This window comes from Trachinotus anak, unplaced genomic scaffold, assembly GCF_046630095.1.
Source record: "Trachinotus anak isolate AG129_WGS33_773 ecotype Australia unplaced genomic scaffold, CSIRO_AGI_Tana_v1 ptg000003l, whole genome shotgun sequence".
Taxonomy (NCBI): domain Eukaryota; kingdom Metazoa; phylum Chordata; class Actinopteri; order Carangiformes; family Carangidae; genus Trachinotus; species Trachinotus anak.
In genome coordinates this window covers 22,828,254-23,037,139 of record NW_027273854.1, presented here as the reverse complement: position 1 = coordinate 23,037,139, position 208,886 = coordinate 22,828,254, and the positions used below count along the sequence as shown (strand labels likewise).

General features: G+C 40.5%; 4 protein-coding genes and 2 long non-coding RNA genes across 13 annotated transcripts; 3 read left to right on the top strand and 3 right to left on the bottom strand.

Moving 5' to 3' along the window:
* Window positions 1–1,921: 1,921 nt before the first annotated feature.
* Window positions 1,922–16,459, bottom strand: LOC139618597 (phosphoribosyl pyrophosphate synthase-associated protein 2). Of its 2 annotated transcripts, none has more exons than XM_071474663.1 (11): window positions 16,321–16,459; window positions 13,160–13,320; window positions 11,266–11,318; window positions 8,287–8,353; window positions 7,992–8,164; window positions 7,665–7,780; window positions 7,316–7,371; window positions 6,801–6,949; window positions 6,559–6,629; window positions 4,223–4,369; window positions 1,922–3,500 (listed from the first exon to the last, which is right to left on the bottom strand). In XM_071474663.1, the coding sequence occupies exons 1-11, from the start codon at window positions 16,381–16,383 to the stop codon at window positions 3,342–3,344; spliced, it is 1,215 nt and encodes a 404-aa protein (XP_071330764.1). In that variant the 5' UTR covers window positions 16,384–16,459; the 3' UTR covers window positions 1,922–3,341. The 2 variants fall into 2 exon arrangements, with proteins under 2 accessions (XP_071330764.1, XP_071330765.1); XM_071474664.1 differs by lacking the exon at window positions 16,321–16,459 and adding an exon at window positions 15,304–15,442.
* A 2,710-nt stretch (window positions 16,460–19,169) lies between these two features.
* Window positions 19,170–141,080, top strand: caskin1 (CASK interacting protein 1). 7 transcript variants are annotated; one of them, XM_071474650.1, is made up of 25 exons: window positions 19,490–20,487; window positions 59,864–59,896; window positions 80,258–80,309; window positions 97,203–97,300; window positions 97,492–97,637; window positions 102,366–102,461; window positions 102,604–102,734; window positions 105,461–105,569; window positions 108,069–108,177; window positions 109,001–109,095; window positions 110,218–110,335; window positions 115,716–115,961; window positions 120,053–120,157; window positions 120,979–121,097; window positions 124,318–124,399; window positions 124,847–124,956; window positions 128,376–128,486; window positions 131,945–132,046; window positions 132,296–132,434; window positions 133,580–133,723; window positions 133,823–135,072; window positions 135,216–135,521; window positions 135,946–136,558; window positions 138,097–138,604; window positions 140,105–141,080. In XM_071474650.1, the coding sequence occupies exons 1-25, from the start codon at window positions 20,394–20,396 to the stop codon at window positions 140,199–140,201; spliced, it is 5,013 nt and encodes a 1,670-aa protein (XP_071330751.1). In that variant the 5' UTR covers window positions 19,490–20,393; the 3' UTR covers window positions 140,202–141,080. The 7 variants fall into 7 exon arrangements, with proteins under 7 accessions (XP_071330757.1, XP_071330758.1, XP_071330755.1 ...); XM_071474651.1 differs by having other exon boundaries at window positions 19,492–20,487; window positions 135,970–136,558; XM_071474656.1 differs by lacking the exon at window positions 115,716–115,961 and having other exon boundaries at window positions 19,170–20,487.
* Window positions 141,081–145,784: 4,704 nt separating this feature from the next.
* Window positions 145,785–164,905, bottom strand: traf7 (TNF receptor-associated factor 7). Its single transcript, XM_071474658.1, has 22 exons — window positions 164,791–164,905; window positions 162,652–162,825; window positions 162,439–162,496; window positions 162,225–162,316; window positions 161,854–161,970; window positions 161,621–161,713; window positions 160,134–160,167; window positions 159,770–159,992; window positions 159,498–159,632; window positions 159,245–159,340; window positions 158,954–159,075; window positions 157,711–157,784; window positions 157,479–157,527; window positions 156,985–157,112; window positions 156,397–156,479; window positions 156,240–156,279; window positions 156,009–156,125; window positions 154,144–154,266; window positions 150,311–150,430; window positions 149,751–149,882; window positions 148,729–148,848; window positions 145,785–148,317 (listed from the first exon to the last, which is right to left on the bottom strand). Exons 3-22 carry the CDS (start codon window positions 162,488–162,490, stop codon window positions 148,303–148,305), a joined length of 1,965 nt encoding a protein of 654 aa, XP_071330759.1. The 5' UTR covers window positions 162,491–162,496; window positions 162,652–162,825; window positions 164,791–164,905; the 3' UTR covers window positions 145,785–148,302.
* An 81-nt stretch (window positions 164,906–164,986) lies between these two features.
* On the top strand, window positions 164,987–171,296 carry LOC139618595 (uncharacterized). Its single transcript, XR_011689752.1, has 3 exons — window positions 164,987–165,124; window positions 168,355–168,472; window positions 170,721–171,296. It is a non-coding gene; the product is annotated as an uncharacterized lncRNA (long non-coding RNA).
* Window positions 171,297–181,121: 9,825 nt separating this feature from the next.
* gng13b (guanine nucleotide binding protein (G protein), gamma 13b) lies at window positions 181,122–198,118 on the top strand. The gene is made up of 3 exons (XM_071474649.1): window positions 181,122–181,596; window positions 191,915–192,041; window positions 194,182–198,118. Exons 2-3 carry the CDS (start codon window positions 191,944–191,946, stop codon window positions 194,285–194,287), a joined length of 204 nt encoding a protein of 67 aa, XP_071330750.1. The 5' UTR covers window positions 181,122–181,596; window positions 191,915–191,943; the 3' UTR covers window positions 194,288–198,118.
* A 107-nt stretch (window positions 198,119–198,225) lies between these two features.
* LOC139618592 (uncharacterized) lies at window positions 198,226–208,289 on the bottom strand. Its single transcript, XR_011689751.1, has 3 exons — window positions 202,725–208,289; window positions 199,822–200,486; window positions 198,226–199,124 (listed from the first exon to the last, which is right to left on the bottom strand). It is a non-coding gene; the product is annotated as an uncharacterized lncRNA (long non-coding RNA).
* Between the last annotated feature and the right edge of the window lie 597 nt (window positions 208,290–208,886).

The window sequence follows — 208,886 nt, the reverse complement described above, 5'->3', positions numbered from 1 at the left end:
AAATATATATATGTAATTTCAGAAAAATTATATTATTTTAATTTCAACAGATGAATGCAGCAGCAGCTCAAACCTGTGTGGTGTACACGTGTCCTGTTTGATAATTAGCCCTGCTCCAGTGGGGAGACCCACACAGTGACATGATATAACTGACGAAATGTCCAAGAAAACGTTAGAAAATGTTTACATTTTTAATTTTTACAAATTTCTATTACATTTTTTGGGGGGCGCACATATTTTAATCTGCCATTGGATGAATGTAAGAACAGTCTTCAAGTCCCAAGTAAATAATTTTGCACAGAAAAGTTCATATATTCTACTCAGTGCCGTCAGGGCGGGCGAGCAGAGTTGTCTCAGTTCAAGCTAAAAATGACTATTAGACTGACCCCATGTTCAGTAACTGCCCCTGAGAGCACTGGGGGAGGACGAGCAGCACTTCAATGATCCCAACCTGCTGTCTTCAAGCAAGATGTCTGTATCCAGCTCCTTTACAATACATTATAGTGAAAATACTCCAAACACAAGTAAAAGTCCTGCATTTGAAATGATACTATAATTATAAAGTATTAGCAGCAATATGTCCCTAGATTATTAAAAGTAAAAGCAGTCGTTCCTGATTTGTAATTGTACTGTACATAACGTTATGGATTATTATTATTAATACTGTGTCAGTGTCAGAGCAGGACTGTGACGTAGTAGCTGCTCAAAACTGAGCTAGTTAAAATACATGACTTAATATTCAGCTATATTCAGTCCAGTGGTTCTTAACATAGGGATCTGGCCCCCTCCAGTGGTCAGAAGATTAATCTGAGTGGTTATAAATTGATTAATAGGAAAGAAGAAAATACAAGTTCTGCTGTACAATTTTTGTTTAGTTTTTTGACTTCACTTCTTTTTGTAAACGGCCACAAGCCCAGAAAGGCTGGAAATCACTTTTGATCCTGAACAATGTCTCACATTTTATCCAGCATTCATGTATTTATTTGTTCAGGATTCTTTACATGCAGCTTCACAGATGGTCTGACCTGGTCCACCACTTTGATCAGGACTGAAAAATATCAACAACTATTGGATGGATTGCTATGAACAGACATTCACAGTCTGTATGACTTTGGTGTGTCCCTGACTGTCTCTCTAGTGCCATCATGAGGTGGACATTTGTGATTTTCACTCCAGTTTTTGGGAAATGGTATATGAAGTGTTCCAATGAATATCGGGTCATGAGATCTCTGTGAGTTGATGGTACTTTCACTGAGGAAAGTGTAACAGGAAGTGACAGATATCTGGTTTAAATACCGTTAGTAGCAAATAAAAAGCTTTTAGAGGACCAGGGGGAGGGGACAGCCAACAAAGAACCAATCGTTGTCAAATGTTGAAGAAATTTTCTAAATGGAAAAACTGATGCTTATTAAGAGTACAAAAAACAAAAACTGGACCAAAAAATGGAGGAAATGGACAGTATACAAGACTTAGCTTTGTGATGTCAACAGGCATCAATAGGACTGTATGAATGTAGAAGAATGTAGTTACATGTTGCTGACAGAGTTTGCTGTTGTTGACTTATAGAGAATAGACATTTAAGTTAAAAAAAAAAAAAAAAAAAAAAAAAAAAAAAATTCCACAGTTGAAATTTGGTCCCTTAAACGATGTGTCCTTCTGGATCAATTGTAATAACTTGAATGACCCACTGACGTTTGATTTCACACCATCATCAAGTCCAATATTTTTGATTTATGACCAATACCTGCAAAACTCAAGATATTCAATCAGCCTCAGCTGAAATTTGTTAAGTATCAACTGTAAACATGCTAACATGCTAAATTAAAATGCTGACCTGTCAAAACATCAGCATGTTAACAATGTTATCGTAAGAATACAAAACATACTAATACGAAGCGACAACACACCACAAAACAAGGCCTTCTTTACTTTCATAGATCATTTTTATTCAGATTAAGTGCTGAAAATAAATACAAAACATTTTGGAACACATCTGGTAAAGTGACAAAGACCTGCTTCAGTCAGGGTCTGCTTGTCAGAAAAAAGCTTCAATTTACTTTGACAGCTTCAGCTGCAGTTTGGAATTTCATTCTCTGAAACTCAGGTATCACCTGTTTAACAAACGTCTTCTGCCTCCGTCACCATGATCTCAAGATCAAGGATCAATTTACCCATTTCCAAATGATTACGAACGACCTTCCATTTTTAACTGGAGTGAAACTGCTGTGCCTTTTTTTTTCTTTTTTTTTTTTCAAAAAGTTCAAATCTGTGAGTTTCTTCGATGTGGAGCCCTCCAGCCGGAAGGGAAGTGCTCGTTTGTGGCGTGAACAATTAACAAATATGAGGAGGCGATGAAAAGATGCCACACAATGTTATTATGGATGACTCATGGAAACAAATTTCACAGGTGCACTGTCATATTAAAGGTTTGTCGCATCCAATTAACTAGACTGAGAAAATATGTCCTGCATTAATTCCAGTTCAACTTTAGCAATTAGTAGATTTGACACCTAATTAACATCTAAGTGCTATGGCAACCACACAGCCACTGTATGGCTAACTGGGCTAACTGGTAGGAGTCTAAACTAACTATATTAGTAGTACATTTAGACACAACATAAATAAACAAAAACTGACAGAGGTTTGGATTTAAACGTGAACTCTTGATTCTCTACACACGTTAATTAGCTATAAACCTGCATAATCCTGAATTAATTACAAGGGCCAATATGAATCAGTAACGTCAGCTGAGACCCAGCTGTGTATCAGAGTGATGAAGGCCTGTGTGTTGTGAGTATGTCCTATAGAAGGCACTGGCACACTTGCAGTACAATCTCCTTTACTAATAGTATCAGAAAAAGACATTCGATGCCACGAACATCATGTTGTACCACGCACAGATTTAACAGCAACGTTAATTTCAATGGTAACACATATGGAGAACAAATGAAGATGATGAAGATGGAGGAGTAACTGAAGATTTTTGTAACATTGGAGAAGAGGGCAGCTGTTAATGTGAGAGGCAGTAGTCCATTAATGTCCACTGAGGACACAGATCGGGGTGTGTTCAGCCATAGCTAAAGAGCTTTGTGTTAGTGTTCGCTCATCTATGTGTGTGTGTGTGTGTGTGTGTGTGTTCAGTCATCTTCTATGTTAAGCTGCACTCAGAGGTTTATTAGCATCATATATTGGTGCATCATGATACATCTAAGGAACTGGATATTTCTGTGTGTATCATTCATCTGTGTGTCTGGAGATGTCTAAGAAGGCAAATGGGAATCGTGTTGGTCTGTTTGTCTCTCTCTCTCTCTCTCTCTGTGTTTGTGTGTGTGTCAGCTTGTTTAGTCATCCACCCCGATGTTGCGGAACAGGTAGGACATGGACTCTCCATTGTGGATGCGGCGGATGGCCTCCGACAGGATCATGCTGATGTCGGCTGTTTTGATCTTTGGACACTGAAGCTTCTGGAGCTCGTGAGGAATCGTGTTGGTCACCACCACCTGGAAAAAACAAATACCAGTGAGTGCCAGTCGTCTCAGGGAGGCTTGGGCAAAAGAATCAGGCGTTATGGCGTCAGAGGAACTGAAGGAGGAAGGACTGGCCAAAACACAGGGCTGTTCTACAGATACAGATACAAATGAATTCAATTTAACACAGACCGCACTTCTCTAAATCTAAACGTGGTAAGATATTTAAATCAGCCAAATTCAGCACCGCTGAAGGATCACTATCACACTTATTCTGAAGCCATTGTTGACAATGCTCCATGAGACCTAACCACACAATGTATGAGCTCTGCTGCTGTTGTTGTTTCCCTATTCTGCGTCAGCTCTGTCTTATTCTGTACATTAGACTGATAACCTGGAAGTCCTCCACTCATCTTGTTTTTGTGTGTCTCCTTTTTTCCTTACTTTGTTTTTTTAAAGTTCTGTTCTGCACCCTAGTTTGGTTTTGTGTGATTCTCCTGGCAGACAGGACAGTCTCATATCTCGCCTGTTTATTTGTCTAATCGTTGCCTTTGGGAGCTCTGTTCCTCATCTCTTCTCAGCTTGTGCAGTTGTACTGGGTGCTCTGTCTATTGTGTTTTTTTGTGTGTGTTCTTTGTAATGTAAGAAAATCATAATAAAAATAATAAAAAACAAAGCGAGTGAGAGAAAGATGAGATGAGACAGACATGTAAAGTGAAGAGGAAATAAATAAATAAATCCAAGTAGAAACTCACCTCATCAATGGCCGACTCCTCTATGAACCTGGGGGCGTCGGAGGAGAGGATGCCGTGTGTTGCCATGACATAGATCTTGTAGGCTCCTCTTTCCTTCAGCGTCTCAGCTGCCGCAACAAAACTGTCGACATCGTCGATGATGTCATCCTGTGGGGCAAACAGATCTCTCTCAAACACACTAATCAACACTTGTGATTGAAGACACATGGCACCAAAACATTTGATTTATTACTTTGACAAATTATTTCAAAAGAGAGGTGCTGGCAATTGTCACTTGACGAGAGCGTCAGTCATCATTGTGTTTACAAGAGGTTATAATACGTTCCCCTGAGCAGAACTACTTCTTCAGGGCAGACTGGAGGCTACAGGGAGTCGCTATCAGAAAGTGATGACACAGGCCGGGGCTAGCTGTTAGCGTGCTAACTTCAGTTGGGATCGACCGATTATCGGATTAAAATAACTACTGAATTCATTTTAAGTTGGTAAAAGAAGGAGAGAACTGGAGCATAACTAGTGTAAGTTTAAATGTACAGCAGGTAGTTAATCAGCAAACATTAACAGCAACATTAACTGGGTTAAGACAGAGCAGCACTTTGCAGCCTGTGTGTACAACTAATTACTAACATACACTCAGTTGGCTCAATTTATTAGGAACATTTCACTAAAACTGATGCAGTCTAATACAACAGTCCTGCAATAAATCCTACTGCATCAAAGTTATAATGTTCAGTTTTTGTTGAAATTGTTTGAGACAGTTGTTGATTCAGCTGTCTGATCATTGTGGAGGATGTAGTGTTTGGAGCTGTACTACATTATACAGAGAGGTGCTGCTGTTATTTAGCCTGCCTTCATTGATATAAATGGGTGGACAGAACACTTGAAACACCTGGACACCCCTGCGAGAGTCCTTATGTAGCAGTAGTTTTGTGTTGGCACACTGGTTCAGACAAAGTTGATGTGTATTCCGCTGAGTTTTTAACATTAAAATTTCAGCACCTTGATTGTTTCTGCAGTTATCTAGAAGCCGCAGGCCCCTAGATAACTGCGGCTGTTGCAAAGTGGTTTAATATACAGGAGTATACAAACGAAATTACACTCTTCACTTTGACCTTAAACAGAATGGACTGAGTTGTCAGTGTCCCTGTTTATTACTCTGCATAAAGGTCACTATTTTTGTTTTAGCCAGACACTTTCACTCAGTCTGTATTTTCTAAGCTTCTGTGATGTTTCCCTCTTAACTAAATTGGGATCACACAGTGAGGCTCTGGTCCTCTGCCAGTCATCTAATGGGAGTATTTAACGGGTGTGTGTGCATCCGTTCATTCAGCCGCTTCACATTCTCTCTGCTCACATTGGAACAGTGACGTTGAAAACTCATTAAAGCCACAGCAAAGCACAAAAAGAATCAGCTGTTCTCTGTGGGAAACCAGGCTCTGCATCATGGAGGTGCTGTACAGTGTCTCATCCTTCCCTCAGGGCAGGTTTCTTTATCGCTCACAGAAAGACAGCTGAGTGCCAGGAAGCCAACCTGCAGCCGAACCAGCAGCTTCTTCTCTTCTTCTCTGCTGCAGCTGCTGATCTGACGCATTTCTCATTCTGTTTGTGATGTTTGTTTTTACACTGTAATGGATGTGACCTCAAAAGTAGCACAATAGTTGAAGGAGGAGAAAAAAAAACCTTCAGTCGTACCTCCGCCACTCAGACTAGTTTCAGGTTACTTCCCTGTTTATCCAGAGTCAAATGAAATATGAACCATTTGTGTTACATTTTGTCATAATTGCTTTGTGAAGTCTTGAGTAATGGCTAAAAAGTGTTTTGTGAGAGCACACTGACCTTTGACCACCACGATCTAATCAGTTCACCCTTGGGTCCAAGTGACTGTTTTTTATCAAATTTGAAGAAATTCCTTAAAGGCATTACGGAGATATTGTCTTCACAAGGCCAAAACCGTGTTTTGTGAGGTCACACTGACCTTGACCTTTGACCCCCAAAATCTAAACAGTTCATCCTCGAGTCCAAGTGAATGATTGTGCCAAATCTGAAGAAGGTCCATCAGGGTGTTACTGAGATATCGTGTCCACGAGAACAGGATGATCGGATGTACATCACTATATCAAAACATACAACCCCAAAATAATATGGCTCTGGCCCTCACTGTCGCCAGCATGGCGGCATTAAACACACACACACAGACACACATACACACACACACAATCTTATTACAGTAACAAGAGTATATGTCATTAATTCATCACTTACACCTGTAATTTTCAAGGTGTATCGACACAGCAAGGCCATAATGATGTGTTCAGACCAATCAAAGCGTTTGCTCTCACCACTATGATGGCGATGCGTCCTCCCACATCTCCTACCACCGTGATGGGAGGTTTCTCTTTAGGGATCAACACTGCAAAAAAAAATCAAAGACACACAAACAAAGTAAGACACATTGTGTTTTTGTTATTATTTGCAGAGGTGGAAAAAAAATCATTCTCTATCTACCAATACACAGTCTATTCTGTAGGATAGCTTGATGTTAAAATTGTAATCTTTGTGTGTGTGTGTGTGTGTGTATTACATGGTATCTCCATGCTGGGGTGAATGGCTCCAGTGGTCTTGACGGTGGGTGGGGAGTGTCGCCCGTCCACCTGGTCTGACTCTGCGTCCTGAGCTTCACCGTGGATCACTGCGATACCCAGACGCAGCCGCTCTGCAAATGACTGAGCCCTGCACACACACAGAGTCACACAAATACCACAGATGTTGATAACAATGCACTGCACTCCTTCAGTTGTTAAGAGGAAGTACAACAACAAACCAGAATTACCACCTCGCGGTTGTATACCTCCGCCACTCAGACGAGTTTCAGATTAGATCCTTGTTTATCAAGAGTCAAATAAGCTGTTAACCAGTTGTGTGTAATGCTGTAAGAATTGCTGTGTGAAGTCTTCAGTTATGGCTAAGAAGTGTTTTCTCTTTTTTTTTTGAGAGGAGAGAGCAGAGGAGCAGAGAGGAGAGGAGCAGGGAGCAGAGGAGCAGAGAGGAGAGGAGCAGGGAGCAGAGAGGAGAGGAGCAGATGAGCAGAGAGCCTACCTTTTGGCAGAAGCTGGAGATTTGGCCACAATCACAGCGTTTCTGTAGTCAGGGATCTGAAGGTTCACACAAAATAAAAATGCAAATCAAAGGTCAGATTTGTACACAGTTGCCAAACATGGTGGTTAGTCGATATCCTAAAAGCCTTTTCTCTTGTGACGCTGAAAGTGAAACAAAGTTTGGAAAAACAAATAAAGCTTTTACTCTGCTGTATGTGAACTAAGCAGTCACACAGTGTTAGTAAAAAACAGGCTGATCTTACGTCTGTCCTCATCACACTTGATGTGGGGCTTATGTGGTTAAAGGTAGGAAAAGAAATAAAGTTGTGCACGTGTGCGTGTGTCTTCACCTCCTCCTGTATGTACTGCAGCAGGAAGGGCGAGGCTCTCAGATTGTCCACTGGGATGTTGAAGAAGCCTTGAATCTCTTTCTGATGGAGGTCCATGGTGATCAGGTGTGTGAGACCTGCACAAACAGTTTGACAGCATTAATGCTCACAGTTATACCAACACACACCTTCACCTGCAGCCATGACGGACACACACTCTCAGATTAGCCCTGTATGTTGTACTTATGTTGTACTTCCTGTACATTTTAATAAATACTACAAGCATCCTGTGGTCATCAGTTTTCTTTAGTCCTGTGTTGTTTGTTGTTGTGATCTTCTCCCACTTACCAGCTTTACACATCATAGAGGCAATGAGCTTGGACACGATGGAGCCCCTCTTCCTCATCTTACACTGCTTGCTGTAGGGGAAGTAGGGGAGGACTCCCGTGATGCTTCTGGCACAGGAGGTCCTGCATGCATACACCATGATCAGCATCTCCATTATGGTGGTGTTGACATCCCTGGTGCGGCCAAGGGATAGAGAGAGGAGATGGAGAGGAGGACAGTATTAACAAAACATGTGATCGGAGACGTTTCAGAGGAAAAATGTTGAAACTTTCAAGTGTGTGTTTTTCTTTCTTACTTAGACACTGTCTGGATCACAAAGACATCTTTGCCTCGCACCGACTCTTGGATCTGTACCCGCGTTTCTATGGAAACAAACAGGGTGTGATGAGGAGAGAGTAGCAAGAAAACACGCACATGTACAAATGCATTCAGTCGCACACACTGACTCCTACCTAAGCCTGCAAGCTTCATTAGAGGACTGAGCCCTCTGTGCATCACTCACTCACACACTCTCTCTCTCACTCACTCACTCACTCACTCACTCACTCACTCACTCACTCACACACACACACACACACACACACACACACACACAGAGTGTAACTGTAGATACTAGCATTCCAACAATGTGGCTCCCATGGAAAAGAGATTAGAAAACAAAACACATACACACCACACAGAGGGAAAAGAGTCAAAACTGGCTTTTACCCAAATGTGTTTTGAGTGTCGTAAGAGTTCATGTATTTTGGGATCTGAGAAACTGAAACTCTGACCAACACTGGTGTTGAATATTTAGCTCACAACCTCTAACACTGCACCAGTAAACAGAATTTAAAAAGGGCCATGATTTAACACATTAACTACAAAATGTGCATATTCGTTTTTCACTGCATACCAATAGTTTTTAGACACATTTCGCACCTTTCACACAGTTTTCTGTTCCCCTTTAATTTATCTTGCCTGTACTTAAACCTTGCCTGAGAACTGTAGCCTGCTGAATACTTGTTCTGTTTTGTCTAACTTGAATCAGTATCTTGTAATAACTCAGCTGCAGGAAGGGACAGTGTGAAAACTCTTCCTGAGAATCAGGAACACAGCAGTGCTTATGAATGCACTGAACTGACCAGGTATTGTGTAAGAAAATCAAATCAACAAATAAAACCAAAAGCAAACATGCACAAGAAAATGTTCAGTTTGTAATTCCTTGGTTGTGAGTGCAGCAGTTGTTGATTGTGTCATGCACATGGACTTATATGCAGGTATGCGACTAATGATCATTTTCATTATAATTATTAATCATTGATTAATCTGCCATTTATTTTCATTGTTAAACATTTGGTTTGGTTTGTAAAATATAAGACAATAGTGGGAAATGCTCACTCTAACTTCCCAGAGCTCAAGGTGTTGTCTTTTGGCACTTTTGCTTCAAAAAATGAGTAAAACATTTATTTGATTATTAAGATGACAATTTGTTAAATTTTGTGTCAACAAATTGATTAATTATTGCAGCTCTATTTAATACCACTTATGTTTCTATCTATAAAGACAGCTAAAAAAAACACTGCTGACATTTTCTGATTTTAAAGACTGGTGATTTGTGAGAAAAGAGTAGAATTTTAAATTTTTATATGGAACTTTATATTTCAAAACAAAGAACTGTCGCCTCGTCTAGGCTCTAGAAATAAAATCTGACACAAAACACTGTTAAATAATCACCCAGTCAAAAGAGGTTATAAGGGATAAATGACATTTTACTTACAAATGTAACAACTTAAATAATGAGCAACAAATCATAGAATAGACTTTGTCTTCAGTCTGACATAACAAATAAAGGGAAATCTGCCTGTAAGTTACAGTTGTGTATCTGAACAATGATGTAGACAGATCTGACTTCTGGTTAAAATCCCCAATTCTACAATATGTTTGGAACCAACCAGAATGTTTGTACCAATTTTTTTTCCTGACAGAGTGACAGGTAGAAAATCGAAAACTTGTGGAATACTTGTAAGGCTGCACAATTAATCAATATTGCATTATAGCAAAGCGTAATATCCAAATCGAAACAGCAGCAAAAAGGGTTAAAAAAAAAAAAAAAAAAAAAAAAAAAATCACAGGAGCTGCATTTTTTTTGATAAAAGGTGAAAATGTAAGTGAGTATTATGGTGCTACAGAGACGCCCCGGCTGACAAATCATATTCTCTAGATGTAAGAGAACATGTTTGTTTGATACAAGAAAAAAAAATCACTCATCATTTTAAAATTTTTTCAGTGAAAATGAAATGCAAAAGTTATTATGAAATTGTGACTAATATCATCATCGCACTGTCTGTCCTAAACACTTGGTAAAACATTCACAAATAATGTCACATAAAAACTACTTAAGGTTAATGAGCTACAGCTGGTTTGCTTTCAGGGAGTCAAAGTACTAAATTCACCAGACATGGACTTCTGCACAGTTCTGAGAAAACTCCTATGATGCTCATAAATAAGTCAGAACTCAGCAGAGGAATGTTAAGCAGCCAATGCTGTTAAAGGCTACAGTGTTATAACAGCAAACATTATTATCATGTTACATAAGAGACTTCAGTTCACTGAAGTTGCTGTTTTAACTGTTTTACATCAACATCTACACACTTTCACAGTTTACCATTTACCAACAACTAACCTGGTGACATTCACAGTAAGACAGAGCTGTCAATCATTTATCTGTGTGCACTTCCCCATGTGTCTCCATACCACACCTGCAGCATCAGACTAGTAGTCTAGTGTACTGTGTATCTGCTGTGTTGCAGAGTTGACTGATGTTTCATTAAACTGTTCACTAATCATTTTTGACAGACACGCTGCATTTGTTTCTGATACTGTTAACTGCATCTTAATAAATTCTGTCCTTGCTTGGACAATCATGTTCAGAAGTGGTCTAATGTTTATGTGTCTGTTAGAACCCAGGTGATCTGTACCTATAGTCACACATCAACTTCCCTTTTAATCACCAGTGGTGCACCCCACGGTACTGTGCTTGGTCCTTTATTGTCTACATAAACACTACTGTTACTGCCACACAGACTTATATCCATTTTTATGCAGATGATGCAGTGTTGTAAGCATATGTCTCCTCTCCAACTCAATACATGTCTTTAGATTAGTCTGCTCTTCAGACATCCCTGCAAACGTGTACTGAATGGTGTTTGGATGCTGAATGCAGCGGAGTGCTCAAGAATATGCTAATAAGTAAATCTCTCAAGGAGTCATTCCATGTCAGATGTCATCTTACCTCGGTTAGCTTCCTGGTAGACCTGCACCTTGCCAAGCTCCACCCCTAACCGCCTGAGAGAGAGGGACAAAGAGGGTACGTAGAGAGAAAGAGAGAGAACCTCGGCTTAGGTTTTCAATGTAAAACATGCTTCAATGGCATAGAAAAAAAAACTGTTGTTGCTACAAGTTATACATCTGAGTTCTGTTTATATTCATTCAGAAAGAAGGAATACTAGAAGCAACATCCATAATGTGAGAGCCTATGTTTCAAAGTGAAAAAATGTTCATACTGTCAGTATATATACACACATTTATTTGTTGCTAAATTGGTCCTTTATTTATGGCAACTTGTGAGAGGCTGACATGCTCAGTCTGCATTCTGCACGTTATCTCTCTGTTAACTGTTAACATGCTATGTTATATTGTCACTCCTCTCACACAAACACACACCATGGAATTTCGTTTGTCATGAGCCAGGCTGAATATTTGTTGTATAAACATGCACAGACTCTAATGTCCTTGTAGAGTCCAGGGCTCCATCATGTGTGTTTCCGCTTGGTTTTGCAGTTTATGAATCTTGTGTTTACACATCGCATGATGAAATCTGGACAATGTTGCAGTTAATTATGGAACTGAAGTAGTTATTTTAAAGAGCCTTGAGATGGTGAGGTCAGTGATGAATTTCACTGAATCTATATTCTTAGAGATGAAGTGAAATTTTTGCACAAATTCTTCTTCAATTTTCTTTTTCTTCTCCATTTGAAGCATCCATATCTACCCTTTGGCTACTCTTGGCTAGAGCATTTCATGACTTTATACATTTTGAAAAATTAAAGTTTCACTGAAGTTTCTTTGTTTTTATTTTTCATATATTAACTTCCATCTTCAGATATTGTCACTTCCCTAGTGACAGGGACGGTGAGTAGGTTGAATGGCTTATGTTGAGTGGGTCGTTGAAAAGAAAAAAAATGAAGTGAAACATGTATTTGTACAACATATATTGTTGCTTGTCATTTGAATATATACACATTTCCAATAAACACACTTGTAAAGAGCTCCAAGGTGTCTTTCGCTTACTCATTGAGCTTCTCTGAGCTCATGCAGGATTTTAAATTGTTTAACGAAGCCTGAGGAGAGCAGAATTTAATGTCATCAAAATGTAAAAGACTATGAGAATCTCCTGGAGTTAAGTGGTTTTTGTATCTCTCTCAGGGATCTTTTAATTTAATTTCCCCTCAGACAAACTTTTGCTTTAATGACACTTTTGATGTAATATTTGAGCGAGCGAAAAGCAAAAAAAATCTTAATATGTCAAAATTAAATTTTTTGCAGCAAGTAGAGGTCACAAAAGAAAGTTGTCATAACATATTTTATTATTATTTTATTCTATTTTGTTTAGAGGCAAAATAATTAAATATTAAAATATGAATACTGGATATTCACCATTTTACACTTGCTTGAATGGAGTTGAACACACTAGCATGAGCTAATTTTGCAGCATTACAACTGTGGCAGAGGTGAAAAAACCCCTGCTGCATACTGTTACCATGCTGCAGGAAATACTTTGTCTTTGACATTAAGTTTGCACAGTAATTATCTTTTGCTGTATCATTCTTGTCTTTTGTCAAACTAAGAATACTGTAAACACTTTACATGTGCTGGCACATGCAGCACCAATTCATCAATTCAGATGGAAAAGCAGCACATCCAAACTTGTCTTTCAGGAACCGTAAGTGAAAAGAGTGTTTCTAAAAAAAAAAAAAAAAAGATCCCTGGTAGAATCTGCATATGCAGAAACTGTTTCTAAACTTTATCTGAGACAAAGGAGGCGAGAAAGTTCTTTTCAAGCAACTGATATGAGACATTTACTCTATGCATGTTTTTAATATGTCAGCTATTCCAGCTATACTCACTCTGCAATCCTCTTGCTCAGCTCGCGGCCGGAGGGGTGTGAGTTGGCGGTGAAGATGACCAGGCCACCCTTGGTGTGGTTCATGTCTCTGGGGTCTCGGCCGCTGTTCTCCCCACACTCAGGCAGTGGATCCCTGGGCACCCACGCTGCGCTGAGACCTTCCTGCAGTGGAGAGGGAGGGAGGGGCTGTTACTTCCTTTACAGTCTCTATGTCAACTTTCGAATCTCAAGTAAAGGAGGAACAGGAAACACATTTCAGTTGGTCTTTAAAGACGTACAGTAAGCAACTGAAAATAAAAGCAGGGATAATTCATATCTAAAGATCTCTTTTTCATCAGTGTACACAATCATGACAGGAAGACTGGAATATAAAAATACTATGACCACCCAACCTTGACTAGACAAGTAGGTACATGTGAGTGTGTAATCATCAGTTTAAACTATATTTGTATCCAGACAGATAGTTAGTCATAAGAAATTCTGTTGAAGCCATTCTCCACCCCACTGCACTGAAAGAACAAACAAGCATAAACTACAGCATAACAATATATCATTATATATATTTGTAACAAAAATATGTTTAAAGTTTTGACCTGGACAAATGTTCAGATGGGACAGTTATTTAAGGAGTTTACTGCAAACAGAAACGAGGAGTCCTCCTTTGAAACTGAGTCACAGCCTGTAACTGCAGTAACATGTTACATGTTACAAAAAAAACCCAACAATTATACAGTGTGAATCCAAGAGGTGAGGAGGATGGCTGTCCTCCTTTATGAAAGCTAATACAGTGCATTTACTCCTGAGCCTAAAGGTGGTGATCACAGAGGTTTGGAATAGTTGAGATCAATTTATTACTGTCAAACTCATTACAAATTTATAAAAAGCTGAAATGATTTATTGATTAACTGATTAGTCAATGGACACAAAATTAAGTAGCAAATACTTCAATTATCAGTTAATTGTTTTCGTCATCTTTAAGCAACCATACTGAACATTTGATGATTGCAGCTGCTCAAATGTCAGTGTATTTTTTGTTCAACAACTACCTTTTAATATCTTTTAGGACTGGTGACTGGAGAAAAAATAATACATTTCACACCCTGAGGAAACAGTAGGGAGCAGTTTACATTATTTTCTTGTATGTAACAGCCAAAACAACTTATCGTCTCATCAAGAAAATAGTTGTCAGATAATCAATAGTGGAAATAATTGTTGACTGCAGCCCTAAACAAATGCCAAGTCAAATCAGTCATCAGATAATGAGCTTTTACTGTGAAGGGCCAACAGACTTTGTAGAGTCCAACCCCCTTTAACAAAACTACTCAAATTTACGTTAACGGATTTTATCTTTCACAAACCCTCCTTTTCATACCTAATAATTCACTTTGTACTATTTACAAATTTGTTGACTGGTTTATTATCTTGTTTATTATTGTGTTCTGTCATTTTTAGTGTGCTTTCCTTGTATTGTGTGTTTAGGAGCACTTACTGTTTATGGTTTGGGGTGTTTAAAGGGGTTAAAGTTTGTTTGTTTTTTTTGTCTGACTACACACACACATAAGGAAGTTTGGCGAACAAAAACATCAAACAAAAAAAGGTTGGGCTAGAATCAGATGCCATATGTAACCATGTGCAATTATAATATATGCGTTTTACAATAACTGGATGGGTAATTTTCAATTAAATACATGTCTTAAAACTGTTCATTTTCTTTTATGGGGTCAATGACGTTTAATAGAGAGTTGAAATCGTTCATCCTAACCATCAACAGTCACGACATTAGCTTCCTCACGTTGCTAAGCTAACGGGACTACACAGGATTTTGCCCTTAGCAGCGTCGTCATTTTATTAGAGAATGAATGGAGGTTAGCCTGTGGGCTGAAATTGTGGTTGTAATAACTGTTGGATGAAAGTAGTTACATTAATGAAATCAGAGTTAACGTAAGTTTATCTTAAATTAGACTCTTACACCATGAGATAGCGTTAGCTAACGTTAACAGACAAGTACTACCGCGAGATATAATCTTGCCACGGCAAAGCTCTTTAATGCGCGAACTAATTTTTCATGCATCAGAGAGCAAATCTGTCTGTGTAACATGTAAAAAACTAATATCAAATAAAATACAGGACGGTAAAAATCCTCACCAGCTTGTGTGTTAGGTCCGGTTACAAACTGCAACCAACAGTATGTGAATGTACAAGCCTCCTTCTCCTTTTCAACCTGTTCTCCTCACTCTCTGACTGACTGCGAGGTTTGGTTTAACAGACGTGTAGCTCGACCAATCGCTGGCCAGAAAATATTAAATGGGAGGTCTTAAGATGCATTCAAGTGTTCTTTATAAACCCGTAAAAAACAAATTCACCAGAGTGAAGTAAAGTATTATCATTATCATGAGTACATAGTTTCAGTGATCCAAATTCGAAACTTAATTGTAAAATCCAAAAGTTCTTTGTAAGTGTAGTTTGTAGTTTTTCCGCAGCAGAGTTCAAATTTCAAATTACCAATAAAATTCACTTCTACGCGTAGATTTGCTAGTTGCTGAGTTTCAGAAAATTGTGAACTCAACCCTTTGGTGTTTCAAAAATTAAATATCATTTCCAAAATATTGGTAAGCAGTGTTTATTAGATAACTGGTTCTTTTGCCAATGTGGAGTCAGTGATAAACTACCCACCTACAACAACAAGCATTTGTGCGTGCATATTTCAGCCAGTGGTTTATGTTTAAAGAGGCGCAATATTTTACTCCTTCCATATTCTCTCACTGTCGTTTTAACAAACGGAGTGCGACCTGTTAACGAGCACACACAACACAGCCCCCGTGGGAGTTGTATGCTCTGTGATTATCCACTTGGGGGCAGTGTTTTTTTGTGGATGCGTCACACAGCATCCCGACCTCAGTTCTTGAGGAAGTGACTTTCAAGTTTCAAATAAACATGGTTTTGATATGTAACATTTCTCTGCCTGATAAGATTTATGATACTTTCCATTTAACTACTCTTTGCAAGAGAGATCCTGGAATGCAGTCGGGATGAGTCCCTGCAGAAAGAGATGTTTTTGGCTTGAGAAGGGAAAAGATGGTACAAACAAATCTCATGCAGCTATGAGAGTGTGGCATTCAGACACAATGATTTTCTTGAACAAAAATTACAACTACTACCTACATTAAATATGCATCTGAGGAGTTCTTCTCCTGGTGCTGCCTCTTTTCCTCCTCTTACTGTCATCTGCTTTCTAACGTTCAAGTTGCCCTTGTCCCTTTAAGCGTGGCAGGTTCAAGCGTTGTCAGTCCCTGTTTTGTTTGCTTGTTTGTTTGATTCAGTGTGTGAGGAAAGGGCGTGTCTGCAGGCGAATGCACGTGCACAAACATCTCACTCCTCCTGAGAAAGCGCCACACTGGTAAAGAATTTCACTCCTCCCATCACCAACACACACACACACACACACACACACACACACAGAACAGAACTGCCTTTGATTGTAAGAGGTATGGCCGAGTGTCTCATGAATCTACAGTTTCCTCCCTTGGACGTACAGTATATTGAACCATGTCTCAGAGCCGCTGTTCCTGTCTGACAACAGCAGAATAAAGACACAGAAAGAGAGGAAAAAGAGAGATGGGGGGGTGGGGAGGAGCAGGTAAACTCAATAAAATGAAGCATTTATATATCAAGCGTTAGTGTTAACACAGCTCCGGGGTAAGTGAGCTGCTTTTGCATTAGCAGAGACAGATTTATAAATACTCTCTCAGTACCATATGGGCTACTTTTTAGTGTTCTTACATAACTCACTAGATATGTGGAGGAGGCAGAGAGTAGCATCCAAGCACTGATCACTGCCCACACACACACACACACACACACACACACACACACACACACACACACACACACACAATGGAGAGGAGAGTGGAGTTAAAAATCTGGAGGAGGTTGGACAGAGAGAGAAGACATGTTAGATGTTGTCAGATTCACTGATGTGTGCTCTTCTCTAATTGAGCTTATGACCACAGCATAGCCACATGTACAACAGTGATAGGTTCCAGTGTAAATCCTATAATAGATTAATTGAAGACTTGAAAAGGCATTATTCAAATCTAAAAACTGTGTACTATGTGGATCTTAAAAGAATAGTTTGACATTTTAGAAAATATTTCTGTCTTGCTGAAAGTTAGATGAAAAGACACGTACCACTCTCATGTTTGTACAGAAAATGTGACGCTCCCACAAACAGGCAGCTCTCTTGACTTATAGCATAAACTAGCTTGGTTATGTCCAAAGGTAGCTACCACCTCTGAAGCTCACTGAATGAACTAAAACAGCACAGTCTTTGTGCTAAGCTGCTGGTGGTAGCTTCATATTTACTGTAATGAGTGGTATTGGTCTTCACATCTGAGTTGTGGCAAGAAAGAGAATAAACATTTTCCCAAAATATTGAAGTATTCCTTTGAACATAGAAATGACAGAAAATGAATTTAGAACAGAAAATGTGTAGCTAAACAGTGGTGGCACGGTGATGAAAGCCATAGTTGGCAGAGAAAATAAAATAAAATTGAACTCAAAAACTCCTCCTGTAGTCCTTGTAATTTACTTGCATGCTGTTATATCACCATTTGATCAATGCATTTACTGAAATAAATAGTTGATTCCTTTTTGGTAGAACGCCAGATGAAAGATGAAAGGCTGTACTTACATTATTTTAAGGGAACTGGGTTTCCAATTGTAGCCATTTAATAACAGCAACAGGTACGGGACCTTTTCAGAGTAGTCGTACTGGATGATCTATGTGTAAGATGCTCACTTGTTTGCCTTTTAAAAATTGCTTTTTTTTTTTACCCTCGATGACTGTCTTCAAAAACCAGGAGAACCACCCAGGACAACCTGATCCCACACTGCTGAAGGTAACCAGCTGATGAAAACCTGAAAATGACTGACCATCAGTGAGTCAATGAGTAAATGTCTGTATGAATGAATGACAAACTGAAATCATGCCATGTTGGCAGAATGGAAACAAGACCAGCTTAGAACCTGTTTATCATTAGTTTACTGTGCTAGCATGCTAACATTTGCTGATTATTACTAAACACAAAGTTCAGCTAAGGCTGATGAGGACATCATTTGTTTTGCAAGTCATGTAATGGACTTCCAATCCAATTTTGACCTGATGATGGTGCTAGATGAAAGTGATGGGATCACCAAACATGTTAAACCAACTGCAAATATACAGTGTAGGCTAAACAGTGCAGGCTAGAAGCACATTTTTAATCAGGCGAGTGGATTCATATTAATATTGGATATTTACAATGACCTGCTGTGGTTTTGCTGTCATTTTTGTTGGCACTTCTGAATTTTTTTGTGCAAGATATCAGCCGACAGAAATTTCACAAGTCTACTATAATTATTACATGCTAGAAACATATTTGTCAGTTTTTCCACTACTTTGAAACTAAAACATCTCAACAACTACTGGATCGATTTACATCTATACAGCCATTCGAAGATGTGTCCTAAGGACTTTGGTGATCCCCTGACTTTTGCCTCAGCACCATCATGATGTTGACATTTGTGGATTTGAGAGAAATTTGTCAACAACTGGATGGATTGCCAGGAAATTTGTTGCAGACATATGTGCCCCTCGGAATGAATTATATTTCATCATCAGAGCAAAATGTCAAATATTTTACTTTGTAAAACTAATGGTGTTCCCGTTAACCTCAGCTGTTCTTTATGTTCAGTGCTACACACTATAGTAGACATTATCAATTTTTGTTTTGGTTTGTTATAGTGAACATGTTCAACCTCACAGAGCTCCATGGCTGCAGAAATTTGATTTCCTTTTTCCTCTGAGATGCTCGAATGGTCTGCACAATATGATGTCGTATTCAGCAGTAGCCCATTGCTGCTATCTGCTGAAAAGCAGGTGAGTGGATTGCTAAATAAATCAAGCCCATACTAGGGCCACATGCTTGTTTCTTCAGGCCCAGTATATGCCCAGTTCCACGACCCAAATCTGACCCCTATACGGCTACAGCACGATGTTCAGATGCTACTTCCACATCTGGACCAATTCTGGCACACACACAGAAAATCTGCCCAGATGTGGAAGTATATGGGCCGGACTCAGGCCAGGACCGTGCAGGCATATGTTGGGTCAGACATTTCATTTTGCTATCTGATGAGCGGGACAGTTGTTTGAGCTGTAACTCGTAGCTACACCGTTGCTCAGGAGGCCTTTACACATGGAGGCAGGTGTGTCTTTATAGCGGGACCATGTGTCTGTGTACAAGCCTGAAATCACCTGTCCCAGTTAGATATCACGTGGACTGGATCCCTTCTCGCTTCAAGCTAATTTAGCCTAATAAAAAGGTAGCGAGCCAACGAGCAGACGGCAGCGGAACAACTGTTCATTCACTTGTCCCAGTGTCGTCCAGCGGCTGGAGACCCCTCTGCAGCTTCTGCACAGAGCGGAGAGGGAGCGCCATAGAGACAGAGCCGGAGAGAGAGGGGGGGGGGGGGGCGCCGCGCTCCCGGTCCGCCCCCGAGTTGCAGCGCGAGCCATTCAGCGGCACGAGCTGGGACCAGCTGTGGAGCGCGCGGGCGCGTGCACGTGCCCCCACGCGGTGAAAAAGAAAAATCATCAGCGAACGCGGAGCGGCGGCTCGCGACGCAGAGCACGAGAGCGGCACCGGACGCCGCGCGCGCCCGATTTCTAAACGCGCGATCGTTTACACGCAGTGTCCACGAGTGAGCCCGCGAGGCGCGAGGCTCCTGGCTGCATCAGTCTGCGTGACGTCCCCTGCCCTCCGCGAGGCACCGAGCCGTCCTCCGCGAGGACCACCGTGGGTCTGGTGCGCAGCCGCGAGGGAGCGCGAGCAGCCCGGGGACTCGGGACCGGCCGTCTGCCCCGTTACCGGACTGTGCACCGGCCCGGGAGCCTCCGGTGCGGCCCCAGCCTGAGGCGCCGCGCTTCAGCGGGGGGATACCCGAGAGCATCCCTCCATCCCACCCAACCCCTCCCTCCCTCCCTCTCTCTCTCTCTCCCAGCCTCTCTCGCCCCCATCATATGCTAGAGCTGTAGTGGGGGTGGGGGTGGGGGGGGGTCTCTACTAGTCAGGGACCAGGGGGGAGGAGGGAGGCTGTTCGTGGCCGCGGTAGACGCACCCTCGGCGTGGTGAGGCTGGGCTGAAGCGCCGCTGTGTCGGAGGATGCTGCGGGAGTAGAGCGGCTGCGAGAGGAAGATGGGGAAGGACCAGGAACTGCTGCAGGCGGTGAAGACCGAGGACCTGCTCACCGTGCAGAAGCTGCTGCAAAGGCCCCGGCCAGGGAAAGCAAGTAAGATATTCTCCTCTGTTCCGTTCAAGCTCAAAGATGATACCACAGCCACGGTATTTTATAGAAAACCTATTTCTCACATACCGTCGCTGTGAGGCCTGTGATGCTGTGTGTGTGTGAGAGAGAGAGAGAGCGAAATGAAGAGAGCAGGAAGGCAGAGAGCAAGGAGGGGTTGAATGCATCAGAGTGTATCAGGGAAGATTAGTGGTGTGATTGGAGACTGACAGCCCGTCTTGAGACCCCCGTCTGAGTGCACTGCAGCAGAGAGAGAGAGAGAGAGAGAGAGGGGTGGGAGAGAAACAGGGAGGGAAGGAGAGTTGTGTTTTCGGACGAGGGATCTGTGTGACCCTGTGTGAGAGATGATGCCGGTGGCCTTGTGATTGTTAAGGTCCAACATTGCCTTCAGTGCCAGACACATGCACACACAGGGATATGCATACAGGGGTGGTGAGGAGCAAAACCTCACTTCTATTCTGCTCTATTCTGCTCTATTCTGCTTCTCCTGGTCTATGACTCTGCTCTTCTAATTGTTTATCTTCTGCAGGCGATGTTGCACTACAGCATCCAGCAACGTTTCGCTTCCACAGCCCACTCTAATGTGTGGGCAACACGGAGTGAAGCCAAAGAGAGCTGCAGTTAGATCTTTCTGTAGTGGGCTGGGAGCCGCCACACTGATACACCCACGGACGTAGGACAGGCTGATACAGTTATCAACAGACAGGGGCCGAATTGCAGGAATAACAATTGCTGCAGATATGATTTAAAATGTTAACGCTCAGACAAAGTGAGTAATTCAGCTGATAAATGCGCGCATGCAGAAAAACGAATCGCCAGTTTTCACAGCTAGATGAAGTTCTCTCTCTTGGTCTTAATTGCCTCCCCTCACTATCTAATGCTGAAATAGTTGCACTCAGACAGGTTTGCAGCGTCTGACCTGGAAGGGCTCCAAACAGCAGGTGGGCCTCATTTGAATAAGAGGAGTCTGTGATGATGACAAATCACGGTCCACAACTGTGGCTTTATGAATCTATCTAAAGAGCAAACAGAGGACATTATTCCCACGCTCTTGTTCTGTGAAAAATATTGATATTTAATAACATGAAGGATACCCCCCCCCTTTCTTTAAGCTCCTCACTTTAAAGACCCTGCACCCCCACACAGGTGTTTCCCATCGTTCTGGCTAATTGGCCCTCTGTGACACCTGTGTGTGGCCCTTCACTGAATCTTTGATGTAGCCGTGAAGGGTTCAGGTCAGGGTCAGTGCTGATGACCTGGTCCTGCTGAAGCACCCAGTCCTTCTCCTGTGATCTGATTTTTCCAGAGCAGGGCTAAGGGCTGGAAACATAATGGTTGAAATCACAGAAGAAGAATGAATAAATCATTGCAGACCCGTAGAAGGAAACTCAAAGCTACTGCTAGTATCTGTATCTGAATTTTGGATTTTATGACTAAGCTATCAGGCTTTATTTAATACATTTTTGGGTGAAATTGCTTATTGAATCTGACATAATGGGATTTCCATGTGCTGTTGTTCAGGTGGACAGAAAACAGCATTGCGATTCGGACTTGGTGTGCACTAAGCTGAACTGCTCTGCCACAGATGGCAGAGCTCACTGCGCAGGACTCAGGGAAGTACAGTTCATGGCCTCAACACAGTTATGTAGGAATCAGTGGGGTGCTCTGTGTGCAGGGTGAAGTGGGGCAGAGCACATACAGGAAACCCCTCGGATTAAAGCCAGTCTGCAGACTGTCTGCTGCAAAGTATAGACATCCCTTTATCAAAAAAAAGAGTTGGGAGGGTCCAGCATGTATGGGTAGTGCCCAAAAATAGTGTCTGGGTAAGTCAGTTGAGTACATTATGTACAAGAGCACATCACAAAACAGCCTTTAGGCTACAGTGAAGTGCACTTCAGCTGGAAGCCCCTCTCAGACTTCTCTTTAGTACATCAAATACAGAGGGCAGGTAAGCCCTAAAACACAGTTTTATAGGCAGCAGCCACTGGCACACACAACTGTGCAGTAACAGTAGATGCAGCCATCAGTGGATTGCAGTTTACACAGATGGCCGCCGAAGCACTTTTAAGCAGATTCAGCAAGTGAACGAGGCACTAGCTTCACATTACATGCTGCTTATTAGCACAAAGAAGGTGCCCTGTGTTTATTATAATCTATGTGTTGTAATTGTTGAATACAGCGTTGTAGCTGAAATAAGCAAATCCCTGAAGGAATCATTAATGTGTCTAATTAGAAGCAGTCGAGTCAAAACAGAACCGCCGGGGTCTGTAGCTGAGTCGTACAAACACTACGACAAAGTACGAGGGAAGCCTTTAATATAATAAACCCCCGCAGCCAAGTTACCTCTGTGAAGAGTTGTTGATTCAACGTGATGGCAAATCTTCAAACTTTTTCGGTGTTGCTGCAGTTCACTGCCTATAAGATAAGAGCAGGGCTAGAGAGTAATTAAATACACCTAAGTGCTGTATGTAAGTACAATTCTGAGGTATTTCTACTTTACATGAGTATTTAAACTTAAGATGAAAATGTTGTACTTTTTTACTCCACAACATTTATTTCACAGATTAAAATTTGACATTAAACAAGATTATAAGTACAGTGCATTGTTGAATGCTAAACCAGTGATCCCCAACATCTTTGGCTCGTGGCCATTGGGACCAATTGTCACTGAAGTCATGTGTCATTCGCAGTTCTGCCAAACAAATGTTTCCCATTTAACCTTCTCAGATGGTTTGATTTGAATATCCATTTTAGGCACAAAGGCGTAAAACTCTACAAAATTAAAAAGATAATATGACAAGGCTGGAGACTGGACTAAACAATTAATAACTGTATATAAATTTGTTAAAATTTGACCAGAACAACCTAGAATGAGTACTTTTACTTTTGATACTTTATCTCCATTTAGAATGTGACCTGTAATGCATTGGTATTGATATTTTATTCAAGTAAATGATCTTAATACTTCTTCCACCACTGCATAAGGGGCAGATAATATCTCTCTCTGCTAGACAACTGGATACCAGCTGATGTTGTAACCACCACTGTGGTCTTATCATCGGTATTTTCTGTGGGAATTTGGGCTGTGGAGCAACCTTGTGGGAGTTGACATTCTGCAGTTAAAAACTTGCATATGGTGTTTTTTTTTTCTTTTGTAGGCCCTGTTTTCAGACTGAGGCCAACAAAATAAATAAATAATGGCTTCAGACTTTCTCCATTACATGTTCAGAAATAAAACAGTAGTGCATTGTTTTTTTGGTTCCATATTTTCCAAAGGATTTCCTAAGATGTTGGGTTAGTTGAGTTCAGATGCTGTCCTTTAAAGAGCTGTTTTGTTTAAATAAAACTTGAATGAAATACAATTAAACAGTTAACTGAACAAATAAAGCATAAATCAAGAAAATTAGAGGTGAGGTTTGACAGAGGCAACGTGTGAAAGTTGTGGATTTCAGCTAGAACACTACAGACTTTACAAAAGTCCTATTAAATCTCAGGCATCCCTGTTGCTGTGTACTGGTGTGAGCATTGTGCAGGCAGACGTCTGGATAATCAGTCATACATTTGGCATCTAATGACACAGGCCTCCATCACTCCTCGGTCGGCTCTTAATGTCTCCACATCATCGTCATAACATTGGCTGACAGGAACGTTTAATGGGGTTCGCCGTGATATAACTTACACTAATGCCTGACAGAAAGTCCTGAAGGTGTTGGAACACAGCATCAAGGTCGGCTCTGTTGTGGTGTCTCGCTCTCCCTGTCAGTCTGCTGCAGAGCCCTGCCTTTCCGACATCACGCTGAATTCGATCATTTGTGTAAGTGACAGCTGAAGCTGCTGCAGAAACTGCTCCGTGCAACACGAACTGCGTAAACGTGTCTTGTGAAATTTCATTTGTGGATGTGAAGAGCAAAATAAACAAGTTTTTCTCTCAGTTCCTGAAAAGCATAGTGTTTTGAGGGGGATTGCCTGAACAGGGTCTGCAGGACACAGATATTACATGAGACTGTGGGCCACCCTGTCAGAAAAAAACAAACAAAAAAAAACGACAAAAAACAAACAAACAGGGCAGAAGGAGGCAATAATGACAGAGTGGAGCTGAGAGTCCCAGACAAACAGCAGGGGAGTCTAACATTAGGCTGATGTTAACACAGACCTGTTTGTCATTTAGCATTAAAGACAAAGCTCACACGACAGCTGTGTGTGTGTGTGTGTGTGTGAGAGAGAGAGAGAGTGTGTGTGTGTGCAGTTAGATGAGAAATGTGTGTGTGTGTGGTTTGTGGTGGTAATCAGTAGATGTGTGGTTGAATTGTGTGTGCACAGAGGTGTGTGTGTGTGACGGAGAAGGTAGAATTTGGTTTTTGTGCGTGTGTGTGTAATGGGTCTGGCAAAGGCTCTGCCCTGCTGCAACTCATTTACTCCTACTCAGGCCAGACATACAGTCTGCACATTCACCTGCATCACACACACACACACACACACACACACTCATGTAGACACATCTGGCACCATCTGGAGAGCCATCATCAGTTTGCTGTCACTCAACTCGCCCTCTGCCCATGGCACAAGACGAGGTCATAACAGTGTGTGTGTGTTTGTTTGTGTGTGTGTGTGTCTGTGTGTGTGTGTGTGTGTGTGTGTGTACATGTAGCAGACCTTGAGTGTAACCTGAGGTCTGTGTTTGCTAATGGGCTGTTTCAGTGTTTGTGTGTGAAGGCGGGTGGTGTAATCTGTATTGATGGCTGTTTATTGTGTGTCATGTGGTGTGTGTGTGTGTGTGTGTGTGTGTGTGTGTGTGTGTGTGTGTGTGTGTGTGTGTGTTGCGTCAGTGAAATGATCCAACCTCTGGCTCTTCACCTCCTTCTCGTGCTGCCATGAGAGACTGACACAATGCTAACATTGCTACACAACACTATCTGTCTCCTTCCTTCTCTCTCTTTGAAGTCAGGAGAGATGCTAATGCTCACAAACCGCTCTACCGACCCCCCGTCTCACTCTCCCTCTCTCTGTCTCTCCCCCATCTTTCTGCGTTGATGGCAGAGCAGAGGAGTAGAGCAGATGATTGCATCCGCACCAGTGCACATTCACAAAGGAGCAGGCAGGCAGAGAGGGCGCTTCACATACCGTCAGTCTGAGTCTTCATGTATATGAAGCATCTTTACACCGGGACTGTCTTCAGTTACCTGTAAATTTATCACACACATACCTAATATGGAGGAAAATGCAGGATTTGTTTAAAAAACATTCAATATTCATTATTTGAAAACTTGCAATGGAATCCAAGGAGATATCGCCATGGCGAAGAGCATCTCCATCCTTGCTAGCAGGTGTCTCGTCAGAAAAAGTGAAGATATAATCATTAATTTAGAGCTATGGATGTTACTAACATCAATAAGAATTCTGACTGATAGTTATTAAAAGTGAAACAGTGATATACATCAGGTGATCAGATGTGCTTCCCGCAGCTCTTGTCAGATGCCTGTTGTGTGCAGCAAACTTCACAGTGTTTACTGCCTCGATAGTAGAAGTTGCAGAGCTCTGGCCTTGAATTGCAGCATCCTCACCAGCAGACATCTGTGTGCATGAGTGAGAAAATTGGTTAAAGTGTTAAGTTAAGTAAGTTAAAACTGTTGGGACGGAAAATAGAAAATCAGGCTATACAAACTACAGGTTTCATTTCATTACAGTTTATTCTTATTTTAATTTCCACTTGTGAAAGGAATACGCTGCGGATTTGCTTGTGGAATAATCAGCACTTACTTACTTTCTTTGCTGGTTGTTGTGCCTGTGATGATTTCCCCTTTGCTGGAGACACCATCAGCCTCCTTTTGTCATGCTTTGCTCTGTGGTACTCTACCTCGGGACTAACAGGTGGGATTTGCTCCTTTTTAAACTTATTTTTTCACTTTCCCAACCACGACTCCTGTAAAAGATTGCACAAGGACATTTCATGGAAATTCAAAGCAAATGGCTTTGGTCTTTCAAGCACCACATTAAACAATATGTCCGTAGATGTGTAGCCTAACCCTAACCCTTACAGGTCCAGTGTGTAGGATTTAATGGCATCTAGCAATGAACTTGCAGTTTGTAACCAAATAAATAACCCTAGCCTGAGAACTTATGGTGGCTGCTAACCACAAAACAACAATTCTTATTTTTAGATGATTGCACACAGTTTGTCTTGTTCTGTCAATAGATCCACCTAAATCATACACAACGGACCTTTGATAATTTACTTACATACCTGTGTCCTCTACGGTCCCAGAAGAAAGGATGTTTAGATACAAGAGCAGCACACACATCATGGTACTGCCTACTAGTTGGGTACCTTTGATAAGAATCACATAGCATATATTTCAAACGACTGAGTAATAATGTCACAGACTTTCTCTGTGCATGTTTTGTGAAGCTGTTCTTATTTGGACACTTGATCATGTATTAAAGCAGTAGCTATGTGGTACAACATTGATAGCGCTGCTGCTAACTGAGTGTACCACCTCCCACAGTGGACTCATGAGGGGGCCTCCACAGAGAAAACTAAAAACGTGTGGAACTTGATGTAAAATATCTTCTTCTTTTGGCTCTCTGTCTGCCGCTGTTCCAGTGTCCGGCCGTGCCACATTTCTCTTGTGCAGTTGTTAACAAGATCATGCACAGATTGACCTGATTGTGACCTCACCTGTGACCTGTGTCCTGTGACCACTCTTAAGTTTACAAAATGTAATAGTTTCTATACTCATGCATTTGATGGGACTCAGCATTTGTGGGCCTCACAAACTTCTTTCTTGAAAAAAAGCCTAAACAAGATTATTTCTACTTTAAAAAGGTTATTCTCAGATTTATGTGGTTTTTGTAAGAAATGGGCTCACGTAAAGTATTATTTGAATTTTTTTATGTACATGTAAGGAATCCCACTTGTCCCAGTTTGGGCCTAATTAAAAATAAAGGAGCACACAATCCACATGAAATAAGAAATAACTATTTAATTTTATTGATAAATTTAAAGTTCCACAAAGTTGGATATCCAAATGTAGTAGCCTGAATACCCTCTAAGAACCTTAAATCGAATGAAGGATCAGTTTTTAAACTAAGGAATCCCAAAAGTTCTTGCAGGCACCTCTAAGACCATTGAGGAACATTTGAGTTCTTGGAGGAGCCCCTGCGTTCTTGGTGTAACCTAGAGGTTCTTCAAGGAACTACTCTTTCTTTTTTTACAGTGTACTGCTTAACTGTGCTCTGTCTGCAACTATATGCTTCAGTGAGAGAAATATGGTGTGAAGAGGTTTGTTTTTTGCATTTGCATTTTTTAGCTCGGTGCACTTACAGTGCATTGGATTAAAGGTGCCATAGCAGTCAGGATGCTAGCTTTTTGTGCTGTGGTACTGCTATAAATTGAATCTGCCAGAATGTAACAAAAAAAAAAACGCCCACCCACCAACAGCCAGTGGTGGAAGAAGTATTCAGATCCTGCACATCTGTAGAGTAGGGGGACTTGCAAATGGTCAAAACATCAAATGTCAGGATATCTTGACCTTTAGTCCTTTGTATGAGTCAAGCTTTGTTATCTATTTATTGCTACGTAGCCACATTAGCATTTATAGCTATTTACTTACAAGTCTAGAAGAAACTGCATGTTCAGCATCAAACTTCATTCCTTTACTCACTAAGAGCTGTCCCGAGTGGTAGAAAGCAACCCTCTTTTTTGCCTCTATTTCTATCACTTTTTTTCTTCTACTGAAGTTAGCATGCTAACCAGCTAGCCCTGACCCGGTCAGACTGTCTTGTCACTTTCTGAAAACGAGTCACTGTAGCATCCAGTGTGCCCTAAAGGAGTAGTGCTGCTGAGAGGACGTATTGTTACCTCTTACCTTGTAAACGCAACAATGACTGAAGCTCCAACCAAGACTGTTAAGTAGACAGCTGTGGATTGTTGGATTGTTATTACTGATTTGTTAACATAGACAAAGCATTTTAATAATTTAGTTAATTAATGTGTAGCTCACGGGATTAACCTATAACAACATGTCATATATCCTAAGCTAATATTTCCTACAGTTCGAAATTCAAAATCTTAATTCAAGTAACTGGTAACTATGGATGTGAGACAAATGTAGCAGAGTAACAAGAACATTTTCCCTCTGAAATGTCGTGAAGTATAAGGTAGCGTCACAATAAAACACTCAAGTAAAGCAAATATCTTAAAGTTGTACCTAAATGAGTAGACCACTTTACATTTAATTATAAAGAATAACAAATAAATAACAGGGTATTTACTTAGAAACATTGTCAATAATCCAATATAAGTGATAATAGATAGATTATGATGATAAAATGCTGGTTTTATACAATTTGATTCATTTCTTATTCAATTCCAGTATAACTCATATTTGATACTGTTATTATTGTGCAGTCATTTTTGATTGCACATGAATTAAGAGGCATATCTTAAATCAAAGAGATGTAACTTTCTCCACAATCGTGCATTTCTCGGTAAATGTTGTTCATGTTACCTGCAGTGATTTTCCAGCACATGTATGAGATCTTCAAGCTGTTAGTAGATCCTTTCCACGAGATAAGGTGTAAGTGACATGATGAGAGTGTGTCCTCGGGGTGTTGCTGTCACATCATCAGAGTGCCTCTTGTATAATGTGGGGGGTTATTCCAGCATGTTCTCATTGTTGAGCGTTACAGCAGCACGGCTGCTTTTTATAGCAAAAAACGGGTTCGCTGCTCAGAACAGCAGTTTTCATTGGTTTATGTACAGACACATGTATAGAGTTTTATCTTGGAAACTGAATTAGTAATGATAATATTGAGAGAGTGAAACATTGACTGGCTGAGTTCGCTGCATTTTCCTCCAAAACATCATCAGTCACTTTTCCTGCTGCCGCTGGTGCTGCCCCCATGATTCAATTACAGGACAGATGGAGGGAGAGAGATGGAGAGAGAGAGAGAGGTGGATGGATAACAGGGAATAGTGAGAGGAGTTAGGAAAAGAGAGAAGAGGAGGGAAAGGTATCGTGTAGTCAGAGGAGGAGGGGAAGATGTTTTTTGACGAGGGAGTGGGACAGATGGAGGAGGGGCGATGAAAGGCCGAAAATGATGACAGAGAGAACAAGGAAAAAAGGTGATAAAACGGAGGGATAGCTGAACATTTTCACATCTGATTGTTGCTATACACACATCAAGCTTCTCTCTCTCACATACATAAACACTTTCTCATCTGCATGGTACAATGCACCAAAAATAACATCCACATAGTCACATGGGTCAGTGGAAAGTTCAGGGAGAAGAAGAGAGCACAGGAGAGGTGAGGAGATGGGTGAGGAAGGAAGCACTTGGATATGGAAGAAGGAAAGGTCAGGAAAAAAAGAAAGGAAAGAAAACTAAAGGAAAAGAAAGGGAAAGAAATGAGAAGAAAGGAAGGGAAGGGAAAGTGCAGGAAAGAAAGGAAGGAAATCAATGAAAGGAAGGACAAACAAGAAAAGGACATGACAGGACAGGAAAGAAAAGGATGTAAAAGAATGAGGAAAGGAGTAAAGAACGGAAAGGAAAGAACTGTAATGGAGAGCATAGTAAAGAAAGTAAAGGATGGATCAGTAAGGAAAACATTGGAGAGACGGAAAGGAAAGGAAAGGAAAGGAAAGGAAATACAGGACAGGAAAGAGAACAAAAGGTTAGGACAGAAGAGAAAAGGAAGACACAGGAAAGGAAATAAGGGAAAGGTTGGGAATGAAAAGCAAAGAAAGGAAATGGAAATGAAATTAAAGGAAAGCAGTAAGAGGGGAAGTGGTGAGTAAAAGAGAGAGAAAGCAAAGGAAGGAAAAGGTGTGCAGAAGGGAGTAGAGGTGATAATAAGGAGAGAAGAGCACACAGGTGGGATATAAATGAAAAAGGTGAAGTGCTAGATCGTGTGTGAAGTGTGATATGACAGTGACGATGACAGTGGTGGATGCCGGGACACCTACTGTATTCTATTCTATTCTATTCTATTCTACTCTATTCTGTTCTATTGTAGCCACTGTGCAGATTAACAGGATGCCATGGGAAGGAGAGTAAGTGGTTTAGTCGGGATATAAAGACCACCCACAAAACGAGAAGGGCAGCGGGGTGGGACCACCCTTGCTCAATCAGCACCGATTATAGAGGTGGCATTAACCACCTACTGCACTGGCTTACACACACACACACACACACACACACACACACACACACACACACACACACACACACACACACACCACGACTCTCCCCCATCGTCATAGGACTGGCACAAGGAGGTACAGACTATTGGAATTTACATTATCAGTGAGTGTGTGTGTTTTATTGTAAAAGCTGAAGTTAAGCATTGTAGAAAGGACAAAAGACATGCTCACACACACACACACACACACACACACACACACACACACACACTGATAGAGTGCTACATACGGTGCATATACCAGCCAAATTCTCTGCAAACATGAGCTGAATCTTAAAGGTATGAAGCAGAGATAAAGAAAAAAACAGCAGACAGCTGAGCCATGTCATTTGAGACTTCTTATGTAACTAATACAGTAGCTGTATGCATGTGTAGGTGTGTGTTAGTTTGCAAAGGTGTGTGTGTCTCCTCAAGAGCTGCTGCAGAGTGCCTCTACTTCGCCTCGCAGGATTTTTCCACTCACGCCCTCGATTCACAACATTGAGTTTATTCTTTCTGCTTCAGATTCATGTTTGAGCAGCTAATAAAGGCAGGAAATTGTGCATTTTTTCAGACTCAGCTCCTAAACTTAAACTAACATGGCCTGGACAAGGTTTCACTGTGTCCTACATGAGCATCTCTCAGAAATGTTCCGCTCTACACCCACTGTGAATACATTTAGCATCGCCCTGGGACTTTGTGAATGAATGCTGGTGCTCTCGCTCTGTGAGTGGCCACTAAAAACAGGGCTGTGACGGAGTTTGGGTGTGTACACTGACACACCCATAGGACTCCAACATGTGTGAGAATATTCAGCATGTTAAAGTTGCTGTAAATATACAGTCCTTTTTACAGAAAGAGTAAAACAAAATGTTTTCAGCTACACTCCAGATAGGAGTCTAAACTGAACCCTAACTTCTTCAAATTGTTGTCAAACACTAGTGGATGAATAATAAACTGTACTCTAAAACAGTGGGTCCTTCATTTCAGACAGAGGCACACAAAACTGTTGGTTTTTGCTCACTGACATCAGTTGTTACTAGCTAGATAATCAAGCTCACGTTAACTCCTTAATTCAGACTCTTTAATCTTTCCTGCTGACATGTTTTAAAGGTCCCATATTGTATAAAGGTAGAGTTCCATGTCTTTCTGATTATAAAGCAGGTCTAGAGCTAGTGAGGCCCAGTACTATGTATGATGAGAAAAAAAATAAGATCAGACTTTTATTTGATTCTAAAATAACTGTATGTCTTTTTAGCTACTTGATCATCTTATCAAACAATAACATTTCATTTTCAGACCCCCCCTCCCCCCTATGAATGTGTTTTGCATATTGTTGCTTCAGTTGGATGTTTGACCTTCACTGTGCAGAAAGATGTATGTGCAGTTTGACAGCGGGAGGCTGTTTTTCACAATAGTCTGCTGTAGCTGGAAGGTTTCTCTGCTCATCTTAAATCTCAGCTCAAGATGTGTATCAACATCAACATTTCGTGACTACAACTAGTCTGTATACAGCCTACACAAGTGTGGTGTATTGTCCATCTTGTCTCTCGTTTTAATCTTCTGAAACAAAAAACATTTGTATATTCATAGACTCAGGATTTTTCAGTGAGGAGACGGAGCTGATGTAATCTTGAACCTCTAGTGAATAACTTTTATCTCCCTATTCTGCCAGTGAAGGTTTTTACACAAACACCACCCTCCTACGAATAAAAGCCACACAAATGCTAATCTGTTGTCCTCGCCGTCGACTTAAATCCTTCTTCTCAACGCAGAGTTTCTTATTTATCTGGAGCTGTAACCTACTGTGTCTCCATCGCTACGGTCGCTTCCCTCTTCAGCTCTGGCAAACCAACCATTGTTGGTTGACATAAAATGCTGTGAAATACAGTTGGCTGACCAAACAAGTTCACACAATGCTTAATCAGCATTGTGTGAACTTGGTTAGCAAAGACTTGAATGTGGCAGACCTTAATTTATATGTAAGTCCTGGACTCCAGCTTTAAGGATTTTTGACTAGGTAGCTGAATGTTTTGTGGGGAAAAAATATCAAACACAAATCTCTTTTTATTATTATTTTCATATGTTTTAAAACATGTGTGGAGGGAATCTCTAACATTTTAAGAGAAACGACTTTCAGGATGAGAGCTAACGCTATCTTGGCTAACACTGGTTTCGCTAGAGTATAAACTTTCCAAGTCTAAGTAAGAGCCTGCCAGAGATGCTAATGTTACCCTAAACTCGGTTAGCCTCCTATATCATGTGAGTGGATGGACTAGCCATGAGAGGGGCGTTTTTTAAACACAGTAGGCTAATGATTTTAGCTTACGCTTGAGCAGGTAAACACACTGTTTAGTCCATTCCTTACACTTTTGTTCTTCTCTTTTTGGTTTTGGAAGGACTAAAAGAAGCCATTACCCTCCATATTCATTCAATTCCAAATATCAATTTCAGGCTGTTTCCCCAAACCAACAGTCGTGACAGATGGACTGGTGAAATAATCATCCTATACATGGGCTGTGTGCTCCCAACTCTCTGGCTCGACCTCTGTAAAAGGTAGCTGTCCATTAATAATGCTGTATGCAGTAACATCACCATCTGCTGTAACAAAATATCAGCAACTGCATCATATCATGTGTGCGTGCGTCCTCATACAGGAGGCAGCAATCAGAGAGCAGAAGGGACTGGCCGGCAGCACAGATGCTGAGTCTGGCCAAGCGTGCGTGAGTGTGTGTTTGTCCATACATAGGCTAGTACATGTGTGATCCAGTGGCCGAACAGATGTTTGATGCTGGATCGCTGCCCACACAGCTGCAGATTTACAAAAGATTTCATATAATGTACCTGACCTCTAATACATGCACTAACAGTTTGTGTATGTATGTGGTGTGTGTACAAAAGTTCACATTTGTGCAAATTTATCCAAATCCAGCTTTGACAGTATGTACTTACTGACGACCTTTAAACACTATTCTGACCCAGATATAATTCTGTCTTCCCTCTATTTTGTCATTTTCTCTAACTCCATGTCTCCCTCTGTCTGTTTTGGTTGGATGCTTTCCATCTCATAAAAGCCAGCACTGTGAAATCACTCCCTCCCTCTCTTCAGTCCCTTTTAAAAGAGGAAACTGAGCACCTGCGTCATGCACTAATAGTTACTTCAGAACTCATGCTGCTTTAGCACTTACTAACAAGTCCTCTCTGGGGTGGAGCATTGTTGCAGCAGCCCTGTTAGCTACAGCTGGTGCTACTGCAGAGAAGTACTATGGTGAACAGAAAAAGCACACATTTTATTTATTACAATGAAGTCTTTAATTATCCAGGAAGGAAGTTTTTTTTGTCACTAATCTGATTAATTTAAATTTACAGATATTGTAACAGAGTCAGTGATTTACTGTTGGTTGGAAAACAGCGCCACAGAGTTGAGAATAAGGGTACAAAAGTTTACCTCTCGAGTAAAATTACACTATTGGTTTGCAAAACAAGTAGCTGAAAAGTACATTTAAAAATCTGTCCAGTTATTATGAACAGCTGTGCAGAAGCATATGAGAATTTGGAATTAGATGATGGCAATTTCTCATGATCTAAAATGTACTTTAATTTCATCTAAGCTCTTAAAGCAGACTTATTATTCCCAGTAGATATACAGTAGATTACTGTAATAGTCTCAAATTACATTGCTGTATATTTTGTTGTGAAGTGTCCACTTTAAAATAATAATTTTGTCGCTCAGCCCTGACATATGATGATATAATTCATCTGATTTTATAATACTTAGTCAAAATTCAACAGCAAACCCACTTCTAAGCTGAGACAGGTCCATAGCTGCTAATGTTTTTCACTGTAATATAATGAAGGAATAATCACCAGCTTCTCAAGTATTTTTTTGGCATCTTTAGCCTTTATTAGATAGTGGAAGTGGAGACTGACAGCAACTGTAGGGAGAGAGTAGAGGAAAGACATGCAGCAGATAGTCCGGCCGGCCAGGAGTCTAACAAGGGATTCACTGCTCAGGGCATGTGAGCCCATGTGGTATGTGCATTAACCATTTGGCTATCAGGTTGCCCCAAGCTTCTCAAGTATTAATAATATTATTTAATTCTCAGTGATAGTCCTGCGATAAACTGGGGACCTGGACCCTGTGGCCCAGTGTCAACTAGGATCGCTCCAGCCCTCCCATACCCCTCAAGGATCAAGCAAGTCTAGCTAATGGATGGATAGATTGCAATCAGAAAACACTTTGACAATATCAACATTAAATCAAGCAAATAATTTGAATATTAGTTTGTGAAGAAGCTATCTCACTGATGATACACACTCTGCAAGAGGCCAGCAGTGGCAGTTAGCGACTGACAAGTCACATGACTGTTTAGGAATTTAAAAATGATCGAATCTAATAAGATGCTGGAACAGTCAATGAGGATGAGTGGATTCATCTCCGAGAAAAATACAACTCATTTTTTGCTGCTTTTGGAACTCACACATTCTGATTTTCACGTCTCTTTTGTAAATTATTAGCCCATCATACTGTAAAACTTTGGTTGTATCATTGTATTTAATGACATTTGCTCTATTGTTGTGCCACTTTTCTCCTTCCTCTGAGAAAGATGAAATGATGTGTTGTATGTGTATGTTAGTTGTGTGAATCACTGGTATTTTCAATCTACTATGAATTATTTGATCTGAAGAATCACATGATGCTTCCTGACACCACATTTTAGCAGTAACACATGGTGCGGTTACTATGTTAACATTCAATCATACATTCAAACCTTTATTTATACAGGGAAGGAACAAACTGTCTTTTTCAAGGATGCTCTGAAACAAAATATACAATATGAGAAACCATAAAAACTATTTTGAACTGAGAAGCAATAAACAGTGTAATGGATGAGAACAATGAAAGCCATTTAAACAATAAAGCAGCATATAAAGGTTATGAAGCACACATTCAAGATTAAATCTGTATAGCGCTTAAGATCATGTTATCACAAACTTAACACTAGCATGAATGCTCATGAGAAGATACATGAGCACCCATTGATAGTAAATAACTGTCATGTTGAAAGCAGGATGTGAAGCTGGTGATGAAGGCCTCCACTTCACCTGACTCATAAATATTTCAGCCTCTCCTTGTGTTGTCTCTCTGACTGTGAGGACGCCTCCCCTGCTGATCTGGAGGCAGATATCTGGGCCAGATTTATTTTCCAGGAAGCTTGAACTCTTCTAAAATATGTGATGGTTAGAGATGATCAGTGAACTTGTGACTGGAAGACTTTCAGACCATCTGAACCCAATCCTCAGAGCAGCTGGGAAAACTTGAGCATATTGAGTGAGTGCGAAGCCTCCAGCCTCCCTTATGAAAGAACAAAGGGAGGAAAGAAAGACAGGAAAAGAAACAAATCAAACTACAAGAACGATAAAACAGCGATGAGAGAATGGAACGTTATATTCAGAGCGAATTTTTTGCCCTTGGTGTTTTCACTCTGTCACACTTCTGTCTCTTTAAACTGAAACATCTCTGTTTGCTTGTTACTCACCACCGACCTCATGCTAAGACATGTGATCCACTGCACACACATCAACACAAAACAGACAGACACACACATACACACAGTATGAACATACATGTGCACACAAATCAGCAACACTAAACAAAACACAAGCATAAGGGAATGGACACACAACCACACATACACAACATAAAGCAAATGCACAAACACACAGACTCAGTTTATGTCCCCACTGTCACAGGAGTCCTCACAGGTGTGTATTCAGAATGAAGTCCCCACCAAGACATTAAAACAAGTACACACACACACATACACACACACACACACACACACACACACGCACACAGTGATTAATTGCTCTGTTCTTCCAATCTCATCAAGTTCTGGGATTGATTTCTTTTACTGCATCCATTTAATTTTTAACAGTCCCTGCAAACCCTTCCCTATCTGTCTATCTATCTATCTATCTATCTATCTATCTATCTATCTATCTGTCTGTCTATCTATCTATCTATCTATCTATCTATCTATCTATCTATCTGTCTGTCTATCTGTCTATCTGTCTATCTAAGTGTAGGGTTTATGACTCTGTCCGTGTTATGCTCTATCCATGTTGTTTACTTTTTTTTCCTGTGTGCAGTGAATCTTGGGATAGGTTGGACCATAGGTTGACCAAAAGAAGGCCACACTTATTGGCTGCCCCCCCCCCCCCCCCCCCCCCCCACGGGCATATGTATGACTTTTATACATGCACGCAAGGGAAATGAAATTACAAGGAATTACAGGGAAATGAAATTGGCAGCCTGTTACCTGTATCAGTCAATATCACTTCACTGATATTGACACATGTCCATGCACATCTGCATTTGTAGAACCACCAAAAGGAACGCTCTCTCTCTCTCTCTCTCTGAAAAGACCTGTGATTTGCCAAAGTTTCCTGTCACGGGCTAGATTCTCTAAAGCCTGAAAACAGAGCTGAAATGAGGTGCAGACGTCTCGTTTGCTCTCAGACAACTTGAATTGCAATATACTGAAGAATTACTGCCTACCCCAGCTTTAGTCCATTTGCATTTATTTGAGCTTCATGGTTATAAAACTAGATTTATATTTATATCTCAGATGACTGATTAATGCTGCAGACCAAGGGATGATGAGAACTGGAAAGTACAAGAGATACATTTTGATATTTTACATGAATCCACATCTGCTGAATCATTGATTGTACCATTTAAAGATCAAGGCAGGTGCTGTTTTCTTTCTTGAGTTCTGGGTCATTTTATGCAAAAAATAAGCAAAGACAGGCCAAAATGAGAAAATATAGTATCTAGTAATGTTTGCATTTGCTAGTGTGGTTGCACATATCATAAATTCCCAGAGGGTCTGTCGTCTGCACTGCTGGCCTCCATCTTTTTTCTCTGTACATCTCTTTCCCTATTTCCCCATTTCTTCTGCCCCCACCTCCCCATCCCGTGTTCGTCTCTGCCTGCCCAATGAATCAGTCTGGCTGGCAGCGTGCTGCTGTCGGAGAGCCCGTGAGGGTGATTAGTCATGTCGAACTGGGCCAGGATCTGGAGGTCCGGAGGTGACAACAGGAAAGAGAGGATTCTGGAAGATTCCACCAGAGCAACAGCTGCCTGCTTTCTTCTTCTTGAATTGTATTTCAGTGGAAAGACGGGATGGGAGAGAGGGAGGAATGGAGACTGAAAAAGGACACATGTGGAATAGGTCCCAGACCAGATTCTAACATCGTGCACCTTTTATCCGTATGAGCCAGTATGATGGTCCAACATCTGTCCTCCCTTTCTGCCCCAGAGAACAGCATGTGTTTGTGAGTTATGAGTGCATGTGACTGCAGGTTAGTGTGTCTCATGGTTGGTTCCTGTAGCAGAATAACAGAATGGCTGCACATGTGTTATTATGTGCATTTGTCTGCACAACTCCTTCTTAATACATGTATGAACATCTGTGTATGTGTGTGTTTAGCCATGCTAGCAGCATGGCTTTAAGCACAGTATCTGATGAAATATCTCCACAACTATCAGACAGTGAGACATTCATGGTCAACACTGGTGGTCCCCTGACTTTGTGGTTCAGAGTGGGACGTCTTGAGAACCACTGGGTGCACTGCCGTGAAATATGCTGCAGATATTCTTGGTCTCTTGAGGATATTTGGTGATGATGTTGGTGCAGGTCAGCACATCAGAAGTTTCTCTAATTCAGTGAAATATCTCAACAGCTACTAGACAGATTGGCACCAGATTTTGTAGGTACATTCATGGTGCCCAGAGGATGTACTCCAATGACTTTGGTGATCCCTTAACTTTCCCAGAGCACCAGGCAGATTACCATGAGGTAATAGTTTTTAATTTCATTACTAACTGGCAACTGGATTGATTGTCTTCTTGATACACGTCTTGCACAGTCATGCTCATGCCCCTGGTCCCCTGAGAATGAATTCTGATAACTTTGGGGATCTCCTGACCTTTATCTGTATGATCAAATACATGCAAAACTAATGACATTCACATTCACCTCAGCTAGAGCTGAACAATGAATTGAAATATTATTGAAATCACGATAGGAGCTGCAGTTTTTTGATAGAGGTGAAACATGTCCCATCATACCATAAATGAAGCATTGTGGTGTTACAGAGACGCCCCGGCCCACAAATCTTATCCTCCAGATGTAAGGGAACCTGCTTGTTTGGCACAAGCCCCAACAAAAATCACATCATCATTTTTTTTTTTCAGTGAGAATGAAACGCAAAAATGACCATTCCAACTTAAGTCATGATTCTTATCACAATATCTGCCAAAAAAATCACAATATGATTTTGTATATTTGTCCTCAGCCCTTTGTCTGAGTAAATGTTAGCATACTAACACGCTAAGCTAAGATGATAAACGTTATACCTTCCAAATATCAACATGTTAGCACTTCACTCAAAAGTACCACTGTGGTCCCACAACCTCACAGAGCTGCTAGCATGGCTGCAGACTCTTTTTCTTATCACTGTCAGATCACATTTGATGGGTTTCTGCTTTAATCCCTAAATCCAAGCATAGTCTGTTTAAATTCAAAACACAGACGACAGAAAGAGGAGATAAAAAACACAGAGCTCTAGTACAAAGGTTTCACTTTTCATATAAAATGAGAAATTAAGGTTCACAAAAGTAACACTTTAAAGCAAACTTTATAACGACAAATAGTTTGAGGACTTTGTGCATGAGTTTTAAAGATGTGAGCAGACATGAGCTCTGTGCAGCACGTGTGTGTTTATATAGTATCACACTGGCATCTGTGTTCGGTTAACTCATTTCCTTTGATCCCTCTGCTGCAGTAGGTGTGTGTTCCTCCGGGCCAATCAGACAGTTGTTTTGCAGCGTGTCAGCCAATGGCGCAGTAGTAGTGGCGTCCCTGAGCCAATGAGCACTATTGTTTGTATGTTCTGGCTAACGGGCTGGTTGTATGCAGCTGTTAAACACATGCAGAACATGTGGTTTGGCTCTGCATGATTGTGTATGGAAAATGTGTGCGCATGCATAGATAGTATATGTGTGTATGTGTGTGTGTGTGTGTGTGTGTGTGTGTCTGTGTGTTTGCATGACTGGTGCCAAACCCACTGTGGCCCCGCCTAGTTCTGGTCTCAGTTTTCTTTCACTTTTTTCATCCCTCCCCCTCTTTTCAAATCTTATCTTTCCACACTTTCCATGCTCTCTCTCTCTCCCTCTCTCCCTCTTCTGGAGCCATCTCCATGGCAACAAGCACGCAGTGCCAGCCAGGAAATTTCTGGATCACAGATCCAATTCAGCACCACAGGGTCCAGTCAGACACTTTAGCCCTGCGCAGTGTGTGTGTGTGTGTGTGTGCGGGTGAGTGTGTGTGTGTGTGTGTGTGTTTTATCATGGGATTACACTATAATCTGACAATACAGATTAGCACAGCAGACCTACTGGCCCACTGGCTATTATACATTCAGACTCCTCTCTCCTCTGTTTTCATCCTCTCTCTCTCTCTCTCTCTCTCTAATAACACTAATTTTCTTCGTATTCATCATCATCTTCATCCCTCCATCTCTGTTTTCTATCTTCTCATTTATGATTTCTCATCAGCTTCTCTCATCCCTTCTCTTCTTTCCACTCATCCCATTCTGTCGTTCCTGGCCTTCCCCACACCTCCCCCCTCCCTCCCTGCCGTCCATCCTTTTCATCTCTGTGTCCATCATCCATCCATTTCATCCCTCTCTCCCTCTCTTCCTTCCTGGTCTCTCTTTATGCCTCCCTCATCCTTTTGCTCGCCTTGTTTGCCTTTTCCAGTTTCACTTTCATCCTGCTGTGTCTCCTGTCTTCCTCCCTTCCTTCCTCCCTCCTTACCTAACTCCTCTCCTCTCAACCCCTAATTCATCCATTCATCTCCCTGAGCGCTCATGGGATTGGATAAAAGAAATTCCCTTTCTCACACTTTTTCCTAATCACTTTTGATCTCGAGACTTTTATCTTAGTCAGTATCATCTTTTCTTTGCCCCCCCCCCCCCCCCCCCCCCCTTCACCTTCACCCAAGGGGGGAACCCAGAGGGAATCCCTCTGTGTGCTTCTATGGTTGCAGGGCCAAGTGCCAGGATAAGGGGGGATGGTGCAGGGTTGGTAAATTGAGCTCAGTTCAGTGCGGTTGTACATCAGGGCCGTTCATTACGTAGTTCATTTAGCTGAGTTTGTTTGCACAGAGATGTGACAGAGCAGCTCCGTGAATCATTCAAATACCGTGAGAGAAATCTCCCCATGAGCAGAAAGGTTTCTATGCTGCAGTTGATACTGACCAGGATTAGTAGTATAAAATAGAAAACTTCACTTCCTGTCTACTTTTACTTTCTTTTTACAGTATCTTCAGCTTTGTTTCTTTAATTTGGTTTAGGAAGTGAAAGGCACTGTAATCAGCTGCAGTGATGGTATGTGATGATGTATGAAGGGAAAGGTGAGTTACAAAGCAAAGCTCTCGAACCTCATCTTCAGTCATGAGCTCAGGACAGAGACGGCAGAGGTGAGAACTGAGAGGAGCCACCTCTCCTCTACACTGAGAGGAATCAGCTGAGATGGGAAACAGATGCCACCTCCTTCTGCAGGAGCTCTAGGTTTAACTGGAGTGGTTGTTCTGAGGTCAGCGGAGGCACCTCTGTATGTTGGGTGAGGCCAAACCCTCAACAGGGTCACACCAGGTTTTACAATGATGTAGCTTCACAGCACATTCAGTTCATTCTAATGTAGCTGTTGTGATTAGATGTTTCTCTTTCATGGGCAAAGTAAACATGCAAGATTTCAGCTTTGACCAATAACAAGCTGTCGTGACAGTGCTGACTTTTGAGTCCAAAATGGACCAAAATCTTTTATTTAACTTCCTCTGTCAGGAGAGGAATTGTTTGCCAACAGTCAGGGGCAGGACTTGATAGTACAAATATGTCTTTTAGATAAACTGAGTTTATCGTCCTGTTAGCAGTGTTAGCAACCCTAACCAGGTGATGCCATCTTAAATTGGATTTGAGACTTGGTGACAGACTGGATGTGGAACTTGAAAAACCATCATTAGACCAGGAAGGTCTAATGAAAGATGCAGTTGAGTTCATTATAAGAACTGTAAAATCAAGTGTTTTTAGAGCTTTAACTATAGAAGGGAAAGGAGAAAGATGGGCGAGAGAGACGGCTGTATATACTCTTGTATATAAGCAGTGTCTAATTGGTGGTTATGTGTGACCACATTCTTTGGAAAGCAACTCTTCTCTCACAAAAAGTGATTTAAAATGATAAAAAGAAGACCATGCTGCTGCGTCGCTTCCCTCAGGATAATGCTTGTTCACAAATCCTCCAGCCATTTGCAAATAGAGATCCAATCACAATGCAGGCAGAACCAAGGTAAAGAGAACATTTTTACACATGCAAAGGCCTGTGGGTCAGATCTCATTATGCAGATAATGTATCCAGAAGCAGCTCAGCAGTTAATACCAGGTGTAAGTGGAGCCAATATGTTGACAGAACAATGAGTAAGTGTTACATGTGAAAATCCTCTGTGCAGATGAATGAATGAGTGGAATGCTTGATTTTTTAATTGCCTAGTAGTTGTTGGGCAGTAAATCCAAAATTTTCTATATCCAGCTTTAATTCACTGGGGGAAACCTGTGATGCTCATCGCAGAGCTCACATGGTTAACGTGTTTCAGAAATTCTTAATGTTATTCTCGTTGGTCACAAATGTTCAAAATGATCTGTTTTTATAGAGGAGGAAGAAGATCCACTCGGTGCAGAGCTTCACTATCAGCACAAGGGAGACAGTAGCTGTAGACACAGGTACAATAAGGCTATTGTTCTCCATACGCACACACACATACACACAAACACACACTCTAGTCCTCATAGTCTCTCTCTATCTCGATGTCTCGTTCACATACTCTCTCTCTCTCTCTCTTTCTCTCTCTCACACACATACACACACACACACACACACACACATGCATCCAGGCTCTAAACCAGTAAAATCACATTGGTGCACTGCACAGAAAAAAGTGGGACAGCTCCGTTATGACTATCACACACACACACACACATACACACACACAGTGAAACAGTCCAAAGCTTTCCATTGGTCAGTGCGTATGAATAGGCAAGATACAAAGAGACATTTAATAGGTTGACAATTCAGAGAGAGGGAGAATGAAAGAAAGAGAGCAGTTGGGTGCCGGGTTTCAAAGATTCAGTGTGCTCTTTAAACTCAGGATGTATCAGTTTAAAAGCCGAGTGCTTTCATTTCCACCGCTGCAAAATTCAAATGACAAAGTCAGTCTCTCATCTTTGGTTTGTGTCCAGGCCCACAGAGGCCCATAAAGTAGTTCAGTATACACATAAAAGATAATGCAAAAGGAAAATAATCATAAAACTGCATTTAGGCGTCAAAATCGCTCATTAAAGTCATAAGGACATTTTATTTTAGGTGCATTGGCAGCACCTTAAAACTTTCATCCCCTGTTACTCTTTTACTCTGTCAGAGCTCATTAAATCAACCCACTTATTCTTATTAATTCAGTGTAACTGGATAAAGACACTTACAGGATGGATGTGTCTCAAATACTCACACATTTTTCTCTCTGATCAAAATGAAAACAGTGTAAACCATGATGGAGATAGGTATCCACTTCAAACACTCTGCACTTCTTATCAGTCACTTAAACCGTGGGTAACATAATAGTCGGCACTGTCCTGGCTCTGAATGTGGCTACCAGCAGTGCAGCCAAAGCTGTCACAGTGAAATGGTGTTAGCCAAGAAGGACCAGCTATGTCTCTCATCGTGACAAACCCTAATTTGAGTAAAGTGACAATTCAAAGTTGTGACAATGTAAAATATAGGATTCAAGGTTAACGAATTCTGAGGTGGATCAAAATTAAAAAGACAAGGACAAAAGATTTGGGCCACTTGGGGGCAGCAGAAACAAGCTGCGAAGTCAAAACTGAGATGGTAAACTTGTAAACTAGTTACACATCCAACAGATACAGAGCAACATTAGAATTTGGAGTAATGTGTCTGTTCTTCTGTCAAATGTCATTCTAATATTCACTCTCTTTTTTTAGCTAGCTACTGGTCTCCACTAAGCCCTGAAGGATATATCTGGCTCTTTAGCTGCTAAATGCTCAACACGCTAACTGCTAACTTTGTCTGCTGGTTGGTGCTGAGCAGGTAGTGTACAGCAGGGTTTTCAAGAGCTTTTTCACTGAAAACAGCTGCTAGCAGAAGCAGAACCAAACAAAATATTAGCATAAATTTGCAGAAAATCAAAACAATTGGCTAAAAACACTGTGAAGCACCATCGAGTCAAAGTGAACGGCAGAATTGTTTGATATTTCTCTGTGGGTTCTTCGCTATGGGAGACACCTTTCACTTACAAGTGGTCATGTAACACATTTGCATAATGTCTGCTTACCAGCCAAATTCCTTTTGCATACAAATAATCAGTGGTGCATATTTATTACACAGCCATTTGCCGTAACATTTTACCAGCAGCATTAGCTCAGTTTGCTCTCAGAAGCTCCACGCCAGGAGGAGGATGAGGTGGTATTCACAAGCTGTGGGTGCGTGGCCCCTCACAGGCTTGTGGAAGTTCAGCCAATCAGAAGACAGTCTTTTAAGGAGGCGTCTTAAGGAGGCCTGAGCTAATATTGCCTGTGTCAGTCAGGAGCTCAACTGAGGGGTTGCACTTGTTGCAAGTTGTTAAAAACTGGAAGTTTTCCTAGTGTTTTCATTTCCCCCACATAATCCCACTTATATAAATGTACAATTCTACATCTACATAGTGTATCTGGACAATTCTTCTCACTCCATCCACTAGACTTTGCTTGCTTACTGTATGGGAAGAACAGGTGATAAACTCCTGCTTCTTTGTGATTTTAACAACATTTAGCGACATTTCTTATTTCATTTGTAATCATCTATAACTCAGAAGTGCCAGGTGGAGACCATTAGAGGAAGTGTGCGGTGTATTGTCGGTTCGGAGTTGTGTGTTCACTGGATGTACTGAACCTGCAGCACCTCAACATTTCACTCCTCTGTCCCTTTGAATGAGAAACACCAACCTCTGCTTGTCTGCTCGTTTTTTTTCCTTCGTTAACTGTCTCACTCAACGTGTAACTCTCTCTGAGAGTTAATCTATAGTAGTAAATTAAGGGGCTGCTGCTGACTCTGCATGATATCGGTTCATTACATGCCCCAGTGGACTCTACATACAGTTTTTCCAGAGCCTGTCACATCCTCCTCTCTTCTCCTCTTCCCTCCTCTCCTGCCCCACACATGGGGGCTTTAAAGATAAACTACCTAAACAAGATATTCTGCATCCTTAAATTTACTTCAAGTTGCACGTTAAAGAATAAAAGTCTAGCTGAGAAAAATTGTAGGTATCACCATCACTTTTGTGCCCACATGTGCATATTTATTTGATGAGATTTTTTCAAGTCTAAGCACTAAAAGTAATTATTCAGAGAAAGGCTTTATCCACGTTTTGATATATCAGCTCAAATAAAAGGAAACAACAACTGCACTGTGATTGTTTTGGCTGGATCTTTCCCCTCACATGACAGGAATTCAACTCTTAATTTCAAAATAATAGATATATAGCTCTGATATTTATCTACATGGGGAGACATGGGATTGCAACCCAAATGTTTTTGGTATGGTTGAAATTGAGGTAGGAAAAAAACAAGACATTTAAACTACCTCTCTGGTCTTCAGTCGGTTGGATCAGGTTCAGACCAGGGAGGGTTGGTGGTTCTGTGTCTGTGGGATTGGCTTCCTGTGATTGTAAATTTATCCCCTTGCTCTGTAATGGATGTGTGTGTTTGTGTGTCCGTGTGTGTGTGAGGAAGAGAGACCAGGGTGTGTCCTCAAAAAATTTCTCAGCAGCAGATAAAACTCTTGACCTGTTTGTTTTATCTCTCATGTCTACATTTTATCATATTTTATTAAGATGTCTGTTTTCTCATCTGCTCCCACTGTAATCTGCTGTTTGCTGTAACTGTCTATTCAACATGTTTACCTCCCTACCTACCTCTGATTTATCACTAATTCCACCAGTACAACTGCATAGTCATGTCCTACTCACATAATTATTCCAAGTAGCTTCTGCTTTGCTGTTTTTTTTTTTTTTTTATATTAAACTACTGTCAATAACACACAACACAGAAGTGTTACATTAAAACCTCCCAGAGACTTTGAGGTGGGGTTGTGTGAGACACTGATACATAGTCAGTGTATTATCTGCTGTAGATTCAGATTGGCATGAAACTTTGTTTATAATGCTGCCTTGATAGTGATTTAAAAAAGCAGAGCAGAAGCTACTGAAAATAATTGTGAAAGTGCAAATAAAAGTGGATGAAAGTTGAGTGGTGAGTGGTGTTATACTGAAAGAATACTAGTGGGAAAATACACAATAATGAATTTATGTGGGCTAGCCTAAGGTTTTTTTAACCTGGCCTTTAATATTGACTAATACCTCAACACCTCAATAACTTTACAGTGGAGTTTAGATATTCACAAGGTTGTATTTTCATGATTCCCATTAGGTTGAGTTTTATTTTGAAATTTCTCGACTAACTATCTAATTAACTATTGGATAGATTGACATGAAATTAAACAAAGTAAAACATGATAAACATTAAACCTGCTAAACATCAGTATGTTAGCGCTGTCAGTGTTAGCATGATAGCACGTAGACATTAGGTCACAGAGCTGTTAGTATGACTGCAGACTGCTCTTTCCAGGACTGTAACTCCGGAAAACCCCCTTTAAATCCCCTAAATACCCTCTCCTTCCTGCCTGTCCGTAACACTGTCCTCCTCTCTCTTTCTCACCCACCTCTCTGCATATGCCTCCATAAATGTCTGTGTCTGTCTCTCCCCCCCTTCTAACCTCATTTTTGTTGTGTGAGACACTGGCCGATTTGGCTTTACAGGGCTGCTTCTGATATTTTTAGGTAGAAACGTCACATCAGACTAATTTTTACTGTTGCTACAGTTTGTACATCTATTTAAAATGTCACTATCAGCTGGGATGTCAGCCCTCTGTGTTGGACATGTTAATTTACTGTAATTAAAACAAAGTCTTAATATGTTTGTAATGATTTATTGATGTTTTTAGTGCAACTTGCAGCAGCTTTAATGAAGGATCAATGTTGAGCCGATTTATCACTGATTGCTTTAGTATCCTCTTCTCTTCTCATCTGCTCCCATGTCATTCTGTCTCCACTCCTTTCATTCATCCATCCCTCTTTCTCTCCCTCAATCTTCATCTATCCATTTGTGTCCTTGTTTCCCAGCACTCAGACAGAAATAGCCCTGTGTGTACCAGTAGTCAACTGGAATAGATCCATACCAGGACCTCACAGTGTGTGTGTGTGTGTGTGTGTGTGTTACTGTTCCTCACATACACACACAGGGTTAGACTTTCTCCCTGGGCGTTCTCTGTTAGAAACCTGACATTTACACTCTGAGAAGGATGCACCATCTTGCACTTCAAAGCCTCCTAAACTTAGGCGTCCTCTTGCTCTCGCGCTCACTCTCAGTCACTCTTCTACATTTTCTGTTAATTTTAACACCAGACTTTTGCTATTTTGAGATTTGCCAACCAAGACAGTTATTTTTGTATTAAAATATTCAGGTCACTTATTGTTCTGATACGCTTCTCTATCACTCTCTCTATATATCACCTCTTGTCTCTAAGCTTTTCAGGAAGGAAAACAGCAACAATATTAATACTTTTGTGCATTTGTTCTTTGCAGTTGATCGAGTCTGTATCTTCTTATCTATGTCGTCCAATAACGTGCATTTTATATAACTTTGTACTCGTACTGTGGTACCAGCCTAACAAAATGGGAACTTTGTTGGTCCCAAAGGTTTATAGCTTCAGCCTGTGACAATTCCTGTAATGAAATCTGTGGTAAATTGATGGTCTTGAAGTACTTGAAGTACTCAAGGCCGATAAAGGCCTCAAGGCTGCTATTGTTCTATAATAAATTACATAAATTCACATTTAATAAAATCACCACAAACTAATTGACAGGTTCTGGGCAAAATATAATTAAGGTGTTGTGTGTAGTCTGCTGTGAACTCTGTACATGATGGGTACTCAAACTCAATGGGATACATGCACAATTCACAAAGAGTGGGTAGAACAATATATTGTTGTCCGTAAGTAATACTTAGTACTTACACCAAGGTCTCCTACTGCACTGAAGCTTGAGTGATGTCCCTCACTTGTAACTCACTTTGGATAAAAGAAAAACTGTCTATATTTAAAGCTCCATGATGCGACATTTTAAAAGAGAAATAACACAGTCTTGAAGTGGAAAAAGAAGCTGCATTCTTAGGCAATAAAACACACGCCTTGCTCAATTCAATAAACAAATGAGTTTTGCTGCTAGAGCTTCACCTGGTCTGGTATGACAAGTAGCTCATGGTGGCTAATGTTAGCAAAATTTAACAAACTTTAGATAAAAATGTTCTATCTATCTGTTATACTTTTAATGACAAAAGACTCCAGTTACCCATCTCAATAAAAAAAACGTAATTGTCAATATTGATGACTGAATGCCACTAAATGACTAAACGATTTCAGGTCATGTGAAGTGATGTAACAGGATTCAGGTCCACACCCTCATCAGACTTAATAGCTCACTTTGGAAAACATCTAATTTTCCAGTCACATGCTGTTGGCTTGATTAAAGTTTAACTACCTCCTCAACTACCAAGATGTAATGATGAAACATTTGATTAATTTGATGCCTCAAGAATCAATATGCAAAGATATACCCCTGCAAACACCTGCCTGCACAAACACTCTGCTGTCGTTTGTGGCTTTTATAATTATGTGAGTATAGTGGCAGGGTAATTTACTGCTGGGTAATTGATCTGCACAATAATCAGAGCCACATACCGGCTAGCAGACTCATTTTTACATCCACACACACACACACACACAGACTCAGTGATCCAGTGTTGAATCAGAGCAGCCAGCCTGGTTTATGAGCTATATTAGGAGTCAGATCTGAGAGTCCCTCTGCTGAATTGGATGCTCTGATAGTTCAGGGACCACTGATGTCAGTGTCACGTGTAAGTGAATGTGCATGGTGTGTACGTGTGTGTGTGTGCGTGTGTGTGTGTGATTACATTTCCCTAATTGACTGTTCCCTAACCCCTGCCCTGAACAGCAATTGTCTAATCATAGCTTAGCAACGAACAGGCTTGGCAGGCTTTGGATTTCTGCACATGTTGAAGTGGTGTACACAAGGTTGTAGTAGGAGTGGTACTCGGCATTTAAATAGACGGCGGTTTCTTTTTCGCACCTTTTTCAAAACAAAAACACCTGAACAGAAGTGTAATGAGTGGATTGATGTGTGTATATGCTTCAACGCTATTGTTGATATCAGTTGTTAGCATGTCCAGCTAACTAGCTTACTACTTAGCTAACCATATTTGTTTGTGGGATCACAATTAGGATGTAGGAGTTTAAGCTAACTTTAGCTCAGTCTTGCCCAGTTGAATAATTGGGGTAGCCATTAACACAAGCACTTAGCAATAGATTTGCCAAACACAACACTTTGTCCTCACATGGAAAAGCTTTTCCTTTGTAAAGTGAAAACATACTTTTATAAAATAGGAACAAGTGTGCACTAAACAGTCAAACAGGGTTATGAAATACAGTAACAGTAGAGTCTTAGCTATTGTTGCTATTTCCATTTTTCATACTAATAAAATCTTTCTTTAACTTATGTATAAAATCTATAAAATTAGAACTGAAATTCAAGAAAAATACCGTTTATTATTCCTGTCTCTTCAACATGGATCAACTTGTGAGGATGCTAACTTTTAGCTTGAAGCAGCTTCAGCCCATATTTTTAGCTTGATAACCTGTATGTAGTTTATGTTTGAGACTCATTTTAAAAGGTTTGAATTTTAAAACAAGTCAACTGGAAAAATTAAAGTAATCAGGAGACAGTGTTTTCAACCAACTCACGTAGCTGAAGTTAGCTTAATTCGTTAGCTAGCTACAGCTGCTAGCAACGGTTGTCGTTTCAGGTGGGAAAACTGAACATCACTGACATTTCTTTTTTTTTTTTAAATGACTTGTATTCTTGGAGTTCATATATCCAGTAAAGTACTTGTTATAAGAAATTCAAACTAGAGGCCGACCAATCAATCAGTTTGGAAATTAATTGGTGCTGACAGGATCAGAATCAGCAGAACTTTGGCTGATGGCTGCTCTGTCTCCTCTAGTCATGTGTACATCACCGTTCAGCATGGAGGCTCCATTGACAGAGTTAAGTTAATGTCATTAAGTACCTGAGACAATTTGTATTTAAATAATAATAACTTTATGTAACACAGCTTTTATTTGTTAATTATGAGCATGATAAGGTTGTTGGTTATAGTATGGCATTATTAATTCATTAGACTGACGATAACATCTTTCAACAACTACCAGCTCTTTGTCCTCAATACAATACAGGCAGACAGGGATGGAAAAAAAACTATTTAACTGTTACTTTACTCATCATTTACACATTCATGAAATCCTCTTTACTCAGGGAACATGCACAAACATTAATCGTTTGCAAGAGTGCCATTTAATAATGTAACAGGGCGCGCAACAGAAGTAATCCTGGCCAGTGCAGAACAGCACATCGCTCGTAGTAAATACAGTACAACACAGATCCATCAGTGTAATCCATGAAATCACACTAATGATTCAATTCAGAGTGACAAAAAACTGATTCATTTAAAACAGCATATGCACATGTATGTGGCTAGGCTGCTATAAAGTAAAGAAAATCATGCTAATACAAACTCCGACTGATGTTGCAGTGATAAAGATGCTACATGAGTTGTGTCTCTTGACATAAATAGTGTTTTTGCTGTTTTTTCCCAAATATAGATCAAATTACCTTCAGCCCATCTATCTGACTGTAACTACAGACCCGTCTGAGTTCACCTGAACTGGACTAATCTCTGCCAAGCCTGCCAACATCTAAGGCTTATGGGAGTCAACAAAAAAACAAAAAAACAAAACAATTAAATTAACAGCATTAGGTTGTTTTTTTCTCCTTTTTTTTAAAATTACAACAACAGCTAAAGGGGTACATACAAAATTAGAATAACAATACAAAAAAAGAAAACCATCAAAAATTTTGAGAGAAAAAAGCAAATAAGACAAACACATAAATACATTTTTAAAAAGGTGTTTTAAGTATGTTATTGCATCAAAGAGTACACATCCAGACACATATAAACATATTTAAACTCAAATACTTAGGCCTTGCACATGGAAATACACTCATGCATATTCTTAACCATATACGAGTACACTCCCATACTAGCTGACATATTAGATATTAGACAGCTATATTAGATTGTTTTTCCTTATCTTAACTTATGAAGTAAGCCACACAGCGTATATATTTTTGTTACTGGTGTAGTTACAAATGTCAGTAGGATGATTTCTGGAATAGAACCTGAAAGTGTTGGTTCCACTTCGGTTCTCTACTTGTGATGTATGAAAAAAGGAAAGCGTAGCAACCGTAGCTAAGTTTGTCTGGGCTTAGCGAACGGTCAATTGCACACGCATGTTTGCTTGTTTGTGAACATGCACTTGTGGTAGGTCATGTTTGCATCATTGGTTTATTGTGTTTGATTCATTGTGTGCATGTAAATGTAAAAAAAGTGTGTGTTTGTGTGTGTGTGTGTGTGTGTGTGTGTGATGTGGGGAGGGGGCTAACCAAGTGCTGGCTGTTTTCCAGAGCCAGTTTCCAGCCTGAAAGCGGGAGATAACACAGCGCTGCTCTGAGAGGGAGTAAGAGGATGACAGAGAGGGGGCACTGAAAAAAGCAACTAAGAGAGAAAAGGAAATGGGAGTTTACAGGCCAACTGGGATGGAATAAGAGGATGATAGAGAGCAGCAAGAGGAGAATGAGGGAGTGGGGAAAAGAAGGAGAAGAAAAGGGGATGCAGGAGCAGGAAGAGGAAAGAGAGGATTAGAAAGAGGAGAGGAGAGTGAGATGAGAGCAGCAGAGGATGGGAGGAAGAGAGAGCAGTGGAGAATGAGGGGTAAGTGGAGGACCCTTGATAGAAGAGGGAAGAGGAGGAGGAGGAGTAGTGGTGGTGGTGGTGGTGGTGTGGAGGGGGGTGTTCATTATTAGTCATGCCCAGGGAGGCTGCATGCCGCAGGGGAGACAGCTCACCGACAGTCCCAGGCATCAAAAGGCCTTCTGGAAGTTGGTATAATGTGTGTGGTGTCATCGGGGAGAAGAGGGACAGACAGACAGATAGAGGTCAAAGTAAAACTGGGACACAACAGTCGTCTCCTCTCCTCTCCTCTCCTCTCCTCTCCTCTACTTTCCTTTCCTCTCGTCTCCTCCTAGCTCTTGCCCTTTTATTGTATAGGGGGCAAATTTACTGCAGGATTGCAAGGCCAGAGAGATCACTGCACACACACACACACACACACACACCTTGTTCTGCTTTATCAATGCCTCAAGGCTAACTAGCTTTACAGGAAAGGTTGTACACATTTTTTTTTTTTTATCTCACTTCATCTCTACTTTGTCTTTCCAGCTCTCTCTGCTTCTCCATTTCACCTCCCCCTCTCCTCCTCTCACAGGCTAAATGTAGCGAGCAATCACAATATTCCATAATAGTCGGAGCCCACGCTGTTGGGTTATAATAGAGGGAGGGAGAGGAGGAGCGAGGAGGAGGAGGGAGGGAGAGTCAGATAGGAGAGATAGTGATAGCAGAACATAGAGAAATGGAGAATGTGGAAATGAGAGGTTGCAGGGGAGGGAGGACGAGGGAGTGCAAACCAGCAGGATGAGGTGGTGGTGTTGTTTGTTGTTGTTGTGTTAAACCTGCAGCTCCGAGTCTGTTTTCTAATCCAGCACTGGCTTATTCTTGGCCGTGATCACTGCCACACTTGTGATGAATTTGTCACCTCTATCTCGCTTTCCCCTTCTCGTTTTTACTCCACTCAGAACAGCCTTCAGTGTAGTTTTTTTCCACTTCCCCCTCTCTCCTGTTTTTGTCTCATTCCTTCTTATATTGGGATTTTCTCCTCTGTGCTGTTGACTGTTATGTTTTTAATTTCATTTTTTGTTTTTATTTCATCTCTGTCTCCTTCTCCACCCTCCACTTCCTTTTCCCTGAGCCTGTTCTCACCAGAAAAATGTCAACATTGATGAACTATGCTTATGTTTACCTGACATGGACCTCTTGTGGCCGTCCAAGTGAGAACTCATGTGTTTTTAAACTGCTGGTGTGGCATAAAGTTCCTGCAAAGTCCAAGTAAATTATTACTAAAATGCTTTGTGACCTTTTACCTGTACTTTGTGTTTAGTGCTAATTAGCAGTTAGCATGCCAGTAGTCAAAACTACAGTGGTGAACATGGTAAACGTTACCATTTTCAGTGTGAGAACGTTGCCATATTAGCATTAGCATTTAGCTCAAAGTACCACAGAGCACACAGAATGGCTGAAGACTCTTAAGGCCAAGTCATGGTTTCCATGGTTGCGGGACTATGTGTGACCTAACTTTTATGATCTGCCCAAGTCCACGAGAGTCCACGCAGACCCCACTGTGGACGTCTGCATGCAGCCCAAAATTTGAGACCATGTGGACTCTGACTACACATGCAACCAAAACGTTACTTTGTGCACTATCTGTATGTACTGTTGTGCATTTATTTATTTATTTATACTCATGTCCTTCAAATTCATACCGTATCCCCTATCCTATCAATTGACATTGTTTCCATGTTTTACTTTTTCATATGGTTTAGTCAAATATAATACACAAAGGAGCTCTTCACAAGGCTGCCATCATGTTTTCCAGTGTGCATTGTGTCCATGTGCACATACCCTACAGATGTAGTATGTCTAGAGGCGTGCGCTTGTTTACTGTCCACATGCAAGTCTGAAACTGTCTGGATTATAATCGTGATTAAGGGTCTTGTTCTTGCATCATTATAAAGTGTTGTACAATAAATTTCTGTGACTGAGAAAACATAAAATAATTAATAAACCCGTCTCTGCTCAACAGGCTTCAGTCTTACTGGTTTGATTTAAGAAAGTAAACACACAGTAACTCAGTGACATGATCCGTGTGAGTGAAGTGCTGTGTGATGCCGACCTTCAGAAGTTCATGGACATTTGTTTTGATGTTGGAGAACAACCAGACAAACACTCAGTGGGATCGACAGTCTCACTTTATGTTGAAGGAGTCACTCAGGAGCTGGTTACTCAGTCACGAGCGTGGCTGTTTTTCATCTTTTCATCAAGAGGGACGGCTGTTTACTATTTGTCTATGGCCTTACAGGCGAGCCGCACACACCACACACACCACACACACACACACACACAACTCCATCTTGCTGAACAGCCAGATGTCCCCCTTTGTGATTTAACAAGATAGTACACCAAACCACATTTCATTTCCTGACATTTTCTTTTCTACATAGATGCTTTTATTTCGATCAATTTAATTATTAACAATGATCGAATCATCGTTACAGCTGTTTGCACTCAGTCTCCTTAAGCCCTGATCCATCTGTAGCCTTTACCAAGTAGTTTCTGAGCCATTTGTCAACTTGTCAGTAGAGCAGCATCAGAAAAAGCTCACTTATGTTGTTGTTAAGCTCGTAGGTTGTTTTCCTCCTTCTTTCATCTTCTGTTTCCTCCTACAGTGTCTATATACTTTACCACTGTGTTGATCCTCTCCTCTTCCTGCCGTTTTCCTCAATGACAAACATGTGGCTCCTGTGATGAAGGACGAGTGAACACATAATGATGCCCTGTGACTGCAAACTGCGCGTGTGTGTCTGTGTGTGTGTGTTATCAGAGTGGATACGTGCCTGGAAATGATGGTTATTTGGTGGCTTTTGGGTGAGCAGAGTGGAAACTGTGTACTGATGGTGTGTTGTGTGTTTTTGTGTGTTCGTGTGCGTGTGTGTGTGTGTGTGTGTGTGTATGAGGTCATTGTCTGTTCAGAGTAGTAATCTGCCCTGAGGTCTGTACTCAGAGAGAGGCTGACACGTCAATTGTCACACTCAACAAAACAAACACACTACAAAGCAACACAATTCACGGTGAAGCCTGACAAAATCAAATTAAGACTACGTGACAATGCACTTCATAACACACACAGGGTCACTTACGAAACAATCAACCAAATTAACAGCATCAGCGCGGCCGGCGTGGACACTTTCATGTGGTTTCTAGCTGAGTGTTGACATCAGACCCAGAGAACATGACCTCATCTGTTAATCCGTCCTCCCTCAATCACTTCCTGTGTTGTCCGCTCTTCTTCTTCGGTGTCTCTGCCTGTGACGGCGGATGTTTTCATGGGATTTTAGGACTTTGCTTTCGCTGTGTTTAGCCCTGACAGAGGCACAGTCTACTCTGCACCAGAGCTGCTTAATCTGATGATAATGAGATCCTCTCAAGTCAATAGACAGCGGCTTAGCTGCACTATCAACACCACTAGATTTCACTGTACTGTGCTGTGTGTGTGTGTGTGTGTGTTTCTGGCCATATTTACACATACATGTACACATGAATATGAATGTAGGCTATATCAGAACCCAAATACTGAAGTCCAAGTGATACTTTCTTCATCATCAAGGTCTGTGTGACATATTTCATCTACATGCGCAGCAGTATGGGAGGGAGAGATATAAATTGATCAGATACATTATTCGGATATTAGCTCATAAATCACCCTGAACAGTCATGAGTAGCATTTACACTGGTACAGTAATCTTCATCCCTCCTCTCACCTCCCCACTGACTTGTCACCTGAGTGTCACTTTGCCACAAACGTCACCTCTTCGATCATAACTCAAAATATTAACACAGTCGTCATACAAGCACTGCTGACTCAGCCCTCACCGTGTTGTCACATTTGCCAAAATGTAAACAAATGGGAACACACAGAGGTGTAGATAGTATAAAGTTTGGTTTTCAGGTTGATCCTCAAAAACTTGAAAAATTGTTCAGAGCAGGATCAGGCTTGACTGATGTTCCACAGGTGTTATTTTCACAGATCTGATCCTGAGGCACGGCACCTCATGTGGTTACAGGTCATCTCGAAGGTGCAAAGGAGCAGGGAGGAGCTTTCATATTTTTGTCAATAGCTTTCTCCTTTTTTCCCCCATGGTTCAATGCAATTTCCCACTTTTAAAATCACCTGTTGGTATTTCTACTGTTCATTTCCACCCAGACTGTTCTCAGTTGTACAGCTTTTATGATTCGTCTGTCCCTTGAGGGAATTTCTTCAAATTTGGCACAAACATTCACTTGGACTCAAGGATGCACTGATTAGAATTTGTCCTCACTAAACATATTTTTGGACATAACTTGCCAATTTATTCACACAATTTAGCACAAATGTCGAATTGGTTAAATGATGAAGTGATGACATTTTACATCCAAAAGGTCAAAGGTCAACTTCACTGTGAAGTAATAATGTTCTGCAGAAACACTTCTGGCCATATTGTGAACATATTTCCTGTAACCTGACTAGGCAGTAATTCTAGTTTAGAGTCAGTTTATTCTCACTTTGTGTTTGATGATGAGGTTTATTACTAATGTTTTTTTTAAATTATGTTAGATATGGGGTTCTTTCATATTTTACCATTCTTACTAGTTCTGAGTTTTATTTTCATTTACGTATTTCATCATCTACTGTCTTTGTATTGTCTAATGTGATTGTCCTTCTGTTCACCCTTATTTTATTGTACTGTTCAATTTTTTATTGTAAAGCACTTTGAGCTACATCTCTTGTATGAAAAGTGCTCTATTAATAAAGTTTTTATTATTATCATTAAAATATAATGTAACAAATGTTATTGTACATTTTGTGGGCAGCTAAGCTTATATGTGTGTGGAATTCAAACTGTAATATAAAAGAGAAAATGAAGCAGTATAAGCAAATTCTTCTGATATAAGCCCCACCCACTCCTGGTAGAAGTTAAAATACAGATATTTTTGTGACAAACAGATACAGATAATCAGTTCTACACTTATAATGAGGAGTAGTAATGGTATGAATGTGAATAACACTGTGTCTGACTGTATCTGGCCCACTCACTGCACACATCAGTTAGGTCACTAACATTTCACACACGTTTTATGCAGCCTAACAGCTTACTGGCTCGAATCTCTTGTGTGTGTGTGTGTGTGTGTGTGTGTGTGTGTGTGCGTGCACGTCTTTGCTGGGGTGTTCCCGTAAGTGTTTTGCACTCTGCTCTTATCATTGCAGGGAGAAGCCAAAGGCAGCAGTGGACCTCTTGTTCATCTATTAAGATCATGTCTGTGGTTGTGTTATCCTCGGGTGATATTAATCAGCACAGACAGTAAAGATAAAAGAGGGGATCTCATATTTTTTCCTGCAGCAGTCTCCCACTTCACATTCAAACACAGCAGGGTTTGTGGATTTCCAGCCGGAGTATTGGTCCAGGAGAAATGTCCACCTGAAAATGAATTAATAATGCTCCTCTGGGGATGTTAATAGATCTTGTTTTGTATTCGACCTGTCATCTAACTCTATATACAAAATACCTGGTGAATTTCCTCAATAGTTTAGCCTTGAAAATATACACTCTTGGTCCACAGAGGATGGATCCCTCTAACTTCAGTGATCCCCTGACTTTTCCTTTAGCTCCGCTGTGACTTGGTGAAATGACTCCACAGCTGTTCCTATGACATTTGGTACAGACATTCATGTCCTGCTCAGGATCAACTCAAGTATATTTGGTGATCTCTTAACTTTTCCTCTAATGCCATCATCTGGTCAAAATTTAAATTTGTACAATGCTTGAGGTAACAACACCTCAAAGCTAACGACGTTCCCATCAGTGTCACGCTAACAAGCCACACTAAGAAGGTAAATATGAGCTGTGTCTCAAATCAGATACTTCAGTCAGTACACTCACATGTAGTACACTGTGTACACAGTATACTCAGCAGCCCAGTGCATGAATTCTGACAGGTTAGTGTTGTTTTAAATCAAATGCTGCTGGAAATAGCGTCCGCTTTACTCACACGACTTGAAAATAAACGTTTTACTTTCCTGTGTGCGCAACTGTGTCATATGACGTGGAAATTATTTCGCCGTCACTGCCGACGACGTGTCCTCCTTCCTTGCTCACCGTTTTCACAAGTTTGGAAATACGTTGGTGGTCCCTCCCATACCGCCACAAAGCCAAGATGGCGATCAACTTTTTGACCGTTTTGACTGTATCATCTGGGTACTTAGTGCGCTGCATGTTCTCTTACTCATCACTGTTCCCATCCGTCAATTACTGTACCCATCAATTTAGTCCCGTCATTGTGCAATACACATTACCATACTGATATTAGCGTTTAGCTCAAAGCGTCACTGTGTCTAATTGCAGCCTTACAGAGCTGCTAGCATGGCTGTAGACTCTTACTCTTGTTCAGGTTCCTTTTCCTTCTTTTCAAAGGACACTAGATACAAAAAAACAGACTATTTGCTATAATGAAACCCCAGCAGTATTTCTCTTAAACTTATATTTTTCTGTTTACTCATATTCACCTCTTGAAAGGCAATGTTTCTGTTTTCAGCGCCTCCCATGAATTTTTCCCGTAATTGCTATAGATCAGACATTTAACTCCATTATCCGAGCACTATTGATGAAAATAATTGTGTGGTGCAGCTCTCTCTGTGGCCTCCGCCCATTCAATATGTACATGCTTTGTATGCAAGCCACAACAACAATGTGGAAAACATGCAAAATGTTATCTATAACATCCCATGTCTTTTCCATGGAGAACAAAATAAAGACCCTTCACTTAATTTTAGCTCAGGAGCCAGATGAGATACTGGACTGTATGATTTAGACCAGTCCATAATATATCAGGCGTCTGAGAACAGGAGTGCTGTCTTGGCAGAAAATCTTCCTTTCTCATCCTTGTGAATGAATTACTGAGTAATGCAGGATCAGCAATCCTATTCTGGGTGGTTTAGTACATACTGGCCCAGATTTACTGTCAATTACTCGCTTATCTCACACAAAGTTAGGATTGTGGGTTAGAAACACCATGTCTCATTACTGCAGCTAATCTGGAGTACTGAACAATTGGAGGCAGGCATAAATCTGGTTCTCATTTCAAGTATCATCCAGAATACTGTACTGTGTACTTTGTAAATCCCATTTTTGTTTGGGACAAATCAGGTCGGTTGAATGGAGGTTAATGGTAGAATAAATGCTAGACTGTTAAGTGAGCTGTTTTAATCATTTATTAGTGTTTGTGCAAGGTCACATCTGGAGATGGAGAAGAGGCCCCGGATGATTATGATCTCCTAGAAAAACAGGTCTGAAGTAAGAGACAGAGAAATAATTAGACAAGTTAGGAGAGTCAAGGATCACTGAAGGTTAACATTAATTGTGTGGGATGATAATGAGGGAGTGAATGAAAGGAAATAATAAACATGGATAGTCAGGAAAAGAGCAACAGAAAGGCGGAAGAGAGAGGGAAAGCAGTGAAAACAGTGAGCGAGACAGAGGAACAGGCAGAGAAAGATCTTTGTACAGCAGACACATGGTCCCTATTGATCACTGAGCCATGTGACTGTCCCCAGGGTGTGTTATGGTCTTCTGTAAGTCTCTCTTTGCCTGCGAGTGTACTCGCCTGTCTGTGTGGGTGTCGTCATGCCGTCTGCGTGTCTCAGCGTGTTAAGTATACAGGGATTGGAAGTGGCGTCTGTGTCTGTACTTGGACTTCATTGTGTTCAGCATTTCTCCAGGCAAACAAGCTCAGATGTAAAATGACAATCAGACTGAAATAGGGGGGCGGAGGCTGAAAATCCAGCAGGAAATGCATGTTTTTGCGTCTCATTTGTGTTCTCGGTCGAAAGAAGAAGCACTTTTTTACACTTTTGACTTTACTGTTATACAGGGGGATACTTTCATACAGAATGAGCAGGAAGTATAATATTGTCATGGACTCAGTGAATCAGCTGTGTGTATGTGTATCATGTTGTTGTGACTGTGAAAAAAGTGTGAACTTTGACGAAAGCTGCGCCAATCAGGCACTAAGTGTTTTAAAGTACCTTAATTGCCTCCGTGTGTGTCACAGCTGCTGCTGCTGCTCCACCCACTGACCGTGTTGGTAAGTGAGAGAAATCAACAGGCCAATTACAATCACTAACTTCCCATTTTCACTTTTTCTTCTCTTTTTTTAATACTGGCATGCACCTGTCCCTTTTGCCTCACATCTCCCTTCGAGCCTCACCTGCAACTCACCTGTAACTATGTGATACTAACCAGATGTGCCTGAGTTAAAAAGCCCCCAATGCAATGGTGGAGAGTTACATGGTGAAAGGAGTAGCGGTGTTGAACTTGAAGATGTAGCACTGCCAGATTCTAACCTCTTGTATTGTTAGCTGAAGCTCTTGGTAAGACTGGTAAATGAACGGCTGTTAATGCTAACAGTGTTTAGTGGATAAAATGTTATGTGTTCACTATATTAGTTTAGCATGCTAGCTTGCAAACATTTGCTAACTATCACTAAACATAAAGCACAGCCATAGGTGGGAAATGGAGATGATGCCTGTTAGTTGGATCATTCCAGCCCAAGATATTTTAACAATTACAAATTTCTATGACATTTGGTTTCATGACATTCATGGTGCTCAAAGGATGATTTTTTATGTCTTAACTAACTAACTAACTAACTAACTAACTAACTAACTAACTAACTAACTAACTAACTAACTAACCTTTCAGTTAACACTAGCCAAAATGTTCACTTATACACATAAAATAATAAAATTGAATATTTAAACAGCCTTGGAATATATGACACACATTCATGCCTCCATTTTGGATTCACCTGTGGACTTTTTCGAGGTAATAAAAATATCAAATGTACTGAGGAGGCTGGCTAATCTAACAGAAGAGTACCACGAAATATAATAAGCACATTGTTAATCCAAAACCCAACAAACCATCATCTGCAGGACAAGCTTTACATGCATGAACAATGCAGCAACAATGGCAAAACATGGAAAGAATAACCATGTTAGAACAAAAAAAATCACACTAACAAGAAGCAGAGCAGTTGCTTGCTTTTTTTCAGGAATGTGCCTAGCATTCAAAGATGTAGCTGTGTGCATGTGTGTGTGTATGCGTGTGTGTACGCCTGTGTGTGTGTGTGCGTGCAGTGACTCTGACAAACGTGTTAGCCATCAGGGAGATAACCTTGATATTGGTGAGAAAGCTGTTGCTAGGTAACTAGCGTGTCAGTGCACCTCTGACTGTGGCAGTTGTAACACTTCCAGTCCAAGCTCTGAGCAATAATCATCAATACATTAAACACACATTTCATCTTTTTTTAATTTAGTGTTTGGTGGCAGCAGCATCCGGTTTAAAGAGAGGGTCTGATGACGAAGCTACACTTTAGAGCTCAGTTATTTTTAATGAGGATTTGGTTGGAATAGAAGTGAGACACAATGATGAAGTGGAAAGCCAGTCATAAACAGATGGAGCCCGAAGAACTTTAGATGTGCTTGATGCTCAGTTCTACTAATAGAAACCATGATTAAAAACATGTCTCTCATTTCCTCGGCTGTGTGAGGCTTCTGCTGCTGTGGCTGACACGGAGACATCTCATCAGACTGATTATTTCTGTTACACTGACAGTAACACAGTTGTTTACAGGAGGTCACTGCTGCCTCCAGCAGAAGGATTTGTTATTATCCCGTTAAAAGGCACATTTTTCTGTTTTCTGACCACACAAACAACTTTTATTAATCATATTTAATGTTAAAAAATGACCAAAATGACTAGACACATGAATATGACACATCTTTTTTAAAGATGAATGACTGGGTCATATTTTTGTTATATTGAATGATGCTATTTCCTTAAGATTTTAGGGGGAACGCAATACCTCTCTTCCCTCCCCCTAACTGCTCAAATGTAAGTTAGTGCTAACACATCAAGGTCAACAGGATGCCATGTTTGACCTCTCAGCTCTGTGCTCAGCTCTGCTTATCACCATAGCGCTGCCGCAGTCTGTGTCTCAGATGTGAGACCTCAGTTGTTCCCGCTCTGATTGGTGGTAAAGTTTCAATGGGGCCGGCCTGTTGGAGATAATGTTGGTTAGATAATAAGAGCTCAGCTCCCTGTCCTGCTCCAGCAGGAGTTCAATCGAGGAGCTCTCTTGTATCCATGGAGACAGCCTCCCATGGTAAGCTGGAGTGTGTGTGAGTGTGTGTGAGTGTGTGTGGCCAAAGCAGGGGTTAGAGTTGCACTGTGTATAAATAGCAGGTTATAATGGAAACCCACTGTCCTAGTAAAAGCCTACAGTGTACAGTAGAGTGCACCACGCACTGCTATTACTGCCACCACCACATGCTTATCCGGTTCACTTCTACTATAATTTCAAAGACACGTTACATAGTGCATGATAAACAAGAACTAAACAAATGTCTTAATAAAATACACAGAAATTTCACTCTTAGGAAACAAAAGGTTACAAATGAGGAGTAACAGAACAGAAGTACATAAATAATGGCTCATTTAACCACTTGAAAATTAGTTTTAATAATTACTTTTAAATTTTCATACTTCAGAAAGCGGTAGACAACAGCAGGCTTATCATTTCTAGCCAGTGACCATTGATTTGGCAGCTAAAAACGACAGCTTGCTGGTAGAGTTTATCACTCTACTCTTAACAAAGCTAACGTTAGCTTATTAGTGGGTTTAAATGCTGTGGGTTGCTTTTGTAAAGTGTGAAGCTCATTTCTAAAAATAATTTTGTAATAATGTATAGTATTATGATAAGGAAAATGTATCTGTACAGACACTGTTTGGCTGCTTAGCTAATGTGGTTTGTAATTACTGTATGGATTAATCGTTTAGTTTATAAAATGTTGCAAAGTTGTGGAAAAATGGCATTTACACTTCCCGGAGGCCACGGTGATGTCTGCAGTTTGCTTGTTTTGTCCTCACAGTTTTATCCTCTCAGTTTTGCTCACGTATTTGCGGTTTTGAAAGAGTATGTCTCTAACTGCAGCCCCATTCACTCCACTTTAACACGTGGAGAAAGCCAAGGCCTGACCGGTCTGCCATGCCTAGCTGTGGCTGCTCAGCTATGATTGTCCAACAGTTGGTTCGCAGCTATAGATGAAAAACACTGCCACAGTTTGTCTGTCGCTTCCCGTTTAGTCCAGATTCTTGATGACTGTGAAAATACACTGACAGGCTGCAACTCTCACTACTGGAAACTGATGAAAACGTCCATGAATCAAGCTGCCAACATGCATTAGTCGCATGTTGGTGCAGATTCATAATATTGTTAAACAACGCAGCAATAATGCAGTGCATTACAGTCTGCCTGCATTGATTGGTTTGCCTCATAATCACTTCCTGTGCCAGCGCTCCCTGTCCCAGCTTCTGTCTTTACTTTACCTTTTTGATCCATCTCGCTCTTTTCCTCTCTTATGGTGCCGTGTCCATTTGGAAAGTTTCTCCAGTCTAATCACCCCACTTCCTGTTAACCTGCCTCTCAAGTCACATTTATGGCAGAGTGTGTGTGTGTGTGTGTGTGTGTGTGTGTGTGTGTGTGTGTGTGTTTGTGTCCATTTGTGCGTGTGAGTGTGTGCAGCTGAGCAAATATGGATCGGCAGCTCAGAACTAATCACTACTTTATCATCCTGTCCTGTGCACTTTGCCAACTATTGTGCACGCAACCACAAACATGCTCTCTCTCTCTCTTTCTCTCTCTCTCTCACACACACACACACACACACACACAGAGAAATATAAGAATACTGTTACATATAAGCTGAAAAGTAGCTTCGTTTGAAGGTGCAGGACTTACACAGAGCTGAGATGTTAGTATTTAGTATTTATATTTAGTTGGGGGGGGGGGGGGGGTGTCTTCATTGCTGGATCACCACTGTTCCTTTCACAGTTATCATATTGTAGATTATGTCACATTTCTGAGCGAAGATGATTGCTGTGTGGCTGAAAAGGCTTTAAAACTGAATTAACTGTGTTTGAATACAGACTTAGTCTGAACTTGTTTTAACATTTGTTGTTTTTATGTGTCCGCCCCAGGAAGACTAGCGATCTCTGCGTGAAAGCTAATGAGGATTCAAATAAATAGGCTAAATAAATAAATAAATAAAGGTTAGTCAGTTACTATGTTTAAAATTACTGTAGAAATACAGTTTACTCTCAGTTTTAACCTTGACACTTTCTCAACTGCAAATCATCCAAACCATTCGTTTATTACTGGGTCAGACTGTGAGGCTACAGTCTTCAGGTCTATAAACTTGTCTTAGCTGTTTGATCTATATTTTCATTTTATGCTGCAGCAGCACTTTGTCAGGGTACAACTGAACAAAAAAATATATAATCTAAGAAACTATAGGATTTCAGCACTTGAGCGTCCATTAAGGAAATGAAAGTCTGCTGAATAACGTGGATGACGCTGTGTTAACTTATTGAGTCTTTTCTCCAACTCAGGCTCTTTCACCGCTGCTGTTGTTTTTTAAAGATAAATGTGCATCATCACACATTAATCTCTCCTCTTCCATTGGATTTAAATGGAGGCTCTGCTCTTTATTTACCCGTTGCCATGGTAAATCACTGTATCGGAGCTGCATTGACTATGGCTTTTGTTTTTTCATTCACCACACACTCACTGAACTCAGAGGGAACATACTCAGAGTTTCTCATCTCGGGGTTTGAGTTCAGGGTGAATTCAGAGTTTTCAGTCCAGTGACGGTAGTTCACTTGTTACCGGGGGTGAATCACCATGGTAACTTAGCAGGTTAACTGCAGAGGATCAGATCAAAACCTGTCAACAGCCAAACTACTGACCAATCAGATACCTGGAAAAACTGAGTCACCATCCCTACAGGATCCTGACAGGGTCAAAAGAGTTTACAATTAAGTGATGAATAAAAACAAGCACTAGATGTTTATATAAATCAGTCCATTTGTTTTGTTGTTCCAGAGCTTACATGTGTCCGCTCTGTCTTAAAAACAGAGCTTCTAACAAACAGAGGAGAGTTTATCAAACTAAATAACTATAGAATTAGCTGTAATAGTTTTATTACAGCTTCATTTGAACTGAGCACAGATACTTTAATCAAACAGGATTCCTGACAGTGATGATGCTTCTTCATCACTGCAGCTCACAATAACATGAGGAGACTTCGTGATGATGACTGGAAATAAAAACTGAACCTCTGGTGTCTTTGATTAGAACAGTGAGCCAAACACTGTTAAGCATTTCCATGATTATAAATGAACATTTCAGTCAGACTGACCTCATCACACATGAACTACTTCTCTCCAGAAACAGTCTGACATTACTGTTTTATCTGCATCACATGTTCATAAGATTTTGTTCATCATCAGATAAAAGAGCAAAAATACTCAGTAAGAAACTTAATGATAATAAATCATGCACTTATTTACAGTCCTTAGCCTGACTTTAATAATTTAAAATTCTTTCTAGTGTTTCTTTGTTTGATCATGTTGTTCATATTTCACTGTGTTGAATGTCACTTGGTGCAGTGGTTAGCACTGTTGCTCCACAGCAAGAAACCCCGGCTTGGGGTCTTCCTGTGTGGAGTTTGCATGTTCTGCTTGCGTCTGCGTGGATTTGCAAACAGGAATCTGCACCCATTAGGTTAATTGGTCACTCCAAATTTCTCATAGTGAATTTGTTGTTTGTATACGACATATGTCATATGACATATGACATATATGTCAGCCCTGTGATAGACTGGCGACCTGTCCATGGTGTACCCCTGCCCTCGCCCAATGTCAGCTGGGATCCATTGAGCCAATGGATAAGCTGGATAAGCGGGATAGATAATGAATGAATGTCACTTTTGGATGCTGTTTTAACTGAATTTACCAGCAACTATCAACGTTTCTTCACATATAATGTTACATACATTATTCATGGTTATGAGATGTTGCTTATAATAAAAAACTCTTTCACACGAACATGTAGTAAGATAGGTAAACCCAGAGTTTACCTAGATATCCTAGCACAGGTGTGTATATGTTAGGTTTATTTAAGCCAGGCAACAAAACGTTATCCTGGGGATGTTGAACTTGTGTCGTAGTACAGGCCTGTGCTCTCAGGAATACGATCCAGAAGAGCAGTGACAAAAATGTTGTCAACATTTTAGTCTAGTTTTAGTCAATTTAGTCAAACCTGAGTGAGTTCTGGCTCCTTCCAAAGGTGCTCGGACAACAGTGTCCACATACTTTTGACCGCATACCGTGTATAGACAAAAAATGAGTGACAGGAAGGGAGAGACAAAGGGGAAGGAAAGATATGAGGCGAGGGAGGAGAGGAGAGAAATGTTTGTGAGGAAGGATGAAAGGAGGGAGGAGAGAAAAGAAGGTGGATGTGGAGGAGAAGAAGATGAGAGGAAACAGGAGTAATTGGTCAGATAATAGAATAAGAAAGATGGGTGGGTCTGCGTGTCTCATGCACACACACACACACACACACAAACACACACACACACACACACACACACACACACACACACACACACACCAAAACACCCACTCTTCCTCCCTCTCTCTCCGTCCTGTGTTTTTCTCTCTGATCCTCCCTCCACTGTTGGAGGCCTCAGAAACAGATGTGCCAGCATCACACATGTGTGTGAGGGAGCACACAGAAGTGCATCGCTGTGTGTGTGTGTGTGTGTGTGTGTGTGTGTGTGTGTGTGGAAAGCCAGCGAGGGTATGATGTGTGTATTTATAGTAAATGAATTCAGCTGGCTGCACCTCTGACTTCCTGTGGCACACTCTGAACAATGCTCATCTGTGTTTACGTGTGTGTGTGTGTGTGCGTGTGTGTGTGCGTCATTGTGTGTGTTGGCTGCATACACTCTTTGCTTTTGTGCACGTGTTTATGATGTTGTTGTGTTTACATGTTCTACACTGCACGCACGTGTGGTTCCGACTCTGTGTTTTTGTGTTGCGATGCATCCATCGTGTGACGTCGTCCAGTCTGACAGCGTGCAATTATTGACTGTCACTTTCCCATAATGCAGCTGTCAATCAATGAAATCGTCTGGGCTCAGTTAAGTAGCAGAGGAGAGGGAGCGTGTGGTCATTTCTCATGTAGATTAGTCTAATCCAGTTCTTCTCTGTCGTCTTTTCATTCTTTAAATGACTTTGAAATGTGAGTGCAGTGACCACTTTCTGCACATGTGCACACAAAGAAGAGTAAAAAATACATAAAACTGAAATCATTTTTTTTTTCAGTTTTGTTTTTTTATTTATTAGATGAAAACAGGACATTTTTCTTTGATATCTACCAAAAAATGAATCCATGACTCATTTTTCAGCTTATTTTGTTTACCACAACTACAGTAATGAAACAACTGAATGAATGAATGACACAGTGATTCATTACTCACATCAATGAGCGGCTTTCATTACTGCATAACATCATGACTTTAAACTGAATCAGGCTTCGTGAGGAAGACCTTAGGATGCAGTTGAAAGCACTAAGTTCAAGTTCAGACATGCCCTTTATATTTCTTTTTATTTATTTTGAAAGTATTTTGAATATAATCAAAGATTTCTTTGAAAAACAGCCACGTCATAGATGTATCATGTAGCCTATCCAGTGTTTTCTTTTGTATCTCAGACCTCATTCATTTCTGATCATGCTCCACATATTATCTGAACCACCTCATCACTGCTGTGCCTGATAAATGAGATCTACAGACCTGTGCACTACAGGGCTCCATTATACATCGACTAATTACTTTGTACCGCTACAGAAGGGCCAAGTTTTTGACACTTCACAAATCACTGCGCAGTTACGGGAATGTTGTTTTTTTCAATGCAGTGTTTGACTGGAATAATCCACAACAAAACAAAAGCCTGAATTAGAATCACTCATTTGTATCATGAATGCTGCTGTGTATCCCCGGCGTCTCAGTTAGTGTGTTTGTGTATTGTTTGCCTGTCTGTGATTATAATTGCAGTGCCGTCTGTTTTAATGGCTTAGTGCTCTCTTTTGCTTTGCTTTGATTTATGCAGGGCTCACCTCAAAATGAGGCTCACGCTGTTGGAGAGACATGAAAATACACAATTAGTGTGTTTACTACCGGCGTCCCACAGGCGACGTGAGATGAGGAGAGAGAGGCTGATCTATACTGACAGTATATCATGAACCAGAGATGAGAGAGACCCCACGCTGCTCCTTAAACATACCTGTGATCTGGTCAAACACAAACACAAACACACACCATCTGGTACCTGGGTCATTTAATCTTACATCTGCCAGTGTTCAGCTCGTTTTAATGCCAGATCATTAGCTAACAAATCCCTTTGGTTAATCGTCTGATCATTTAATTGAAATGACCTCCAAACTGTCATTTGTATCAGTCAGAAAACAGGAGAGGAGGAGGCACTGCAGACATTTTCTCTACAGTTTGTGTGTGATGACATTGACCTGGGTGAATTTACCTCATTTAAATGTCTTGCTCTCGAGCTCAAAATGGATTTATTACCTGCTCATCAATACATTATATTCATTGCTGTTTCTTCAGGAAGCTGATCTCACTTGGTATCAGCGAGTGGAGACATTTACAGACAGGCAAGCCCCACCCGCCCACAAACCACCATCTCAGCTGTTTACTACACCAACGAGAAAAATGTGGACCAGACTAAAACACACCGTTTCACGACAGCAGCAAAGCGCCTGTCCTGTCTCATGATTTTGTGCTGCCTGTCTCTCCTGAGCTGAAAGTCTCTCTCCTACATCTTGCAGCTCTCTGCCTGGACATCGTCACCTTTCTGCTCTCCTTCCTGCTTGAGGACCTATTAGGATTCTTCCTTTGAACTGACACTAAACATATCAAATGTGCAGTGAATATTTACCATGAACCGTGACACACTCCTGTGACAATGCACAATCCTGTATTCTCCTGCACCAATATGTTGTCTCTGACTTCTCAGACTCACTGCACATCCTGCACAGAGAAACCTGCAACTTGACTAACAGAGAGGAAAAGATATTAATATATAATATATAACTGCAAAGCAGAACAGAACTAAAAGGTTGGGGAATTAAACATTAATATGTAAATTGAATAAATATGAAACATCAAGGTGGTGTAGTTAAAGAAAACCTTAGCATATAATTGTGAGTAGAACTATTATCATTATTATGATTATTACAGTAATGAAAGAGTTAACAGTGGCAATAAAGAGGGACTATTTCACTGAGCTCAGCTGATCTGGGTACAGGTGTCAGCTGAACGTCTGAATAGAGGAGTCTCCATGAAGACTCATTTGTTCACTTGGAGTCGCTCTGGAGGAAGCAGATGCTGTTTTAGACAGTTCATCTGGAAATAAGGATGTCACACTCTCACACTGCCGCCACTCTCATTACGGTAATGTGAACGACTCTGTGTGTGTGTGTGTGTGTGTGGATCTGAGTCCTTGTGTTTTGGTGTGTACAGAACACTTCTCCATGTGTAGGAGAAGCTAGAGGATGCTTGTTGCCTAGCAACCATCTCTATGCAAGCCACTGGTCCCTGGTGTGTGTGTGTGTGTGTGTGTGTGTGTGTGTGTGTGTGTGCGGAGTGAAGGAGGCAGAGTTAAGCTGCAGGCTGAGCGGTTGCAGCAACATCATGAAATCAGTATTTTCCCAGAGTTCTGCTGCAGCAGGCAGCAGGTGTGTGCATCTGGACATACTGTGCATGTGTGTGTGTGTGTGTGCATGTGTGTATCTATGTATGTGTGTTGGCGGCAGGTAGCGGTACAGAATGAAACTACCTGCAGATGCAGCACAGAATCCACAGGTATTTAGGAGAAGGTTTTACTCTACTGCTTTAAAATTGGTTTTAGTGTGATATTGCATTTGAAGCTACACATCTATAAATCCATTTTTGTGCAAATAACATTTGTATCAATAGGTTTCTCTAGTCACATCTGTTAAAGTGGACAGGGATCATTAGTACAACTTACTGCATGTCACACAGTCACCGTACCCCCGTGTGCAGAAGCCAGACTTAATGATGAGGAAAGATGTCAGCAAGTATTTGTAGCTTTAAAATACACTCCAGCTCATACACAAGTGGTGACATTGACCAGTCGCTGTTCTTATCATGCTGAAACCCACCAGGGAAGCACATCACACTGCGGAGGCTGTAGCTGTGTGTTTAAACTGTTGAGAAGTGCGAAAACACTGAATTCACAGTATGTAAAGCCAGTTTAATCTGAATGTTGTGTGACATGGATGTGTGGGCTCTGTAGGACACATGTTAACTACTATAAATGATACAAATGGTTAATTAACACTGCAACTTCTTTAAAATTTCAGTCAGGGTTAATTTGGCAACACCCGTTGTCTTTTGGCTGCTTCACAACATAAGTCTCCAGTGTTTTGCCAGCTGAATGCTTTTAATGTGAAACAGCAGCAGTAGGAAATGCTGACTAGGGTTAGCATTACTTCATGCTACTCTGATAGAGGTAACAGTAAACAGTGAGGCTGATACCGTGAAATACAATTACAAACAGAGATGCTGGACTACACTCTGCATAGTTTCCTTTTGAGTTTGAATCCAGTAACAAACAAAAAAAATTATGGGCATGCATAGCAACAGAAATGAAAATAAATGGGCAGAATACATCATTATTATGCAACAGTCTCATACTGCATTTACATCACCTGTTGACTTTATAAAAGGGGAAACTGTTTTATATGCCAAACATCATGTTACAGATTTTAGATTGCACCACCCATCCCTTTCTGCTGGGTGAGCGTGACCTGTTTCCATCTGAGTCGTGGTTACTTGGATGAAAACAGCAACAGATGTGGAACCAGCACCAAAATTACCTCCAATTCCCGCCGCTACGCCATTCCTGGCTGGAACCGCTCTTTGGCGGGACACTGAGTTCCAGCAGTGCTGCACATTTGATCTATCCGACCACTTTAGAGTCTCTCTAAATGTTTTATGAAAGTTGGCTGACATTTCGTCTTGAAAATATAGAGGAGTGTTTGACGGCGTTTAACACGTTGTAAACCAACATGTTGGCTCATTTGGCTGAGGTTACACACATGAGTCACAAAAGGAAATGAGAAGGTGTGAATATGTAAACATGTTGTCAAGTGGATGCTCACTCATACACAATATGTGCATTTTAATGTAATTGGAAAATGACATCCAAATATGTGAGTGGGGGGTTTGTCAGTGTTAAAGCATGTGTGCGTTTGTGTGTGTGTGTGTTGGTGCGAGCTGTGAGCAGATGGCATGTGTGTGTTACCTGCTCACAAAGCTCTAACCAGGAAGTGTTGAGGAGAGAGGAAGCAGAGAGAGTCAACAAGGATCAAACAGCTCCTGCAGTTACCATGCTGACACACACACACACACACACACACACACACACACACACACACACACACACACACACACACAGGCCATCCCTCTGGTTGTATTTATATGCAGATAAATTATTAATCCTAATTATTTATACTGAGACGTCAGATATATGCACTTGTTCATGAATCACTGTAATGCGTGTGTGTTTGGTTTGGATGTGAAGCTGCCTGTCACTGAGTGTGTATACATTCATGATACAGCACTTTGTGTGTGTGTGTGTGTGTGTGTGTGTGTGTGAGGTGTGTAGGCCGATTAACTGTTTGTGTACATCTGGCAGGCAGAGGACGATGTTGGCAGAGCTCCCACTCTTACCCACTCTGTCCTTATATGATGTCTTGCACAGAGCTTCTGTCCTTATTTGATGACACGGGGGCGGCCATGTCCTTTTACGATGTCAGAAAATAAGAGGGGGGTCACCAAGTGCACGGAGTCCAAAGCAAAACAAGTATTCAGTGCACACATACACAAGCACACAGGCACGAAGGACAGAGAAACATTTTAATTTTGGATGAACTGACTGTGGGTCACAATGTGAAATATGAGTCTTTATATGAAGCCCACAACTTCTGTGTTGCTTATTTTAAAAACATATTTGTTTTTTGAAAGGCCTGCAGTGACCTTACTGAGAAAGTTAATGTGCACTTGTTTAGCATTCCCTAGAGCTAATTAGGTAACACAGGCTAGTTCACATAGCAAAATTACACTTTTTTTCTAATCACTGTATGAAACCATTGAGGGGACGTTGCACAATGACAAAAATGCTCAACCTGCATTAACTCATCTTGGGCTGCGTGGCTGCAAACAAATTATCTTTCAGATATGGCAAACTATTTAGCAAACACTTACTCATCTACGCTGTGTTTAGCAGATATGGAGCAACATTATCAGTCATTAGGAGTCGTGTTTCTGATCACCCAGCAAATGTAAATCCAATGTTCACTCACCTTTTAGCTCCAATTTGGTTTCCACCATCTTCATCAGAGAAATATCTGACTCTTTACCTGCTAAAAGCTTCACTATGTTACCAGCTAGCTGACATTGTCTGCCTGTTGATGGACAGGTTTTAAAGCAGCTTCCTGCTGTGGATGAAAACATGAATAAACACGAGTAAAGCTGAAAGTAAAGCCAAAAAATCTAAACAATGACTTTAGAAAAAGTCTAAAAAGTTCCACAGAGGTGAGGGGAGCTGCATTTAGGTGTAGTGATGTGTAGATGGCAGTTGGCATCCATGAGCACTGAGGTTAATCTGTGGCTGTGACATAAAATAATATATATATATATACATATATACATTCTCTAAAATGTGATTTTAAGCTTCAGTTTTCATCAGTCACAAATTAGACTGTGTTTAACCTGTTGATCTCATCAAAATTTATTATTTATTTTGGGCAGCAGCCAAACGTTGTTATAAGCTCTTAAGTGGTTTGTGTTCAGGAAGTAGCAGTGACATTCAGAAATTTATTTTGAATGGATTAAAAATGTCAGACTTGTTGAGGCTGTTGTGGAAATACCTGTAGCCATTTTCATTCAAATAGACTTTTTCACTTTTAAATAGATGTTTGTTTATTTAAAACCAGCCTATGTCAGTGTAATATCTTATCCTACCATCACACTTAATATCCCACTGAGAAACCATGGTCATGTGTGAACCGACATGAGTTTTTTAATTTGTTTGGGTGGATTGTTTATGCAAACATGCAGATTCAGATGACATCAGAGCTGATCCATGCATCACTTTAGGTGATAAATGTCTCAGGTTTCTTCACAGTGAGTGACCCTTTTAACAAATGAAGTTAAAACACTTACCACTCATTGCTTTGACAATGTGTCTGTTTCGTTTCATTACCATTCTTCTGATATGGTCGCCCCACAATGATACAACTCTGAGTCATAACTTTGGCTGTCTTCGTCTCCACAGCCATTGCAGCTAAGGCTCATGGGTAATGTAATTAGAGCTGCCAGCCTCATGAAACTGGTGGACAAAACATGACTTCTTAGAGACAAAGATGAAATAACTAAAGCTGATGGTCACAATATAAACCTGTGGTACTGCTGATTACATATATGATAAGGTAAAATGATACAGTAAATTAATATAATTAAGACACATTTGAAATGGATACTGGGCTTTAAAAAAATCACCTTTTACCAGGTTGTGTCTCCTCAAAGGTCAATATAGAGACGTTTCTGGTTTAAAACAGAGTTGGGAAAAATTAAACCGACATGAGAGAGTAGTTTTACAACATTCCTGATTTGATTGTGCTGGAAAACGTTCACAAGAAAAGAGTCCACCTTCATAATGCAGGATGAATGCATGAAGACAGACCCTGCTACAACTCCTGCCAAAGTAATTTAGCTGCCACAATCGAGGAACAGGGAGAGAAAAGAAACTCTATCACCTTTCTCATTTGTGGACCTGGAGGGAGGGATGCCACTAGAAGAAATGGGAAAATGGAGAAGGGGGGGTGGAGAGGTGAGGGAAACAGTCAGAGGAGGGGAAATGGGGACAGATCGATCAGAGCCAAGACAACAGGTCTGCTTTCAGAGAGCACTCCAGAGTCCAGCACACTATTTTCCATCCTCACTGCCAAGGAAAGAGAGGAAGAGAGGAAGGAAAAGAAATCTGTGGAGACAGGAGAAGGTAGTGAGCTACAGCTCTAAGGAATCTTCCTTTCCGCTCCTTTCCTCTCCTTTCCTTTCCTTTCCTCTGTAAGTAGTAGTTACAATAGAACAAATTAAACTCCTTTGTTGTGTTTATACTTTAATCAGTCTTCCCCAGGATAGATATTATATAACAGCTCAGCATATTAAGAAAAGCAGGGACATTGTTCCCTTTTCCTCTCCCAGGAGGATGAGATCAGCCCATTTTCGCCACGGGTATGAAAATACATAATCAGCAGACTGCGAATAATCCCCCCCTAAAAAACATGTATTCTCTTCTTTTACCTTCACTGACTCTATCTCATAATTTGGAATATGAATCTATCTGACCTTTTTAAACATGCTCGCTCACTCATGCATAGACACTACGATTAAAAACCCATCATGCCTTTCAGCTCTCCGTGACCTTTGACATTCACTGGAGCGTGTTAACAGGGAACGATCAATACCCTTCAGGATAGACATGAAAAGCAGAGCAGAGTGGGCAGAGTGGACTGTGATGTTAACTTCTCTTTGGGTTGGTGCATTGGTTTCCTCCAGAGTAACACACACATGTACGCAGACACACACACACACACACACGCACACTAAAATGTCACTTATGGATATGGAATGTAATTTTTGCAGTTGGTAAATAGCCAGCGTTAGCATGGAGAGCTGTTTACTTGTCAGTCTAGAAGAAACGTTGCAAGTTCAGTGTCAATTCATTTCTTTACTCACCAACAGCCGTCTCCAGTGGTGAAAAGCAACACCAATGCTAACACTTGTCTCTACTACACTAAATAAACTTTGCTTGCTTAGTTACTGTCCACTGATAGAAGACAGAAAGATAAAATGACATAAGACAAAACTAACATGATAATATAATAATTTAACCTAATCTGAATCCACAAAACTGAGCCAATAGGTCAAAGGTCACTTACTGGTTGCAAGTTAACTGATGAATATATTAAAAACATGGCTGCTGTGTGGATTTGAAGTTTATACGACTGGCAAATGTACTTTTATTACCTATGTTGAAGGATTGCCCTTCACCTACTGATGCTATGTACTGCAGTCAAATAAACTGAATATTTTGTTTTGCCGATATTTTGGTTTCTAGGGTGTCACTGTGAGGTGTGTGTGTGTGTGTTTGAGTGAGAGAGAAAGAGAGGGAAAGAGGTGCTTGTCCTTGATCCATGTGGGCTTTCTCTGAGCAAGACCACAGTGGGTTTCCCATCATAAAGCCTCACTGGGGCCCCAGAGGATAAAACTGCAATGGGCTCCACACAGGCAAACCCACATAGGGACCCTAAAGGGATTCATGTGGGTTTGCCCCTACCCACACTGCCCCACACTAAACCCACACCTACCCACGATGGGCCTGTATGGCCATGTTTGCTGGGTAATAATGTAAGACAGAAAAAATTACAGCAGTAATTACAGCTGCTAAATTTTCTGGGGAGCTGTAGAATTTTTTTTTTTTTTTTTTAACCAAACAGTGGTTTGGTTAATATGTTATATTAAGATTTCAAATAGCAAGTGCTGCAGTAGATACGCATGTATGTTAGAATAGTTTGCCTCTTATTTGTATATATTTTATAATTTTATAAAATATTTGAGTATTTTCTGATTCAAATTGAACACACCATGGATTTTTACATATTTTTACTCCATACTTTGCTGTTATATGCTCTGCTTTTGTATTTTACCCACTCATTAAGCTGCATTTGTCATGTATATTCACTGCTGATGAAATGGTCAGTTTCTCTGGCTTATTTAACCCTCTTGTTTATGTTGTATTTTTCAGTTTGTATGCCAGTTTTTTAGCTTTAACTTTACGGAAGGCAGCATGCCAAGATCCTGACTGGCATATACACAGAAAACAGCCTCCCCAAATCCCCAGGGGCTCAACATTTTTAATAATATTTACTTTTGACTTCATAACAACAGATTTTTATTTTGTTTGTTTTTCAAATATTGCTTGCCTTGAGCATTTCCAGAGAAGTTTTGCTTCTGTGTTGAAACTTTAATTTCAGATTTCCACAAAACTTTTACATTGGCATGGTTTTAAACTGGTGAAGATTTTTGTCTTGAACAGTAGTTTATTATATTCAGTTTCAGTTTATGGTGCTGTTCTCTCGTCCAGGCTGGTAGAACCGGGGAAACACCTATGGATGCTGTCAGATGCTTTGTCAGTGACTCCAATTGACCTGCAGTCATTGCAGTGTTCACCATCACAGCAGCTATGTATGAAGTAACAGGGAGAGACAGATGTGTGTAGTTGTGTGTACTCTTTATTTGTGCATTTAAGCGTGCACGTCATTGTCTTCCTTGGACATGAATGTATATATGCATGTACGCAGTATCATTGTGCGTGCTCTGTGTGTGTGTGTTGTGTGTGCGTTTTCCTCTAATGAGGCTGCAGCGCTGTGGGTGTGGAGTATTGGAGTGTTTTGAAGTAGTGTGTGTTTTTCGGCTGGCTGTCCTCTCCATAACCATGGTTTCACTGTTTGTTATGACTGTCTAAGCTGTTGCTGTCCAATATCTCAGAGCAACACACACACACACACACACACACACACACACGAGGCATGGACACACTGATGCAATAGCAGAAACCTTGACATGAGGTATTCATCACTGTTTGTGTTATATACTAGGTGTGAGTGTGTGTGTGCTTGTGTGTGTTCAGCCAATGGGCTCTAAATTGTTCAGCCTCATTAGTCTACTGAGAGTGATCAATATATTCACTTTGCTCTGTGCACTCTGCACACAGGACTGTTTAAAGCTTATGCTGGTTTGACTTAACTGAGTTTTTGCTGGTTTAAGTTTTGCATTGCACGTTGCAGCATAATTTAATATTGCGTATCTAAAATATTAATAACCCATTGTGTGCTACTAAATGCTATGAGATATAATGTAAGACATAATCATTTAGAGGCTGGAGGGTGGTGTCTTCTTTTAGCCCCTCCAAAACCAAAAATACAGAAAACATGTAAAGTCTAAGATGCAATGGTTAGCATGTCAGGCTAACTACCTACAGTAGTAACTGAGCATTATGTCCAAGGCATGTGATTATAGTTAGATTAGAGTTGCAGTTTGTATTAAAAAAAAGTTATATGAGTTGTATGAGTTATTATATTTTCATTATATTTTTCCTTTGCATACTCATAATACTAGGACTTTCTAAAAACGAATGCAATACAATGTTAATGCTGCTGATTAAATGGATCAACTGGTGGGGATGCTAACTTTTTGACAGAGACATGCAGCTTTAGCCTCAGATGTTAGCACAATAACATGTAGCCATCAAATTCATATTTATAAACCTTTTAAAGGCGTCTTGTTTTGAAATGAGTCAGATGTAAACTATAAAAAGTGAATCAAAGATAATGTTTTTAAGCAACTTGAAGAGCTAATGTTAGCATAACTAGCCAGCTAGCTACAGTTGTCATTGCGTTTTGTGAGAATGGAGAGCTTGACAGATGTAGCAACAGTTAGCGTAGCGAAAGGTCGGGTCAACAGGTTCAGGAAGATTTTGGGAAATGTAGGATATTACTAAATGACACTGATGAGGCGGCTTGAGGAAACCTGCCTCCATCAAACAGAAAGTAAAAATAGCATTCAAGGTGGATTTTTCCAGTAACTTATGAAAACCAGATGCACTCAGTGGAAAGTTTTCCTCTCAAAGGTTTGTCATGAAGATGTCATGAAGGTTTGTCAGATGAAAGGAGGGGATTTTTGCCTTGTTCCAAAGGGTGTGTCCATTTTCCTGTCACATAACAGGGCAGCACAGAGGCAGGGGTCACGTCTGATGGCTGGTGGCCTTGACGTTATGGGGTCAGAAGGTCACGGCTGGCAGCTGCTGGACAGATGTGAGACCGTAAACAAAGACTGGTGTGTGTGTGAGCATGTTTTGTTCTTTTTTGGGAAGAAGCCAGTCATTGTATGGTGCTTATCAGTGATATCCTAAATTTTAAAATTTTATCTTCTATCCCTTCCTGTCCATCTCTTCTCTATTTTAGTTTCATGTTCATGAACTTTTCTTCCTTTTTTCACCATTCACCACACCTTAGTATTACTGTAATGCATGTTAGTCAATGCATATGAGGTTCTGTGGCATTACACCTCTCTCACAACAAGTACACACACACACACACACACACTCTCACACACACACACATAGAGACTATAGAAAGCTCTTCATCTGTGTGTGTGTGTGTTTTAGAGATACAGATTGTGTGAGTGAATCCCTGCATTTAGTGGCCAGAAATAGCCTGTTAGGAAATCAATGTTCCTCTGCCAGTGGCGCTGGGAGCTGTCTCCTCTACAATGGAGGGACTGTCCTGTTTCCTGCACCCTGGGGAGAGTGTGCGTGTGTGGGTGCATGTGGGTGTGTGTGTGTGTGTGTGTGTGTGTATAAAGAGAGAAAGAGTGGAGAGTGCAGGCTCATCCTTATCCTCAGTGCTGCATTGTCAGCTAACAGGAGACATAAAAACAAAGGACAGAAAATGAAATATAATGTGGGTGACAGTAGTATGTTGTGTTAGTAGTCTTTGTACAGTTATACACTTTTATGTGTGTGTATTTGAGTGTCGGGGTCTGCATCTCTTCTTTCAGTGTATGTACAGTGTGTGTGTTAATACATGTTTGTGTGTTAACAATAGGTGCTAACAGGCTAACTAGCAGTGCTGTAATAATATCATGACACAGGTCATCGACCCCTGCTGTTCGTTTTTTCAGTTGTGACATTGTTTTGGCAGCGAGCCAGTCACCAGTCCTGATGAGCCATGATGGATAGAGTGAGTGAGTGAATCAGTTACATCATCATTGTGAGACAGGAAGACAGCTAAACCAAACTGGTCTGAACACACAAGCTGTGTGAAGGCACCTTTCAAAGCACATTCATACCTGTGCATGAAATGTGGCAGGAGTACAGCGTAGGAGAACGTGTAGATAATCACTGCAGGTACAAGCAGCAGATATAAACACACACAGTTTGAAATTAGAGTGAAACGTAGAAGCTGTGTCCAAGGTGCTGCATCCTGTGGAAGCTGGATTTGAAGACCATCACACTGGTGCGACTAGGCTGTACAATTTCGAAGGCTCCTTCAAGTGCAGCCAAGAAATGTGGCTTTCTTTTCCTGGGCAACGCAGGATCCAAACGCAGGATCCAACAGGTGGATTCTTTGTGGCCCCAACTAATGAAAGCAAACAACGCAGACAGAGAGTCTGAAGATTGTATTTAGCTCAGCTCAATAGCTAACAGTACGAAACAGTTAACACCACAGGCCTTAAAACCTCAGGTTTTTATGAAAATAAAAAAGTTAGGTGTTGTCAAGGTTTCTAGGCGACAGGAGCCATTCTTGGTGGCACAATGGTAAGGTTGGGCACAGCTGATGATGTGATGATGATGTGAAGTCCTCCGTAGGCCAGACTGTCTCATTTCAGTTCAGACTTCATGGTCTAGGACGGCTACAGTCTAACCATAACAAACTATGACCAAATCTTGTTATACTGGTTGTTTACTGTCTCTACCATAAACATTATGTGATTTCCCTGTGATGTGCAGGAGAAACTGTCACATATTTGTGTTATTGTTTTATATTTACATTCTATTTCCAGTCCAACACAGATTTACATTCTGGCCTATGTCGCGGACTCACACAGCTTTAATGTAAATACACAATACAACACCGCCATCTGCGCTCAAGTGTGACGAATTGCAAAAGTCAGTTTAATATTCATGAGGAGCATTTAACAAACAGGTCATAGTCACAAACAGGTTTTCAAGCCCGGCGCCAGCATGACGTGCACTCACTCACAACAACATAACACAAGGCTAAAGTGACGCAATCAAGTGACTAAAGTGTGGCGTGCAAAAAAGTCATTTCAACACTTAAAGCATTTGTAACATTTTATTTGACTTTAATAACATTTTGGTAATTTCCTCTGAAACGAGAAGTACAAGGAAGTTATTCAGCTAATTTTAAGTGTTTTTATTTTGGTTCTGTCTGTGAGCTTTGACTGTGAGCTCCATTCATGTGATCTCACTCCATGTCTAACCACGCACAGTAGCACGCCTGCTCTGAGTGATGTAAATACTCAGAACGACAGACATATTCCCACCACGGGGGCCTGAACTCGAGGAAATGACATTCGTTCCCACAAACAGCAGGCGAGGAAATATGACGACAATTTGACTCGTGATAATGACATCTGAGCCTTTCATTCAGGGGGAAAAGGAAAAAGTGAAAAATGTTGCTTCCCTGGCTTGAGGACTGAGAAGAAACTATAGCACAATGATGCTGTAAACACAGACATTAAACACAGCACTGAGATTACTGTGTTACATCATAAAAAAGGCATCAACCAGCTGTTAGTAAAATGTATTGGCTGCAAAAATCAATTCATGCTCCACTTTATTTGTGTTTCAGAGCTCCTCGGTTCTGCAAAGAAAGTGAATGTCAACTTCCAGGACACAGACGGGTGAGTTCCGCTCTCCTACATCTCCCACGTACCGCTCATCCATTTCCATTATCATGTCTGGGTTTAAGGTCATCGCCATCTCTCTGGTTCGCTCTGTTTCTCACCCTCACTCTCTCTATTGCCCCTGCTGTCCTTGCTCTCTCCCCTCCTCCTCCTCCTCCTCCTCCTCCTCATCCTCTGCCCTGGCCTTTTCAACATCCACCCTCTTTCATTTCTCCCTCCCTCCCTCCTGCTCCCATTCATATAAAAGCTGTGTTATCATGGTAGTTTTACTTCTGCCTCCATAGTATTAAAAGCTGAGGGATTAGTCCAGATACCATCAGCTGAAGTTCAGACTAAAATGGTGTGTGTGTGTGTGTGTGTGTGATAATAGGGAGAGTACTAATGGTATGATTTCATGATGTTACATATATATCTCCTCATGACCTCTTGCATCCCATTTGTCATTAAAAGCTTTGCGTGTGTGCGATGTTAGTGTGTGTGATGTGAGTGTGTGCGATGTGAGTGTGTGTGATGTGAGTGTGTGTGATGTGAGCACTAGTTTGCTTGAAACCAGTAAAACAATAACAAAACACAACATCAGATGGAGAACTGTGGCCCTGGCCCTTATGATGTGTGTTCATTGTGTAGCAGAGACGATTCTCTGAGTGTGGTCTGCAGCTTTAAGACCATGGATGGATTAACCTCCGCAGGATAAAAATTTGTTGTTGGACCCTCACTGTGCAGGGGGAGTTTTAATTTCCCCAGGCACCAAACACCAGCCAGTACTCTAGAGCTGCAACAATTAGCCGATCAATTCATTTTTTTAGTAACAATGGGAAAGATTTACTACTGTTGGTCAGACAACGAAAGTATTCAGTTTTCAATATGTTAACTTGAGCTCCAGGGAATAATGATGAGTTTTTCCTTTATTTTCTGACATATATATATATATATTATTAAAGAAAACAATTGTCAGTCCTATTGATAATGAAAATAATTGTTGGTTGCAGCCTTGCAGTTCTTCTGTGATGGAGTAATACTGCCTGTGTGTTAATAATCTAATGCACAGAAATGGGTGAAACACTTTACAATAAATGACCGCTGGGTAAATTTAAACAGTTTAGGTCCTAAAAGTAGATTTAGGATGGAGGACCCGTCATTGTTGATGTTTTATTTCAGTGCTTATACAATATGAACCAATGATAATCAATTTGATTAATTTACGTGGACCCGAATGACATGGAGGGGCCCCTGGGCAGGTGCCCACGTTTCCCAGGTGGTCGTCCAGCCTTGTTCAGGACCCTGTCAGACTTGTTCTCTAAAGCCCCAAAGCTCCTGTACGATCAGACTGTACGACCTCGGAGAAGAGACTTATTTTACAACTGGAACTGATGTTCAGGAACTAGATTAAGTCACTTCATGGTCCCTCCGGTCAAAACGCAGCTTTCTTTGCTCCACTGGACGGGTTCAGGCTGAGCATCCTTCCGGCAGGCTGCTCCTCAGCAGCCACATTTACACTATAGTTCAGAGCTGCATCGGCGACATTGTTGGTTGTACTTGGCTCACTTTAATTACTGCATGCAGCACAATGTGTTGAATGTATTTTATTCCCTGAACAGTGCTTATTAGAAGAGGGGAAATTCATCAGCTTGCTCTACAGACATGACATAAACAAACAAAAGAAAGTAATTAAATGTATCATTTAATGTTAATTTAAAGTCTGTCCGTGGATTTGAAGAAACCTGTGTTGGTCCTGTGTGTAAATTTTAGTGGAGAGGTTCGAAAGCCTCTTATGTGACACATCGACCATGGAAAAGAATATTCTTCAGCAGCCGTGATGCAGTGGGACATTGGGGGTTAGACATCATGCTCTGCCCCCATCATCAAACCAGACTTGGAGACTCTATGCCAAAGAGCACTGAAGCTGCTGCAGATGCTCCTGGTGGTCATCACTTAATCAGGCTCTTACACTATCAGTTTATCCACGATCCATGAGTATCTGCTGCACAACAAAAGACAGAAATGCAAATTCCTACTTCTTCGTCTTGGCAGCTCCACCTCTGTGAGAATAAATTAAACGGAGCTAAAATACTGCAAACTGTGCTGAATAAAGTAGTTTGTATAAAGATAAAGATCAAAAGTAATCCTCACAGAGCGGCTTTGCCAGCCTGAGTGAAAGTGAACAGTGTAATCTAATTAGTGTGTTTACTGTTATTGCTTCTTTGCCTCCTAATTCCTCTCACAGTATTAAGTGCTTCATGTAGGCTGTGGCTAACGTGGCCGTGCACATTTGTCCGCTGCACAAACAAGTCAAGAGGATTGTTTGTGATAGAAATGCATGTATGGTAAGTGTTAATCTATAATGAGCACACATTGTAAATGAGTCTGCACAAGTGTATTCATTTCACATTCATTCACTCTTCCCAGCACTCACTTGGAGACTCATAATGAACTCACTGTGTAGAACAAGCTCGAAACTGGGAGATTTTTTTCCTCATCTGCAGTGTGTGTGCATAAAACATAATTTCCTAAGTGGTGTCAATCAGCTGGTTTTTGCACCATCATTAAAATCAGCAGGAATCCAACAAGAGCCGGTCGTCATTTTTATGCTATTATAATTAGAGATCAGTAGTAGGAGGAGGAGGAGGTAGGAGCAAAGTGGAGCGAGTGGTGATGGAGAAGGTGAATATGTAGAGATATAATTTGTCGAGAGATGAATATGTGGAGGAGAAATGAACAGGAAGAGAAAAGCTTTGTTTGCAAGCTACCAGTTATTTCACACTGGAAGAAGTTGAACTAAAGCAAAACTACCTGAGGGAGAAATCTAGTTTGGTTATCTAAAGCTGCTTAGAAAAAGTAGTTTGAACGACTTTTTAAAAAAAATAGTCAAATTGATAATGTGCATGTGATATGAAATTATTAGAAAGTATAATACAAAAAAGTCATGTGCCAGTTTATTGCAAAAAGTGCCTACCTGTTCACAGGTCATAACGTAAACCCAAAAATAAAATACCCCGCTGTTCATCACAAAGTGTAAGAAGTGTCAGCTCCCTGTTGGCTCTCTGATGCGCTGATGGATGCATCGCCTGGGCTGCAGTCAGGATGAAAGAAGGAGGAGTCAGGGCTGGTCAAAGGTAGAGAAGCAATGGTCAAATAAAACTTTTTAAAAATCATTCATTTCCTTTTATGGTGCACAATTGTTACTTGAATCACTATGATATGAAAGTAGTTGAACTTCCAGCAAGTTACTGCAAAATGTAGTAAAACTACTAATTTAATGACATGTAGTTCACAATGTATTTATTTATTTATTTATTTGGATCCCCATTAGCCACTAACAGGGTAGCAACTACTCTTCCTGGGGTCCACGCAACTAAACATTACATTGTAATTCAAAACAATAATATACATTTAAAATCCATAACAAAGGTAACAAGAAAATGACAACAATAAACGAACAACAGTAAAAATATTACCGATAATTACAATAAAAAGTACCCAACAGTCCATAAATCATTTGATCCAGCTTAAAATCAATAGTAAGTACCACTTACAGCGCATACAGTGACTGAAGCAAAAGAAAATAAAGTGCACTGCGCACATGTTAGGATGTGGTGTGTCTCACAGGAGACTGGAGACGTGACAACAAAGCACTTAGAGTGTGTAGAGGATGAAGATTCCTCTTTATAAACCCTGTCAAGGAGATTCCCATTGAGGATGACGAGTGCATTACAAGAGAGCTCCACTGCAATTATATATGCGCTGTACTGTCGGCAGGGCTCAGTTTGAGCCCCATCCTGCAGGAACAGCATCTGGGAGAGCCCACTATTTGATTGGAGCTTTTGTCACTTTCAAAATCCGTGGGCTAAATAAGTTTTGTTTAATATCTGTTGTGTCATTTTTTTTTTTCATTTCCTGTTGAAGTTAGTCATAAATCTCTTGAATAAAATGTGAAACAGTGAAATTAATTGTCATGTGACTATTGCTAAACTGTTGTTTCAGAACCACGGACAGGGCTGTTTGTTGTGTGTCTGTGTGTGTTTTGTGTGTTTTCATGGTTGTAAATAGAACTTTCAGCCCCAGTTCCTCCCTCTCTATGTTCCTGCATATGAGTGTGTTTGTGCACTCGCTCGAGAGGAGAGATTCACGATATGAAAACGCTGACAGATCTTTCTGCATCTTCTTTTGAAATAAGCACATAGTGACAAACAGCATATATTTAGAACCAGACGAACCAGAAGCAGTGTTCATTTAGTGCTCATAAAGAAGCAGCAGAGAAACATCTGGCAACCTGCACTGATGTTTCCTTTTCCAAGGAAATATTATAAAAGTTCTAGTTCTAGTGATCAGCAAATGGACAATCAGATTAATGCAGAATTATTTTTTTTTTAACTTAATCACAAAACCAATACTACAACCTGCCTCCATCCAGAAGCAAATTTAATTCTCTGCTGCAGCAACAAACTATAGGCTACCTCTGTGCTACCTTAGTTCCCCATTTGTTAATTTAATCTAATCAGTTTATTTGATGCAGTTTAATGGCTGAGCTGGAAGCTACTGAGTATTTTAGTGCATAGTTTCTCACTTTAATTTATTTTTTTTCTTAACCCTGTATTTTTCTCTTTTGGCTGACACCCAGTCTCCTAGATCACGTTAGGACTGAACCCCTTTGGGGATGAGACTCCATGTTTATCCCCATGTTGTAAACTTGGTTGTGACCTAACTAGTGTGTGTGTGTGTTTGAATGTGGAGACAACCGACAATGTGAACACACTCACCTGTCAGCTCAGCCAAGAAAACAACTTCATATTGTCAGTCTATCAGAACAATATAAAACTGAGTCCTTCTGACTGCCACTGTCCCCATGTACTCAAAATGTAGACAGGACAGAAACAGTTCATAATCATATGATCAAATGGATGGTTAATGTTGTTGGTTGTGTTTTGTGTTGTACTATACTTCTATTCTTTGCTTGTGGAAGCTTGACTGAAATAATGAGACCGTAAAAACAGATTTCTAGTCTTGAATTGAAAAATGGTTCTTTGATGAGCGATTGTTGCTATAAAGGCAAATATGATTTTTAAGATAACAGTTAAAGGTCCCATATTTTATACTTTAACTGTGTTTTATCTGAAGTGTTGATATCCATATGAAGAAAACAGTCGGCCACTCAGAAGAGAGGCTCTGATCCTCTCTTCTGATTGGCTGACTGTTTTTTTGAGTGATCAAATAAAAATATATCAGATTGCAGGAAAACAGTCAGAAACCAAATCCTGCAAGGCTGGATGATGGGTTCAGGTGGGCGGGGTGACTGCTTTGTTGTGACATCACAAAGTTCCAGAAGTCCTGACAGCTGGTTTTAAGGCTCAGTTTCTGAATACAGGCTGTGTGCATTTCTCTGTGGACTGAGGCTCTGATACTTTCACAGTATTAATATGAAACCTACACCTGCTTTTTAATCAAAAACACATGGACATCTACCTTTATACAATATGGGACCTTTAACATATGAGTCATCTGAACTCATTGCTTGGATTTTTTTCTTTTTTTTTCTATTTCTTTTTTTTGTTTTTGTTTTTTTGACAATGTAAGCACGAGTTTGTAGACATGAAAGAACATTTTTGCCAAAATGGAGTGGCTGTTCTAGGTAGAAACCAAACTATCACCCTTGTTCAAAAAAGGATAAGTGAAAATATAAAATACAAATCCTCAGCGTCCACATACACAATACAAAGATACAAAGAGTGAACAATAATGTACATAACACTAAGATGATCTGTACTTTGTGTTTAATTATTTTTGACTAACAGCTGTGGCTGCATTAATATACCTCCATGGCATTTTTACACTGGTTTAATTAAATTATTGACAGTATGTGTGTGTGTCTATGTGTGTGTGTGTTTGTGTGTGTGTGTGTGTGTGTGTTTTAGGGCCAGGACACATCTGGAGACACACACGCACGTCCACACATTTATGTACAGGAGGAGTGACAGACACTGATTAGCAAACAACAGAGACACAAGACAATGTGATATATGAGCCAGGAGCTGGCACACGCACACACACACACACACACACACACACAGGTTTACATGTGTGTTAGAAGAGGCTTATCTGTACTGCACACCAGCAGATGGGATAGTAAAGCGACAGAGTCTTTCTTCCTTCCCTGTCTAGTGTATGATTGCTGCAGCAGTGTGTTTTGTGTTTTGTGAAGGACTAGGAGGCACAAAAAAGCTCTCGTTACTGAAAATAGGTCAAAGCGTGTGTGTGTGTGTGTGTGTTTGTGTGTGTTTGTGTGTGTGTGTGTGAGACAGGTGAAGAGCACCAGCCTAAAGCTTGCTTACGGGGTGATTGTGCAGAAACAGAACAGCATGAAAAGACTGTGTGCTTGTGTGTGTGTGTGTGTGTGTGTGTGTACACTTGTACTTGCTACATAGTAAGGACCAAAAAAAGTATTTTACTAACAGAGTGAGGACATTTTGGGAAAGTGAGGACATTTTGGCCGGTCCTCACTTTTTGAGACACCTTCACATTTTGAGGGTTAAGACTTGGTTTTAGAGTTATGGTTAGAATTAGAATGAGGTTAAGGTTAGGGTCAGGGTTAGGGTTAGGCACTCAGTTGTGATGGTTAAGGTTAGGGTAAGGGGCTAGGGAATGCATTATGAGTGTCCTCACAAAGATAGAAGTACAAGTATGTGTGTGTGTGTGTGTGTGTGTGTGTGTGTGTGTTTGTGTGTGTGTGTGTGTGTGTGTTTGTGTGTGTGTGTGTGTGTGTGTTGACAATGCAGACAAAGCTTATCTGAGATATATATAAAAATATACAGACAGAGAGGGAAGGAGAGGAGGAAGACATGCAGCCTGTGAGAGGATGTAAAACCGTTTCAGCAGCAGTGATGCAGTTGTGTTACTGTGGCCTCCATCACTACATGAACATCATAACCCCCCAGCAATGCTTCTCCCTCAGGCTTGTGACCATCTTGAGTGTCATTGTGAGACAGTTTTGCTTTGGTGTGTTTGTGTCAGTTGAAGTTGCGTATATGCACAGAGAATATAATTATTATGTGTGTATGTTAAATACAAAGCTACGGCCAGTTAATGTGAAGTTTGTGTTAAATATCTGGACAGAGAATCAGACACAGAAACTCTGAGGCGGTATGAAAGGTATTTTAATAGTGGAAGGGTAGTGTGGAGATGAATGGAGAGGATGGGGCTGAGGCAGGACAAGGCAGGCAGGAGATTTGACAATCATCAAAGTGATCGCCGACTGCTTTCGCATTTGCAGATGTAAAGACGATGATTGGCTTCTTCTCCCATTAATATATTAACTTATTATTTTCATCATTATTATTTGTAGTATTAAATTTTATTAAGTGTCAGTTGCCCTGCCATAGTTTCATAGAAAGGATCTGAGAAAAAGTGAGAGAGGGAGTGGCGGGCCAAAGGGGACAAGCTAGCTCTTACGTACGCTCTCGCTCTTTCTCTCTCTCTCATAGGGTAATGTAAACATCCCGGTGATCATATCGTCTATCTGCAGTTTGACAGGGTGACATCAGGACAATCAGACTCTAGATAAGATAAGAGTGGTTATAAGGTTATAAGAGTGGTATCAATATGTAATGCAACTCCGAGGTTTATACTGAAAACAGTTGTAACAATGGTCACAAAACTGCAAACAAATGTAGCTCAGTCCATAAGGTGTCTGACTAAGATGCCATAAAACTGCAACTTCCCTGGTTCAATTCCTTGGGGATCTGTGCTGCATATTATCGTTGAATTTCCTGTCTGCAGTAATTCTACTATCTCTATTGAATAAAGGTAAAACGCCAGGGACAGTAAACCAGTTACACATCAGGTGATACATGTAAGCACGTTCGACAGTGTACAGTAATTTTTTTTTGACAATTTTTCTTTTTATTTACTATTTATTCATTTTAACACACATTTGTCACTGGTACTGAGACAAATTTTTCTCCAAAGTGAAGAAAAGGCTGAGACCACAGATTACATTACAGATTGTAACATGATTGGCTGCAGTGCTGCTCTGCAAGACAGACAGGGATATCTTAAAGTAGGTTTACAGCACATGGGAAAACCCACCAGCCCAGAAGTGGTTATACAGTAAATGTAAATCTGCATATCCGCACCGCCACAGCACGAGAGAGAAGAAAAGTCAAGAGAGACGAGTGGAAATGCAGCAAGGGATCAGCCTGAGGAAAAAGAATGATGGATTTATGAAGGAGAGAGGGAGAGTAAGTACGAAGAGAGGAGACTGGAGAGGATGAACAGAAGGAGAAAGAGGAAGGAGAAGATAGCAACAGAGGGATGTGGAGGGAGATGGATGGAGAGAGAAAGAGAGACAGATTTGTGGGGGGAGGAGAAGAAGAGAAGGGAGGTATAAATATTGAATGGCAGGGTTTACTACTTGGCAAAACCGAGGGCTTCCCTCCTCGTCCCCCATACATGTACCCCACTGACACACTCAGGGCTGCACACACACACACACACACACACACACACACACACACAAACACACATGCACAGAGTGCTGTGTTACTCAGCTCAGTGCAGAACTGTGTAACCGTATCCTTGTTTAACCCTGGATGGGAAAGCGAAGGAAACTGGGCCGGAAACCATCGTGAGATGCAGGAGTCAATTATGACACAAACGTCTTCACTTGATATTTTATTCAGATGTTTGATCTCAGGCCTGTCAGGGTGTTTCACAATCCTGACTCCAACAGCACATTCATTTATTTATTCTTATTTCATATAAATATACAGACAGTGGGACTTAAGTTAGAACAATAATTATTATTAATTGTATAATTATCAATATTAAATGAGAGTGTTTTACATTACAATGCATCGGGTCTATACTGACAAACAGAGGCGTAGTGGTTGACCTCGTACCTACCTCTGGGCAGAAGGATTTACTGTTTACTTCTCCAAAGATAACCAGAGATATGTATCTTACATCTATCTGTAGAGCTTGCAGGGACTGCAGCCAATCATCTCTCAAGCCTTGATGTAATCTGTGCACAAGATTTTTTATTTTTTTTTGTATTTTAAAGGCAGTGGGATTAAAGGTGGTGGTTCTCGTCTAGTGGGCCATAGCCAACTGTCATCTTTGTCAAAAACTTTACCTTGACATGTTGTGTATTTCCAGAGCAGCGCTGTTATTTTGAAGTGCCACGTCCCACTTTCTGCTGAACTGCTGAAATTAAAGGAGCTATTTGTAAGTTCTGCTATTGCTACACAGCTAACATTAGCATTAGCAGCTGTTTATTTACCAGTCTAGAAGAAGCATTGCGAGTTCAGCATCAAACTTCATTGATTTACTTGGCAAAAGTTGTCTCCAGAGGTGGGAAGCAACATCAACATCAAACCTTGCTTCTATCACTTTTTTCTTCTACTGAAGTTAGCATGCTAACCAGCAGGCACGGCCCGTCTTGTCACTTTCCGCATGCTCAGAGGACATATTGTAACCTCTAAAGACAACGATGGCTGAAGCTCACCACAACCTGCTCCCAGCAGCAGAGAAAACTTACAAAACACACAGTGAAATCAACAATATATTTTACAAGTTCTTATCCCCTTTGTTGCTGTAACTGTTCATTTATCTCTTGTTACTTGCTAAATATGTGTACAAAAAATCGTCTATATTATATCAAAATCTCTCTCCTTCCTTTTCCTGTAAAACATAAATATTTTTGATGACTCATGCTGCAGCCAGTTACATAAACTTATCCAATCACATGTGATTTGTGGTGACTAACCCCACAGACCGCTGATGATATAAAGCCACACTTCACCGTTAGCTATAGCGTAGCCAGCAAAGCAGTGTCAGAGTAGAAAGCTGACGGCTAATTTTAACAATTATTTTCCTCCTCCTCCTGGACTAACAACACAGGTGAGGGGGGGGTGAGTGTGGTCCTGGGACAGGAAATATACCATGGACCAGATCCTGATGTCTAAGACAAAATTTGGATCTTAAAAACACGACAACTTGGGAAGCACAGGTTTCAGGGATCGCCTCCAGTGGGCGATGAAACAAACACATCATTATTAAACTGTCTCACAACAATGACACCAACAACAGTCACAAGCTAGAGGAAGAAGCTTCCCCACAAGGAGACTCTGATGTAACACTGAAGGATTTCACAGGTGTTATTGATCAGTGATCAGAGCACTGTTAGCTGAACAGGTGATGAGAGGTTAAGCTATTAACAAACAGGTCCATCCTCTGTTTTGGTCTGTGAAAACAACAGTTGTGATACATACATACATTTATTCAAGGGGCACTTGTACTTAAGTATTTCCATTTTCACTGTTTCCATGTTATTTTAATTTTCTAATACATTATTTTCATACTCTGTTACAATTAAGATGCACAAAAGAAAAAAAAACATTATGGAAAGAAACAGTTCTGAATGCAACGTCTGCTGCAGAGTTTTGCTGTTTGTGTTTGTGGTTTAGTGAGTTTTGAGAAAATGAGCCAAAGATTCAGAAAACGTGTAAAACTATATGTGGTTCTGGGTTTCTCGTCTAATGGTACTGTTATCTCCTGTTCTGGTGTGAAGAGCTGGTGTCTGGCCTGCTCATGTCTCAGTTCTGCAGCAGATCCAAAAATATGATATCGCTGGTTATAGTACGATAAAATAATATAAAATGACATTACTGCAACATTGGCCAACAACCACTGAGTAACACAGGCCTGCTGATATGGAAGATGCAGTATAAATACATAAAGAGCAGTAGCAGAGTGTAGATAGTCGGTAACTTACAGGTTCTCGTTTCTGAATGTACGGATGATAAATGCAACCATGTAGCAGCTCAGGTTGAACTCAATGTGACCCTGTTCTCATCACAGACAAACAGTCCTTCCTCGTCCTCGTCCTCCTCTTCCTCCTCTTACCCTTCCTCCTTGACCTCTAGCTCTTGCTTCAACACTGACCTCCGTTTTCCTCCAAAACAGGAGAGCTCATCTGGGGCCTCTTTATAGAGCTAAAGCTCTGATTTCTAAGTGAACAATTAAGCAACTAGTGTTTAGACCTGTATTTGAGTGGGTGCTGCCAATTGGTAAAGAAAAGCTGGCATTGTGATTGGTGCTGTTTTCCAAACAAACACAGGAGATTTTAATTTTGGATGTTGAGCCTAATGTAGAGAACTGTGTGTCAAGTTTTTGCAAAAAGTGTGTTTAGAATTGAAAACTGTAAAGTGTAAAGAAGAAATTGTGCCTGCAGTTTGCAGACTTGGTTTGGTTTGGTTCATGCATTTCAGGTTTCAATGATTGTAAAGGTCCTGGCCCTGAACAACATAAAAATGCTTCTTACATGTTAATTGATCAGAAATTGTAACACATTAATATGATTAATTTAAAGGTCCCATATACTGTAGTCTAAAGGTAGATGTCCATGTGTTTCTTGATTATAAAGCAGATCTAGGTTCTATATTAATACTGTGAAAGTATCAAGGCCTCAGTCCACAGAGAAATGCACACAGCCTGTATTCAGAAACTGAGCCTTAAAACGACCCTTAAGGACTTTAACCTTTGTTTTTAGGACCTTAACTTTGTGATGTCACAACAAAACATTCACCACACTTCCCCAAGCCCCACCCACCCGCACTCACTGTCTCGTCTTGCAGGATTTGGTTTCTTAAAACCACAAATATATCTTCTGATGATATCAACACTTTAAATACAACACTGGAGAAGTGTAAAATATGGGACCTTTAAATGAAAGTATGACTTTAGTTGAGTGCACAATTTACCCACATACAACAACAAGGAACATGTATGGAAGAATACAGTATGTAAAATATAAAACTGATCAATTATAAGTCAGTATTAGTAAGTATTGTTATTAATAGTATTAGTCTTCACAATGAAAATATAGAGAGTTAAAGAATGAGGGAAGGAGAAAAGGAATAGATGGGGAGAGTAGGGAGAAGGGGAACAGAAACGAGGAAAATAAGATGAGAGTCAAAACAAGGAAATGGAGAAGAGCAGGGCGGGAGACAGAGGAGGGGAGGAGTGATGGGCGATCTGTAGTGAATAAACTGGAGCAGGCCACTCTGGGAGTGCAGGACTCTTTAGTATGCTGCTCCGCACTCACAGTCACACTCAGACAGACACACAAGCTTTTTTTTGCATGGCACATAAACAGGTTATGATTATAATGCAGATTTACCACTCATTTCCTTTTTTTTTTTTTTTTTTTTTTACTAATTTTCAAAACAGTTGGCTGTTGATTTCAGAGGAAGACGAAAGCAGGCTGCTCAACTCTAGCCATTGATTTTGATATTGACAGGAGCTGTAGCTGACAGACTTTAGCGACTGTAGCTAGCTAATTATGGTAATGCTATCTGCATCAGTTGGTTAAAAGAGCTATTTGTAGGTTTTGCTATTGCTATATAGCCAACATTAGCATTACAAGGCATTAACTTATTAGTCTAAAGGAGATGTTACTGAAGTTACCATGCTAACCAGCTAGCCCCGGCCCGTCTCGCCACCTTCTAATAGCAACTCACTGTAGCCTCCAATCTGTGCTGACGATGTAGCGCTGCTCAGAGGGTTTATTATAACCTTTTGTCTTGTAAATGCAACAATGACTGAAGCTCTTGTAAAGTGATCACCACCACCTAATCCTGGCAAGAAACCATGTTTAGCAGCAGAGAAAACTTACAAATAGCCCCTGCAGAACAGACTTCAATTGACTTTTCAATGTTTGCAGTTGACTCGTTTTATAATTACGACCTTTAATCTAAAGCTAACAGGGCCCAGGTGCAAAGTTTGCATCTTCAAAGTTGTTGGAGAAATGGAGATAAAGAAACAGCATAAAGCAGCATAAAGTTATGGGTTATTTAGGTTCCTGCTGTTGGTGGTATATCAGCCAGACATGCAAATGTTGCAGATAAACACACAGTTATCACTTAAACATTTGCTCCTCTATTATTAGTTTTAGTAACAGCTAGCTACAGAAGCTAAGCTATGACTGCACAATAGCTGTGCAGAGGAGGGAGCGGATTAGCAGATGATCAGCAGCTCTGCAAGGTGGGAGGAGCTTTTCAAGCGCTCTGGTTGTGGAGTCTCATTAATTTATCCCATAATTTCTCACAGTTGGAGCATTTCTACAGGTTGCATCAGCATGACACTATACCAGTTCAGTCATGAGTTCAAATGATTAATAAAAAGTCCAAAGTACAAGTTTCTGTACATTAATGTTTTGGTTGACCACGGGTCCTGAGGTGCATTTCAGAAAGAAACATACAATTATCTTAAAATTCTGCCGTGGTAGCTGCTAACAGGTGAGTGGAAGCTCAACATTACAGTGTTCAGAGACCTGAAAACAGAATCTGTAGTTCGCCGTTAAATTCTGTGTCAGTTGTGAAAGAGTTCAGCAGCTCTGGAGCCATGTTTTGTTGACAACATGTTAACAACAAAACGTTGTGAAATCCCAACTAATACAATTCATGCCTCTGAGTGGATTCCTCTCTGTGGCAACGGAGGCCAAAGCTCATGGGTAATATAGTGTTTGGACCTGTCCACCGTGACAAAGTCACAGACAAAACATTTCATAGAAACACAGTTGAAATGATTAAAACTCATGTCCTTGACCTAAACCTGCTTGGTTGTTACCTTATCAGAAAGAGTCCCTTTTTTTTTTTTTGCAAAGTTACATTAAGAATACTGTTTGAAACTGAAATGGGGAAAATACCTTCTGCATCAGCAGCACCTTCCACTTTGCAATTCTGTTACAGCCAGAGATAACCTGCATATTGCTGCTGAAGTTGCTGTTTTTGTATCCCGGTGCCCTTGTATCTGTTTGTTTGTCTCAGTGCTTTGTCCGTCTGCGCACCTTTAATCTACGTCTCCGTATCTGGCTCCCTCTTTATTCCACCCATCTTTCTGTTTGCGTGTGTTTTATGATGAGTGATGTATGTATTTGTCTGTCTCTCTGCCTCTGCAACTGTCTCATTGTAAGTCACTTGGGGTACCAGCATCAGCCAACACCTTCGATATAAATGTATCTGCCTGTCACTGTCTCTGTTTTCTTTTCAATGATTTGCACACTGTGTCTCAATCTTTGAGCCTGTTGACATCTATTATATACACAGCATATGTATTACATATATTCCTGCTCTTGGGCTTCAGTTTTTATGCCAGTGCACAACCATTTTAATCCCCTCTCAGCTTTAACCATCCAACCCTGAACATGCATTTTGCATTTTAATTTGCAGATGCATTACGTGAGACACATCTACATGAGATGAGTTCATATAGGTAAAGATGGAAGAGCAGAGGTTTCATTTCATTTCAGGCTAGACTCACTTGGAATAGACAAATAGTCTGGAAAACACCCTGGGTTGTGTTTTTCTGATGTGCTCAGTTAATTTGGCTCCGTCAGGAATGTAGACTAGAAAATATGATGCTATTGATTTCACAGGTGCACACTGTTCAGAGCATTATTCAACCTTTTTAATGATGATGTGTAGCAGCAGTTCCAGAGCTGGAGTCAAGGAAACCCTGGGTCCAGGGGGAGTGAAGAAAAATGAGGATAGGTTTAATTTGACTTGTGTTATCATTCACTAGAAGGTTGCACTCAGAGAGAAGGTGCAATAATGACTTTTCACTTTTATCTCCACAACCAAAGGCAGAGACACACAAAGAAATAACAACTCTGGTCTCATCACCAGAAAGTTAGAAATTCCCACCACCTACATGAGAAAATGAAAGCTAACAGCCCCTCAGGTACAAATTCCAGGTGAAGTTGTGTGATGGTGTAACACACTGGATTCTAGGTTATTGTTGGTTTTCTGTCAGCAAAAATGCACTTGTTTAATAAAAGTTTAAAAGTATAGTTCCACATTTTATTCACTCTCTTGCAAGTAGTTGAATAAGAAGATCTATGCCTCTCTCATGTCTGGAAGGTTAATATTTAGCTGGAGACAGTAGCTGGTTAGCTTAGCTAGCCTGGCCCCAGATAATGCATATTCATTACACCTCTACTCCTTGTGACGCTGTAGAAAAACAAACTGCCATCATGCAAATTGTGGCTTTAGTTTTTTAAGAATGACTGTGTTCATTCATTTGTTCATAGTTTAAAATTAGTGGAGCTAAAAGTCAAGAGTTTTCCAACACCGGTGACGTTACATAGGAAATGATTTTGCCCACATGTGAGGATACAGATGTTGAAAGGTGAATTGAATGTTTTCAATGGAGGTGTGACCACTGTCCTGTTACATTATCACTTCCTGTGCAATATGCACAATACATCATGCAAGATGCAGAGCATTGTAAACTGAGCTGCATCAGCTTATCAGGCCTACAAGTTTAACATGTATGTGCATTCATTTTTTTAGGCCATGCAAGTGCCAGAGTTAACTCATACATACTGTACAGCCTAATGCTGTTTAACTATTTTTACACTGTATTACTTGTAGACATTATCTATATATCTATATTTGTGAATTTTCCTATAGGGGTAAATAAAGTATTTCTTATCTTATCTGATCTATATTGTATATAGATATATAACACAGGTGTTTCTGTTTTCATACACTCAGTTTATACACCAACCTAAAGCTAATGCAGTCTAACACTGCACAAAACCCCTGCCATAAGACACTTTTGTTTCTCTGCTTATTTAAATGTATGATCATTTTGGAGGATGTAGTTTGTGCTGTCAAATTGTAGTAAGTTGAAATAAGAGATGTTTCTAATATTCAGTTTATCCTCATTGACATAATCCTGATGGACAAGAAATTAGAAACATTTTTCTGTATAATGCAACACAACTCAGCAGCAGCCTCCAAAATCACCACGAGACTGAATCAACACCTCTTTAAAGCAGTGTTACTTTAACCTACATGAAGGTGGCATTTATTACTTGTTGTGTTAGACTGGGTTAATTTTAGCTAGATGAGCCCAATAAACTGGCAGCTGTGTGTATTTTTATCTACACAGCTTATATATTTCAACATCACCAAAGAACCAACACTGAATGAAGGAATTTGTTTCCTGGTCACTGTGACCAGGTTTCTCTAAGGAGCATTACTTCCAATCCAACACACATGATGTCTGTTTTTATCTCTTCATCGGCCTCCATATAAAACAGTGCACAGGAGCAGCTGCCTCCTTCTTTGCACCTTTGACTGTGTATGGGAACTTATTTGCCACCTCAGCTTCATGGGTCATTCAGAGGTCACATTGTAGGAACCCTCGGGAAGCTGTGACAGTGTTTGAAAACAAACAGCAAATCTCTAGACAGAGGAAGAGTCGTAGAAAGGAGGACAAGGACACGTGTCACTGATGATATGAGTCAGAGAGAAGAGAAGGTGTGTGTTAGGAGGAGGAAGAGAGGGAATGATATTTATTTAGTTTTTCTGCTTGTGTCTTCAGGTTATGTGATGCTTTTTCCTCATACACTGTTTCTGTTGCTTATCCATCAAGACCTGACATATCAATCTCATCTACTCAGTATACACCCTCTCACCTCACACACACACACACACACACACACACACACACACAGGATACACTGCATCGTTTACATAATATAATACCTTTCCTTTCATGCATATTTTTCATCTCTCACCATCTTTACTCTGTTTCTCAGAACTGCTGTAGATACACATCAGCTGTTTGGTCCGAATCCTGATATTAAATCTGTTTGTCATGCTAAGCTTTGTCATTACTGCAAGACATTCGTGTGTGTGTTTGTTTGCTTGCATGTGGTCCAGTTTTTACATGACTGTTTGGTCCAGAACGACAACAAGCTGCAGGTGTCTGACATTCAGAAAACATGGAAATAAAGGATCTGGTAGTGAGCTGGAAAATAAGTGTAATTCATCAACACTGTGTGTGTGTGTGTGTCTGTGTGTGTGTGTGTGTGTGTGTGTACTGTAGGTTTTCTCCACTGCATCATGCGGCTCTCAATGGCAACCTGGAGCTCATCAATCTGCTGCTGGAGTCACAGGCTGCTGTTGACATCAGAGACCAGAAAGGTTAGCAGGAAATACACACACACACAAACACACACACACACACACACGTACATGGAGAAAAGTGAGCTTTGCACACACACAGAAATCAGTGTATGTTTCACCCTCATACACATAAATATACTTTGATCAATAACATTGTGTGCGTGTGTAATAGATATGGCCTGTGTGTGTGTGTGTTTCTGTGTGTGCAGGTATGCGGCCGCTGCACTACGCAGCCTGGCAGGGGAAGGCAGAGCCTATGAAGATGCTGCTGAAATCTGGTTCGTCTGTCAACGGCCAATCAGATGAAGGACAGATTCCTCTCCACCTGTCAGCGCAGCACGGCCACTATGATGTGGTGAGTGACACCAGGTCTTAGACAAAACAGAGCACAAAACGGAAGTTAGGACAGGAACGTAAAGTCATCTGAGCCACTCAAATCAACCAATCAGTACTGTCTACATATGATTCACAGAGCCATCTATTATAATTCACATGTAATTCAGCTTCCTTTAGTTCTGAAATACAGAATGGGCTGTCAAAGAATTTATCATCATTAGCAATTGTTGGCACCTTTGAAGCTGCTATAGTCAAAATTTTTGACATAGAAAAATCATCCAACTCTGAGCTTTTAGCATCTTTGAGCTCATTGTTTTGTTTTTTCCCTACAACTTTAATACTTTTATTTTATACTGGCTAATCTCACAGTGTTTTATAGCCACAGCAAGCAGCAGTTGTCAGTGAAAATCTGAAAAATGACTGCATACTACCTGCCCAGAACCAAATGGTACACAGACCAAGTTAGCGACTTTGCTGGTGATTAGCATTTAGCAGCTAAACAGCAAGATATTTAGCTCAGGAGGTGGTGGAGACACCTGGATTGTTCCGGTTTCAAGATGGGTGTACCAAGTTCTGACAATTATCTGTAAAACACTCAAATGTCCAGATTTTCACCACAATTAAAATTGTCATTAGAATATTATACTTGTCTGCAGCATTCCCATAGACTTTTATCATGTTCTGTCTCACTGATTATTATCTAACCAATATATAAACATACACAATACACTACACATCTGAACTGAACACTGATTTGTTTGCATGCGTGTTAATCAATCAATCAAGGCTGTTGCTAGCCTATAAATGATGAACCTGTCAGTATGCTAACGGTTAGCTGTCATGCTGAGGAGACAGTTGGTCTTTTCAAACAGCTCCAGTATCTTACTCCTCCTGTCATAAGGTACCCAGCAATTAAAATCCTACATTCATAGCATCCATGGTGTTGAAAGGTGCTGGTGTACTAAGCGCTAGATAATTTCTGGTGAAAACACCCAAGGTGTGTGCATAAGTGCAAACATGTGCATGTACATGAACTTTTTGCACCCTTAATGGTCCTGGTTTTGGAGGTTTGCCCCTACAAATGAATGATAATGTTGCTCAGTATCTGCTGGATGTGTAAATACACAACTGTTTGCTAGCCTCATGCATTCAGCCTGACTTTGTCGTCATTCTACATGATTGTCAGTTGACACCGAAGCTACAGGATTGGTTGCCAGGAGCAGCTGACTTACAGCAGCTTAACACTTGTTGTTTTTCTTCTGTTGCTATTTTTTATCAATGTAGCTAACTAGCTAGCACGCTATGTGAGCAGATGATGTTGTGAGTTCAGCCACACAGATGTTTACACTTACTTGGCCTAATCAGTCATCAGTGTTATTAATTACATCTGTGCTTTACCTGCTGTGACAGGCCTTAGTAACACCAGACTTGTTTGAGTTGCTGAATTCAGAGACCTGGAGCTGGGCTACCTTTAACTTTACTTTAACATTTATAACTTGTATATGAATTATTAAGTGATACCTATAAGCCTCAAGTCCTAGATCTCCAGTGCATTACAAGCAACAACTAACACTAACACTTCTGAGAAGTGTTACGAAACAAAATGACACACAGGAGCTAAACAAAATTCCTTCTTAGAGGCTTTTCCAGCTAAAAAAAAAAAGTCTGGAGGAAACACTGCAGTGCTGCTGCAGGCTTGCCAAAGAGACAACAATGATATACAGCAGACTCACCACATCAGCTTCATACCCTGGAGGAGAGTGACACTGAGCATTCACAGGCTCTAAAACTGAAGAGGCTCTGCTTCTGCTAGATTAAAACACGTGGTTTATACAGGGTAACAAACAAGGGCTGAAGTTCTAATCACAGTTTCTTCCAGTGTGCGGGGGCAAATAAATAAAAAAAAACAAAAAAAAAACACAAAGTCTGACAGACAGACGGAAGATTAAAAAATAAATCAAAGCCAAAGGCACAGCACAGAAAAGATTTGAGAGACACTCACAGTAGAAACAAGATGGCGAGGCAGCGTTTTCATTTGAGACGAGGGAATCTCTTATTCTCCTAATTTGTTCCATTTTTAAGGTGCATTAAAAAAGTGAAAGCACAATGAACTAATTCCTCTGGTGGGGAGAATTTATCCTCTTAAGCCTTTTACCACTTTAACCAAGCTTTTCCTTTCACTTGTGTTACAATGCTCCGTGTCTGCAGGGATTAATTCTCTTTAACTCACTAAGGGACAAAACTGGAAGAGCTCAGCTTTCTGTAAAAGATATGGACTCACTGCATCGAAGTAAACAACTTGCTGCCATCTCTGTTTGGCAAAGACAGTCAAATGTACATTTTTAATGTGACAACAAGAAAAAAAAAACATGAAAGTCCTGATTTATTGTTCATTGATGTCAAAAGACACCTTTAGATGTAAAGCTACAATCATACTAATGTTTCTCCTGTTCATGTATTTGTTGGCTCAGCTCTGCTGCTCTGAGGACATCTGTAGTGCTTTTGATTTTTAACAGAGCGCGACATAAAAATGTTTTCTGAGCAAGCATGTGTGTTTAGTGCGATGCGTGTCTTTGTTACAGCTTGTGCTTGCGTATGCATTGGGTAATTGTGTCTTTTTATCCTTGCAGTACTTGTACATGTGGTGCAGTGGTTGTGGGTTAAAATGTGCCAGCTGTGTGGAGTTTTTTATTTTATGTGTGTGTGGGTGTCAAGCTTTTTGTTCTCACATGGCGCACTGAGCAGTTCACAGTGATGATGGTGGCAGATTGACCGTTTGAAATGCTTATTCATTTTTGAAACAGTGAATACTTAGACAGAGGCAGACAGAGGCTTCTCATATTTAGCTGACAACTGTTATTTTGTTATTTATTTATTTATTTATTAACCTTAAAACTTCAATAGCCTGGGCTTTTATTAGCTTCAGTCACTGAATTCAACCGGCTTATATTTGGGACAGGCGTCTACATGGGACAGGCCTTTAATTCTGCGAAAGATAGGAAATATTATCACAATTTACTAATTAAACTAGTATGAATATTAATCGTATAAACATTACCAGGCCATCAAATAACATATTACGAATCGTTCATTTGATCTAGCTCTGAGAGGCAGTGCATCTAGACCAACCCAGAGAGAGAAAGAGAGAGGGAGAGAGAGAGAGAGAGAGAGAGAGGGAGAGAGAATGAGACCCATATCAAGAACCTTAGATGAAAGGATACCATAGTTATTTAAACCTTTATTTTCATGAGCAAATTTGATATTGTTTTTGAACATGGACATTGTTCACTCTCAGGACAATACATCCAAAGAATCGGGCGTCTAATTGAGAACTGTGTTTAATGGTCAAAATCTGCAGCCGCACCAGGCCAGTAAAAGGGACTTGGCATTTAACTGGGACTCAGCTTCTAACTGAAGTTTTATGGTATTTACTTTTTTTTACTTAAATGGGCGTTGCTTCCATATTTTATACCATATGCTGGACGTTCTACGTTAGATTGAAATTGTCCTTTGAGTGAACTCAAGCTCAGTGTTTGACAGTTTTCAGTAAAGATTCACTTAGGTCCCGCAGGAGTCTCACGGCCTCCGTCCTGCCACAAGCAGCAGCTTCATCCAGCACAGTGCCCACTCCGTTCATATCCACACCAGCTGTGGGGGTGTTTTTGCTTGCTGAGCTAGCTAATGAAGCTAACATTAGCTCCATGAGTTGGTTGAAAAAGCTTTCTTCAGCTGACTTTGTAATTATGATTTCCACCTTTGATGTGTGAAAAAACATTTTTTTAATTTGGTTTTTTCTTTGACGTTAGCGGCCCGCCTGATTTTGCCCCCATTTCACCACACCGACAAAATACATTGAAGTTTTTTTATTTATTTATTTATTTTACTAGCACTCTTTCTAACACTTGCCTCAATCCTCTCTGCCTGAATTCATGTATGAAACTGAGCTAAAATAGAGAGGCTAAAGCTGCATGTCCCAGGCAAAAAGTTTGCATTTTCACCAGCTATTTATCTATGTTAAAGACATGGAATTAAAGGAACAGTATTGTTTTATTAGCATGTAGCGCTAGTTTGTCCTACTGTGATGAGTATAACCTTGTTTTGAGTGGTTAGCCCTCAATCTATTTCCTCAACTAGTGGACTGGACCTTTATTTACCTCAAATGCAGAACCTAACTGGTCTTTGCTTGAGGCCTCTGTTTCTAATTCCCACTATTTAATTCAGCATAATTTGTCATATTTTGGTAAGAAGGCTTGTTTTGATCTGCTCCTGTTTGCCCTGTTAAAATTACTGCATTGCAGTGTTAATACAAACTGTTTCAAATTAAAAGCCTTTTAAAATTTCATTGGACAGAAATCCTTCATTTCTTAACAAGGCGTTTATTGTGAAACATCTGCAGTCATAGACAACAGCTGGATGAGATTAAAGGATGACAAAGCAAAGTGGATACACATATTTTTTCATTGTGAGATGTCTTTTTTAATTTAATTTACATTTTACTTTGATTTGTTTTGATGTTTTATATTTGACTCATCTTATTATTACATGAGTAATCCAGAACAACAAAGTGTTGAAAATAGCATTATTATATTGTTGAATTTATTAAATTAAAGTGAAAGCATGTGTTGGCCTTGTGATAGACTGGTGACCTTTCCAGTGTTTGCCCTGCCTGGAAAAATGAAGGAATGGATTTTTTAAATATAATTTCTTTATTAATGTGTCTGTGTGTGGTTTTTTTTTGTGTCTCCAGTCTGAGATGTTGCTGCAGCACCAGTCCAACCCGTGTATTGTGGATAACGCAGGGAAAACACCTCTGGACTTGGCCTGTGAGTTCGGCAGAGTTGGGGTAAGATGCTGTGCTTTTAGTCATCCTAAATGAAGAGACTCTACAGGAATCATAAAATCTGTTGCTTATACTATGCATGCATGCATGTGTGTGTATGTGTGTGTGTGTGTGTGTGTATGTGTGTGTGTGTTTGTGTGTTTAGGTGGTCCAGTTGTTACTCTCCAGTAACATGTGTGCTGCTTTGCTGGAGCCCAAAAAAGGAGACACCACCGACCCCAATGGGACGTCTCCTCTCCACCTGGCTGCCAAGAACGGACACATAGACATCATCAGGTACACACACACACACACACTTCCACATCCACATCTATCCACAAATTTACACACTCACACATACACCACGTCTAATGAATCACTGGGCTTAAACATCCTCCCGAGCATGCTGATAAAACAGATGTATAACACAACAGGGGAGCAGTATGACCCAATACACTAAAGGAATAACAGAACAAATGTGTTGCCGTACAACAAGAGCCGATGCATCAGTCACATGCTCCTAAATACATTTTGGAGACAGCTGATGTGCATGATAACACCACAGCTCTTCATTCCACTCACGCTAAATGTCAAGTCATTAGAAGCTCATCTCAGCGGAGATGTGCATCTAATTTTTGTTTATGTTTTTGCTAAATAGCATCAGGGCAAAGTGACTTTTGTTGTCGTGGTGATGTCGGCATTCAGCACAAAGCTTTGGGATGAACGATCACAGAGGGATGATGTGCCATGGCAAATATATGCACGCCACACAGTCCATTTTCTCTCACATCACTCTCAACCACTTTCAGAGTAACTCAGGGCTATGTATGTGTGTGTGTGTGTGTGTGTGTATGTGTGTGTGCAGAAGTTTGCTTGCGTGGCAGACACAGACAGACATAAAGGGAGGGAGGGAGACACTGAAAGATGAGAGAGGGCTGTAACAAAAGGGAAGATGAGAGAGAGAAGGAGAGAGAGGTGTATGAAAATGAAGAGAAAGAGAAAAAAAAAGACAGAGGGAGAATAAAGGCTGTCATAGCTGATGGAGCAGAGCTCGCCTCTCCAGAGGTGACACTGATAAATGATGCTCATTAGGCATGACAACCAGTGTGTGAGAGACGCACACACACATAAACACACACAAAAACACTGACGCTAATTTGGTTTTTCTTGATGAACTACAGTTTATCTGTCAACCAGATGTCCTCAAATCCCATGAAAACACCAACACCAACAATCAACTGATCCTATTAACAAGTATGGCCTGTGTCAACAAAACCTGATACACAGTCATTTACTGCTCTACAGGCTCTATGAGATGTACTGGGGCACAGCAGGCCTTTGAGCTAAATGCTAACGACAGCATGCTAACATTTTCTCAATAACAATATTAAGTTTAGCAGGTAATGTTTACCACATTTTTGGTTTAGCGTGATAGCATGCTAAATGTTTATCTCATCAGATCAGAATCTTTTTTTTTTCATGCTCTGAAAGTCTTTTTGTGCCTTACGTCATGTTTTTTTCATCAGGAGTGCCTTCCGCTCCCTGATCAGCTTAAAGGTTCGTGTGTAGTTGTACATTAACGGGTTACACTGCAGCTACAGAGCCTACACATGTAACTACACATCAGGGCTGCAGCGCTACAGAGAGACCACATGGGGACCACGAGAATTGTGATCGGCTGATTGCATCAGGCAAAGAAGTCTCCTATTCAAACCCTCTGTGCATCTTTACCTACTCTGTCACAGTGAATGAAAAACATAAACAGTCAAAGCAAGATGAAAATTACCAGGGTGTGAATTGATGTATAGAAGTACATGCGTAGCCCACCATTACTTTGTATCACAAATAAAAATAAAACAGTGTGGGCAGTCTCATGAAAGCACAATACAGCCCAGCCATCTATGATGCATTTATCTAGTGCTTCTATCAGTGGGGGAAATCTCACACTGAACTACAGAGGGACTGATCCAGAAAGAGTCCTGGTGTTGCCCAACCTTGATTCATTTCACAGTGAAGGAACCCACTGTGTTCGTGGGAACATTCAAAGCTTTAGAAATTGTTTTATAGCCTGTTTTTTTATTCCCAGATGCATTGCTCTAAACAATTTGAGTTTATGGAGAGTTGATTGAGCATGATGGTAACATTGTGCCCCTCTTCTGTTTTGAGTATCTGGTGTGTTCACACTAGAAGAAGAACACAGAGTTAGTATTTGGACTGATAAACACTCAGGTGAATCATATCCAATCACTTGAATTTTTAATAAATTTGCAAAAATGTCTGAAAACACATGTCTTTTTCTTTGTCATTACTGGGTTTTGTGTTAGGTAGAAAAAATATAATTTAGTCAATTTTAAATTCAATCTGTGACAGAAGAAACTGCTATTTTACTGCAGAAAGAAAGCATGATTTGCAAATATGCTGAAAACTTTCAGTCAGTTCCACATACATTCATGGTGCTTTAAATGTTCACTAACTCACCAAATGTATATTCATCCTCAGCTGAAAATAGTCCCGCAGAATGCAGTATTTATTACTGTTTGAGCAACGTTTGCCAAACTCTTCAAGATTAACCCAGGAATTACTGAGCCTTCTTTAAAAGCATGAAACTGTATTTGTTACCAGTTTTTATATATTTGTATCTTCAGTAGGGACAAATGGATCACAAACAGGGTACAGAGGTCAGAAACTGAGGTATGAACATATGCTTTGTAGGTTTTGGTAGTTTCATGGGTTTTGCTGACAGTAAGATAGATACAGAGTAGTGTCAGCGTTATCCTTTAAATCAGGTGCAGTCTACCATGATTTCACCCTCATCATCCCTCAAATCCTCTTCTTCTTTCTGTGCCAAGTCTACATCTCTGTCCTTTTGACACCTCTCGCCTCTTCATACTCTCTCCTTTGAAACTCATGTTTTCCTCTGACTCTCGCTCTCCCCTTTCTCTGCCATCTCTTATCACACTTCCACCCTCCCTCCCTCCCTCACTCACCATATCCTGTCTTCTGCTCTCTGCCCCTGCCGTCAGACTGTTGATCCAGGCTGGTATCGACATCAACAGACAGACCAAAGCGGGCACTGCCCTGCACGAAGCTGCTCTCTGCGGCAAGACCGAGGCAGTGAGACTCCTGCTGGACGTAAGTGGAACTTCACAGAGAACCATCGAACGAGACACCGGAGCTTGAGTTCACTTAAAGGACAATTTCAATTTAACTCAGAATATAGAGCATATGGTTTATAAACAATTCATGGCCTATCGTCCCTGAATTTAGCTGCTGTAAAAATAGCACTGTGACAGTGGCACATGCAAGGTGGACGCAGTTTTTATTTCTATAAAATTACAAGAAAACAAAGTGATTTTTTTTTTGTTGTGAAAAACAATAAGGCTACAATAATGATGAGTGAGTAGTCTGTGGAAGATGTTGTACACATTAAATTAAAAGTGGAATTGATAAATATATTCTCCAGAAGATAAAGAGAATGTAAAGATATTTAAATGGTAGATGCAACCTAAATGATTAGCAGGAAAATAGACACCATCCTATACATTTGCCTTTTCATAAGAAACAAATCGGAACATAGGGAGCCACGATCTTAATGACTGCAGTACACTGGGGTTAACTAGTGTATAAGATATGTTTTTTGTTGAATTAAATTGGTCTTTATTATGTCTTTTATTCAGTGAATACATAGAAAACAAACATTATATAGGACAATAAAAAACTCAAGCTCCTTCAAGCTCCTGACCATTGAGGCTCTCAGGGCGAAACCAAAACTGGGATCAGTGTGTAAAAATACACATAGTTGAGCATTTAATTATTTTCTCAGATTCTTCTTTCATTTTTCATATTGGCAAGAGATTACCAAAGAGATGAAGAAAATAATCAGATAACAGGTTGTTTGTTCTTTTTTCACATTGTACACAGGCAAAATCCCAGATAAACTAAGGGCACAGGAATATTTAAAGTCCCCCTCCTCTTATGTCATAGTCAGAGTTTTACTCTGAAACTTTTTATGCTCATCTAGTCACCTTAAATCTGAGTTTCACAGCTGGGACAGCTAGAATACGCAGCTTACTTTACACAACTTTCTTTATGTAGAAACTTGAAACCTCCAGCGCACATACACTGAGAATTTTCAGTGATTTAGGAGACATCTTCTGTCAAGCAGTTAAACCTCTGAAATGAGAAATAGGCGTATTCTGAATTTTAAATGTTATTTAATATAATTAATCAAAAGCAGAGTATGTTATGTTTTTTAAAGCACGTCTCGAGGGGATCTTCAAGATACTCTTTAGCTCTCATTTCATACTCATTTGCTCCCATAAGACGTTGCCTTACATGTCATTTAAAGCCACTGTTTGCCTTAAAGGAGCTATTTGTAAGTTTAGCTATTGCTACATAGCCAGCGTTAGCATTAACAGCTGTTTACTCACCAGTCTAGAAGATACATTGTGAGTTCAGCATCAAACTTTATCCCTTTACTCACCAAGAGCTGTCTCCAGAGGTGGTTGTCTTTTCATCTCCTGAAGTTAGCATGCTAACCAGCTAGCCTTGGCTCGTCTCGCCACTTTGTGAAAATGACTCACTGTAGCCTTCAGTGTGACCTGAGGACGCAGCGCTGCTCAGAGGGTTTATTGTCACCTCTTGTCTTGTAAACGTGATGATAGCTGAAGCTCTTGTCACCACCACCCGGCAAGAAACCAAGTTTAGCAGCAGAGAAAACTTCCAAATAGCCTCTTTAAAATGTAAATAAAAATGAGGCGAATATGTTAATGTCAAATAATTTTTCTTATTTCAGAGAAGGATTTTAATTCAGTCCTACAGTTTTGGCCTCACCTAAAGTGTCTCATCATTATGAAAATATTCTAGAGTTCCATGGGAACAGTTAAATGCAGTGAATGTAGTGGGCATCTGAGGCTTGTTGCTTATTTATAAAAGGGTCTGGAAAATTCCTGTATCCCCCATGTGATAAAACTGAGGCACAGTTCTGAAAACTAGTGCGAAACTGACACAAGAAAACCCCAGAGAGAGATAATGTAAATTATCCATTTGTGCTGGTGGTGTGTTGGTTGAAATACAGCAGGTTATATGAAAACAAGGGGGGCAATATGTTTTAATGACTGTGCCTGTCCCAGCATGAGAAACTAACTTTGTCATTTACATTCCCGGCTGTGAAAGGTTACGAGCCTTTGCCCTGAAGCGTCTTCGGACTGAATTCATCTTTGTTCATTTGGCCTACATTTGATTCACCAGATTTGAATGTGATATTGCTCCTCAGCCCCTGGCTGTCTCGGCTGAAAAATAAGAGGAGGTTGTAATTAGTGGACAGCCACAGGGACTGAGCAAGCATGGGTTATTTTCTGTCGACGTCATGGTGGTAGATACATCCCTAGGGTGTTTAATTAGTATGATGGGACTCTAATATATGAGTTTTAAGTAACTGTAAACCATGTGTTTTGTTATTTATTTATGTATTATTATTTCTTAAGTATGTAATTATTAGTAATATAATGTAATAAAGAAAATTCTTTTGTTAGAAACTTAAATTGAAAATTTCCGGTAACAGATAAGAAAATGAAACCCTTCTCTAGTCTGTTTTGACTTTCTGATTTAATCTTCTTTTCTCTTCTCCAGAGTGGTATCAATGCCACAGTGAGAAACACTTACAGCCAAACTGCGCTGGACATCGTCTACCAGTTCACTGCAACACAAGCCAGCAAAGAGATCAAACAACTGCTGAGGGGTAGGGTGGAAGGATGGATGGATAGGTGGATGGATGGATAACAGATGGAAGGGAGAGGGAAGTAAAGCCAGAGAGGAGGCAGGGAAGAGAAAAAAGAAAGAATTGAGAGTTTATTACAATTAATGAGAAAATGGGCAGAAACTGATGGAAAGAGAGAGTGACGGAGAAATTTCAGCTTTACTAGCATGGTAGAAATGATAAAAAAATAAAGCTGGTTAGTTTAAATAATAGGCCAACATATTTGTAAATATGCTTATTCAGTTTATTGCTGAGAGTTAAATGGGAAGATTGAGACCACTCTCATATCTCCATGCTAAATATGAAGCTACAGCCAGCAGCTAGTTAGCTTAGCTTAGCTTAGCTTAGCGCAGTGACAGGAAACAGAATTTTTTTTTTATATATTACGTAATAAAAATCTTATGTTAATTATTTTTCTGTATTTGTTTACTTTGTTCCCAAAATAAAGTGTTTCATAACATGTTTTATTCTTTTTAGCTTTGGACAGAGCACTGTTAGCTGCTGTGTGCTAACTTTGTGCTAAATTGAGCTAACTGGCTGCTGCTAATGTTTATCATACAGATAATGGAAAATTGCTCTGTTAATTGATGCTCTCCACGGACAGAACATATTAAATATGTACATATTAATATACTATAATGAGGCAGTGGTGTTTTGGTGAAAAGTTTGAGGTTTGAAGAGATTTTTCCATAACTGGAGCTATTTTATTGCACATGTTTTAGACATACTGTAGATGTTGTTAATTAAAGAATAATATGCATTTTTAATGTAAAGTTTGGTTTAATTCTCTGTCTCTGTCTCTCAGATGCATCAGCAGCTCTTCAGGTTCGGGCTCTGAAAGATTACTGCAACAACTATGACCTGACCAGCCTCAACATTAAAGCAGGAGATGTTATTACGGTAACACACACACACTATGGCCATTCTGCTGACCATTTCTCACATCAAAGTTGCAAAGTGATGTTAACCGAGCTCTTTTTTGACTTTAGTAATGCAGAAAGTTTTTTTGCTACAGAAAATTATGGGTGGTTTTTGTTTTGTTTTTGTTGCTGTTTTTGTTTTTTTGTTTCATTTTGCCTCTTCAGGCATAAAATGTTCCACTGAAACAATCCAAGAGGGAAACTATATATATAACTAAAGCTGAAACAATTAGTTGATTAACTGATCTGGGTTTTAATAAGTCAGATTAGTTTTAAGGAAATTGTAAATGAAAATCTTCAACTAAGCAATTGTTAGTTGCAGCCCTGTATGCACCTTGTGATGAGGGGTTACAGGTTTAGATATGACTTCATGTTACAAGGGTCAAATGCAGAAAAATTTCCCTGGAAGGAGCCACAGGCTGTGTTGCACTGTTGCAGATTAAACTAAACAGGTGAACCAGTGTCTGGCCATCCCATAATATTCCAGGTAGAGGGGTGTTATAATGTCAAAGTGCTTGGATAAATTAACGACATAAAAGCCGGCCTGTTTACTTACAATTACATGGCCCTGATGACCGTCCTGTTTGTGTTAGCCGGTTGGTTTACAATCCCTGCTCGGTGGTTACTAGGTTACTAGAGATTACTAATGAATATGCAACAATGAGCGGTTCCCCTCATTTACTACGAACATGTTTTCACTCGTTACGTTGTAGTCCACCCACCATTCATGAATATTCATAGGCATCTCATTTCATAAGAGCCTTTGGGTGCTTATTACAGTGATAAGGCAGCGAAGCAGAGCCAATGTTTTCTTCCTCAGGGTCTGACTGAACAGTTTGGCTTTGCTCTTGTCTGACTCAGGGAATTTTTCCAAATGCAGTTTTGCATTTCTGTTGGACGTAAAATATCTTTTTACTTCAATATATGATAGATTTCCCAAGGCTTTTCAGTGACTTTTTGTAAGGGTAATATAACCATAAATATTACAATTAAACCAGTACACAAATGCACAATACAGTAAAACTATGTTTCACCTTTTATACAAATAAAAAATTTGATTTAATTTATGTGTCTGTGAAACTGACAGATGTCTTCCTGACAGGTTTTGGAGCAGCACCCTGATGGACGCTGGAAAGGCTGTATCCATGACAACCGAACAGGAAATGATCGAGTGGGCTACTTCCCGTCTACCATGGTGGAAGTCATCAGCAAGCGCACAGGTGTGTTGGCACGTCTATGTGTGTGTATGTGAGCGTGTGTTGGAGTTTAACACACACAAGCTGAATGTCTGGCACAGTGTCAGCAGATCAGTCATGGGAATATATCACACATATTTGGATAAAACACAGAAGAAGCACTTGGAGGAAGATAGAAAAAGAAGAAGACACGAAAGAAGAGTGAAACTAAGTGAATGAATAATGGTCTGGCCTCGCTCACACATCCCATGTTTGAATCTCCAGATATATTAAGATGGATGGATACAGGCTAGAATAAAAACCATATCAGAGAATTTAATCTCACACACTGTCGTCTCACACAGTGGGAGGGAAGATGTTCGTGAGTCTGCCAGGAGCAAAGTCGTACCAAACACCCAGCCGTCATCCCTGCGTTACTGATGGTGTAATCCAGGACTAATGTTTGGGAATTTTAACTTCGTGTCCACCAGAGTTTTTAAAGCAGCTTTTTGTAAGTTTTACCATTGCTACATAGCCAGCATTAGCGTTTACTGTTTACTTACCAGTCTTGCTAAGCTTCAGCCATTGTTTACAAGACAAGAGTAATACGTCCTCTGAGCAGCGCTGCTTCTTTAGGGCAGACCAGATGCTACAATTTCTGGGTATTGGAAAGTGACAAGACAGTGGTTAGCATGCTAACTTCAGAAGAAGAAAAGAAGTGACAGAAATAGAAGCACAACAAGAGTAAACATTGGTGTTGCTATCCACCTATGCAGACAACTCTTGTTGAGTAAAGGAATGAAGTTTGATGCTGACATATCGCAACATATCTTCTAGACTAGTAAGTAAACAGCTGTTAATGCTAACATTGGCTATGTAGCAATAGCAAATCTTACAAATAGCTCCTTTAACTGTAACTGTAATGAAAACACAGAGCTTTTAGGAGTTTGGCCTGATGAATATATGGATGTATCTGTTAGGTAATGAGAACACAGACACCAAAATCATCCACATGCCCCCGCTTGATCATGTGTTTCAGTTCTCAGTGCTGCCACTTAGCATCACCTGCTGAAGGATAGCAGGCAAATATAAGTAAATCCAGGCTTTAAGTTTATTTCCATGGATAAACAGAATAGTTTGACAATTTGGCAAATGCTAATTTGCTTTCCTGCTAGGGGAATAAACTAAATGACTCCTCAGATTGTCTAAAATTAGACCAGAGTTAGACTCTAAATGTGACAGATGCAAGCAAAGTGCTGCAAGCCTATAACACGTTCTCTGGACATGTCCAAGACTGCACCAGTTCTGGCAGTCAATTTTTTAATACTCTCTCTAAAATACCAAAGGAACCATTGGATCCTTCCCCTCTTATTGCTTTATTTGGTGTTGCACCACAGGGTGTGCAACTAAGCAATCATAAATGCAACATTCAGTTCGCACTCCTCTGCATTTTGTTGGCCATACTGTCCAGATGGACAGACCTTCACCTCCCCTGTGCATTCTCACTGGATCAAAGAGGATATGTAAGATCTCAAGCTACAGAAGATAAGATAAATCTCTCCAAGCGTCTGCTCTGAGCAGCCATTCCGGACATTAGTAGAGAAGATATAAGCAGAGAATGTAACTCCATAATATTTCAGTTTCTCTTCTTTGGCATTCGTGTAAAAAGACAGATTTTAAATCAGTGGTGCAGGTCTGGTGGGTGGGTGGGCAGATACTTGGGATTACACTGGATCAACATATGCTTTGTATGATGCATATGAAAATCTATACATATATATGAAAATCTTCAGTAAAATAGGTCTTGATCAAAAGGTAACAAAATCTGCCAAAAAGCACCTCTAAAGATCAGGGGTTAATATTTTAGATCTAACTTGGTTGACCCCGTACAAAAACGTAAATATGAAAATGTGAAAAAAGTCAGACTAACTGTTTCCCCTTTGAGAAACTAACCTCACTGGCTGCTGGCACTAGCATCATATTACCATAAAAACATTAGAGTTGTATCAGTCTTTTCATCTTACTCTTAGTAAAAAAAAAAATAATAATAATAAAATAATAAAAAAAAAAAACAAATATATATAAATATATATAAAACTTAAAATGAGATGAATGCTAATAAAATCAAAGACCTGCCAGGAATACAGATATAAATTTGGTGTCATCTCTGTGTTTCATTACTTAACAGGCAAACTGATCAGCCAGTGTCAAAGTCTCAAAACTTTAACCACCTTCCTCGGTCTTAGATCAACACAGTGAGCTATTAATCTCTTTGATGAGACGCACAGGACACATTCACATCCATCCCATCACTGCATCGCCACAAAGAGGCTCAGATGTTTTTAACTGTCTATTGGTGTCTGTCTGTAGGTCTGGTTGTTCTGATTGTCCGTCCCTCTGTTGTAATATGTCCGGTTGTCTCAGTCTCTGTCTCTTTGTGATTGTCTGCTTCATCCCCTGTGATCACAGATTTCTCACTCACCTCCGTCTTCAACATTATCCTTGTCATCATTTTCTCTTTTGTAAATCCTGTATCAGTCCATTTATCACCATGAAACCTACTCCATGGTTTAGAGAAATGCCATCATGGCTGTATCTGTCCTAACATACAGTACATTTTTATAAAGCAGCTGTGGATACAGTACAAAAAACAGCTGGGGCGCACTGACTAATCACTGCCAGGGTACATCAGCACACACACTTGGGGCTACAGCAGCTGTTGTAGCGAGGTTTCATTTACACAGCTGTTTTTCATCAATTTTTAATTATTATTCTTTCTGACCATTCCTCCCCAGTCTGTCTCGTCTACATGTGCTGTACTTCTCATTTCCTCTTTCGTTTTCCTCAAGCAGGGATGCTACATAATGATTTTACTGACCAAAATATATAGAGAGAGAATAGCAAAAAAAAAAACAACAAAAAAAAGAAACAAAAAAAACAAAGCAAAATGCACTGTTAGCAACCATCACACTCAAAGTGGAAACACAGTATAATATACTGGCTGAACCTCATTTAAACACATAAACTACAAAACTTGACTGTTGGAACTGAACAGATTGTGTGTGGATAGTTAATCTAGGCAAGTATCTGTTTCTGCAGCTAAGTAGGCTAGGTCCTAGCTATAGCTATAAAGATATATATAAATCTAGTTATAAATATTTTTCAGTGGAGAATTCGGGCTGATGATCTTTGCACCGAACTGGACATGCTAATAGTTACTAATAGCTAATAGCCAATATTCCACTTGTTGGCGACGGGTGAAGTTCTTTCTAACATGAAATCTCAAAATCTCAAAAATGTTGGCAGCCCATATCCGATCCAGTAACATTATGGAGGCCAAATACTACATAATAATTCTCAGAGCTCCTTTTATTTTAATGATGATGATTGAATATTCAGGATCGAACTGAAAGCAGGGGAAGCTCAATATTTCCTTTGTTGACCAGGAGAGATCACTTGTTGATTCACTGTCTGTCTCTTGACTTTCTTTACTCTTACTAACCAGCTACCCAGTTTAATGCTCCACTTTTTGCCATGGATATAATATTTTAGCATGCATTCACACAGATAGCAACAACAGTATTTAAAGTTCCTATCATTTGCTTATCACAGTGACAGGCCTTAATATAAGAAAAAAAAAAAACAATGAAAGGAGTTTTAAAACATTTTTACTCTAAGACATTTTAAAAACATTATTATTATTATTTCTTTTCACCAAAATTGTTTTGCAGACAATTTGTCAGTCGACTTGCAATACCTTTGTGGCCAACCGTTGGGCCCTGGCCCACAGGTTGAGAACCACTGGTCTAAAAGATAAAGGACTTCCACCATATTGCCTAGTTTCTGTCACACATGCAGTAAGTGTAACGCACCATCAGTGTTAGGCAAGTAACTTGATCTATAATTGGGATAAATATGATGAAAGTTCAGTCAGCCAACCCAAATGTAATTGATTATTATATATATATATATATATATATATATATATATATATATATATATATATATATATAAATGTAGAATATGCACAGCTTTGATGTTCTGTATCTAGTTTCTGACCTCGTCACTCCTTAAAACGAAGCTCTATGCTCAGCGCAGCAGGGAGTGGGGAGTGATGACAATACAGCCGCAGCAGCAGCAAGTGACAGATAGCTCTCAGCTGGGCTTTATGGCAGCAGAGGAAGAGAGCAGGGCATTGACATCTTAAGTACACTGCTATTATCAAAAGGGTACATTGGATAAATGTCAAGTAATGTGAAAGTGTAGTGAGGGTAGTGTTGGACACGAGTTGATTGCCTGAACTAGCTTACAGCCTGTGGTTTATTTACAAAGTGTTGTATCTCTTGTTGCAGCATATCTGAGGTCTGAGAAAACGTTGCAGCTGAGCACAATATTGCACAGACGACACAGCGGCATTGTCACAATGTATTATTGTTTGGTGTGGCAAGTTTCAAGTCAAGTCAATTTTATTTTTATAGTGTCAAACCATGATAGAAATAATCTCACGGCACTTGTAGAGCAGGTCTAGACTGAAACTGTGAGCTCAAAAGGTTAATGTAGCTGAGCTTAACCTGTCAACACTAAAGCTGGCTAGCTTAGCAACCCTCGACTCTGAGCTAGGAACGGAGTATAACTGACTGGTTAGTTATACAACTGGCTAGCGTCATGTCTGGACTGGATTGTTCCACTATAGCTTCTGTAACTCTCTCAGTCAACATTTCTTTCATCTGTCTTTCTGAAAAATTTGTAAAACAAGTCACAATGCTAAAATGTTCTTTCAGAAGACATATTGATATGAATGAACTACATTTGTGCAGATTGCTGAGTTTAACAACCTAGCTAATGCTAATCTCTCTACCAGCAGCATTAAAATACTGGGAGAATGCACTTTTAAATCTGTAAATAGCTTAGCAAGGCTTTTTATGAGCCTATACCACTGGATATGTGACAAGTTGAATCACACGCTGTACACACGTTACTGTTAGATGTGTGTATTGTTGTATTAACATGTAATATGTAGAATATATTCACTGGGTCCACTTTCTCTTTCACAAAATAAGACTAGAAGATTCAAACATGTTAATCGTAAAAAGGTCACTCTTGATTATCAGCCCCTAAGACCATGTCCAGTTTTACCATCCATCACTCCCCTTTTCACTATACTTCATTTCAACGACGCCCATATTTGTTCGTCATTTCCTTCTATCATCCATCCATCCCACCTTCAACATCAGCCGCGTCCTTCACTACCTTTGATTTCTTTGTTTGATTTTGTAACTTCAGCCTTTGTTTTTAATTTTGTTTTTTCCCCCTTTTCTTATGTGTAATTCTCTGTTTTGTTGTTTGTTTGTTACGTGGCGCTGGTTCACTGTTGGCTGGTTGTGTGTGTGTTTTTCGGTGTGTCGTCACGGTGGGTGTTATCTAGGTTTGGCCAGCACAGTCATTTGCACTCAACAGTTTCAAAAGATACCGCTGGTTCCCCCGGCGACGGTTGCCCCTGCCAACGCGGTAGTCAACGGCAACGACACCACGTTCCATCAGATCCATATCCTGCCTCCACCGCCTCCTCCTCCACCACATTCCCATCAGCCACTGCTTCCACTTTTCACTTCCTTTGGCTATAACAGGTCGCCCGTGACAACTCCACAGGGAGACACACCCACTGCCCCAGGTACACGCCCCCTTTTCATTATTATTATTATTATTATTATTATTATTATTATTATTGTTAAAACTTCAAGGGATGCTTTCCTCTCCTGCTTTTATTAAGTATGTCCCAGGATAAAATTTATATTGGTCATGTAAGATTCAAATTGGTGTTTTAAATGTTGGAGGCATCCATTAAAGTTTTCTGTTATGGATCATTATTTATGTAATTTTATGTGTTGCTCATATTGTATAACTTTTGTTTTTATGTTGTTGCTGTTGTCATCTCCATCACTGAGAGCCAGAGTCACATTTTAGAGAGAAGTCTGAAGTGTTTAGGTGACTTGTTATTTCTGGTATCATTACTGTAGCTCACATTAAGGACATATGTGAGGAAAGATAAAACGAGATCAAATATTACAGAGTACTGTTTCTTGATCATGGCACTAATACATTAAATCTCATTAAAAAGGCCACTTAGATAAACCTTTGTTTTAAAATCCCTGATATGCATAAATGGAAGACTAAGGCCCCATATGCACTTCCCATTACAAGGCATTGATGAAATCCAGATTAAGTAGCCCAAAATCGCAAATTTGCCTCAAAGGACTTTACATACGTAAAGTCTCTATACTGAGAGTTTGACTTCAGATAAGGAAAAAAACATTAAATATAAAAAAAAGGGTGAATACTCAGGGAGAGCAACAGAGGAGGGATTCCTCTCCCAGCATGGACAGATATGATGTAGATGTTGCAGGTATAGAGCTGACAGAAATAACAATTGTGAAGTAACAACATAGAGAAGAAGTGACATTAAAGAACCAGAAAACTATTTAGTCACTTCCTGATCAGACTGTAATTGTCTGTAATGCTTTTGGTTTTATTTGCACTAGTGTAAATGGTGCATTGAAGTTATAATTTTGATATTATTTATGTTCTGACGCTGCATGAATGTATTTCCATTTTATAATTACCTCTCTAAATAATAGTTTTCATTGAATGGAATCTGCCAGTCATGCCAGTTTCTTCAGTTCAGGGCTAATCAATGCTTCCATGAGTCCCGTGTTAATTAGCTCTTAATGGGAACAAAGTCATCCACAAAAGCATGTGTTTAGTGCTGGGTCTGAATTAAGACATGTCTGTATGTAAACAAAGCAAAGTCATGCCTTTCTCATGTAGGTTTGGTCTCTGCTTGAGCATCTCTGTCAGTAAGAAAACAGCTTTATAAGAGAGAGACGATTGAGTAATGTACCGCAGTGGTGTGGTTCAGGGGTGATACAGAGATTTAAGGATGTGGTTTTGATCCATCCCACAGAGGAATTTTTGAGAATTATTCTTCGCAAGTGAGGAAGAACAGAAAAATTCACCATTTTACCACAGACCTCTGTTCACCTGAGTTGGTTTGTGCTTCAGTTAAATGTCTTGTTTCCTTATTTTTTACTGTTCTTTTTTTTACCTTCCTTCCTTCCTTCCTTCCTCTTTGTTCCTTTCTTTTTCCCCTGCATATTACCACTGTCCCAGCCCCTCGGACCACCCTGCTAGTTTATTATACACACATGCCCCATACACACTTTTCTGACCAGATGGCGTGTTTTCTGTTCTGTCCTTGTCCTGTGTGTTTTTGTCACATATTATCATTTTAGCACCACTTTTATTCACCTTGCACTTATACCCTCAATGTGTGTGTCTGTGTGAGAGAGGGAGAGAAAGGGAGTGTATGTGTGGTTGTGGAATTTGGGAATACTTAAGTAAAAAAAATTAAGTGTCTGTACCAGGCTTTGGAGTCTGGAACTGTCATAAATGTGCTGAAACAAAATTTAACACGATTTGACAATGCCATTGAATCTCAGCTAAATTTGTCAAGTAGAAATATGAATTTGTTTTCTGGAAAAGCTGGACGTTTCTCAGAGGTTTAGTTGGAGATGTTCCTTTTAAATGAGAGGCTTTTCTGACATTAATGGGTGATATTTTCTGTCTACCTACAAATCAATAAATACTGCATCTGGAATAAATGTAATTTATCCTAAACAGCCTTTAGCTTTTGTATAGCCAGTCCTTTTCACAGGATATTAGAAATACATGCTGAAATTATGTATTACATGCAAAAATTAGCAAGTTATAAAGTGGAAAATGTCAAGTGTTATGTAAGAGGATTAAATACATTGTTAGAAAATGTCACCCAGGATGTTTTGCAGGTAAGGTGTTCACTGACTCTGTAACTCTGTACTTTCTACTCTGCACATGGGAACCTTCACTGTGCACCATTTTGTCTCCTTTAAGCAAATTTTGTATTACACATACATACATAAGTCCAACCACACAAATGCAGCACCCAGTGCCTGAAAATAAAATGCCTCAAACGAGTCAAGCGCTGAGCTTTCTGGCAAATCAGAGAGGATTCATAGTCTTATAAAGCAGACTGAGATCAGTCGTTTGTCCGAGGTCACTTGGAGGGAAGCAAAATGGCCACAAGAAGGAGCTGTGACATCACGTGAAAGCAAGAGGAATTTTTTATGTGCGTTTCTCTAGAGCACTGTTGTTCACACATATAAACCATTTATAACCCCTTATTACGATGGTTATAATGGTTTATGACCCTCTCCAAATGCACTACAGCAGCCCCATTCTGACAAGGCTTACATATATAATCACACACCTACTGATGCATTATATATGTATGTGTATGTACATTATAGCATATATGTGTATATACACAGATATTCATGTTATGGATTTATTTATGTACTATGGGTATATAAATGTTGTCATATATCTATATATATGCTGTATTTTTTCTGTGTTTGTGTGTGTGTGTGTGTGTGTGTGTGTGTGTGTGTGTTTGAGAATGAAAGTGTGGTGTGTGAGTGAGTTTGAAACTTAAACATGCCTTTTAAAGCCTTCCTTATCCGCCTTTACCCCATCACCCTGCTCTCCTACTGGCCCCTCTGTAATTCTTGTCTTGATAAGTTTGGAATTAATTTAATTAACCCCACTTAACCCATAACTTTATAAAACTATCAAGTTGGGGACACACCACATAAAATAAGGCAGCCAGTTTGTCTATGACAACTGATTTTTTGTATCAAGGAGTTTGCATCGGTTAGATCAGTCAGAGCCATTATGACTGTCGTTTTTCCCCTTGCACCTGGAAGAATAACAATATTTTCCAGTAATTTCAGTTGGTTACTTTCCGATAACTAAATCTGCAAAAGTCAACCACCCTGTCAGTTGTTAGTGAAGTCTGGTAGTTGTTAAGTGTATTTGTGAGGGACAAACACTGTACATATGTTTGACAGTTGAAGTATAAACGTCTGGTGTAGTTCACATTTTAATTGATTTTAGATGCTATGTAGGGTAAAACTGATATAAATCTCATTTCAAAATATAGTAACTTTATATTAGATTGACCATGTGACAAACTAATTCCAAATACAAAATACTGTAAAAATAGTTACATCAAAGTCGGGTTTATGGATACATGATAGCTTTAGGCTAACATTAAAGCTACACTAATCAATGTTTTTATGAACAATGAATCAAATGATGATTTGTAATGTGACAAACCTCCAGAGACCTGTCACTAGACTTTTCCCCTGAGACTTCCCCTCAGCTCTACAGAGCTTTTTAGCCTCTTTAGCTAATTTTGGTTTTATGGCTGCAATTTTAGTGTTTTGGTCTTATCACTATTCCAGCAGCAGAAGGCAACTGTTAGCAAATGGTAGACAGACAAAGTTAGCAACTAGCTAGTAAACACAGCGAAGCATTAGCTGCTAAAAGACCAGATTTTCCTCACAGAGCTAACAGTGGTAAAAAGAGTGAACATTAGACTTAAATTCATCAGGTGGCCAGAGATAGAACTCTAAACGCTAATTTTGCACCATGCCAAATGGATGTGTAAATGAGCAACTGTCATGCTAACACATTTACCATATGAACTTTATAGGTGGTAATATGTCAGTGTTAGATTTCATAGCTTTTTCCGCTGCCCCCTAACGGCGAAGATTTTTAAAAAAGAACAAAATTCATTGTTGCTGCTGTTGTTAGTAAAAAGATAGTGATGCTTCCTTAGGCTAGTTTAGGGTCACTAGCAGCTAACAGTGGTGTTCTGTGTTGAAGGTTGTCGCGGCTCAGAGGCAAGTCCTCACAGCTCTCCCACCCCGTCCAGCGGGCCCCATGGAGGCTCCAACGAAGAGATCTGGGTACTGCGCAAGCCCGTGGCAGGTAACTAAGCCGCGCTGCGCTGAGCCCTCAACCCCTAGCTCCTTGAGCTCTGACCAGGGGTCAAATAGTATCTGACATCCGTTCAAACAAAGGCTTTTCTGACTGGCACTAACTTTCAAATGTCTGTGTCCCGAAGATCAGAGTCCATCCGTCAATTTCTTTGATCTCAATGATGATGTTGTTTGAAGGCTTTCAGATACTCTTTGACCTGCTCCTGACAGTCTCCCATGTCCTGGTTATACCTCCATCTAAAGCTTAGTTGAACCCAGTGACCTCATGTGTAGGACTGCAGCCATCTGCATCAGTCTACAGTCTGTGAGTGTGTGTTTGTGTGTGTGAGTGTGTGTGTGTGTCTCTTTTCAACTGGATGTATGGAGACGTTTTTATGTGAGAACAAGAAAACCCCAGAAAGAAAGGAGAGAGAGAGAAAGAGTGAGAGAAAAGTGTGTGTGTGTGTGTGTGCAAAAGCAAAAAGGTGTGTCTTGTTTACTCCACTTCTGTGTTTGTCCTTCAGTCGTCCGACAGTCATCTGTCTGTCTGTCTGTCCATCCTGTCCACCCAGCCACATGCTGCCCAGTGCATTTCAATGGAGAGTCACACCTGTTACCACGTTGCTTTGGATTTCAGCTAAACCACTCAATGTGTGTGTGTGTGTGTGTGTCTCTGTGTGTGTGTGTGTGTGTGTGTGTGACTGTATGCATCCATCTGTGTGTTGCATGTCTGCATTTGTATGCATAAAATCTATACATAATGTTTGGGCGGTTGCATGCGCGTGTGAATGCATGTTTGTATGTGTGTGTGTGTGCGTGTGTGTGTTGCAGGTGGAGACCGCAGCAGCGTGGGTAGTTCTGGCAGTGTCACGAGTGTGAGGTCATCAGGCAGCGGTCAGAGTGCCGGCAGTGCCGCACACATCCTCCATGCACAGGCCGAGGGGGTTAAGGTACGACACACACACACACCCACACACACACACATATGCTAACACACAGATTCATACAAACAAACCAATATTTGTATAGTCACTACAGCCAGTATTTATTTAATATTTCAAAGAACTGGATATTAATCACAATTAAAAGAAAACAGAAATAGCCAAAAAGAAAAATTAGCTGCAGGGTTTAAATGACAAAAGCAGCCGCTAAAAAAGATGTAATGGTTTCTCTCACAGTTCTGTAGTTACCTATTAATTTCCAAGGAAGAAAACACTGTAAAACTGGTGTTTATCTGTTCGTTCATTCATTTTGATTTTAATTTTTATTATTAATTTTTATTATTTAATTTCTTTTTAAATTAATTTGATCTAAATCTTAATCTTAATCTTAATTAACGGTGCCACTAAATCTTTAGTCACAGCACAGCAGATCAAGTGAATTTGCAACAGTCTTGTTTTTCATGTCTAGTATGTTTGTGTCTAATAATAAATGAATCACTGTGGCGAAAACTGTTTAAGTACAATTACACATCTTCTGTACTAAATTTTCAGGTATACTACTGTATATGAGTATTTATATTGCATGTTAATCTACCTTTTACTTCAACACTTCTACATTTCAGAGTTAAAATATTGTAGATTTTATTTGACAGTTGTTGTTACTTTTACTTTTGAGATTAGAAAACAAATTTAAAATTTATGAAATCCAACATATTGTTTAAGATAAAACCAGTAGTTCCCAACATTTTGGCGTATGAACTAAAAAAAGAAACTGGTTGATTTTACTTTCAATACTTTGAGTACATTTTGATGATTGTACAGAGCTTCTGTACTATTCCTTGTGTAGGATTTTTGCTGGACCTTTACTTGTATCGGATTATATTTAGATTAATGTACTGGCACTTTTACAGGAAACCCCTGAGGACTTGAGGAATTTTACTGTAGCATTACATATCCATGACTAACAGGGGAAACAACAAAGTTAAAGTTTGGGGAAAAAAAGAAAAATTCTTTCTCATATCTTATTTATCAATTGTTTAACACTCAAATCTCAGGTATTCTACTTCATCAGGATTGTGTAGGTTGCTCAGATTTGATTGCCAGTGACCTGACAATGAAACCAAGCAATGCATTGTCATCACATTTTGATTTAAATGTGAGTCCACTTCAAATTAATGAAAAGACTACGAAAAAAAAAATATATATATAGACGTGTCTGATGAAATTATCAAAATTGTTTTGACTTTGGCAGAAAATGTAGCGTTGATGTGGGACCCCATCACTCACAGTGAGAATCTGATTGAGAAAATACGTTTCCAGAGCCTTTAAATAATGGATCTGAATACTTCTTTCACCATAATGAATAATGGATGAATATGTACTTCATTTTAATGGTTCACTTATTTGAAAGAGATTCCTATTTGTCCTATGGTTAATAGCAGATTACATATTATGTTATTTTTGGGACATAATGAGTATATAAATCATACGCTGTGGCCTTCACAGTCACCAGATCTCCACCTGTGGTAGATTTTGGAGCCACATGTTACAGAGCAGAACATCATCTTTTAATGGACCACAGAGACACACTGTGTTGTGTGTCAAGGTGTTTATATATAAACAGCCAGTTGCATGTTAGACTTTTTCTGCAGGTATCCTGTTAAGAAACTGCAACTGAGGCACTTTTTAAAACTGCTAAAACATCCACACAGCAAAACTGGAACCCAGTGCAGCCGGGACTGACGGGTCGCATCTGTCTTCTCTGTGTCTCTCTCATTCACTTTTCAGTGCAAGTCAGATTTTTATTGCAGTACTCATACTGGAAGCTTCAGAACCAAGGTTTAAATGTGATTAATGTGGCAAACATACATCACGTTTTTTTCCACACAGACTTACCTACAGTGATCAATCTACTCTGAGACCTTCAGGGTATAGAATTGGCATTTTGTGTTTCTGAATGAGAAGGCAGGAAAGTACCCAACCAATTTACTTTTTCCTGCCAAGAGTACAGTTTTGTGTAAAGGTATCAATGTTCCCTGAGGGCCACCGTAGGTGATTTATTGTGAATATATGAACAGGAAATGGAGTTTGGTCATGCAGATTGAAAAAGTCAATAATACATCATGACATGTTATGATTTACTGGTGAATAAACAAATTAAAACTAGTTAAAGTAATTTTGTGATAATCAGCCAGAGTTTGTGTTATGTTAAAGCGTACTATGTAACCTTTAAAAGAAGAAATAACAATATTCTTTCTCAAATAAAACAACTGAAATTCATCAAAATTAGCAAACTTAGATTGATGTTGCTGTGTAACTCACATTAATGAGTCAGTTTGCTGACTTTATGACTCTTCTCTACTTATGCTACGTTAAACTACATTTTAGTATGTCACAGATAAACAGTTCAATGGAGTTATCACAAAAGTAAAACAAGAAGTAAACATACAGTACCTCACAATCAGACATGTTTGTTATTGCTTGCTTTGAGGTGTAGTTACATCATGACAACGTCTTAAATACAAATGACTCACGCAGATGTTTGGAAATTAAGGGAAATTTGGTTCATTATTATCCTGTGATTATCATGTGTAGCTTGTCCCTAAGTTAAATAGTCTCACTTTAAAGCACCAATAATAGATGGTTAAAGCTGCACTAATCAATTTTTTTAGATCTGTTTTAGATATTTTAACTGGATTAAATAATAACAATTAATATGAAAGGAATCACATATTGTGACAAACCCACAGAGAATTATCACCACACTCTGCAGGACCATTTTAGCTTCTTTCAGCTCGTTGTTTTCTGACCCAAAACCTTCCTGTTGTGTTTCACTGTCACTGCTCTTATCAGTCGGGTAGGAGGCAACTGTTTTCAATCATAAAACTCTGATAAACCCACTGTGCACCACCTGTTGAAAGTTAGCAACTAGTAAGCAGCTACAGAGACAGATATTATCCTCAGCAGTTGGTAGAGACCAAAAACAGAGCTAAAATGGAGTGAATATTGGACCTCATTTTCCCGATGTCCAGATGGATGTGTAAATGTTAATATATCAACTTTATACAGTGTTAGTGTGTTAACAGCTTGTTTTGCTGCCCCCCAAGGGTCAGAAAATCTATTACTGGTACTGTAATGCAACAAAATGTAAGTTGTTACATGTCTGGTAATATGCATGTTTGTGTTGTGTTCTGTGTATGTGTGTGTGTGTGTGTGTGTGTATCTGCAGCTTCTAGCCACAGTCTTGTCCCAGTCTGCCAAAGCTAAGGAGCATCTAATGGAGCAGTCCAAGTCTGTGGACCAACCTCCAGGTAGGACAGTGTCGCGGTGACCAAACTTACAAGTGATGTGAAACCAGTGAGAACGGGTCGGGGCGGGGGGCATGTCTTTTTAATAGAGAGAAAAGATGAAAACCAGGGAGCAAGAGTTGGACTAGAAAAACAAGAGTCACAATTCACTGGTCTTTTAAAAATGTCATTATATTAGACACACAGAGCTTGGCTGGTTTAACAGACAGATGGCCAAGGCACGGGATGTAGGAGGAAGTGTAGAAGGGTGTGATTGGTTAAGAGGGTTTGTTATATCTTGGAAAGCGTGTTGATTGGTTGTATGTCTATGCAATAAAAGAGACTGACCAGAAGTAAGTTGGTGGAGGAGGGTAGAGGTCAGGTTGGATGATGAGTAAACTCATCTGTTGATCTGAGTATACAGTGATAGGGCGACAGCTTGAACCTGGCCAATGATATTTCTCCCTGCAGGATCTGCCAGCTCCTCTCGCACATCGAGCCAATCGGGCTGTCCACTCCATGAAGCACCGCCTTATGACGCCACAGCGACCAGGAAGGGGGAGGGGCCAGGCGAGGGGAAGGTAGGACAGTCCCAAAATCCCACAGATTCAGTCCTCTGAAAACACACGAGTGAGGAGAAAGTCACCACTATCAACATCTAACTGCAGCATGACGAGAATGTAGCTCCTCAGTCACCTAAACCACAACACTCTTCCACACAAACACACACACTCACAGACACATAGATATAGACACAAACAGACACCAAGATGTCCCAGCGGTTTCTCTCGCAACTGGCCTCGTCCGTGCTGCGAGTGTTCGGATGCAGCCATGACACGGTGAGTGTGTGAGTGGAGGATCCCCGGCTTGATCCTGTATGAGTCCGTGAACGAGGATTTTGGTGTGTGAGTCTGTTTCTGTCCTTCTCTCACTTATCTATTACCTGCTATCCATCATTATTCACTCCTTTTAGTTGCAGCTTCTCCTCTTCTTCTTCCATTGCGGTATTGCTCTTCTTTTGCTCAGATAAACGTCTCTAATTCGATCGTTGCTAGATGCACCTTAGGCAAGCATAACAATAGTTCAGATATTGGTGTATGTGTGTGTGTGTGTGTGTGTGTGTGTGTGTGTGTGTGTGCTGGCAGGTACCCAGCAGTATGCATAGCGTGGGTGGAAGTGTGAAATCTGAGCTTACACCATGTACAGTAAGCTGTCATTTACTGTAGAGTGTGGGTGCATATGTGTGTGTGTGTGTGTGTGTGTGTGTGTGTGTGTGTTTGTATATGTGTGGGAACCCACATTTAAGTTCATGTCTCATTGTATAATAATTCCAAGCCTGATATACCAATGAGCATATTTAAATAGCAGGTGGTCGCTGGTGGTTGTGTGTGAAACGCTTGCATGTGTGTGTGTGTGTGTGTGTGTGTGTGCTGTCATGTAAGCCATGTTCTCATGGCCATCTGTTAGCTGGAGTCCTGGTTCCTCAGTACCCAGCGTCCTAATATCTCCCTCAGCAGGGTAAAGAGGAGGAAAGGAGGGAAGGAACATTAATTGGCTTTGAGGGACAATGTGGAGGAAGATGAGGGTCACGAGAAGAGATGAAGAAAAGGAGGAAAAAAGGAGAAGAGAGACAGAAGGAATGTGGGAGTTTAAAGAGATGCTTTCACCAGCGTCAGCGTTTAGAGCAGGACGATGCAGCAAATTATCAACTATTTTAACCAGGTCATATATTTATGGTCCTTTACATCTGATCAGGATTGTGTTGCACCAGTCAAATCATCTTTAAGTTTATATGTTTAAGGTTATGTTCAAGTTCTAACTCGTGATTTATTAAATCAGGATGCACCAATAAAACTTAAAACAATGTCTTAGTAAACACCTCAGTAATGTGCTAACATGGGTAGACTAACATTTGTAGTGCTGTTCAGTCTATGTACTGTAAACGGGAAACTGCAGTATTTTAAGTGGACAAAAAATATTAGTAATATTATATTAAGTATTTTTCACAAAATATGAAAAATGTGACCAAAAATTAGAAGAGAATTTTTGGTTTTTGGTTGGTAATTCAGAGAATTATCACCTGAATCTGCAGCTCTCTTCAGGTTTATGGAGATTTATAGCAAGTTTCAGCTTATTGTTTAGCTGGAGAATTTAGTGACTAGCTGGTAGAGACTTAAGTTAAAAAGCAGTTGGCAGAGCCCTGAAACTGAGTTAAAAGGAGAGTTGGACTAATATTTTCAAGGTGAACAGAGTTCTTGCTTCAAATGAATGATAATATCTCTCTGTAACTGCTGGATGTGTAAATCTGCAACTGATTGCTAACAGGTTTCCCTTATCAAATGGGTATTTGATGATATGTCAGTGTTGTGTTCACAACTCAATTCCAGTTTAAAAAAGTGGCCAGAAAATTATCTGTGGCAGTTTTCAATGAGCTATTTGTAAGTTTTGCTATTGCTACATAGCTGACATTAGCATTAACAACAGTTTAGTTACCAGTCTACAAGAAACGTTGTGAGTTTAGCATCAAATTTCATTCCTTTACTCACCAACAGCTGTCTCCAATGGTGGAAAGAAACGCCAATGTTAACTCTTGTCTCTGTCGGCTGCATCTTTTCTTCTACTGAAGTTAGCATGCTAACCAGCTAGCCCCAGCCTGTTGCCTCACTTTCTGATAGCGAGTCACTGTAGCCTCCAATCTGCCCTGAAGCTGTAGCGCTGCTCAGAGGTCGTATGATTACCGCTTGTCTTGTAAACACAATGATGGCCAAAGCCGACAACCACCACCACCCACTCCTGGCGAGAAACAACGTACTGCAGAAGAGACAACTTACAAATAGCCCCTTTAAGCAGCAGAACTGTGCATGTAGACATTAATTTGCGTTTTTTGATTTAAATTGATGTTTACACTAACCGGGTTAGTATTAGCATCAGAGCAGATATATTTACTTTATTTAATGACACCACTTTCTTAACTCTAAACTAGTCAAGCTAATGTTAGCTCTGTCGCTTGGTTCAGTTAGCTAGGCAAGAGTTACACGTGGCACTTAGTAGGTGTTAAAGCCAGTTTAGCATCACGTTTTGTGCAGTGTGTTTTAATTTTGTAAACATTTGGGTGTGAACTAAAGCACAGCTGCACAACTGGCTCCAGATTCTAACATTAGACAACAACCAGGCTTTGAAAATCCAGCTGTAGAAAACACACAGAAAATACTTTATGCATTTAGGTTCAACAGGTTAAGATTGAACACATCTCAAGCAAACCTTAAGGGTAGTTAGCTAAGAGATGCTAAGAGTAGCTAACAAAAGCTATATAAGACAGGCGGTATATTTTCATTTATAAGCCTTGTTATTAGATGCCCTATTCCTGTAATGTTTTTGTAAAGATATTAGCAGGCTCAACAATTTGAAGCAAACAAAAACATTTTCTAAAACAGTGAGAGTGAGAGTGAGTGGGTAAGTAATTGACATTGAGTGTGCATGTTTCTGCAATCAGTTATTTATTTATTTATTTGTTTAGAGTACTGTGTTTTCTGGCCTCTGTCCATCAGAAGCATGCAAGAGAAACAACGTGAATTCTATTTTGTCTTTACTTTCCAGCTGTGAAGCATCAAATGCAGATTAGCTTGCTGGTGCTAATCTGCAGCTCTTGCTGGAGCATACCAGATACTTGAGGCAGGGGCTTCCTCCTTCCAAACTTAAGCCTGGTTTTCACTACATGGCCAAGCAGGACTAACCAGGGCTAATTTAATGACCTTACTAGGAGCTAGATGATATAATGCCAGTGAATCATTATAATTGTCCATAAATGTATAATCATGAGTCTTTGTGACAGTGGTGGAGATATACTGAAGGCATATACTGACAACGAAAACAGTCCCTTGCTGTTGTAACTATACTGTGGCCTCTGTTTGGCCCTACTTGGCCCTGCTGAGGAAAAGTGGCTGTTGCAGAAGCAGACACGGAGCCAGTGACCGCATGCCCCCTGTCTTCTCTCCCGTAGAGCTCAGAGGCCGTTGTCCAATGGCTGAGCGACTTTCAGCTGCAGGTCTACGCTCCAAACTTCCTCGGTGCTGGGTATGACTTGCCCACCATTAGCCGAATGACCCCGGAGGTAAGGCAACTGAACCCTGACCCCCTGAACCCCAGAGAGGTCACAGGCACCTCCAAGGACCACAATGGAAACAACTTTGACTTGTGCTGTCCTTGATGTTTTCAAGATGCATGTATATCATTTCCTTGAAAAATTGAGCACAATTAAACCACTCAACCAAACTGATCTCAGCTATTCTTTCCCTGCCTCCTGTCAAACCTGCCCTGGTTTAACCTTGCACCTCTCACCCTTGACCTGGTATTGACCAGCATCTCTCTCTGATCCCTGGCACCTTTGTAAATGTTATCACTGCACTTCTACACTAAGAGGCAGTCTAAAAACTGCACATTGAAATGAACTAAAATATTGTTGTAATGCCTATGCTAATTCTGTAGTTTTTAACTTGTAAATTAAGTAAATTCAGAATATTTAAAAGGATGTGTGGGCTCAAACAGCAGCGCCATCAATGCATAGTGCAAAAGATGAAATAGATACCAGTCTCATGGCTCTAAGGTGAATCTGAAGCTATTACCAGAGGCCAGTTAACTTAGCTCATCACAAATATTAGCTGTTTACCCCTTAATCTTTATGCTAGGCTAAGCTACCTGGTTTCTGGCAGTAGCTTCATATTTAATGTGCAGGTGTGAGAGTGGAATCGATCATGTCATCTAACTCGTCACCAGAAAGCAAATAAATTTTGCAAAATACAAACTATAAAAAGGATACATTTTCAGTAACCTGAAAGCCTTAAATTAGCTTGCAAAACCATGTGAAAGTAACGCATAAAGCATAATCAGCTTATTTTGTTATTTGTGTAAAATTAAACATCATAATGAAATCTATTTTTTCCTGCTAGGCTGTCACTTTTTCAAAAAGTCAACTTTGAACAAATTTGATCTGTAATTTTTCTGCCTTTCTTCATATTAGTGCTTCAGAGTCATGAGTATCTGATCAGCACAGCCTTGCTTGCCAGTGAGGCCCTCCATTTTTTGGCTTAGTTTGCTGATAGATCAAGAATAGGGTGACAATAGGTCAAGCTGGTTGAAGCTGAATTTTAAGAAATCCATCTGCTAGACCACAAGCCAAACAACTTCAAATGGTCTGATTTGTTCATAGACTGTAAATTTAGTCATAATAGTCTGAATATTTATTTTTTTCCCATGTTTGAATGAATGTTTGAATTTCAAATGTAACAGCTCTATTTCCTCAGTCCAATGTGAAATGGTCACTCGTATAAACAAACCCACTGAGTAACAACATTGATCTCTGCTCCTCTGAACAGATTTTAGCAGCCTGTACATACAGTGCTCAGTTCACTCTCTTGGCTCTCACCAGCTCCATAATATAAATATGATATAGGCCTCTACTGTACATGATCTAAAACATTAGTTAGTAATTTTCATGAAGTTTATTATATCTACCCTGAACAAATATCAGACAGCAGAAATAAATGTGTGGCAGGTGAGAAAAATGCATTTAGACCTGGACAGGAGGAGTTGATGGAGACAAAACAAGAGATAAAAAAAAGTCAGAAAATATTTGACAATGCCTCCAAATGAATGCTAACATTCCTCTGTGTATGCTGGGTGTGTTAGTTGGCCTGTGTTTGTAAAATGTTATCGTTAACAATTAAATCAGCTGATTATATCTCACGGTTGTGCTACTGCTGGTCTCAGTGAGAGTGGTCCTGTTAGTGGTCCAAAAATGACCCAATGCAGCTTTAAGTGACAAGGACAACTGTTGAAGGAAAACTCAAAGCAACACCTGTCTGCTTAATGAACAGAAAAAAAAATGTATTTCTGTGATCCCTGTACCAAATTAAACATGGTTACCCTCTGAACGTGATCAACGTTCGCCAATACATGAAACCACAAGTCACCAAATTCCCACAATGCACCGTCTTGAAGAAGGACCATGTTCACTTACTGAGAAATTGTTCAACCTATGAAAACTTAGTTTTCCCAAGTCTAAGTAAATAACTTTTTTTCTTCTTTTTTTTTTTTCAACAACAAGCCTGGTTTTTGATCTTGGGGTGTGGTGTATGTGGGGATTTACTGGGCAGGGAGGGTCTAATGAAAAATGATATTAAGTTGCATCATGGGAAATATAGGATCCAGTGTTATATAGCTTGACCCACACTGGGAATTATCTCAGCCTGTGCTGCTTTGATTTTGACCATTTGCAACTTAATAAAAATATATAAATAATTTTAAATAAATAAACATTAAGAGAAGTAAATATGTGTTGTTATACTGCATCAGCCTCTACAACAATGAGCCTATAACACTTTTGTGTAATTTTACTGCATCTTATGTTCAAATAGCACCAGGTTTTTGAAATAGTTCATACTGCACAGAATTAAAAAAAATAAACTAGGTATCAAATTACTTTAGAAATGTAAGAATTAATAATGATAAATGCTAAGAAAATCAATAAAATAACAAAGCATCTTGCCCGCAGTTCACTTACATGACCTCTACATTTCCACATACTGAGAATAATTTTATTTCACTCTCACTTCCATTTTGAGCTGCCAGAGTGTAAGACCCAGTGAAGCTGAACACGTTGAAAAATAAAATCAGTGGACTTAGATGTAAAAATGTATCCACACAACCCCCTGACCCTCCCCTCACCTTCAACACTGCTGCTGCCTGCTCTGAGGAACTAGACTGATGCTCTGCGCCACAATCACCTACATACAAATAATTTATAGCCTGTATAAATTATTTGTATTTTTACGTTCGCTCCGGTCGTAGCTGTGCATGCTGAAGGGTTCAGAGCTGAGCTGACTTTAAAAGAGCTTTGTTATCAGAGACATGTCATAAAATCCCTGGCCCTACTACTGTATTTTTATATCGCATCTGTTTATAATTCATGAGTGATGGGTGTGTGTGTGTCTGTGTGTGTGTGTGTTTGTGTGTGTGTGTGTGTCTGTAAAAGTGTGTTCCTGTGTGTCCACCACAACTACCACTGAATTACACGAACAAAACAGGATGATGCACTGTTCAGTTCTCAATTCACACTGTAATTTTTAATTCTATTAGTTTGTACGTCTGACTTTATTTATTTACGACAAGATATAGTGAGTATAAAAGTACGAGCTGAATTTAAATGAAATCACGGAGAATCGAGCTGACTGATTTCTCCTGGGTGCTTCCTTTTCACTGAAGACATTTGCTTTTGCTCTCCTTGATTTGCAGCTTTTCTTATCATTTTTAGACATTTACATTTCTGCTCTTTCCTCCTAAACTGGCAGAAGCTTTCATTAGACTTCACGCTGTCTCTTGTGTCTTTTTGTTGCAAGTTTTCCTCTGTGTGTGTGTGTGTGTGTGTGTGTGTGTGTGTGTGTGAGAGAGAGAGAGAGAGAGAGACTGCTGGAGTATTGGAGATTTTTGTGGAGGAAAAGCCTGCACATTCCACTACTGTATCTCATATATGTGTGTATTTGTTTGTGTGTGTGTGTGTGTGTTTGTGTGTAGGATCTGACAGCTATTGGAATAACTAAACCAGGTCACAGAAAGAAAATGACATCAGAGATTAACAAGCTAAGTGTCACAGAGTGGCTGCCCGACCAGAAACCTGTGAGTACAACTCAAGACACACACACACTCTATGATATAATGACAGTTATTGTAGATGCTGTTAACAATTATTGTTTGGTTACTGCTGTTGTGCTAAAACTGTCTGTATAGATCATATTTCTGTTGGTCCGTCATGAAGTGCCAGATGTGTTCATTGGCTGCTGGTTATCAGTCTGTTTTCAAAGGCAGGCTGCCAGCTTTAGTGTCGGCTAGCCTGGTGAGCAGTGATGTATGTGGTGTTCCCATTAGGCCAATCTAGGAGAGTGGCTGTCTGCCATTGGTCTAAGCCAGTACCACCAGGTGTTGGTGCAGAACGGTTATGAGAACATCGACTTCATCACTGACATCACTTGGGAGGACCTGCAGGAGATAGGCATCACCAAACTGGGTAATATGCATTAATGTAGTTTTTACATTATAATATACAGTGTGACCACCGTGGCAGATACATTGTCCCTTTGGAAGTAAGGAAAAGAAAGCTGGATTTAGCAGAGATGAGTGGTTAGGGGTGGGGTGAAGGTAAGGCTCAGGTTAAGTTAAGAGGAAACTCATATCGATGGGAAAACAACTTCACTTCCTGCAGAATCTACTCCCAAGCATCATAATCTAACGCTAATGCTACAGTTATTGAGCCCAGGGTTTGACTATGTTTTCTGTAGTTTTCTGTAGCAAACATTTATATCTATGGTATTTCATGAGGAGAACGCTTCACATAAACATGACGAAAATGATGAAAATATTCAGAACATCCCGAGTGTGGCGTAGACATGTACGGAGGCCTGAACCTGACTAAAAGGTTATTAAACAAGTGAGGAATAAAACCATACTGCAGTATGCATACAATACCATGGTGTCTGTTAACTCCTTTGTATACAGTGATACTACAGCAGTATGCAGTATATTATATGGATGATTAACTGTACATGTACTGATGTGTTGATGTTTTATGATGAAAGTTAGATTCAGCCAGGTAGCTAGCTGAAAAGGCTTTGTGCTTTCAGTTAGAGTAGCTCATGTGTGGAAAACAGGGAACAGATAAATGATTGTGTGCCAAAAGCAAAGTACAGGAAATGAAACAGGAAACAGGAATTGAAAAATATAAGATAAGCTAGTGGAAGATAAATAGAGTACATTTTATGAAGCTGTAATTTAGTCAATTTAAAAAACAAAGGCTTTTGCTTTTGTTTTGACAGCGATTAAACATTACAGGAAAAGCTTAAAGCTTTATGTTTCTTTTTGGGCTCTATTTTGATTATAAATAATAACTGAGAATGTTATTCATTGATGTGACTGCTTATATTTTTTACTAATAACCTTTTACTATACGTTGTTTTGAGGCTTCAGAGCCCATGTTCACGTTCTAAGATGAGGGAAGATCTACATATGTAGTGTGTATAATGATAGTAATAATAACATTAAATATGCTTTTGATTAAAAATATACATATTTGATATGTTGTTAATTTAGAAATTAGTTAACTTACAATTTTCTTAATTAAACAAGAACCATAATTCCAATCTGTTGATGTTAAAGGCCACCAGAAGAAGCTGATGCTGGCCGTGAAGCGACTGGCTGAAATGCAGCGCAGTTCAGATGGGCGGGGCTCCCTCCGAAAGAAACCTCCACCAATCACACAGCAGCAGGAAGTCATGTCAGTGGACAGCCCGCCTCCAGACGGTAGGTTAACAGATGAACATTTGACAATGATAATCATGACCTTCTGTCCTTTTAAGATTAATCTTCACATTAATCTGAAGAGTTTCTTCTTCTCTTCAGAGATCATGTCTCCTAAGATGAGCACCTTCCAGGACAGCGAGTTGAGCACTGAGCTGCAGAGCGCCATGACCCAGCCAGGTCAGGAGGTCAAAGCTCAACGAACACGCAGCCTCAGCAAGGACCATGATGAGGTGATGACAGGAGGTGGGGGAGGAGGCACTGGGCCGCCGAAGAAGGAGGCGCGGACTATGAGGCAGCAGAGCAGCCAGGGAAGCACCTCCTCCCACAGAGGCAGTATCTCCTCTCAAGGCAAACACCGTCACTCCCACTCCCATTCCCAGCCTGCTCCCCCCTACACGCCCCCTCACACCCCTACCAAGACTAGAACCTCATCTTCCTCCTCCACTTCCTCCGTCCAGAGCGCAGCTTCCCCGCAGGCCAAACCCAAGCCGACCCCCCAGTTCATCCAGGGGGAGAGACCTCAGTCCCCACGCTCACACCCCCCTCAGTCTCCGACCCACCGCGGAGCCCCGTGCACCCAGCTTCAGCCTCAGCAGCAGCAGCAGCAGCAGCAGCAGCAGCAACAACCTCCAGTCCAGCCTCTGCACCAGGCACAACCTCAGCACCACCCACAGACACAGGTGATGGAGGTCAGGGAGAGCCAACAACCACAGGTCCCCCTCCTCTGCCTCCCACCAGAGGCAGAGCTGGCTGAGGGAGAGGGAGCAGAGCCCACGGCGCTCCAGAAGAAACGTGCCCACAGCCTCAACCGATACGCCGTGTCAGACGGCGAGTGTGATGAGAGGGCAGGAGGTGGAGGAGGTGGAGGAGGTGGGGGAGGTGGAGGAGGAAGAGAAGGAGAAGCAGAGGTAGTAGGAGGTCAGAACTCAGCTGTCGTCAGAGGGGATGGAGGTAAATACGCCACAGTGACCCACCGCGTCAGCCGCAGCCACTCGGTCCGCAACCAGGACAAGAACGCCAACCGCAACCAGGCGCAGTCCTTTGCTCTGCGTCAGAAGAAAAAAGGCCCGCCCCCACCACCACCCAAACGCTCCAGCTCTGCCATCTCCAGCTCCAACTCCAACCTGACAGATGCCAACGCACAGCAGCACACGCTCACCACCACAGGAGGGATGCTGGACGTGCCTTACCACCAACAGCGGCGGGCCAGCGACCTTGGGGTGTCCATGGAAGCAGGTGCTGTGGAGACAAGCAGCATGGGCAGTGTGAGGAGTATTGCCGCCATGTTGGAAATGTCTTCTATAGGGGGTGGAGCCAAAGGCATGGCGCTGCAGAAGAATTTCCTGCAGGTATTGTAGAAAACACTTTGTCTGAGTCATTGTAAGAAGGATACGAAGAGTGTTTACAAATGTATTGCATTATATACATATTTATTTATGTAGTTAATGAACTAAAACACAGTCAACCAATGGCATGGCTGTATGTTTACCAGGTGGGGAAAACACGCGATGCCATTGGTCTGGATGGCGAGGTGGTGAACCGACGGCGGACCATCAGTGGCCCTGTCACGGAGCTGGTGGCAGCTGCCAGGCGCAACCAGCCAACCCCCTCCGCTCTCCCGTCTCCCTCTGTCCAGCCTGAGACCTCCACTCCAACTGTAAATTCCTCTTCCCCCCACCCTCCGTCCTCCCCCCATCCCAGCTCGGGAGGCAGCGGCAGCTCATCAGAGAATTTGCCGTTTGCGGAGGAGGGAAGCCTGACTATCCGCCGCCAGGGTCGAGGAGAAGGAGAAGGACAGGTAGCTATCTATATATATGTTTGTCTATCTATCTATCTATCTATCTATCATTTCTTTACATCTATCTATCTATCTATCTATCTATCTATCATTTCTTTACATCTATCTATCTATCTATCTATCTATCTATCTATCTTTACATCTATCTATCCATCTATCTATCTATCTTTACATCTATCTATCTATCTATCTATCTATCTTTACATCTATCTATCTACCTATCTATCTATCTTTACATCTATCTATCTATCTATCTGTATCTATATTATCTATGTTATGTAATGTGCTAAAATTAAATGTGATGTATTCTAGTATTAATCCATAGTGAAGCTTCTCTGTTTTTATTTGTGTTTTCCATTTATCAATGTTTTGACTGTTTGTGCAAAAATTACCTCTTGTCATGAATGTATGAATTTTCCGTTAGTGTGTATTTTGTGTCTGTCTGCAGGGGGATGGGGAGCCTCCCCAGGGAGACGGTGGTTACACCCAGGAGGACATCTCCAGCGTCGAGGCCACAGCGACCTTAAAGCGACGGCCCCGTAGCTCCAAGCCCCACCCCAACGGCTCCGACTTCACCCTCCAGGAGTCGTCCACCGTCAAGCGGCGGCCCAAGAGCCGCGACAAGGAGCCTGAGGGCTTTGCAGACCTGGCCGCAGCTAATGGAGATGCTGTGGGACTTGTGCCACCGAACACCATGCAGCCAGTACCCTACCAGAACGGCACCGCCACCGTGAAACGCCGCCCGGTATCTGATGCTGGAGTGACAGAGCAGCCGCAACCTCAACCTCAACCTCAACCCCAACATCAACCTCAACCTCAACCTCAACCACAAGTGATTGCTGCTCCGCGCAGGGACAGTGTGGATCACGCAGCTCCAGCAGGCAATGAAGGAGGTCTGCAGAGGAAACCAAAGCCACCAGTCTCCCCCAAGCCTGTAGTGGGGCAGATAAAGAGACAAGGAGGCCCACAGACCCCACCACAGCCTGCTTCCAACAAGAGAGTCCCCCTGCCAGGCCCTGGCACACCTGGAAGCCCAGGTACTCACAGTGTATGACGTGTGTTTGTGTGACAAAAAAAGTCTGATTGTATTGAAGTCTGTGGGAAAATGTCTGTACTTCTCACTTGATTTATTACCTCAGTGAACATTTTCCTAATGAGTTTATGGTCTCAATCACTAGTTTCAAGTCGTCTTCAAAACAACATGATGTTCAAATTATGGTCCCATTTAGAGGAAAATAAACAAGGACAATAAAGCATGGTATGCATTAGGGCAGGGCTACTGTGTGAATGACAGACTTGTACCACACATTGCGACCTGCCTGACAATCAGGATAGAGGACAGAGCAGGTCAGATCCACCCCTCAATCCTCCTCAGCTCCACCTTCTCATCCAAAAATGGTTTCTTCTGGTGTCAAAAAACCAAATTACAAACTCGAGGCTTCAAAACGGCAGCTCACAAACAAATGGGTGATGTCATGGTGGGTTGAACCTTACTTGTTGGGTTGATGCTATACTTGTTCTAATGGGGATAATACACTTCTGGACAGTCTTTCCTCAAAAGCCATTAATGATGTTGCACTTGATTGTATGTGTGAGAAGTGTCTAGAGTAGAGAGAGGAGAGACTTTGTGGGGAATCTTTGAGAGAAAACCCTGCCTACTTTCTCACCTCTGCACAACTGGCTATTTGCTACGAGGTGGGCATACTTGTTGGATCGTCAGTTTTGGCCCCTTATTTCTGACATCCGAAATGCGACACCTTTAAACTTCAAGAGTGACCAGTTCATATACCTTGTTTATACTTGTTCTGAACAGCCACAATCAAACCCAGGGAGAAGCCGCCATCACAGTGAAGAGTGAGGCATGGTAATCATTTAAATGGTTATAACGGTGCACATGTTCGACTTAGACTCAGTTGAACACTCCACTGCAGGGAAAGCTGCTTCAGATATTGTTTGACCATCTGATAAACACTTGGTTGAAGCAGACTGAACCCTGTGACATCACATCCTAGTGTCAAAGCCAAGATGCTTAAGCTAATCTTGGTTCTTCTTCTTTTAGTGAGGAAGTAAATAAGGATGTAGATACGACAAAAGCAATGCTGCTGACATTTATAGGAACTTTAATGTCAGAATGTGTTTTGAAATCAAATCCAAAAATTCCCTCTGAGGAAGCCAGAAACACTCCTTTTCAACAAGTCATTATTGAATATTGATTAATGTTGATCAGCCTTGTTAAAATAAACTGCTATAAGTACATTATGGTTGTTTTTATTATGGTTATTATAGAACTTCTATGTGTCTTCAGTCTGGTTCCACTTTCAGTTTCATGGAGGACTCTTTATGTCCAGTACAGGATTAATTGTCCCTGCCCCCACCCTATGATGCTGCTTGTAAACTGGCACAGTTTCTGTTGTATGATATCTGAAGCCTTTGTTCATGTCTTCACTTGATATAGACTAGAAAATGATACACAGTAATTCTTGGCCCTTTAAGGCCCCTGGGAGCCAGGAGCTGCAGAACAGACCTGCTTCAGTCAGTCACTAACTCAGCCTTGTTCTTTTCTCTCTCTCTGTAGTGGAAGGAAAGAAGATCCCTCCACCGGTCTCGCCCAAACCAGTGCCACCACCTACGGCGCCCAAACCGGCCAAACTCATCCACTCCCTGACCAGTCCCCCCTCCCCAACCCCGGCCCCTGCCCCAGTCAAGCAGCACCATGCGGTGGCCCGACAGACCAGCTCGCCCCCCTCTTTCCCTCCTTCCAACACTCCCAGCCCGCCAAATGCCAAGCCACCGAGTCCATCTTCCCAGAGCCCCCACACGCCGCAGACCCCCACCACACCACAGACGCCCCAGACTCCTGCTACTCCCAGCCCGACCCCCCCACCTGTCAAACCTCCTCGATCCTCCATCGGGGGTGTGTCGGTGGACAGCGGGATGGTTGGAGGAGGGGTGACAGCGCCGGCTGTTACGACAACGCCAGACTTCAGTGTGGATTCTCTTGTGCATCAGAAACTGGAGGAGACAAGTGCATCGCTGGCCGCCGCTCTACGGGCTGTGGAGGATAAGATACTGCGGCAGGAGGAGTAAGGAGCACACACACTCTAACACACACAAATACACAAATACTGCCATGCTCACACACTCATACACAGGAAGGCTACTAGTTTCACAGCGGGTGTGCGTGTGCAGACACACACTGACAAACTCGCTGTTAGCTACTTTATTTGGGGATCACACCAGGATCACATTTATGTTGCAATGTAAAGATTAAACCAACAATTATTTCATATCAGATTGTCAGTCAGAATCATTTTCCATGTGAAACAGAAATAAAGAATTTTTTAACTCTACTTTCACTGTGCATATGGCACTATGGTGGTATTTAATGACAGATGGTTACGGATCATTGCATGACAAATAACATGACGCAGCATTAGATAAGATCGTCAACATGTCCAAAGTGACATCAAACGTGAGGTGTGGTATATCTGAGCTGCTGTTTTCATTATTTTGAAATTCAGTGCACCCCAACAATAAGTTTCCTCTGAGAAAAACTCATCTCAGACTGTCAGTGTGTCAGGAAGTCATGTGTTTAAAAGGAATGAAAGTGGTGAATCTGATTGGCCATGATTGTCAGAACAACACACCCACCTAGAATGTATGATTTAGCACCTGTAACTAGGCTCACCTGGCCTTAATGGTCCCACGTAGACACAAAATATTGAATTTGTTTTTGTTTTTAGTTTTTTTTTTCTACACTTTTTTTTTTTATTTTTATTGTGAGTCTGTACAAAGTGGTTAAGATATCAATTTATGGTACAGTCAATTTTTTTTCTAACAATCAGCATGAAAATAAAATGAAAGGTAAGACCTCATCCTAAAGGTCTGATTGAAAATAAGAAGTAGTACGGATATTGAATGAAATAAGCCTGATGGTATATTTCTTCGCATAGTACTAACTTGGTCTACAGTGCAATAGGAGAACAAGAAAAAGACAAATCTTGATGTCCTTTTCTTGCATCATCAGAGGGTGAGGGTGACAACTTTTACCACAGACATGTAGCGTTAGCCTCAGTAGCTTTAGTCTTAGTCTGTTAGCATGATATCATGTATCTAGCTATCAAGTGTATATTTAAGACTTATATAAGGGTCTTGTTTTAATGTGAGTCAGCTAGATACAATAAAACATGAAACATTAGTTTAGCTAACATTAGCTTAATAAGCTAGCGAGCTACAGCAACAGTTACAATATTAGCTGGCTGGCAATGACAAGCTTGTTTTGTTTGAGACCAGGGAGGAGTAGTTTCAAAATGTCCAAAAAATTTCGATGGTAAATTTTACGTTGTATTGCGTAAATTATACAACATTATATTATGTGTCATGTGAGAAAGGAAATCTTGACAGGTGTAGCAACAGTAACTAAGGGGGGAGGGGCTTAGCTAACAGTTAATTAGCCCCCACTTTTCAGTGCCAGTGCCACTGTGAAATGAGAGGCCCAGATCAGACCAGAAGTGTTCTTCATCATTTGGTATAATGTGCTTCTGTGTGTGTGTGTGTGTGTGTGTGTGTGTGTGTGTGTTTAGCTCTGTGGCTGAGCAGAAGACCACAGTTAGCATCCTGGACGACATCGGCAGCATGTTCGATGACCTGGCCGACCAGCTGGACGCCATGTTGGAGTAACCGCAGAAACCAGTCAGCGTGTCTCCACGGCAACGCTGCAACAGGAGTGACTCAGATGGCACAACGGGCAACACGCCTCCCTATCTCTCTCTGTCTCTCTCTCCTTCTCTTCATCCTTCTCTCTCCGTCGTGCCCACCCCCTCCTCACTCTTCCCATCGTCCGTCCGTCCGTCCGTCGCTGCTCTGGAAAAACCTCTCTCATCCTCCTCTTCCTCTCATCTGATGATGTTGCTGATGATGAAAATGATGATGGAGCAGTGCCACAGGCCTGGACAGACGTTTGGCAGAGGGAGTGCAAGAACGAAGGATAGATAAAGAGAGGGACACTAAAAGAGAGAGGTAAAAAAAAAAAAAGGACCAAAAACATCTGATGTGGAGAGAAGATTAAAAAAATCATCAGATGGAGAGATGAAGAAATGCAACAAAATGGAGGAGATTGCAATCAAAACATGGGTCTTTTGAGAACTCTGCGTGGACTTGAACAAATAAACTAAACTAATACTGATTGAAAAACCAACTGTGTAATGAATCATAGTATGGTATGTGTACATTCTAAGCATGGAGAGTTTATATCTACTGAAAAAGTCCTGCATTAGCACACTAATATATAATATACCGATAAATATGAATCTCTAGCTCTTTGGTTTGATGTCTTGGTTCTGTGTGGAATGGTGACCTCTGGTGTTGTGACGATGTAAATGACTTGGTGGAAAATTTTTTATCTGTGACCAAAACGAGACTATCCAGCTCCTGCAGTGTGTGTGTGTGTGTGTATGTGTGTGTGAGAACGGCGTGATAGGTGTATGTGTGTTAGCTCTGGGTTCAGCTTGTGGATTGTTAGAGTTTCAGGATCAAATCCAGTTTCCTGTCCTGGCTGCATCCATACACTCTACTGCATCCTCATCATCACCCGCAAAACACACTCATGCACACACACATGCAGGAGAAGCACAATGACCCATGCAGCCAGCTTGCACACACACACACACACACACACACACGGGAGCCTGCACAATATAGACTAAAATGAGAGAAGAGGGGGAAGAGAGAAACTGCAGCAAGGCTACAGCAGGTTGTCTTGGAAAGCAGGTGTTAGGTCTTGGAGGGTTTCAGGAGGCAGTTAAAGGGGTTTGAGGTGAAAGGTTTTAGCAAGGCAATGTAAAGGCAGTGGGTAAGTTCTTCAGGATGATGAGTCTTGGGGTCAAAGGTCAGCTCAGCCTCAGTTGGCCCAAACCCCCCCCCCCATCTAAACACAATGCAACACAAGCACCAGAGTCAGAGCTACATGTCTATAGAGAGCGAGGCCGATGAACTCAGCTTCACCCAGACAGTTTTAAATCATTCCTGATACCTGCTGTTATTTCAGCAGAAAAACAAGGGTGTAGCAACAAACTTCAGGTTTCTCATACTCCCACACAAAACTGAACAACTTTTTGATTTAAATTCAGTGACTGAAAGTCTGTGTTGTTATAGACGCCAGTGCTGATCCTGAGATGACAGGATTTCATGGTTAGAAATCCACATACTTTCAAGAGGATATATTCTTTTTCATTTTTCAAGCAGGGATGCACTGATCCAGCTGCTTGTTAACTCAGGTTATCTGCTGATGCCAACTACCAATCCAATATTAGTGCTCTCTCTTTCAAAAATCTAAACAGACCCTCCAGATATGTTCTAACCACAAAAATTGTTCAAATATCTTGTTAAAAAAATCTTAAGACAACATCTAGTCACCTCCCTCATTAAAAAAATCCAGAAACTGTGACCATGCAAATAGTTTTCTTCTCACCACTAGTTAAACTGCTGAACTCAAAATGTGTTTCACGTCACTGAAAAGTCCACTCTCAGTGTAAACTCAGTGCATGCATCGTTCTGCACAGTGACACCCAAAAATCTAAATGACCAATGAGAAAACACTTTTTTTTTTTTTTACAGGAGGTGGGCTTTAAAATCTGGTGTGGAATTCACTGGAATCATTTTCATGTGAGGTAACATGAGGGCAGGGGTGACCATGAACTCAGCAGTCCGTCCTGGGTGAATGAATAATGGCGATACTAAATTTTCTAGTGATGCAATACCTGAATTTAATGAGGATTGACCACATCTGGTCAATAACAATCCAGTTAACAAGTGCGGTAACAGCCCAATGTCGGTGCATCCCTACTTTTAAGATCCTATATTGATTTATACTTGTAAAATCTATGACTTTTCCAGATCGTGCGGGACCCCTGAGTTTATTTCTCCAGAGTATGAAGAAAAAAGAAAAAAACCACAATGGCCGAAACCTCAGCTGATAACCCCTCTCTTTCTGTTTTTATCTCTCTCATCCCACACTCTCCCAAACCTCCCACCCCCTGTTGCCATGACAATCTACATCATCACGCCCACCATCCTCATTGGCATCACTGTGGTTACTACACGGTGTGTTGCCATGACAGCATTTTCATGGGATCAAAAAAAAAAAAGTGTTAAGATGGAGCAAGTGGCGCCAGAGATCTGTGAAGCTGGATGGTTTGTTTCAGTGCAATGTGAAGTTTCTAAAACCAACCAAGAACCTGCATCCAGAGAGGTGCAATACTCAACTCGCACCTCGGTCCATTAAGAAAATCACAGTCCCATAGCAGCCACACTCCTTATATAAATGAATAAGAATTCAGAGAATAGTTGTGGTATTTAAATTATGATCACATAGAGATTATATATATGGATATTTGCAAAAAAAAAAAAGTGTATTTATGATGTATGTGTCATCCTGAAGACTATTTTTCAAAGTTAACAGATCTAATGAGTGTTGAATCAGTTTGCTTCTCCATGCTTAAGTGGTCTGAGCTGATGAGTCATTGCAGGATAACATGTTAGGATATTTCCAGGAAAGCGTTTCTGTTTTGTTTTGGGTTTTTTTGTTGTTGGTTTTTTAATTATTATTATTATTATTGTTATTTTTTTATTTTTCCCTCTGCCTACATGTGTACATGTGTCCAGGTATGGCGATGTGTATAATACAAGCAATTCTTGTTGTTAGGTTGTATTATTTTTTAATTGTTTTAAATGCAACGTTCAGTCTTTTTTTTTCTTTGAAACATGTGCCTTGCTTTGTGATTTTGGACTGACTACAATACAGTAGATGGGTATGTACAAAATATGGGGATTGCTCTCTTTCCTGTCTTCATTATTTATATGTGATCATAAAAAAAAAAATATATGAAAATCATCAGACCTAAACAAAACCCATTAACCAACAGTGACATTTTTTCCCCCACTTGGTGTTCTGTTATTCACACATACGGGCCTAATTTGTATTTTTTAAACTCTTCTTCTCCATCTGACTGGACAGTTAGGGGCTAATTTATTCCAATACAGCTACTTTGACCTCTTGACCCCACTTCATCCAGTTACATACTTTCTGGAACGGCAACATCCAGGACCCCTGAGTTAGCTTCCACATTCATGTGCTAATTTGTCAGAACATTAAATGTTGTAGTAAAACATTTTGGGATATAAGCTTATTCACTTTAACGTTGTGAGTTAGATGAAATGATTGATACCACTCTTATGTCCTTTATTAAATATATGAGGCTACAACAGCAGCAGCAGGTTAGCTTAGCTTAGCTTAGAGTAAAGAGCAGCAAATGGAGAGGCTAGCTAGCTCACTACTTAGCATCTTGTTTATTTGATTTGCACAAAAACTGTGAAAAAGTGTAAAAACAGGTTGTGGTTTTTCTTTTCTTAGGACAAAGTCAACCCAGCTGTTTCCTGTTGGCTAAGCTAACCAGCTGCTAGCATCAGTTTCAAACAAGGAAACAAATGAGCACATTTCCCAAAATCATTTCCAATTAATGAAAACCAACCAGTGAAATGCCAGTCGTAATGGTTGGTCCGGGTGTTAGCACATGTGTAATGAATTTCTTTTTATTCACACAAACGTTTTTGCATTAAAAAACAAAATTGTTCTGATTTGTCAAACATTTTGGTTATCTGAAATCTACAGTATAAGATTAGGTTTTTCTAGTCGACTGACATCCACAGTAATGTCCCCTGTGCAGAGGTTAAGCCTTTCTTTCTAAACTTAAGCCACACAGACATGGCTCCCATCGTTCACAACTGGAAGATGACGTCCTTGCTTTTAAACTCGGCCCGTCATGTTAAAGCAACTTTCAGCCTTTCCTCCTCCTTCCTTGGGTCTCATTTTGGTCATCTGTCATGTTGTGGGCGTTATTTCGACGTGTATTTCGGTGTGTGGGGGTTGGGGTCAGGGTTGGATCAGGCTACAGAGGTGAAATACCACAGATGGTGAAAAAACACAGATGGTCAAATATGTTGTGGAGCAAAAGTAGTTCATTTTCTTTCTCAAAAGAAAAAGCCAAGCTGTTTTTATTTGATTTTCCGCCTGTGCTTATCTGAACAGATACTGGACCGGTGTCTCCTCTGCTCTGCAGTGACTGTACGTGAGTGCTTGAGAGGCCGAGTGTGTGTTAAGTGTTGCTCTGCTATTGACTGTATGAAACCTGTGTGCGAGTGTGTATGTGTGTGGACAGTGGTGTGCTTGCAGTGACTGCATCTTATGGCCATCTGCTCTGAATAAATAAATGTTATATACAAACTGCACTGCCTCCCTTTGTGTTGAGACATGAACTTTATATTTTCAAGGTCCTCCTGCAGGGGGCAGCACATGACTGCATGAATCCATTAATACCTGCTACCCTCCTCCAACTGCTCTCTTATTTTGGTAAATTACATCCCAAGACTTGTAAAAGATGTTAACAAGTAAATATTCTACTAAGAGTCAGAGGAGGAGATCAATGCCAGCATGGTAAATGTGAGGCTACAGACAGCCAGCAGCTACTTAGCTTAGCTTAGCACTACTCTTTTAATATTACAAATAGGTTAGTGGTTGCCATGTGACCCCTTTGTTACTTGTGTCCTTTCGTCACTGCCTGCACGTTTACAGGTGGTAGGTAGCTCAATCAAAGATGGTTTTGTTCCTGTTGTATTTGAATATTTTACTGGTCTGGATAAATAAAATGACCCAGTAAATAAATAGAAAAATAAATAAATAAATAGAAAAAATATTTTTTTGTACTCACCTATCCTGGTCACCTTATGACCTCTCATATTTATCTTGAGACCCCCTGTAAGGGTCCTGACCCCCAGGTTGGGAACCGCTGCAGTGAGTGGCTGTGATACCAACTGAGTAGCCTAAAATATTAAGCAATCATCGATATGAACGTTGCACATGCTTCACCAAAAAGAAAAAAGAAAAACTGAACTCAAGATCTACCTGAGAGCTATTTCCAGGGTTTTCAACAGCATCTCATGGTCTTCATCACATGACTTAAGAAACTCTCATGACGCGATAACAGGTGAGGTGAGGTTGTAACCCTCATCTCTGTTCAAGGAAAGGTTTTGGTTTATTAAGATTAAGATCATTAGATGTGGTTGAAAGCCTCTAAAAAATCCAGTAAGTTTTTTTTTTTTTTAATCAAAAAACTAAATGCAGTTTTTAAAAAAAGTTTTGCTTGATTTCCATATGCTATTTATCACAAAGCAGCAGGTTTAATAGTTCAAATAAATGAGATTCTCAAGTTCTCAAAGTGTACAACAGTTTTATTGATCAATGATCAACTCAGGCTTACATGATTACAAGTATACAAGAAATCACTGAAACTGTGACCAGCGAAGACACTTTCTCTCCACCCCTCCTCTACATTTGTCACTGAGGCAACAGGAAGCGGTGGCCAGATTAGCATTGAAATAAAAACAGAGTACTTCTGAAAAATCTAATTTAGCTTAAATGTCAAAATTTGATGTGAGTGTACATGATCTCATCAACTAAAAACTACCCTTGCAGGCATATTTAGTCATTTTTCATATGTTCGACCCAATGTGGGTCCTCAAACATAATTTAGGAACGCAGGACTTCACTTTAGCTCAATGGCACTTTGCCTCTGGGAGTTTTGAAGTTAATTACATCAAGTCCACCTCTTGCCTTCACTGTGAGTCCATCAATTGCTACACTCATACAGTGTTTATCTGTGGTTACGTTTATTCTAACCATCTGAAGGCAGAGATCTGAGAAGGGGAGGAGGGAGACAGAAAGAGGGGAGAAATACACATTATTGCAGTCTCTCCTAACTTTTCATCCGCACATATGGCACTCATTGAGACACACTCATGTATACACAATAACAGACACGTGCATGCACACAAACCGTCTCCTCCTCTCTGCCTGTCTCTGTTATGTAGGCCAGGGTGAGTCATCCTCATGGGCACATGTCCAGGCTCGGCACGATCTGTTACTTTACACAACTGTACAACCGTTGAGTGGCTCTGAATACAGCTCTATCATGGCACTAATATAAAACTCAGTAAATCTATATATCTGTCATTCTCTTTAAATTCTGCACTTATTTAAAAGGTGTTTTGTAAAGGCTGGTTTCACACAACTGAACTGGACGACAACTACAGTGAACAAAGAGTGAGAAAATGTGTTATTGCACCTGCATCCATCCATGTTGATAGTTGTAAAGGACAAACTCTTTTTGTGTGCTAAGACCTAGAAATGTCTCTTTAATGCTACACAGCCAAGGTCTTTATCAATACACTAGCTGGTCTGCAAGAGATAATTCAATTCCACACAGACTAAGTTTGCTGTCACACCTGGAGTGTGCTTCATAATTTTTGGGCCAACAAGAAATAAACAATACATTGCTCCTTCTTAGTTCTGCTCTGTCTCAAGTTCACACTGTTTACAAATGAAGCATGAACTGTAAGGATGAAGTCATTCACTGGCCAGTTTTGGTGATGTCATCAGACAGTTCAGACGTATTGGCCGCTCCTCCACTGGAACAAATGCATTGGACTAAATAAAAAAAAAAACAAACAAAAAAAAACAAAACAAAACGCAGCAGCTTGTTTGAATCAATCCAAACCAAACGTGTCAGGTGTGAAAGCAGCAAAACTCCGAAAACATGTTGAGCCAGAGTCTTAGTGGATCCAGACTCAAGTTGAAGTTCAGAGTCAAATCACAATATAAATCGTTCAGATGTTGTAATGGGGTGGCCTTGATTATCGCCTCAGACACACTGCATGCGTTGTGTAGCTGCTGCATTGCTGTGGCTACTATCAGCTCTATCTTTCTACGTGGAGTGTGTCTTGAAGAATGAAAAATACGGCCTTCAAATGTTAAATAAATGATAGAACATGATTTTAGCTATGACTGTATAGTACATGTGACCTCCACTGTCTCCACATGCAGCTGCTAAAATGGTTTAAATATAATATTTAGATTTTTTTCTTTTCTGTGAGACATTCAGATACAGCCTCGACATTGACACAAGAGACGTGTGTTTCAATGCAGTGTGGAGCTGCAGGGCTGCTGACCTTTGACCTTTTACCACAATAGTGAAGCAAGTGGGAAGAGATTTCTGGGTACAGCTTTGTGAAGACCAACTCAAACACTGTTCACATAAATTCCAGCATAAAACTGCTGCTGCTTCATTTGCATACAATGAATGGTGCATTCTGGGATTTCTCCAAGGAGTGATTTGGCTTTTGAAAAGTCACATAACAAACGTTTTGAGTGCGTGTCTCTCCATGTTTGTGAAACCAGCCTTTACACTTGGAGCAGTACACATTAGGCATCGTCAGTACAGTTCTTAAATGGCAGGTGTGTCTGCAGGAAGCAGGCAGGACCATCTACAGTTTCAAAAACTCTAACAACCATAATCCTCTCTGCTTCCTGCTCTGATTACAGGAGTGCAGCGCCCATTCAATCTCAGTTTTGGCGCAGTGTGTTACAACCATAAGGCAGCTCGTCTTATTTTGCCCTGTAATGCGCTGGGTCACTGAGGTCATCGTAGGAGTGTGAGCTGAAGCTGACCCACGGTCCTGACGGTCGGGTCAACGTGTCGGAGTGTTTGTTTGAAGTTTTGAAAGCAACACTTAGTAAAACAGTTCCAATGCAGCTTAACTGTGGAGTGGTGGTTGTTATTGTTCTGTGGCCGTTAGATAATCAAAGAAACGGGTGTGGAGGAGGAAATGATGTGGAAATGTTAACGAGATGTGAAGTCAACTGGACTCAACTGCAGAGCAAACTGTTCATTTAGCATGTCCACACCTGAGGGAGAGAGACAGAAACATTCGTTAAGAAGATCCAGCGAAGCTACAACACATCATAAAATAAAGGCATTCATATGTAACTGTAGATAAGAACAGGAAAGATCAGGACAAATATATAATGACCTATCAGAATAACTACAAAAACTGTTTTTGTAACATGAATTTATTTCAAAGTGCTTTTATTCTGAAAGAATTTTTATGATGCTGGTCTACAACTTCTATGAGGATCTGTTTGAAGCTTCTGTCTTGGCTCTGTCCCTTTTTATAAATAACAAAGGTTAAACAGATGAAAATCTGAACAGTAGAGAAACATGCTGCTGGGTGGATGAAGGGGAAACCAGAGGCAGAGGCACAGACAGATACAGATGTGCAGCAGGTGGAGCAGCTGACACAGGACGATCTGTTGTACCTTGACGGTGCTGTCAACAGCTCCCGAGAAGAGGCGTCCTCTGGAAACGGCCAGAGCTGTTACACTGCCCTGGTGTCTCAGCAGGGTCTGGGTACAGATCATGTTGTCCATGCTCCACACCTACAAATAAACACAAACAACATTTGAACTCTTCTTTATGGGAATTTTTCTATGCCTATATTGGATGGGACAGTGAAGTGAATGACCTGCAGCAAGAGGTTGAACTGGGGACTTGCTCAGGGCATCTGCACCTGTGAGTGCCCTAAACACTTTGGTCTATTTGGTCGCCCCCAAAACTGTTTTATTTAAAGCAGGATATGCAAAAGTATGTTATACACAAATTTAACATCTTCTTCCTCCTCTTAAGATTTTGTTGATACACTATTCTATTAAGTAAGTATAATACAATACACTATAAAATACACTATTAAAATGAATCTGATAAATCTAAGGTGAACACAGTGACAGCCACCTGAATGATTGTTTTTTTTAATTGATTTTGGGTGTGTCTGTGATTTATGACAATGCTAAAACCAGCAATTCCTCTGCTACAAGTTTCAAGAGTTGAAGGAATAATTCAACATATTGGGAATTAAACTCATTTACAGAGATTTAGATGAGAAAATGTTTTTACACTTCCATTTTCTAACAGATGAAACAAACAAGTTATAGCATGGTCAAGCTGTTAGCTGCTGTTAGCAGCGTCAACAGAGCAAGGCTGCCTGTTTCCATGTTTACAGTCTTTGTACTAAGCTAACTGGCCTCTGGGTACAACTTAGGTATTGTCATACAGACATGAGAATGCTGTCAATCTTCTCACCTAATCCTCAGAAAGAAAGTGAAGAAAGACAGGGAGTAAAACTTATTTTCTATTCTTTTAATGCTGTCTTATTTTTTTAATTTAGAACAGTAATAAAAATCATTAGAACTCATTAGAAACTGTGTGAATTGTTGAAGTGTATTACATCGTTCCACACACACAGACACACAAACACAGACATGGACACACAGTCCATCCTCACCCTGAGGGAGCGGTCGTAGGAGGCGCTGAACACTTTGGTCTGGTCAGGGGTGGAGATGACAGCGAGAGCGTAAACTGTCCCCACGTGACCTGTCAGGGTCCGCACCTGCTCTTTAGACTCAATGTCCCACACCTAGAGAGGAGAGGGGTGCACCTTCATCTTCATCATCATCACACTAACACCACAGTTGTTTAACTAATATCTAGATAGATCAGTACTAAAATAGTCGTAGAAATTGTCATAATAAATATACTTTACAAATTTACATCAATATAAATACACTTAAGAATAAGTTTAGTCTTATAAACTTTAAATATTGTCCACTGCCTTTATAGAGGATTTAAAATAATAAACTGGAAGTTAAAAGGCAAAAACAACAGAGAAAAAAAAAGAAAAAACTAAGGCTCACAGAGATTCTAGCTTTACTCACATGGCAGGAAATTGAGATAAATAGAAAAGTAAAATGAATATTAAAAACAATAAAATGGCTGGCCACTTTATGTATGTGCAGGAGTGTGTGTGTGTGTGTGTGTGTGTGTGTGTGTGTGTGTCTCACTTACATGGATGAGGTTTTCATAAGTGCCACAGACGATGTGGTGGTTGGTGACAGCAATGGAGTAGACGCTGCCCCCGCTGGTCTGTAGGACGTGAACACACTCCAGAGAGCGGATGTCCCAGATCTGCCAGGGAGAGAGAGAAAGAGGGAGTCAGAGAGGATGCTGGGTAAAAAACAAAAATACATCACAAGTGAAAGAGGAGGATGTTGAAAAGGCCGTGAAGTGAGTGAGTGTCCTAGAAATCAACATAAACACACACATCATCAGAATTGGAAAAAGTGAATGGCACAACACCTGTAAATTGTAAATTTTCATCTCCACGGCAACACAGTCAGCCATCACTAGATTACCTGTCTAGTCAGCCAATCACAATGCAGTACTGATAACAGTGTATGACACACACAAAACATTTACCAGTATACACAAAACAAGAACCAGAGCTTCTGAAGCTGAGCACCAGTGGAGAAGGTTTCAGATAGATTTGAATTAATCACTTAGTTCAATTAAATAATGAAAAATCAGTTTCAGCAGCAAAGAAGACTGTTAATCTCTTTAATCTGCCAGCTGCCTAAACAACTAATGAAACAGTTACTTTAGTTTTAGTGCAGTTCCAGTGTGCAGTACAGAAGCACTGGGGGTACACAGCAGAACAGGTGAGAGGGTATCCAGCTGATACCTGCCATCACAGAGAACGCACACAAGCCAATACTCAAACATTTGCTTAAACCTGCATTCACTGATTCGTGGCTACTTGAGGGGAGTGCAAAAAACAGTTAACACAACACTGAGATATCATCACCTTATGAAGTTATTAATGTCGTTATTGTGAACTTGTTAGCAAACAGTTAACTTGTTAACATGTTTAAGAGAAACCAAGCAATTTTGTCACCTGACAAAAGTTTTGTTTCAGGCCTCAGTTACACTCCCTCAGGGACGTGCACACACACAGCTATCGACACAAAGTTGTTCTTATTATATTTCTTTCTGATCCACTTGGAGTTGGTGCCCTTGTAATAGAGACACAACACAGACACAACAAACTGGAGGGTACATAGACATCCACACAGAACCTCACGTATGCCTTCTGATGACTAACTGTATGTCATGCAAACACTAACAGACCCTTGTGTAAGTATAAGACTAGCTCTAAACACTTAGCTCTGTTTTTGTTCTGTTACTTACTGGTAACAGCTTCATAAATATCTGTATTGTCTATGTCTGGACTGGATTCCAGAGACATGTACTATGTATTTTGATTGGGGTCAACTTTCTGGTAGGAAAACTCTGTATTTTCTATTTGTCCTGGTATTCGTTTAATCTACAGCAGGACCTCACTGCGTTTTCATTGCAGTACTACTATATAGCTCACAATTACATAGCATCTTTCATATTTTAGCCACAAAGCACCTTCCCTTCTCTTCGGCCCATCCTAAGTCTCTACATTTATACTACCTAATGAAACACAAACATACCAACAGATTTCAGGGGCTGCTATTCAACAGTGCCAACTATTTTTATGTAATATACTAGTATCCAAACACTGACCCAACTTTTCAAACATTAAAAATAGAAACTAAAACAAGTTTATTTCTTGCATTTTAAAAAAGAAAAGACTGTAAAAAATATAAACTGAAATATATTTAGGGGCTGAACAGTCTTCTAGGAGCTTTGTAGCTGCTCTATGTCTGTCATATAATTATGTATCAAGTTACATATTGTGAAATTGTTCAAGAGGATGATTTTCACTGAATATTTGCAGCATTTGTCAAGGCAGTTTCTGCACCTAAACATTTGCTAAATGACTTCTCTAGCTAAGTATTGGCTAGAGACCGAGCGCTCCACTTAAAGGCATCATAAAAAACGAGCACAGTCTACTTTCTTTGATTTCATCTTCCTTTCCTCGCTCTTCGTTCTCACACTGACGTCCCCCATTCCCACAACCAGGCTCTCTCTCTCTTTGCTCTCTGTTCTGTTCCTCTCTTCATCTCTCTCCAGCGTCCCTGAGGTATTCATTAGTGACCAACTCCAGCAAGACAGCGACACACACACACGCACACACACAAACACAGTGCACAGAGAGGGCTTTCAACAATGAGGCAGTGAATGAAGATGACAGTCAGACAGAGACACAAAGTCCTTTTTATACAGAGAATACAGAAACCAATTACTGGCCACAATATATCCAAGTGGCTTTAACACACACACACACACACACACACACACACACACACACACACACACAAACACACACACACAAACACACACACACACACAAACACAAACACAAACACACACACAAACACACACACACACACACAGAGTACTCCAGCTAATTAGCACCCATAATGTGCTCAACACTGACAACAACAGCAGCATGTTGATGCACATATCAGCTAAAACCAAGGCTGGGGACATCGATCCAGCTCCACACAGACACAAACACACACAGTAGAACATGTATTTAAATGCATGTTGTACTCCATCTGTGCTAATTATTCCCATTAATAATATGGAGCTGTATTTTTGGTTGCTTGGGCAACTCTACATAACCCTGGTGCCAGTATGCCCTTCCTACCTTCCTCCAGCTTTTTATTTTTATGCTACAAAATTAACAACCACCACCTTCCACTCAAGTCTGTCTCTGGCAGATAAATCTACAGGACCTGCCAAACACAACGCTGTCAAATCTTCTTTTTGCTGCACCTCCTCATGAAATTAAAACTTGAATAACTACATCTGAGTAGAACACTCGAGATCAGTTCAGGTCATTGTCTTGTAAAAATATTAACTGCAGGCATTTTATTTAATTTACCTTAGTTACTGTTGCGATGCTTTCCATTTTAGCACAACACAGTTTCAGTTTACAATGATAACATTGGCAGACAGGTCTTTAGTTTTACACAAGCAGCAGACAACAGCAGATCCTGTTTTATAGTCAACAACTGTGGATTTTAGTGGCTTTTTATTGTTTACAGCTGATTAATATTGAAACAAGAAGCCTTAAGGTTCTTAAATATGCACTTTTTGACTACATACATGTTATAACACTAGGACACTCAGGCTATTAAACTGGAAAAACCACACAGTTCATAATCCATGTAGAAGACAACTGTTCTTGTATTACAGACAGATCTAGTTAGTTCTAGTATTATGGGGCAGCACTAAAAAGAAAATTGTTACTTAAATGTTATGAAGTCTAACCTGGGACCTGGACAAACAACACAACAGTTTGATTAATACTTTAATGTTTCGCTTTCTAACACTATGCTTGACTCGTACATGAGTACACTCGTACATGAGAGAAGGATTTGAGGATGAGGAATAACTGAGTTTGGTGAAGTAATGCTGTCTGACACGGATTTAGCTGGAATTTCTGGAATGCAAACTTCCCAAAAACCAAATAAAAATCGGGTCAGAGCTGCTTAATACTCTGAACTGTAACGTGCGAGCACTTTGGCTCCCGCATGGTGGATGTTCCAGTCCTGAACACGTGTCTTCCCAACTTAACTTGTGACTGTCTGTAACAATATGATTAGCCAATGACACACCCCTGGCCTTTGGTAATAACACTAGGTTACTACTGTAAACTAGCTAGACGGGCGTGCTAAGATTTGAGGCTCACTTTGAAGCAAATAAACCCACAGTTTAATCCTCACTCTTTTCCTCCCTAAAAACTTCTTCAGCCACGTGCACACTGATTCAACATGTGGAGAAATCCAAAGCTTGCCAAGTCTTCTGGGCTTAGTGACGGTTGCTAAGCTATGACTGGACAATCAAAACATGAATGTGAATTGCGTGTTTGTAGACCACTTATGTCTCCCCTCCCCTCTGCCTACCTTGATGGTCTGATATGAGCCACTGTACAGGTGGTTCTGGGAGGCCACCAGTGCTCTAACCCAGTGATTCAGTCCGGTCAGCTCCTTCTTCAGCTTCAGCTCTGTGCCGACGATGTCCCACACCTACACACACAAAAATAAGGTTTAGTTAAACTGAAACTACACGAAAAAAAAAAAAAAAACTTAACTGATTTCAAACTATGCAAGAGAAGAAACACATCATTTAAAAATGACGGCTGCAGTTTTTGGGGACTTCCATCGAAGAAAGTTCCCATTACAAAGGTTTTTTGTGAAACTACTTACTAAAGAAAAGCTCTAAAATGTGCTTTTCCTTCCCGTTTTAAATAATCCACACATAAATTTAGCTGCAGTAAATCATCACCATCAACAAACCACCACATAAACTGAAATGACTTTTTAACTATTACACACTCGTGGAAGCACACACACACACTGGGGTGAGCTGGGGTGGATACACAGTGGTGAAAACACTTAAGTGCATGTCGTCACTGAGCTGAAACAGCTGGTTGCTGGTGGGAGACGGGAGGAGGAGGAGGCAGAGTCAAAATGGGTAAGAAAGGAAAGTCCCTGTGTAAGAGCTCTGACATCACACACACACACACACACACACACACAAACACAAACACACACCACCATCACCCCCTTCGTTACACTCGCTCGCTTGTAACCATAGTAACAAAGACGAGGCTCCTTACTGTTTTCCCCTCAGCACTGAGCCACCTCTCAAAACTAATTTTGTAGATCACTGCTGAGCAACTACAATTACAGTTACTGTGAAAATAGTTTCTCTCTTTGTATTTACATCAAACGTCACTGACAAACAGATTTCTGGGGAATTTTACATTATTTAATTGACTATTATCTTTATTTCTAAATCTTGTAGTAACTTTTTATGCCACTCTAGATTCCACTGAAACCCCTTTAGTTAAAGTGCCAGGCGATGTTTCAGCTTTGGCATGGTTTCATTATTGTTTCATTATTGTTTCTCACACAACTCATAGTGCATAATAATTGCCTGTCTGACTGTCCACATTTACATCTTTTGTACCTGAAGGCTCCATCCTAGGTCCTCTCCTCTCTTAAGCACATACATGTTAAAATAATGGTGATATTACTCATAATTATCAGATCTATTTTCATTGCTGTGCTGATGATAAACAATTATTCTTTGAGTCCTTCAGTCTCTTAAATCTTCATCCTTACCTGTCTTAAAAAAGTCTTCAAACTTTTCAAAACTTTTAAACCAAGATAAAACTGAAATGCTCATTGTGAGACCACCTTCTCTGGATCTGGAGAAATTGATCCATGCATTCCTCCTAAACACACTAAGAACTCACTGTGGCCTATAAAACACCAAAAGGGCTAGTATCTTTCAGATCGTATTTCACCACATATATCAGCTACTAAAGAACACACAAAAAATAAAGCTGGTCCAGAGGATTTTCATATCGTTGTTCTGACCTGTGGAACTGTCTTCCCACTTGTATACAAACAGCTCCTTCTTAGGAAACCTGTCCTCACCTGTCCTCTCTGTCCTTCAGTATTTACCTTACATTAACCAGTTTGTTTGTTCTGTATTTGTTTTAATCCTCGATTTGCACTTTGATTATTTTTACTGCCATAGCATTCACTGCTTTATTTGTACTTATTTGTTGTCTTTATTTTGATAATCTTCATGTTAATTTTTCTGCTTGCCATGCCATAAAGGATGTAGACACATTTTCATGTAATAATACAATCTAAATAGACCTGATGAGTGCAAAATAAAATGTCTGTGCAGAGAGCTTAAAAATGATGAAACAACACATCATGCACTAGACGATAGATAATGTGCATAACTGTACCTTAATGGCCTTGAGGGAGCCGCTGAACAACATGTTGTGGGAGGAGACCAGTGTACATACAGGGTTGTCATGGGCACGGATGGTATTGACCTTCTGCAGGGTCTGGATGTCCCACACCTACGCAAGACGCACAGCGGCAAGACAGAAACAAACCTTTTCAAAAACAATTCAACTGTGCAAGTTTTCCCTGAAAAACAGGAGTGTTTTTCCTGGAATGTGAATGTTACTTACAATGATGGTGCAGTCTGCAGAGCCACTGTATAGCCTGTTTCTATGGAGACAAAAACATATAACCAAGTCACACTTTGAATAAGGCTGGTCATTCCCAGTAGATATGAATCTTAAGATCACAGCATGTATTTTTAGGTGCATGTGTGCATTTTATTACCCCTGGATACACAGAGCCAGTACAATGCCATCATGACCCTCAAGAGTTTTCTGACATTTGTAGGTGGTGCAGGTGTCCCACACCTAAGGGGAAAGGAGGAGATTCATTAACATACTGCAAAAGGCTGAAACTTACATGAATGTGTATCACCATGTACATGTCTGCTTGTGAGTGTGTGTGCTTCTATAGGCTGCAACATGAATTTTATTCACTTTTGAAAGGCTTTTTTTCCCTAAGATGTGTCTTCTAACATTTGAGTTAGTGTATATGGAAAACAGCTCCATCATTTGATATTTCCAATATGAGGCTGTGGGCAGAAGTTCATCAAGATCTCTCTGGGAGTGGGTGGTTGCAGTCTGTGTTCAGACTGAAAATAGCACTGCTTCAAAAATGTGATGTGGGGTGGTGTGATGCGTTGGTGTGGCCACGTTTCTACAGGTACTGAGGAGAAGATCAAATACAATCCACAAAGTCTACTTTGAGTTTAATGGCCCACTACCATGTCAAGAATGTGTTTATTAAATAATCTGTAAGAGTGTGTTTTTAATGGTGCTAATGTCAGTCCTTGAGTGTGTGCGTTGATGTTACCTTGATAGTCTTATCTGAGGATCCTGAGAAGAGCAGGTCTCCAGTGGAGTAGACACACAGACACCAGACGGGACCCTGGTGGCCAACAAATGTCCCCTTACACTTGAAGATCTGCTGGGGGTCATATGCTACACACAGACACAGAGATGGGAAAGACCGGAGTAACATTTTTCATTGGAAACTACACAAGAGAGGATTAAAAATAGTATAGAAAAGGGAAGAGTTAGATATATGAGGAATGAAGGAAGGAGGAGAGAGAGAGAGAGAGAGAAAGGTTGGTGTAGGAAGGTTAGTGGGAGTGAGGTGAGAGGTGGAAGAAGGAAGGAACGGCCAAAGAAGGAAGTCAGAGCTACAATTTGCATTTCGAAATCAGCACAACTATAATGACATCATTTAAAACTTGACAGGGTCCAGTTTTTGGCATAGGTTTACCAAATGTCTTCCTCCACTGAGAGAGGAGAAGAGTAAAGGAGGGCAGACAGGCAGATACTTACAGCCCAGGATTCCCATGTTGAGCCTGGCGTTGATGTGGGACAACTCATCCTGCAAAGACACAGAAAATGAAAACTAAGTATCTAAGAATCTGACTAATTTAACAATCAAGCACGGCTCACTCAGACATCTGCAAACTCCGGTCCTTTTATTCTGGCTTCCTAATTCAACTTTTATTCTCACACATATGTTTGTTTCTGTGTGTCTCTGAAAGGTGAACACACACACACTTACGTTAAGCATGGAGGCATCTCTACGAAATTCCATCAGATCCTCGCTCAGTTTACTCTGATTCTCATCCAACACATCTGAAAAACACACAAAGGTATAACAACAGGTTATTAAAGACACATCGATACAGCTTTTTCTCCCCTGATACTAGTGCCCATAACCTAACTCACTTTATCTACATTGTTTAGAAGAGAGGTTTTTAAAATCTGACACTGTAGACCCCCTTCCCCTGCCAACCCACCTCCACCAAATCCCCGATCTGATAGATTTGGTGACTTACACTGTGAGCTACAACCTGATCCCTGTTTTTAGCCTAGATTTATTTCCATTTTGGCAAACTGGCACCATTAAAACTTTGCCAAATTAGTGATTACCAGTTCCGGTTGGTTGATCTGTATTTTATTAATCCCTTGGAGAAATTCAAAATAATAGTCCAACAGCTCACTAATGTATTCAGTTCAGATTTTAGTCCATGACATGAGCCACTGCCTTTGGCTGAGTTGTTAAACAGTCTGATGGCAGTGGGTTTATACAGTAAGGTGTTTTTTCTATGATTTCTTAGCAGATTAATAGACGTTTTTTCATTGTAGCCAATGATATTGTCTGGAAATGTAAGTCCACAGCAAGAAACTAAAAGTCCACCTGTTTGAACCTGTGCAGTGGAGCTGATCGTTCGAATCACAATGTGTAAACATGCAAATAACTTCCCTAAATGTTGTAAAGAAGAATCTGATCTTAGTCCGGGGTTTGGCTGAATAAGCAAGTAAATGAAGAAATTCACTGTAGACATGAAACTGTAGAGAAATTTAATATCACAACTATAGTGACAAAAATTATCATAGTTATCAGTATTATCATGGTATTGTTCAAATGTGCTGAAACTGTTCAAAGTAATGACACACAACCTGAAATCATTTCACCAAGTGAATGTTTGCATTTAAAGCTGAAAATAACATGTCCGGTGAGCTGCAGCCCTGACATAAGTTTTAAAAGCAAACAATCACTGATCAAAGCGTCTCACACGGAGGCTCAGCGGCTACAGCTCACCCTTTCTCCCCTATGTCTGTGTGTGCATGTGATGATGACATCACCCCGAACTGAAAGGTATGATGATGTCAATCACCTTTGAGCAGGTTTACTCGTGTTTAAAAGTACCTGTTTATGCCTGCTAACTGTGGTATAAAAAAGATTTTAGGGGCTGAAAAATTATTATTTCATCTCTACTTCATTCTCTACTGAAACTTACCAAATTTGAGCTCCAGGTTCTTCTCCAGCTGATCTAATTTCTCTGATAGTTTGCCCAACATTGAGCGCAGGAAGGCAATATCTTGGTCCTTCTGGGCCAGAGTCAGCTGCATCTCATGGAACCTAACGGGGTCAAAGGTCAGAGATCACACACAGATTGATCAGAGAAAATAAGGTGATTTTATTGAAGTTGAATTGTTTAACAGACAGAAATAATCCAGTTCAACAAATATTTAGACAATTGACCTCTTCAGATCAGATTATTACAGTCACCAGCTTCAGGTCTGCTCACCTGTCGTCGGTCTGCTGCAGAAACTCCTTCAGTCCCTCAAACTTACACATCTCCAGGTGTGTTTCATATGTGTCTTGGTTACCGATGAAGGTACAGCTGTCACGTCAAGGCAGATTAGCAGAAGGTAGATGAGGGGATTGCAAATGAGCAGGAGATGGAAGACAAATAATTGTTTAATTATATCTTACACACTGTATAAGAAATGGAGGAATGTTAAATGACTTTTTAACGTGTGTGTGTTTTTAGGACTCACCCATATTTGGAGTGTGGACATTTGATGTGCTCACATTCTTTGAGGTGAGCCTCCAGGTTCATGGTGAGCAGTGGGGGGCAGGAGGGGTTGTTGGGACAGCGGACTGGCCTGTAGTCACAACTGGCCTCATGTTCTCTGTGGAGATACAGAGAGTTGGGATGAAATAAAAGGAGCTAAAAGCATTGCAATTTGTTCCTGTTTTACAATAAGTCATGTCACATTCATGGGGAACCAGTGGAAATCCAACATCCTATCTAATCTTTAGTCCTTACTTCCGTGTTGACAATTTGATAGTGAACGGGCAGCCCAGTGGGTCCACCTCGTATGCGCCAGGCTTCCCGGCCACTGTGGCATTGGAGGCTGCGGCCCCTCCTGCACCGCTGGCTGTGGCCCTGCATCCATATTTACAGTGGATGAACAGCTCTCCTATCTGCTCGGCCACCGCAATGTTGTTCACCACAACTGTTAGCTTAGCTGCATCCACTGGGCACTTGTCTGTAAGAAGTACAAACATGAAGGTAAGGTTGTGATAAACAACACTCTGAACTAGAACATCTAGATGAAATACAGCCATTATTAATGTTATTAGTGCCATGTAAAAATGTGAACCATGACATGCTAAACTTTAAGTCTCACCTGAAGTCAAGGCACATCGTCTGCAGAAGGTGTGCTAAGGAGGGAGGGAAAAACAGATGTGGCGAAATGTTTTCTGTTCTTATCATAATAATAAGTTTGAAGACAAAACACTGTTAGTTAAGCACTCATCCCCCTTATGTTACTGCTACGCCAGTCAAGCTTTGCATTCTCGTTCAGCCCATGTGCAGTTTGTAATGATAACAGTGGCAGATTTACCACTCGATTCTTTTAATAACGTCATTGATTTCAGACTTTGCTGGAGTGTAAACTTCCCCAAATCCGATAAAAAGTAGGACAATTGCTGGTAAAGATAACCTGACATCTGATGCATCAGGACCGGCTTCGACACAGTGGGGAAATACTATGCAGTGGATGTTGCCACAACATAATGTGGTGTGAAGTAGCCCTGGCCTTGGAAGTAAAACTTAGTTACTATTGTAGGTCGTAAGCTACTTAGCTGAACATGCTAAAGTTTGTAGCTTAAAGTGAAAGTTTTGGTTATTTGACGTGGGGTTGTATGAGGCAGTCATGCACAGTCAGTATGTTACCTGCAGTAGATCCAGATCAGCATGCTGCCAGTTAGGAGAGGCAGCAGGGAACATGGCACACTAGCAGAGCGATGTGCTGCTGTACACAGGGCCAGCATGAAAAATATTTTCAGCGCTTCATCTTTCCATCAAAACAAAGTGAAGTTTAGCTCTTTGATTCACTCAGCTGATCTGTGTCTGCAGTGTAATAGAGTGTGCACCGTAGCTGCGCTTGTGCATAGGAATGTGGTAGTTAAACAGCTGAGAAAAATGTAGTACCAAGGGAAAGTGCTCTTTTGATGGGTAGACAAAGAGCTGAAAAGATTTCAAATGAAGCGTAAGTTTAAACAGATATTGGATTGTTTCGGAGGGCATCTTTTAAAAGTGCGTAAAACTTGTTTTTCTGCTGGCCCTGTGCACAGCAGAACAACACTCTGCTAGTGTGCCTGCTGCCTCTCCTAAGTGGCAGAGTGCTGTTCTGAATCTACTGCAGGTAACACACTGACTATGCAAGACTACCTCACACAACCCCACATCAAATAACCTGAACTATCACTTTAAATTCAACCAAACTAACATACACTGTTTTATCCATTACTTGTATTTTTGCTCCTGTAGTTTTTGTCTTGGAGAAGATAAAAAAAGACACCACCATTCAAACTCTTTAAATACTAAGTAGCTCTATTACCACAGCCCTGTGCTCATCATTTGTCATCATGTAAAGATATCCAAAGCTTGACAGACCTGCCAAGTTTAGATATGGTGGATAAGCTATGTTGCTATTCAGGGGAGGGGTTTAGCAAATGGTCAATTACAATTGCTTAAGATTTGTCATCAAGCACACTCTTTCAAGGACGATGCACATATGTGTGCAATTGTGTTTCATTACAAAAAACTTCTTCAAGCTTCTTACAGGAAGATGGGCAGATGAAGTAAAGGCTATAAAAGGACATAACTTACCCCACATGTAGTGATGACAGGGTCCTTGAAGACGTTACAGCAGAGCTGGCAGCACAGTTTTACTGACGGCTGCTCCGCAAACACCTGGGGTTCCTGCACACAAACACAAAGTTAATTTTCTCAGTTTGTGGTGTGGTTTCTGTTCCAAAACTATCTTGTAATTGTGTTTATATATTTTTAAATGTGTATGCATGTGGTACTGTGTATAGTATGTTTTGTGCATGGCATGATACCGTGTCCTCCTCCTCCTCATGCAGAGAAAAAGTGGAGCGCAGGGACATGTTGGACTCGGAATGGAGAGATCGGACTGAGATGGCCGAATCAGACCTCCGAGGAGTACCAATAGGAGGCTGAAGGGATGGCAGGAAGAAGTGAAAAGAAGAAGAGGTCATAGCCTATTGATACATCAATAGTACAATAGTATATCCAGGTACATGGGATCTTGTGCACAAGTTTACAACAGGAATACATTCCAGGTGTTTTTTTCCCCCAGGCTCATTAAAAATTATCAGCTTTGGGAGACTTTATTATAAATGTTTATGAGTTTTCAAATTTATTATGTTGGACTACAAAAACATAAAATGTAAAAGCTGCGTGTATGTACCATTCCATCATCGTCGTCACGGGGGGAGTAGGTTAGAGTGCTGGAGGAGGAGGGAGTTCTTCTGTGCTGCTTGTAGGTGCTGGACCCTTCTGCTGAAGACATATGAAGACAAGTTCACAAGCAAGAACACCAGAATAACACAAGCAAAGAAGAGAAACATAAACACAGAGGAAGTAGGAGCATTTAGAAAAGAGAAGATTGCTAAGTGTGTCACCTTTAGCTCCAGCTGCCACGGCTGAGAAGGTAGGGGTAAACGCGGCCTCCATCCTGTTCTGCAGTGAAAAAAGGAGGGAGGGGTGAATAAATGGATAGTCAGCTATCAATTATCTCAATCAAAAAGAATAATTACAACAGCAATCCATCACACAACACAAGTACAGTCTGGGTATTTAATTAAAATCTCTCTCTATGCCACAGTGTCTCTCACCACACTGCTGGAGTCTGCTGGGGGGTGGAAGGGCTGCTGGGGATGGCTGCTGTGGCAGCAGCTGCTGCTGCCCCTCCGGAGTATCGGTTGTAGCGAGATGTCTTACCACTGCTCCTAACCCAGAGCACACACACATGAACGAGGAAACACTAGCAGCTAGCTGGACTGCTAAGCCTGGGGAGAGCAGGGGACAAGGAGGTGTGCAGAGAGGGGAAGAGGAATGAAGGGTATTAGTGAGGAAAAGAGACAGGTTGTGACACAAAATAATTATAACACTGGTGATTTTCCTCTGAGCAACGATGCAGGACCCTGGCTGAAAACAGGATAAATACATAATGTAGGACATAAGTTGGGTTTATGCTTTTCTACAGAGACAGAGAAAAACACACACCCACACTTGGCCCAAGAATTATTGGCAAATGCCAGCAGCTACAATACAGCTCAAGACTACCCAAGATGAGAGGCAATGCAGTGAGAAGTAAGTGCATCATGGAACTTGTACAGTTGAGTTACTGTTGTTAAATAGAGGTTTGACCTACTTTACTGGCTTCAGGCACAACAACACAATCAACCATAACGATCCCACAGAAATGGTTAAAGCAAAGACTCTTTTATGGTTCAGTTTCTGAACTGGATTGTTTTTTTATAAGTTTGTAGAGGTCTTAAACAAAGTGAGACTCCAAGCACAAATTCAGTGAGCAGTGGCCGAATATAGGAAGTTAGTCCAGTAAGTCAGTCATTAAGTCAGTAATTTACAGGTTATAATACAAAAAAGGTTCTAAGTTGGCTTGCTATAACATTGCTTTTAGTATGTTGTAGTTTTGCTTTATCTGTATAGTACAGAAAAGTATAATAAAAATGTAAGTGACATATTATACTAGGCATTCACTGATATGATACTGAGGATTGGTATCTATGCCAACAGATACTGGTTCTGGGTATTGGAGCTGACCTTATTTAGGGGACTAAGTATTGGCCATGATGTGAACAGTCCATATTAAATACAATTCATTGTTAAATAACATTATAAAATTCCATGTTTTTGCTATCAACATAACCCTGGCCCATGTCTCCTCACTGGATTTAGTCCACGCTGTCAGGAATACAGATACAGATGGCATCAAAAAAACATGGTACTCTGAGTGGAAAAGTTGGATTGCAGCACTTCTGTTACAGACAAATACAAGCAAAGCCCAAAGCATAATTTCGGTCAGCAGCAAAAACTTAAAAGGGGAAGTTCAATATTGCAAAAATAACTGGTTCACATTTAATATCATCTTTTAAAATATACATTGCAAAATTCTACATATATTGCACATGCACTACACAGCAATGCACTTACGCTTTTTGCGTCCTTGCTGAGGTTAGCTGGTGAACCTCCAGAGACGTACACACAGCTAGAAAAGCAGGAAAACACACAACAGCTGCCTGACTGAACGCAGCACTGACTCTAAGCCCTATCAACACTTCATCTGGAAACCTATTAAGAGTGACCACCATCTGCAAACCCTCAAACACCCAGCGGAAGGCAGAGAGGGAGGGAACAACACAAAGACAAAGTGAAAAGGGAGAAGTAACAACCAAAAACCAGTGACCCGGACAACTAGACACTGATGTAAACAGAAAGGCATGCGGACTGTCAGCTCATATGGTAACAGGCTGCACAATCTGCCAGTGAAACTATCCAGGACCTCTAATCCGCTCCAGCCAGCGTCACTGTCTCTTTTCAGGGGCCAGGAGATTCCCGTAAAGAGGAACCTCGACACCGAAAAGGGGGGCGGAACACACGAACACACAACGAACCAAAGTTGAACACTGACAGCCGGGATGCTCAATGTTCAAACACACAAAATATGAGGCTAACAGTTTCACGCGTGTTTGCCACTGTCAACGACAGCATACAACGCAGTTTCTTATCAACCGTCATCTTGTTGACTACGATTTAAAACTGCGATAACTAGCAAGCTAAAGCGGGTTGTTTGCTAGCTTAAGTTAGCTAATGTTATATGTTCCATTAGCAATCACAGACGCTAACGGTCTTCGGCAAACTCTGCTAACCACCAAGGGAAAGTCTACGTCATTTTGTAGTCAGTGAGATATTTGTGTCAAAAAAGGCTTGTTTTTAGGTTGTGGACTTACCATTATTTTAGTGACAGCACAGCTTAAAGACTGCAGACGAAATCCTAAATCTTCCCTTCTCCCTGCCTCACATACACGCAGCTGAATTCCCGCAGTGTGTTGTGGGACATGTAGTGCCGCTGTCCCTTGACGAGAACCTCGTTCTCCACTGTCGGCCTACGCTACCCAGAATCCACTTCGCAGAGCTGCTATTGGACTCGGCGCTGTCAGTATTCCGCAAACCAACTGCAAAGCTCAGTATTCCCAAATATATCCACATTCTCTCCGACCCCGCGTCGTTATTGGTTCTCGCCGGGACCGAACCATCATGCGGCGGCCACCGTCACGTTTTACGGTGAGCGCACATGCACGGTGGTGTGATGTGGAGAGATACTGAAGAGACCGTAGAGAAACTGAACATTACTGGACTGTGCTGCAGCATGCATGGGTGAAACATTTCATTGTTACATCAATACCAAAAAAATAAATGGAAATCATAATTTATGGCCATTATGTTTCTGAATAGGAGGGTAATTGTAATAACATCACGCATTCCATATGCCACCTATAATGGTATCTGTGCTGCCATTTTCTTTGAAAGTATTATGCCTTTTCTCTCAATGTTAAACACTACACAAGGTCTATATAAACACACAAATACATTATAATTGCATAACTCTATGCGCAACTGCACATTGTAAATTAGATGAATTTATAATGGAGCAGACAACCTACTCCAACTACACAGGCCAAATCAAAACTTGTACTGAAAGAGGAGTTCATGTGGGTAAGAAGAGAGTGATGGTTGGGAGATTGCTGAGTGTTCAAGGAAGCTGAGGTGAGTTCAAGGCCACTGTATGTTGAGTCAGTCTGCATGCTCATCTAACAGGCTTTGGCTTCCTGACGAGTAGTAAAAGCTGTGTGTCACCCAGTTTGATGCTCTCTGCCCTGAATCACCAGTGGCAATACCTTTCATCACGAGTCAGTGTCAGCTCTAATGATTTTTAAGCTTTTCTGTCACAGCTAGTGTGCAGTAAGAGATTGGGGATTTAATGTCTTTGGTGGAATTGTAGAAGCTGAAGTTTAAGATAGGCCACTGGTCAGAGGGTTTTTGATGTACCTGTCCCTTTTTCTGTTATGTCCTTCAAGTGAGTCTATGTCGCACAACTCTGACAAGAAATTGTTATATCCTTCCACACCAGAGAGGCAATGTCACACTCTAAAAGTCAAATTCCGTGGTCACATGTTTTACTGTGATAGTCATATAAAAATTCATATAAAGGAAACATCTACTATATTGACTCCACATCTCCCTTAGTTGTATTTCATTATTATTATTATCATTATTATTATCTTCAAATCTTTGCCATCTAGCTATAGTCACTGCACTTGAAGGAAATGAAGACATTGTGTTTTGAATGATTACGTCATTCTGTGGTCTTTCTGTGGGGAAGGTGACTTGTCAAGTTAAGAAACATTTATTTCTCAAGTGCATGTCGACACCTTTGACACAAAGCACTTCAGTGAGGACAAAATTTGCAAGATAAAACAAAACATAATCTAATATTTTTAATTCTAACTAATTTAAAATCTCACACTCCTTGAATGATATCAGCAAATGACCAAAAAAAAAACAAACCAAAAAAAGCTGCTAATAAGAGTCCAGATACTTCCCTACATTTGTGTATAAATGGGACAGATTTTTCTGACACCTTGTTCTCACCAGAAGAGGGCGCTGCTTATCCAGATGTGGTCAGAGCATTGGGCTCAAACACCCTCTTTATGACAGCTCATGTCTCCTTTTTAGGAGAAAAAAGGCTGAGAGCATAAAACTGATACAAATACAGACTTTTCACTGACTGTGCCTTAAAATGTAACAATATATTAACTTAACTAACAGATAATGTAACAGGCCCAGGCATTTCCACAGAAAATGTCAGGTGTAAATAATCAAATGAGCGATGGCTGAATTCCATTTAGCTGCTTCAGTTACAGGGTCCTGGTATTGTTCATGCTGCCTCACTGTCCTGACTTACTGGGACTGTTGAATGGAACAGAGCCATAAGGTTATTTATTACTAACATCTTTGCTTTTCCTAATATGTCAAGTCTGAATATCTGCAGGGAGAGGGATTCTTGTAAAAACAAATCACATTAAAAGGCCCTGCACATTCATAGCAAAGCAGGTGATTTGAATTATCTTTGACTGATTAAACCTCCTGGCAGGACTGTGTGGATGTGACTGTGCCTGTTAAGGTGCGACAAATTACACCTTTATCATTCTTACTGGTGCACGGGGTCCTCACTCAAGTAATGCACGGCATCGTTTGGCCTGAACAGAGATCTAATCAAACAGAATGATTGAAAACACCAATGTGGGTGTGCAGGGCTTTTAATGCATACATTGATACATTTACACATGTTTACACACTGAGGTACAAATAGATAACAAAGTTGTAGCTGTCAGATGAATATAGAAGTAAAAAAATACAATATTTCCTCACTCAAGTAGGCTTGGGCTAATGTTCAGTAATATCAATAATGTTGAATATTGCGATATTTCCTGCCATATGCAATATTCATAATATGGACATTTCATTCATTCATTCATTTCCATGCCGCTTATCTGAAGCCGGGACACAGGGGGCGGCTGGAGCCAATCCCAGCAGACACTGGGCGAGGGTGGGGTACACCCTGGACAGGTCGCCAGTCTATCGCAGGGCAATATGGACATTTATTTATTTATTTTGCTGTTTTGTAGTTTTGCACAGTCTGCACAGTGGGTGGGTTCCACCCTCATTTCACAGCTTTGTTACTGTGCATTGTATCTTGTCGTGACAAAAAAACAACAACTTTGAACTGCTATTTAGTGGCAGCGTCGCTTATACTTGAAACATAAAATACAATAATATAAATATATATATATATTCTAAAAAAACTAACAAACGAAAAAACCACCAGAAACAAAAACTACAACAATATTATTATAACCCCCCGTATGAATATATATATATATATGTAAATACAGATATATATGTATATAAGTGTAGATAAGTATATATAGATACACACACACACACACACATATACATATACTGTGCGTGTATATATATGTGTGTATGTATGTATGTATGTATGTATGTGTGTGTGTGTGTGTGTATATATATATATATATACATACATACACACATATACTTTAACACACACACACACACATATATACTTTAACTTTATTGAACCCAGTCATTGTTGATTGATATCGCTGATTGTCATATATATATATATATATATATATATTTATATATATATATATATATATATTTATATATATATATATATATATATTTATATATATATATATATATATATTTCAATAAGTGAGTTCAATAAAGTACAATGTAGTTAAAGTATCTCAAAATTACAGCACTTGAGTAAATGTACTTTCTAAAATAATAAGTTTTGAATGCACACTTTCTTATATTAAGTTAAATTTGTCTCTTGTTAAAATGTTCCACAACCTTGACAACCTTACATATTTAGTGCATTGAAAATCAGTAGAGAGCTTAACCTCTGTTATCTTTCACAGCAGAGTGATATGATGTGATATACAGGAAAGTGAGACGCTGCCGGACATTGACGAAGGAGAGTGGATCTTTTATTACCACACATGGGGCTGATCGGTGCAGCTCTGCAGCCTGGAAACAGTAGGTGCATGTGAATAGATGCCCGCATGTACAGAGAGAGGGAGCTGTAAATAGAAAGACAGAGAGACCAGGCCTGAATGCCGTAATGCAGCCATGAATAAGAGATGATTTGAATGCAGCTTTGTTGATGTGTGCACACATGCACATGCCAAACACACACACACACACACACACACACACACAGAGCTCCATTAGAGGAAGCCCAGGCCATTAGTAGTTTTATCTTCTTTATGTGAGACAGCACTGAAAAGACTCTCCTCTCCATCTCCCCCAGCACACTTTCAGACACACACACACATGCACACAAACTACCAGCTTCAACACGGACACACACGGGTGCAGACAGCCCCCCTCTGTCTCTCTGATGCAGATGTTTTGGACGGGTTGATATACACTGCTTTAATGGCGATCACAACAGCAGAGCAGCCTCTCAAGTCCACAGAGAGAGATTCAGCTCCATTCTTCATTTTCAAAAAGCTGTCTCTCCTTTCATGCTGATAAGACGCCTCAAACAGCTGACAGTGGGCACAAAATATCTTTGCCAGTCTCTCTGAATGTGCAATTACAAAAGGTTTCACTGTGTCACGTCGGCTCAGTCTCCATTCACAAAGCATTTGTCTCCTGTGCAGATGACCATGCCTGCAGCAGCTGACAGTGTGCACACAGCTCTCCCACATAAGCTCGCTTAAAATGTTTCACTGAGTCATAGTAACAGTTATTTTATAGTAATCAGAGACAGCTGCCTGCATACATTCTGTCTCTCCCACACACAGATACAAACATACAGCACATAAACAAGAGAGCTCGTGAGTGAAGGTAATCGCAGAGTGTTTTGATGCATCCTCAGTTATGGTACGCAGTAAGTTGGCCCCAGCTCCTCTTTAAATGGAGCAGAAAACTTTGCACTTTGCAGCTGTTAATCCCAAAAGAGGCAAGATGTGCAAAAAGCTGATCTGTGGAATCTGAAAGACAAACATTCCTTTGAGCTGTCAGTGAGGAGTTTCCCCCATCCTTTCCTAATATCACAATGTACAGGTGCAAATTTACACTTTAAAGTGGATTTAATAAATATTTCATATCAACACTGGATCACATACTTGTATATGAAAGGAGTCAATCATAGTGAGAGAATTGTCCCCGACTCTGCATTTCCCCTCAGCTCTATGGAGCATTTCAGCATCTTTGAGCTCATTGTTGTGGTTTTACATTTTGCAACTTCATGACTTTGTTCCCTCTTATAACATCGTTTTTGCCTGCAACAGACAATTTTTTTTTTTTTTTTTTGCAAAAAAGCTCAAACCCAACAGCAGACCAGTACCTACCAACCACCAAACATCAGACAGAGGCTGTGTCCGAAATCACCCCTTTATTTATTCATCCGCTGCTCCCTATACAACAAACACAGTATATACAGAAAACAGAAGAAGAGTGGGACACATTCTGCATTGTCACTGACAACTGTTCAGATGCATGATGGTAATTTTCTCCTACATAAATGTGGCACATTGCTTTGTGGGACTGAAGTGTTCATGCTGTGGGCACGACTGTTTCTGTTCCACTGTGTAATTTTTGAGGTCTCCATACAGTAGGTAAATTTATACACTCAAATAAAATGGCAGAGTGAAAATGCAGAGGACTGTGGAGTTAATAGGGAGTGAGTTCGTACACAGTAAAATGTTAGCTGGTGAATTAGTGGAGCATTTAGCAGCTAAAGAGCCTACATTACACCTTGCATTCATCAGGTGGCCAGAAACAGGACTTGAAATCAATGCTAATGCTGCTCACTAACTGCTGCATGTGTAAATAGATGAGTGTTTGCAAACAAGTTTGTCATATCAACTTGAAAGTTATGTATATAATACGTCTGTGTTGTGTTTATAGGTTTTTTCTGCTGCCCCCAAAATGACACAGTGGCAGCAAAAGCAAATTAAAGCGCACACCATGCAAAAAATACAACACTGAGAAATATTTACATTGTATTATGTAGTATATCGTTGTATAGCATTATTAGATTTAGAGAATGTGTAACGTGTAATGTTGTGTTTAGAGTGTATACTGAAACTCCATGAATATGAAGAAATATATGAGTGATTAAATTTCCAGACTGCATCTCACCCCAGAGAGTCAGATTACACAACCTTCTGACTCTTAATGTCACAAAGAACTTAGTGGCAGGGAGTCTATTTTTTCTGGAAAGAGGAGAACACTACACTGAAATGCTAAAACTTTGTTTGCTCTTGGGTCTTAGGTTGAAAATGCCCTGGATGCTGAGATTTCCAGACAGTGAACAAATCCACTGCCAATTAGAGGCCATATTGGAGCCACTTGTGAATTAGTCTGGTAATAATCCTGTCTGTTACAGCCCCATTTCGTGATGGACTTTTTGTGAGTTTTCTGTGCCACAGAATGTGGTGTCTTGCCGGCAGCAGGTGGTGGCGATGATCAGTTGACAAGAGCCTCAGCCATTTTTGTCTTTATAATACAAGAAGTTAGAATAGGTCCTCTGAGCAGCGCTACGTCTTCAGGGCAGATTGGAGGCTGCAGTGAGTCGGCATCAGAAAGTGATGAGACAGGCTGAGGCTAGCTGGTTAGCGTGCTAACTTCAGTGGAAGAAAAGACGTGAAAAGACAAGAGCGAACACTGGCGTTGCTTTCCACCGCTGATGAGTGAAGGAATGAACATGGAGAACTATAAAGTAAACAGCTGTTAATGGTCATTTTGGCGATGTAGCTATAGCAAAACTTATAAATAGCTCCTTTAAGGCTCATGAAACAGGTGTAATTATACATAAAAATGTTTTTTTTTTTGAGTGTTAAAATCCTAATAAATAATACTTCATATGGTTTTTGACGTGCTTATTTATACATACATACTTTTTATTTGTGAAACCAAGTTTTGGGTTGTTTAAATGCATGTTTCTCTTTATTTTAGTTTTCATTCATACTGTTACAAACATACAGCACATACTGTAATGTCACACGCGCACATTATTTTATGATACAAACAGACACATGCTCATGCTCAGTTGCAATGTATACAAGTGTCACTGAGTTTGCACTCAGTATATACATACAAATTATACATAACATTAAAAATGATGAGTTTGCATGTTCTCCCCGTGTCTGCGTGGGCTCCCTCCGGGTACTCTGGCTTCCTCCCACAGTCCAAAGAGATGTGCCTTAGGCTAATTGGTGACTCTAAATTGCCCGTTGGTGTGAATGTGAGTGTGAATGGTTGTTTGTCTCTATATGTCAGCCCTGTGATAGACTGGTGACCTGGCGGACCCGGTTCGGATAAGCAGTATAGATAATGGATGAATGGATTAAAAATTATATGAGAAATGCAGGTTTTTGTCAAGTCAAGCAAAAATATATAAATATTTCTTAACTGTACCGAAACAAAGGAGGCACCATGCTTTTGTAAGTAGAATAAAATTGTATAATAAAAGTTAATTGAAATGAATTTTAAAATTAAATAGATCTAATAGTATGTCCTTATATAAATACTTAACTCATGCATGACTCTGCCAACCAAGCACACATACAAACAAAGAATACACACACACCCACACACACACTTATATGTACACACTTGACCTGGATAGAGACAACAGGGTGGCAATTCTCCCCATTGACTGGGTCCATTAGAGGCCAAAGTGCAGCTGAGCCACATGCTGTACAGCCACAAAGAGACACACAGTGGATTACAGAGAGACAGCCAGGCACACATAATGGAGGAGTGGGTGGGGGCGAGGGGGTGGAGGAGAAGAGGAAGCAGAGGATGGGGGTGAAGGGAAAAAAAACAGAGTGGGATTTAATCTATTTTCATGAAGGTTCCATTTTTATATTGTAAACATATTAACAGCTGGGTATTATGTGTCGTTCTCATTTAATTCCATTGATTGTTCACTCAGAGTCTATTCATAGTGAGACTGGCTGACAAACAGATTTGTCCAACATTTCTCATCAAAGTAAGACATTTTTTACTAATTTATTGAGATGAAAACTTTTCTGAATGTTGGCCAACAGCGGCTGAGGTCAGAGGAAGATGAGACAGGCTTAAAGCCGGAGTGGAATATTCCCCTTAGGGGAAGTGATGTGGAAGAGCGGACGTTTTTAGAAACAGAACAAGAAACACACAGGCAATCCTCTCTGTTTTAGTGATTCACTAGTCCAAATAAAGCCTTCCTTCATTTCTTCTCTCTTTTCCACTCCATTTTTCAGTTAGTCATTTTTTTCCCTGTAATGTAAAGCTGAAGTTTCTAATCTGAGCCTCCATCTGAGATGTGTGTTATGAATTAATGATCAGTGCTGAGTAAAACCCTGTCTCTAAGTGCTGCTGCTGCTCTCATCACCACCACTGCTGCCCCATCTGTGTGTGTCTGTGGGCTTCCAGTTTTAAATATGCTCCACCTTTTTGCACGCAGGCAGAGGCATTAACTCTTCACCGACAAGTACTGACAGTTAAATCTCAGATCATATTAACAAGAGACAAAGTGAAGCAGTTGATGCAGAGTGGAGAACTTTTTTCACTCTTCTTCTGCAGACATATATAATAAAGATTCAATTCATTTGACAAGAAAAAGAATTGTGCATCCATAATTACAAGGAAAGTGAAATTTCAGTTTGATTTTCCTTGATAAAAAGTCAGTAATCCAGTGAAAACCTTGATTATCACAGGTTTTCTCAGCTGCTTAAAGGAGCTATTTGTAAGTTTGGTATTGCTAAACAACATTAGCATTAACAGCTGTTTACTTAACAGTCTAGAAGTTCCAACTTCATTCCAACCACTTTAGCAGCTGCATGAGGAGACAGTGGCATTTTAGTGACATCTGTCAAAAAGAAATCAGACATTAATTTATAATGAAAAGAAATCCAACATTTAAGTTGCCTGCAAACTTTATGTAGAAAGACAGAGGTGACAGTAGCAGCGACGCAGAAGACATGCAGCCAGTATGAACACATGCATCTGATGCTGCAGCAGTTCAGCAACGCAAATGCCACACACATGCAAAGTAGGCAGTGTGTTCACGGCGTACTTCTACTCCGTTTATTAGAGACTGACTAACTGACTGAGTGAGTGATCGTATTTCCACCATTTCTCAGCCGAGTACCTCTTCTTTTCAAACAAACTTCGTACAAACTTGTTACTGACAGCCACTCTGGTTCCCTAGCTGCTCAGGAACTTTTTTAGTGGAGCGCTTCCAGTTCACTGAGCCTCGCCTCCATTACAGCAAATAAACTACTTTAATTACATGTACTATTACTAAAGAAGGCAGAGGAATAACTAAACATCCGACACACTGAGCTGAAAGAGCGAGAGAAGAGAGGATGGGAGAGAGAGAAGTCATCGGTAATGAGGCTTTGTACAAACCGCTATGACCAGTTCTACATATCAAACAGAGGGAGTTAGACATAAAGGCCTGCCTTTAATAAAAGTCTGTTATGTTCTAGAGTTGGAAGGAAATAAAAGCTGAACTACTGTGGATCCCAGATGGAGGCTGTGCTCTGTGTAAGAGACAAAATAAGAAGGATAGTCCGGCTGTGACGATGCGTCCTGGTGGCTCACCTGGTGGTGTGTGTGCCATTTGGACTGACTCTTTGCCCAGGCAGCGTGGGTTTGATTCAAGGCTGTGGCCCTTTGCTGCGTGTTATCCCCTCTCTTTCTCACTGTCACTGTGATAAAGGCAAAAGCCTGAAAAATAACTTTAAAAAAGTTAGTCTATCTCTTCTAAATACAGCTGAAATCACAGCTTGGCCTTGTCTGTCATTTGTGTATTTTGATGACACTGTAGTTATAAACCCACAATTTGACCATAGGCAGTCCAGCCACATACTAGGTTTTGGCCTAGTCTTGTTACTTTTGCTGCCATTTATGTGTGTTCAGTTACAGAGCCAACAGCATCTGATGGTGCAGATACTGGTTTACCTGCAAAAAAGACTTGAACCATTAATTAACTGCTGATGTTTCCTCTCATTTAACCCTCTAATTGTCATGTTTGTAACTTGCATATGTTTTATTCATCATTGTATTTTTGCCGTTTGGTTGTGGAGAGGTTTTGATCACCAGTGTGTTCAGTGAACTGGTTTTTATCAAACCGTCAGACTTTCCCTAATGGAAAATCAGTAATCTGCTGACAGACGTCTAATCCAAACACACCAAACACACACATACAGGACACAGTATGCAACCGCACAGCGCATTTACACAAAGAGCTGTAATCTAATCTAATCCAAACCCTTTTTATCGACCGTGAGGACTCATCAAATATGTCACACCATAAATGACATCAGATTAATGGGAATGGGTGAAATCAGGGAGACTTCCTGGATTAAAAACCTAACAGCTCGTCCACAGCCTGAAGCCAGCAGGTGTTTCCAGAGCCTTCTGTGTGGACAGAGAGACGGCAAGGTGGCCTCGCTGTCACAGAGACCGTCTTAAATGGCACAGAGCCACTGTTAATGATGTTAGTTTTGATTTTCCTGCAATCACGGCAGGCAAAGTGTCGGCTATAAAAAGGTCTACTGTGAGGTTCAGGATTGATTAAGACTTTAAATCTTTAGCTCAACAGAGAAAAAGGTACTGAAAGGAAATATTTTGTATCAGTGCACTTTAACCTAATAATTTATATCCACCCAAAAACAGAAAAATATCAACATTCATAAGAAAAAACACACTGTTACACAAGATTTATACACATATATATATTATAAATACACATTGTACTTGTAATGCAGTTATTATCATGAAACACGAAATGACAGAGCCATTATTTGATGTCATATGCTGTAAACTATAACTGGTTTAACTGAGTCCAATGTGAATGAGACGAACCTTAAAACTGCACTAATCGATGTTTGTGGCTCTAGGAATGCCAGTGTCAGTTGATCGGTCCACCACTGTGGTCCAGACAGAAATATTTCAACAACTACTGGATGGATTGCCATGAAGATTTGTACAGACAATCATGGTTCCCAGATAAAGGATCCTACTGATGATGGAGACGCAATATCCTTAAAAAACTTGGATAACAGTGCATGTTTTCAGACAGTGTCTCCAGGATGATATTCATAGTGCACATAAAAACTGCCACAAATAGCTGTGTAACAAATGAATAAAGAGAGCTAGTTAGAGAAGTATACAATGCCTGGCTCCTCTATCACCCCTTCAGATGTTGGAAAGGTGTGGGGGAAGTTGATTTTCGAGTGTGACAAAGTGTGTGGCAGTTACCTTAGGCTCAAAGTACCATTTTAGCAACTTTTAGCTTATTGTTTTTGTTTCAGTGCATATTTCACTGCTTTGGTTTAGTCTCACAGCTCTCATCAGCATTGTTTCAACACACAACAGACAGCTGTTTTCACCCTCACACTGTACTGACCCAGCAGCAAACAGAAGACTGACAATGTTAGCAACTAGCTGATGATCATACTGTATAACTCCACTGCTAAAAGCTAGTGATTCAGCAGGTGATAAAGGTGAGTCAGCCTAGTTTGAAGAGTCACTGTTAAGCATTTGTTTGTTCATATTAAGAGGTCCAAATAAATGAGAATGAATGAGTCACTCTCAAGAGCCAAATGCCAACACAGGAGTAAAGACTTGGTCAGTAAACAACAAATCCAGCGACTCTAATGTCCATTTACTTTCCTCTTTTATCAGTCAGTATTTAATATGTGGACCGTTCCAAGTCTTACCAAAGCGACATAGTCCTGCTTTTCCCATTCTGCTGACATGGCACGAATATAGCGTAAGTACATGCGAGTCAGAGAAGCACAGCTCTTTAGATGACCTTCTGAATAAATAGACTGTCAAGGAAAAAAAAAACACTTCAAGGTTTTTCTAGGACAGTGAGACAGCCAATTTCCTGGTCATTTCACACCTTCTGTGTAAGTGGTTGACCGCCCTTGCTCCCAGCGTGCACTCTGGCTCCAGCAGCACAGGGGTGGCAGGCACAGGAAATCATCTGCCATACAATGGAAATTGATTTTTTTTTTTTTTTTCCAGGGGGACTTTAAAGAGTTGCGGACCATGACCCTGATAGGTGAAGATGACTAATTCAATCCAGCCAACATCCTGGGATCTGTGTTCTCTTAATGGAGCCTGGAAAGTGTGATATCAGTTAAAATGTCTTTCTCTTCATCTCTCCCGGTTCTGTTTTAGCATCTTCCATCCTCACACAGAAATTTAATTCATGCTGTAAAAAATGGAATCAAAAACAAAAACATGTCTGTTTAGGTTTTAAAAAAGAGGACAACCCCACAGCGATACTATAGTAGTACAATAATGACATTCCATTAACTTCAGCCGTTAGCATGAAGACTTGGGACTCTGAACTCCTTACTGGGAGAAGGAATTGATGGACTGAAACCAGATCAGTGTCTTGGGACGACATCTTTATACATGCCTGGGTGTGAAACTTGAGCGTGGTGGAGCAGCGGTGATGGTGATGGAGGCTCTTTTCTGTCATACAGACTCAAAAACACAGAGGAACGAATACACCAGTTCATCTGTTTTATAGTTTTATGAAACTCTATGGATCTCAGTGCATCCTAATTTCATTATTAGTGCTGAGCTGTCTACTTGTGATGGAATCAGCCAAACCAACCCAGTGCTGAGTGTGCTCCTCAGAGATGAGGGATGGTGCACTTGAACCATGTATTTGTGCGCAATTTTCCAGAGAATGTACAAGACATTTAAAGAAATACTTAAACATTTTGGTAAACACACTTGTTTGCTTTCTTGTAAATATGAAAATACAGCCAGCAGCTGGTTACCTTAGCTTAGCATAAAGGCTGGAAACATTTGCTGGAAACAGACATGGAAACAGGTAGCTGGGCTCTGTCAGTAGTATTGATGTCCTAGTCAAGCTTTTTGGCCCTGATCCTGATCTGATCTTTCATATAGAATATCTGCCAAAATGTGTCAGATCTGATGCTTATATTTACCTAAATATTGATATATATATATTTATATGATAAATAATATCATAAAGTATTTTACACGTTGAAATAACAGCTGTAGCCAAGCTACTTGATCCAGATCATCTGATTCCAAATGATAATGTTGGTAAATTGATGTAGATTAAAGCTTAACCATTAGAATGTGATATGAATTGATATGAAGTGATCAGTTATCAGAAGAATCTGATCACGTCAGACTCGCTCTGTTGGACTACAGAAACAGTCCACTCATGGTCGAACAGTGGTGCTACTGAGTGATGCTTCTTCTCCCTCATCTGATATGACCTCTCACTGGTGATGTTTGTCATTTTAACCAGTTAAAGGTGTAAGATTTGGCCAGAACTTTAGTTTAAAATGTTTGGTTTTTCTGGTTTAACAGCTCTGTGCTGAACAGGTGACAGGTGTGCTCTGAGAGATGTTACAGCAGGAGGTCGAAAACTAGCGGGTTCACCCAGGTGTTGTGTTTACATCAATGCCGATCAGACCCAGAGTAGCATTTTGCCTACTCCCGCCTGGCTGTTGCCCAGCTACTTACATCAGTAACTTATTTTATAACTGATGACTGTGCATTGCGATTGCATGGATCCAGTAGACAGAGTGCATACATGTCGATTGGTTCACCATATTGTAACCACTTTATCACCTCTTCATTTTCACAGTGCATTGAAGCGCTCACACTGCGGAGCTGTCATCAAGGAGAGTGGTGTGCTGCAACACGGTCAGGCCGAGGTGGACTGAACACAGCAGAAAGGGACGGATCAGATTTTAGCCTGCTTTATATTTATGTAGTAGAAACTGAAGCCAGTTCATAATTTTAAAGGGACTATTTCTTGGCTGGGAGCAGTTGCCCGGCAACCAGCAGAGGCTTCACTGCTAACTGTTGTTTTTACACTTTGGTTTGACTGTGGATTAAACCAGAGGTTATAACGAGGGGGGTCAGGAGAACTGATACTTCGGTACCATGATGCCAAACCTCTGAAATATGAAATATGAGGAAACATGTTATCACCATTCTCGTTTTAAGTTGCGACAGCTGGCATCTGTTGTCTCAACGCTCCACACACATTCAACAAGGTAAACGTTAGCTTGTTTAGGCTAATGTAGCAACAGCTCGTAATGTGAGCTGGGTGCTCACACATTCATAGTTTCATATTTTGGAAATGATAAGGTAACACGTAAATATGAAGCATCTGCCAGCTGCCAATTAGCTTAGCTTATCTTAGCACGAAACTGGAAAAGGGGAAACAGCTGGACTAACGAGGTACAATCTGTTAATTGAGCTTTAGAGGTGATGGTAGGCAGATTTTGTTACTTTTGGACAGAACCAGGTTAACTCTTTCCCCCTGTTGTTAGTCCTCATGCTAAGCTAAGCTAACTGGCTCCTTGCCACAGCTACATATTTTACCATGCAGAGATGAGAGTGGTGAAAATCAGCTGGCAACAAAGTGATTAAACTTATTTCTTTTAAAAGATGTCATCATCTAAATCTTAACATGTGTTTGAATCCAGGACGAACCATCATCTGATTTAGAGATGTGAAATTTGAGTCCTGAGTCCCGTCTCTTATTACGAGACCACTGCTGACAGACGGTGCCAACTTACTCAAATCTGCTGATTCATTTTGAGATGGCCAGTTTAGGCGAAACACTGGGCTGAAAGTCATTGAGTGTGACGTTATCATAGAGGGAATGGAGTGCTGCTCAGGAGAGCTGTCTGGACTGGACTCCTATCTGAAGACGTTTGTTGATAACCAGGAGCGGGTATCAGCTCTGAATACACCAGGAAGGACTGCTGCTCTGCTCTGAATGTGAAATCTGAAAACAGTTGCAGTCAGGTCTCACTTACTGGTTTTCACTGGTCTTCATCCTGTTTAGAGGAATAATCCCTGAGATTATTGTGATTAAAGTGAAATCTACTGTATAGTTGTTGGGTTTTTTTTTTTTTGTTTTTTTTTACAGTAATCTGTATGTTTTTACAGTGTACCTCCTCCAAGTTAGTGCTATTATGTCTTTTTAGGAGATTCCTGTTTGAGTTTCTGCAGGTCACTGCTTTATTACAAACAAACTGCCTGATGCCTTCATGAACTTCATTCTCTGCTTACACTTCAATTCACACTTCAGCTTCACTCCATAATTACATTTTATTTGACACTTCCAACTTCTTTCAGCAGTTCTATTTTAACTTCTAATTAAACTAAATTCAGTATTTGTATTTCAACTACAACTATGTCAGTTGTTTAAGCTGTGAAGGTTCAGCAGCTAGCACATATACATATACATTTTCAGACAATGTGTCTTTTCTAGTTTATGGTTAAATTTGGTTTCCATTGAGTTCTCTGTTCATATGTTAAATCAAACAAACTACATCTATCATCCATTCTTCCATACATACGGTTCAATCTCTCAGTCGGGCAAATGAAAAGCTGCTGGACTGATGAATTGTGCATGTGTTTGCATTGAGATTTCAATTGACAATTTAAGTCATTAGGCACCATACACACTGAATGACACATACACATTTTTTTTTTGCATTTCTTACTCTCTGGGTCCTTTCTTTTTTTTTTTCAATTGACCAGATTATTTTAATTATGAGCCTCAAGTGTAAAAGTACACATTCAACAATCTGCATACATTATCTTCATTAATTTGAAATAGAAAACATTATTTGATTACATGTTTTCACAGACAAAATGAATACATTTAAAAAATAACCTATGGTCATATATGAAAAAAAGCTTTTAATACAGGCTACAGAATCATATTTGTAGAAATACATAATATTACACATCAAATTTTTGGTGTGATGGATCCGAGTTTATTTTATTCAACACATGAAAAAAGGAAATATTTTCTCTACACTTCAATACAGACACATTTGTTGGGTGATCAGAGTGAAGTGGTGGTTTGACCTTGAAAATTCTTTATCCATTTCTATCATTTGTTCGGTAAGTTCAATAAAACTACACTAAATAAAAAAATATATTATTTCCTAGAAAAGTGATTCTTATGTTGCTGACTTTCTGGAATTAAGCCACCTGAAAATGTCTGGTTCTGAAAGCAGAAGTGCACCCTGGGGAGTATTTGGGGTGTAAATACATCAGCTGAGTGTTGGTGATTTGAGTGTTTCAAACAAGCTGCGTGAAATACGACACATTTCTCAACAAGTTATCGCAACTCCAAATGTGCTAAAGACTTAATGTGATTCAAAGGTTGTACAAACTGGTTATTAGCACACAAAAATACAATCACTGAACAACAGTACACACAACGCGTACTGTCAAACAAGCTTCAGCTCTTCTTCTGTGGTGTCCCAGCCGTGCAGTACATCTCATAAGTGAAATCAAACAAACCCAAATAGGTTTTTTCCCTCTCAGTAGGAACCTAAATCTGCCTTTTGCAGATGGAGCTATAAGTGGCCATATTAGGGCAGAAATACAGAGTCTGGCAATGGGGGTGGGGGGGGTGGGGGTGGGGGGGGGGGGGGGGGGGGAAGTGAGGACAGATTGAAGTCTTTGACTCCTTGACTCCACACTGTGGTACCTGCTTAAGCACCCCCACCCCACTCACCCCACCCCCACCCCCCGCCTCGCCTGGTCAACTCTCTAAACGCGTCCTCAGAGAACTCTCTCTCTCTCTCTCTCTCTCTCTCTCTCTCTCGCACACACACACACACACACACACACACGTGTGCGCGCACACACACGGACGCTCACATAGGAGGATCCCAACAGAGGAGCGCGCACCGGACCAGCTCGTTAACGGCCCCCTCCTCCTCCTCCTCCTCCTCCTCTCTCTCTCTCTCTCGCTCTGTCTCTCCCTCCCCAGCAGCCACAGCGACCCGGACTGTCGGACCCGGCTCAGCAGCGGGGAAGAAGACTCTCCTCCAGCTCTCCAGACAAGCCTCAGACTGGTCGTCATCGTCTCTGACTCCGGAGACTGCGGATTTTATCTACGATCTTTTCCAGTGGATACAGAGAGCGCTGCCTCCCGGAGACCAACTCAGTCCACGGACATTAAGTCTGCTCTCAGTGGTTTTACACCAGGGAAATAAAAGAAAAATCCTGCTCTGCCCGTGTGCCGCTCCAGCTGTCCCCTCTGCCCGCCCTCCGCTTTAACTGCACCGGTCAGACTTGGAAAGAGCAACAGCCTCCACCGGCGCATCAGTGAGGTAAGAGATGCGACTGTCTCCGGTGGCCTCACTATACAGTTACAGTCATTGACGGCCCCCGTTGTGCCAGCACAGCGGGGTCTCTATTAGCATATTAGCCTACAGGCCTTTCTGCAGGAAAAAAAACATGAGTTTGCATGATACATATTTCCAAAATCCTCCAAAATGAGTTTCCAGAAGCTCTTTATCCGAGGCCAGAGCAATCATTTGGACTGTGTGCTGGTTTGTCATCAGTAGTTTTTTTAAGTGTACTTCACAAAGTGCAACAACCCGGGTGGAGGATTTCATACTTTGTCCGCCTCCAGCTCCCCAGCACACACACCTCTATACTGGGCTTTGTGGAAACCCACGAATATTACATAAAACTTACATTTCTCCTCTGCACACCCCCTCCTCCTCTTTCTCTCCTGGCCTCATTCTGCTCCTGGAGTGGGGCACCTTTTTTTTTTTTTTTTAAAGAGGGGGGCACACTGGAAACTTGCTAAGACCCAAATTTAAAGCCCTGTTTCTGAGGTGTACATTATTAATAGATAGATTGCGTATTTAGTGTAATAAATGATGATGGTTGTTCTGCATCTCTTTATGGTTATTTTGTGCCTCTTCGCAGTCGTTACATGCCTCTTTGTAGTCATTCTGTTTCTCTATGGTTATTTAGCATCTTTGTATATGTTTTATGTGTCTTTGTAGTGCATGTGTAATTTGTAGCTGTTTCGTGCTCATATAATTGACTTTAAAGTCGTGTTCAGTAATCCATCAATGATACTAACAATCCAACTATCACCTTCTCACTGTGGTGGTGGTGCCCAGTCAGATAACACCCCACCTGGCCTGGTCCTGGCTCTATTACCTTGTCACCCTGTGGATCCCCCTTCCACACACCCACACCCACAGATGTGGAGAGGGACCAACACTCAGATCTCTGATTGGTCAATGAGGGAGCAGTGGAGGCAGATATATAACAGCTGACCTTAGTGTGTCCTCACACATGCAAACATTTTTTCTGTCCAGCCCGGTTCAGGCCTGTATTGATCAGATGCGATCGACTGGACGCTTCCCCCCTGCAGCCGGGGCCATGCTGGTGTGAAATCAGCTGGGCTGGTCCCAGCAGCTCCAGAGCTCATTGAGGTGCCGAACGGATCGCCTGGTTGTAAAAGCTCAAACATCATCTGTCAGTGTCTGGCATTTATTATCCTCAGCAGCATCTCCTCCTCAGTTTAACGGCATGGCGCCTCTTCTTTCTGTCTTAGTCTCCTCTCTCAGCTGGTCAGAGGCGCTCTGCCTGTTCCTTTCTATTTTTAGTCTCTATTTACAATGCAGTAGCTATAGAGGCGAGAAGAGTTCCTCTCTGTTTCCCTTCATCTGTCTCTCCACCTCTTCTTCATCCTCCTCTCTCTTATCTTGCTCTTTTTGTCTGCACCTCTTTCACTCACCTTCACTTCTTCATGTCTTTTCACCTTTGGTTTGACAGTTTAACCTTCAGCTATCATCATAGAGAGCAGAGCAGTTTAACACATTAAACACTGGTAGCAGCTCACCTCACGCTGCCACCTGCTCCACTGAGACACACACACACACACACACACACTCACACACACACACATGCAGTACATTACTGTTAGAGGCTGGGAAGACAGCAGAGGAGACAGGGGGTAGAGGTTAATCTCTGGATGCTTTTGACCCAAATCACCATGCGACCTACATACCCTCCCCTAAAACAACCACCCCACTTTCCCCTCCACACACTCACCCAAACATATCTTAAAAAGCACACCACACACACACACACACACACACACACACACACACAAATAGCCTTTTGGATGCCAAGCATGAACAACAAATTTCCATTGTTGCCTCGTGTGTTGTGAATTACTTGAGGCAATTCATGCAAAGCCACTGGAGGAGAGAGAAAGAAAACGTTTGATTGGAAGTTCTCCACAAAATAATGTTAATAAAGAAAATGTAATTAACTTTGACACCTTTTATGATACTTGAGCATAATCGTGAGGCAAACCCGGCCTCCCTTCATGGAACGTGTCCCAGTTTAGACTTACAGCTCCGCAGTAACCGCTGCTAACACACCCAAACCTGAACCAAACACCCCACACTGCCATCCTGAAATTTATTACACTGACACTGACGTTGGACGTTTAATTTTTTTTTAATCACATTTATCTTCGATTACCTTTCATTGCTCTGGCTTGAAGGTAATAATGTACCAAGTGTGAATCATTAATTCTATACTGTAAAAATGACACCACCCCCATGAAGAGGCCTCTGCACTAACTGGGTTTAATCATTACTTTTTAGCTGTGGGTCAGACTTTATGTTAAACTGCTGTAAGCACACAACCGTGTTGTTTCAGTGCAAACGCAGACAAAGCCTGGTTCAGGCGGTTATGCGGTTATTATGTATGAGGTGACTATAAGTTTATTCCTACAGTGCTACAGTGAAAACACATCACACAGTACACTATGATCCAGTGCAGCAGAGGAAAAACAAGTGGCTGGTCTACCACTGTGGTCCAGACTGAAATATCTCAACCATTAATGGATCGATTACCACGAAATTTGGGGCAGACATTCCTGGTTCCCAGACAATGAATCCTCATAGCCTCAGTGATCCCCTGACTCTTCCTCTGGTGCCACCGTGAGCTTGACATTTGTGGTTTTTAATAAAATGTCTTTTGGATAGATTGCCATGAAATTTGGCACCGACATTAATGTTGCCCACAGGATGAACTGTAATAACTTTGCTTATTCCTTAAACTTTCATCTAGCGCCACCATCAGGTCAAACATTTAATTTGTCAACTACTTCGGTTTGTGACTAGACTGACATTCTCACCAATTTTAGACTTCAGGCGAAGGATTTCTGCATAACTGATCCACCTGTTGCTCACATATATGGACTTGAAGCGGCTGATTCTCTCATGCTCCTAATGGTTGTGGGCTTTTTTATTGCTGAGCCCATACTTAATACTCATGTTGCCGCTACACTGCTGCACAACAGAGTACTGCACTAATTTCCCAAGCAATGTGTCTCTATATATTGTTTTCAAGTCCAGGCAGCTTGATCTTGTGAGACAGCTGAGCTCCTTCACTTGGGACAGTAACTCGTTTCCAAACCGAAGGGGAAATCAACCGTTTGCGGAACCATGACCTCAGACCCGAAGGTGCTGACTCTGAACCGTTTCACGCTTGACTGCAAACTGCCCCGTGTGTGGAGGTGGTCACGGTTCCATGAAGCCTGCAGAACTACCTCATCAGCAAAAAAAAAAAACAACAACAAAAAAACACACACTTCAAACTATGTGAATTAACCAACAATATCAACAACATTGCAGTCAGGTTGATCGTTGTATATAAACTAAATTCTCAGGGCTGATACGACTAGGACCATTGCAGCATATTTCCACCGTGTATCCGTGTAGATGTCATGAGACTGCATTAAGATGGAAGTCAAACACATCCTTACCATATCCTGTGTGAACATGAAGCAAAGCCTTTAGCTTCTTTTGCCAGTAGATGGTTGAATGCCAGACACTGTGAGGAAGTCAAGGTCTTTCCTGTGACAGCAAGCAGACAGGGGTTTATGAAATTAGTTTATAGTAATTTTATCAGGGGATCAGACTGGGTTTGTCAGAGATATTGGTGTTTTAACATACTTCACTATCACCTTTAAATATGACTGCTAGTTTAGGTATAATGTGTCTTTTAGGAGGGTTTTATCAGTAAGAACCACAGCTAACAAGCTCCTGGCAGGGCAACAAAGAGAGAGAGAGAGAGGGAGAGAAGGCTAATGTGTGGAGAAATGGATTAACTGTGTGGAATTTGTCAAAATGGACAGGGAGCACTTAGTGAGGAGTCATCTGTGGAAGACGGCGGGAGACGGACAGAAAACAGATATCAGAGCAATGAGAGGAAGAAAGTGAGAAGGTGGTGGAGGGGGAAAACTTCCCGCCTCAACTCATCTTTTTGATTTAAACCTCACAGTGTAAGACAACAGCAAGCCACTTCAGTTTTTATGAGCGAAAGGTTTACATGGGGCGGTGTCTGAGGTTTAACGTTTGCTCAGGTTTTAATTAGCTGGTAGCAGAGATGCAGAAGATAAACAGAGGGAGACATGGGCGAGTATCGAGCAAATACCAGGCAGAGTAATTTGAGAAGTAGAAGGAGACAGTGAAGTGGAAAAGGTAAATGATGGAGAGAGAAGAGAATGGGGAGAATATAATGGCTAGAGGCAGGTGCAATGGAAAGACGGAAGATGAGAGGAAGGAGGGCCACTGTTGTGTGTTTTTAATACATTTATTTGTACATGAACCACTTACGGCTACTTTTTAAGGCCCAATATTGTAATAGTAATAGTACAATTATAGAAATAATATTATTTGTCAGTGAATAATAATATGTGCATTTATAAAATTTTATATTTTGATTTGCATCTGGATTTATATTACAGAAAGACAATCATTTTGTAGGAGACTGTGAACTTACATTGACACCAAAGTCATCTCTGTTTCCTCATACTTGTACAGTATAATGAGAAGTGGATGAAAGAAGAAAAAATGTTAACTAATGTATCCACGAAGATGCAAAATGTTGATACTGAACATATAAGGAAAGTATTTCATTAGTTTTTTTTTTATAGCATCCACTTTTGCAGTACAACATCTGCTAATGGCAACTAAAGCATGGTGAACCTTTCGGCACTTGCATTTGTAGTTTACAGTGATAACGGGGGCAGATTTAGCAGAAAACAGCAGGCTTCACATTTCTAAGCTGGAGCTGTTGATTTTGTTGGCTGAATTAACAACACTCGTGGTATGTATCTGCTGTAGTAGGCTAGTTAAGCTAACGCTAGCCTCATGAAGAGGTTGAAAACATTGTCTCCAGGTGCACTCGATGGCTTCTTCATCGTGTTAAAAGACTGAGGCTAAAGCTGCTGTTACACAATATTAAATCAATATAGCTGATTCAGATGGTTCGCTTTTAGACCATTTCCTGGCAGTGATTTTTTAGCTGTCCTCCATCGCCCACCATTCTGCCCCAAAAACTTTGTCTCGCCCTCAGAAAGACAGTGACAGGCGGAGAAAGAAAGGGAAAAGAAAAACGATGAGACACTGAATTAATAAAAAGACACAGAAACACTCGCATAAGAAATGAAAGAAAGAGACAGGGAGGAAGTGAGGTAGTTGCTGGGAAGCAGATGGATAGAGTAGACAAATAGAAGTGAAAGTGGAAAAGAGGTAGAGAGTGAAGACAGGGATGAAGGAGATGGTGAGTGATAGAGTTAGAAAGAGGAAAGCATCCAATCCTCCTGTCGTCTCTGGAGGATGCTGCTGAAACCCGACCACGGCCAGGACCTGCCGTCGCTCTGCCTCTCTCTGTCTGTCTAATATTGGCAGGACAAACACATACGTTGTCGTGAAATATTGCACCCGGTGTTTTCCTCAGACTCACTGAAGGACACACATACACACATCTTTCTCACTGACAGTCTCAGCCTTGCCTTTTTTGAGCTACAACCTTTTCTTGTCTCTCCTTTTGAATCACTTGTTACAAAGTAATAATATGCGACTGAGATGTTCAAATAAAAACAGTTAAGAAGCTGAAATCTGGCAAAAATGTACATGTACACCGTAGGCTTTTTTTATGGTCAGCCAGATAATTGATTAGTTCACTTCTAATGTCCTAATATGCATTGTGTGGAAGGAAAAATCATTAACTGTCTCTTATCGCTTAAGGTTGCTTAAATATTGACGATCAGGTCTGTAAAAAAATGTGTTCTTTTCACCCAAAGGCATAAATGTAACTGCGTATTAAGGCAGTATTTGTTTTATATGATACTTAAAGTCATTTTTAATGTGTTTGTTTCATATTTTCAATATGGTCACTCGCTGTAGGATAATTATAAAGCTACAGCCAGCAGCTGGTTAGCTTAGCTTAGCATAAAGACTTGAAACATCTGGATACAGCTAGCCTGACTCTGCCCACAGGTAACAAAATCCAGCATCACCTCTAAAACCCAGTGATAAACATGTGAATTCACTAATTGGGATATGACTTGAAACCACAACCAGCAGTTGGTTAGCTTAGCTTAGCATAAAGACTAGAAAGCTTCAGACAAAGCTAGCCTAGCTATTACCTATTTTTATGCTAAGCTAAGATAACTGGCAGCCAGATAGCTTCATATTTAGTGTTCAAACATAGTAGTGTTCTTCTCATGCAGGTAGATCTTTTCTTTTAACGGACCATATTGAAACTGTATTCTGTGTGGAAGATTATGAAGACTCACAATCAGGGACAGATGTAGAATAAAAGCATATTTATAAGAAAAGCACTTTTGTGTTATTACATTTTTATTTTTACTTGACATTTTTCCAGTTTTCCAACCACAACCCACATAATGGTAAAAATAGAAGTAGAGATTTGGAGAAGAAATTCAAATTAATAATCAAAATGAATACTCATTAGCATCCTGACCATGCGGTGAAGTAGTTGTTGTATTCAGAGCTGCTGTTGCCCCCTCACTCACTAAACTGTCATAAAGAACAATTGCATAATATCAAGTATTATTTAATGTCCCTTAAAAATACCATAGTTGTTTCTGTGTTGAAGCACCTCAGTGAGATCAATTCTGAGTGCAGACTACACAAGCACTCGGCTCGCCCGAATCCTCAAATGACTCACACAGACACGCACACACACAACACACAAGGGGACACAATCAGAAGCACACACACACAAGAGGGGAAGAGTATTATTGAGAGAGCATAGTGGACAGGGAGCGTGGGTGGGGAGTGCGAGAGAGCAGGAGGAGGAAGAGACAAAGAAAAAGACGCAGCGGAAGAGAATGAAGGCAACATTGCTACAGAGAGTTGAATTATTTATTATTTGTATATAGCCTCTCTGATAAAGTCTCTTCTGTTCCTAACATATAAGACACCTGACTGGACATGGCTAAAAATACATTTAACTCCACTAACCCTTCAAAACTAAATGTGTATGTGTGGGCTTTAAAAAATCCTAAATATAATGTGCTTTTAAAGGAATAGTTCAATGTTTTGGAAATTAGGTCTAATTTACTGAACTTTTGAGAGTGAGAGGAGAAGATTGACATCACACCTGTTAGTCGAGTAGCTCGAGTCAGGACATCTTAGCCTAGTGCTGCAATCGGGGGGAAACAGTTAGCCTAGCCCTGAGTAAATAACTTCAAAAATACACTTATCAACATCTTTTAAAGCTCATTAATTTTAACAACACGTTGTATATTGAATCTGTACATGAACAGAAATGTAAAAATGGCAGTAGATGTAGTGATGTGTCAGATTTGTTGAGTAAACCTCATATTTCTGTGGAGTATTATTGGCTGTAGCAGCCTTTGCTAGCTAAATCTTTTGTTTGGACACAAAGCACCAAAAAGTTCCAGCAAGTAACAGCACTTTAAAATCACGTTGTTGTTTTTTTTCAGTTCTGTCAGCTTCAACAAACAAGACACATCGTGAGCATCAGAGTGGCTGTTAGTTGTATTATTTCATTTTAGACAAAGTCCCGCTAGCTGTTTCCTCCTGTCTCCAGTCTTGATGGTAGGTTAGCGCGCCACGTCTGGACTCCAGCTCCGTACGGAACTCAGACATTTGAGTGGTTGGAAAGAAAGAAAGAAAGAAAGAAAGAAAGAAAGAAAGCTCTCAGTTTAATGCAGCAATGAGCTTTGTAGATACTAAAAGGATGTTGGCTCAGTTAACCTGGATAGCGCAGTGCATCTACACAGGAGTGCAGCCCTGCAGTTTGCTGTAGCTATGACTTTGACCTGGTTCCATGTGTCTGCCTCTCACACAAGGCTGTAGTGTACTGGAAGGCTGCACTGATAACCTCATATAACTGCACCTGCAGAAACGTTATTTAGCACAAACTTAACAAGTAACAAGTAAAAGCACTAAAACATTTCAATGTTATTGCCACAGACACATGTTAGTGTTTACTTTCTCATCAACTATACAGATACTATTCAGAATATGATTGTGAATTGTATGACATGAAACAGTTACGGTACATTTTGTCAAGCAGTACTCAATATTCAACTTTGATTACAGCTAATAAAGTGTGACGTGATAAAAAGCACCATTTTGTCTCCACAGGATGGATTTTGTCTTTAGCTAACCGCATTTCCTCCTACTGAGTTGCAGTGTAAACAAAATGGATATGACCTGTTAAAGTGCATATTACTGATGCTTTAATCTCTGCAGGTTGTGTAAAGGGAGAACTGATCGTATTATGCTGGGTGGGTGGCTCAGATTTTGCAGCTGCATACAGTTTTAGAAACTATGTGCAAGATTTGTGGGGAAAATCTAATCATCAGAAATCTGAGAAGCGCTGGTGTCATATACAGAAACTGTGCTGAAGAAAAGAGGAGCGTATTTCCTACACAGGATACAAGATATATAACAGTTTAAAGGTCACTTATCGAGTATAATACTAATAATATCTTTTTGCAGAGGTGTAAATATACAAGCCTGCGTCCTCTCCCTTCTTTTAACAGTCTTCCTATCAGCACTAGATGGGATTTGTTCAAGTGTCTACTTTATCCCTCACCTCACAGAGGCCATTAAAGGACAAGGGCCTGTTATGTGGTGAGCATACAAACAGCCTACATATCTAAACTGCATTGCTCACTTACGAGCCTCCAAAAAATGGCCGGCCAAAACAGGATGATTAAGGTTGTCAGGCCCTGGCATCTTGGTGAAATTATAAATGGGCTTCACTGATTTATCTCGATGCCAGCCAAGGTGTTCAGTGGTGCCTCACATTAGAGTTGTGCTGCTACTCACCAGACCTTTCTACCAGTATCAGACAAATGGAGAGCTGATTAAAAGAGGTGGCTCTTGTGATCTATGGTTAAATAGAGCATTAGAGTAGAAACAACATGTAAACAAATGACAAACGTGTGGGGCCTTTTTCCCACACCCTTTTTTGTCTGATGTGCCCTGACAGCTTCAGATGAACTCAAGTAACCCCTCACTGACACACGTGCAGTTGAACTGATTTTAAACGAGATGTTATTTAACACTTCTGACTGACTAAACACTAATAATACACTATCAAATATATAAAAGTTAATACTGTTGTTATAATAAATGTATCCATTACTTTTAGATACTAGAAACTGTTTATTCATTAACCTACTTTTACCTATTTAACCACTTATCCAATAGTTTTAGTTTTGCCATTCATCCAATACTTTTAGATAATACTTTTAAATATCCATTTCTTTTAGCTAATTGAACTATTTATCCACAACCTTTAGTTACATCTATTTATTCATTACTTTCAGCTTTTTCACCATTTATCCAATACATTTAGGTAACTAACTTAACCATGTGTCCATTGCTAACTGCTAACTATTTAGACAACTGCTTGCTCACTATAGTTGACTTTTGTCTGGAGTTGTAGATAAATAATTTTCAAATGTAATAATTTCAAATATGTTTTATATATATTTATATTTCATGTAAGTTAGTTCACAAGTCCTTCATGTATTACCTGGACACTACAGAGGTACGTCCTGGGGTACGAGCAGCCCTGGTTGTAATAAACAATCTCACAGTTTCAAGCTGCACGGCTGCCTTTCACTGTTCTTTTTATTTTTTCTCCATCCAGTCCTCGCTGAAGTGGGGGATATGGAGGGGGTTAGGGGGGTAGCTAAACACTTATCTCACAGAGTGTAGTTTTGTGTTGGGTCACCACTACATTTCAGAAGCACACGCAATAGGATCAGGGACAGGGAGGGAAGAGGGTGATAAGAAGAAATGGGACATAGCACAAGTACATGTGGTCCTTTCTCCTCTCTTTGGGTATAGAAGCAAAACATTCTCTGCTTTCCCTCCCATCAGGTATTGAATATCAACTCCACTCTAACCTGCCATCATTAATCTGTGTATAAAATTGCCAAACTAAAGGTGGCACTATATAAGAAATGAAGCAAGCTTTGCATGAAATTGATGTCATATTGGTTTACAAACGTTAATTATACGTGGCATATTCAACAACATTCGAAACATGCAGCCCAAAGGACAAAAAAGAAGGCAACTGAATATATCCTGTGGTGTCAAGAGGGTCTTCCAGTTTTGGCAGTACTTGGTTGTACTCTGTGAATTTAACAGCCTCTATTCTCCCTTTCTGTAGGTGGGATCTCTAAGCAGCAGTTATAAATCAGATGTACTTCGTGGTGTTCTTGCTGCAGGGCAGAGTTGTATTGAGTGTGTCTGCCTACTATTTAACAGTATAAATATAACTCTACCCTCCTCTTGCTGTGCACAGGTAGAGAAGCTCTACATCAAGCTGCAGCCATGGATGAGATGGACCTGCCCCAGATGAAGAAGGAGGTGGAGAGCCTCAAGTACCAGCTGGCGTTCAAACGAGAGAAGTCCTCCAAAACAGTGACTGAGTGAGTAGTTACTCCACAATAGCTCTACAAACTTCTGTATAGTTAAAGCCCCTCAAACAACTTTTCACAGAACAAGTACTGATGTCAGAAATAAAATATCTTTGTTTTTGCTGCATCAAAACTAGTTACAGTATTTTTTTTTAGTAGTTGACAAAATCTCAACTTACTCACTTGCTGTGGATCTTTCAGTGGTTTATTCAGTTATGTGCCATAAAAAATAAAAGATAAGAAATATGAGATGTTGTTCATTGTAATAAATAGAATGATTTAATAAGTGTAATGATTTTGGTGATGACAGCATTAGACATTCCAGCACAGTGGTAAAATAGCAATATGACTTTATTAACTGTAACCGCCTTGAAGGCTATTGTCAAAGCCACAGGCAGATGTGAGCATTAAGCAAAGCTGCAGCCATCATTAGGTTCTGTACAGCACTCTCTGTCTGTCTCACACTCTCACAGCGGTGCCAGTAGATTAAGGGCCAATCAAGGAAACTCTGAAAAAACCCTTCATCTGAGGCTTCATCAGCACCGCTAGAGCGGACTGTCTTTTGACTAATGCCGGTTTTCATGTAGAGTGCCAGAGTATTCAGGGCCAGTGTTTTGAAACCCTGCTTGGAAGACTTGAGAATGTAAAAAAATAACTAATGAAAAATAAGAAGAAGCACTGATGGAAATAGTGCATTGTCTTACTCAAGTAGAAGGATTTTATGGATATTAAACTGAATTTTAAGTGAGAAAATGCAACATTGGGGAGAAGAAATTGCATATCCTTCATCTTACAGATGGAAATTAAATTCCTCACCAATAAAACATGGTTTTGCTAATTTCAGTGTGAAAATCTGCTACTTGATCTGGCATGACCAGCCTGTGGTGGCTCATGTTAGGTAATGTTAGCAAAGGTTAGTCAGCTGTTGTTGTTAGTTGTTGTTGTTGTTGGTGTCAGTAGTCAGTATACTGTAATCTTTCTTTACATGTGCTACTGACACGCTGTGCAATATAATGTTAATGATTTTATCATAAAAGTAAAACTAGAAGTAAACGCATTAGCGCAAGCTAGATATTAGCTATTGTTTTGTAACTGATGCTGAATTAATTCATAGATTGTATTTTGCTTGTCACAGTAGATTTTAGCATGTCAATGATTAACATCTCAGTAAATGCCATGTGTTTACTTCTAGTTTTACCTTAATGGTGAAATCACTTACATTACACAGCTTACATTTCCTAACATTAGCCACCTGAAGCAACTGGTCAAAATTACAAAACAGTAGCTAACTAAAGTTAGAAAACATTAGCTAACATTGTCCATCATAAGCTACTGGTCATACCAGACCAAGTACGGCCGTAGAAGAAAAATCTCTAAGTGCAGTGAAGTGAACAATGGTGCGTTTTGTTGTTTAAAAGTTCAACTTTACCTTTGTAAGAAGAAGAAGGTGTATTTTTTTCTTTTGAAAGTCACTTTTAAAGAATAGTTTGATATTTTGATAAAAAGGCTTACTTGCTTTCTGGGTGAGAGTTTGATGAGGATATCGTTAGCAGGTTGGCTTAGCTTATCTTAGCATAAAGACCGCAATCAGGAATCACCAGCTAATCTGGCTCTACCCATCAAATTCACCACATCAGAAACTCATTAGTGTGTCTTGTTTTGGGTTTTTTTTTTTTATTTGTACAAAAACCAAAGTGTGAAAGGAGTGTTGTGTGCCAGACTATTTCTTGGCCAGGGTTTCACCTTTGTCCTTCAGACATAAGAATGGTTTTGATCTTCTCATCCAACTCTTGCCAAGAAAGTGAATAAGCTTTATCTCCCTGAATATCAAGCAATGCTTTCATGCAAGTGGAAAAACTGATGTAGATTGTGAATTGCAACTTACCAGTGTTAAAGTTTATGAAGAGCCAGGAATGTTTGTTGTTTTTAATGGATGTGATTTCACCTGCAGTAAAGTACACAAGGACTTAATTAAGATAATAAATGTCCAAAAAAGTAAAAGTACCCAAAAAGCTGCAGAAGTAATGTGATTAGTTATGTCTGGTTGCTCTTTCTTGCCTTGTATGGAAAAGAGGAAATGGATAGAGGATGGGTTGTGGTAATAAACTCCCTCTGGAATTTAAAAAATGTCTCTCTCTGTCTCTCCTCAAAGTTTGGTAAAGTGGATAGAGGATGGCGTCCCAGAGGATCCCTTTTTGAACCCTGAGCTGATGAAGAACAACCCATGGGTGGAGAAAGGAAAATGCATCCTTCTCTAGAAGAAACTACCCAACCTGCTATGACCTTTCAACTTCAACCACGCTGACCAACATACACCCACAGATGACCCCTGAACCTGACCCTCCCTGGCCTGCAAAGGCCGCGGCAGGACAGCGCCTCCCAACCTTTTACCGTGAATGTACAACAGCAGATATCCCCCAACCCCTCCCAAAAAACACACCCCAGCAAGGGCACAGAAACACACACACTCTCACACACTTTCACATTTCAAACTTTTGGGGTTTTTCCCTGACTGCCACACATTCACTGCAAGTTTGTTCCTGCCACGGCAATGCATCGTTACTATGATATTATGACAATGATCAATACTCCTACTACATGTCTCTATATGGATACATAAAGATTTATTTATGCAGCTGCCAGTCACAAGCTTTCTCTATTCTTAGTCGTCATTCTGAGCATAGCAGTTTTTATTTCTTCCATTTATAATGCATTGATGAAGTATAATAAACTGTAGAGTCAGATTCACACTACCAAACGGACTGTAGGTCTGCTGGGGGATTTTGTGTTCAGTGAGATATAAACCATTTGCTCTTACGTGATAAAAAACAGAATTGTGGTTCTTTTTAGCTTGAAAGTTAATAGATTGCTCAAGTCTGTGGCTGAAAATGTAGTTACAGTTAATATGTTAACACCTTATTAGAAAAAATATAACCTTGCCATGAGAACCTATAATGATTCATAATTAAATGAGGATCATTTTTAGTTCATACAGTAAACTAAACACCAAGAATCTACTTATGTTGGTCTACAGACTATGGTTTTAATGTTTTATTAAGTCAGAAATCAAGTTAGAAATCGGCCCTGTAAGACATGTAAGGGCCGCACATAAAGGACATTTAAGACTCGTAGTATATGCTGATAATGTCTTCATATGTATTTGCTTGCCTTTACCAAAAGAAGATGCTTGTTCTTCATCATAATGTTTTTTAAACCATTTTGGCCCCATTTACATTAACCAGCTCATGAATCTGACTGCAGTCTGCCTTGGTTTTCCGGGGCTACGTGCTTCAGATCAATACACCTGCAGTTGAATCGTATTTATGGATTAGGTTCTAAGGTGGTTTCAGTCCATCTTGAAGGCTCCTTGGATGCATTTCCACTTAGCTTTGTTGATGTTTTCTATCCATCCACGATGCATGAAATGAGTGTAAACAGTCTTTTTTCAAGCCATTCTCCATTCAGCTTGAGGGCAGTTTCAATACATTATATCCCTATGCTGTAAACCAGTGTAACAGTATGAATTATCCCTGCTACTAATTTTAAGTCTTTATAGGTTCTTATGGTGCATTCACTAATTATAAACATGTTAATTATTGACTAATTACACTACACTTGCAAATGCGACTGTTACAGATCAGATTTTTTTAAAGATGTATTCCAAGGTTTTGTCACATGGAAACAAGTTTATTTTCTATAGATGTCAGTATGCTTGAAACTAGCTCGTGTGTTGTGTCATGTGATCAAATCAGAAGACAAACTTGTTTGTAGCCGTTCCGGCCACACAGGGTGAAGCGCCTGCTATTAGAGAGGGGCAAGAAACAATGGTTTCAAATGAGGATAATGGTGCAAACTTTCAGATAATATTTCCTCTGAGACATTCACGGTGTTGAATTTGGTTGCACACATCAGAAGTGATGGAAACAACATAATACTGAAAACAAGATCTTGAGAGAAAACCTGCTTAGATTCTGTAAGAAGTGGGCGTACATGTAGGCTTTGGAAAGTTACAAAACTTATTGGACACACCCTACTCCCACAGCGCTTCTTTGAATCATACTGACATCTTAAGAGAACGTCTGACACACACACAGAATATCTCACAGAGTTACTGCCAATGATCTCGACCAAACGACCGAAGCCTGAACATGCATGAACCCAAGAGGAGTTCACCACGACAGCAACATGAGTCGTGCTTTCAGCTTTCTACTCATAATGCATGGTTATCAGATTTACTGGAGAGAGAGATCTGGACCCAGTGTTGTTTTGCTTCAGTGTCATTAGGTCAGACAGAGTCATAGCAGCTCTGTTTGTGTTGTGAGAGCAGAGTGCAGCTCTGGGTCTCTGGAGGGGGTTCCAGTTTGCTGTTCCCTCTCCTCCTTAGAAACAGACCCTAGGGCAACACACAAACACACATACACACATGCAACGTGCAAGCAAACCACACGCACACTATCTCTCTCCACACATGTACAGATCGACCCCTTTAACTTATTAACTTATTGATCAAGACTTGGTTTATTTATTTATTTATTTATTGACGAGACCTTTCTCTCACCTATAGTTTTTGTTTCCTACGCCTGCACTCCCTCTTCCTCAACTTGAAAAAAAAACAAAGACCAAAAAAAAAAAAGAAAACAAAAAAAAAGACTACACCTTGCCAGATCACATCTACTACTGCCTTGTACACAGTTTCCTTAATATAAGAATGTAAATATATGGCATGAGGTTCGAACATCACCACTGACCTCTGTGCTGGTCTGTGTGTGCGCGTGTGTGTGGCTGTGTCACTTGCGTGTTTGTGTGTGCATATTTTCAAACAAAGTGCTTCAATTTGGACATCAGGCTCCCATGTGGATTATGATGCGCACACACATAAACACATGCAGCTGCGTCTCACACACACACAGGCAGGCCTGAGGCCGTGCAGATCAACAAAACACACACACACACACACTTCTGAGTGAGAATGTGTATGAGGGGAGGAGTGGCAAGGGTGTGGGATTCTCTAAAAGACTCGGGGACAGCGGAGCCTCACATCATCTCAGTACTGTAATGAGACTCATGTACATTTTCCTCTAGATGACCCAGTTCCCTAAAGGCTACTCAGTGCTGGGACAACTTTGTATGTGTAACAGCAAATATTCAATTTCCTCTTTTTTTAAAACAATGAAATGGTCCATGATGTGCTGGTAAATGATTTATCTTAATTATTGCTTGCATGTAACTTTTAAAACATGTCTGAGATGCTTTGATTGCATCCAATCAGACTGACATGTTTCATATTTCTTAAAATACTTTTGGGAACAAAATAAAAACCTCGAATGTAAAACTCTGTCACTGAGCCTGAAGTGAGGCCTGTGTATTTATGATGTCCAGTACAACTCTGAGCAGAAACCGTTTGCAACATGAACTCCAAATGGAGCCGTTTTAGAAGTCCCATGGTTCAATTATTTTATTTTATATTTTATTTAACAGTTAAGGTGTAGGAAAGTTTACTGTATGATAAGTAGTTGATAAAACTATAGCTTTGTTTTTAAAACATAGTTAGTTTCATGATTAATGTGACAGGGGACTTTTAAAATGGCTTTGATGGGGGAAAGTTCACAATACACATTTTTTGCTTTTCCAGTGTTCGGCTTAAGTTTATTCCCTCTTTCAACATGATTTTTGGGTTTTAAGATTCAAAGCTTTCTTTAAGTTCTTGCACCAACACCACTGGGAAAGCAAAAGATGCTGTGTCACAACGGCCTAAAACAAAGAAGTACATGAGAGGATTTCTGATTCTGCCTGTCCCTGGTCTGTTTTTTTTTCTGTCTTGCTACTGTAACTTTACTTGTTTGGTTTGTTTTTATATAATCAGAACGTGCGTATGTATGTATGTTATTACTATTATAATGACAGCATAAAACCTTGTCTAAATATCTAGCAACATATTCCTTGTGAGAGTGCTTTGGAAAAATTATTATGCATCAGATCAAGTCCTAGCGTAAAGATGACAATGAGCAATAAATTAAAAATCATTTTTTATTGAATGTTTTACAAAAACATTTATCTTATTGAATAAAGTAGAAGATTTTTAGACAGCCTGTTGTCTCTTTTGTTTTGTTTTGTATGCACCTCTAAGTCCCACAAATATATACTCATCAGGCACTTCATTAGGAACACCTGAACACCTGCTTATTCATGCATTCATCCAGTCAGCCAATCATGTTGCAGCAGTGCGGTGCAGAAAATCCTGCAGATACAGGTCAGGAGCTCCAGCCAATGTTCACATCAAACATCAAAATGTGATCTCAGTGACTTGGACCGAGGCATTATCGTTGGTGTCACATGGGATTAAACTGCTGCTCTCCTGGGATTTTCACACACAACAGTCTCTTGAGTTTTCACTCAGAATTGAGCCAAAAATAAAAAGCATTCAAGTGATGATGATGATGATGAGAGAGGTCATCAAGATGGGTTGGAGCTGACAGACAGGCTACAGTCACTCAGATAACCACTCTTTAGAAGTGTGGTGGGCAGGAACGCTTCTCAGAGTGAACATGTTGAACCTTGACACTACAACAGTGGGAGAACAGAAATCTGAGGCTGCAGTGGACACAGGCTCAAAGAAGGTGGACAGCTGAAGACTGGAAAAATGTAGCCTGGTCTGAAGAATCAGGATTTATGTTGAGACAGCAGATGGTAGGGTCAGAATCTGTTATAATCTGTCATAAGCATGAACCCAGCCCAACCTGCCCTGTGGCAACAGTCCAGGCTGCTGCTGGTGGTGTAATGGTTTGGGGAATGTCTTCTTGGTACAGTTTGGGCTCTTAATACCAATCGGTCATGGTTTGACTGCCACAGTCTGTCTGAATGTTGTTGCTCACCCTGTTCTTCCCTTTACGGTCACAGTTTACTATTTTCTAATGGCTCCTTCCAGCAGGATAATGCGCCATAATGCACAAAGCAAAAGTCGTCTCAAACTGGTCTCAAGAACATGAGTTCAGTGAACTTCAGTGGCCTCCCCAGTCTCCAGACCTGAATCCAGTAGAACATCTTTGGGATGTGGTAGAACAGGAGATTGACAGCTTCAATGTGCAGCTGACAAATCTGCAGAAATGATGTGAAGCAGTCATGTCAACATGGAGCAAAAGGTCAAATGAAAATTTCCAACAACAAATCAATGACAGGCCCCTGGCCCCTAACCAGCATTAGTATGGTGTTCCTAATAAAGTGATTAGAGTGTGTATTTTTGACTGCAAATCCATAATAAGAGCGGTTTGGCTCTAAACCTCTGATTCAATTTCATCAATAATTTGAATACTGTGGGTCTGGTGTTGTGCTCACGGAGGCATTAAGCACTGGAATGTCACCTTCTAGTGTTAGGGCCAAAAAAATAGCATTATTTATACATTAATCTAAAATAGTGACAGAAAAAAATCCCACAAAAATGACAACAACTGCAGCTGTGATCAACACGACAGTATGGATGCTTGAGAAAATAACAAATCTTAAATTGACATATTTCTTCAATCATACTCAACATATTAGTGGTCTTGGTCTTGGAAAGCCTGCTAACTTACTGGCTATCTATCACGTGTCAAACCAGAAATAGTCATCTTTTCCAGATTGAAGTAAGAATGCTAGCCTTCAAAATTTGTAGCATATCGTTCTGCCACTTTCATTTTTGCTGGGTTTTTGTCTGATGCTCCACGGCTCCAGAAACTAGAGTGAAGTAGTTAAAAAGTTTAGCCTCTTGGAGCGGCTCTGCTTTCTGGATTTGTTCGTGAAATGACTAAATTCTCACCTTGCAAAGAGGCTTGTTGAAGACAGCAGTGCCCAGCTAAATACAGCCTCAGAAATTCTTCATGAAACGTCAAAGAAATACATTTTAGTTAAAATATCAGTGTTAGGGATATTCATGACCATATTAACATTCATGATCATGGAAAGTCAGGTGGCTGTCTAGCTCACTAGTTAATTAGCTATCATGGCAGGCAGTCGTGAAATAGTTATTTTTAGCTAGTAGCTAGCCTTCAGATTCTTAGCATCTTGTCCTGCTTCTGTCTTTTATTCAGTCCTTCCTCAACTTTAATGTGATTACCTCAAGTTTTTTTCGCCTCTGATACAAAACTTTAAAGTTAAAATCTGCAAGAGAAGACAGAGACAGATAAATGAATGATAGAAGCACAGACCTGTAGAGGAAGTGGAGGAGATTAAAAGAAAGGAGGCAAAGACAGAGGGGGCAGATGCATTCAAGGCAAAGACAGAAAGCTACAATCTCTTCTCCTCCTTCCCCTCCACTGCTTCTTGTAACTCATGAATAATAGAAAACGGGAGATATATGAGGGCTCTCACTTTTTTCATCCTGTCAATGTCTCGCTTTCTCTTTCCCTCTCTGTCTTTCTCGGGCTTTTCTCCTTTTATCCATCTCATCCCTGTCACTTCCCTCCAGTATTAATCCACAGTGTGCTGTAAGGAAAATTCAGACAGCAACATAAAGTAGTGTGTACAACGAAAACATATGAGCAGCTGGGGATTATAGCACCACTGTTTCGGATGTTGCTCACTCTGAAAATTACGTGAAGAAATAACATCTTTCCTCTTTCAAATAAAAAGTTTAGTTCACGTGGGAAAAACACCCCTTTACTGAATTCAGTGAGCACAGTGATTTTCTGTCCCTACAGCATTACTTGGTCTGGTATGACCATTAGCTAATTATGCTAATGTTGATTAACGATAGAAAACTTTACATACATGTTCTACAACTGCCATTACTTTATGACTTGCTATTCTTCATTGTGCTTTTTTATTGTGTAACCTGCCGAAGTTTTCTTTTACAAATGAACTCCCTTTAAATGTATAGTTTAATATTTCAGAAACTCATCAGCTGGAGAATAAAAATCTAGTAGCTGGTAGAATTCATCCTATAAAGAAAACAAACAACTTGCTGTCTCTCAATAACTGAAGCACAAGAAGGAACTTTAAAATAAAAGCCTTTGCACAGTGAAGGTTCTGTAAGTGTTATCACATGATAGGGAAATATATAATATATACATAATATAATATATAACATATTTGACTCTAGGTGGATGAGTTGACTTGTGGGTAATGTAGTAGTGACAGGTTTTGACGAATGCATAGAATAAAACTATGATATTATTAGTTCTGCTGCATCAGTTTTGATCCACACACGACTGTCAAACCAGAACCTAAACATAACCATAAAAACAGTTTAGCCAGTGTAGTCACAACACGAGAATATTGCACGGCATTTGTAACTTGCAACACATAAATGAACATTTCCTTTTTACATTAATAGAAAACATGATGCAGTCCCAATTACATTTCCTTCAAAATGCATTTGAGCAATGGAAAATGTGTTGCATATAACAGTCATTTCTAGGAGACAGTGTTGACAATTGCTTTGATTTATTGCACAAATATTATTTCATTTTCAGCACTGGTGTATTAATTCTGTGTTAAAATGCTTTTTTAAGTACCTTTTGAATAATAGGGAGGAGGGATGATGGCGCGGCTGACTCTTGCTCAGGGTGTGTCTGTCTGCTTTTTATGGGTCAACTCCCCTCAATCCCTTCGACACACACTGACACACACATGTACTCACTAATGCACTCAATCCCCCTCACCCTCACTGCTAAATCCTCACCCCATTGTCCCTTTCCCCCTGAAATCCTCAAACCATCAGCTCTCCTCCGTGCACACACACACACACACACACACACACACACACACACACACAAACACAAACACAAACACAAACACACACACACACACACACACACACACACACACAAACACAAACACAAACACAAACACAAACACACACACACACACACACACACACACACACACTACCCCTCTCCTCACTCCGTTTCCTCGGTCCGTCTGCAGTCAGGGCTAATGCTCTGGTTAATGGCCCTCTAACCCGCCACTCACTCTCAGATTACACTCTCATACACACAGGCATACCAGTGCATCTTCACATGTGTGTGCACATTCACACACAGACTTAAACACACACTGGTAAACAGGAGCATGTATTCATATACTCACATTCAAACACACGCACAAATGCACGTGCACAAACACAAAATAAGGGCTAATGGCCTGCTGGTCCTCAGCATGTATTCACGAGTGGATTAGGATTAACAATCCACCCGCAACACCACTACAAACACACACACACACACACGCACGCACACACACACACACACACACACACACAGTGTATACAAAGAGAACCAGAACCAATCTCTAATGCACATTCTGCTGCTGGTGATAATCTCTCTCTCTCTCTCTCTCTCACACACACACACACACACACACACACACACCCAACACGTACACCAGGCTGACTGCTCTCTGTGCTGCTGAGGTCACCAGATGCCATCTAATCTGAGAGTTTTAATCCACTCTTTTGGGGACCTTCTCTCTCTCCCCCACCCTCTCATGAATGCACTTCTCTGTTGACTGGGCTGAGCTCTATGTGCAGAAACTGAACATAACATCACATATTGTTTCACTCGTTGTTCTCAGACATGTAATACACCCCTTCGTCCAGTGCCATATTGAGTATATAAGCAATCCTTGAAGGTCTGAGACAAAAAGATGAATTACCGGCATTAAAAGAGTTATTTGTAGTTTTTGCTATTCAGGTAACGTTAGCATTTAGAGCTGTTTACTTACCAGTCTAGAAGAAACTTTGTGAGTTCAACATCAAACTTCATTCCTTTACTCACTAAGAGCTGTCTACAGCAGTGGAAAGCAACACCAGTGCTAACACTTGTCTCTATCCCGTCTTTTCCTTGACTAAAGTTAGTATGCTAACCAACTAGCCCCTAGATGTAGCACTGCTCAGCGGGCGTATTATAACCTCTTGTCTTGTAAATGCAGGGATGGTCAAAGCTCTTGTCAAGCGACAATCACCACCGCCTGCTACTAGCAATCACGTTCAGTGTCAGAGAAAGCTTACAAATAACCCCTCTGTACTACCAACAGTAGCCAGTTAGCTTAGCTTAGCTGAAAGACTAAAAACTGGGGGGAAACAGCTAGCTGGGCTCTGTCCAAAGGTAACACAATCTGCATATAAGTACCTCTACATCTCACCACTTAAAGGCTTCAAAAGAACTAGTTTATACAAGTGTTGTCAAAACTGTCTAACACCATTGTAACGACTGGCGAGATGCTATGAACTGTACATTAGACACAACCTGGAAAGTGATGGTGATCAACTCAGGCAGCTGAAGGCTTTTTAGTGCTAGCAAATTTACTTTCACTGTAAGATAGTGTTTGCTCAAAGGGAAGATAATGTGGAAAACTTCACTTGATGGTATTTGTAATAATATGAACAAATACCATCAATATTTCTGTGCACCTCAAGACAGAAACACAGCTTGAATTTGTTTTAATTCTGGATGAAGACACATGAATAAGTCTTGCTGACGTTGACATCCCTAAAACACGTGTTAAAATGTTAACAATGTAGTTAAATGTTGTGTTTTCTTAATTTGTGTGCGCAAATTATTAATGTAAGACACTTCCATAAATTTATGCGTGATGTCCCTGATAAATAAATGAACTAACACTAGCACTCACACATGCAGAGTATTCACACATACATTAGGACCAATATGTGTAACTATCTTTGTACATGGCTGTCTCTTTCACTGATGCATTTCAAATACGTTGTTCAGCTCCAAATTGTTCCTGTCACAAATTTAGGGAGTGCAGTCTCCAATCTCCAATTATAATGGGGATTTATTACTATTTCTTACGATATAAAGTATTTTTTTAAAAAGTCAACATGCTCAAATTATCTTTCATTATAATTGGCTTTCAAGCAATCACACAGTTATGTGCCAGCAGGAGACAGTTCAGCTGGTAAAATGATCCACTGAATTATCTTCTTTTATTTTAATTTGATTTTTTTCATAGCTCACATTATCATCTTTGAAGGCAACCTTGTGTGCAACAGCTCTAAGGAAGCAAGTCGGAGAGATCTGTTTGTTTTCTCTCTCTTCTGCTATTTTGGGCATTCAAGAACATTCTGTCTCTCCTGTGCTGTAACTCCCTAAAACCCAAAATATTAACTGTCTCTCTCTGTCATGGGTTTTTCTCAAAAGATGTGACCTTAAGTGTGTCTCGATCTGCTCGACCCCCTGCGTGGTCCTAGAGATTACTGGGCTGATCGGCTGATCGGGGCAGTGTATGCCCTCGTCTTTAGGGTACCATTGACGCTCATTATCACCGCAAGGGTTAATCCACCAGAGCTGCAGCTTAGACACTCACATAACACTCTGTTAGATCCAGATGGAGCTGTCAAGAAACTCAAATGTTGTTACAAGGCTATGCCAGCTCGGTGCAGCTTTTCGCAGCACACACTACGCGCTGCATTTGATCAGCTCGCAAATGTTTGGCTTATTCTCTCACTTCACCTGTCATCGGGTGAAAAAACTTTAAAGGGTGTTTAAATGGCTTAAGGACAAAAAATGGCAGCCTATCACTAATGAGTGCGGTTTTAATAATTTAGCTTTAAAGCAGCAGTTTTTTATATTTTTATAACAACGATGTATCAGTTGACAAAGTGAAAACAAAAGCTGACGCTGGTGATAAACCCACAGAGAATCATCTCTCAGAAATGCCGCTCCCTTCGTCTTTGCAGAGCTTTATAGTGAGTTTCAGATCATTGTTTAGTTGTTCAGATCACAACTGAATTGTTCTGGTTCTCTCTCATCGCTCTTACAATGAGCGCAGCACTACACTACCTGCTCAGCACCAAACAGCACACTGACAAATGGTGGAAAACCTTTCCATTGCAGCATGTTCCCTTTAGTTTGTCTTGGACAGACTTCTCTGATCACAGACTCTGGAACAATGTTGTTTACGCCTTTTTGACCAATTCGATCTTTTGTCACTTCCGGACATACTGTATTATTGTTGTCGTAGCTTGACTGTGGATGTTGCCGTCGCAGTTACAATCCTCCCAGTTTCAATTAGCTGCAACATATACAAATATGGGTCTAGGCTACGTAATGAAGAAGAATGAATGATGAAGAGGTCCTGTGATTGGAGAACCAAAACAAGACATTATTTACTGTAGCACCGTTTCACAATGGCACCGTTTAGCCCTGTGTTTAGTTGATTTTGAAGGGATAATCCCGCAAACTCTGGGCTAATGCTGCTCTGGAGCAGAGCCAGCAAGCACTAGGCTAAACTTGGGGTTAGCCCACTTTGGAACATGCCAGTATTGTGCCAGTGTGAAAGCTTTCTTAGCCTTAGCCTAGCTCCGTAAGCCCCAAGCTAAGGGAGCTGTTAGCCCCAGCCCGAGTGCAGCGTGAAAAGCACCTATAATCAGCAACCAGCTGGTGAACACAGTGAGCATTAGGAGCTGGTAGAGACCAAGTTGTTTGACTTTGACAAATCAACTTAAACGTGAGGATATGTCAAAATGTTGTTGATAAAGGCCAAAAAACGTATTGCTGGTTTAAATTTTGACACTGTGGAAAATATGTTTATTTTCCTTCTTGCCATGAGTTAAACGAAAAGCTCACACCTCTGTACAGTAAATAGCTACAGCTTTTAGCTGGTTAGCTAAGCTTAACCATTTTACATTTCATTTTTGTAAAGATTCAACAAGTGAGATATAATGTATAAATTAGTGAGCTTTAGAGGCGCTGGTTGGCAGATTTTGTAACCTAGCTGTTTGTAAGTTGGCTGTTTCCCTCTTTTCCAGTTTTTGTGCTAAGCTAAGCTAATCAGCTGCTGGCTTTAGCTTCATGTTTAGCATACAGATGTGAGAGTGGTATCAATCTTTTCACCTAATTCTCAGCAAGAAGGAAGCTGATAAAAAATGTTTTAAGTTATTTGTAGTGAGTATTGTATTTGTAGTATATTTGTATATACTTATACTGAATATCAGTTATTAAATTAGTGCTGTAAATATGTCTAACTCCTCATGGGTTATTTCTACATTTAGAAAATCGTCTCAACATAATTTAACATTTTGTGATGTAACTGAAAAAACATTCAAATTAACCTATATTTTATCACCAAGTAGCTTACAGTTTATAACACCTGCAACAGCTTCTTAACCAAAGACAATGGGCTGATGACAGTACAAAAGGCACAAAATTACAAAAGGGGTTTATTAATATGATAATGTGACTTTCTCACAAACAGATTAAGCTTGCTTACATCTTACAACAAAAACATGCAGTTTTGAATGCAGACACGAAGATAAAATTAAACTTGATATTCTTGTAAATAGAAAGAAGATGATTGCGTGGAAGCCAAGTGTTTTATAAAAGAGTTGGAGCACTTTATTTCTGTTAGTTTACTTAAAAATGATGAAATCAAGAAAAATATCCGGCAGTTCAGATAATCACAGCTTAACAAGGAGCCTGAATATCCAAAAGCCTCTTAGCAAGATGTATAGCTCTATACACGGATGCAGTCTGGTCAAGTTAAACATGATATTCAAAGCTCCACACCCATTAACCCAGCAGTAATCCAAACTCAGTGCAACAAGATCAATAATAACCCAGCACACAACTCACTCACTCAATTCAGATAACCCAGCCAGATCAAATATGAGGTCAGGTCATTGGGGGAGGTGCAACCATAATATATTTTGGTGACTGGGGAGGGGTGTCTGCTGCGTTCAAGTGGTAGTGTCAAGCTCAGAATATCTGTAACTTGAGTGTTGGCTTCTGAACTCCACTACTTTAACACACTGTGTTGTCAGAATATCAAATCAAGGCAGCAGATATTTGAAAACTGAGGTGCCTTTTTAAAGAAAATGTTCATCATTCAGAAGTTAAAGTTTCCCACTGTCCAAGAATGTAACACAAGGCAATCAAACTATTTAAATCATGCAAAAACTCTAATGTTGGCTAAATATCATTATCAGAGAATACAGACCAGTTAAAGTAGAATGTCCATTGCATTAAAGTGGTCAGTTCTGTTGAATGTAAAGGTCGAAGCATATGTGGGTTCCCTGTTTAGGTATTTCTAGAGCATTTTCAGAAAGAAAATATTGCAGCATGAAACCATGAAATGAACTTTACACGTAGCAGCTCCAGTACATTCACCTTACAGAACATAGTTACATGTAAACCATTTCCTGTAGGCATTAGTTTTCACTAAATATATCGGTAACATCCCTTCCATACTGTCGGAATTTTAAACTACCTTCCCTCTTGTTCCTCTTACTTATATTTAGCTGGGTTGGAAAAGTATTATTCCAGTCTTTCCAGTATGTTTCTAGTTTTTGCTCCTTTTTCATCTTTCAGCACAAACACTGTAGACACAACTGTCACCTGCCCAGCACGGTGCTGTTTAACCAGAAACACCACGACTCCACTGCACTCAGGGATGAAAGAGTGAGGTGCAACCCCCAAAATAAGTTTTAACACAATCACTGATTGAAGCGTCTCATATGGAGGAGCCGACACTGACAGGAGCACCTCTGCATGGCAGCTGTACAGCTCAGATGAGAGACCCTCTGTGTCTCTGTGTCAGCTCTGTAACTGCATGTGATGATACTGCTTCTTGTAATTGTGAATGTCCTTAGTCCACACAGAAAAGCAAACTTGGCTGGCAGTGGAAAAGATCCTAATGGGTCTTCTTTTTTTTAAAAATGGAATTACCCACATAAAAAAAAAAAACACTTATACCTGCAAATTTTGTCAAAAGGTTGTACATTTCACTATTGTTACAGAGCCAACTTTAGCATTAACAGCTTGCCACTCTTTCCAAGAGCTTCAGTCATCATTGCCTTTACAGTACAAGAGGTTATGATACGTCCTCTGAGCAGCGCTACTTTTCCAGGCCAGACTGGATGCTACAGTGACTCGGTATCTGAAGGTGATGAGATGGGACTACTGGGCCAAAGCCAACTGGGTAGTGTGCTAACTTCAGTGGGAGAAAAACAGTAATAGAAACAAGCAAAACAAGGAGGTTTCAAGGGGGAGACAGCTCTTGTAGAGTAAAGTCTAGCATGGTAGCAGTAAGCAAAACTCACAAATAGCTTCTTTAAGTTGGTAGAAACAAGTAAAACTAGTGCATTCAACATCTTACAGAAACAGAAGTATTATCAGTGAAACGTACCCAAAGTATAAAAAGCTAAAGTTGTTGTTATGCAGAAAAATGGCCACAGAGAGTGGTAGGTTATCATTATAAGTGATTGTTAATATTTAATGTATGACCTACCTCATATACTGTTGGGTACAATAACATCATGTTTTCTAAGGTACTAATATGTCTGTAAATCTTAATCTGGGTGAGGTAACTAGTAACTATAGCTGATGGATAAATGTTTTGGTGCAAAAGCTGCAATATTTTCCTTTGAACTGTAGTGGAGTAGAAGGATTAAGTTGCACAAAGCAGAAATACTGAAGTAAAGTACAAGAACCCCAAACTACTTAATTAAAACATTTAGTTAAACATACAGTACACCACATGGACACAACAGATGTGACAGGTGTCAAATATATGACCTTTTTCCCACAGGATCAAGGGTTTAGAGTCCAGGTACTTCATAAAAATATTTACATACTACACACTATATTCTAAACAGTATTGGATGTAGTAAAACTGCAGTCAAGCGTACAAGATCAAGCCTTTGTGAAACCAGAAGATGACACTGAGAGATGCCAAACTTAACAAAGAAAAAAAAAAAAACAAAACATCACATGAGTTCTTTGACCCAGGTAAAAAATGTTGTTGCTGAGCCAGGATAATCCCGATAAATTTCCACAGGCATTCCTTATCTGCCTTTGACCAAGTATGATCATCTTTGTGCTGCAGAGAAAAGTCCAGAGGAATCAATGCACCTCATATAATAATAAA

Bases quoted from the DNA above. Each gene is read 5' to 3' on its own strand.
- LOC139618597 (XM_071474663.1), bottom strand. From the start codon at position 16,383: ATGACAGTAAGAGGAGGAAAAGAGGCAGCACCAGGAGAAGAACTCCTC. The intron at 11,319-13,159 runs GTGAGTATAGCT...CCTCTCTCTCAG, and splicing joins CTGAGCAAGAGGATTGCAGA to GCGGTTAGGGGTGGAGCTTG. The intron at 4,370-6,558 runs GTGAGAGCAAAC...TTTGCCCCACAG, and splicing joins GACGCATCGCCATCATAGTG to GATGACATCATCGACGATGT.
- caskin1 (XM_071474650.1), top strand. From the start codon at position 20,394: ATGGGGAAGGACCAGGAACTGCTGCAGGCGGTGAAGACCGAGGACCTG. The intron at 102,735-105,460 runs GTACACACACAC...CCCTGCCGTCAG, and splicing joins GGACACATAGACATCATCAG to ACTGTTGATCCAGGCTGGTA. The intron at 138,605-140,104 runs GTAAGGAGCACA...GTGTGTGTTTAG, and splicing joins AAGATACTGCGGCAGGAGGA to CTCTGTGGCTGAGCAGAAGA.
- traf7 (XM_071474658.1), bottom strand. From the start codon at position 162,490: ATGGAGGCCGCGTTTACCCCTACCTTCTCAGCCGTGGCAGCTGGAGCT. The intron at 159,633-159,769 runs GTAAGGACTAAA...GTATCTCCACAG, and splicing joins ATCAAATTGTCAACACGGAA to AGAACATGAGGCCAGTTGTG. The intron at 149,883-150,310 runs GTAAGTGAGACA...TCTCCTCTCTAG, and splicing joins CTTATGAAAACCTCATCCAT to GTGTGGGACATTGAGTCTAA.
- gng13b (XM_071474649.1), top strand. From the start codon at position 191,944: ATGGATGAGATGGACCTGCCCCAGATGAAGAAGGAGGTGGAGAGCCTC. The intron at 192,042-194,181 runs GTGAGTAGTTAC...CTCTCCTCAAAG, and splicing joins TCCTCCAAAACAGTGACTGA to TTTGGTAAAGTGGATAGAGG.